Source organism: Melozone crissalis, unplaced genomic scaffold (genome assembly GCF_028551555.1).
Source record: "Melozone crissalis strain CALT ecotype California unplaced genomic scaffold, PUWL_Pcris_2 ptg000006l_1, whole genome shotgun sequence".
In the NCBI taxonomy this organism is placed as follows: domain Eukaryota; kingdom Metazoa; phylum Chordata; class Aves; order Passeriformes; family Passerellidae; genus Melozone; species Melozone crissalis.
Genome location: NW_026535784.1, coordinates 8,132,675 through 8,419,035, shown reverse-complemented (window position 1 = coordinate 8,419,035; position 286,361 = coordinate 8,132,675). Strand labels below are relative to the sequence as shown.

The 286,361-nt window shown below is 39.2% G+C and overlaps 1 protein-coding gene across 8 annotated transcripts; it reads right to left on the bottom strand.

Annotated features, from left to right (window-relative positions):
• Positions 1 to 48,511: 48,511 nt before the first annotated feature.
• LDB2 (LIM domain binding 2) lies at positions 48,512 to 260,610 on the bottom strand. Of its 8 annotated transcripts, none has more exons than XM_054295552.1 (9): positions 260,318 to 260,610; positions 189,029 to 189,131; positions 101,340 to 101,512; positions 96,109 to 96,231; positions 94,464 to 94,547; positions 60,417 to 60,540; positions 59,179 to 59,330; positions 52,881 to 53,023; positions 49,716 to 49,801 (listed from the first exon to the last, which is right to left on the bottom strand). In XM_054295552.1, the coding sequence occupies exons 1-8, from the start codon at positions 260,447 to 260,449 to the stop codon at positions 52,919 to 52,921; spliced, it is 996 nt and encodes a 331-aa protein (XP_054151527.1). In that variant the 5' UTR covers positions 260,450 to 260,610; the 3' UTR covers positions 49,716 to 49,801; positions 52,881 to 52,918. The 8 variants fall into 8 exon arrangements, with proteins under 8 accessions (XP_054151522.1, XP_054151525.1, XP_054151523.1 ...); XM_054295554.1 differs by having other exon boundaries at positions 59,185 to 59,330; XM_054295553.1 differs by having other exon boundaries at positions 59,179 to 59,327.
• Between the last annotated feature and the right edge of the window lie 25,751 nt (positions 260,611 to 286,361).

Sequence of the window (286,361 nt, the reverse complement as noted above, 5' to 3'; positions counted from 1 at the left end):
TATCAGTTTGCAAGAGGCAAACACTGTGATTTTTTTCTACTCCATACAATCCATCAAACACTATCTCCTCTGCCCAGATTCAGAGGGGTCAGCAAATAAATACTTTTTGGTGAGATTTCCATCTTCTGCTCAATGCTGTTTTAAATGAAAGAGGTGATGGCCTCAACATTAGGGTTAGGAAGAAGAATATGTGAATATGCATGAAATCCAGGAACTTTTCTCCCATCAGAAAATCACCAATACAAATGTTCATGTAGTAAATATGTAGATACAGCAATGCTCTATGAACGTGTTCTTCCCTGGTCTAGGTTATGTAGCCTGAATACAGCATAGGTGGATCACAGGTAATGCAGCAATGTTTCCATAAGTCACTTCCAAGCAGTATTCACTATCCTGCATGTATGTAAGAAAAAAGACAAGGTGAGATTTCAGGCACATGATGATTTTGGGGTGTCCTACACAGGGCCAGGAGTTGGATTCAATGATCTTGATGTCTCCCTTCCAACTCAGCATATTCTATGATTCCATAACAGCAGAAACCAGGCAGCATGTATGAAAACTAAGCTTTTTTGTAGGTCCTTGAACATGCCAAACCTCAAGACTATGCCCCACATTTCTCATCCCTTTGATGGAGCCAGTTTTTTAAACCTGCTTTCAATATGCTCAGTTAGCGTACAGCTGTTCCTCACAGCCAGCCAAGATCAGGGTGAGCATTCACTCAGCTCTGCCCATTGGAAATACTCTCTCTGCCCCAGATGTGTGGCTACTTGCTTATGCTAGAGGCTATTGACCTCAGGAGGAATCTTGTCAGCATTTGCTGTGCAACTGGGTTCATCTAAACAGCTGATGACACTGGTTTGCACAAGCAGGGCCAAGGTTGCCAGAAACATTTTAGCAAATCCACCCCAGATCCCTTCCAGGTGCAGAGCCTCCAGGACAGTGCTGGATGTGCAAGCAGCTGGGGTGGAATGGTTGAACAGGCATGTGGGACCTTGCAGAGAATGTCTGTCCTAACCTGAGACGCTGCAAAAACAAAAGCTAGTCACAAGAGCAATGCCAAATAAGGACAGAGGCCAAATCAAGGCTTTGTCTCTCATTTGATTGCCATGGATGGAGTTTTCAACTAGAATTCACTGCTGATGTCCAAATGTCCTCCAACATCACAAGGAGATTTGTCCCTTGTGAAAAATTCTTTAATGCCCCTAAGATTAGCTAGAGTACCTGAGTGTCTGACATTTTAACCCGAGTACCCTCTTCTGGTTCATCGTTTCAGAAGACAAAACAAAATGAGAAAAAACAAATAAAATCAATATATATTTAGTAAAAAAATCTTCTCTATTGAAGCTCACAAGTACAGCTGTTAGGTTTCAGGCATTATTTCAAGTAGCAATGCCTGTCTCTTACCCTTTCCTCTCAGTAGGGAAATGAAAAACTAAAACCCAACCATTCCTCTTACTTCCCTCCACCCTCATCTCTTTAGTCAAGAATGTAATTAAATTCTTGCCACATTTTCATATATTCATCCATATTTTCAGAATTGTGGTATTCCAGCCTTCTCTGGGCTGCCTTTTGCCTTTTTCCCCCCAAATATATTACCTCCTGACCTCCTGTGTATTGTCTTCTTTTCCACCATATTCCTGGAATGTTGTATGCCTCGTGCTTGATGAGGACATTATCTGATTCCATAATTATAAATAACTGTTAAGAGATTTAGATCAATGCCAGATTTCATATAATGCTACCTCTACAGCTATGTTTTAAGTGTATAAACACTTGAATGAGAATGGCCTCATCTGGGCTGGTTTTGACTGCCATGGTGCTTTATCCTTCAGAGTGTAAGGGTCCTGTAGCCTGCATCTGAATACAGGATCAAAGACAAAGCATCAAAGACAGGAAAATATAATCAATGAAGCAATAGAAATCAGAAAGCTTCACCATGAATCCCTCCACCCCCTTGTTTACACACCTCCTGATAGCCAGGAACATCCTGCTAGATAAGATATTTTTATGTTATCTCAAATTTGTATTGCATTAGACAACAAAGTAACATGGTCTGATGTGTTTTTACATGGTCTGATGTGCTTTGCTAGGGATATGTTCACTGCTTATTAACTGGATAAAACCTGGTATTAGCTTGGCCTTGTTTAATTTCTAATGTTATTTACTCTGTGATAACTGACTAACCTCAGTTAACATTGTGAATTGTTTGCCCTGTAATGACCAGATATTCCATTACATTATGTAAATTATTTGCATAGTGATCAGGATTTAATGTTATTGGTAATTAGAATTATTTGCTGCTGGTAATGCTGTATAAATGATCTGTCATTAATCACAGGGCACACCTTACCAAGAGCTCTAATGAAGAAAGCTGCCGTTTAATGTCATTAAACTATTGGTCTCCTCTGGGCCATTGTTTTACATCACAGGGAAGTGGATTTTTTGTATTTATTGATCAGTTATTGATCATTACCATAAATACCTGGGGCTTTGTAAATATCTTTATTCCTTGATGTAAGATATCACCAGACTTTGAGTCACAATAATTAAAGCATGCAGCTGATAAAACTTGACAGGTTTTCACACTTGCAGTTTTAAACCACATTAGAAGTTCCTCCTCCTGAGAAGAAAGGTGTTCCATAATCCACACCTCTCCCACTGGTACTGATAGAGCCAAGGACCCATTTTTACCAAAGGAAAATTAAAAAGACAAAGGCTGATGAGGCAGAGCATAATTTATTCAGGAAAAGACACTGCCAAAGGGAAGGGCAAAAAGCCAAATGAGAAATGTTATTGCTCACTTTTATTAGGAACCACTTTGATTTACTGTATATTCTTCTTGCAAGGAACTCCTAGTAAACTATTTAGGGCAAAGAACAATAACAACAGACTCCTTCCTACCCCTGTTTAGACTTTGCCATGCCTAGCAGAGAATCCCATGCTCTTGCAAAGCTGAGTGTCCATTTAAAGCTGGGTCCAGAAGGACAGAGCTCTGAGCCCTGCAATGATGAGCCGGTGTGCAAAAGCAGTGTCCACACTGCAGGGGTGTAGTGACCATTTCTGTGTATAGAAAACAGAATCATTAACTGCCGGGGTCTCCAAGGCAGGAATTAGGGCTTATCATGAACAGGTATGTTGAAGTCATATGAGAAGTCTGAGGAAGACTTTTGTGTACCCACAGTAAGAGTAAGGCCTGAATGTTTTGTCTTCTCAGGCTCTGAAGTTACTTAAAATCACACCTATCTGATTAACTACTGTTAGATGATAGACTAATTCCCAAATGAGACCTTCTGAAATGAGACTCATGCCTAAGAAAGAGCCTTTCCTATGACTTAACTGCAAAGCATTTAGTGTAAATACTTTTCTTGAGTATCTGAAAGAGCTGGAACTGTATATGAAAATGCAAATAGTTGTCACAACACTTCCTGTAATTTTTGTGGAATAAAGAACTATTTACCTATATAGTGATTCATTCAAATTTCAATGCCTGTTTATCATGATAAAGGATTTGAATAGTCTGAAAGAAATATTTATACTGAAAAGCTTTATTTAGAATCAAAAGGGAAATAGCTGAAACCTACTGAACCAGCAAATGTATGCTAAGGAAGATCAATGTGAATAAGACATGTTTTTTAATATTTTACCAAGGGAAAAAAAGCATCAATAATGTTATTTTTAATTTTGACCCTCTGTAATGGTCTTGACTTTGCCTGGTAAAGTTAAACTAAAAACATAATCAATTGCCCAAGGGAGAAATGGATAATAGAGGAGTATGAAGAAGAAATTAGTATATATAAATGGCTAATTGAGGATTGATTGATGCAAATACAGAATATGAATGACTTTGATGAGCTTTTCTCATGAAACCTGTGTGCTTCATAAAAGCTGAACTATTAAAGTCAGTAAAAGATTTGGAAGACGAGTGTTCTTGCCTTTTTAATAAATAAAGGCAAAAAGAAAGAGGTGATAAATTTCAAAGTATTTGGAATCATTTGCAGCAGTCTGTACCCTTTTCAAGATACCTACTGACAGAATTAAGCAGGCAAACAGTGAGATGTGCACACAGCAATATATTAGAAACATGGCATGTATTCAAAATACAGCAGCTACCTTTCTTGTGAAGCAAAAAAAAAAAAAAAAAAAAAAAGTGAACAGTTTGTCCACTAACATTGTGCTTTTATCACATAAGAACATGATGTTTCTCCAAGATTTTTGATAGACATGGACCAAGGCCTACAATAACAAGAAACTGAGGAAATATGTTCTATGAGTTCTGTGAGCATTTTGCTAAAACAGCTGCAAATGACTTTTTCTATAAATGTAGGGATGGATATGTTTTACATTTTAGTTAATTTCAGTTCACTTATTTTTCATCAACAAATGAAACCACAGAAGAGTACGTTTTTAAATTTAGAGTTAGATTTTTTTCCTTACAATGATTCACACAAATGTATTTCAATTTAGGTTAGAATACTGCCATCTATCAGACAGTGCCTTCAGCTAAAAACACTGGAATCCCACAATCATGGGCACAAGGCAGATGCATGGGTAGCAAAAGATCTGCTATATTTTAAAATGTGGAAATCCAGACTCAGATATTACCTTTATCAGTGTCTGTGACTTTTTTCCCCCCAACTTGGTCAGTTAATGAGATTGGGAAATGCCATTGTGGAATCCTCTGAGTCTTTGCACATAGGCAGAGAAAAATAAGAGGAGGCATTAAAAGGGCATTGGAGAGGAGGGGCTCTTACAGATCTTATAGTTTCTTGAGTTTTTTCAGAATGTATTTAATGTGGGAAAATAGTCATGCTACCCCTGTATTATTCCCTTCCAAGGGCTAGGCTAGTCAGAGTTTACTGGCAGGAGTTTGTATACAAAAAGCATATGAGAGGAAAGAGCCTTATGGTCTGGAGGGGAGGGAGGATGCAGGACAGCTGTGTGTGCTGTATCCACCACGTCCCAGAGCCCTCCTGATCCTCCTGGCAGAGGAGGATCAGTCTCTGTGCAAACTGGGGCACGATGATCCTTCCTTCTGAAAGCCTTCAGACTCTTTTTGCTCATTCTCCCTAAAGAATCTAGAGGATTTCTAGCCATTCCTTTCTTCTCCAGGCTGAAAAGACCAGATGATTTGTAGCTACTAGATTGATGCCACACTGCAGAGACTGAAGAACTGCCTCAGCAAAGGGAATGGAATTAGATATACATATATGCTAAAACACAGCCTGTACAGAAAGTTACATAGCACAAATAAGGAAATAAGTGCAAGAAAATACTGACAAATTTACTGCATAATCATTCTTGACTTTACTAAAATAAGAAAAAATTATGAAACTATGTGCATGTACAGGCATGTGTGTATGTTATAAAACATATAGCACTCCTCTAACAGTTTAATTCTAAGCAATATTGACCAAACTTTGCTTGGCCTTCAACTGAGAAGTAAAAAAAAAGGCAACTTCTCAGTATTATTTGTAATACTACATCAGTGCCTCCCTAATCCACAACAGAAGCATTAATCATCTTGTCTTTGTCATGGCAGCAGGGCAGTCTGCAGTCTTTCTGTGTACTTGATTTATGAACAGCTGATGGCCATTGAACTGCAGAATCCACCTAACAGTACTTCCTCCTGCTTTAGTATAAATGTTACAGAGCACCAACATTTTCTTCTGTCTAGTATATACAAGGTTAAATTGTAAGCTCCTTAATTTTTGCCTTTCTTTCCTCTGGTTTTCATATCTTGTTTTTTCCTCCTCCATCACAAAAAGCATTGTTGATCTCAGACCTGCAGCTCACCACCTTGCTTCAAAGTCTGTGCTTTGCTGTGCTCAAGAGCAGGATCAGCACTCAGACCTTCCACTGCTGTCTAGGTGAGCTCAGGCCTCAGCTGAGAAAGAAATGGCATGGTCCTCCAGCCTATTGTCCTTCACCTCTCTGTAGGTTTCCACTTGTCCCATATGAAATTAGGAGTTTTGAGGTCTGGTGCAGATCCTTTTGGGCATAAGTGCCCAGTATGGCCAAACTACATAATTGCTTTGGAAGGAAAAAGGAAGGAGAGCAGATTTGCATTTTGTTCTTTTGCAGATCCCTAAGAGCTGGGACACCCAGCTAGAGCTAATTTAGAAACACCTGGATGTTCAGAGGGAGCCCCCTGCTCAGCCCCAGTTGCAAAGTGTGTGTCCTGAGTCCAAAAACATCTGGCTCCAGTCTCAGCAGTGGGTGGGGGAGTGGCTCCTTACCTGTGCTCCTTACCTCTGGTGGCACAACAGCTGTGGAAACCACACACTTCATTAATGTGCTTACTCTGGGTGTCATTTCTGCTGTGGTCTGCCCTCCAGGAGACTTTGTCCATTTTTGATGAAATATCTGTGTCCTCCCTTTTTTAATATTGTCTCATTCCTTAGGCCTCCTCTGACCTCTGGTCTGCAGTTTTTAAAAGCCAAGGCTGTGTCCAAATTTCTATTAATTCCAAGACTGACAGAGCAGAGGTTGCTGCATTTGGTAGTGCTGAGGAGGGTATTGCTTTGTAAACTCTGCATTTCTATTCATCATTGCCTGTAACAAAGCACTTTTTGTTGGTTAATAATGACTAGAAAATAATGGTTAAATTTAAAGCCTCTCCAATTCTGTAGAGTGCATTAACAAAAAGAAGAGTAAAAGGCAATCACTAGAAAAGCTTAGGTTTTTAATGCTTTATCTCACGTCTCTTGGTAAGAGAATGAGGAATGTATTCACAAATATTTGAAGAGTGGCTCGAAGAGATAGTGCTGCCCTACAGGAACTCCTGGCATCAAAGGGTATCTATCAAGTCATAATGGGATGAAATTAGGCAATAAAGCTAACCAGATAAGTAGTCTTTCATCCTGGAAGTACATTCCAGATGTTGCATAAATGAAATAGCAATTGCAAACATTTTTGGGGGAGGATTCCTTCCAGCGGAGATCTGCCAGGTGTGGGTGAGGATGGAAGAAGGCAGGGGAGGCTGAGCAGCGCCCTTGTCCTGGCCAGCACAGCTGCCCTGTGCCAATCCTCTGCCACCCCAGAGCGGGTGGAGCTGCGATCCATGGGGCTCATTCCCCAAGGAGCCCTTCTGGAAGCCCTGCCGTGGCCGGCACCATGGGCAGCGCACGGTGGTGCTCATCCCGGGGACACGAGGCACCACAGCACTTCACCACAGTGCATTCATCTGGGCTGGAACCACAGTGCTTTCATCAGAGCTGGAACCACAGTGCTTTCATCTGGGCTGGAACCACAGTGCATTCATCCGGGCTGGAACCACAGTGCATTCATCTGGGCTGGAACCACAGTGCTTTCATCTGGGCTGGAACCACAGTGCTTTCATCCGGGCTGGAACCACAGTGCATTCATCCGGGCTGGAACCACAGTGCTTTCATCCGGGCTGGAACCACAGTGCATTCATCCGGGCTGGAACCACAGTGCATTCATCTGGGCTGGAACCACAGTGCATTCATCCGGGCTGGAACCACAGTGCATTCATTTGGGCTGGAACCACAGTGCTTTCATCCGGGCTGGAACCACAGTGCTTTCATCCGGGCTGGAACCACAGTGCTTTCATCAGGGCTGGAACCACAGTGCATTCATCAGGGCTGGAACCACTAGTGATGGGAACAAATTACTGGTCTATTTCTAACAAGTGAGTTTGGAAGGAAAGGTGGGATGCAGCAGAGGCATGTCAGGTCATAAGGCTGCACTAGTTTCCTTTACCTCCTTTGATTTGCTGTTATTTTTCAATAAAAAGCTTGTATTATCATAATGATTTATTTAAAATGCCTGAAAATGTAAAGAAAAATAGTACTGCGGTAAGCAGAAAACCACTGCATCTCCACCACCCCCACAAGATGGAGCTCGCAGCTCAGGAGCGGGGATGATGTTCTTTGTGTCACCGAAAAATTTAACTCGGGGTTTTACTCTCACCCTTTTCTAATTTTTATCTTTTGCTAATATAATGCAGATTGGTTTTATACATTATTTATGGAGCCTAGAACTAGTATAGGGAATGCTGTCACTCATTTTAATGATTTAGATATGTTTTTTATTATTATTATAGTGTATATGCTTTGGAAAACCTTCATTTGGATCCCATTTAGAACACAGGAAGTTGCCCAAAGCTTGGATGTGAACCTTAATTTACTGAAATCCTTGTAAGGCTGAGAATATTTACTGCTGGCATTTATTGCTCCTGTGAGAGTTAGAGCAAGAGAGAGTTGGGGGGGAGAGAAGGAGGAAAGCAAAGACAACAGTAACTTCAGCCAAAAAAGCAAAGAACATATGTTGGAGTTGTGCTCAGCTGTGTGTGTGCAGAGCAGGGTTATCTGCCTCTGAGCTGCTCTGCTGGGACAGGAGGTGCCTTACTGCCTCACAGATTCAGGAGAACCTCACCAGGGCTTGTCCTTTGAGGAGCTGAATCTGCTTTTTCTGAAGCTTCTCTTTGTAAAGTCAGGTTCACAGGCAATTTGGGCACTCAGTTTGATGTACCCCATAAGGGACTGGGTCCTTTTTGCGCTGTAGCAGGTGTCCCTTTGGACTTCCCACGGTGCTCTGCAGATAAAATCCAAAGGGATTTTAGCTGTGCAGAGTTGCAGAGGTTCCAGAGGTGCCCAAGGGAAATATGATGCACAACCCTGGGCAACCTTGGCTGGAGACAAGGGAGAGTTGCAAACTCACCACTGTCTTGCAGGGGGTGGATGGAGAATGTGACCCAGCAACCAGCAGTAATGGAGGAAGGAAAAGATCTCTTCATTTTCTTCCTCTTTCCAGTTACTTTGTGCCTGCATGATAATAAATAAGCCTATTGAAGCTTGGTTGTTATAACTTACAGGGAAAAAAAATTCCTAGGATGGGTCAGTCTTTGTTCAGGTTATGAGTGCAGGAGATTTCAGCAGTCTCCAGCTTTTCAGAAAATCAGAGTTCTGCACTTCAGGAGAAAGAACAGGTGCCTCAGTAAATCCCACAGCATTTTTTACTTTAAAGAAAAGCAGAACAAAATATTTAACTTTTTTTAAAGGTGTTTGCTTTATGCTCCCCTATTCCTCCAGCCCTTTTTCATTCAGCTGCTTAACCTGCCTTTCAACTGATCTCTCTGGTGGCTTGTTTGTCCTGCACCACGACAGCTAAAGCAGCTAATAAAGTAGCTGGCAGGAGGGTGAATGAAGGGACCATGCCAGTTACTGCCCCTATTGCGGAAAAAAACTCAACAATAAAAATTTTATATGTCTACCTTGAAATTTCCTCAAAGACCTGTATGTTACAGAGAGTTCTTAAATGAAAACATTGTTTTGTGAATCTCTAAAGAAATGCAATATATTTTCTGAAGAGCAGCTTAATTTAAAACATTGCCCATTTACATGAAATACCCACAACTGTTTGTTACTATTATTACCAAAACAGCTTTTGATGATACACTGTCATTATTTTGAATTTAGTTATGCTTTGTTAATATTCATTACTGGCACTGTGAAAGGATCAAGGTGTTGCTCAACAAGCCATACCAGTGTGTGGTGAGGAGACAGCTTTTCTCCAGGAGCTCACAGCCAGAGTTTAGTCCTGCAAGGAGGCAGGATGGGCTGAGCAGCTGGGATTTGGCAAAAGCAAAGTCAGTCTGTGGAAAGCTGTGCCCCTTTTAAAGGCTCTGTACTGCATGAAACACCTGGGTGGGGCCGGACACTCGAGATCATTGCCAAGGTCTCAAATAATAGTTCAGGTAGAGAACATGATTCAAAGAGCAAGTACATAAAGTTGGGAGATCTGTGTCATGGTACACTATCTAGATTCCTACTGTATAATTTTAATCTTAGCACCAGATTTCTCCTGCATAAACATCTAACATCTCCTCGGCAAAGGCTTCCTGAAGAACCTTGAGGGACATGCAGGTAGTTAAGATATGCAATGCCTGCTCACAGAATTAGGAAAAGGGAAATGAAGAGAAGGAATTTGCAATTGCTTGTAGAGCTGGAAGGTTAGGGATCATTCTTTATCTCTTGTGTGAGTGAGAGGGCACCCATCATGAACAAACTGCTAGGCACAGTTGTTCATTTTTACATTAAGATGTCATTTCACATTAATTTAAAGGACTCCAGTGCAAGATGTGGTGGCATGGTTTAATTCTCAATAATCTCGTAAGAATTGCAATTTTGAGAAGATACTTAAGTGTTGGAATAGATAAGGAAATTGTTAAATTAAATTATTAGAACTCTTTAGAAAAAGTTGCACAAATATCTGCCAGGAATGACAGAGGTATGGTTGATTCTTCCTTGAGGCAGAGAAATTGACAGGCTGACCTATTTATTCTGTTTTCAAGGACTTGTGTGCAACTAGCTGCAGGTGCTTAAGAGCAGAAAATATTCTGTGTCAAGGAAAAAGACCGATTGCATTGAAATAATGCAATCGGTCAAGCTAAACAAGAGGTTTGTAGAAATCATGTAATTATGCAAAATCCAACATATACAGTATCTAAAATTTCAGAGAAAATTGACCTTTTAAGGAAGTATATGGAAGATAGCATGAGAAATGCTCAGAAACAGCATCCAAGAAAGCTCTGCTATCTAACATTATCAAATAAAATAAATCATTACAGTTGAGGGGAATTTTGTGTTTCTAGTTCCAGATTCAAATGTTTCTCTAAAAATAGAAATTATCTTTTTTTTTTTTTCTTTTCTCTTTGTGTCATCATAGTGTTGCCATTAAGAATATAGCCAGCAGCTACTTTCATTAAGAGAAGCCTGTGATCTCAGCTGCAGGAAGAACAATGGAAACATGCTGTTCTTCTCAAAATGCCTCTGTGGATTTAAGCTTCTTCTGCTCTGCTTTTTCATCATAAGCTCTCTGCACACCAGCGCTGCAAGCCTCAAAGAGGGCAGGGAGGAGCAGGGTCAGGCTGGAACCCTCTGTCCCTTGCCATGGGCTGGGGCTGGGCTGGTGGTGCCCAGGCTGCTCCTCTGCATGGCTGGTGCCATGCTGGTGCCATGGGCTGGCCAGCAGCCTGCAGACTGGAATTCTTGGCATCTTTCCCAGGAAGGCACTCCGCCTGTACCTCATGCCATATGCTGCAGAGGTAGCTGGGACTAATGGGCAGCCTGAGTGTTTCATTTTTGGACACTGGGAGCTCAGCTATAACCAATCCCATAGCCATAAACGTGCCCTCAGGGAGCCAGGGCAGGGAGTCTGGTGGGCTCTATTCTGACTCTGGTTATTTAAGCAGAGTACAGATGCAGCTTCATACTACAAAGTCACTTCCATTAAAGAAAAAGCAACCAATTTGAATGAGAGGTTTTTCACACTGTCCATGAAATTTTCTGCAGAAAAAATTCTAAAAACAATGTTTAAGGGGGGAAAATAGTTGTTCATCCTACAACACTATGATAGAGGATAGGGCACAGCTTTAAGTACTTCAAGAGTATAAAGAATCTTCTATTATACTGAGATCAGAGGAACAGAGCATTACTTTTATTCAAGATAACCTTTTAAATGAAAATTAACTCCCAAACTGACTGCCCTGGTTTATTTATATAACCTTAAAAATGTATAGCTATTTTGTGCTTTCCTTGCTAACAAGGTGGGTTCATTTGGCAAGGCTATGACCTTCTACTACAATTTTTTTGAGGTCTTCATTGACTGCTTGATGGACCTTTGAGTTGACACTGTTTTACTTCAGGATATCAACTGCTAGAATGACATTGTCTTGTTGGCTTCATTTGATGAGTTCTTGCAGGTGGGATTCAATTGAATGTGTAGCAAGCAGTGTACAGTGACCTGATTATTTATCTTGTCAAATGGAGTCCCTGGACATAACTATCAAGCTGCCATTGACACTGGAATATGACCAGCTCTGTATTAAACTGTCCAGCTGTGATGTGAAGAGTGCACCAATTATTTACTTAAGAAGCAAACACAGAGTGCTGAGGTTGGTTGAGAGGTTTGAGAGCCTGTATAGCAATAACTGCTGCCTCAGTGGCCTTTTTGAGGATATCAAAGTTTCACAACACTGCTCTAGAAGGTCGTGATTATATCGTATTTAGCACAAATTCATGGAACATGCCCACAATTGGTGGGTTTTTATTTTCAATGGTTTCATCAGTTATTCGTTCAATGTAGCAGGGTATGATTAACTGAAGAATCTCTAGATCTTGCCCAGCAGCAGCATTAATCAGGGCTCTTCAGCACAGTCATGGTACCACTGCAGCTTGAAGAGAACTGCTATTGGTGCAGCATGTTTGACCTGTCAGGCAGCTGAACCCCACACAGCTGCTTTCTCACCCTCCTCCAGTTAGATCTGGTAGAGAACTGGAAAAAGGGTATGACTCATGGGCTGAGATAATGACAGTTTAATAGGACAGAAAGGCAAGGGAAAATAGCAATAATGATAAAGGGATATACAAAACAAGCTCTGCACAATGCAATTGTGCACCCACTGACCAATACCCACCCAGTCCCCAAGCAGTAGCCACTGCCCCACAGCCAACTTCCCCTCTGGTTTTTGCTCACTATGATGCCATATGATATTGCATATGAACCCTTGGGTTCATTGGGGTCAGCTGTCCTGCCTGTGTCCCCTCCAGCTCTGGGCACCTGCACCCTCCTCACTGACAGGTGGTGTGAATGGTTGAGAAGCCACTGAATTAGTGTAGGCACTGATCATTAACAACTAAAACATCAGTGTGAGGTCAATATTGTTGTCATCCTAAGTCCAAAACACTGCACAATACCAGCTAAGAGACCTTTCAGTCATTAATTAATTAACACAGCACAATGCCAGCTAAGAGACCTTTCAGTCATTTAACCAGTAAGACTGGTGCAAGAAGATATACTGGTACTGGAGACTTGGCATGACCTCCCAGAGCTGGATCCCTGTCATATCTAGCAGACTTGTTTGGTGAAGAGCAGCTGTAGAGGAGGATGGTGACCAGCTGCATCACTGAAGTAGCTCCACTTAAGAGTTAACTTTTGACCTGACCCTCCTTGCATCCTGCATATTAAAAACAATTAGATAAAACAATAATTAGCAACTTATCTTAACTGCAATCTATTTTTATACAGTACAGCTTGTGCACACGTTTTTGATTAATTCTAACTCATGGGGAGTTGAGAGAGTCTGTAGTTTTGAGATTATTCAGGTCAAAGAACAGATGTTAAATTTCTTAAAATAACCAGTATAATTTTAGCCCAAATTAACAGATTTGTTTATTAGTGCTCAGAACACTCAACCTGTTTTTAAAGTATGAGAATTGTAAGATTGGAGAGGTAAGCTCATTTTTTGTCCATAATAAAAAGGGAAACTCTATGCTCTGGAAGCAAGAGAGAAGTCTCCCTAAACCATAGGGTTGTGCCCAAGGTCTTAAGACCAGAACTGAGGACCTGTTAACTTTGTGAGCAGTTGGGACAAGGGAGCCTTTTTCAAGGAGATTCTTGAAGTTGAGACATTTTACAAAGGATTTGCTGTGAATTGGGGTCGATGCAGGGAGTCCCTGCAGTTGTGCATTGTCTCTTCTCCATCCTCCTTCATCTGACAGGCAGCCCAAGAGCAGGGGGGTTGCACATCCCTCCAGTGCCACACTTCATCCCTGTGGTACCTCCACAGATTGTTTTCTGCTTATCCTTTAAGTACTCTGGTCATCATAAACTGGTGGGTGACCCCAAGCTATGAAACCACACTTCATTTTAGACACAAGAACCAGCTTTGAGAGGTCCCCTATGTTTGCAGAAAATCTAAGCATCAAAAATGCTGTATATAAAAACCTATCAAAGTCTGTGATTCCTGGTATTCATGGGAATTAATTGGCTGTGTGAAATATGAGAATTATACAGGTTCACTGCTAGAAGTAAGTCACAATTAGTGCCAAGTGCTTTTACCAACTAAAAAAGCCCCATGGATTAGGCCTTTCAGAAGAAAGAAAACCTGCTTCTGAACTTTTTGCTGCAGTTGGATACTCAGTCATAGAATAGTTTCCATACTGCCAGTGCATTTACAATGTAAACGCTTTCTTTTCAAGGTCAGGGTTTTAAAGCACTAGACTGCTATTGAAACTGCAGGGGCAGAGCCTGAACAATTCTACTGGTTTTCTAAAAATAAGGAGCTTTATAGCTAAACTGCAGGATGTATTTTAAAAGAGTCTCAACATTTTTCTTTTTACTGCTACTTGTATCCCATCTCTACCAATTTTACTGCTTTACACAAAGGCACATTTATCGCAAGGCATGGCATAAAATCAACACTCTTCCATTCTAGCAGTTAAGCCCCATCTTATAATGTTTGTGATGTGCCACAATATTCAAATGCATTAAAACAAAACCTGTCCCACCAGAGAGACTATGGATTTATAATTAAAATGACAGAAAAAGAGAATGCCTACTTCATCAGTTCACACTTCTTATCTGCAACTACTGTGTTGAATTTTGCATTTAAAAATGTCATATTTTCATTTAAAATCTGCATCCCTCAAATACCTCATGAAGTACTGCAGGACTCTGAGGTGTGAATGAAGCAATCAGTTCTTTCATTATAAATCCTTAATTCTAATCAATCAAGGCTTAGTGTTCCCAAACCTTTGGAGCTGTCTTGTTTAGCTTTATCAGAGCTTGAAAATATTTATTGACCAAAGGATAAAATACTATTTCTTGTTATTGGAAAAGATTTGCTGTTAAAATCTTAGAACTAATCCTGTTAAAATACTGAGGACTAATTTCTGGTCAGTTTGCAGCTAGGTGTACCAGCAGAAAAGCAGTGAGGTCTTGGCACCCACATAAGGTTACCCAAAGATTGTCCAGGGTTGTAAGTAAAAGATGATGTACCTGCTCATATCCATACTTTCCTGGAGGCTGTGACAAATGGTCATGTGCTTTCAAGTGTAGGGGACAGCTCATTGTGCACTTGGCTGGCCTTGCTTCAGATTTCAGGGTGAGCTGTTGTGCCTGCAGCCCAGCTGACTGATTGCCTGGCCCAGCTGCTGAGCACTGTCCCAGTGTAAAGGCCAACTAGTGAATTTAAGTGCCACCAGTCTTTCTTTCCTGGTTGTCACTGGACCAGGAGAAGCAGATACTGGTGAAAACCCACCCACATGGATAACAAAGACTCATCTCTCATTTTCTTTTGCAAGACTTTCCCTTTGGCTTTTAGTACTACATTTAAAGCTGAAATACCTAACCTCTGCTTTATAGACATCTGAAGATCTTGTTCTTCAATTCCAAGCAAATCCAATACTGATGCTGTGTTATTTGTCTTTAGCAAATGTGGTAAAAGGATAAGTTCTACACACAAGCTCTTTTTTTTCCTCTATTCTTGTTATAAAAAAATTAGAGATGCATATGGAGATACTGTACAAAAATTTTTTGAAGTCAGACAAATGGTGGCAATTTAATTGTCCCAGTCCAAGTATGTGTGAGCTGAATTTGGGTACTGGAATGCAAAACTTCATTTTCATTTTCTAAACATTTTCAGTTGCATCTTTATCTTTCAACACTCTTTTTTCTCTTTAATTGCTTCTGTTAAATTTGCAAAAATTATAATGAGAAAACTCTATCAATTATTTTTAAAATAGCGGAATTGTAGTTGACAAAATTGGTACAATGATTAGAACAAGACTCAAGTAGGAAATACTTCCATTCTTTAGCATATAGAAACTTACATATGGCTTGCTATCACTGCTGCCCAGCACCAAAGCCAACATCTCAGTCTGTGCAAAGAAACAGGAGGAGAGTCAGTGGGTGGGCTTGAAGCATGAAACAGAAGGAGGGAGAGGGAGTGAGAGGGGGAGAGACTGTGTGCATATGTCCCGAGGAGTTGGGTAGTGAGAGCATCCCTTAGGGAGATGAAGAACCAGGATTCATACTCTTCTTCTCTATGATCCACAGAATGTGCTTAAATTCAGCTCTACTAGATCCCCCATGGGCTATTTATTTGATTATTCTATACTTTCCAAATGTGGCTTCTTAGAGATATTTTATTATGAATAAATAACGGATATCCCTTGGAGCAGGAGCATTCTGTTTATGTTAATGAACAGTATCCTATGTGTTCTCCCTCTCTTTGTTCCTGGGCTAACTATAGCAAGTGAACAGCAGCCGTGGGACAGCTGGGAAGTTCCATCCTAAACTGACCAGGGGATGGACAATGTTGGCTGAGGTTTGGGCTGTGAGCAGGAGCAGAGCGTGGTTGGAGGATGTGTCTCCCTCCTTGGGATCCTGCTGCAGGAGCTCTCCTGATCTGAGCCAGGCGCCCAGATCCAGGTGCCTCAGCCTCTGGACCTCCTGGGGCTGGTCTCCTCCTCTGAACTGCAATTGTGCTGGTAAAGCTGCTCTCTCTTCTCCCACAAATGCTCTCTGCTGGTTCCTAAATCAGGAAAGGAGATGGTATTAGATGGCAACCATCTATGAGCAAGACATTTCAGTGGCTAAGTTACTTTGAGGATTTATTCATTGCTTTTACTGAAATCAGGGGGAAATGCTCATCTAGATCCCTCTGCAAGTCAGTCCTTAGGATTTTCAATGGGAAAGGAATGTCTGGACATCATCTGTGTTATAAAATTTTATTTTTGATGCCTCCATAGATTTTATAGTTTTGCAAAAACACGTAGCAAACATGGAATTTATTGCTTATAGTTCATCCAGGAAATGTGTCATAGTGCAAGATGGACTGAACATAAAAGATGGTTAACAAGTATACAGCAAGGGTCTGTAAAGCTGTTTAATAGATCAATAAATAATTCCAGTGATAGCATATTGAATTTCAATAGTCAGTGAAAACCCACAGTTTCAAAATGCTGAATTTTGCTTTTCTAATGACTAAGTCTGTGTCACTTTACCATAAATACAAAATGTTAGCAATTATCATCAAGGCCCTATTTAACAAGTTTCTAATTTTAACAAATGTGATTTACTGCAGCGAATTGTTGATATGATACCTATTCTTTATTCCTTGATGAGTTTAACCCATATGTTGATTATATAAGTAAAAAATGTCTGCAGGGACTTTTTTCCAGTAAGTCTAAGGAATAGGATGGGGGAGTAAAGCAGTGTGTTTTATACTCAGGGGGTACAGAGCTGAAGGTTCCCTGATGTTTGAGTTAACTGACATCCAGAAAGTTGGCAGCATTCAATCTGTAGGGACAAGCTCAGCTCTCCTGGCTTGCCTGGGCAGAAGGATTTGTTCCAGGACCTTTGCTGTGGCTAGGCAGTGTTTACATGGGGACACCTCCAACACTGTAATGGTGAGAGTTGTAGCAGCACCCTAGCCACGCTCCCATCCCAGAGATCTGACACACCAGGTGATGAATGGGAGGAATCAGACACTGGAGATATGTTCCCAAAGGGGCAGAAGACTTCCATACCTGACTGGAAAGCACAGGCAGCTTTCCAGGAAAGAGTCCAAAAAAGTAAAGCATTTCAAAGCACTCATTTTAGAAGTAGTTAACTGGAAATATTAAAACCAGATCTCTGTGAATCTATTTGTGTAACAAAAATACTGAATAAAATATGTAAAAAGCAGCATAATTTTATAAATGTAATAGAAAGAAGCCTAACACCAAAAATCTTTATAAAGAACATAAAATCCAGTAATAGTCAGCTAGTCAGTTTGGCCTAAGTCCTGTCCAAGACTATTAAGATAGGAGGAAGTGAGGGCCTCTTCCCTGAAGGTGAGGACCTTTAGCTCCTGTAAGGCATGTGGATCTTTATTCTCTAGTCAATAGTACTTTATTATACAAACATTAATACAGGCTGCCTTGTTACAAATAAGGCAAATGGATGTATTTCCAGGCAGACTAGATCTACATGCATTGGTGTGTATTCTGGGATTAGCTAAATCAGCCTGATTTCAAACTGAGGTCAGTGCTACCTGCACTATTCCTTTTTTTCACCTTGATTTTTCTTTTTTTTTTTGCCAGCTCTTCTGACCTAACTTTGGCAAATAGACTTACTTTTTAAAACACTCTATAAGAAGGTCTTATAAAATGTGCAAGCATCTATTAGCATTGCTGCATCTCCTCAGGCATACTCTTTCTGCCTAATTCCTTATGCCAGGATCAATCTCTTTTTTTTTTTAAGCTGATGTTTGTATAGCACCAAGTCTAATAGGGTTTTGGTTTCTCAAGTTCAGCTGCATGGAGCAGGAACTGACCAGGATATATGAAGTAGACAGGCATATTTTAAGGCCCTGGCCAATGGAAAATGGAAAGAGAAGCTGAGCAAAAGCAGAAAAATCACTATTACCCTCTGGGGTAGTCAGAATTAGCTATTAGACCAGGCACCAGGCAGGTGGCCAACAGGGACTGTACCCATCAGATATGTTCATATTAGGTGTGAAATATATCCTGACAGTGCCAAGCAGCTTAGAGCTTGGTACCTAAACACGCACCAGGTTCAGCTTCTGTTAGAGAGGGAGTGTTCACTGTGAGCTCAATGGACTTCCCACACTGGGAAAATATTTATGGGAACAAGTTTATAGTGGAAAAAAAAATTCATTATAGTTTGTTAATTTGAACACAATGCTCAGTACAGCTCCTTCGTTCCATGAGTCTGTTCTTAGGCTAGAAATGAAGGGATACAATTAGAGCCACCCAAAAAATCCCCCAAAACCAGATATGTCATGCTTTCTTGTCTTCAGCACACTCAATAACTTCCACAGGTAACCAGGCTGGCACATGGCCTAACATCTACACTCTCCTATTTGGATTAATTGTCCAATGACAACCGTTTAGAGCTTCCTTTTCTTTCAAAAATTGAATTGATTTGCCATGCAATTCCTCTTCATACCATGCTGTGTTATTCCTCATTTCTTCATAATATTTTCTTCTCTGGATAAATAACATACACTAAGCCTGTATGGTCTATGGAATTGGAGCATTTTTCTAGGTTGACTTGGTTGTTCTCACTCTGGTTCTTCCCATTCCCCACCACCCTTCCCAACCCCCCAGACCTTCTTGAGTTTAAGCCATTAAATAACACTTTAATGGTTTTGTGACCTGCTCAGCATGAACATTGTGGAATGTGTATGGAAGCTGTATTTCACTACCTATATTTTAATCCAAATGCAGTAATTTAATACAAATATCAGGTTCAACTTCTAGATACATAAAGTATTTTGATGTTGTCAATGAATTACTAAAATCACTTCAATCCATAGGGAATTAATTATGTACGGGAAAAGTAGAAAATTCTGGAGGAACCATTTATATATTGAGAAAAAATATACCAGCTCAATGGCTGTTGCAACAACTTTTTTATTATAGCAGCAATAAATTTTCTGCATGCATGAGATATGCTGATAAGGCAGAAAGTTTAGTAACTTATACTGCTAAAAGTTGCATGATCACCTGTAATCCTAGTGCTTCCAGTAAGTGCACTAAATACCAACTAGCTCTGAATAAAAGGCCTATGTAGAAAATTACACTGTTATTTTTGTTTGCCTTGCACATTATTTAAACAAGAGTTTTCACATTTATGGCAGCAATTTCTGTCTCTGAAAGCAGTATATGATTATATATGTATGACCTATATATGTTAGGTCTCTAACAACAATAGGAGAAATAGAATTTTTTTGGTACTTTTAAATAAATGTTTCCACATTATGAAGTATTAATGCCTGATTACATGTTTCAGCAAATAATCAAGTTTTGTTTCACAGTACAAATATTTATACTATTTTATTTGTCTACTTAGTTCATCCTCATTTTTGTGTAGATGTACATATATCCTATGGTACTCAGCACCAAGCAACTTAAATTGGCCTGAAAATATTACCTCATATGTATATTAAACTGATTTATTAGAAGGAATCAGTAAAATAACCCCAAGTAGACTATTTATCACCGAAAGAGATCATAGTTTCTGACATTTTATTTACTTCATTTATATATTCTGAGCTGGAGCTTTAACTGAAACTAACTTTTCTTGCTGTCAGCAGAGCTGATCTAGCAGGGACAAATCACAAACCAGATCTTTGGTCTTGATTCTAATTTTGGTGCTAAGTGAAAGCAGGAGCTGCTTTTTCAGTTGTTCAGCTCCATGCTGAAGCCAGGGCAGACCTTTAGGAAACGAAAAATGGAAAGAGAAGCTTTAGGAAAGTGTGTGGAGGGATAGAACGTAAGAAAATGAGGATCGTGCAGAAGGCAGTCTCACACCTGAGGAGTTGCAGCTGTACTAATCACCAGAGATTAGGAACAGGCCTGCCCTTAACAGGCCACAGCTGTGTCCAACAAGAAGAAAAGTGCTACAAAAGAGTGGGTTAGCTGGTTGGGGAGGGAGGTGGAGTTTGTTGTCTGTGTTGTGAAGAAGGAGTTAGTGCTGCGAGGAGATGTCCATGAGAAATTACTGAGAAGGTATGGGATTTTTGAGGTATGATGACAACAGAAGTGGACTTTCCCTGTAGAATAAAGGTTTCAGCTCTACTCTGGGCCAGTGGTAGAAACTTTAACAAAGGTCTTACAGCTTACTAATGTCATGATTCATGTAAATATATTTATTATTGTAGCTCTTTAAGAGGTCAGGGGCTTCTGTTGTTGGGTTTTTTTGTTGTTGTTATTGTTTTTGCTTGTTTGGGAGTTTGTTTGTTTGGAAGTTTTTACTTTGTTTTTCTCTGTACTTCTGCTACTGAAAGATCTCATCTTTTTAGGGAATCTAGATTAGAAGATACTAATTTAGAACATGTTGAACTTTCCTGTGCTACTCAAAAGTATCGATAGCTGTATAAGACCATGCTGTGTTCTGCCACCATACAGAAATTTCTGAACTTGTGAGGGGACATTAATGTGTTTGTGGCATGTTATTCTCACTTCTGATCCTTGGTCTGACACTGATTTGTGCACGGTTTGCACTGGAATTTGCTGAGCTGTACAGAAATACTTGTAGCTTGGGATGATCCAAGCCTGGATATAGGCCCAGTCTGATCCCTCCAAGAGTGAAAGCTTTTCCCAGGGACCAAACCCTTAGTTTGGCGTTGTCTTCTTCATGTTGCAGTCTGGGTGCTGACCCTTTGATGACCATCTATGCAAGAGGACTCTGCACCCCAAAAGTCATCTTCACCCAAATCAAATCCTGTCAGCTACACTTCCTGGCCTAGCTCCTATGCTAAAATGTCCTCAGAGGCTGTTCTGCCTTTTCTGTGCTGGTCTTTTAGGCATCTGGCTCGTCAAGTGGAGTCTTTTGGGTCTGTCTTTGTGGGGAAAATTGATGCAAAAGAACACAAAGTCCTGAACTGAGATTTGAGGGGTTTTGTCACCTGAACTTCCTGTGTTCCCTCTCTGTGAACCTGGCTCTGGCAAATTACTCCAGGGGCACATCCCAAAGGGAAGGCTGTGAATCAAGGGGCAAATCCCAAAGGGAAGGCTGTGAGTCTGTCACACTTGTCCAGTTTGATGTGAGAGGAAAGCAGTGCAGTGTTGTAGGCCCAGGCATTGCCAGATGCAGTGTGGACCTCAGTGGAGTTGCTTCCAATACCTGAATCCAACCTGCACCCCATCTGCAGTGGATTTTCACTTCACCTGCGTGTGTGCTTTGTTTAAGCCATCTTTTGCTCTTTTGTTCGCTTGTCTTCATGTGAGCGTGTGAGGAGGGCTTAGGTAAGGAAAGGAGCAAGTGCCTAGTCCAATCCTGGATGCTGTTTGGATGTGTCTCTGGAAGTGACACTGCTCGTTCCCATAGGATGCCCCAGATAAGTCAGCAGTGCTCTGCTGTCAGTGGCATTAAAAAGCTACACTGCTGCAGCAGGGGCTCCTGCCCTCCCTCACAGATGAGACAGGCAGTGCAAAAGGCTCAATTCACCATTTTCACCATTAAAGGGTTGCAAACTTTGTCTTTGTTTTTCTGGTCTTTTAGAGTTTGCAGGGCATTTCTCACATACACTGATGCTCTCTTCTGCCTTGGGAGCTTCAAGCAGCTTTAAATTCTACCAGCAGATAAATTTTAACAGGGTCCCTTCTGCTCCACACAAACTCTATTGCCCCACTTTGGCCAAGCTGCTGGTTTTATCTGCTTTTAGGCACATTTTCACAGTTTGTTAATACACTATAAAAAGCCTAAATATCAAATTACACAATCTTCACATTTCCTTTAACTTCTTAAAAATAAAATGCTCTGCATCTTATAGCCCAAACTACCTTTGTGCATGACCTCTGTATTTGCTGTTTATTTAGGAACAAGCTTGGGGAATATTATACCATTGCAAATGTTGGTTTTGAAACATACTCTTGGTATAATTTTTGGATTATTCTTTTTATCACATCTTAACTTTGAATATCAGAAATTCTTCTCCTGTGGATAAGGGTAGTTATTGCCAACCTAATTTCAAATGGACTTTAAAAATCCAATGTTTTTAGCTCTTTAGGTTTGATTGTGCATGGCTTGTGGGATTATAGCTTAGTTTTAATGTCTATTTTTGAATGCTGGTTTGGGGTCAATGGTTAGAAACTCAGTATCATTTTTAGTTCTGAAATATCCTTTTGATTTACATGTCTGAAGCAACAAAACCTCTTATTGTTATCATTTTTGAAAAATTGCCAAGATACAGCCAAATCTTTCACTGCTTGCTGCACAGAACTGGTTCTTGCCTTCGTGTACTGTAGAATTCATTACTGTAATGCCTTGTTTCCTTACATTTCTTTCTGGTGATAATAGGCTTTTCAGCCTTCAGCGTTCAAGGCCTTTGTCCACAGAGGAAAAGAAAAATCAGGCAAAACATCAGGCTCTTTCATCAAGCTTTTCAAATCTCATTTCAAAACTTTGCTGTTAACCATTTCAGCATCACAACAGAGGAACAAAAACCTTCATAATAAAAGATCGAGAATCAGAAATAAGTCTGCAGGGAAACAGCTTTTGTTCCTAAAGCTGTTTTGATGCAAAGCATACATTCCAGGATGCATATTCCCCTTTCAGAAGTAAGGGCTGCCTACCTTCACACACCTTCTCCAGTGTATTGCTTTGGATAAAGTCAGAAAATAATGCAGTAGCATCCTTCCCTTCTTATTGGCATTCTGTTCATGGTAATAAGTCCTGCAAAGTACCAGGTTTAACTACTGGCCTGTACGTCCCTAAATGCATGAGTTTTCTCTTTCCTTTAGGAATGGCAGCCAAGACTAATGGTTTCAAGGAGCTGTTGAAGAATCTTCAGCCAATAGTATTTGTTTTTAAACTCAATATATTATAAAAAACAATTATTGACATTATCAATCATGTTTTATGAAAAATGGTTTTTTCCACTTTTTAAAATAGCAAGTGTTCACAAAATGTTATCTTTTAGCTGTAAACATATTTTGTGTAACTGTTAAAGAAGTAAACTGGGCTTTCCTTAGCATCAACAAACCTGTAAATCTGACAGTGCATGTAAGCTTAATAAGTAGGCATTTGTTTTTCAGGTAATTGTGAGAAATTTTGATAGGTTGGTTGGTTTTCTTTAATACTAACTTCACTGCTGCTACAGTTCCACAGGCTTTCCTGTTGTACCTTTACCTATTTTTTACCTTCCTCATGATTCCTTTAAGTTTGTGGTACCTTGCTGGTTTGATATCATTGATGGTTGGCTCAGAAGAATGTTTTAGAAACTTTTTTCATTTCCATGAACACAAATAAGTGATTTCAAAGGAGTATGCAAAGTGCAAACTTGTCTTTCTCACACTGAACTCCATTCTCCAGAAAAGATCTGCTCATCAATTGAGCCTTGCTCATTGTGGGCACTGGAGATGGTGGTGGTTCAATGGGAGGGAACAAGAGAAATGTGTTATCAAGTGTTTGAAGGTTACATGGGGCAAATTAAAGTTTGGTTTTCTGACTGCTCAGTGCTTGGCTTGGCACCCGTGAGCTCTTCAGGCCTCTCTCTGTCCTCATCAGTGATTTGCTTGGCCCCTCCTATTGTGAGTTCTTATGGTTTTGTCAAGTCTACAGCAGCTGCTCTGAAATGTTCTGTGCTATGTGATACTTTTTGGAGAGCTTGGGAATCAGTATTCAGATGGTTTTTCCAGAATTAGGACAGATTTCCAGCTTTTCCAGAGGTAGAACTCCCTTTCTAGAGTTGAAACACTACTTCTTAAGAAAGTCTCTAACATGCTCATAATTATTGCGGAGTTTGAAATCTGGCCAAGGGTGTTGGTTTGGTGTTAGTGACACTCCTTTTTTTCAAGCTCATGAAAATTCATGTGTTTTCTTCTTGCCCTGTTGTGACACATCAGAGTTTTGACCAGTTGTCAGTAGATTTCACCTACATCCTGCAGACTCTGTGTTCTTGAAGCCCCTGTTTGCCAGTTTAGACTGTCCTGTGCCTGAGCCATCCCCCAGCCTGACCAAAATATGGGCTATGGGCTGCTCAGACTTCCCAGCAAGGCTGCAGCTCTGTGGAAAGCATTTGCCAAGTGATCATTCTGGCACTGTCCATACCAGCAAGGGGCTGCCTCTCAAAGACCCTTTTCTACAGCAATTGTGCATCTTCCTGTAGATGGATGAGGACTGTCAACCCTGAATCTCTTGAATTTATGGTTACTTTGGGTTTTGTTTACCTGCTGCTTCAGATTTGGCTAGGTACTTTTGAGATACCCAAGCTCTTCATATTAATGCCTGCCCTTCTCCAAACAACACAGTCCATCTGGAAAGATGCCATAGGTCCCATAAACATAGTGGAGAGTATTCTTCTTTTTCTATCACTTATGTAGTATTTAGTGATGGCTAAACAATGTGAATTGAATGTCAATCTTGTAAAAGCAGAAGCATATTTAAATATGGAATTTGAGAATTTTAAGAAATTGCACACATCTGAAAACAGGACATATTCCTATTTTACTGTAAAAAATAAAAGACTTTGAGTTAAGGTGAGAATTCATGAAAACAAACTGTGCTTTTTAAGCATCTTATCAATGAATGATAAACTCTTTGATTTCAGGAGTCTTGTAAGAATATAAAGAGTTAAATCTGTTTGGAAATGTATTCTTTAATAAGTGCATGCTGCAAACACATCCATCTGTAAAGCTGATCTTTCGCATTCAGGTAGTAACTGTGCTGTCAGTTTGGCATCTATGTTATGGTCAGTACCTTGGCAGTAAAATAATTAGGAAATATTAAGTGTCTTAAGATCTTCCATTTAAAATACTACATTAGAAACAGTTTTCCTAAATTTTTTTTCAGTGTTGGCAGATAAGTTTTTTTTACTTTAAGGCTCCTGGAGTTTGGTGAAGTCCTTAAATTCTGTGCATTCCTGTGGGTTTTGAATTCCATTTAATGGGTGAACATATGAATACATAAAAATGCTTTACCCCCTGCCATAAATTATTCATACCAATAGACCACTCCTGCTGCTTCTGCACAGCCTGTGGAAGTTGGACACATGGACAGACAGATATTTCTAAGAGCTTTAGCATTAATCATGTTGGAGAGGTGTTAAGACAGCCAGCAATTCCCTAAAGATGGAGTGTATGTGCTTTCTTCTTGGAGCATGTGCTCATAAGAAACTGTTGACTTATTCCCCAAGTAGAATGCATTAAAAAAAATCCTTCTGTGTACATTAAGTAAAACACTTCAGCCTTCATTAGCAGGTCTAGAAGACAGCAAAAGCATTAAAGACAATACTCACAAACAAGTTGGATATGATCCTGAGCCTGCAACAAGCAGCTTTCAGAGGACATTAAAGCAGGATGGAGACTACAGCCTGTGAAACACAAAATTCATCTGACAAAGAAACAGAGGGAGAGGGTAAATGAAAATGTGGAGCAAAGGCAGGAAGGTTCATTGGTGGGAGGATACTGCATGCCCATAGTCCAGAGCAGCTAAAGCAGGCTGGCTTTATCCTGGAAAATGCAAGCAGAGGCCTACATGCACAGCTGGTAGGTTTCTGGTTATATATGAAAGCCTTGACCATAGGGTTTTTCCACATTTAATTTGTGATGTCAGCAGATCCCCATTTAGCAGAGAGCAACCCTCTCTGGGTGGGATTTGTACATATACACAAGTACTTTTCTGAATTAGGGCCAATGGCACTGATGATATCAGTATGTGAAACCAGAGAGTAGGAGTGTAATTGAGTCATGAACCAAAACTCAGAAATCTGGTATTAAAAACTGCACAATTATTTAGCATTTTGTCTTGGCACCCACAAGCAGTGGAAGGAAGATATATGAGATTGTAAGCAAGGACTCAAAAGAGGTTTTTAATTGCTTTATTTTTTTAAACTTTTAAATTTTATGTCCTTGATTCTTTTCTACTAATGTTTTATACTAATAATCGTGTTATTTAAAATAATTTTCACTTACACCAGAAGATATGAAATACTATGACATAAACCCAAAATAATTATTTCTCCCATTAGGAATTACTCCTTGATGAAAAAACACAATATGTTAAAAGAAAAAAGAGTTCTTCAAATCTTCAGTCAGAATCAGAGGAAAAAGCCTCAGAAGTGAATATCCATTACACAGACAAAGTATAACTCATTGTACTTGTGCAGAATTTAAGGATTACTGTAGGATTCAGGATGTTTCCTTTTCTTAGTTTCATGATTGCTCATCTTAAAATAAAACAGATTATAATTGATTGAATTTCTTTACATTTATGTAATTAATATATCCTCATTAGAAATCACTTAGCTCTGATAATTCCTGTTGGTGCCATGGCTGATAAACTAAATGCCAATCAGTGTAATAAAAACAGTGAAATATAATTTCTTGTTGTTCCAAGTGATGATCAACTAATCAGCAGTAAATTTAATCAGAACACATTAACATCAATCAGTCATTTTAGTGCTTGCACACTGTTATAACCAGCTATGTCTGACAAGTTATGGAAGTTTTTCTATGAACAATTGTCGGCTGTGTGCACATTTAAGTATCTGGGATTTTATATATATGTGTGCAAGCAGTTTAAATATATAGGAATATAAAACTTCCATGAATTAAGTACTTGGCTCTGTTGTAAATGCCTGTTACTTGAACAACCTACGCTTTTAAAATCTATACTGAGCTTTACTGTTAATGGATCCAAGACAGTCTTATAATCAATGCCAGCATTTCTGGATGTTCTGTAAATGTGTCCATACTGCTTGTTCAGACAGAGAAGCTTTAGTCTGGTGGGCAGTAAGCAGGGAGAAAAATGGACCTAACTGATGCATTTCCCTGGACTTCCTTTCCTTAATTAAACAGTGAGGAGGAGATAAAGTGTGGATCCCCAGCTTTATGGGACCTGCCCATCAGTGGGGACTCAGGCTACAACTAAAATGGCTTTTAGGGCCTTCCTACATTTTTATTGGGTTGTTTCCATCCCAGCCACCAAAATTCAGTACATTTAATGAAGAACTTGATGTCAGGCATATAGGATATGTGGGAATTTATTAATTTCTACATTGTAAATACAGACATCACCATTCAAATCCTGACCATCAAGCTGCACATATTTGCAGTGTTTGATTCTGCACCACACATGGTCATGGTAATGACTGAAGATCTGAAGAAGCATTTTGAAGGGTATTTATTTGATATTAAGAGAAGCATTTTGATTTGTGTTTAAATAGACCACAAGTGTACATCAAAGCAGTGTGCATCTGTTTGGGGTTAGTTTCCATGGTTGAATGATTATTTTGTAGTAAATAACCTAATTAATTGTTTTAACCTTTCTCTGTTTGCATATGTTCTGAAGATGATTTATAATTTTCTTAAATTAGTGGAAATTACTCTTTCAATAGGTTCTCTTAATATCACCTGTAGATTGTTTATGTTTGAAAGATTTACTATTCAAAATTTGAAATGCAAGATAATTTTGAACTTCACTTGCTGCACATCATTATTTCTATTTGCAAATTATGAGAGATTTCTGATGAAACTGCTCTGAACTACAAGTTTAAATTCGCTTGGTGAATAGTGTCATTATTCTCAAATATTCTTCAACACTCCTGCCTGGGAACTCATCTGCAGGAATAGTCACAGAAAGTAAATGGAAAGAAGACAAACAGCCAAGACACATTCACTGTTTTCCTTGAGTGAACATTCTTAGAAAATATTTAGAAATATTGGCTCTGTTATTAGTTATATAAATATTCATACAAATCTGTCTATCAGATTGCCTCCCTGAAATTACTCAGGCCTTTTTAGGAACTTGGAGAGAAAAGTCTCTTAAAAATATACTTCTGCACATTTTCCAGACATATAATGGACTGGATATGGCCTTATAAATTACAGGCTTTCCCATACTCATCCAGTCATGGGGCCAAATCTCAAAGTTAACTTTAATGGGATTTTGGCTTAGCAAGGTTGGAGGAAGGGCAGGAAAATTTAGCCTATGATTTATACTGCTTTCAAAAATTGCTCAGTGAAAAAAAAATACAGCAGTGGTACTTAGGTAGTACAGTTGCATGTAATTTATTTTCTACATAACCCACATGAAATTTAATAAGATATAAAAAAGTCACATTTTTGACTGAAGTCTTAAAAATTCTAGCTTCAGTGAAAAATAGCTGGCTTCTCAAATGAGTTGATCAAGTAAGGCAAAAAGTGAAAAACATCTATTCATTCAAAAGTGTTTTATTTGATTATTTTTATTTAAAAAAAAAGGAACTGCACTTCACAAAATACAGTAACATATGATAGAAATTAGGAAATGTGCTGTAGCTGTGTTCTCAGCAGGGATGAAAAATGAGAATGCTCTGGCAGTGTAGGGCGATAGGGTTCAACCTCCAGGGCCAGGAGCTTTATTAGCCTCTCAGATAAAAAGACTGATTTTCATTAAAGACAGTGGTACCCACTGCCTTAAAAAATAAAATAATAATAATAATAAAAAGTTTTGTATATGTAGGAGCTTCCTTTGTAGACTATCATGGATTGGAACAATTACCATTAAGAAAACTTCAACAAACTGCCATCTTTGGTAACTTTTCCATGGATTTTTATATTCATCTGGGTGTGTCTGATGGCCAGATATCAAGATAAGATGGCAGTGATCCTTCATGTAGTCAATTTAAACAGATTTGTGGCAAATAAATGGAATTCAGTGAATAATATCGTTTATTGACTTCCAGAGGGAGACCTTAAAGCAAAGGAAGCAAGAAAGCAAAGCAGGGAGCTGCCTGCAGCCAGTGGGGATTGCAGCCAGCCTGGCACCCAAGGAGCAGCTGCAGCCACAGAGGCTTTGCTGTGCACCTAAGCAACTGAGCATCCTCTGCAGAAGAAAATGGTACAAAATGTGCCATTATTTATATACTTAGGCACAGTATTAATACTTCTTATGGAACAGAAATATTGATTACATACTCCTGGACTATAAAAGAGGCCAAATCTCACCCAACACAAAAATGCCCCAGATTTTAATTGCTAGCAGTTCAGTACAACTTGTGCCCTGTAGTCACAGGGCTGATATGTGCCTGTTGTTCTCTGCATCTGAGAGAGACACTGGGCTTACCTTTGGAGCAAGGAGGACTCAGGTTAGACACTGAAACAGGTTTCTGGGGCATCTTCAGTGCTGGAGATCTCTAAGAAGTAATTAGATTAATATTTGTCAGAAAGGTGATGGATATGGCTAATCCTGCCTTGGTGCAGGGGGCTGCCCCCATTGGCTTCCCAGACTTTGGATTTAAAAGACAATGTTATGTATATAAAGCTGCACTTTAGGTGAAAGCTATATATTCAATAAACAATAATTAGAATATGCTCATTGTTATATTCTTTTGACGCCTAAAATTAGTTTTAAATTTGACCTAAAAATTTATTTCTCTAGAGGTAAATACAAGAATAATCACAGATCCTTTTGTTGTTGTTGTAACAGGAATGCTGTTGCTTTATGCTCAGAGGTCTACACTAAACATTTAGAATTCCATTAAGGGCAAAATCTCTCCCTCTCATGTAGTGTTCTCAGAAATGAGGTCAGGCATTTCTCAATCCCTGGCAAGAAAACTTTCTGACTCATTACTCCACCACAATGCATCCATAATTTCCCCTTGGGTCCCAGTCAAATTGTTCAAATGCTTTGGAAAAATTTATCTTTGACATCCCAGGAAAGGAAATATAGAAAAGATGTCCTCCTAGCATGAAAGGATTAGAATCCTCTTAGATTTGAGGCAGAATTTCTTGTCGTTTCCAAGATATTATTATTTATTAATTCATGCAATGGGCTTCACCAGCACTGAGGTACTTTACAGAATTAGAAATTCTATTGCAAAACACACAGATGTGAAAGTCCTGTTGTTACGGACAGTGCTGAACCATGACCAGCTTCTTTGTAGGACCCAGATATCATCAGCAATCCCCAATAATTTGGCACTGAAATGACTGAGCTTCTCAGTCTGCTGCTGAGGAATTCCAAATTCCCCAGAGCTGCTTGCCCTGAGTTTAAGACATCAGGTGCTCGCTCCAAGCACTTTGAGGGCCTCCTGTATTTCCCTTAAAGATTGAGCCTCTGTGCTTATGTCCTGAAACCGAAGCAGCTCATCCAAGCCTGCCCAGCAGTACACAGATTTCTGGGAGGTCTGGGATCCATTTTGAGTCATGAAGCCTCACATTCCTTTTCTTATGACTGTCCAAGATCTGAACTGGGCACATCCATTGTAAAAACATGCTGATTCATTTCCACTCCATCCCTCCATGCACACCCAGACTCCAGCAGCTTTGAAGGGAGCTCTGAAGGTCTTCTGGTCCTGTTCTTGCTCAGGGTAGATCCAACTGTAACTCCTGTCTTCTGTTTTTCCAGGGAGCCTGGCTTCAATACTAGCTTGGTTCCTTTTGCCTATTTCTTACCAATAAATTGTTTATATAAAACTCCTGAAAGAATTCTTGAGGGCAGAGATGGACTTGTGTCTGCCATGGTCACAACCATGCAAGTAGCTCAGGTACCTGGCACTGCCACCCAGCTTTGTCTTCAGAGAGCCTAAATACCCTGAGAATGGTTGCACAGGAGGTGTCACTGTGAGGGCTCAGAGTTTCCAGGGAGGAAACACAAAGGACAACACTGAGCTGATCAGGAATTCATATTCCTACATGTATCCCTTTTAAGGAGAGGGGGAAAATGGAGTAAGCAAAAGCCACTCTCAGTGTGTTGGATTTGAGAAAAATTAAAAACCCACCTCTCAATAAAATGGCAATACTGAAAAACATTGATAAACGTGCAATGTTGCAGTTTGCGAGAAAGCAGGTGAGATGTCCTGCCCTGTTAGGGGCTACAAAGCAGCTGCAAGTCAAGTAGCAAGAAGCAGATTTCCTGGGAAGGGAAGCCCTTGTATGTGCTCAGGGCTGACTACCACTTCTCTTCTTCTGTCTCTTCTGGCCTGCTCCTATAAACTGTAACACTGCCTTTGGTACTGGAAGAACAAGGATAAAATGTTTGTAGGATGCCCAGGTGGTCCCAGACACCACACAAACCTCTTCAAACACATTTGTACACCTACATGGTGGAGGTTTCTGTTGAAGCTTGAAGTAAGCAAACATATATAAAAAATGAGTTAGAATCAGATCAATTTGTGATGTCAGAAATGCAGAACTATCCTTCCACAATTAGCTGTTTCTGAATATAACAAGGCATAAAGCAGAAGAAAGCAGCACTGCTTCACTGCTTGCATAGGACTTGTCCTGGGGCTGGAACCCGAGGGCTGGAGGGCTTCAGGGTGCCTTAACACCATTTCACAGCCTGTCCTCACCCACTGCAAAGGCCAAGTGTCACACCTGGACCCCACTGCTGCACTTCCAGTAGCCACACCCTGCAGTCCTGTCTGGGAATTCCTCTCTGACAGAACAATAGCTTTTCCATCCCATTGATTTCATCATACTGGAAAGCAGTAACAGAAAATCACTCATTTAGTACATAATTTTACATCAAGGGCAAGTGGCAACACACAGCTTTAGAGAAGGTGAAGTGTCATGCTAACATCTAATATCCTAATATTAATAATTTGATTTAATAATTAATATGGCTTTTTGGTGTTTAGATAAGAATTCAGCAAGCTTTCTCAACCATCTCCCACACTCCAGTTTCTGGAATACTGGATGCCCTGTCCTTCAAGCCCTTATTCACACATTAGGAAAATGCTGCCATGGTGTTGTTATCCTGTTTGTGCAAAGGTCTCGTCTGCTGCTGGTGCTTTGTTCCTTCAATCAGCCATGAGAGCACCCATGTGTCACACAATCCCTGTCAGACATTTACAAACTCAGTCCAGTTGTTCTTCAGCATGCACAGATCCCATTGACTGAAGTGAGACTTTTATATGCGTAAGCGCAGTAGGATTGGAGCAGCTCCAGCAAATGGTCCCTGCCTGCATTCACGAGGACAAAAATGAAAACTCTTGACTTTCAAACAGCATCACTGGGGCTCCCTACACCACATTTTTCATCCCTTTTTGGTTTTATGTAGCCAATAATTATCCCCATCAAGAAGAGCTCAACTTTTTTTCACTCAAGGTGTCACAGAACTTTTTTTTTTCCCTTCAGTCTACTACACAGGGATTCCTGGGGATTTAGCTCATCCAAGGTTTCCAGGATGAAGCCCCAGTTGATATTTCAGGAACCCTCAAGAGAAGAAAAACTGGCTTTCTACCAGAAAAAATTGTATGCATAGATTTTTTTGCTTATACCAAAAAGATTAGGCCTACTGTCCAGAGCTTCCTGGTTAGTTAAAGAAGTGCCTCTTCAAAGCACTTTTATCCCAAGGTTGCATTAATATTTCCCCCCTTTTTTACTGCTCTGGTTTTGTCATTAAAAAACCTGGCACGTACTTGCTTTTTCTTTCTGAAAGAGCTTTTTTCCTTGTTTTAAAAGTTTAAAAGTGTGTCCATTATCCCTCCCTGACAGAGCTGCAGCCCAGCAGTGTAACCCAGCCAGGAGCTCCTCACAGACAGGCTGGACAAAGCTCTCCCTGTGAGCTGCGCTGCTGATGCTTCGAGGAGCCAGGCTTGTGGGGAAAGCCACAAAACCAGCAGCACTGAGCTCTTACACATCCCAGCTGCTCCCCTGCTCTTGCAAAAGACATTGTTGTGATCCTGGACACTGCAGAGGACACTAGTGATAGTTTGCTGGGCTCACGGAGGTTTTATAGCTATTGAGACTTTTCAGAAATTTGTATGGAAATGAAATTTCAGTAATTACTATTCTGGTTTTGCTACCTCATGATAAATTCATGAGCCATATCACAAGACAGGCATGTTACATGTTGTGCTAAAATGGCAGGGCTATTCCTCCCACCTTAGGCAATAAAGTCAGGTGCTAAAGTTAAAAGCCTCATTTTGTATTTCTTACCTGAGCAATGGATTCAGGCAGATGTCTCTGGGGCACTCAATGGATTTTTGGGTGGGCTGAATCAGCTAATAGAAAAACTTCTTTTCCCTATCAAAGACATTATCACCTCCTAACTTATTTTTGATGAAAGACTGAATATAAAAGCTCTTTCCTCATATCCAGACTGAGTTCAGAAGTTTTGAAAGACTGAAGAAAACTAAGGGGAAAAACAGGGCAGATAACAATGCAGGAGTGGCAAATAACAGCCTTGTGTATACCATTCTGAACAAGGATTTTCTGGAGGATGTATTTTGTTTTTATGGCGGGTGTGTGTGTGCAATTTAGACTTGGTTTAGCTTTTAAACTGCCAGCAAAAGAACAAAACAGGGAGCAACTTAAAAGACACATTAACTTGGGCTCATCTTTCCTTGAGCACTCTTTTGGTGCTGTGTTGCCACATTTTAAGAAGAAAAACTACCATAAGGGCATAAAGCTTTGATGTGGAATTGAAATTTCTCAAAGTGTTCTTCCGAGCCGGTCAAATGTAGACATCAGTTCTCCTCACATCCTGGCATAGCCAGGGATCTGGGTTTGCATTTAACCCTGTACACATCTCTTCAGCTTCTCTCTCCTCTCCTGGGGATGCAAGGAATGGAAGGGTCGAGGGGGAGAGGAGCTTATTTCATTAACAACCAGAGAGATTTCATTACATCTTTCTGAAGCGTCACAAAATTAGGAAATGAATGGAAGGAGCAGCCGCTCTGACATCTTGTCATTCCAGCTCTGCCCTCTCTGCAGCTCCCACAGGCTGCCCTGAGCGTGCTGCTATCTGCAGATCTGTAGGGGATGAATCATCTCACACATCGGAGGTGAAACCTGGCAACTCTTTAACAGCACCGCTGCAACGCTGTGGAACATTTCGAGGCAGGAAATTAAGAATACCTGAGCCAACTAAAACCACAGGGGGAAGTTTAGATGGACAGAATTTAATTACACGTTTTGGAATTTGGCCAGGACACCAAAACTCACACCCCAACCCTCCTGTAAAATGCCATCGGATCTTTCATACTAACAACTGTTCAAAACATCAGCTTTAGATCTGCTCCAAATGAGAACAGCACTAGAAGCCATCCCAGACCTGTTAAGGTGTTCATTTACTGCCGACTGACAGGAAGGCTCCAACATACTGATGCACACAAACAAGCCAAAGTAGAGCACAGCAAGCAAAATGTCTCTCATCCAGCACTGGAGGCTTAATGCTTTTAGGAGAATTTTCAGTGTATTTTCAGAAATGCATCCAGTAAAAAAACAAACATATTTTATTATCTCAGCAGTCAAAACATCCTTGTGCCCCTCTTGCACAAGCCCCAGATACACCTCAGTGCTCAGCCTCTTGTTTGTTGCCATTTGTAGCATGGAAAAGGGACTCACTGTAGTGAATAACAGCAGAGTGTCGACTTTAAAGGGAAGATTAAAGCCTGAAAGTCCATACATTTTCACTTCTCACATTATTTTTCTAAAGCAAGCTGTATACTATTTAATGTTTATTTGCGGCAAAGATGAAAAATCGTCTCTGTGGATTATCTTTTCAAGACGAGTAGGATTTCTACAAATCATGGTTCTTGAAATTCCTTAGGCTGAGGAATTATGTCAGCCCTGAAAAGCATGGGTTCATTATTCACATCGTGTTACTCTGTTGACATAATTCCCTAACAGACTGGGACATGAGGTGTCCCATTTTGATACTTCAACCTACAGCCACTGCTTTTGCCTCCTCTAAATAATAAACACTTCTGTCACTGAGTTCCTGTTTTAAAAAATCTTTTGAGCAGCATATCTATATAAAAAAAGAAAATCTGGGTTAGCTGTGGTCCACCAGCAATTTATCAAGCAGTATTAGTTATGTCTGTGGGATATTTTTCATTATCTGAGGATTACTAATAGAGACACTATATACATAGTGATTATTCCTGGACTAATAATTGAGATAATATCAATATGAAGCCTAGTTTCATTAACACCTTAGTAAAGAGACTATGATGTGAGGTTGGTTGTTTTTTTTTCTTTGCTTTTTGGGTTTTTTTATTCCCTCCAATTTGTAATCAAAAGTTATTTAATAGTAGAATCAGTCTTTACTTATAAGTGAGGTTGTGGACTTTGGGAGTTGGCAGAGCCAGCTACTGGGCTGCTGGGAGCCAGACTCTTTTTGATCTTCATATTGAATGGTTTCCTTTGATCACCTAGACAATAGATCATAAAAGAACAGAGCTTTTACCCATATCTCCCTAAATTTGCAGGTAAATAATGAGATGGTCTGAACTCAGGCTGGAGTGTAAGATTTTTAACAAACAATTCTCCCCTTTGAAGTAGACTTAGCAAAATTAGCATATAAATGAGCAATGCTGCTACATAAGGACGTGTGGCTGGAGAAGAGGGATAATTGGGCTGAGGGGGGCAGTTTCTAAATGAGGTGGTTCGCTGAATGGCCGGCAGTCAGGCTGCAGATGTGCTGGTTTGGGAGTCGGGGGTGAGGGCCGGACGTGGGCTTTGCTCGAGGTGGGCACCGTGGCCGGTGTTGGAGAGGGCTGGAGCGCTGCAGCTGGGCTGAAGTGCCGGGTGAGGTGGGAGGCAGGGCAGAGACAGAGCTGCCTCTGCAGGAGAGGCATTCTGCTCAGTGCTGTGAGTCTGGCTGTGGTCCATCACACTGACAGTCACCTCTGTCATCTTCAGCTCTCTGTGATGGCATCCTCCATAGATCCCCTCAGAGCTTGCTTTGCTGTGCCCATGAAGAAGGAACATTGTGCTGAAATAGCTGCACCAGTTGTTGCTGACAAGAGCTGCATGAGCTGAATTCACCGACCTCAAAAAGCCAGAATAAGGATTTAGTGTGGTGGTAGCAGGTTAACATCAGGAGTTTGAGCTTCAGAGCTTTTTATTTCACCAAAATCAGTGGAAGTGCCTGGCCCAGTGGGAAACTGCCGCCTTGTTTCCCTGTTAGTGGGAAACTGCCGCCCTCCTCTCTGCATGAACAAGGCAGCTCCCCTGGGACCAAAACACCCTTGTCCTTCCGTGGCAGGGACACATGGCTGGAGATCTCTCAGTAGCAGTACTTTGTAATGTGCTAAATGAAAAAGAAGTTAAATTCAGTATGGATGTTTTGAATCAGCTTTCAACAAAAATTTCTCGGTGTGCTTGAAAGAATCATGCTCAGTTCCCTTGGTCCTTTATGTTATGAGTAGAAAAGTTGTCCATTTTTTTAAAGGTTGCAGAGTTCACAAGTTAAACCAATTGCTGCCAAGTTGGAGTTCTAACTATTTGTTATTAATAATTTCATGTTGAAATCCCCTGTTGTTAATAGTTTTCCTTTAATTACCTGTTCTTGATGGTTGGAAATCCCCCTTTGTTGAGCATCACCCCGCTGCTTCCTGGAAGATGGCACCCAGGACTGTGAGGAGGAGGAGACATCGGGGTTGGCATGCAAATGAGGAAGCCCCTCACCAAATCTAGCAGGAAAAACCCCTAAAACAACAAGCCACCATGAAATTAAGAGATTAAAGTGATGTCTAGTGGTGAGGAACAGAACCCAGTATCCGCTAAGACCCTTTTTACCTCTCCCCCTAACCAAAGATGTCAGCTAGAAAGAAGACCTCAAATGTCAAACTGAAAAACTGGGAATCTCCTTGTTCTCTTGTGAGGGTGGAAGCCCCTGCTCTGCCCACAGACCAGTGGACAAAGCTGCACTTTTCTTCCTCCTCCTCCTCCATGCCATTCCTGGGAGCAGTGGTAGCGTGAGTGCAACCCATCGGTTCTCCCCACCTGAGTGGATTTTTAATAAAGGCATTAAAAAGGAGAAAGATCTCCTGCCCTATTTATTTCACTTTATGCAATTTAAGAAAAATGAAACTTGAGATTTACAGATGACAATAAGGTCATGATCCCAGTGGCACCTGAATAGCAAACAGGGTAGTGTATTCTGTGAGGTACAAAAACCAAGCTCACATTCCCTGGAACTTGCTTTGGGGATAGATATAGATACAGACTGAGTTTCTGCAGAAAGCATTGGCACATTCTGGAGGCACTCACTGTCCTCTGGCCCAGATACCACTGAGATCCCCTTCACCCTTCCACAGGAGATGAGATTGGCCCCTCCAGTGTAACCCTCAGGTAACATGGGAGGCTGAATCCAGCTCTTCTACATCTTAAGGGAGTGTTGAGGGCAATATTTTTAAATATATAAGTGACATTTCACTCTGTTGTGAACATATCCTGAAAAAAGAATTTCTGTACATCAGATATTCCCTCATCACAATTCTCTTTTCCAATACTCCTGGGAGACCTGTTAGGACAGGGCTTTGTGTTGCTAGTGAGCACAGCACCCCTCTGGAATCCTTGGCTTGCTGCTGGAGCTCTGGCTGAGGCTTTTTCAGGAGGCAAGGGGGGCACAGGGAGCTGCAGCAGCCAGTGGTGGGGAGAGCCAAGTGCCTGCTCTGACACCGAGGAGTGAACCAGGAAGGGGCTTTGGGAGGGTTTCTGGAGGTGCTTCAATGTGGGGAACTCTTGGTGGGTTTGGACAAGGGGAATTTAATGCAGAGCTTTGGAAATATATGGGGATGGATGGCAGGGGCTGGGGGCTCTGCAACTGGCACCTGGGCATGTCCATGGAAAGGACCAAGGATGTGGAAGGTTGAAATGGATAGGTTCAGAAATAGGTTTCCTCTTCCAGTTTTGTCACTGGAGAGAGGGAGAGCTGGGGCAAGGGCTGGGGAGGGACGGTGATGGGCGCCAAAGGAAATGGATTTGTTAAACATCCCTGACTTAGATGCCGTGTTTAGGGCAATCTCCTGCCCTGTTTTCCTTCTCCTTCCTCCTTGTTCCTTGTTGTTTTTTTTTTTTTTGTTTTGATTTGGTTTGGTTTTTGTTTGTTTGTTTGGTTTTTTCCTGCTGGCAACAGGAGTAGCCTAGCCCAACTAAACAGAGCTGATTGGTTCCAGCAAAATTGATATGAGCTTTTCTTGCACTTCTGAAATCTTTCTGTCCTCACCTCTGATATTTATTAGCTCTAAGTTATTCACCAAAAGTTGACCTGAATTTTCAAACTAGTTTTCTTCTGGCAAATAAACTCTTCACTAAAAACATATGTGCCCGTCACTCCCCTAAATGCAGGCAGTCTATTTACTTGCTGTTTGGCTGATAGCTGGCCCCTTCCCAGCAGCACAGAGGAGATGGAAGGCATTAAGAAAAGCTCTGAATATTGCTGGCTGAATAGTCTGCAAAAAAAGGATAAGGATGACAGGAATGAAATCCTAGCACTGTTAAGAGGCACTTGAAAGATTTTGCTGCAGTTTCTATTAAAAAAAAAATTAAAAAATCAATGGAAGTTTCGCAAATAAAAACCATGCACAGCACTTTGAAACCACACCAGTGTGACCCCATAAATGCATAGGAATTAAACAAAATAATATAAAAGGACCTTAGTTGTAGGCAATGCACTTTAATGGCTCTGCTCAGTATGGAATAACCTCAAAAATACATTCCAGAGCTGGTTTCTCCATCACTTGGAAGAAAGGGGCATGTGGAACTGCAGATAGAGAGGCACAGATCTGCTAAGACTTCACTGCCTGGCCACTGCTCTAGCACACTGGCCATCCCTGCTGAGCATTTTCATGGTGGGCCAGAGTCCAGCCTGGGGCTGATGGGTTGCTCTGGAAGCTGCAGGCAGAAAAGCTGGGAAATTTGGTGACCTTTGTGAAAGCAGGGGGTGGTAGAGAAATGTTGCAGTGTGTTGTAAACTGTTTTAAACTCCCGGGTCCCTTTCCCAGGTGTGCCTATATGCCTCTCCCTTCCCCCTCGCCCCCTTGCTTAGTGGGTCCTGTCAATCAGGCTTAACATTCCAGCAAGGCGTCGTGTGGTTGGTCAAGTTCAAAAGATGCCCCCATGCCCAGGGGTCATTGGCCTATGTCTAGGTGTCTCTCATCCCTTGAGACCCCGCCCCTTTCACCTGGTTGGTGCTCATCTGTCCCCTCCCCTCCCCCTGCCCCGGGAGCTTAAAAAGGCGATCAGACCATGTGGCCGGGATTCTGTTGGAGCAGTTGCCTACATTCAGACCTCTGTAACCATGGAATAAACTTCTGGACATCAAACCCTCCAGCGGAATCCTCTCCTTTTTCTCTTCACCATCGCCTGAAGCTCTCCTGAGGTAAACGGAGTTCCTGACAAGCCTGGACTTGTTCAGTGCCCTGCTGCAATCTCCAGCAGCCAAGGTATCTCTGGGGTGATTTACACCACAGTTGCTGCCTTTGGCCCAGCAGCGAGGGTCAGACTGGCCCAGGCACCATCTAACTGGTAATATTGGGATTCATATTCCAATAGAGAAGCTGAATGTGGAGCTGGTGTTCAGCAGCCCTGTTGGTACAAGATGCCCTCAGTGATGTTACTGTGTCAGTCAAAATATTTTCAATAGTAAACAAGGGATGAAGAGAGAGAGCAACAACAGCCTCCAACAGGAACTGAACCATTGTCCTGGTTTTGCTGGGACAGAGTTAATTTCTTCCATATGGTACAGTGCTGTGGTTTAGATTCAGTGTGGGAATCATGTTGATAACGCACTGATGTTCTGGCTTCTGCTCAGTGGTGCTTACTCTAAATCCAGGATTTTTCAGTGTCCTGTGCTCTGCCAGCCAGCAGGTGCACAGGAATCCAGGGGGGAGCATGGCCAGGAGAGCTGACCAGGACTGACCAAAGGGCTGCTCCATTCCACAGGACAGGCTGATTACATAAACTGGGGGAGTGGCTGGGGGCACCAATTGCTGCTCAGGGATGGACAGGGTATGGGGCAGTGAGTGCTGAGCAATTGTAGTGGGCATCACTTGCTTATCTTGGATTTTATTCCTTTCCCTCTCTCATTTCCATTACAATTGCTATTATTATCATTAATATTAATAGATTTACTTTTAATTATTAAACCGTTCTTATCTCAGTCCAGGAGTTTTATATTTCTTTTCCTTGATTCCCCTGCCCATCTCACCAGAGAGGAAGGGTGTGTGGAAGGGTGGGTGGGGTGTGAGCAGGGAGATTGGTGGCACTCAGTTTCCAGCTGGGGCTAAGCCACAACAGCTCTGCTGTGCCAATAGCTGGATTTGGAGACACCAGCAAGAATTGTGTAAAGGTCTCCTTGTCTTTAGGGCAATGGAGTAGCATTTAAAAAAAGGTGTATATCTTCTAAATAGATTTCCCAGGAGAGAGACCACACTGAGGCAGGTGACACAGAAGTTGGAGTTTCCATTCAGGAGGACATGAGGCAGCTGACACCTGCTCTTTGGGCTCCACAGAACTGAAAACACATCTTGAGTGTTGATGAAGAGTGGAACAGAAAAAGAGCTTTTTTTTCCCATACAGGGGGATCCATTTGGTGGCATTGGGAGGGAAATATTTCACTAGGAAATAGGAATAGTCATCAAGGAAACATATAGGAAACAGAAAAATCACAGGATGAAGTAGGCTTAGTAGCAAAAGAACTAGGGGGGTTGACAAATTACCAGAAAAGTGATACTCTCAAAAGTACAAGCAATAGCACAGGCTCCACTGAAAATGAGGTTAGTTTTGGAAATTAACATCACATCTGTCTGGTTCCAATAATCCTTGTCCATTTTAAAATAGAGCTCATGACACCAGATATCTGCTATAAATAATCAAATCCATTATAACCTGGACATATCCTCTACATCAAATAATCCTGCTATAAAAACTGAGAATAAAGGAATTTGCTGGATGACTAGCACTCAAGAAATTTTTCCCTGGTGGGTTATTTGCAGCCTTTTCTCTGCTTCAGTAGTTTATGTTGAATAACTCACAGCTGTGGAAATACCTGCACAATGGAATTTAATACTGCTAATAAAGGGATCCAAACTGGCCCAGCTCCACTCAAGACTCACAAATGTTAAGACATACAAATATCTTGGGTTGTGTAAAAGGCTGAGTGGCCTCAGTGCAGGACTGTGGATGCTCAGGCAGAGGGACTGTGCCTGCTGCCAGGGGCTGGGATGGGGTTGGGAATGAACTGGGCACTGTGCTCCTCATCAGGGACCAAGGATGTGCCACAGGGCCAGGTAAGCTCTGAAGCCTTTTGTTTTTGTACGGAAAGTGCAGATTTTTTTATGGGAATTATAGGAAATTGTGTTTTTTAGGAGCTGCTTGCTGTGCTGTATGCACAGAAAGGGCCCCAAAGCCACACGTGTACACAGTGGCCACAGTCCAGTCGGGGTTGTCCAGTTCTGGTCATGTAAAGCAACAGCTGACACAACAGCATCCTGAAACCAGCCCTTGTAACTGGAAAGCCAGAGCTGACAAATCTTTACCAATTTTTATTTTTTTTAATTGCAAGTCTTCTGGATTAGTCTATTTTCAAATACTGAAGGGGATTGGGGAAGGAAGAGGAGCAGAAAGATGGAATAACTGATACTCTGGGTGATCTCCATCATTCTATATCACTCATATGTCCTTCAAGCTATCTCTCTGCAACGTTTACAAGCATATTTCAGAGAGATTGTGTCCTGCAGAGAGATGGGCAGGACACAATCTGTCACTTAACATTGTTAAATGTTGTGGCTTAGTCAGGAGCCTTGAGAAGGGAACCTCATCAGCCCACCCCTGGCTAGTTCAGAGCTATTTGTATTTGATATTTTACTTCCAGCTCCAGAAAATTTTAACTGTTTGTTTTAAACTGAAAACAAGTTTTTGGTGCTTGTATTTTCATGACAATCACATCTGGAAAGAAAATTATCAAAGTACAACTTAAAATTTCAATACCCAGAAGGAACCAAAAGGAAAAACACATTCCAAACAAATGAAAAGGTTTTGGTTGAACAAAAACCCAACCAACCAAGCAAACAAACAAAAAAACCCAAAACAACAAAAAAAAAAATTAAAGAATCATGATTTTGAGAAATCATTATTTCTGTTCATCTACTCTGAATGTTTCACTACAGCCTGCAGCAATTTAGGCAGACATTTGTAAGTGATAGCCAAATTGCCACAAACCTTCTCCGAAGTAAGGCACTGGTGTGGAGGAGATTGTAGGGTACTTGGCTGGAGGGTGAGGTGTAGGTAGATGGGTATAACAGTCCCAGAAAAGCTGTGGCTGCAGCCAGGCTTTTAGTGTGACACAATGATCCTACTGGTTTTAAGGTAGGACTGTCCCTGTGTTTGCTTTCTTCTACCCCAAAGGATATTTCAAATTAATCTGCCTGGTAATCAGTTAAAGGAGGCTGTTGTAGCTAAGAAATCAGAAGTTTTGGCACTGAACAGCATGGTCACAGATTATTAAAAAATAAAACAAATGAATAAAATTAGAAACATATTAAATAAGATCAATTTTCCATTTTCCCCTTTGAGTCCTGACCTTGCAGCTGTGTGCCCATCCTGGTACGTGGCAGTGCCTGCATGAGGCCCACTGCTGGAAGGTTTCCTTCCTTACTGATTGCAGTTTTCTCCCCCTGTATATGGCCTTTCCTTGGAAACTGCTGTCTGGTAGATTGCCACTTTCAGAAGCCTCAGACTGTTTGAAGGCAATTATTATACAGACCACTCCTTCCTCCCCCAGCAGTTCCCTTCCCCACTTGAGGACTGGCCATGCTGTGGGCCTCACAGAAAAATCATAGGACTCGACAACTCTCTTTCCATTTTAAAAGCCCATATCCTACTATTACATGGTCTTGAGCTCAAAAATGTTGCCTCCCTGTGGAGTGCCACTGTTCAGCCCCTCATTATAACCTGGCCATTAGTATTTTTTCCTCCCTCTCAGGAATGCAACCGGCATCTGCAGTAAAGCCAAATCCTGCTGCATGAAATTTGAGTTAGGCCCTTCACAAGGAAGTCCTGACTTCTTTGAAAAAGGGGTTATATTTAAAAATAATACATGTTCTGGAAGAAAGAAGGCTGATACAGGTTATATTTTTTTAGCTTTTAGGCTGAAATAGCAGCAAAACAAACAAAGCCAACTTGAAGCTCCCCATCCCTGTTGAACAAAGAGCAGCAGAGGAGATTTCTGTGATATGCAAAAATGAAATTGCATTGCTGCTGCAGAGCTCAGGAACCACAATAAAGGTTCCTGATTGCTGTCCAGGGACACCTTAGCAATAAGCCCAGCTCCTGCAGCACTTCCCACCTGATTCACGTTGGAGGAGCTGGTGGTCTAAGCACAGACGCAGAGCTGCTGACAAACTCACATGAAAAGAAAACTGTCTCAGTAGCTCACCCTTTGTTATCACCCTTTGGAACATGAGTTCAACCTGGAGGGGAGATTTCAAAGAAAACGGCTGAAAATTCCCCTTCAGAATGGAGTTTGCAGTCAAAGACAGACACAAGCCCCAGTATCGATCACAGTTCCTAAATTTCACACCTTCTGTCTGCTGAATTTGATCACTCTTGGCAAGGCAGGAGCAACCCACCTTGGTTTTGATGGGTTTGTCTGTGTGGAGCACATGTGAGTCCTCAGTTCTGTTTTGCACATGGCCAGAAGAAGATGGAAACTTAAAAAACTTTGTGCAAAAAGACAAACAAATATTCATAAGCTATCAAAGAGAGATAGAAAAAAATAGAATGGAAAAAAAAATCCCCAGCATCTGAAAGCACCAAACACCAGCTCTTAAAAGCTTTTTCAGCACTTAGACCCCCCAAGGGATTACTCAGGGAGGATGAAACTTCATGTGATGAAATGAGAGTCGCAGTTGAATGCGATAAGGAAGTGTTAAATGCCTGCTTTATATCAAGCATTTGCTAAAATGTCTCCTAATGCATTACAAAGGAGATGCTAACCTTATACATTACAGCTGTTCAATAGAAAATTATGCATAGAAACTTAGATGAATTCAGAGTTGTTGAGACAGAGCTATTAATTAAACTGGGGTGATACACAACTTGAGGATCTCCAGAGATCATACACAGTTTCTTTTAACATAATATAAAACACTGCTACACACACACTAACACGTGCTGTGCTTGTCACCTTCCAACTGATATGGTCTTGGAAAACGGAGAAGTACTTACAGGGCACTGAACAGATAGAAGAAAAAGAAAAAGGCCCGAAATATTCCCAAATTAAAAATCCCCACGCTCATAAAATCCCCACAACCATACACAGAAAAAAAAAAAAGAAAATGAACCTGAAGAAATTTGGACTCCAGTCATGAGCACTGACCTAAAGGATCCTAAATTTGGTTGTCCAACCAAATTGGACATTGCATAGAGGTACACTTGGCATTTATCTGGTTTGGCAGAAGCACATTCCCTTGCTAATGTGCAGTAACCTGTAATATTAATTATCAGGGATGGATTCAGTATTTTATTCAAACTAAAGCTGATCAATCTCATCTTGGTCCCTGTAAAATTGGTGGAAGCAGAATTGGGAATTTCTTGGGCAGCTGGAGTGTTTGTGTTCTGTTGTAGATGGATGCTTTTTATAAAGTTTTTGATTCTGTACGCATAAGTGAATTATTTCCTGGTGTCATCTTAGTGAATAATGGTGTTTTAAAATGTGCTTATGAATTAAGACTGCCCACAGACCCATTTAAAATTATTTCTTGATGTGAAGGATAAAGTTCTTTTATTTCAGAAGTGATTCCCAGGGTCATGGAAGAAATGCTTTTACAGTTAGATTGCTCCATCACCATTCCTAAAAAAACCTCTCCCCTTTAAAGAATTGATACTAGTTGCTGTCAAAATAACATGGTGAATTAGAACAGATTTTAATACAGAGAGCATTCAGTGGAAATACATATTTTCTCAAGAAAAGTATGAGTATGGTCCATAAATTTAGAAACTTGCATAAGTGACTCTCTATCTAAAGGTGCCATCTGCCATTATGCAGTGGGGCACCACCAGGCTTCCTAATAGAGCATAATGACATGCTGGAGTAACATCAGTTCTATGGGATGTTAAATATTCAGTAGCTCCTCTTACATAGTAGAAGATTCAGGCCTTAGCCTTGTATAAAAATATGCTGTCAAAAAGCTAGAAAAAACATACAAATCACCCAGTCCTGCACAGTAAAACCAGCTGCTGGGGTTCTGTGTGCCCCAGGGCAGCTTTAATTTGGACATGCAATATATCACCATAGGGCTACTTGATCAGAGTTGCAGTCTCAGGAAATATTTTCAGGACTATTCAATTTCCATTAGCAGTTTCTCCAGGATATATTAGACACAAACTGGGTTTCCTTCAATATCAATCATTCATGTTTTCTCTTTCATCCTGTCTTTGCTAAAATGGGATTTTCATGGAGGCTGTGAAATTGCAAAATTTAGTCTGTTCTGTCATTTAGACTCCTTTAATGGTGTTTTGCAGCCATGGCTGGGTAGGGAGCCTCTCTCCACCCCAGTGTTAGAGAACACCCAGTGGTGTTCAGTATTTTGCCTTTTCCTTTGGAAATTTCCTCCCCCTCTAACCCCTCTGTCTTCCTGCACACTCTGACTGACCACCCTTGGCTCTCTGGTAAGGGGTGCTATTGCTCTGTTCCCCAAGGACACAAGTTGGTTACTTCCCAAATCTCTGAGAGCAGTAACTCCTCCAGGACCAAGGCTAAAAATTAGTCATGATTTTCACAGAGTGCTGTGATGCTGAAAGAATGCAAATGCTAGTTATACCCTATAACAAGTTGTACCCTATAACAAGTTATACCCTATATACAAGATTCCTTCCAAATTCAATTATCCTACCACATCATTAGACCCATACATATCAACGCAATGATGATGAAACCTGAGAAAGCCTGCTTTCTGAAGAGATTGCAAATTTGCAAATGCTGCTTATTTTTGCTTGTTGTGGAAGGAGAGAAAGAAGGAGCTTTAGGAACTGAAATGTTCTCAAAAGGGGCAGCTGAGACCAGGTGAGACCAGCTGGTGATTCACAGGAGTTGAAAGTTCTCTAAAAAATGGGCTTTGCTCAACAAAGACCCCCCAAAAACTAAAACAATTCCCAAACAAAGCAATTCAAAGAACAATCAAAACCCACCAGTGCTTGTGACTCTTCCATGATTTAAGTTCTTTATAACAGCAACTAGCTTTGTTATTAGTGTTCGTATTTGGTCACTTTACTAATTATGTGATTCAGCTTTTCCAAGTAAACTCCTGGAATCTCCTCCCTCTGATTTGTGCAGGCACTTCTCAGGGCCAGTATTTCCCTCCATTTAGCTAAAACAAACAAGAGCTTTCTTTTTGAAAGTAGTTCAACATCATGAGATAAGTTTCCTTCCTCCTTTTAATAGCTCCAGAGTTCCCCAGGGGGAAGTACCAAAAACATTATTTCCTTCCAAATTCTGAGTGATACAATGTTCTGGTAGGTGGTGAGATTAGATTACAGTAAAATTAACTGTTGGTTTCCAGCTTTCATTCTTCAGGCTGCAACCTCAGCCCTTACAAGTCTGTTGCTTCAACTCACCTGTAGTGTTTATTCACCTTTCCCACTGCTCTGTGCCAGGCAGTCACGGAGCACATGGAATCCCCGGTGTCATTTATTGACAACCCACAAACAAAAGCCATAAAACCCATAAATTCATGTGGTCACTGCTCTTTAATCCTCAGCCTGTGGGGGCATTCCTGAGGACAGGGCATAAGCTCTTAGGACCAGAAATGGGATAACAGGCTCTGTCCTGAGTCTACCATGTCATTTCAAACATGAAAAGAAAAACCCATGCAGCAGCCCAGGCACAGGGCTGGAGGAGGTAGCAGTGAGGAGACTGAGTCCAGCTGCTGCCCAGCTCAACCACTTCCTCCAGCTGGTCTGTTTTGGACATTTCTTTTATGAATAAATAAGTGAATAAATAAAATCAGCTAGCTGTATCTGTTGCTTACCCTAACCACAATAGGGTGGATTGATAGCTTGTAGATGAGGGTTTTGAGGAGATATGGAGAAAGTGTCCTTGGAGATTAATTCAAGGACAGCACTCTAAGGACTCTGTTGCCCATTTTTCAAGTGTTCCTGTGTTTATTTACTGAAACAACAGGAGTAATATGACATCATAAATCTTTTAAAAATGGAAATACTAGTGCCAGTCTTGAAAGATTAATAATAAGGAACGCCTTTTAGAGTGTGCTCATGGAGATGTAATATGAATGATTAGTGTTCTTGAACATTAGAATTACAGTGTATAATTGTAATGTTATAGTGATTATATAGAAGCCAGAGATCCCCTAACTGAATACATTGTGAATTTAATTATTTACATGGAGAAATCAGGGCTGATGTAAACACTGAATGATAAAACTACAGTTTCCTACAATCTGAAAGTGTTATGAAGTAGCAGCATGGCTATCCATGTTTGTTATTTAGCTAGTTTTAATTCTGTAGTTGATATGCTTTGTGCTCTAGAGCTTGTAATGTCTTTTAGGCTATCTTCCTGCAAGGAGCACCATAGGTACCAAAATTTATTGAACAAGGATTTTGCTTGCAGGAGCGTGACCCCACATCAGGGGCCAAGGCTGGTTCCTGGGGCAGGGAGGGAGCTGTGTCTCACCAGGAACCAAGTGGCCACACAGGGTGCTTTGCCTTGTACTCCTTCTGCAGTGGTGGCTTCAAACCTGTTCGGTGGAATCACATCCAGCGAAAGCATGAATAAAAAAATATGTATATATGCTAAGGAGACACATTTGCCTAGGCTGGCTGCTGGGTATACATACAGCCACTCTGAAAAACCCAGGAGTTCTTCAGCTGCTCTTACAATGTCAGCAATATTGAAAGTAGAGTTTCAGGGAAGAACAAAACACCACTCCCCTGCACAAAAGGCAGGATTGTGTAGATTCAGCATCTCTGTGCTGACAGTTCTTCCTGTGTTTGCCACTCTCAGGGTGCACCTTGCAGGGTGCCCGGCTATGTGTGACTCAGTCCTGCAGCTCAGCCCAGGGCTTTGCAGGCTGGGCTGTGCTCGAGGCACCTGCACAACTCCAGGGGTTTCACTGGTGCCTGTGAACAATTGATATGATAGCAAAGCAAAGAAAGGAGGATTTTTAAAATTCTCTCATCATAAAACTATCAGACAGTATTCAGCAGAGTGGAAATCCCTGCTCTGATAAGCCCTGGCCCTGGAAGGCAAGGGACGCAAAGTTGAGGATGGAGCTGGATGCCCTGCAGTCCCTCACACTTGGCTCTCAGTGCTGTAACTCACCTGTGGTGCTGCACGTCCTTGTTACGAAAAGAGCATCAAACCAAATTGAGCTGCAAGTGATTCACGTCTACCCATAGGCTTTCCCTTTAGCTGGAAAAAGACTGCAATTCAGTGAAACACTAATTCCAGAAACCCCTGGTGCATGATCCTGAACATGGGTGTGTTGTTGTGCATACAAGGAACTGTAAATGCTGTATAAGAGCACATTTGTTAACACAGTTTATTGGCACACTTATTGGCAAAGCATACATAAAATACAGTTGTATTATATAACACACTGACTCACTGTGTCTTTACATGATGAGTTGAACATATTAATATGTAAATGAAAAAAAATTAGTTTCTTTTATAAAGTTTCACATAAATACACCAGAATAAAAAACAAAACAAAATGAAAAAGTAAAACAAAAAAATGAGGGCTTTACAAAAATATTATACAAGAAATATACTATGAAAAGAAATAACAACAAAGCCAACTCAGATACAATAATAAAAACACAAAAGTTTTAGATTTATTAAGCTGCCCACAAAGTTAATGGATTACATGGCTTTAAAATATCTGGATCGACAGCAATTTTACAAAGCATAAACTCTCATAGGACTGGGTGTCTTTTTCCACATAAAAATATTTCTCATGTCTTTGATGAAAAAAAGACATTTCTTGTTTCAGTATTTTTTATTAAATGATGGATATAATATCTACTGGCATCAGCTAAATGTAAATTAAAAATGCTGGATCCTTTAAATGATTAACTGATGAAAGAAAAGTTAAAGAATGAACAAAAGTTACTTTACTTTTCCTTAAAAGCTGATCTTTTTCTGAAACAAGAAATTTCAGGTGCAAGTTGAAAAGCAGAAAATATATTACAATTGTAAAAAGTTTTACATAGTTATGTTAATGAGATCCTGAGCACTGATGACTTGTTAAAATATGGCCATTGTTTGATGAGGAAAAAAACAACCCCTTCCAATAAAATGCACTGTCAGAAATTTGCCATGAGATGCTGTTTAATTTTCAATTATTTTAATTGAGGTCAGTGCCAGTATCTAGTTATATGACAATACTTCCAAGGAATGTATATGGAAGCTTATACAAGAGTTTTCCCTAAAGAAAAGAGTTGGATAGCTTTAGTTTAGAAATAGATACTGTATCATTTGAAAGGTGTTTCTTTTAAATTTTATTTTGAAGAATGCTGTGAAACAGTAATTAATAACCCACTGAGGTACATTGCAGTGGGAACTGCTGCAGAATGACCTATTGGGAAGCTTGTGGTGTGGGGTTTTCAGATTTAGTCTCCTGGTTAGCAGCAGGTTTGCTGTTCCATGGGCTGTTATTTCCCAGTGCAGGTGAATTGTTGAAATCTTCTTCATCATCCATGCCATTTGCTGCATCATACTGTGTATTCTCTAATCTAGTGATAAGCCTTTCGTCTTCATCCCCGAATTCGCCTCCCATCAGAGTTGGTTCGCCTACCACCATCACATCCTGTGAACAGCACCCAATATTTGTTATATGGAAACCTTGAGAGAGAAAAAATCAACTTAAAAAAATTATGTTAGAGAATTCACATCTCTTTTACTTTGTGACATTTGAACAACAGAGTTAAAAGTTCCCATTTAGTAGGAACAAGGAGAGAGGCTTACACTTTATTTCTAATTTAAAAAAAATTAATTAAAAATTATAACACATCTCTACAGCTGCATGCTCATGGCTCTGGATCTCAGACACCCCAGAACTGAAAAGCAGGTAGGCTGAAAAGTATGCCTGATTTTAGCAAACAAACAGGCTGTGAAACTGCCTTTAAACTTCTCCTTAAAATATTTAGCCTTTATCCAGTAAATCCTTCCTGAGCCATTTTCTTTGGAAAGGCACCAGGGTGTATCTCAGTAGGAACTTGGTGATATGCGTATTTTAAAAGTAGTTTAAAAGAAACCACATTTCTTATCCTCAGACTTCTCGAACGTGGAGCACAGCACTCTAATAAAGATGGTAACTCTCTTATCCATAGCCAGCCAAGCCCTTTTACGCATCCAATATACTTGACATTCTGCTACTTAATTATGGTAATTAATTTAGGTAAAGTTTTCGATAAAAACAATGTTCACACTGATTTGACAATTTGCATAGCTAATTAAGTCATTAGCAAAAACCTGCTGATTGCCAACAAGCCCTGAATTTACCATCTGTTATTTCATGGTGCCTGTCACCTAACTCCATGTAGGCAACCCTGCCGCCAATCTGTGCAGTAAGAGGACCAATCTGTCCAGCTGGTACCGTAAAAGCAAGATGAAGAGTGCTAATTATAATTACACTGATGAAGCTAGTACTCATCAGAAACTAAAGCATGCAAGAAAGAAAGAATTCATCTAATCACTGCTTTAAGTACAAATTGTCCTTCCATGAAAACAAGTAAACCGCCTACTGTACTCCAGTGCATCACAGATTTGCTGCAAAAAAACCTAAGCAGCATGGGATAGAAAGGTGCAAACTTGAGATTGGAAAGCAAAGGTGCAAAGCCAGAGAGCTCTCTTGTTCTCTCTGTTCAAGGGAGAATCAGGCTGCTGTGCTAACAGCTAAAGAAATATGTGGGATGCATCTTTTCATGCAGCTCAGGTGTCAGGGCATCAGGTAGTGCTTGGTAGAAGTGCAGTAATTCCAGATGTATAGCTTTGTTCCTGCTGATTTAACAAGCCCTTCCAAGAATTCTGGTGAACAATGGATTCACTTTTTAAAGGATCTGTTCTTCCTTATGAATGTTAATAGCAAACAGAAGACAAATGTTTGCATTTAATAAGGTTTCTTTTTAATCAGATATCTACTTCCTTCACCACAAAACAATACAAATTATTGCCTGCAAGTGTTTACACTATTTCTTGATATACCTCAGCAAAGGCTGGCATGTTACAAAAGAATGTTTGTATCACATTTTCAGCCTGTGCTATGTAAAAAAAAAATGTGAATATATGAAAATTGTTACATTATTTCCTGTCCACTTTGTCTGTTTTGTTACTCTATATATCCATAAAATATTTGGTTAAAAAAACCTCACCCACAGCTTTGTGACATAGAAGTTTAAAAGACAAAGGCGTTCATAAGCAAAAGTTTATTCTAATTTATCCCATCCCTCTAAACAACAGGCAATGTGCAGGGTGCCCTGCTGGACCAGACCTAATGTGTGGCGAGAGCATTAATGACCAAGGAGACCTGGCAGAGGACAGCGAGCTGGGTGTGAGTGTGCAGGGTTACAGGGCAGGCAAAAAGGACCACAGGGGCTGAAACACAGGGTCACACGCCGAGGTGGCAACAGCTCCTTTGACTTTGGCAATCTCAAGGACAGGTGTAGCCATGATATTTTCTGAAAAATCCTTTCCTTAGGATTTTTTCTCCTGAGAAGCTGAGAGGCCTCAGGAACAAAATGTAAACAATGGTTATCTGCTGCTGTGGAATGCAACAGGTGCATCTGTGATTGGTCTCATGTGGTTGTTTCTAATTAATGGCCAATCACAGTCAGTTGGCTCAGACTCTCTGTCCGAGACACAAGCTTTTGTTATCATTCTTTCTTTTCTGTTCTTAGCTAGCCTTCTGATGAAATCTTTTCTTCTGTTCTTTTAGTATAGTTTTAATATAATATATATCACAAAATAATAAATCAAGCCTTCTGAAACCTGGAGTCAGATCCTCATCTCTTCCCTCATCCTCGGACCCCTGTGAACACGGTCACAGACAGGCCTCAAGCTCTCTCTGTTGCCAGACCAGCAAGAGGTCAGCACCTGGGATGGACTCAGGCAAGCGTGTCCAGAGTCACTGTGGGGCTGCAGCAGCTGGCTGGGGAGGCAGTGAGAGAGTTAAATACGTGTTACATCCACCAAAGGATGGCAGGGGGAAATGTGCTCAACAGCTGTAAGTGCTGAAAGGAAGACAATCACTCTAGGCCAATCTGAGGAGATGTAGACTAGGGTACTAAGATGGCATTAAGTAAAAAAAAGTGTAATCCCCACTCCTAAGACAATATTCCTGTTCCTGATAATGGCAGGCTGAGGATTCACCATCCCATGGGAACAGTGCTAGTTTTAGTGCTCAGGTCCCCTAACACTAGGCTGGGAAAAAATCTCAATCTGTGGTAGGAAATATTCGTGCATCAGTGGGGAGATGTTCAATGACCTTGTGAGTATTTCCACCTCTGATTTCTCAGGTTCATTTCAAATATTATTCCTTTCATATAATGACTCCCACTGAGAGAACAGTTTGCACTTGTATTTCCCTCTATGCTATTGAGTCCCTCTCTCTCTCTCTGGGAATTGAACTACAATTATATTGAAGTTAGTGGGGTTTTCCCTCACTCTATTTAAAAGACAGATATCACAGCATTTGTTACAGGACATCTGGAAAAAAATTCTTGACAATCTTGCCACTTACAGTTATATCAGGCAAAAATAGTGTCTCAGGAAGCGCACATGCTCTTTCCTCCCCAGAGGATTCTGCTCCTCAGACTGAAAGCTGAAGACCCCACCAAGTGCACCCCATTGAACCTCCACTCACTAGATCCCGTGCAATGACCACCAACCTCTGAGGAGGACTGGAAGTGACTCCTTTTAGAGCCCCTCAATGCTTCTCCTTAAATTGGCCAGTGGGGGTCACTGCTGTTGAATGACACAAGGCTCCATCCCTCCCAGGGTTGAGGCTGCAGCTCTGGAGTGCTCCTAGCTCCTGCTCATGGAGTGAGAAGCAGAATCCAAGAATTAAACCCTAGTCTCTTGCATGGCAGCACACACTGCTATGGCCTAGTTATGGTAGCACATATTTGACTAAATTAGTTTAAAAAAGATTTAGACTGAAGTCACTCAATCTTATTAATTTACTCTGTGATTAGAAACAACATTTTTGGTCAAGGAATGTCTCATGATAGTAAAATATGGCTGTAGTGAAGCACTGTAAATAAAGCAGTGGTTGTTTTACATTATGTGATAGAAATGTAGTATTTTATAATATAATCAAAAAAGCAGCTTTCATGTATATCATACCTTTCATCCTGTAATAACCCTAGTTGCCATCCAAGCTTAAATTGATGCATATAAACTATATAAACAGAGATCACTTCACACAACACTCAAATGCAAGCACTTCTGTTTAACAGACTGGTCGTTTCTAGGTTTTATCTTTTTTTTTTTTTTATACCAAGCCTCAAAATTTTAGCTCTGCCCTGCCCAGTTAAGTGACTAAACTTTTTAACTTAGGGTCATCCTATATCTAAACAATGTCCTGGTGAAGTTTGGAGGTAAAAATATCTGTTGGGCCATGTAAAATTCCCCATCCCGAGCCTTCCATCTTTGCTGCTGCTAATGTGTAGCCTTGCTCAGTGTGTTGCAGTGGTCAGTTTGTAGCTCTGTTGCAGTGGTCAGTTTGTTGCTCAGCTGTCACAGCCCCCAGAAGAAGACAAACAGTGCTTCACAAGCCTAAGGTAATTAAAAATGCCTGGCACTCTAAAGTGTATCATTCAAGCACATCTCCAAGGACTGAAAGTTGCACTAGTTTTAGCAGCTGGAGCACCTCTAAGTGCTAAGTCATAGGAAGAAGGGTTCCTCCTCCTGCTTTCCTTCTTATGGAATTGTGTTAGTGGTAATTATTTTAGTAATTGACTTTTTAGCTTCCTGGCACAAAAATTATTAATGACTGAGAGCCCCACTGCTGCCCACAGCCTAATGGTCACTGTTTCCATGAGAAAAACATCAGACTGACTGGTATTGAAATGATCTTCAGAAACAGAACTGACTTTTTAATTAGGTTTCAGAGTAAACACTTTCTAGAGAAAAATCTTTCACATCTCATCATAATTCTCACTGTTAACTTGACATTCTGTGCTTGTTTGGAATGTTTTTCCTAAAGCACAAAAACTGAAAACAAAGTTATTCTCTCTCATCTCTTTACTACTAAATCTTAGACTGATTTGCATGGTTTTGAGACATGAGATAATTTCTGACACTAATCTCTGGCCCTGGCACTGTAGCTCTGGTTCTACAACATCCATTACAAACCTCCTAAACCTACCCTGTTTCTCAAACACATAAGAGACTGCATTGCTCCCTTCCACATTAGCAGGTTTATTTGTGGATTTGGTTTCTGAGCTTACAGAGAGCTATAGAGAGAGATTATTGAAGTATGTAACTTGCTTAAAGAGTGCAAGGAGGTTCTACTTTAGACTCTGGATGTAACAAAGAATGTTTCATTTACTCAGTGGCATGTAGTGATGCTTTATTCTTTCCAGCAGAGGATATTTCACTGGGTTTATGGTTACAGCACTGCACTCAATGGGATCTTCATTAGTAAATGAAAGCAAAATCCACCTATTAATTTCTGTGGTCATGACTGGGAGGAGCATAGAGCAATGGTTCTTAGAGTTTGTGAGAGTTGTGGATTGCTATCAAGTTTCAAATGTATGAAAATGGATCAATGTGCCCTTAAAAAATTAAACTTAACAGAGAGTGATGTTTAAGTGAAAATAGCTGGATGGACCCCTTCTGATGACCTTGCTCATAACTATAACCCACAGATCACAGTATACAAATCACTGCTGTACAGTACAAGGGTTTGGACTTTCAGGAAAGTTGTATTTGAAACAGAAGAATATAAAAAATTCTAAGGAATACAATTTTAGTCAGTTTGAAGGCTTGAAAACTGAGCAAAGATTTGGGAAAATATTGCAGCTAGCTTCAAATACTAGAGGAAATTATTAGTACTGTGTAAGGTAAGGCAATGACATATCCAAATTAGGTAACTAATTTCTTTGAAATGATAGGAAGGCCAACATCAGAAAGACAGGTTTTCTATGAACCTTGCAGAACCTTGCCCATCTTTGCTCTTTGTCTAGAGGAAATTGGTAACTCCATTTTCTGCCCAATGAGCCTTCCAAAGATCAGATGTGACTGAGAATATGAACAGATCCAAGTTTAAGTTACTGGCATCTGCTGAGACTAAGGCAGCTTAGCAGACTACAGATTCTGGGTCCCTGTCCTGTCTGTCCCCTTTATGCACTAAAATCAGGCAGTGCACCTGTGGGGAGCGCTGGCAGTACTGAGCCTGCACCCAGGAGAGCCTGAGAACAGGAAACTTCTGGTGAGAAAAATGTTTTTGTATTTGTGCTGACTTCAGCAGCACTCAGCTCTACTTCCACCGCACTACACTGTGTTACCTCAGCACCTACAGGATTTGGGTCAAAAGCATCACTGGACAAGCAATGGGCCAAGCTAAGAATGAGTTGTGTGGTGCAATCATGTGGCACACTGGCTAACTGCATTTGTATTGAGAATGTAGGAAATATATAGGAAATATGTAGCACATAGCAAAGGTATTAAACAAGGGACTTGGGCCAGAAGAGTCATGTTGACAAGAGATCCTGAAGGGATCCTGAAGGTCTGCAATCAGTAGCCTGAGAATGAACAGAATCACAGAAACCACTGTTCATCCCACCATCATAAGAGAAATTTGATACAATAGAGTGCAAGTGACTGTCAAAAGGACAAAAATTTGTATTTTATTTACCACAGTTGAGAAAGCATAAACAATAGTTAGTGATAAGAGGATGGACTGAGAGTGAACATTTTCAAATTCCTGATGAAAGGGAAGATGCCCACCAACTAGCAGACACTCTTCAGATGCTACTATGGATTGTCATTGGAGATGTATCAGAATGTGTCAGCACTGTGGAAATGCTAATAAATTTAGGGCAACACAAGAAGCACAAATGATATTGATTGATTGATTAGGCTTCAACAACTTGAGGATGCCAACCTGACCCATGCATGGAAACACAATCACATAATTTAACTTTCTGAGCTTGGCTCTGTATTGTCTGCACTGTCCTTGCCTGGAGAACTGATCAGAAAATAATGCAGGTGGAGGAAATGGCACAACCTTCTCCTTCTACTAGTAGAAGAATGTCTATCTGGCAAGTAACATTCCCTCATTAATCAAGGTTTTCCCTATGTATTGATCTGAAAGCTGAAAGGGGCTGTGGGGAAAATGACAAAACTCTGGAGCTTCCAGATTTTCCATAGCTGATGGTGCTTCTGTTATCTGGACACTATCCTGAACATGGGACATTTGCCTCTCTAGGCATGAAGACCTCATTAAAGAAACAGAAGTTAATGGTGTGAGTGAGAAATGGGGATGAGGTGTGTGGTAAGTTCACATCTTTGCCAGACTGCATGCAGCGTTAATGTAGGAACAAAATGGAATAATTACTAATGTCCTAAACCAAGAACATCACATAGAATAGAGGCCAAGAAAACACTCTTTAATCAGGATTAATTTAATATCAAAGTTAAAACAACACAGAAGCATAAAAGAGACAGGAAATTAGATGTGATTATGATGGAGAGAATGACTTTGCTGGCAGGAAAGAAATCATTGGAGAAAAAGAGAAATTTGGAATACAGGACTTCATATTAATCCAGGGTTGATATAGATATGGGCTCATTGTGGGCCTCTCCAGAGAGGAGGATGAGAAAAATGGAACTGAAAGTAGCTCTGGTTATTTGAGTAATCTGGATAGAAGATGCAGTGATTTCACTCCTCTTCTCTAATAAAGAGAGGGGAAATGCTTTTTACACTGCAAGTGAATGATTTCAGTAGGGTGGGGTTTTTTTTCTACTGAGCAGGAGAGTCCCATTCACAGAAAGCTGTACAGCCAAATGAATATTTCAGTGAATTGAAAACTGCCAAATTGTGTTCAAGGATCTCTTTTCTTCTATTGCATGTAAGGGAAACCAAAGATTAACTTCCAAATGATACACTTTAAGGTACAGTTATGGGGAAGAACAGAAAGCAAGTTGCTGCTACCTGCAGCTATCTTCAGAAAGCAATGGCAACAAGGTCCACTTCAAAGAATGCATAATTTTGAAGAAGCGTGGGATAACATCTCTTTATTAAACTGAAAAGCGTTGAATAGTTTTACACCAAAATATCCTCCTGCTAAAATTATTTTGAGTTGTCTACTCTACAGGGTGGCCAAACCATCAATTCCATCTGGTTTGCTATCTTTGCTGTGGGGAAGATGGGAAGAGCTGTTAGTATGTCAAATTGCACAGCTAAGCATTTTCCCCTTTGCAGATGGAAAGGAAAAGTGTCCTAAAAATGGAACCTGATCCTCCATACAAAAGAGTTTGGACCATTTTGTTACTCTGGTACAGAAAGCAAATAATATTGAAAACTATTGAGTATGCAACATCCTGAAAGCAAAAGAAGGGTAAAAATCCGTCCCTCATACCATAATAAACTTCACCAATATGTCTCAGATGCTCAACTATCATGCCCATCACAAGAGCAGCCTTGACTGCTTCATGTGTCAGGAGCAGCCTTCAGCACCTGAAGTCACTTTCACTATCAGTGGGAGTGACAGGTAAAACTATCAGAGGGCTCAACCACATTCAAACATTCAAGTACACACAGCTACCACTGAATGCCACAAAATCCTCTCTCCAGGGAGGAGCAGGCTGAAGAGAGCCAGGGGTCAGATTCTGGTCCTGCTGAACTCTGAGCAGGGTGTAGCTGACAGAAAATGACTACTGTCTTTAAAGTTGGAGACAGCAGGGAACTAGCTGGTTGCTTGGTTTTGCACTTCATTGCAGTTTTTCCTTAAATATGGTTGAATATTGATCGAAAGGTTTTCCTGGCAGATACCATCAGTGGGGCAGAGTGGTGCCTGCCACCAGGAGATCAGGTACTCAGCCTTCTGACTGCTCTGTGCTGCCAGAAAAACACAGAGATGCCTATATTAGGGAAAGAATCTGACTCTGGGGATGCGAGCCAATTTTAATATGACAAGGAGGAAATATGAGTTTAATGTACTGAAGCTCAAAGCTGTAAACTAGTGGATTGCTAAATCAGTTGCTAAACAAAAATCTTCATTTCATTTCACTGGTGTTAGTCTACTCTTTTTTAAATCTGGATATTCAGGCTTCCTAGGAAGTGTCTGCTTTGTGCTAGCAAAATGCCTATATTCTTTGTCAAGTTTCAGAGGAGACATACCCCTTCCTATCTGGTGATCAAAAATCCAATAAAAAATACCTGCATGTTATTTCCAGGATATGACTTTATGGTTCCTATAATATCAAATTAATTTCCCAAGCCTTTAAATGCATAAGCTATCTCCTTATTGACTAAGGCACACTTTATCACAATTTGGGGTCTGAATACCCCTGTATCGTGACTAAGGCAGTAAATGTGACTTTATTGAAGAGCTGATACAGGTGTTACTCTGGAAATGACTTGGTCTGTCCCTATACAATTAGGATGTCAAGAGTTACAGCTAGTAGGGTGGATAAGCTGAGTACCATATTCCAGGGTATCTACTCTGCAAGTGGAGTGATTGGACAAAGAGATAAAATCTGCAGAGAAGTTAAATCATAATTCCTGTTCAGCATCTGAACCTGGCACCAATTAGAGGTAAGGTACTAACACAGACAGACCAGCAGCTTCCTCAGGTGCAGCTCTGCTGCACCACTGGGACACATCCTTGCTTGGCACCTGGCAGGTGAAGTCTGCAAAGTTCATGCTATGTCTAAAAACACCAGCCCTAATCTGAGTCCCACCACTACTGAAGGGACTCCCCCTGACAAAAAGGGGAACTGGCCCAGGCCTTTAAAAAATCACATCTGATCCTCAGGACACTTCTGTTTGAGTGCATTAAAGCTGCACTGCAGAACAGCTTCTTCCCACCTCTCCACTAATTCCCACTTCCACAGCACTCTATGCAAGATTGCCTTTTGCATGTGATAGTTTGGCTCAAGAATGCACCTTCTTTACAATGTATGGAAAGAATTAAAGCACCATAAGTGATTCAGGCCTAAAAGGAAAGTGAGACTTACAGGTACCTGACTTGATAGACTCAGGTTTGCAGCAGCTGACTTTTTCTTGCTGTTGGTACTGTTTGCGTTGTTCCCAGCACTGCTGTTGGAAGTGCTGCTGGTAGAGTTTTTCCTTTTCCTCCGTTTGGTTGTTGGTTGTCTTGTGGGTTCTGCTGCAATAAAATGATAAGAAGGAAAGCAAATGGCAGACATTAAGCAAGAACTAAAATGATCCATAAGAAGTGGTGCTGAAATACTTTTTCAATTAGTTTTGAATTGCTAAGTTTAATAGCAGCAGTTGTGTTAGATTTAACATAAAAACCATAGAATGATATTTGTACTCAAACCAATGGAATCTGCTTTCAATTTTTTCTGATGGGTTAACAAAGCTTATTTTCCCTGCATTGTCAATACAGGTATTCAAAAGCCTTTTACTGATGGGAGTATCATGACAATGATCATGATGGTCAGAGTTACTGTGGGACTTGCTGAAGGTCACACAGCAAGAAACTGCTAAATGAAAAGGCAGGTCCTGCTGTGATGGAGGGTACAGCCTCAAGCTCTACCCTACTGCTGCCATCCATGCAGCAAGCAACAAGCAACCCTCCACCCTCTGAGCTCCTTCTACATCTGTGTGGGCTTCACATTAAAACTGCTGCTCCCAGGAGAACCCATGAATGTGCCAAATGGCACTGCCCTGCAAGCCTGCAAACCTCAGACTGAATCAGGACAATCACACAGCTTTGCTTAAACTGGCAAAGCACAGAGGGACAATTGTTCTTCTCAAAATTTGGCCTGGGCACCCATGTGAACACTCTAAGATATAAAAATCTTTATAATCTGAAAAAAGAGAGAATTATTATTTTGAAGTGTACGAGGAATGAGATTAGGTCTAGGCCTGTAAATAACTTAATATTAGTCTCAAAGATAATTAATTATGAATTGTAGCTGTAATTTCAGAGTCACAGCAGGAAGCAGGATTACACAAACAATGAATTCTAATGGAGCCAGTAGGCATTTTGCATTCCATCTACACATATTTTTGTACTATATTATATCCTAGTCATAGTGAAGCCATCTCAGTGTGCACATCTATAAATCAGTTGTGCCAGACTGAAATCATAAAATATCAGAATAATTTTCAGGCTTGCTTTGGGAACATTGTTAATTTTTATTACTTTCCTTTATAAGTAAGCTTTCCCATTGCTTCTCTATTAATTTTACTATAAAATAAGTAGAATTTTGCAAGTGAAACATACCTGGTGGGGCCACCATTCTCTGCCATTTTTGAAATAAACAAGTCTTCAAGCAGTCTCGAGGACTTAGATTGTAAGTTTTATGTCTTGACATCAGTTCCTGCATTGGCTCCAGTATAACACACAACTAGAAGAAAAAAACAGAATAGAACAATTTCATCCAAGCAAAGCCTCCATTGATCAGTATTTATATAGCTGGAAATTATATTTTTGGATTTTTTTTACTCTTGCTAATGGAGCATGCCTTATACAGTTCAGTTTAATCTGCACTTGGATTGCAAAATAAAAACTCTGAATTGGGAAAACTTCTTGCTATTTATTATGCTAGGTAATTTATGGATATATCAGATAAACTTCAACTCCAGTCTTCCAGGCTGCAGAGATTTCAGAAGAGTAGAAAATTTTCATGCTTCATTGCCAAAGCTGCAAAGATTGATAAATAATAAAATGCCCATCATTGTTTAGCATTCACATATAGCAAAACATGTTCTTCTGACCTACTGCACACCACAATGAGAACTTATAAATGATCTTTTATTTTGATGTTTCATGCAAAATAATCCAGGTAATTTTGGGCTTTTTTTGTTATATTGAGGACTATATACTCTCCTCTTATCATATGCATGACCCATATGAGAAAAAAAGAGAAGCACTTTATTTTTCTTGTCTGCTTGAATGCTGAATATATAGGATACAGATTTCTGAAAGTATGGAATTTCAAACCTCTTTTTTAAAATAGAGTATTATATATTTTCTACCTCTTCACTTAATAATTAAATATTGTTCACTGCTTTCTACTCCTGTTAGCACAGCACATCCAACAGAAAGAGCACCACGCTGCTTTCTAGTCTCTCCTGTTTATACCCACAGAATCATTTCCAGTCATTTAAACCTCACTCAAAGCTATAGAAGGCTACAAAATTGCACACCTGTGACTGAGGGCTTACTCTTGTTTGCCAGAGCCTTGATTTTTAGGCATCCTAAACGAGGAGAAAAACTCCAGGCTGACCTACAGGTGCTGCCTGAAATTTGCAGGGCTGGCACATAGGAGGAAATGGTTCCTTACTTGCAAATGCTTCCTTACTGAGCACATATGATAAGGAAGTAGCTGGCACAGAATAAGCATGGAGCCTGCATGCCATTTTTAGTCACTTTTCAAAGCAGAACTGCATTTAGAAGCAGGGGCAGGTTTGGCTTTTTTTACCAACAGAAGTAGGGCAACAAGTTGATCAAATTATTGGAAGTTGGAATGGCAACTGAAGAAAGTGTAACTTAAACCAAACCTTGTTTTGAATTATTTACTTAATTTTAGGAAGTTTTGCTGAAGGAGTGTCCTGGATTTCTTCAGCAGGAGATGTTTTCCCTTTGTTCTTTGACAAATATATAAGACAGGAGACAAATTCCTCTCGCTGGGCTGCAGAGCTGAGCAACGCTTGCTCCATTCTCCCCAACTGCACCCTTCTCTCATTCCTATCAATGGAGATGCAACGTATGCAGGGAAAATAGTTGAAAGGGTGAGGACTGCCATGAGGACTGAGTCTAATTCAGCATTTAAATATTACTGTGTATTGGCACTGCTGTTTGATGAGCCTTCCATTAACAGCAGTTAAAACAGAGATAACATAAAGCAGCAGGGAGAATGAAGAGCTTGACTATGAGAAATTATGTTTTTCCAACTGCAGAAATCGAATCTGCAGTTGCCTCATTGATGTCTTTCTTACATAGTTTTTACATATTTTTGTAAATAAGTATTTGCAAGAAAATCTAATAGACAGAAAGCTACTGTCACATAGTGCACTCTGGGTTTGAATTTTCCTCTAGTTCAATATTCAACAAAAATTAAGATCGTCAGGTCTCAAAATATATGCAGCATCCAGTTTATGCTGTGAAAAAGGTGTATTCTGAGTTGATATTCAATTCATTCTGAAACCTGCAGGTGCTTGCTCAGGTTTTGTGCGTGTGTGTATGTGAGTGAGAAAGAGATTTCTGATCGTAATGGACACCATTGTTTTGACTCTCTAAATCTGGGTTTCTGGCACGGCTGGCTAAATTTTTCTCATTATGAGCTGACAGCAGCAAGCAAGAAAAAATACTTGTGATATATCTGAGCAAACTAGTTACCTTGAGCAGAGCACTAGACTCACAGAGCTCTACTGCTGCTGAGACTAAAAATACAGATATATATATGTAGGTTCTTCCAACATTTCCTTAAGGACACTTTATTCATTATATACTTACTCTTCCCTAGATATTTATTATTGGCAACAAAGAGAATGTTTCTTCTTTATCGTCTTGGCAAAGATGTTTGCTATTGTGCTCTAACCATAATGTGCACTGAGAACTATACTGTCCCTGCTGCCTGTGGATATCTTAACTGCTAATCCTGTATATAACCTCTTTCACTTCACACACAAGATTAAAATGGAATACAGACCCAATGTGTAGAAATGCTTGACTGATCTCACTTGCATAGAGAAAAACATATGGGCATTGAGGGCCCTACTCCAGGACATGGGAAAATCTCATCTTCTGAATACTTGGGAGCTGTACCCACTCACATGAATTCTTCTTCTGGTTTTTGGGGAATTCACAACCATTTATTTCCTCTAAAATTGTAAGGTCAGTTTTGGATACCTGAGTAATAGTGGGGCATTGAACTCTATAGTTTTAAATGTATCTACCTCATGTGAATTTTGCATAACTGTTAAATGAACTGGATTATAAATGATTGATGTCAAATCTCACAGTCTTTTTTGGTGACATTTGAGACCTACTTGAAATCTAAAGTAACTCAAACCCAAATCCTTGAAAGAGGAAATGATTGTGCTCCAATTATCTTAAGTCCAAAGAACTTGTCATTGACAATCAGTAACTTGTTTTTTTTTTTTTTTTCCAAGAGCCAGTTTAAAAATGTGGAGACAAGATGCATTTAAAAGCTTGATTGGCCAAAACCACCTGCTGTCTGTAAACAATGGTGAGCAGGTAACTGGCAGGCTGGATTGACAGACCGAGTTCTTAAAACAAAGCTAATGGAATGTTTTATTCTCCTGCATTCATTGGCTTATAGAAGCCTGAGGCTTAAACTGTCTATTCCCCACAGATCATCTAGTCTCCCTCTGTGAGATTTTTTCACAACATCCATTTTAACGTTTTTTCAAGCACTGGATAATACCAAAATGTACAAGTTTTTACTACAGTACTATATTAATAATATTTGGGACGCCAACAAAACCAATCTCTTCTACAAGCAGTTCCTTCACAGCTTGAAATCAGTCACCCAAGAAAATAGCCTAAAGACTTCAAGAATTTAGTGCGGTGATGATGTATGATTGCAGAAATAATTTTTACATTCCTAGGAATACAGAACCTTTAATGGCAATGCTTGACAAGAGAGATATTTCTGAGTTCCACACTTAGGCAGCACGAGAGGTGGGATTGTGCACAGGTGCCTAGTGCCAGCTGAAATGCCCCAGATGATGCTGGATCTGATCCACCAGATCGCTCTTGCTGTCCCAGAAGGACACAAAGCTCCTTGTGGATGTCACAGGCACTAGAATGTGTCTTAATTGTGTGCAGTTGAACAAAGCCTGAAGTTCAAAGGAAAAACTTATGTTTGTTTTAGCTTTTAAAATGTATTTGGAAAAATGTGTATCATAATAGATTATGTACTTTCCCTCTGCAGTACTAAAACCCACTGAAAGAACTCCACATCATGCCAAATAACCCAATATAATTAAAATTAGTTTCGAGTTATCTGAGCTTGTTGTGTTTATGTCTGACCATTGCTCAGAGCCATTGCTGTTTCACTGTCAGAGCTGTGAGGTGGAGGCAGCTCTAGGGATGAGCACAGTGCTTCACTCTGAGGGATCACTGGCGTGAGCAGCCTGTATTTGTGGGTGTCCAGTGCACACCCATGCATGTAGTTTGGTACTATATACACTGGCAGAGACTTTCCTGGACTTCCATATCGATCCTATGGACAATTCATCAGCTAGAGGGCTTGGGTCCAACTTGGCAAAGTGGTAATGCTATACCCTTGGGGCTGAGGGAAGTGAAAATAGGGAACCATAATAACGTTTGGGGGTTGGTTTGGGTTGTTTTGTTGTTTGTTTGTTTGGGTGGGGGGTTTTTTGTGTTAGTAAAACACATCTGAAAGATTTTGATTTATTTTTAATGAATTTTTGGAGGAGAAAACTAACATTTACAGGTTTCAAAACCAGTGTTTTTCAAGAAGGGAAAAATATGAGGAGATAGTGGTGACACTGCAGACAGAGTTAAAGGGTTCTAAAAATATGGATCCACACATAATTTCCTGTAATACCTCAGATATCAGCAGAGCCCAAACTGGCCTTCATCAGTAAGGGGTCATATTCAGCTCTGAGATCAGTCCAGTCACACCAAGAATAGTTTTAGCCTTATGATTTTTGTTCTAATGCTGGGGTTTTATACCATTCGGAGAACAGATGCTCTTTCTGGAAGCAGCGAATATAGCAAAAAGCACCGATGTGAAAGCTCTCTTTTACCTTTCGCATACCACAAGCTCAGGCACTATATTCCCAATGTCAGTAGCGATTCCCCTGCTCCTGCAGCCCTTGCTCCGGAGGGTTTTTGGTTGGGGCTGCGGCGCTGCCGGCGCTGAGCTGCAGGTGGCAGAGCCGCCCCAGCCAACGCGCTCCGCCGCACAAAGGAGCGGCAGCCCGTCGCTTTTTACTGCTTTTTGCATTTTAAAGAGAAATCGGTGAGCCTCCAGCCTTGCCGTATTTAGCTGGTGACACTACATAATCACCCAGGCAGCTTCTTTAAATCAGGAAACATATCTGGTCAGTAAGCCAGGTGGCCAACAAGTCCCACGGTCTACCAAAACAAGCAAGTTTTAACTCTCTTCCTATGGCTGCCTATTTTGTCTGAATACATAAAAGTTTCACTAACTACAATTTAAAAAATGGAAATAGCTAAAATTTTTCATGTAGATGACACTTAAGAATGTAAATGTATAATGTAACATTAGTTTTTCTGAATGAGCCAGCAAGGAACCAGGCAGCAATGAGAGTGTTCCCTGAAGTTCTACTGAAATGTAGTTTTAACTCTTTGATGCTTGAAACTTCTCCTGGTCAAATGCCTGTATTAATCACTTGAAAATTATAGGAACTGTTGCATATTCCGAGCTCATGTTGATTTACAGCCCTTCCTAAAAGTGAGAAAACCCTCATTTGAATGGGAGTATTAATCATTGGCTAATATTCAGGTAGGATGTTGACAGTGAAGGTATTCCTGGAATACAATGTGCAGCCTTGAAGAGGTTCAGTGTTCTTTTAGAGCTCATTTTTTATCCTCCACTAAGGCTCTGAGTTATTAACCAACAAATCTAAACAAAACAACATTTTATTTGTCCACTGAAATGCAGTCTTCCCTCTGCACACCCTCTATGTGCTCTAGAGAAAACAACTCCTGTTCATGCTGCTAGAGAAATTCTGGCCCCAGGGCATTTCCCTGGGAAAGGTCCCATTTCTTCAGAGGGGCAGGATTTCTGAAAAGACTGAAATGTCTCTGCACATCCACATCCACTGTTTTATGCCCATCCACAGGTACACATGTCCACAATATGTTACTGACACACCTGCAGTGAGGAAGGGGACACACTAGGGATGTTTTTTCTTGTAAAAGAGCTATACCTGGAAGTTTGTCTTCCTTGAATGGTTTCAAAACCCACTATGAATTCCCTGTACCCCCAGCAGCATGGCACTGAAACAGGAAAGCATTGCTGCAGTCCTCAATACAGCTCATTTCTGGAGTTAGAGAAAGCTGATGGCTGATTTTAAATTTCTCTGCTCATGCTTGTTTTTCAGAATTAATGTAAGTTTCATTCCCCTGCAGAACAGAGGGAGGAATGAAAATTTCCTAGGAACATATTGCTGCTTCTTTCACTGGCCGGCTTGCAATTCACTGCTCAAAATAGCATGTGTTTTTTAAGGATCACATGTGAATACAGAACATTTTCATCTTAAAAACCATCTTTGTTTTCCACTAAAAACATGAAGATATAAATGAGAAATGTTTTGGGGTTTTTATGAACTGAAAGAAATTAGGTGTTTTTTCACATGCTTGTTTTCTAAGGGGGAGAATGCTTTGGCTTTGTTTTAAGCTCTTGCCCAAGTCAAATACAAGTCTCTTCCATCAGTACATTTCAGTGGATCATCTATATCCATGGTCCTTCCCTGCAAGGTAAACTTTAAGCCAAAAGAAGAGGTTTTGAGATTGCCATCACTCAACTTACTATTCTTGCTGCCTGCTTTCCCCTTTTGAAGAGCCACTGTGCACTCCTGCTGAGATGTGGAACTAATAAATGTTCATTGTACACCCCATGTAATGACATACATGGAATAAATAAATGTTCAATTTTGACAGTAGTTAGTGTAGCAAGCAGCAAATACAGTAAATGCTTCAACTTAAATTATAAACCCAGTCATTTTAACCTGTATATTCAAAATCCAGTCTGCACAGGGTCATTTATTTTAGTGAAACCTTAGATGATCTTTGGGACAGAATGAAAAGCCGGCTCTTAACCTCAATAGCTTAAGTAGTCCAATACCACAGAGTAATCCCTAGCTTGTTTACTGTGACTACTGTTCTCTCCATATTTCCAGTTCCTTCTGTGCCAAAGATTTTTTAAATTGGCTGTGTATAAACAGACTGAAGTCCTTCGGTTTGCTATATAGGTAGGAAACAATAGGAGTTTTGAAATCTACAAGGAGGTGGGAAAGTGCTTGGAATTATGGTATAGGCATTTTTACTGTATTTACTCCTAAATTAAAGGCATTTTATTTAAACAGATAGTAATGAAAAGGTTTTAAAGCTGTTACTAAAAATACTTTCTTTAGGCTTTGACTTAAAATCTCATTGACATGAATGGGATCACACCTCTGAAAGAAATTGCTTTAGACTAGCTCAGGGCTCAGCAAGACAGCACTGCATCAGGTTGAACTTGGCTCATATTTTAAGTACATCTCCAAAACCATATGGAATGGATATTTTGTGTTAGCTTTAAAAAATACAGGATGAATTTCTGCAGCACAATACCATTGCAAAAGCAGATTCTGGGACAAATTCCATAACCTGAGATTTACAGGGTCTAGGATATACTTAATAACCACCACTCAGCATGGGAGAAGGTTCCATGTTTTGTGACACCATGCTGAGTCAAGAAACATTTGTACTTGCAATCACCTAAGAAGATAGGGATTAGAATTTCTAGCTCACAATATTAGTGATCATTTGCATCTATGGCTTATTATTTGTACAATGACAGATATATATATATATATTTTACAAAATACTGAGCACCTTGTTCTAAAGAGATTCCTATCTTAACTAGATAGGAGGTAAAATACTATGCCAGGAATAATTTGGCAATATACAGGTATGCACATAAAAATAACAGTTTCATGCACCTATCTACAAGTCCCTTGAGGACTACTGCTATATATTTAAATGGTTCTCACACACTGACACTTGAAAATATGGCTGTTTTGCCTGCTGCACATGATATAAAATGTTTCATTAATTTCATTGATAACTTGGTTATTTAGGAAAAAATCCTGCCACAAGGCTCCTGGCATTCACTGTTCCTTTTGTGTGTGTTGCCAGCCCTGGAGGAAGCAGTGGGATGACACACACAACTGCTGAAGCTCCATGCTGGATTCACTAGCAAATACTCAGCACTCAGCAATGTTTATTCATCCTATGCTATGCCCTGAATGCCGGTCTAGGACTCTCCAGTTTCTCACTAACACCCAGAGGTAGCGAATGATTTCTCAATAATGCAGTATTCAGCTGCTCAATTGCTCCCAAGCTACATAGCTCATCATGTTTTTACACTGTTCTGTATCTGCAGCCATTTCAATTCCCAGCAACAGTGATAATGGAAAGAAGCAGCATTCATTTCAGGTAAGACTAAGCTTGAAAAACATGTGTTTTCAGGCAAATAACTATGAGTGGATATGAAACAGATCTTAACACAGCACAGCCATCACCAGCACTGCAGCTAATTCCAGTTAGAGTGTTGCACCCCAATTTAATCTCTTCCTCCCCTCCATTTTCTTTTCTTTTCTTTTCTTCTTTTCTTTTCTTTTCTTTTCTTTTCTTTTCTTTTCTTTTCTTTTCTTTTCTTTTCTTTTCTTTTCTTTTCTTTTCTTTTCTTTTCTTTTCTTTTCTTTTCTTTTCTTTTCTTTTCTTTTCTTTCCTTTCCTTTCCTTTCCTTTTCTTTTCTTTTCTCTCTCCTTTGCATATCAGCTAGATAACAACTTCCACCACTGTCCTCTCCTCCATGCACTCTGGAGCAATTCAGGTGGCTATGGAAACTTTGTTAGATCTTGTGGCTATTAATTTTGCCTTTCAAGATGCCACATAATGAATGTTGAACTGGACAGATGTGCTCTCCTTTCCTTGTCCAAGGGGAAGCTGAGTGCATTTGTGGAGATGACTTTGACATACACCTGATTTAGTTATCACTTTAGTCAGTATGCTCATCATTACAGCATGTGCTGGAAGGAATTCTGCTTCAGAGTACTCTTAAGCATTAAAAAAAATATTTTAGGGCTCTCAGTCATTGCTGCAACTATTTGATAACCCTTTTCTCTCAAACTCTGAAAGGTTTTTCCTTGTGATTTTGCTTAATCTTTTTATTTAAGATCCATTGTTTAGAAAGGGCTTAGAAAGGAGGTCCACTGTTTGTAGTTTTGCTTCTCTTTGAAGTTTTTAAAAATTATTTCTATTATTTCTATTTTTTTTTTGATTCTGTGCAAGAACTTTGCAACTTTAAACTCTTCCTGTTGTTACCCAGACATTAAAAGAATGTCCTCTCAGCAAATGCTCTTTTTCCTATTCACCTCCTGTACAATGGGGAGATGTTTTGAAAATCCCTTCCTTCAACAGCATCACACAAGTCTTATGGACTTTTAATTTTGTTTACACCAGCTGGGCTCACAGTTCTTCCTACACCAAAGTGAATAGTGAAGGTTATCTGCTTCCTTTCCCTTCCCTTGATGACAAATGAAAGTAAGGGCACTTGGTTTTAATAGCACAAGTAGATATCCCTGGAATCCCAGTGGCAGGGGCAAATTGCATCCAGTTGCTGTATGTATTTTCAGCTAATGAAAATTAGGATGAGTCTCATCTTCCTCCTGATGGGCTTAGTTCTGAGGACTGTGAAAATCTACAATCTGAATCTTCCAAATCTTGTTTAACATTGTCTAAATCTTCTTTATTATGCAATTTGGCCTCATCCAAACTGTACAGATCAGTGTTTTCTTCAATGAGGACAACCTACTTGAGCCTTTTCCTTCAGCAGAGGTCCTAGTTGCAATAAAGGACTAACACATCAAATAACAAGTCTGTATCATAAAGAAAAGCCCTGGACAGCCCATCATATTTTGTGATTATTCTCTCACAATTATCTGTATAGTCAGTGATCAATAGGAAAGATTTGTGCCTTACACATCTCAGATAAGAATTAAGCTCTTAAATGATTTTAAGAGAGACCATAAAATTTATCTTTGTAATTTAATTTAACATTAGTGTTAAATTACATTGCAAAGTGCATCATGTTGACTGCATGATATGATCTTTTATACTGCACTCTATTGCAGTGAGTATCAATTTCAGAGAGCTTGTCAGGACAAAATTAAATTTTAATGTAAATTGGAGCAGATTCATTAATTTCAGACTATACTAGATTTGGATGGAGTTCCACTGTTAGGTGAGGTTTAAGGCTGGTCTGTAGTAATTAAGAGGAGGAACTAAGCACTTTGCACCAAATTTTTTTACTTAAGTCTTGTCCTATGAACTAATACCTCCTTTTTTAAGTCCAATTATAGGTTATGAATTGACAGAGAAACACAGTAGCTATTGTTTTATCTCACGGTGTTTCAGTGGCCTGGTGCAAAGCACATGGCATATGAAAGCTTTCTTAATTTCATTTTCTCTAGATAGTTCAAAAATCACACAGCTTACAATTTGTTCTCATTTCAATATTATTGCCTCTGCTTCTAACACGATCACCAATTTTATTTCTTACACAGAACCAAGACAAGAACAAAACAAGGGTGACTTTGGAGGCTGTCATGCACTTAAGAGAGGTTTATTGCTCTCTTGTTCTTTGCCAAGCACAGATATTTAATAATCAGAATTCCTTAATGATGCACCATCCCAGCCAGCCCAAGCAGTATCTGTCGGAAGCAGCATGGGAAAGGTCTGTTTCCTTGTTTGCCATCTCCCACCACTACCACGTGTCAGGTTGCTGCATGACATTTCCTTCCTTTCTATTTCTCCAAAGGCAAACAAGCTCCTATTCAGCAGTTCTGAGTCAAATCCTAACACCCGATATTTCTGATATGCAAACTGTTAGCTTTTTCTGTTTGTGCAACAATGAGACCTTATCGTTTTGCCACTTTTCATTTTGACTATGAAATGCATCCACTATCACTCTTCACCTGTGTCCCTGGCAGCTGCCTTAGGTTCAGATGGAATCCAGGATGTTGTTTGTCTTGTTCAAACTACTGTTGATTCAAAACAAATCTCAGCATTATAAAAAAGATCAAGAGTGTAAGGACTGCATTTGAATGCTGACAATTTTTAGTGTGCAGCTGTATTACAGCTTGGAAATAAGTTTGGAAATGTTTTTGTGGTGGTCTGCAGACAGCAAATGCTGACTAAAAGTTACTGAAAGCAGAACAATAGGAGAAGCTATGCCTGGCCAAAATGCAAGTCCAAAAATTTAGTGGCGAGGTTGAAGTTTTTCATTTGTATATAATTATTTTGGCTACTTCAAAACACGTGCCACAGACGAAGACAGTCTCTATACTGAAAAACAAAACATCACATTCACCTTTGATTTTACAAATTCTCTTCCATACATTTTTCTATTTTCAGGTTTCCTTGTACAAGAAATCATCTCCCTTTGATACAAAAGATACACATAAAGATTCATACAGACTGAGGCAATACAACAACTGTGATTCATCCCTCAGACTAACGTGTACATAGCAACTCTAATTTTATTTACAACCATGAAAAAAGAAAGCTTTTTCCAGAATATAACCAGCTAGCTCTTCTGTGTCATGAATCTCTTCCCCCATCCATATAAAATCCTCTTGTTTCTATACTGCAGCTCAAGCACAAATGCAGTGTTTTTCACATAACCAGTTCTATTTTTAGCCTGAATTGTAGGAAGTCTGCAGCATTAATAAATGGAAGAGAAGTACAGAAGTACACTGCATGGTAATGTGCCAGTGCAAAAGCTACCTTGGCCTTTAGCCAGTGAACTGTGGTTAGATGTTGGAGCAATGAAAGTAAAAACACCACTTGTAATGGAATGTTTAATAAGCTGACAAACTTCCATGCATTTATTTCATACTTTTTGAATGCCAGCCTTATTAATGCCAACATATTTTCTTTTTATTAGTGATATCTCTCAGTCTGAAGCATAGAGAAGATAGATATATCTCTATATGTATCTATAGATAGATAGATATAGATATAGATATGGATATAGATATAGATATAGATATAGATATAGATATGCATACATATGTGTATTTTTATACATGCAATTGAGGTTTGCTTAATTCTGTGTTCAACTGGAAAGGAGGACACTTTGCTGTGCAAACCTTGACATAGAAAAGAAAAAGGAATAAGGAAGGAGCTTTTTTATAAACTAATATTGTAACTCCAGTAGGCATAAACCCATTGTTTCATGATTTTCTCTGCTATTGAGTCTGCAGTTCCTTGTTTGGCACCAAAATTCTGAAAGCAAAAAATGCTCCAAAGCTGTTACACAGAGGACAAAAGTTCACAGTTCTTACAGGGACACAGAGTCTTCTGTAATCTCTTCACTTCTCACCCAATCCACAAAACTTGTCCCAGCGCTGCTATGCTGTGGACAGATGGATGTTTATATAAAAGACCTTGTGTCTAAATAAAATTCCATTTTGGCGTTATATAAAAACAGCAATTACTGGGAAATGGAACTTTTTAATTAAATGTATTCGAAGAAAGTAGGGATTAATGACTTTAAAGTAGGGAGTATTTAATGCTTGCAGTCATAGATCATCCACTAGTGAAGCTGTATTATCACCATCAGGCAATGATGCTTTTAAGTATTGATGGTATGTGCATTAATAAGGCTTCAAATGTTTTCATGACAATATAATTAGCAACACAACTAATGTATACTATACCTACTATTAAAATAATGCCTTAATAACCTTGATTCACAGCAACATCTTCAAAACAAATAAGGATACACTTCAGATCAGGCTAGTTGTCCTTTGACCCAGTGAAGTGCAAATAAACTACACATTTTAACTTTTAGGCAACGCTGGTGTGGTAGGATATGGTTCTTCATAATTACACCAGAAAAATGTAATAGCTGTCTATCTGATTCGCTGATTTGTCGGTGGGAAGGAAATTATTGCTTTGCACTTCAGTTAAATACAGGCAATAAAACATAGGCAAAATTATTTACTGGCTCTGAAATTGTGCCTGCACAGATCAGAGCCTGGGTCGTGCACATCTTAAAAATCAGGGTCTGACTGTGCACCTTGCATGGATCAAATGCTATATGGTGAGAACAGAAACCCACGCACAGAAGTCAAAAGAGAGGAACACTGAAACACCAACATTAGCTTTGTTTTTCTGTTAAGAATTTTATTCAGGTACAGCAAAATCAATACTTGTCCTCTGACTGTACACAGTGTACTTGAGCTGTTCTGTCAGGATCTATATAGAAAACAGAGATGGAATTTTAGGTGGGTGGATATGATGATCAGGTGGAGGTAAAACACAATGGCACGTGTGGCCTCTGCTTCCCAGAAGGGCTGCTTCTTGCAGTGCTGTGGGGACATTGTGGGGGACATTGTGTGGGGACGCTGGCTCTGCCTTACACCACCTGCTCAGAGTGCTCGTGGTCTGTGTGTCTGTGCTGGGAAAATCAGCCCCAGGGAAACACATCCCCAAAGAAAGTGCCATGACATGGCAGCTGCCTCTGAATGGGGAGAGTCCAGGCTTTTCCCACCCACCCCACCCTGCAGCACAGCACAAACAGAAAGAAGTACTAACAGTAGCAACAAACCGAGTTCCTACACATATAGAAAAACCAGGATGTCCAATCTGCTGGTCACTTAATATATTATATACCAGATCCTTCTGCTGTGTTATAATACATGATGCTGTACCCCAATCTGACCTCCCTGCACTAATCTTCCCAGACATGAAATAACTAAAATCTGTGCTCCCTCTTTGTCCGTGTCCAGGGAGATTTATGCCAAGAACTGAGCTAATAAGCAAATAGGAAAAAACAACATTCTTAACCCTTTCCCTGTTTCTGGTTTTCCCTCCCTGGTTTGTGAACCCATTTATGGGCTCTGTGCTGGCTACCAGAACCATCACAGACTACTTGGGGTGGCTGCTGGCTGGTCCTGGCGTGTGCCTGAAATATTTGTGTTGAATTTCTGGGTTAGTTGTATAGGTGAGATGGAAAAAGGAGAGAGCAATAACACACAATTGTTTCACAAAAGAAATGTGTCAAATTACTTAATCCACAGACTACTTAGATGAATAACTGAGCTGCCAGCTGAAAAGGAAATGTATTTTCTGGGAAGACTTTCAAATGCATCCATTCATTTGAAGTTCTCAGTAACAGCAATATTGAGAAAGGTCTTCTGTGTGTGTATCAGTGCTACCAATTGCACTGCAGCACTGCTCTCAAAGCTGTTAAAGTGTGTGACTAAGGTTGTGCTTCAGCAGCACAGCAGCCCTGGTGTTAAACTCCTGGGTATCAGTGATGCAGAGGGATGTGCTTGCAGAAATTAATTTGACCAGTTCAATTTTTTCAAGAAAATTTGACAATTACTTTTGTATCAGCATGTTTCATGGCATACAAGGGATCATCTGCCAGTTCTATTCCAGCATCAGATCAGGTATTGCCCAACACAGACAACAAAGTCAGCCCCAGTTCCACAATGGATGCTTTGTTAATATAACAGAAATATAATTTTGCTCTACTCTGAGCATTCTAAATTTATATGGCTTGATGATCCAATACACAAGGATACATTGCTAATGGGAATGAAACCACTTATGGATACATTATAAAGTGCAATATTCCCAAATGGAGCAGGTGAGGCCCATTCTCCAGCCCCAGGGAGGGTGCCAGTGCAGCACTTGTGTGCACACAGCTCAGCCCTGACTCTCCCAGCTGAGGGTGGCCCCAGTCACACTTACCAAAAACCACCCTCACCAGGTTGCTCTGCCAAAGGCACCAAGACAGTTTGGGAGACAGTGAGGTGGGATGGGATGAATTGGGGAAATGTGCCAACTGGTCATATATGGGCAGACACTTATATGCCAGCTCTCAGTGCCATAGATCCATCTCATTTGTCAGTGGAAATGCAGGCAGGGCACATCATCTACCCAGTGGCAGCCACAGCTCTGGTGACTGGAATGTCCTTCTTGTTTTCCATAATGAAGAGGAGCTGGACTAATTGGACAGACTGGATGAGGAAGCCAATATCTGTGGTCTCTTGCAAATATCACTGTCCATGTATTACTGATGCATGTAGAGAGTGTGCAGTGGTCCCACTGCTGCTGGGGTCAGTGCAACTCATTTCAGAGTGGTCACATTGTCTTCAGAAGCTCACAAGACATGGTGCCTGTCACTGGAAACTCTGACCACAAAAACAACTACAATTTGGCTTTTTAAACTTTATTTATATGAAAATATATAATTTACACTTTCTTAAGTGAGCAAGGCAATGTGAATTTCAATTCTGGCACTAGGTTTGGGTAATTTTGCCTATGCTAACACATCTATTTTCTTCAGGCAGTTCAGTGCTTTTAGAGACTAAGGAGAGATTTTGAACATTTTTTGCTAGTGTGATCACAGTAATGTATCCTCTGTCTTCAAAACAGCTTTTTAATGTGTTCCAGCCAGGAACAAAAATATCTCACAAGTCACAGAACAATCGTCAAATTCTCATTATCACCCTTAGCGTCAGGAGAAGTCAGTTTTATGGAGAAGCAGTTAGTGAGACCTCAAGATTCCTGTGGTGTTTTTGGTTTTTTTTTTCCATGAGAAAATAGCCTCTTGGTAGAACATATAGCATCCAGAAAGACCTTTCAATGGTTCCCCAAACTACTCTGTGTCCCATCTATATAATAAGGAAACTAATAATTCCATAATTTGAAATGGGTACTCTGAGGATACTTTCTGCTCTTGCCAAACACCAGTTATGTCTCAGTGAAATTGAAGCCACTAGGCTCAGTTTGGCAGTAATTCAGTGAGGTATAACGGCCTGTGATATACATAAAGTCAGACTGAACCCTATTCTGATGCCTTATGTCCTTTAACATCATCTCTCTATGAATCAATGATGCTTTCATGAGTATTTTTGGGGTGTTCTGACACTATAAGAGCTGAAATTTAAAATAAACAATTACTTTTTACTGCATTTTAAAGGAACCTTTCTAATTTTTACAATCATCTTCCAGAATACTGTCCTATTCAACACCAAAAGAAGTGACACAGAATTTTTTTTTTTCTTGCAGTTAAACTAGAATTTTTCAAGTCTTTAAAGATGGGACTGTATTTGCAGCTCTTATGTGCCATCTCACAAAAGGAAGCCATTTATCACCAAGTTAAACTTCTGTGCAAATGCCTTTTGACTTTTACAGCCATTACCTTTTGCAGCACAGATTAAGTGTAATTATTATCAATTAAATAAGTAACAATTAATTTAAATTTCTTGTAGCAATTTATATTACAAGGCAAAAACTGTAACTTCCAATATTTAAGCAGTCTTGATGAAGAGAAATAAACACATATTTTCAGGGTTTGAAATGGGTTGGTTTATGCTAATACACCATATGACACTTCAGAGAGATCCACCAGAACTTCCCAGACTTCTGGAATAATGGGATCTTTTTCCCTTTTTTAGTGTTCCTGTGTTCGGCAATGCAGAAATCCAATATAATCTTTTGACTAATACACATATTTTACAAAAGTAACTGCACAACGTAATTTCTCAGCTTTTGATCACATTTTCTAGGACAGCATTCTCAGTAATATTATTGATCTGAGGACCAACTGAAAGGTTCCAAATGTCTCTCACATGCTCTGGTGAACACAGAAGATTCTCAGCAAGGGGCTGCAATGTCCAAACCATCTAAACACAGTCTGGGGCTGTGTTCTGGGGGCTCTGTCCAAGCCCCAGCTTTGCATGCGCTCACTCACAGCATCCATGTTCATTTGCAAAAGTTGTGCTTCATGTTCTCTGCATAATAGGAATCATGCTTGTGATTCCTACAGTTCCTACAGTTAAATAGCAATTCCTGTCTGAACTGGGCTCCAGAGTAGATTATATCAAGCTCCACAGCCTTCCCCACTTCTAAAAATGGTAAGCAACAAAAAGCAAATCTCTGAGGTCTGCAAAGTGACATCATTCTTTCTTCCCTCTCCTGGCTACAGATTTGTAAGCACCCAGATTTTTGTTTTCATAGCTTTCTGAAACAATTTTCTTTTTCCAAATCTATTTCAACACACATCCCCATGTGTCTATTATCCTTTCACCTTCTGATATGTGGTTCAGCAGATGGTGCAAATGAACTGGCATATTGAGTATTTGGTTAATCCTATGCTCCTCTGAATTGCTGTTTTGAGACTAATGCAGATACTTTGTTATTGTGAATTGTCTGCATCATGTCCTTGCCTATATTGCTTGATTTATCTTGTTCTTCCTGAGCGAGTTCATTCTGGGAGGTGCTGCTGAAGAATCATACAACTTGAAGTGCCCCTTAGTTAGCTCCAATGAAAGGTGGAAACTCTTGCTAAGAAATTTCCTGAAATCTATAAAATGGCACAGGGTATAAAGCACAGCCAGAGACAGAGATTTCCAATCATTAAAAACATTCTGAGTTTGAATGGGAAAAGGATGAAATCATTATGGTATGAGTGAGTTGATCAAGAAGTGAGGATAAATTACTCTGGAGACACCACTGACCAGTAAAGGTTTAGCAGGAATATGCTCTTTCAGAGCACTTGTTTTTAAGCTTTTAATTGGTTTTGCAGACTGCAAAAGAACCCTACTCTGGGTATTCTGGAAAGCAATATGGTATGTGCACCATGAAGTGAACATTTATGGTGTGGAGAACATAAAAAATTATGGCAATATTTTTATATTCTCTAAGTATGCCCCAGTGTCCCCAGCCCTTCATTAATCTGGGGCTTAGTGGAGAAATGAGTTAAACTTTTATTCCAAAAAGAGTGCAAGTACTTGTATCCAGCCTGTGATTGAATGGTCCATCATATGTTGAATAAACTGCTACTTAGAAAAAAACCTTAATTCAGAGATGTTAGTACTCGTACACTGTTTTCTCCTCCTTCTCTCTCTCTCCTGGAAAGCAAGGCCAAAAAATATCCTGTGGAAGGTTTGGGAAGGGACAGGATCCAAAGGACACTGCACTAAGGCTGGTGTTTCTTAGGTGGCAATGTCAGCTAAGGCAGCACCATGCTGTCCCACTGCTGCGCAAACACTGCTATTTGTGTGGCTGTACAGCAAGACAGCTGGGGCAAGAGATCTGTCCAAGAAATAACTAAGGAAATAGGCAGCATGTGGGGCAGAAATGTGTGGCTGAAACCGGGACCAATGGTGCTTGAGAAACGGTACAGACGGACAATCCGTATGTGGTTTCTGAGACCAACTGGAGACAGTTTTCTGCTTGCTGATAGACAAAGGCATCTTCAGGATTGTGTTCTGAGCCAGATTCTTGCCTGCTTCTCTAAGGAAAGCTATCTTGTTTTAGCTGTTATTACTGCTGATTGTCACAGCTCCCCAGAAAGGGATATCCTGGCACTGAGGGTGATGTTGCTGTGGAGGCTTGTGGCTCTCAGGTCCAGACTTGGATGAGCTCTTGGGGATCACCCTTACACATCCATGAGCAAGATGACATAACAGCTGGGTACCAAATCTCTTTGGCCAGTAGTCAAGAGAGATGACAATAGAAAGAACTAAATTTAGTTCTATATTACATTTAAATTACTTTTGATCTGTGTATGACTCTTCTGGTTTTCCCAGCAGCCAAGTATGGTGAAGAGAAGGAAGTGTTTTTTGGAAGAACCCTTTTCCTGATGGAAACACAAAGAATGGTCATTTAACTGCCAGGCTGAGCCAAAGCAGTTTTTCTGCCTATTGTTATAGAAGCTGTCCTCTGATCCTGGCAGAGTAGCAACACTGGGTATTCACCTTCATCTAGGGTTTGGTATTAGAGTACCATGTAAAGTATGGGGGACATGCAAAAATGCCATGGTTGTTCAGCCATTTAAGATTCAAGAGACTGTATCAGACTATTCCCTGAGCTTTGATACTCTACAAGCTCATATTTTGTATTCAGAATTTAACACACCACTGGGTTCATGCCAGGATAGAAAGAGGCTGCACCTGGGCACAGATGAGGTTAAATACTTACTTTTCATGACTTTGCTTTTCATAGTGAAAGTTTTTAACCTCAGGTTTCACCCGTACTTGTTTAGTACCAAGAAGGCAAATTAAAACAGGCTGGCCATGTGTGCAGCATGGGCATATCTGAGGACACACAGGCTTCTCTCCCAGTCACTGGATTTTACTGCGTGCACAACTCTGCATCCAGTGCAGAGAGGATCAATCCCTGTGCCAATACCACTGACCAGTGGAGTAACAGGTTTGCATAGTCCCTTATGTCTGGTAAAGTCCATCTCCTAGGAATGACCATGTCCAAAGATCCCTGGGGGAATTCCTGGAACCCTTCCTAAGGAAAAAAGGTCAGGTTGTGTCCCAGGCAGCAACATCCAGTCGATTTCCAGTCCTACTGAGCATTGGGTCAGCAGGCAGGGCCACAGTGCTGCCTCTCTCCCCTGCACAGCAGGGCCCTCAAACTGGAAGGCCACTGTGTGCTTGTTACAAGATGTGTAAGAGGTCTAATTCAAACATTCAGTGAAGAACCTAAATTACAAATTTTCTTTAGGAAGATCAAGAACAGTCTCTGCTGCTCACAAAAGAAAAAAAAATATATAACATTGCACAGTCTCTAGGCAAGAGTTTGAGCCATCTAACAGCCTAGCTGTAAAAAAAGCCCTATTTTCCCCCCCTCCTATTGACTACAAAATAGCCCAAGGTCACCAATAAGCAAAACGAAGGCTCAAAATACCAACTCCATGTGCAGGTTTGCAACAAAAGTTAAAATTATATCAAATCAACAATTACTCATTCTCATGGTGTTCCACCTGCCCTCATTAGGTTATAAAGAACAAATGTCAGAGATAACATTCAGGAAAAAGGTGTTCTTCTGATAAGGAAAATAGCTTTGTAGCAGTTCCTCTGGGGGGAAATAAATAGTCTTCCTTCCCTCCTTTTAAAAACAGACCAGCTGATCTGTTACCAGATTTGTACAAAGTTTCACACAACAGTGTCCTTAAACTGCTGTGTCTTGGTATAGGAAACGTCATAAGGTCCCAAGATTATTAACTCAGTGATTTCCAGATAAGACTTGCAGTTACATGTACAAATTTCTTTTTCCTAATTGCTAGTAATGCAAACTCTCGCTTGGAGTTTGAAAGTCAGGCTGTGTTCCTTCTGTTTCATGTATCAACCCTGCACTTGGCCCTTACCTGTTCTGCTGTACAATGTGACTCAGAAAGGAAGAGCCCCTGTAATCTGTGCGAGCTGCCTGACTTTGCAGCACGAACTGAAGACATCAAAAGGTAAATTCTTACTTCACTCAGACAGACACACAAAGACCAGAGGTATTCAAGAAAGAGCTGCTAATTTTTTTTCTTTCAATTTTTAGCCCCATTTTGTGTACCAGATCCACATTTCCAAGAGTTATAGGTTCTTCATGGCATTCAGGACTTGTCCTCACATCCTGGAGTGTGTTCTGTTGAACACATTCTCACCAGCTGGCCACTCTGCTTGGCTGCTACATGCCTGCCTTCAGTCCAGGCAGCAGGCCTCTTCCAGTGAGACAAGTTTCTTTCACTTCCAGAAGTGTATATGGGAATGGGGTAAAAAGAGAATGCCATTTCTCCTGCTAGCTGACAGGGAAAATTGTTATTACCTACTGTGATCTCACTACACAGGAGAACAATAGTAGCATTTTCCAGTGGCAGAAATAAAAGATACACACAGGCATGTGTTTCTGTTAATACAGAAGAAATAGCTGAATGAAATGGTGATAATGATATCTGGAAAAAAATTAGGAAAGCTGGTCTTAAAGCTCATTCTTGGTCTGTGACCTCAGTTGTAGCACTAAATCAAATATCAGAAAAAAGGGATTCCAAAGTACCTGCATTTAAGCATTTGACTCCAAGAGTATGAGCCACAAAAGTCCCGTGTTTCACCTACTTTGGTGGACGTGAGCTTGGAACATACTCAAACAATTCAGAATTCAAAAACCATCATGTTTAAGACTGTTAAGACATAGCAACTCTAGTAAATGAAATGTGCCAGCACTGTTCTCTGGCAGTGAGGCCGACTGGCAGAGACTGTCCTACCTTCACAAAGCTAAACCTTCTTATGCACCAAGACAGGAGCCTACATACAAATTCCCTTCCAGCAGGGGACTGACTGTCATGCCAACTCCTGAACTGTGTCCAGGAATTCTTTGGGAGTGAGCAAAGTAGGCAGGAACAGCTCTAAAAGAGTATAGACAGTGCATTCAGGTACCCAAGAACACTGCTGTTTAATATACAAAGATGGACATAACTTAAGGGTCTTGAAAAGTCAAATGAGCTCTGACAGACGTGGACAGCCTAAGCACGCAGAAGTACAAGTCATGCACATGTACAGAAGAGCAACCACTAGCACATTCACTCTTACCTGCTGTTCAGTCACTCCTCAATTAAAAAAAATGAATCCTGAGAGCAGACTGGAGAAGATAACTCCTTGTTTTTAGTCAGCCATACTCTCCAGCAGCTGAATCAGCCTGGCTCCTTTTTTACCCATGGAGTTCTGCCCTCCTGATTGTATCATGGCCCTGCTTTAATAAGTTGCTCACAGCACCCAATATATTTTTTTAGTCTGTTCCTGGTGTGTATGCACACGAGGCTTTTGACTCCCTCAGGTTAAGCAAAATGTTGACCCATATGTCAAGACTTTGGGGCAAGGGCTCTGGAATACCAGAAAAAGCCAGGCATCTCCTCCCACCACTCATATTTTACTGTAAAAATAAACACAGTGAATGGCTGAAACCAGGGTGGCACAGACATCTGTGGTGTCCCAAGCAATGAAATCCAAAAAGATAAGCCTCTAGCTGAAGGCTGCAGTGAAGCCACTATGTCAGAGTGTGACCTTATGTCCTTCTAAGCATCCTCAGCTCCTCAGCTGTGCAATGGATATAATAGCTTTTACAACAATATTGATAAAATAAAATAAAAATGCAAACACATGAGATACTATGATGATGGGAGTCCAGGTAGATGTAGATTTTCAGAGTCCACAGAAAATGAGAAAGCATAACAAAATTCATTATATGAAATGGCTTTACTATGCTAGAACTTTCAGGCACATTTTAAATGATGACATGGACATATGCTTTAGTAAATGTACACTGCTGAACTTTTTCCCCCTCTCCATAATTATTTCTATTTTATAATAGTTGCAAGAGGCTGCAGGCGATGCATTTTCTTGTATTTTTGGATGGCTGAAGTCATCTGGTTTTCCTGATGCTATGCTATTTATTCAAGGTGTTTAAGACTGATAACCAAGCAGTGATGCACTCTCTAGACTTTCCCATTGCTGCAGTAACACACTGCCTAAAATGGCCAACAAATATAGGGGTGGTTTTTTTCAACTAAATGGAGGGAAACACAATATTTTATATTAGTATAAAAATATCTATGTGATAAGCAAAAACCCAAAAATGTCATGACAGATTAACCCCTTCGGGGTTTTGTTTAAGTTTTTGAGCGCTCCCAAGTGGGAAGTTGAATTGTTCATCACCAAAAGTGTTTTCTGCATAATCAAAATTCCTATGTTATTCTAGATTCATAACACCCTATTTATTAAAGTGCAGAAAGTTGAATGTCATTAAATGGATGATTCTAACAGCCCTTGCAGATAGGAATAAAGTGGCTAATGACATCTGTGCATATTGCCTTATTCCTAAGGCACAGACCATCTTTATGCTAGATGCAATGCCCAATGCTTGTTTCCACCTTTCTATACCTCACCTCCCATGATCACACATATAGATGAATAAATCACCTTTTGGACTGCATCTATAACTAACCTCAGACACTGTTTCAAGAACTGGATTCCAGCCTTACCAGTATGAAGCTGAGCAAAGATGAACTGTACTAATTGTTTGGAAAAGCATCCATTTATGTACCTAAAAGAAATGAGGGTGAGCAAAATGCAAGCAGATCACCTTTCAAAAGCTTTGTCAAAGCAAGCTTGAAGAATATTAAATGCATATACTTCTATAAGTTTTTTCCCTGTTTTGACCTGATTTTTTTATAACCTGGTATAATTCCACCGAAATCAACAAGCCTCTTGCAGCTGATATCCTTTGAAGTTCTTTCTAATCTAATTTTTGTTCAGAAAGAAACTATGAAAAAAAAGAATAAAACTTTGAACAATGAAATCAAACACTGGAAGTTTAAAATGTAAGCTCCCTTTAGGTTTGCTTGAGAATATAAATTAGGAATAAAAGCAGTATGATACATCCATTTTGAGAAGTACTAAGAAATCACAACTTCTACTTACACACAGGCATTATCAATGGCCAGTAACAGCCTTCGTAGCAGGTATCAAAAAAGCTGTTTTCCTCTTTAATTTCACTTAAAGGAAAAGGCAAGAAAAAAGCCTCAAATATCTTCCCAAACCACTCAGCATTTAAGAAGTATGTTTTATATTATGACCCTTTCAATGATTTCTCTGGTATCCTTTGCTCTTTAAGGAAGTGGTCTTCAGCAGAATTTGATGCAAGAAATGATGGAGGACAGTGAAAGCAGAAAAGTGAGAGCACCTCCATAGACAGCATCTTTCTCAGTTCCCCTGGGGGGCTACAGAGCTTTGGTTTATGTGGGTAGATTTTGTTTCTGCTGTTTCCCCTTGCTTCATATATTTCTAATCTCTGCTCTAGCAGTTAATGAAAAAGACAGTTCTTGAAGCCTCTGTGGTGGGTTTTTTGGTCTATAAGGAAGGCAGCCTTTTCCCTTTAAACAGGGTTTGTACTCAGAAGAGCCTTGAGAAATGCTCAACTGGCCCTTTGTCCTCAGCAGAAGTGGGCTGATAGCAAAGACTTTGGAGCAAGCCTTGGAGGTCAGGCCATTACAGTGTCCATGTGTCCTTCACTGCTGTGATTTATCTGATGGTCTTCATACCTTGTATTTCTACAGGTAATTAAACATGTAACTACGACAGGAGATGCTTTGCACCCACTGATGTCACTCTGGAGAAAGGTCACTGCTTTCCAAGATGCTGTTCCAGTTTGTATATGTGTGTGATTAAAAGCAGAAGTTTTCCTTATCATTTATTACAGCAACAGAAAGGTTACTTAGGTAGTAAAGTGGCCCATAGTAGGAATCTAAATATTAGAATAAGACTATAGGAATCAACCTATCCTTATACTAAACTAGAAAAATCTCAAAGAAACTGAGAAAGAAAGAGACTATATTAGTCTTCAAAATACAATTAGACTCCAAGAAGGTGCCTAAAAGAAACATAAAGTGTCATGAATATGGTATTTGGTGATAATATTGAAAGACTTCAAGAATATATATTTTGTCCTGAATAATTTGTCATTCTTACACAGTTAAATATCATAAAGAGCAAGCTATATTTCATGTTCTGGTTTTTACTGCAATTATTTTAGTAAAATTAACTCATTTTTTAAATTACATTGTTCAAGAGCACTTAGCAATAGAATATATGATATACTGTCCTTTGTATGGCTGAAAATCTCATCTCACACACTGCTTAAGAAAATCAGTAAGGTACCCAAGATAAACTAGAATACCACCATGATGTTGGGATAGTTCTAAAATAGAGACTTGCTACTAAATAGACCAAAATATTTCAAATTATACCATAGCTCTAATATACCACATCAAAAGTTAATCTGTGAAAAGGTCTGGTGTAGTGTTTAGAGGATGGAAATTTACTTCCTTCCTTTGCATATCACTATTAAAAAATTATTCCCTTTTATATTTCCTTACTTGGATTGGAAAGCCTCTAGGAAGAAACCCCTGCCATCTTGTAGATATGGGACCTACATTCCATTGTGGAATGCAGCAGTATTACTGAAGAGCTAGACTAGCAAAGTACCAGAATGAGACAAGGTCTGCTCCAGAGTACTGTGATCTCCACCTAATCACCTTTTGTTTAGACAAAATGGTGCTGCTTGTGTTTTCTTTGAAGGTTTTGATCCAGCATGACTGAGTCCAATTCTGCTTTATAAAAGAAATGCTATGAAATCTTAGCTAGGGAATACAGCTGTGGAGTTTTTTTTTCATGTGACTCATACTCACTTTATGGAAAACCATCTTATCATGGATAGAAACGGTGCACAGGCCTTTAATTAAATCAGCTCTAAGTTTTGCCTGAATGATTAATAAAATGAGAAGATTCTCTGTCTTGCTATGAAAGCTCTATTTTCCTGTATTCCTCCATTCTTTTCTATGCTTAAAGTCTTTCTTCAAATCAGATCCCCAAGCTGATATTTGTTCCTTTGGGCTCACCTCAGAACTATAATCTGTGGTTAATCAAGCTAATTTTTTTTTGTCACAAAATTTGAAAAGAAAAACAAAAAAGCAATAAAAATAACCATTTGTTGTGGCTGTTCACAAAGCGTGACATTTTCATGGCTAAAACTGCCTAAAGGAATAGAGAAATTAATTTCAATAAATTGGATTTTATGTGCATAAAATACCTCCAAACAAATGAAAAACCATGAGATGACATTTGGATTAAAGGAGATATACCCATTGACTCTAATGGATGTTGAACTGGATCCTTGATTAACAAACTTCCTTATTATGAGAAATCGCGAGGCAGCAACACCAAGCAGAAAAGGTAACAAGGCACAAGGCTGGGGAAGCAACTCAGAGTAGGAGGAATATTTACCACAGCAAAGCTTTCTGGCCATGCAGAACACAGCGCTAGAAATGACACAGCTCTTGTGTCAAGTCTCAATGTCCTCTGGCCCCTGTGCTCACAAGCCTTATGTGGGCATCAGTACAGGTGTGGTTCAGCACTTTTTCTCATTAGTGCTGCTTGTAAATTCTCCACATTGCATCCCATGGGTCTGCCTGAAGCAGGGTAAACACGAAATCATGGACTTCCATTTATGAATTTGATACACCTGTTGATATTCCCTTTAATATCAAGAAAAGGTATGCTTAGAGATCAAAAGGAACGCACAGATTTACACATTCATGGTGGACACTAATATTCATGCATGTGTGCATACAGCAAGGAAAAATTTAACTGAAGGTTTCCAGTAGGAGAATAGTGACAATTAGTTGCAAAGGTAGTGAACAGTATGGTTCACAGCATACCTACAGAAATGGGTGTTCCATTTATATAGATACATATGTGTATACAGACAGAATTTTCTTTTTCATTCAGAAGTAGTGCAAAAAAATCAACTTTTTCTCTTTACGCTTATTTTGTTTTCAATTCAAGTTTTGTAAATTATGGTAATCTGTTTTGAGCAAGTGCCTGCTCTAAAATCTATGGCTGAAAGTTGTTCACTCTAATGAAATGAACATATTTAAAACAGCTATACATGAAACACCAGCAGTATAATGTTCCAGATCCAGAAGAATAAAAGAGAAATTTACACCTCTATGGAATCCTTCTTAATCTGTAGTATTCCCTGGCTCTTTCTTGTCATCTTCTATCAGTGTTGGCAAATTTAGAGATGAGGTCCACCTTTGTGAGGAGCCAGCTGATATGAATCCATCCTGCTTCTCTGTTCTCTGCCCAGCCCAAGTAGCACTTGGTTAGCTATTAAGGGTGGTCATAATTTAGGTGAAAAGGATTAGATTAGCTCTTTCACCAGATCAGTCACCTGACCTGACTCCAACAGTGCTTGCACCAGCACAAGGGTGCACAAGACAAATTTACCTTTCTGTGTGCCAGCATCTAACCCAGACTAATAGTCTCTAAAGTACTTAACTGCTTAGAGTCAGATTTTGGTATTTAGGGGTTCTGTTGTGAATATAAAATGGAGAGATTACACAGAGAGATTTAAATAGACAGATTATAAAATGGAAGTATTTAGACAGAATCAAGTGACAAAGTGGGTAGGTATCTGTGGAGAGCCTGGTTCAGTTCCCAGGCTTGATTTTGTAAATAACTAGGTTCTCAGACACCTTTTCTATAAACAATAAGATTCTCAGACAGTCTTCCCATAACAGGCAAAACACTCTGTCCTTGGGCTCTCAGGGAAAAGATAGCTACTCAGGGAACAGATATGGAGGTTTTGGGAACTTTTCATATCACAGTGAGAACACTGTCCTGTTTTCAATAAACAAATCATAGGTATTGTAAAACAAAAGGAGGGGTTAGAGTTTTCTCTGTTAACCTATCGTGAGCTTGGATTTTGCAATATGCATGAAGTTAATTAACACTGTTATATAAAGTGGCTGATTTGGTCAATAAATCGGAGTCGATGCTGATCAAAGAACAACAAGATGGGTCATTCTCCCTTCACTTTCGACAGGTATCCTCCATAAGCACAAGGATCAGGGCATCACACAAGAAAGGCAAAGCTTTTCAGAAATTTCCTAGAAGTAGGATCAAACTCAATAGCCCAAGGAAAACCTTCTATTGAACAGTCAAATTTTAGCTTGAGCTGCATGAAAGATCTCTCCAGCAGAGATGAGTAAACAGTAATGCTGTTTTACCCATCCAAAGAGTGGCAGGGGAAGGGAAGGGGCTAAGGGGCTAACTACTTTACAAGGTTATATGAGCTAGTTGCTTGTCATATCACAATGGACAGACAAGAAATTATCTTCATCAAGATAAAAAACATGACTGGGTAGGCTACAGGATTCCCTTTCCAGATGAATATCAGACCTTAGGGTGGCCATAAGCTTTCCATAATAAATATTTTAAGTTCTAAAACAACTCCTTCCAAGAACAAAGGTTTGAACCACCAGCTTTGCATTAAAGCCCATTTCTTGACCGCTTTGGAGCACTCACTCCTCCCTGCATACCAATTCATACCAAATACTGATGGATATTCAATATTAAACAACTAATTAAAATTTTTTGCTGTTTTCATTGCTTTGAACAAGAAGGTGGTTTGGGCATTTTCAGGTCTTCATACAAATTGTACCTCTGCAGGTCTCATTCCTAAACTTAATTAATAGTTATTATTATTTATGACTGTACTGCATACTAGTCCAAATTGGTCTTCTAAAAAGAGAGCCTGTGGCTGTGTTCTTGGATTTTTTTTTCATCATTTTTCTTTTGTGAAATAACATTATTAGTTCAAATCTTGTAGCTTGTTTTTATATGACTAGTGCTTTGTCTTTGTCTTTCTTTTTCTCCCTTTTACCCTTCTGACATTTTTAATTTTAAACTGCTCCAACCTAACTTCATTCTGATTTCTTACTCATGGATGCTTCAAGGACTCACCTTGCTGATTATCATCCTTCCATTAGCCCAGACCTTAATTTTATTTCAAAGGTCATATGTTCTGTATGTCCAGGGAGCACAGTAACTGGCTTGTGCTCATACACACACATCTTTCTCCTTAACTGATACTCATGAGCCTGTTAGTGCTCTTTGTGTGAAAACTTTCCATTACCATCTCCAGAACACTGATAAAATCTGCCATTTCTGCTGAAATCCCAATTTGTATTCTGTTGTCTCTTGTTCTTTGTTCCCATTGCCCACTTTTCACTGAATTCTGAAATTTCTGATACTCAGACACTAAATTCTGTTTCTAAGTCATAAGGAGCAGAAGAGGACACTACTACACCAGCCCACTGTACTCTCCAGTCTGGTTTAAAACTGTCATCTGACTTTTTTAAATGCTATTGGGCTTGCTCCATCATTTTTTGTTTCTCATATGCTGCAATTTTCCCTTTTGTTTTAGCAAAATACTTAGAAATCAAGGGATGAAAAGCACACCAGTATTATTTCTAACAATATGAATATTATCTTTCCAATCCATGTCCTATCCAGTGATTGCTTCAGATTCCATTTTTGCTTTAGAAAATTCTAAGTTGGTGCTTAATTCTCTACCTGCCCCATCTTCTGCAACTCTCCCATCCCTGTTCTCTCTGATATTCCATGCTTATGATAAATTAACTCCTGATGTACAGATTCTGTGGTGTTCTGTCTTTATTAAAAGTGAAAAGCTAACATTTGACTGTATGAGCAAATACATTTCTTCTCAATTATTATTCTGAAAGTAACATATAACACTATCCCTAAAGCATTAGATGCATGAAAGAGAAGAACAGAAACCACTGTGATCATTACTAAAATAAATGCTAAGAAATTACATTACCAGAAAACCTTGGCAGAATCAGCTAATTATAGTTGGCACAGATTGATTATGGATAGCCAGCTACAGTAATCTGAATCCTTCTGTGAGAATCCTCTGGGTTTGCCTGTATTTTACTGTGGAGAGCTACCCCAAGATCAATTGGTTTAGATTGAAAAATTCCATTTTTTACAGGAATTAAGACTACAAAATATTGTAGTCTGCTTTCACCATCTACAGCACATATGATTCTTTAAAATTTTGGCAGCTTTCATATGAAAGTCACCAAGAGGAATAAATGATCTAAAACCCCTCCTTTGGGTGCTTGAGAGCCCTTAATAGAAGTTGTCATTCACATTCAGTAGGGTACAGCACCTGAACCCATTCTCTGTTTCCCTAGCACCCCCATTCAGTGCACAGCACAAACAAATGAAGTTCCTTTGTGTAGGGCTTCACTTGTAGCTTCACTTGTATTTCCACGAAGACATGGAAATATGGCAGAAGCAGGGACTGCAGAACAAGAAAGGGTAGGCTTTAGAGTAGCCCAGAGCTGCTTTAACAAACTACCCTTGTTCCCAAGCTTCACTGTGATACTCAGTTATGGAAAAAGAATTTACACTAGTGTGTTTCCAGAAATGCCATCTACTTTTTCAAATACATAGCCAGCCTTAGACAATAGACTGCATCAAACAGCAATGGTTTTATTGTTAGTATATGGGGCAAGATGAAATCCCAAGTGTTGTGCAAAATCAAGCCCTTGCTTTCTCAGAAAGGGCACTTCCCTTCAGTTGTCCCCTCAGACTGCCCCAGTGCCCATCCATGTGCCCCAATGCCACATGTGCACACTGGAATGCAGACAATGCCTGCTTAGCTGGTAGAAGCCGTGCAGCCATTAAGGTTTGCAGCTCAGATGAAAACAGAGAGTTGTTTAGGTTAGGAAACACTTCTAAGACCATTGAGTCCAGCCACTAACCCAGCACTGCAAGGCCACCACTAAGCCATGTCCCTAAGTGCCACCTCCACAGGTCTTTTAAATACCTCCAGGAATTGTGACTCCACACTTCCCTGGGCCGCAGAATGATTCTTCTTGTAGGAAGACCCTACAAGAAAATGAGTAGCACTGGAGCACTTGCTATTGAGTGAGGGCTGGTTAGCCCATGCACTGCCTGCACTGCCTGATGATGCCATTTGATGATGACGCAACATAACTCTCAAAGGGAAATGAGTTCATATTGCACATATGACTATACTTACAGCATTTATTCTCCCCCAAGCACCTGACTTTGCATCCTGAACATATATGCATGTAAACTTTCTTTTTCTTCATGAAGATAGACCAACAGCCATAAAATATTGGCCAGATAGCTGCCACAAACTGTTATGGATTAGGAGCAAAATAGCTCCAAAATTATTTCAGCTCTTGTCTTTCCCGTGCTTGAAACCATACTTAGAAAATCAAATTTCACTGCCCATTAAAGGAAAGCATTGCATGTGTGTCTATTTTGCATGTGGAAAAGAAAATTTTGTGTACACACTGGGTATACATACAAATGGCTTTTGATTACAGTGTAAGTAGTGCCTTTAGAAAATTGTGTCCCATTAAAGAATTTACATTATCCTCCTAGCAGCAGAAATCCAAAAATGTCTAGCAAGGAACTAAATTAGTGAAAGAGAGGACTTAGAAAATATTGTCCTCTGTGTAGCAATAGTAACACCTCGTTATTGTCTTTTATGGAGAACAAACAAATTGGATAATTTGTAGCTCAGATAAGCAAGCCCTGGTGAATGGAGCCATACAGGATGTGAGGGGCAATGGGAGTGTGCATTCCCCTGCCTGGGCTCCTCTCCTGACGCAGAGCAGGAGCGCTCCGCCACGCTGACTCTGACTTTGCAAGGGGCACGTGCAGATTTAGCTCCATCAACATCAATAAACTGGCCACCAGAGCAGGCCACAGTGTGGGCAGGATGCAACATCCACATCTGGGGAAGAGCTCTAAGAAATCACTCCAGCCAGCCAGTGCAAGAATGCAGAGGCAAATTTTGAAAACCAGCTAGGCAAGGCACAATTATCTTTCAAGGCTCAGACTAGGTAGTCCTGCTTAATTGACAGTAGGGAATGACTTTTTAATAATGTCAGAATTTTAAGAGAATGAATCATTTTATAGATGGCAACAAGATATAGCCGAGTTCCAAATTTTCAATAATGCTGCTAGTATAGAGCTATTGTTTTTAGAGTACATTCAAATCCATTATGCATTGAAGATATAGATAAAATAGCTCAGCAACTAAAAAATTAGGAAAAAAAATAAGGTACTGTGGGGACTAAATTATTGTAGCTTGGTGGAAACTGTTCTTCTGAATGTTATCTTCACCTCCAAATTCTGTACAAGATTCCTGTTTGTTCCTGGACTCATACTGACTGAGACTAGGTCTTGGCCTTATTATCTGATAGTTCGTAATATCTACTTCTTGATGACTAGATAAGAAATTACATTTTAAAAAGCTTGATATTAATTTAAAACCCACAAGGTTTTGCTTATTATTTCTGAGACAGCCCATTCAACTTCTAGTCAGCAGCTACAGCAAAGTACGCTGACCCCATTGATGAGGTAATCAATTATGCTGGAACAAAACAAACTCGTAACTAGAAAGAAAGTAACCCTACGGTTTTATACAGAGCCAGAGAAAACAGAGAGAAAGCCCATTTGGCAATTGACATAGGACAAAACATTTCATTTCCAGGTTCCAAGAAGATACATTTTAAATTTGTATTATATATGATTTAAAAAATCAATGTTCTCCCATGCTGGACAGCTTTACTTGCAGTGAATGAAGACAAACCAGGGCACACATCCAAAGCTGTGGCTCTACAAGCATGTGGCACTCAGGAATGGAGGTTTACATGCCAGCAACTGCAATTATCCCAACTAGCAATGATTTAGCATTCTGTGATATCTAGAGCCCAAAAAACACAGGCTATGCCTTTATATCACAACCATCTGAAATCCAGGTTTAAATTCTGCCTTTAAAGAAACTGCAGCACAGCTTGCTGCTGTGTGCACGCTGGAGAATAAAAATGATTAATTCCGCCCATCACTGAAGTTTTTGTTTATGAGTATCACAAGCCCTTGCTGTGTGCAGCAGAAACAAAAAAGAAAATAATTTTTTTGCTTAGTTTCTGATCCTTATTCAAAATCATGCAACAGTGCTAATTACTAAACACTGGGAAGACTGAATAAAATATAAAATGCTGACTTAAAAACAGACAAAAGAGAACACCTTAAATCTAAGTACATTTACCACATTATTTTAGTACATGATTTTTAGTGCATGAGCTCAGAAAACATTTTCAAGTTAAAATTAACAGAGGAAAGTAACTGGAAAAGAAGCAAATCAAAATGGAAATACACCATGTAATACACGCTGCCATGATGAGCCAAACATCTGGAAAAAAGAGCAGAATGATCAATCCCTCACCACAAGAAAAAGAGACATGTAAAGATTGGCTTGAGAAAAAAAGATTTCCTCTTGGAATCACCACAGCAGGAGGCAGAGGAAGCTTTACACCCAGAGACCTAATGTCGTCTGTTAAGCTAACAAAACTAGTCTGGAAGAAGAAAAAAAGTAAGACTTTATCTTTTCATCCCCTCCCACTTCACTGCTCATCTCCCTAGTGCTTATCTTGATCCCACTTTTCTTTTTCTGAGTTTTTTTTCCTCCCTCTCCCTCTTCCTTTCTTGCTTTTTTTTTTTGATGCTAACAGAGGGAGCAGCATGGGTACCTGATGGCAGCTGCCTCCTAACCAGAGCCCTGCCTTTGTCATTGGCATTGTCACATCGAGCAGTCACACAGAGGAACAGAAGGGGTCAGTGACAGAGGCGATGCTGCAGATCCCACCTGGCCCTCGTGGAGGCTGCTGGGACCAGCCCAGGCGTGTGACACCACATCCCGTCACACCCAGGGGAGCAAACACCCCCGATGTGGTCAGTGCCTGGAGCCACTGCCCAGTTTGCAAAGAAACCATGGAAATCCCCGTGAAAAGTCAGCCACTTTCTGCCCAGTTTGCCACAAGCATGTAATGCAAAACTTGCCTTGACTGAGGAGGAATCCCCAGTGGGATTTCCTCGAGGACATGCTCTAGGATGCCCCACCACAAAACACTGACAGCGTGGCTGCAGGGTGGCCAGAGCCCAAGAGCTTCTCTCTGTACCAAATCACAAACTAAACTAACCATGAGAATACAACGTGCATTGCATGGACATGTTAATCTTACATTTACACATGGAAAAATCCCAGTGCAATGCATTATTCCTCTGAGGTTTTACGCTGTATTCTTCTTTCATTTACAAACAACCAGACCTGCTCTGCACAACTCAGGCTTTAATTTGAACAGTATTCTTTACATTAACACTACATAAGCAACAATCAGCAATGGCTTATGCTGTTGGGAGGGTAAGTACAACTACAGGCTATCAATAACCTGTAGGGACACAGTGAGAGAGATCTCACCAGCATTTTGGTTCTACACACTCTCCCTGGAGTTCAAAACACTCTGGGGACAGGACTCCATCCATCCATAGGGAAGGCATTACAAGGTTCATAAAACTGAATGAAGTACAGCTAAATTGCACACTTAGGTACAGCTCTACATTAGGCTGAAAATAGCTGCATTTTCTAGTGTTTGTGTTATCTTAAAAAAGTACCTTGAATAATTACTCATAAAATTAAAAAGAATAAAACCAGATAGTCCTGGCCAAGTTAGCTCGATGTATCATTGTGCAATTTGCCTCATTTTATCCACTAATGGCACATCTAGAAATAGGAAAAATCAGAATTTTAAGCTTGAAATGCGAACTCTACAAATCTGTATTTCTGTGTATGTATTGTAAGCCCACACCAGGGAACACTTTCAAAAATAAAAATAAACATCTAAACTTTGAATGCACTTTAAGGGTCAAAAAGCAATGGGAACAAATGCATTATTTAATCGCAAAACCCACACTCGATTCAGGGCAAGGCTAAGGAGGAAGCTCAGGCTCCCAGAGGCATGTGAAGTGAGGACTGCTTAGAGGGGCTGTGGCAAACACAGCTGGAGCTGAACCTTCCCTCAGCCCTGCCTCTGCCCGGGAGAGGTGGCAAGGTTGAAAATCTGGAGGAGACAGGCAGCTTTTAATAAGAATTAGCTGCCATTTTCTCAGGCACAGTGAAACAGAGAGGAAAAATACTGGGAATTCCTTGCTTACAATAAAATAAAGGCATTGCTCAAAACTGAGAAGAAAGACTGTTAAAAAGAGGGGCTACTCACAGGAGGCTTGGAGTAAATTATAAAATTCCTGGCTTTTTTAACAGCCCATTGTTATCAGCTACATCTCCACTGCAGTGTCTTTGTTTTTCCTCCACCCTCATTAAGGGTTAGGTCAATTTCTTACCTGATCAACACAGGCTCTGCTGTCATTATCTTGACTCAAAGCCACCGGTACCTTTTAAAAAATGCTCACAAAAATGCAGCTATGGTATGCTTACCCTGAGGTAGTTGAGGGTGAAGTTTGTCAGACCCATTCGTGTGATGTTTTTGGACAGCTGCTCCAGCACCTGAGGGTCTTGTGCCTAAACAACAAAGGAAAAAAGAATTTTCACTTTGCTTTTCACTGGGGTATTTTTTCTATGTGCTTAGTGAAATGCAGGGAGGGTTCCCTGAAAAGCAGTGCCACTGCTATGGAGAAATTACACATTGATGCTAAATTTATGTAATAAACTGGAGTTCCATATGCAAGGGAAAATGTAAAGCATTATGATATTGGAGCAGACTAAAGACTGTTTTCCAATATGTTCCTTTGATCCCTGACCACTCATTCAAAAGATAGACCTAAGAGAGCAAGTGACCAAAGAGCTTCCTGAGGGATTGCAGAACACTTTCAGCTTCTATTTGTTGGCTGTGAGTCCCAGGGGACTAGACAGAAAAAGGCAGGAATAAAGAACATATCACTTTCTTTTTGTGGATAAGAAACTACAGCAGAAAGACCTCATCAAATATGTGACATTAAGCACAGTCTGGAGAACCCTTCAGATCCAAGTTATTTTCCCAGAATTAAACAGGGAAAAATGCAAGTATAGCCCTTCCCTGACCCTAGCCAGGAGCTTTACCTGTGAGACCAGCCTCCTCTTTAAAATGAGATCAGTCTCATTACTAAAATTAATACCTGCAGGTTGTTGTCTAACCTGCTTCCACTCTGAATTTAGCAGCCCCCTCCCTAAATGTATAATGTCAATCATGGCCATCCTCATTGTCCCTTAATAGGATACTGTCGAAGAGCTCAGTTGATCAGTTCCCTAAAAGAGCAGATAATCCTGGGACAGAAATGGTGGGGTGGGTTTTCAAAGGTGTTTTCTTCAGGCTTGTAATAGCACTTTGGAAAAGGTCCAATTTAAGCTATATAAAATTCCTCACTATTAATATATTTTTATCTGAGGATATCTAAGTAACTTGATGTCAAAATATAGGAAAATCTGTGTTTCTGTGTTCTCACCCTTTATAAAACCACAGTCCTGCAATTGATTTTGTATATCAGGGCTCTACTAGCAGGAGTGGGTCAATGGTGAAGAAATGAAAGTATCAATAAAAGCATGTTCTTTATTTCTCTACAATTTACCTTATTATATTTTGACTTTAACTTGCAGAATATTTAATACTTTAATGTTTCATTGTGTGTATTTTCATTCAATAACAAAAGAAAGTTGTGAAATGTGAAACAAAAAGAAGGTCTGCATTAAAATTCTAAAGGTTTCTAAGTAAATATATGGCAATTTCTTCTGTCTATGCAAGGGTAGCATCAGTTTGCTTCATTTCAGGCTGATAATTGGTACAACAATGAAAATTCACAGACTTTGGTGTAGTTCAGGTCAATAAGAAGAGATTTTGGACCCAAATCATACAGAGCACCAAGTGGGATTAAAAAGAAAATTACGTGCTAAAATAGAATGAAAACATAGCAACAGTGGCAATAATAGAGCACTGAAAAACAAGGGAGAAAGAACTTGTGAATAGATGTAGTTGCAGGCAAACCAAAATATTTACAGTTAATTGCTTTGGGTGTGAAATTTGCCAGAGTTCTTCATAAACCTAATCTCATCTCTTTGCATTAGGTCAAATGAATAAAGGATTACTTACATGCATGGCTAGAATGCTGCGTGGGACTAATTCTCTGTATTGTCTAATAGTAAAGTGCCATGTTTTTATTCTCATAAGGTCATCAAAAGTAAACTCCAAGATAAGACGTCCTTCTGTGCATACCTAGAATACATAAAATGCATGAAATAAATTCCCAGGAATTTTGTTTTCATTGGTATTGTATCATCGATTAAACAACATTCAAAAATATCAGAGCAGTATTCTATTGTTCATCTCTGCTAGATTAATTGTTTTTCATCCTCTTGGGGAGAGAAAAAACGAATGTGGGAAAATTACTTCATAGGCCTTACCTCAGAGACAGTAACTTATAATGCTATAGATTTTATAGCATTTTACAAACATAGAATATTGTGTGCTAAATTTATTGCATCAATTCTCTTTTCCTCATGGTTTGCTACTGCTAATTAATGACTGAACCTCGCAGTGGAGGTGACTGTGGTGCAACTGAGTGCACTTGATGGCAAGTTGCTGAACCAGTCATTCCCAACCTGTTTTAGACTTACTACAGCTTGGCACATAAACTTTTCTCTCACGTCCAGTTGGGGTAGGCAGTGCCCTGAATGCCTGTGGCCAAACCTGGGTTTTTTCATCATTTTTCATAACTTTTAAAATAATTTTTGTTATTTTCCAAGCATTTTCTTCTGTTTGGTTTGCTTTTTTGGTGAGGTTTTTTGTTGTTGTTTTTTTGGGGTTTTTTTGTTGTTTTGTTTTTGTGGGTTTTTCTTGTGGTCTTTTTGTGTTTTTTTTCCTCTTATCTAATTTTATTAACCCCCCCTTGCAAGGAAAACTAGGTGGGTGCCTGCCATGGGAGCCTATGAGCTGCATTACTCACAGGTTTGAGAGTGAGGGGAGCAGAGGAGAGCCAGGCAACGGAGCTACTTCCACAGAAAGTGGCTCACACAGCTTTGTGAGGAATCTTGTCTAAGAAAGGACAGAAAATGTAGGAGGAATAAATGCAGCAAGTGAAAAGTGCCCAATAATTTAAATAAATAAATTACTGGGCACTTTTAAACAACTCTCCACAATTTTTTGTGGAAAAGTAACATGGTCGTGGTCTTCTTTAAGGTGAAAAATACAAGCCCAACATGGTATCTTGATTGAGAATACTGTGGAGTATCGAAAATTATGTCTGATTTGAAAATTAACTACCACTGTTGATTTTTTTTTAAATTGTAGATTTAGACTTACAATCCCTGTTCCTAGCAAACTTGCAAGTGCAGGGTACAGAGATATTGTGGAAACAGGGTGTAATGGCTTTCAAAAGTGAGGGCTTCTGCAACCTTAATTTTAATACAGTATTCGATTGAAAAATAACCATCCCAGATTCAGCTGAGTCTGTTGAGCCTTTTTAAAAGCTCCAACTCAAACTTGGCCAGCTCTCACTTGGTCAGTGTGTGGCTTTTCTGATTAACAGTCTACTTAATTTCCTTACAATTTTTTCCTCTTTATTATTTCTGCTAAAACACACAGGTAATTTTAACAGGCATACTATATGGACAAATTCCTGTAGATCTGGGAAGGAGAATCTTGCAACAGGTTCTCATCTGCCCTTTTCAGCACACTTTAGTGATGCCTTCAGATATTTAATGTGCCTTATGTTTCACCTTTGATTTTCACATCACCTGCACTATGATGAGAAATTACACAATACACATGCACGCACAAAAGGAGTCATAGTAGGAAAATATTTTGTATTAATGGTGCTGTTTTGAGGCCAAAGATCCTGCTTACTGATCGGTTAACGTGAAAATATTTCAGGTTTAAAGCAATTTTTTTCATAATAATACCAGTGGCTTCTCAAATGTTTCTTTTGTTAAGCTCACACCACCAAAGCTCTTAGCAGATTTTAGGCACTGGCATTAACGAATTTTAATAGAAAAACACATTCTTCATATTACAGTGGTAAAAATTTATGCATCTTATGAAGAAATTTAATTTCCTCCTGTAAAGCAGAATTTTACACATTGCTTTTAATGAATAAAATTGGCACAGTTCTTATTTTAAAAGGGCTATTTCTTTTCTTGAAAGCTGCCTTTTACATAGAATCCAAAAAATCAAAAGGGTCTCCAATTAAGAAAACATTTTCTGTTGTGCTGAATTCATGTTACCGTACTGTGAGCTCTGACATTTTGTTTCTGTGGTAACCAAAATCAGCTGATTAGTTGGCATGGCAACAGAAAAGATGTAATCCCAGCAGACACACTCTAATCAATGCCCCCAGCACAGATGGTCTCCGGAGGATCAACAAGAAAGAGGCTGGCAGGCATTCAGTGCATCACGTGGTTGCTCTAGACTAGGCCAGGAAAAAACTAAAAAAGAACATTTCTCAAACTAACCAATAGCTTTTTAACCCCTTCACTGCACTTATTAATTGTAGGAATTTCAACTGCTTGTGCCTATGAAAACCAACTTTGGTCCTGTGCTTCCTTGCTCACAGTCTCATTCTCCTAACACCTGGCATATTTAAAAGTGTTCCCCCTTTATTAACTACCACTTCTCAAACATGAGTTGTTGCTTTAAAAGAAACCTAAAGCTATTAAAAATCTGAGCAATGCCTGATATTATTAGTAGGGATTAGATTCACCGCTTTTAAGGGCTTCACCAATAAAATCCAGCTGATGTCTGCACTCCTGGGAGATGGAAGTGAGTAGTGAGCACAGGGGGCACTCACTGCCTTAGTGGTGAGGGCAATGCCCACCCCTGCCACTCCACTGGGACACATAATCATTGATCACTGTAGAAAAACAATTTGCCTACGCATAAAGTGGGAGTGCCAGAGCTGGAGTAAACACAGTGAAAACAGGGACTTAGGAGGACTCCTAAAACTTTCTTTTTAGAAAAAGTGGAAGCAGAAAAAAGTGGAGCATCTCCCAGGTAAAAAAACATAGTGGTCTTGGCTCCAGTATTTCACAACATTTTATTAATGCCACTGAGCTATTATAAATTCTTTATACTATTTATTTACATCTTGATAAAACAATTTTTAAGTGTGTGACATTTTACAAGGACCTTTTAGCCTCAAAAGACAAGCTGGACTATTCATATTCTTACTGCTAGGCATGTTCTGGCCATTTTTGTTTCAAAAGAACTGGAAATGCCATTTTATATATTCATCCAATACTGCTGTATGCAGTGAGTTGCTCTAACTAGCAAAATATTCAAATGAATAAAATATATTTGATTCTTGATTCTGTGGATTCTTGATTCAATACACAATGAAAAGTGGTTTAGTCTGTTGTATTAGAAGTTAGTGAATTTGTAGCATAGAATTTGCTTGTGAAACTGAAACAGCTTGTATTTTTGCATTAACTCCTCCCCTCCGGTATAGTTCCAGAGGGTCAAATTCAGATATGATCCAAGGAGCTACACAGCCCATTGCAGTGGTGCTCATTATGGGATGTATGCTTTGTTCCATCACTGATGCTGTGAGAGTAGGAATTTACCTTTGGGTACAAGATCTGTGCCCTTGGTATCTCTGCTAGAAGTTAAATAAGCACAGCTGAGACAACATTCAGCTCTAATTTATTTCTGAGAGAGTATTATTTCTTCTCCCCTATTCCATCAACTACTGTGCTTTATTTCAGATCTGCTCTTACTAAAAAGTTGTATTTTAAACATGCAGGCATTAAACTTCCTAATTTTTCTCCCAGAATCCAAATTAATTCCCCACCTGAATTTTTCTAGCAGGACACAGGTTTCTATTGGAATCTGCCAGAGAAATGTGAAGGCTGAGGCAAACTGTGCACTGCAGACAGGGATTCACTGCACAGAACAGGACAGGGCCATGGGAGGCAATCGTGGCCCCCTCACACAAGGGGGCACCCAGCCCAGCCCATACTGCTAACCTCCTTTCCAAAATAACAACACTGTCATGTGCTGCCATGGTAAGTAAAATAATCTAATTGAATTGAGAAAAGCATTATGTGTTTAATGGTTAAAAAACCCCACACCAACTCCCTTTAATTTGCTATTGCATTAAAGCCAACACAAAGGGGAAGGACACAGAAATCGCTGTGGTGAGCTCAGCAATGAAGCAGCCACTGTGGAACTCTGGCACATCTCCTGCACCTGGCCAGGACTCACAGCTCCCCATGAGCAGTGAGGTAGCAAAGAGGTGCTAATCTGGTCTCCTCTGTCTGCCTGTGTCTGTGTGAGCCACAGGGGCTGGATGGGCTCTCTTGTCCTGGCTCACCAGTGCGCCACACACCAGCAGCTTCTCCTCCCTCTGAGCCCCACCCAGGGCAGATGGCAGAGCAGGACCTGCAGAGGGATGGGACTCCCACACATGCCAAAACAGCAAAAGCCATGTAAGCCTGGTCATGATGCTGTCAATAGCCAGGGACTTAAAATTAAAACCTCCGTGGTCCTGCAATTCAAGGGCAACACAGATTAGCTACCTTCTCCTGCTGCCCCTTCTCCCTTTGTTCTTTTCTTTTTGAAAAAGTTAAAGATGAATAAGTACAAGATGGAAAATCAGCATTTCCTGTTATCATTATTTACTGTTAATGTATTAAAATGTAACCACTTTAAAACAAGTTTACTGATTTTTTTTTTAATAGAAGAAAAATTTTGTTTTAATTTTTATTTTTCACCCTTTTGGTACTGCTTTTTTATACATATATGTGGCACCCATTTTAATTACAGGACTGGATGTGCCCTATGCATGAAGATAATTCACTATCAATTACAAATATTGAATATTCACTAACTGTTTTATCCAGAGTGTGTTTCAATTGATTCCTTCCATTGACTTCATAGACCTTTGGACTGGCATCCTACTGTATTAAATCAGTATTTTTCTAGAGATTTATAGTCCTTGTACTAGGCAAGTATCAAATGTAATGCATACCATCCCAAATGGTAGGTACCAGCAATGTGAAATCTCATTGTTGCTTTAAAATCAAACCCAGAGAAAAGGAAATGGTCAGACTGAATTTAATTCACATAAAACTGATAGTTCTGGCAACCTGGCATTATGTGCTTCTCTTGCAATCTTTCTGGGGGAATTAGAGGAGATACCCACAGAACCTTCCAGTCACATAATGAATATAGAAAACAGTAATTAAATGGCTCCAAGGGTTTTCAGTATTAGAAATAATCTCAGTCTACCAGAAAAATTCAACAGCCAATATTCTTCACCCTTATACACACTGTAAAGGAAAAAGAAAACCAAAAACCAACAACATGCTTTATTGAGTCTCCCCTGTTACCTTGGTAAACATGGGTTTTCCATGCTGAGTGACCATGGTGCATTGATCACAGTCCACTGTGATGGATGAGTTGTGGTATGACTCTTTTGAGTGCTTGAGAATGTAATACAGGTCTGTTACACCTCCTTCAAAGACAGTGCTAAAATAACGAGGAATGAGGGTTCTTCCAATTGCTGTGAGGAAAATACAAAGCAGAATTCAGCAAATGCTCTAGGTTATAAAATTTCAAACCATTTGCTAACAGCACATGAATAATTTTAAGTGCAATGAAATAAAACTTTCATTTAATGAATATAATACTTGTTCTCTCCCTTTTGTAGAGATAAAATTGTGCCTGCTCCCACTGATTTCAATGAAAATGGCTGACTCCATTCAGAGGGAGTGGGCTCATCTTGTACAATGTTTTTACACTGATGGTAAGTTAGAGTCACTCTTGAAACCATCTCCAAGGTTTTTTTGTCCCAAAGTAATTATTACACAGAAACCCACATGATGTCAATTACTACTGAAAGCTGAATATTACCCATAAGGGTATAAATACAAGTGGTAAGTATTGACAGAAATATACTTCTACACCCAAAAAAAGTAAAGCACTTTTATATAAGGGAGTTGTGTACACATATATGGTTTTTGTGTGTGGGCACGTGTATATTTATATATACCCACCCATACATGTGCACACACACACATGCACATGCACTCTGGATTCAACAGGAGGGCTGCTACTCATAAATCAGAGTACTGGGGGTTGAAGGAGGACTGAGAATGGAAAACTAGAATGTTTTTCAATATAGGACTACCCACAGATCTATCTGAGATCTCTCTTTAGACCAATAATAGACTCGAAAGTCTGAGCAGACACCGGGACTCCCTTACAGGCACCACTTAAACCCCTAACTGTGGACTGAAGGTGCCCAATTCAGAATTATTTAGTCAGGCAAAACTCACTTCAGTAGTAGTTTTAGGTAAGTTTTCCAAGGTTTAATTACAAAAATGTAGTAGTGAGGGTGAGCTTCTGAGTGTGAACAAACCAGCAGCAGCACTGACATCAAAGGCAATTATCTCATATGCAACTGATGCTTTCCATCTCCTTCTTCACAGATAAATTTGAATGTAACCACAAGCCTGGTATAAGAGAACATTTCAGTTTATAATAGATGGATACTTCCATACCAAATGACTCATTGCTTTGCAAGCATTAATCAATCCACAGTAATTTTGAGTGGTGGATACATAAAAATTGCCTTCATTTTACAGGGAAAAACCAAGCAATCTAAATGGTCTCTTGGAAGAATGAGGTAGAAAAGTCACCATCCACAGGCAAGATTAGAGTTTATTAGTTCCTAATTCTAATTTTTCTATTAGGACTATGTGGTGACTCATGCCTCCCTCATTTGCTGTATACTTTTGAGAGTGATTTCTAAAAAAACTATTTTCATAGAAATTTTGCCAGCATATGAACAAAGGCTCCTGAACTTAAAAATGCATTTGCAAATGGTCGTTGCAAATTAAAAAATAGGGAATTTTCACAGTAGTTCTGTGAATATTGTTTTTGTTCTGTGCATTGCAATGTGAAATATTGAATAGGCAGTCATAATGCATATTGTGTAATGAAAATATGCAAATAGAGAAAATTAGGACTTGTAAAAGCTTTTGCTGCAATATCACATATCAATGTAGTTTAATGTACAAAATATACCACACTCTCTGGAAGTAGCTGACAATTCAGTGGATATATTTAAAGTTGTACAACTAGATCCTAAAAAACCCCACCCAGTAACCATGCATAGAATAATTTTTACAGTCTTTTAATTTAATTTAGAAAAACTGAAGTCCAGTGTATTAACATAGGATTTAATTCATGGTTCAACTCAAATTTCTTCATGTTGGTGTGGTATACAGTAAAAAGTGAAATTTAACCATCAAGTTAATTTCTTGCTCCCCTAAGGCTAATTAGTGCAAATTAAATTTCCTGCTAATCATCTTAAGCAGCAAATGGGTGATATGAAAATCCAGCATTCCTACTGATTGTGATAAACCTCTATTCCTGTGACTTATGCACTGCATAAATATCTTGAAACTATTAAACTGCAGTTTATAGACTGTTCCCAAAGTAGCATGGTCATGTGGTGCTGCTTTTTGCCCTGTATTTACAGCTACAACACATTAAAAAAGGCTAGAAATACATTAAATAATTTATTCTTATTAATAGTAAGCATTTTTAATAAAAGTTATTTCCTGGTAAGTGTTATCTATGCTTGCCACAGGGATATGCTGCTGTTGAGAACAAAGTGGGACACCAAAGGGATGAAGATGAATAGAGGTGCACACAAGGATGTGCTCCATGGAACCTCATTTTCCATGACAGATGCACATGCAGACCCTGTCAGTCTGCAGAACTGAAAATAACTGATGCAAATATCCAGTGTAAATGTTTATAGATAAATACTCAGCTCCAGAAGAAAGACTAATGGAAACCTGTGTTAATGGGCAGGTTTTAATGAGCAGCTGAGGTATCTCCTCAGCTTTGCCACCAAAGACTGAAATATGTTCAAGGTTTTGGTTCTCTTCCCGAAGCACTCAATGGCTGAAAATGATCATTTCATTTCTAGGATAAACATGAAACTCTACAGTAGTAACAAGGGGTTTTGTGCAGGAAATGGAACTTCCAAGAACAACAAAGGACTGTGGAATAACTCTTATGAGGCCTAGAGATCATCCCAAACCTTGTGCACTTTTTAGTGCAAAGGACTATTCCTCGAATTTTTTTCTTTCAAGACATAATTGTGTAGATGAGCATGCAAGCACATATGCGTGTGCACTCCCTGCTCTGCTGCATGCATACATACAATCCTTTCCTGAGAAAAAGAATAGGAACATGGCAATGGTGCTTTTCTCTCCCTGCTTGCAGTAGATGGATGCACTCACATGTGGATGCACACACTCCACTTGTGCCTGCAACTGTACATGTCAACAAGATTTCAGCAACACCACGTATCTTCTGCTGGAGATAGCAGAATTCTTTCTAGGAGGACCCCAAACAATGTGAAGGCAGAACTATGGAACAACTGAATAATTGTGGCCACTTCAGATGTGGTCCAGCCATCCTTCTGCCACTGAAATGAACTCACCCCTTGCAGAGCACAGAGCAAGCCTGGCCTTGGGTTTGCAATTCCCCAGTGCCACTCACAGCAATAATGGAAAGTATAGTCTCTAGCACATCCAATTGCTGAATGAAGCTTTATGTGCTTCATTGGAATTCCTTCATATTTTAGAGCTTGGCTTTTACTCCACAGAATACATGTTGAAGAATGTGTGCCGGTGCATGGTTTTGTAGGGCTCCTCTCTACCACACTCCTCCCTAAAGGAGCATGACATGGAGCCTTCAGAGCTAGCATATAGATCTTATACACAGTAGCTCTAAACTGAGCATTTCCAGAACAGTTTGAGTATGGAGAAGTTATTTTAATTTCCTTTCTTAATGTCAAGGCTTTATTCTTTCTCCAGTCTTTGTCCCCACCCACCCCCATGGTCCAGTCCTCTGTTTTCTCAGCTTATAGTTGGTTGCTTATCTTCCAAGCTCACTGCTCAACTCCCAGTACCTCCTTGTCTTCTTCCTCTCCTCAAATGATGCCTCTTTGTTTCAAGGAAACTCAATAACCTACCCTAAATCCACATGATTTTTTTCTTTCTTCTTAATTAAAAAGGCCCAGTTATTTAGTCTCAGTTTCCTCCTTTTCCTTCCCCACTGCCCAAAATACCAGCTTAACACACACTTTTTCAGTCCCCTTCCTACCCAGCCAGGCTTCCACAGCTGCTTTTCCCAGCCTCCCTGCCTTGGCAACCTAAGCTCTCCTTCTGTATCTTGATTTTGTGGGTTACACCCCCCACATTTCTCCATGTTTCCCCACTCTGTCTCCTTGTAACAGCAGATTATTTCTCCAAATTAATCCCATCTTCCCTTGCTTCCTTCAGCTTCTCATCAGCCAGAGACCAGTCAAGAGGACCTCTTTCCTCTGTGTACCCTCACTCAGCCAAACATATCCCCATTCCCTGTATTTCTCTCATTGACTCCAAACTCTCCCTTACTCAGTCATCCTCCATCTTCTCCTTTCATCTCCCAGTTACTACTTCTCTCTCCTCTATCATATCAATGGCATCTGCTCCTGATTTTTACCCTCCTTTTTCTCCCCTTCCTCTTCCCTTTCCTTTCCTCTACATTCAGGCCAAGTTCCTTCCTCCTTAAGGCCACCTGGATCCCAGGCACATCTGCCAGCAGTGTAGGAGAAAGTGTTTCCTGCTCTTGCATGCACCTGGCTGAGCCTGCAAAACCTGTGGGTTTTGTAATGGAAATGACCATGATTCCACATAGCCCTGACCTGCAAAATATCAAGTTACTCTGTGTAGCTGGCATATGGATGCCTCATTGAGCTACGTTCCTGGGAAGGGAGACCTTGGAAATTGTAGCTGCCAAATTTTAGGAAAGCTTGCACTGAATACCTGAGAATGGGTATCCCAAAAAATATTTAGAAATCTGTTATATTCAGTCAGATTTCCACAAAGAGGACAAAGGGATACCCCTACCACAAAGGTGAGCAACCCTACTCCAAAGCATTAAGATTTTTAGACATTTTAAAACAAACTTGCAATACTTTCATAACATGGAAAAAACACCTTCATCTATACAAATAATAACAGGCTTTTATGTCCCATTACTCAGAAAAGACCATTTAATGGTGTGAAATGTGACACCCCACGTTGCAAGGTACTGTATATACCAGAAGGAAAAATCACCTGCTCCTCAGCATTCAGACATTAAGTCCAGATCACTGGAATGCTGCTTTAAATCATCATTTTGCCCTGGGCAGCATCCTTCCCTGGCTGAAGGAGGATTTCTTATGAGATGTGGGCACTGCCACCTAATCTTTGCTTGATTTTGCTAGCAGTTGCCCAGATAGCAAAGCAAAGTGACAAAGATCAGCTGGATTTAGCAACAAGAAATAGGTTTTTTTACATGAAAATATCTCTAAGAAAGGCATATCAGAAATGAATATTTTGCACAAATAAAGAATTATGTCATCCACTGGCATGATGTAACATTAGCCTATGTTGTAGTGTGACAGCTTGGCTAAATGTGATTCCATGTAATTTTCCATGAATAAGAGACAAAAAAGCAATTTTAGAATTGAAGTAAAACAGATTTGTGACCTTCCCCCCCCCCCCCAAATATGAGTGGTCCAGAAATCAATTAATTCAATCTATGAACATAGGTGAAAAGCTTTATAGGTCAGTAACAGTTATATTCTATATAATTCCTCAAGTAGCACCCATGGGGAATTCTAAAGAATAGAATGAAACCATCTGATACATTAAACAGCCCAAGGCCTGCCTCTCAAGGAGGGAGGACTGAATTCACACTCCTGCTTTTTGGCCTGGCCATGCAACAATGATGATTAGGATGTCCCTCTCTCACCCTGTTCCTTTAGTTTATTTTCCCTTCTAGATACGTTTGCCTGAGCATAAAACACATAGTTCTGTTAGGAATATGTTTAACTCTAGAATTATTATTCCATCCCAAACTGAGCCAAAAAGTCCAATGATCTCCAGATAGGATTATCCATAACTTGTGAAGTTCAGGGTTTTTCCAAGCCTCAGATGAGCTATGGGTAGAAAACCAGGTGAAAAAATAATTTACAATATAATTTTGGTACCACCAGACAGTGTGGTGGTGATGGTACTGTTGAATGGTTGTGGTTTTTTCCCCCAAGGAAGATTTGAGTAAATTAGAAAGTAAACATGTTTTTCTAGTTCACAGGAAACTGGTATTATTTGTGGGATAGGAATAGTAGAATATTTCCTCCCTTTGTGTGCCAAATATAGGCTGTCAAAACCTCAGTGCCCCCTCTACAGAATGAAGGGTCATGGCCTCTTTGCAGAAGCAGGGCCTGATAGCAAACTTCTCCCTGCTCACTGAACTGCTCATGTGTTGCATTTACAGTAGAAGCTCTCAGGATCAGACATTTGGATTTAGCATATATACCATGTAAAATAACTGCCAAGTTGGTGTAGCAAAGAACAATGGAAGTGTTAATCAGTGAAACAAAAATATTGGTTTTATTGCTTTCAGGCTGTTTTTTTGCAGCTTGAATCCTGTCAAGTCCTCTGTCTTCAATTAAAGCTAGGTTATAAAATAAGTAATAAAACAGAAACAAATAAACCCCAAAAATATAAAAGATAAAAAGCCCTTAAAAGTTCCACAGAATCAGCAACAGAATGAAAAAAACACCCTCTGCCTATAGCTCAAAGGAGTTCTGGAAGCTCTGGTACAGCCTGCAGCTCATTATCTCATCAACACACTATAGATGGGCTTGAGGAACTCTGCTGATTGGGGCCGTGGGGTTTTTTTTGGCTCCCAACACAAAATGTTGAGTTGTCCCATAAAGCTCTAGGCAAACTATGAGAGTCTCTTGCCTGAGAGATTATCACAGTTAGATCTCAGTAATTAAATGGAGATGTAACTAACTCCCCTCAGCCAGATGCAGGGACTAGGGAAGCCAGGAGACAACAGCCCATTGATGGCAAATGAACCTTCCTGGGCACTGCAAAAGAGACCATGAGCTTTCTGTTAATTGTTAATTGACATCTGTGGGCACAGCCAATTAACATCTGCGTGGGCCGGGGCTTGGCATGTTCATTTACACATGTTTCTGAACATATGTAACTGAAGTAAACACACCAGTACACACAGAGCAAAACTTCATGGAGTTACATAGTGGTGTCACTGCTGGTGCTCTGCCTACACTTCTGTTTGCCCAAAATTGTCCCAGTGAAAGAGCCCATCAGCTGTGTTCTCTTCCAGACACAGTCCATCTGGCTGGGATGTGCAGGGAGGAATCCCTCTCTGAAGCTGGACAACAGCAAATCTGCAGCTCTGGAGAAGCTGCAAGGCAGGATGCTCATGGGACTGCTTCTCCCCCTCTGTAACACCTTATCTGCTGAGTGGATTCAGACCCAAACAGCACAAATCTGTGAATTCCTAGGAAAAGCTACTGTCAGATTTGATAGTATGGCACAGAAGGCAGTGAAAAGGCAGTCTAATAAGTCCAAATTCTGTCTCAGAGACATGTGGGCCATGTTGATTAAACCACCCACATGTATCCAAGGCAGAATCTGGCACACACAGACCTGTCCTTTTTTAATCCCTATCTAGAGTGTGAGATTGGGCTTCTATCATGTAGATTACTTTTAGAATAAAATTAGAAGGTATGATTAATTTCCACTAATAGAAATTTCAGGTTATTTACACTAATTAAATATTAAGTGAAAGTATGATGTAAAATCTATACAATAGTAATAAGGATAATACTATATTAGAGTACACTAGTGTGCTTTTAAAAGCATTATAGTAGTAATATGCTACATTGTATTTGCACGTTCCAAAAACATCTGCATAATCTACACACATTATCAATTTTAAACACCATGAAATTTGGAAGAGAGTAGAAATAGTACCTCCATATTGGAGAAGCACACCTATTGAGGAGTAAAATTAGCATATTACATATATATTTTCCCATGTACTTAAAATTACATTTTTATTTTTAATTATCTACACAGCACTTTCTGGATATTGTGGAAATCCAATGTTTCTAACCAATTTGCCTTTGTTCTCAATTTTGTGTCAAAATTACAAAGTGGGAAGTGTAACATGGATTCACTATTGTTACTGAGTGAATTGAATCCTTCCCACAGTCAGAACCCAATGGGTTTGTTTAGATCCATTTCACTTTCATGGGATCTGTCTGCAGTATCTTATTTATTTTATATCAACAACATTGCCTACAGTTAAAGGCTATAAACTAAAATATTAAAGCTTATAAAGTTGCAAATGTATAGATTTTTGCTTTCCAATTCCTTCTAGCCTGTGTAATTCAATCATTATGTTAGATCTGACTGTGCCTCTTCTGCAGTATTTTCTAACAACATTTTACCCTGGTGAGGATTTGTGTGTAAAATTTGATTCACTTGACAGTGTATTTCCTTTTCTCGAAAGACTGTAACCAGCACTTCAATCCTCTAAAACACACTTGAGTCAAGAGCAAGTAACAGAAACTATGACAATGAGACCTCAGCTTTACTCTCTGCACCTTATGACCCTTATTCTCAATAGACACATAATCTGCAACTCAGTCTTAAATCCTTCATTCCTCTGGAGAAAATATTTCACTATAATTCATTTTGGTAAAAATATTGAGAAAAGAACTATAAAATCCCCTATATGTCTCAGCACAAAGCTAAACTGCATGAAAGTAATTTTTAATTAAGGTTTGTTGTAGGCCACCCTACAATAAAATCTCCTCCCAACCTTTTTCTTATTACACTGGTAGTTGACCACCAGTCTTTAAAGACCTGCTCAGTACAAAATTCATTTAGCACATCTCGAGTATTTCAGCCTCAGGCTAAGAGAATCTAGACCAGGGAATGTAGACAGCAAGCAGCAGAGTCTAAGATCCCTTTCACAGGACAGCACCTGGACTAGGAGAGCACCTCTGGAAATCATCCCACCCTCCATTCAGAGAAGGAGCATCTGCAGGGGATTGTCTAGGGCTGTGTCCAGTTGGGTTTTGAGTGCCTCCAAAGATGAAGCCTTCACAACTTCTCTGGGTAACTTCTGCAAGTGTTTGACCACCTTTGAAAGAAAACAGTTTTTGTTGTGTTTAAATGGAATTTTCTGCGTTGCACTTTGTGCTCACTGCCTCTTGCACTACACTCCACAACACTGAAAAGTCTGATTCTATATTGTTTACTCTGTCCCCATCATATATTTACACACATTATGGGCTTCTCCAGGCTGCAGAGTCTCAACTCTCTCAGCCACTTCTCACATTGCAAATCCTCCAAGCCCTTACTCATATTCACGTCTCGTTTCTGGACTCACTCCAGTATATCCATGTCTTGCTTCTAAATGGTGAGTCCAAACTGACTATCCTACACCAGGTCTATCTCTCCAGTGCTGAGGGAAAGATCACCTCCACCACCTCCCTCAAACTCTGCCTATGTAGCCCAGGAGGCTGTTGATTTCTCTGCTGCGGTGGCACATTGCTGGCTCACAGTCATCTTCAAATCTCCGCTCCTTTCCTGCAGGTCTCATAACCAGTGTCTCAAGCTGAAGCACAAATAGCAGAGCACCAGCCCTGCACAGTCCTGTACCAGCTTCAAGCTTTAATTTTTTTTCTCTGTATCCATTGACGACACTAATAACTGAGGGAGCCTGCTACTCGATCCTAAAATGAAAACTCAGAGCCCACACAATTTATTGCTTAAACAACTGAATTAGATTTCTAATAGTACAGAGCAGGCCAGACCCTTATACATCATTTAAAAATTCAGAATTTGTCATGGCAGACAGCTTTATCAGGAAGCATACAGTCTAAGCTGATTTTTTTAGGCTGGAAGTGAGAAATGGGTGGGTTTCCCATATTCTTGTTCCACAGACAAAGAGATATACCTTAGATGAAGAAGCTCCAGTTTTAACTCTAAAACTTTCTTGTCTTATAAATCAAAACCATCACTCCCATGATGAAAATTTAGGAAAGAGAGTATTTGTGTTTGCATAAAAATGCTACACTCTGAATGCAAATAAAGCCAGAACAAATGGTTTGCCTGCTTGCAGCATACAGCCACTCACACTTCTGTCTGTGCTAATCATTCAGCTTGAAGAAAGAGTAGTTCAGTTAACTTTGTTCAACAACTGCAAAGAAGAAAGTTTTAAAAGCAAACCAAAGAGGTCATTCACAGCTGTATGACAAACCACTGTCAAAACATAACAAACCACAACCAAACTCAAGCAGAAAATGACAAAATGTAAGACTGTAAAAATGATGGAAATTGTGCAGGACAGGCATTTTAGATGAACAAATGCAATCTGTACCAGCATAAAGGACCAACACAGCAGAGAAAATGATACCCAGAAAAGTTGTCTCAAGAAATAAAGACAAAACCATAAAATTCAAATGACAGGACACCAAAAGGAAGGGACAAAAACCAGGGAAACCATCCAGTTGTATTAAATCAAGCATATCCCTGACCCCTGACTTCATCTGACCTAGCAGAATGCTAAACATGGCATGAGAAAAAAAAAAAAAGAATTATGTAAAAACTTAAGCAAAATGATGTTAAGATAAAGTGATATTGGCCATATCCTCACAGTCTGCCACCAGTCCTTTTAGGCAGGTACCTAAGCTGGTCTGAACCTAGACAGAAACCTCAAAACCAAAGATTGGGTGCTGCAGAACAAAGGTGTCTGCCTTTCTATGGTGTGTGGTACTGGTGGTGGGTTAAGTGACCAACCCACATATTTCACAGCCATTGACTTGATTCATCTTTTATTGGTCTATACCAAACAGTTCAATGAAAATTAGGCAATTCACTAGAGCCACACCAATTACCACTTGCTAAGAACTTGGTTGTTATGCTGGGGATCTCCCTTCCATTTCCCCTTCCTACCCCCAAGTTGTATAAATATTCCAATTATTGCTACGAAAGCACATAGGAAGATCTGTTGTGCTATATTTTCTGAAGTGAAATTTTCCAGGAGACAGATGTCTACAAATATAATTCTACCGGTTTCTCATGTCCAGTGTCTCCTCTGAGCCACATTGAGATGGGAAGCTGAGGCAGGAAAAAAAGCCTTACATGTATTCTAGAAATACTGCTAAACATGTGCAGTCTATATAAGGGAAGACTGAACAACTGAGAAAGTACTGATCTGAAAAATGCACTTTCACCCTTAGAAATGTTGGAAGAGAAGCCGTGAGTGACTGAGACAGAGTACCATGTGTACCATGTGTAGTGGAGACTTTTCCACTTCTAAAGTTCTTGATTTTCATCCAGGCAAAATCAGCAACATCAGGCACCTTCAATTAGCTGCAACTATGATAAATTATATTTTTGGTTTCAGTCCAGTTTGTATCTGCCAGAATAGCACCTCATGTCATCACCACCATGCCCGATGAAAAGCCTGGGGACACCATTCATGATGTGAAGTCTGAGGACAAGCACAGGCTGCTGGGACCTCAGAGGGTTTAGCTCAAACACAATTTACTTTTCTTCTTGGATGCTTTCTGCAGCTCTCCACAAGCTCCCTTCTACTGAGGGATAGCAATACCAGTACTTTTGGCAGCTAGACTAAGTACTCAAAGCTGTTCCTTCACTGTGGTTGGTGCAGTGCAAACATAGCCATGGATATTTCTGTAAAGCATATTGTAGGCAGACACCAATACGGAGTAACCCCAAAGCTACATGTTTGTATAGCTCAGCATCATGTCTGAGGAAGCCATTCCCATGAAGAAGGAGCTCTGAGACATGAAAATGGCCACACAGCATCTGGTCAGCTTGGTGTGTGGGGAAAAACAGGCTCATACAGGCATTAGCCCCACAGGTGCAGCTGACCTCCTCAACACTGTAAGAATTATTTCCCTGGCAAGACTGAAACCCACAGGCTGGCCATGTGAAGGAAAAAAAAAATCCTTTCCCCCAACACAGGACTTAGTGCACAACCACTGTCAGTCAAGCATCACAGCATGGTCCACATTCAGGTGAAAAATATCAGAGGTGAAATGGGTTGATATGTGCATCAAAGAGGAGATAACGTGGTGGGGAGTGTGTCTGGAGAACTGGTGGGAGGTGAGGGGTTACAGTAACACGATAAAAGATATACATGGCATTCTCAAAATCCTCAAACTACATTGAGCACATGTGGATTGATAACCAGCATGATTTTTCTGGTAATGTTATGCTGTAGATGTATGAACAATATCTCACCAGTGGATAATATCAGTTGTCGGTTATATACATGTTTTATAACAACCAGAACACTCTTTTTCAAAAAGCTGTTGGAGGTTGGCTTTGATTTTTTTTTTTCAGCAGCAAAGCTTGCTTTCCCACTCTCTTTCTCTTTCAAGCTCATGGAAGCTAACTGCAGAGAAAGTAAAAATGGGATTGAACACAGTGGACAAGATAATTAGAAAAATAGTCTACTATTTAAAAATGTTTTGTTGGTTTTAAAAGTGTGTCTTGTTTATTACCCTTAAAATGAAGGTAAGTGCCCTGTGTTCACTTATACAAATCAGATGTCAGACAAAATAACATGAAATAATAAAGCAGCAGTTTCAGAGCAGGACAAGCAATGTAGCAGGTTTATAAGCTTCAGTCAGAACACACATTATATGTAGTTTTTAATAAAATTTTATGCAAGCAATGCAAAATCCTCTTAACTTGAAAAAGGTAACATCAGTAATAAGTACTACAAAAAATCTGTGCTGAAGTTGAAACAACCACCTTTTAGCTGTATGATACATTTTTTCACACTTCTTAGAAAGTCATTATATTATCTTCTTGGAACAGTTTTTCTGCAATGACTCACTGTGCTTTCTGGAACTACTATAGGTAAGATACAGTTCCCATGACAGTCTTGAACTGCCACTGCTTGGACAATTTCAGGGACTGCCTGACCACAACCACTGCACAGGATGAACCCAAATGTCCACCCAGAACAACATCATTGCTTAACAGCAGACAAATTAGAAACCTAAGAAAAAAATGTTAAAAAAAATAAGCGTGGCACAACCCTTGCCCTGGTCCATCCCACCTACTTCCAGAAATAAATAACTGGAAAGTCACACAAGTGATGGCTGCCTACAGTTAGACATGGAAGTCAGAGCTACTAAGAGCTACTGACATCCAAGCACAGTGACAGAGCAGGGAACCCCCCTCTCCAGGTGCCACCTCTAAAACCTCTTAATTTACTTATGGGAAAATATATACAGACTTTATTATCCTAGGCTGAAAGCATAAAAAAATTCTCTTGGAACATGTTTTCCTGCAGAACTCTGAGAGAAATTCAAAGCGGGAAGCTCTTTTCTAAAGGTTTAGCAACAACTTTTATCTATCAGCAGTGCTTGACAGGCTTACAGTAGAAGTCTCCCAATAAGAATCCCTGTTGAAATCCAAGAGAATGATCCCAGACAAATAACTTTATGTTCTGATATCCTAATATGTACATGACCATGCAATTCAAAGTGCTTCTTTGAAAAATTAAATGTATTTTTCAAAATCTACCAAATTTTAAAAATGTTCAGAAACACCTAATGTGAGAAAACTAATTTAATTTGGTACACTTCAGACTCATTAAGTCAAAGACTCTGCATAAAAAAATAAGATACCTCACCTTGCAGTGTGAACATGCAAATATACTACTGTATTCATATGTATTTGAAATATTTCCCTGACTTTTAAATAATTTGTACATATCTCACAACCAAGAATATTTTTTTTTTAACTTCAGCATTGCAAACTCAACTCAGGATCTGGAAACAGAGTTGTGTGCCAGTTACTGCAGAGAATAGAGAGCTGACTTATTTGTTTACAAAACCTAACACCATGTAAGACTAAGCTTGGTGGAAACCAATTCATACTTTTATTATATGACAAATATAAAAGGTGCTGGAATAAAATGCAGAAAACACCAGTCCAAAATTGTTCTGTTGTGATCATCCATTACAGAGAAGAGTAATAGAAAAGAACAATCCTACAAAGTTGGTTATTCACAAACATTGGCCTCTCATGGATCTCCACTTAAAGAGCAGAAATTTTGTTTGCATAATGATGAGGAGAATTAAAGAAAAGAATCTTCATTTATGTGAAGTTAGTCAGCTAAGAGGTGAGGGCAGAGGAGCAGTGCTGTACTCTGATGCAGGCCAGGTGGCTGCACTGTTTCTGCTCCCCATGCTTCTGGATTATGCCAATAAAGCAGCTGAGCACAACCTGAAAACATGGGCTCTACTCTGCAGCTGCTTTCTAATACAAAGTGAAGATTGCATATTTTTTTTCAGCAAAATTGTGGATTAATTCAAAACTAAAATGTCATTTTGCTATAGAAAAAAGAAAAAAAGAGAGAAATGGAGGAAAATTTGCCCACAGTGAAGCATAAAGCAATTTAGATAAATAGGAGGTGTTCCCAGACCTCTGCACAAGCCTTGGACTGAACATGACATTTAAAATTTTTTTGGATCAGCAGTCTTGTATTTCATACAGTACTTTAACCACATCACTCCTACCCTCCTGCTCCTAGAATCAGCACAACTACAATTATAAATTAAAAGGCTGTTCTTGCATACCTCACATCTGGTTAGAGTTAGGAAGTGCTAAAAATCATGTGAGGAAGTTTATTCTTTCAGGCTGTTGAGCCTGAAATTCTTGTTGTTTCCTGCTTTTGCAAGAACCTCAGAGGCAAGAGGGCCTTAAAAAGGGATGGCAATTTTCCTTGCCACTGCAAGAGACTGAAATTACTTTGATGGGCTGAGCTATGGCTTTGAACTTAGAAATAATCCATTAAATATTTAAATGCATGCAAGATAACGTAGAAAACAATTCACAGCAACCAGTGTGATATAAAACATCTCCTGCCCAGGCTTTGTACCCAGAAGGTGCCCACCCTGCACAATGTTCCACAGAGCATGTCACACAGCTGCAGACAAGACTCAGGGGTTGTTTGGTTTTGCCACACCACACATCTGAGTCTCCCCTGGCACTGCCCTGACACAGGGCATAGGGCCCCACATTTCTGTAAGAAGAAAATACCAACCCTCTCTTACAGCAGTGCTTTGCGTCCACAATGTGCCCACTTCAGGAGCCCTACACATTTAACAAAGTAATGCTGAATTTCTTCAGAATAATCATCTATGCCTACACACTCATGCAGTATCCTGCTGGGGTGGAACAGGAGCTCCCAACCACACACGCATTTTGTCAGCAAAGCAGCAGGAGTCTGATTTCCCAGAGCTATTCCCATGAGGTGATGTGCAGCATAGTCACAAACAGTGGCTCTGAATGACTTTTGTCACCTTTAATGTCTCCTAAAAATCCACCACTTCCAAGGCAGATGGCAGGCTACACCCCCAAAGAGCAACTTCACAGGAAGCCTTTGCTCTGCGTGGGGATGCTGCCTAGGGAAGCTGAACTTTTGCTCCTCCTCTTCTATTTCCACCTGCTTTTTTCCCCTTGAGTTTCATCACTTGTATGTCATCCCATTCACATTTTACTCTCCATGTTGTAAGCTGTCTGCTCCATTCAATGTCCTTCAAAGGGGTACTCACATGGAAGTCACTCCCAGGGCCGCCCAAAGCATTTCATTGAAGAATTTGTGTTTGCTGCTTGTTTGTTATTTGTGCTCTCTGTGTTCTGAGTAGTGATAAATGCACCCAAACCTTCACAATCATAAGAAAGGTGATGAGAATGGTTGAATTTCAAACCACAGGTTTTCATGCAAGTGTGAGAAGATTTAAGAGCAAATGGTAGTATTAACAAAACAACATTTTTGTTTACTGCATCAGTTACAAGTTACACTTGAGGAATGATACTCTTAACAGTGTCAAGAAGAAGTGGCGTTTACTTTATAAGGAGTAAATTTTAAGCCAAATAGGATCAGAAACCAAGAAAAATTCTTACTTTTTTCTTTTTCTTCAGAGAAATATCTATGTTTACACTCCAGTGTCGTTGAAAAAAATTATAGTATCTATGTTGTAGGTGTCTTTGTCTCCCCAGTGATTCTGGATATTATGAATATTTTGATATATTGTATAGTAATCTATTTTAAATAAAAACTTCTTTATATAACCAGCCAACTGATGTTGAATAATCATGTCCTTTCTGTTCATCATGCTGCCTGTACTGACTGTGGTACATTGGGGTGACACATCCTAGGCCAAATGCAGCATTCCCCCTGCTGCATTTGCAAACTAGTCCCAAGACTGTGGCTACCAATAGATATTCCTTAAAGGGCACAGTGAGATGATAATTATAGGGGATTCTTCCAACTACCTGCCCATCTATGAATCATTCTCTTAGATTTACCAGGAATTTCTACTTTGCCTTTATTAAATGTGATTCTAAGCTGAAGTCTCACTGAAATATGAAATAAAAACTGTACTGCCGGTGACATTAGATATGCTGAAGGGAAGAGCCATTGGCCACTTGTCTGCTAACCACAGGAAAACACTACTGCAAGATGGATGAGCCATATTATTGATATCACAATGGTGTCACTGTGATGGAAAATTGTACAGGTTTTCTTTTTGTCTTTTTCACTATTTTTTCAGAATGCATCACTGACAGTAGTAATATGAAACTGCCTTTATTTGAAATGTAGTGGCCTAGAAAATACATAAACTGATGCCAGTGTGTCTGCTACAGAGCAGAAGAATCCCAGGGGACTCCTGTTACAAGATTATTCCAATACAGGTCAACTGTTGCAATATTCAGCAACCCAAATATCATTAAAGTAGTTATTTCCTACTATGTCATTTCCTATCTAACACCTTTTTGAGCAAAAACTTTGATGTCTCCTCCAATAGATGTTTTTCAATATGCTGATCTGTCTTGTTCTTGCAAAACACATGGGTGATCTGCAGAAATGAATCTCGTGTTTTCAGTGCTACAAAGTGGTGGGTTCATGTGGTTCACTCTGCACCACAGTTCTGCTTCCTGACTCCTCTGCATGGGTACAAGAGATAGCTACTTCATGTATTAACTAACTGGTAAAATTAGTATCTTCTTTCCCCCCAAAAGTTCTAGAAATGTAGGCTCACTTTAAGAGCAGTTTTCTGTATGATCTGGCACGAAGTTTACTCCCATAGAAGGCACTGACAGCAGGGAATAATTCCCTTCCAAAGTTGAAAGATGTGTTTTAAAACCAGGAGATCATCCATTGTGTTTATTCATTCACACTTTTGAAGTGTGCAGTATAGAGCCCTCCCCATCCTCAGCACCACTGGGGACAATCAGTGGTAACTCAGTCTTTCCTCAGCCTTTGAGCAAACTTTCCTGTAACTCTTACAAGTCAGGCTGACTACATGCAATAGCACTTGCTGCGGCAATGACTGTCAATTAACATATGCAAATGACAAATTAAAATATGCAAACCATATGTAGATTACACTTATTTTTAAAAGGCTCACCTAAAGAGGGGGATGTAGCTGTCACTTTTAACAATAGCAAACACCTAATAGCAAACGCCTACATGTAAAACTGCTCAAAAGGCACATCCGTGGTGCAGCACTGGAGCACATCTGAACTTACATCCTCTTTCACGACACAAAATAAGTTTTTATGGGACTTTTTTGGCATTTGTTCATGAAGTATTGCATACATATGGCTACCAGCACATGCTTTAAAACAGGATATCTAGAAATATTACAACAGATAAGCCTGCACAGAACAACCTTTCCACCCAATATGTAAGTGAGCATATAATGCTCTGTGAGACACATAGCAAGTACTAAAACCCTTTGTACCATGAATAAAAAGGAATTACTTGGCTTGGATTATTAAGTCACTGCTTTTCCCTGAAATGGAATCACAAAATCATGAGGAGGTCCAAATTCTTAATTTATCATCATTTTCCCTTGGAAACCTTGAGAGCAAATTTCAAAGCCTCTCTCATGTCCTCTGTAATGTCCTATGGCACACAATAAACTGGGGGGCAATTATTTAATCAAGAAGCAATTAATTATTTTCACTCATTTCATGAAGATGGGTACTGAACGCGGGGAATTGAAACAGAAAGCCTCAAATATTTTCCCTGAAAATAGTGCTCTTACAGCCTAGTTCCTAAGCTAGGCACAGTTGGACAGAAGTGCAATTGTAGGACAATAAATGTTACTGTAGTACTTAGAGCAGTGACATTCCAGGAGCAATCACAGTGGCACTGGGCAAACACATATTATTGGGGTAATCCCTCTTTGCAAGCAGGCATGGAAGATGCCATTACAAATGTCTAATCCTGAAAGGGGTTAAGGACAAATTGTTCACGTGAGCAATCCCCAGGCTCACAGGCAAAAGCCCTGGAGGCAGAGTGGGAGCAGGGCAGGAGGTGACCAGCCTTGGCTGCTTGCTGTCACCCTGCTGGGAGCTACAAACAGCAGGAGACTCCACAAGGGCTTGGGAAGGCTCCTGCCCAAACCAGGGACTGGTGGTGGCTGAAGCTGCCTGAGCAAGGCAGGGCTTGACAGAAGCCCCTTCTGATGTCTGTGACCTCCAGAGGAAAAGCATTAAAAAACAGCATGGATGGTCATTTCTAAAACAACTACAGCTGTTTCCATGTGTGACTGTGCTCTAACAGTGTGGTTTGCAACCATTATTTAATTGTAATTTCAGCTAACCATTTTGCAGTAATTGATGGCTGAATAAGAAATCCAACAACCGCCTATATGTCTGAACAAATTATACTCTGCTTATAGTACCTTCTTAATTCAGCCACCCACTATGGCTGAAATATTTGATTGCTAAATTGATTTTTCATTAATTAAATCTTCAAGGATGATTATTATTCTGAAGCTGGACCACACACAATAAAAATAGGCATTTTATTAGTCATATAGTCACAGGGCACATAGGGAAAAAGGCATGAGCCCTGGCTGACGTATAATTTGTTGTTCTGATGCCAACTTGCAGAACACCATTACCTCATCACAGTTGGTCTGATAGAAGCAAAAAGAAATTTGGGTCCCATAAGTCCTTTTAAAAATTCTTGACCTTGAAAATATGAAAGGACTTGGAAGAGATTATTAAATAGCTGTAATAATGAAAAATAATCTCAACACTGAAATTTTAAATTAAGGAAAGCTCCTTTTCATTTCAGAAGAGATTTGTTATCAGGAAGACACTGTGTCCTGAAAGTACTCAGTAATAGTTTCACAGTAAATAAATGTTTTTAAAACCATGGAATGTCACCACCATAAAATACATCCTTGCAAAAATTGTAAGAAATTATCAAAAAGTCTTTAATGCACTCTACAAATACATGTCACTGAAACTACTCACACAAATGTTTCTGGGAGAGCAAGAAGGAGACTGTAACTCTTTACCCATAAAAACTTGCTAGGAAGAAGCTACCCCTACTCCAGTGAATAAAAGATATGGCAAACAACATAAAGTAGGGGTCAGTGCAAACCATCTCAAAATTCCTACTTGCTAATGTTTTCTAATTACCTCTTTATTTCTGGCAGTCACCATTTTGTAGATCTTAACTATTCCAGCAGAATACTGCTGACCTCCTCATGGTCTAGAGAGGCCAGTTTTATTTCTAAGGTTAATATTCTCCCTTTTGGCAAGATTTTCACTTTATTTCTGGAAGTATCGCAGACCCAAAAGGCTTCACTACAGGATGCCCATCAACTAATGAATTAATCATCCACACCAAAAATGCCTAAAGCCTTGAACTGACCTGAAACTAGTAATGTCTCAACCAGATTAGACCACCAAGGACTTCTTTTTAATACTGGATCTTTATAAAAGGGAAATAGAGAAGAAATGAGGGAAAACTAGCTTCTATGTAATTTCTCTCCATATTATGGGAACATAAGAACCATAACAGCTTGTGTGATGAAGGTGTGAGGAAGGGAAGTGTACTAATACAAAAGATATGGATGGTTCTTGACATATGCTGCTTAGCAACATGTCAGTGTAATGCATTCTTTTTCTGTTTCAACTTTCTGCAAAGAGGATGTTTATACTGGAGGAATTGATTCTTTGCAGAACATATGCACAATCTCCTGCAGACTCTGCAATGGTAAAGCAGGGGATACTGTGCTCTGCAAAGAGCCCAGAGGGCTCTGTAATTGAAATACTAAAATATTTTTCAAACAAGACAAGTACTCTGCAGCAGTGTGAGCCAGGCAAATCCAAGATGCTCACCTCCCTAAGAATTTTCTTCTCCTTCCTCTTAATAGCAACTCTTGTCATTTAAAGTGCTCTATTAAGACATACTGTTTCCCCTCCCCACTCTCAATTCATGACTATAAAGGAGTAAAGTGAAGAAACACTTCATAGTTGAAATTAGGTAACCTTTGCTTGCCAGAGACCCTGTCTTTTCTTTTATATATTTTAAAAATTATTATTATTTCCTAAGGTTGGAATAGCCCACTACAATTACTTTTAATGGGAATACTTTCCTAATTTTTTAATTGTTACTGACAAGACTGTTGATCTGAGGATCAACATTTTTATCTAACCAGAGCCTTTGCATCCTGATAGAATTTCTACTAGTGGAATTCACATTGCAAGGATCTTAACATCCAAGAAGTTCCTTTCATATTCTATGCCAAATTTAATCTCTTACTTCAGTAAAACTTACTACTACACTTTTCCAGTGAAGTAGTTGAAGAAGTTTGTATGCAATAGGGAGAACAGACACTACTGGCTTTTGGGTTTAAGATTTGCATTTGTGTCAAAAAAGAAGTAAGTAATATCACTAAATTTTACTGATATTAAAGGTGTTTTACTTCCTCTTACAAGCCCAGAAGTTTTGTTTGCACCCACATCCTGTTTCCTTTGCCAAAATTATGAAATGTGGGTTTCAGATAAATAATTCCATATTTTTTTAGACTGCAATGTGGCCTTTTTAAAGTCTATAGTAAGTATAAAAACATAACTATTCTGAGTACTTTTGAGCACTGCTGCAGGTATGAATGAGTACTTTTGAGTAATGTAGTTATAAATAAGGATCCTCTTTCCATACCTCTCATGGAGAGTTTGTCTTGCTGTTGAATATCAATTTGAGGATGAGTAAGTTGACACAGTCTAAGCAAGCTGTATGCATCACATATGATGCACACACAGGTGATTAAGCAATGAAGAATGCAAGACTTCATAAATCTACAGATTTAGTTCCCAACTGACTCAGCAAATCACATCATATGAAATCACATCATAACATATAAACCTTTCCACGAGTTTACTGAGCTCTGGCTTAAAACCAGTCCATTCCCCTCTTCACTGCTCCTGCTGATTCTGACCCTGATCACTAGAAATGTTCTTTTAATTTCCAGCCTGTATTAACTCATGTCCACTTGTTTTTAGTCTCAAGTGCCACTTTTCTCCAACCCTGCTGTTTCCCCCCCAAAGACCATGTGCACAGCAATCTAGTCTCCTCTTACCCATATATTACTACCCTAAACAGGCCACAGACTTTTATTTTGTTTGCTTCTGTATCATTCTAATCATCCCTATAACCCTTCTTATCACTTGCATCACTTGGATTTAACCTTCCTTAAAAGCAGGTGTATACAGTTTTCAAAAAGCAAGCTCCCCAGTGCTGCTGCAACATTAAGATTTCCCCATCTCCACAGGAAATATCTCATTTGATATTTTCTAGAATCACATTGCTTTCCTCACAGCTGTATCACATTGGTGACTCATAGCTGTTCTATGACTGATTGTTACACATGGGTCTTTTGCCTCCTCTCTTTTCAACTGATAAGTCTCTAGCAGAAATTCTTTCCAGCAGCTCTTAAGTGCCATCAGTATTCTTAAATTTAATCTTAGTTCTATTACTTTAGTCCTCAAGGTCAGAAAATTTCTTCTGCATAATATTCTGGCCATCTTTTAATCCTTTACATCAATGATGCCTCACAATATATTTGCCACACCAAATTCCATTCCTCCAGTTCTACATTTTGTGCCAAAACCATTAATTAAAATGCTAAGTAAGTCAAGTAGTCTAGTTTGTTCCTTGAAAAATTCTACTGAAATGCTCCTTCTAGTGTGACAGCCCTCCATTTAACATAGCCTGTTGTGATGGCTTTTTTACTCAGCTCTATTCCATTCTGCAATGCTACTACTTACATTCACCTTGTTCAGCTGGACTAATAGTTTCCCATGTGTGATCCTGTATCAGATGTTGAACTTTGACTATATCAGGCATACCACATTTTCTGAATATCTAGTTCCTCAATGTAGACTGGGATAATAACACTGATAAATCTATGTTGCATTTGCTTGAATGTTCTAATACTGTGGTTGTATAAAACTAATTTAAAGGTCAGACAAAATGAGACTGTAGTAAATCACCTTTTAGGAAAATTGTCATTAAAGAAACTTTATTTCACAGCAACCTATGAAATAAAGACAACTTATATGCAAAAAATTAACTAAAGCACTTTAAAATTGGCTATTAACCCACAGTGATCTAAAACAATTGTAAGAGAAAGTATAATTTATGCTGCAGATTTTATAGACAGCCTTACAATACAATGTGTGGCAAGAAATAAACATTCTTTTACGAACCTTTCTTTAAAACATAGCTATCCTCCTGTAGCTATTAACAAACTAAGCATTCAGCATATTCACATTACAGGAAAAGAATTGGAAAGCACAGATTTGTGACAATCTATCCAGCTTCTTTCTCATTGACTATGGAGCATAGCAAGAAAATAAGTGCTAGGCAGAAAAATTAAAAATTACAAATATATGAATTTTTGCTCTTCAAACAGCACATTTCCCAGGCTTGTTAGAGACTTCAGTAGTGACTGATTAGCATTGGGCTCTAGCAAGGGTTTTGAGATTGCTATTGCTAGAAAGTGAACATAGCTGTTAGCCTAAATTCAGTAGTTATTATGTGGCTGTGGAAAGAGTTTTTGGAAAATGTTCTGCACCACTAGACCCATTTTTTCCTGGAGCTTTTCAGATCTTTACTGGGGAGCTGTACTTGCCCAGAAGGCAATCACTAAGCACTGATAACAAGGATGTTTCTGAGAGCATGTAACTAAATTGACACGCCTATCCACAGCTGAAAGGAAGGTCTGACCAGGCTCTAACACTGCAGCTCGCCTGAGCTTTAAACACCACATTGAAAGGTACCACAAATAGTGAATATGGCAGTATTCTATCTCATTTGAAAGGATATTCTGAATGAAAGACTGCTCAGGCCCAGACCAGAGGCCAGCTGTTCCTCCTGGGATTGCCTCAGTGCCTTCTCCTGCTTTCTGGAATTCCACAATGTCCCATCTGGGACATGCTGGGGGTGCTCCTGCCCTTCCTGATGTGATGGAGGTTGCTCCAGCATGACCCAGCATGACCCAGGAGGTGAATATGACAGCTGTGTGGCTGCCATGTGGTTCACTCCTGATTTATCTGGATCACAGGACAATCACCTCTGTAGTCAGACAATGGGATGGGGGCTACCAAACACTTCCCAAAGGAAAGCCTGTAAGTACTTCAGCCATAAGTTTGGAAATACTGCCAAGAATATGTCAAATCACCAGTTCCCTCCAGAATATTACATTAAGATCAGTTCTGCAGCCTTAAATCCAAGTGACCTAAAGTCTGGGTGTGGGATGTTTAAAATCCTGTTTAAAGCTCAGGAGTGATGACCCTTTTCCTCTGGTGCAGTGTCTGTCATATGAATAAAGTTAGTTTCTGTAAGAGCCTTCTTCTCTCACTTACATGCTTTGAAGAACAGGTTTTGAATTTATTTTCTTCACCCTGGAATTTATGAATATAAACCTGTAATGTAAAACGTTTCTTCAATTCAAATATGATCTATCCATGATAGTGAACGGGTTCCTGTCATCATTGCACCAAATTTAATCCTGTTTCCCCAAATTGTTACAGAACACTAAGAAATGCTGCTGCCACCTCGGAGATTGTTTGGTTATTGAAATGAGTAAGACCTTTTGGTACATGCTGTAGCAGACATGAAGGCAAAGTTAGAGCTAAGAGGAGGAATGATGGGAAGAAGCAATCTAGCCACACATTCTTCCAAGAAGGAAAAATAAAAAAATTGATTGCACACAGAAAGAGAAGTATGACAAAAAAAAAAAAAAAGTGATCTGAAGGCTGAATTGATGATGTTAATGAAAAGATGAAAATTATTGTTTCCTGAATGAAGTTATTAGTGAGGAGTATCAGCCAGAATCCATTTTCCTCTACACTTTCAATACCAGAAATGAAAGTTTAAAGGTATAGTACCAAGTACATTGGTAAGGAACAGCTGAAAAAACTGAGGAAGATTAGCCATTTCCTAGATTACCACAGTACCTTCTCTTACTTTATGTTAAAATGTTATGTATGTATTACCACAGATACAGCTGAATATAATAATAACTTATGTTTTCCTATGTGATGAGCTGGCCTGTGCATCATTTTCTAGAGCAGCAACTTCCACGACTGTGGTATTGAATTTCTCCACCAGCATGGAGAAATGGAACTACAGCAGTCTGAGTGGGAAAGTCAGCAAGGATGGGCCCCAATATTTCACATTATGGAAAGCAGCAACAAAACATATTAAGGAAACAGAGTTCACTACTGCATGAGCTGCTTCTATTACTACAGGAACTGCAGGTGCCAGAATAATTTCTCATCTGCTGTACACATATCACTGGAACTTGCACCATCTCTAATGACAAAGCTGGCTTTGTAACCCATCATGTGAGCACACACATTTTACCGACCTCTCTCATGGACAGTAGTACATGTTTGCTCACTCCTATTTAAAATTCCTTTCCTAAAGAAAACTCAAGCAAACAGAGGGAGTTTATTTGCTTGAGTTTTCTTTAGGAAAGAAAACTCAAGCAAACCTGCTCTAGCATCTTAAGAAAGGCTCCAAACAAAAAAAAGGAATCTGTTCTGTAACACGTTGCCTTCATTTCTGTGACTTCATGAATGAGAGAGTCTTTCCCCTGGCCGCTCCTCAGTGACTGCAGGGTTTGTTTCCAGCACTGCACATCCCCACACCAGAGCAAGGCAAGGTGGCACAAGGTAGTGCTTACCTGGGTCCTCATGAAGCATCTCAGTTGGCCTCAACTTACGCATCTCACATCTGCCAGAGCAGGTTCTCTATCTCTGCCAACAAACAAAGGGTGCCCTTGGTGGTATGGGGTTTCCTGTGTAGCTTCTAAAGGCTGCCTTGGTATGTCAAGCATGCATAGATGCAACACAATATACTGGAAAAAATCCTGTGTTTAGATTAGTTGAAAGCCATAACAACTGCTTGCTTGTAGGTATAGTGTAGGAAAAGGTCTACATGAAATTCCTTCACACTTCTGTGCATTGGAGTGGATATTAAGTAAATAAAATTTAACTCATCAGAGTGAGCTTCTGGTTAACTACTACTTTAACTTTTAATTGTTTTAATTATTTTAGTAAAACAGGCTTAGTTTTCTATGGAAAAAGAATAATTCATGGTTTATTCATACAGATATAATGATGCCAAAGAGCATAATGAATCTGTAACCAAAGTTTAAGCTTAAATAACTCACTATTGTATGAATGGTTACCTCATTATTTTATACTTATGTCTAAGGGTGTATATCTGTGCACATCTACACAAACACATTCCAAATATAATAACAAATATTGATTACAAAATAAAGGGAAAGCTTAAAAAATCTAACAAGTATTATCATGTAAATTTTAGAAAAATTACACACAACAGGCCAACATATCAAATAGCTGTCTTAACAGTTTATATTTGGCACTCAGAGGAGTTCCTTGTACTTAATAGTCAAAGATGTCACCTAAACAGAATGCTCTTCAGACATTTTAAACTCTGTAAAACTCGACATACCTTTCTAACTTACAGCTTATTTCCAAGCTATGTGATAAATGTCTACACACTTTAAATAAAATAAATCTCTGCATCTAATTTTCAGACTCACAATACACAAAGCTCTTCTGAAAATTCTTACACACTGCTTTTGCCTAGATACCTAATATGTGAAGATACATATTGTAACTGCCACCAAAAATACTTTTACAGAATTTCCATCTCTCCCAAAGGACTTTTCAAATTCAGGACCTGAGTTTTACATCCTCACTTTGAAAAATCTAATGTTCCTTGCTATTTATGAGCTTTTAATTTAAATAATCAAGAAATACATTAATCAATAATCATATGTAGAAGAGTAGCAACATGTACCTAGACATGACCTACAGGACAAATTCAAGTAAAAGATGAAGTATAATCAACACTGCACATTTTGGTAAGTCAGTGTTAGATTTCTCTCTCTGAGAGAAGCGGTTCCTACTGGGATGTTATTTAATATGGCAGAACAGATTCTAACCAGCTGCTCCTTTTATATCCAGGGAAACAGAAAAAACAGACTGGAGATGTCTTACTATTACTTTTGCAAGCTGTTACTTTGAACAAGCTACTTACAATACAGAAAACAGCTATTGATTCCTTAATGAGTGGAGTACATCGCACAGTATTTGATCTTGCACACAAGGCATTTCTTCTAATGGAAAGTTATTCGACAAGAGAGTACAAAATTAATACACTATTAACAGGAAAAATCAACAGCACACAGATGCAAAGGTAAATACCAAAAGATAAATAAAGGGATAATACCATTGCTGGTATATTTGTGAAGAACCTTACCTGTGTTATTACATTAACTGCATTAGTCATGTAAATCATAGCTAGGTGAAAGAACGAGTTTGGATTTTTTTCATAGAGTGATAGTCTTTGTATTAAACCATCTAAAAGTCAAACTCCTTTAAATGGAACAGTAAACAACATGCTGATCCATAACAGCAAAACTTGATTTCCAAGGCTAATAAAGTTTCAATTGTAAATATTCAAAATGTACTTGGCTATCATAATTTTCCAAGCATCAAAGATTATTAATTTTATTATTACATTACCTCTTACAGCCTTACATTCTCAATTTTATCAACCCAATACAGAATTTGACTCTGATAGTTAGAAGCTGAATATTGTCATAAGTATCCAGTGTCTCTGCTGACCATTCACTTGGCAGTTGACCAAAAAGTTTCCAAGGAAACCCAAACCCTTCCAGTTTTAATCAGCAGACTGTATTTAGCATTCTTCCTGACCAAGGGTGTAAAGAATCATGTTAAATAGCTACAGCAATCAGATAAAAAAATGGATGTATTGACACTGTTTTCTCTCTTAAATTATCTCTGCTATCAGCAAAACTCTCTCACCTGGAGAAGAGCTAGAAAACCACCTGATAGAGTAGTAATTCCCAATACTTTTATGCACTTACAAGATATCAAATGGTATTAAAAATGGCCAACTACTACACTAATGTACCTCCTCCTGGAAAGACTAAGGCATTTATTTCCACTTTTCTATCACAGTGGATCTCATGGAGAGTGCTACATGCTTCAGTGCTGGATACACATTAGCCCTGTGGCAATTTTCCTGCAACTAGATATTTGAGAGACTCATATAGCCTAGAGACAGACTTGTGATTAACTGATATTTCTTATAAAATCCTAGGCTGGACTGGTTAAATGTTGACAGCAAACAGATTTCTACCTAATGCAATGGAGGAGATATTATTTAAATATTTAAACTGTACTTTGCAATGTGCTTTTCATCTGCAAACCATTTAGTAATTTAGGTTTCCTTTAGGAGATGATGACATGTTCATTGGCATATCAGGTACAAACCAGAAAGGCCAAATTGCTGAATGACATATTTGTCTTGTTTCTCAGCTCTTACTGTCAGAGGGTTTTGTGCAAAAAGCTAAGTTTAGCATGTTTTTGGGGCACATTGCTCCATTTCAGTGTGTGCAAATATACCATCTTCCTTCTTCTCTGGTTCCACAGAAAAGTGACATGAGGCTAGTGTGTGTTTACAGATATTATCACAGTAAAAGTTGTTTGGAAGAAACTATTCAGCTTTTCAAGAAGGTTACATGTAACTGTGTATTACCTGGTATTAAGTACAAACCCCAACAATAGCAGCACACAATTCCTGTTCAATTATATGAGGTATCAGATGTCATTCAAAGGACAAGATCCAGGGTAGAACATGACAAGTTGAATGTGTTGGGATATTCCAGTGAAAAGCTGGGTATATCAATTTGATTTCAGCTCAGGGATGATGAAGGTACTTTCTAATGCTTTTGTGCAGGGGTGAAAAATGAGTTAGTAAATGATGGCACCCTTCTCCAAGCACAAAAACATGGTGTTAGGTGCTAAGGATCCTCTTCTCTTAGTAATAAGATTTTATGACCACTTCAGTGGTTTGTGACTGCTTTACCTTTCATGAGACTAAAATTAAATATAATTTCAAAAAGTTAAATACTCTACTGTGAGTTCCCATTCTGTGTACATCCAAAACAGCTGTCCTGTACATTCCCTCATTAAGCACCTAGGGAATGCTAATAATAAATACAAAACAGACACGTTTTCTTTCTCTTTCAACAGTGAGAAGTTCAAAAGAATAAACATTTTCTATTATTAATTAAACAATATATACAGATATTATTCAAAACCATTTTCAAAACACATTGGCTAACTAGAGAACTGCATAGCTGTCACACACATCAAGATAGAAGTCAGTAAAAATTACAGCAGTCCATTGCAGTTGTGGTATCCATTATGCTGGGATTTAACAAAAAATAGAAATCCCACTGGAGGCCAGAAAGCTAGAGAGGAGACTGGACTATAAATGAAGCAAATACATCACTGTTGCACTTTTAAATGACATTCATCAATTTGAGATACCTAAGTAATGGATAGGAAAATTATCAATATTATCACAAAATTCTTAAAACACACCACTGAATGTCATTGCCATTTTTAAGGATATCGTTAACAAGAATATCACATTCATGTGACTTTTTGTGCATGTCTAATTTTAACACAGAGATGCTGGGCTGGATTTTCATTCTGATACTTATCATGTTTGAGATGCACAGTGCCAATAGGTGTCTTAACAAGGGCTGGAACTGTGTCTTGTTACATGAAACTGAAGAGGCTGGTGGGTGTATCTGGCCCATGTGTCACCCATCAGGCAGAGAAGGGTGGAACAAGAATATGTCCCTTAAGGATATAGTAAGAGAAGGTTTTTCAGTTTTGTTAGATGGGATATGCATGTTCCCAGGGATAAACCTACAAATAGAAGTACCCCTAAAAGAAAGGTGATGCATAGATGAAACGTTTTATGCCTGCAGTTCAACTGAATCTTAGTCGGCTATTTTTGTGAATTGGTATATGCTAAAACTAAAAACATCTAATGTATTGGCACAATTTTTCCCAGTAGGAAATTAGGGTGTAACCTAAGTGCTGTCTTCAGTTTTAAGCTCCCTAAGAGACAGCAGTTCACTTGACCCAGCCAGAGAGGTACTTCTAATTTTAGGGGCCTAATCGGACCCTTTTGATCCCCATAATCTGTTGGAGATTCGTCTATTCCCAGTTCACCAACAAAACTGACCTTTAAGTTAAAAAAAAGCCACCAGTCTCCCAAAATTCTCCTTGTACCATTACAAAACACAACTTGAAGACTGGAGGAATTCAGAAAGAGCACTAGGTTTCCTGTGTTGTTGCAATCTTTGGGCTCTGGCTGAACTCCCAGTGAGACACATTGGATTAGTGGGCACTGGCTGTCAGCTGTACATCACACACCTTCTCAACTGGGACTTCACAACAGCTCCTCTGTGGGCTGATCAGCACAGGGACTGCAGACACCAGGAAAAAGAAAACTACAAATGGCTAACAGTTGAATGGAAGTCACTTTTCCCTACCAAATCTCTGGGTCTGTGTCAGGTCCTTAAGGTTACATTCATGTATATGGCTGATTCCACAAGCTCTCAGCCTGTCCTCTGACTAATCCCAGCTGGACTGTGCCTGAAACATCCAATGATGACTCGAGTGCTGCAGAGTGGAGTGGCCGAACAAGCCACAGCTTTCCCATCAGTGCCCAGCTGCCTGGGCAAGGGCTCAGCCCTGAAGGACTATGCCACAGGGGAAACTGGATCCCCAAACAAACAGTCCTTAGCAGGTGTGCTTAGTGAGGTGGCATTTCTTGGGATTTACTTCAAATGCATCTTCCAGCACCAGCTCTGGTGATTAATTCTGCCTGCAGGCTGCAATTTCTCCTCAGCAGATTCTGTTATTTACCTCCTAAGGTCCTAGCCAGAGGTTGTTTTCTGTTATTTTATTGTGGGTAGTGGCTCTGTTTCACATGACTCAACACAGCCACATGAGACAGGACATGCCAGGATGCTTTCCCACCTTTCTAAGAGTGGCCTAGTCAGTGTAATAGATTAAATTACTATCAGAGTCAGCTAGCAACTGCCTGGCTGAGTGAGAGATCATAACTACTTTCTATTAAAAAAAATTAAAATTTAAAATACCTCGAGTTATTCTAGTTGTTTTTTGTTGTCAAAATATCTAGGAAATACCTAAATGCCAAGAAAACGACTTCCATTGAGGAACAGATATATAAATATTTCCATCTCAAAAAAAACTTCACAGCCTAAAGACCTGCAGTTTGTCCCTATTTTTATGTAATTTCTCATTTCTCTTTTCAAAAACCATAGTACGATTTCAGCATAACTGCAAAACCTCAAAGATTGTACTTTTGTTTCTGTGGAACAAAAACTTTTCCCAGTACTCACCTTTTTCCATTTATCTGAAAATGCACTGTACAGAGAATTCAGAGTCACTACGAACTGCGGCATAATAAAGCTCTTCTAAGTTTCTTTTGAAAAGTGTCTGGAACTTGTAACTTTCTGAAAATAAGTTTGCTGTTGTATTCTGTACAATTTCAGCACCAAATCCCAGTCCAGGTGGCGCATCCATGCCCAGAGTTGAGTTTTTTCTTTAACTTAACAGCTGAGAGAGTTCAAACAGATCAGAATCTTGGTCACAAAACAGATTCTCAGAGCATCTGCTCATGGAAGGCTCTTTATGCAAGTAGAGCTAGGTCAACACACGCCCCAAACTAGCCTCTTCAACATCTGCACCTCCTCACAGCAGCAACTGGGACTTCCCCCCACCCTTGCCAGTAGAGAACCCAATGCACCCAAATACTCCCTAAACAAGCAAAATGTTCAATCTGTGTTTGCATGTGTATTCCCTTCCCCTTCCAGGGAAAGAAAAAACAATGACAAAAAAAACCTATAAACCACAATAAATTTACAAGAAAAAAACCAATCCAGGAGTTCCATATATTTTTTCAATATATGCAACTGTTTTACGCACCAAAAAACGATGAAAATGTAGAGTGCTAGGACTTCTAATTTTATTGTCAGTGTGTGTGCAGCTGTATTTTTAAAAAGTCTGGATTTTCAGGCAGGTAAATTCATAATGTGAATACCACATTAATATTGTAGGATATGATTCCGCAAAAGAGTTATGCATGTATTAAACTTTACATATACAATAAGCTCCATTGAATTCAGGAGCTGGCTTGAAAGAGTACTGCAAATGATACAGTTCCAAAAATAATGACCTGCATTATTCATTACATGTATAAGAAAATAGCACGGTATATACATATGTATGCTTGCGTACATTTTTATTATGGACACGAGCTCTGGCTAAGTTTGCCTAATATTTTTTATTATAATACATTGGTTTCAGTTGCTTACGTCTTTGCCAAGCTGTAATTTTTTCATTGAAATTTTCCAGGCTAGATGTTTGCCTCAGATGAAATTTTATCTTTTAACTTTCAACAAAAGCAGTTTCTGTCTCTCCAAAAGAAGAAAATATGTTAGAAAAACATGTTGTTTCCTTGTGTTAAAAAAAAAAATTTAAAAAGTCATACTCTTTTTCTTTACTGGGAAGCTTACATATCTTGATCTGTGAATCAAGAACCGGAAGTATGGAAGGATAAAGAGAAAGGGTGAAATACAAAAGTTTCCCTAATATCTACAATATAATTGTATTGTGATTGAAAAAATCACTTCTCAAAATTCTAATTACTAAAGTAATTCACAGATATGCTATGCCTGTCCTTTTTTATCTCTGTCTATATTTCTCTCTGTGCCTGTATATTACAAACACGTGGTCCCTTCCTTTGCTTTGCACCAACTCTACTTCATGTGCAGTCAGGTGGTGAGTTTAGGAAGCTGCTATGGCAAGACAATAACCAGCATTTAAAGTAATTAAGCTTTTATGGATGTGAACTTTGAAAGATGTGATGCAAATGTAGCTGGAAGAGGAAATGTGGGAGAAGCAAAAGAGCTACTTAATGTAAAAGAGAATGTTGGTATGACCAAAAAGAATACCTGTAAGCAATCATGAAGAAATGTAAGCTAGAAATTATAAAAAGAGTTTTTAAGCATCACCACCTTGTATTCTAAAATAATTTTCAGACAGCAACACAGAGAAAACAATTCTAAATAATGGAGCTTGACCGATTTAATAAAGGGATTATATGGCCTGTGATACCACACTACTGGACTTACTGCACTTCTCTGTTATAACCCTTTAGTAAAGGCATTCAGAACCAAACTCCCTGGTCACCATAGCAGAGGCCCTTGATGAGCACCAGTGTGATCTGTGGATGCCCTCTAGAGCACAGGAGAACCTGTGTGGGCTCAGCACAACGTGCACCTGAGTGCTGCCAGCTGCAGTGGGAGCGGGTGACTGCAGACACTGTCACCCACCACACGAGGCTCTCCTGCTGAGAAAGTCACAGGTTACTGAGCAGGTGATATTTCTGCCCTTCTTGCATTTACCACTCAAGTGCCTGCAATTGCTGCTAGTGATGCAGGAGGACTGTCTCAGCATCACATCAGAAACTTAAAAGTTAGAAAACAACTGTGTTACTGTTGGTTTTTCAACTCTAAATTGGGATCTTGTCCTTGTGTGCAACTTTTAATTGCAAGAGCTCTGGTTATTTTTGCCACTGGCATGGGAAAGGGTCATTTAAAAACCTTCTGCTAATATACCAAATATGTCCTGACTTACATGTGAAAGCGGTTACAACCTATGAAATTCATTTCAACACACTTAGGCTGCCATCAAGGTAACTCTCTACTTCAGTTCCTCATTTCACTGCATGCTATAGTTCATGCATTCCCTTAGGACACAATTTTTATTTTTAGAGAAGCCTCTATTTGCTGACTGTTGTGAAAGGAACACTCAGGAGATGCGATTAGCAGTCACTTGTTTCAGTAAACATTGAATGTAACATATGCCTCTCAAGTAATGTGTATCCAAACATACAATTTACAAATAATTAACATCATGTTAATTAGTCACATTAATTTATGCCACTTTGTGGAATTATTTCCTCAGAGTCTTTAGGAATGCTGCCAGCAGTTTGAGCCAAAGAGTGTGAAAATTTGCTTGAAGTAACTGTTGTGACTGGCTGTGACACACAGCTTGAACAACAAGCGACGAGGGGCCACAAAGCCTGACTGAAGAGCGGGGAGGCGCCGAGGTGGATTGGTGCTGACAGCGCCGGGCAGCGCTCCCCGGGCAGGGCTGGTGCTTCCCCGCCTCCTGCCCCACGCCCCTCTCCAAAAACACACACAGGAGTGTGTGCTGAGCAACATCCTGAATGATTCTTGTAATTACTGAGGGTTATTTCAAACGATGCATCTTAGAAAAAAAAAAAAGGCTGTTGAAACCGAACATAACTTCATAAGTGATAAATGCCAAAATTCAGCTTTAACTTCTCCAAAACAAAAGAGAAGCCATTTGGAATACTGGCACAATCTCAAAAAAATCAGGCATGGCTATTCTTAAATGTGTGAGAATGGAGCTACTAAACACAGCTGTACATTTCAGTAATACAATATGAAATGTGCCTTTCATAGAAGAAGGAGAAGAGTTGCTGTCTGAGAATTGAGATGGTGAGGCCAAACACAGTAAGAAACAAAAGAAGCTATCTGCCATCACTTATGTTTTGTAATCAATAGTTCTGCTTGCATAAGTAATGATACATTAAAACCATCTAACATTTGTATTAAGATTGCAACTGTTCAATTTTTAGGAAAAACAAAATGACTCCAGATCAGTAATTGACTGGGCAAAGAATAGCATTACCAGTTTCCCCTAATGCACCTGAATTCCAGATTATGGGGATATTAGAAACATCCCAGCTCACACCATGAATTCATTACTTTTCTACAAGAAAAACAGCAGACTGAAAAAACACCTCCAATGATAAATATGTGCAGCATTCTAGGAAGGCCACACTATGACTGATAATTAGACACCCAGAGAGTCAGGCAGACATGGGCCCTGAGAAATGTATTAAGAATCTTTTTTTATTAATCCTTCTTCCTGTGCTAAGGACCATGAGCTATGATGGTAATACAAACTGACTTATGCAGAGTTTAAAAAAACTACAGTGTTGTCCCAGTCTTGGGGTTTCAGTGCAGGCAAAATCCCCAATGGTGCCTATCTTGCCTTACTGCAGCACAAGCACTTTTGCTCTCCCTCAGACAGACACAATACTTCAGTGAATGACTTTAACTAGTTGCTGAGAAATAAAGATTTTCTGCTGCTGCTGTTTGCACACCTCTTCAGAAGCAGCTGCTGGGACTTTAAACAGAAATGATGATGAATGGTATGGGCCTGATCTGTTGCCCACTGAAATCACTGGACAAAATCCTCTTTTCAAATGATCCACATTTCAGTTTGCACTGTGTACTCCTGCACAGTACTTGTATATATGAGCATATTAGCAAACCACTGCCTCTGCTTCTTAACAAGCTGTATGGAGAGCGACAGATAAGAGCCCCATATACAGTGCACATTAAATGCCAGCTGAGATGACATATTAAGTTTTGAAGCTTTCTATCACCTTTTACACACTTGTCCCACATTCAGCTATAGACAAAAGTATCCACATACATACCACTGCATGTATTACAAGTAAAGAGTTAGTTTCCCCAGTCCATCATGTATACTTTCCCAGCAATACAGGAATCATTGTAAGTTATCTAGCACAACCAATTCAGCTAGCTACAGAAATAAACAAATAAGTAAATAAATACTATATAATACACATTATAAATAATTCTATATGTATGTATATATGCATGAAACCCACTATGTTCCAAGTGCTGCAAGTTGTTTTGAGGGATGTTTATCTGGCTTATTTTTTCTTTTGTTTCTTTATACTTTAAAGATAATTAACCAGACTCTTATAGAACAGTATCTGAACAAGTGAAAAGTACCTGTAAAGCACAGAATGCCACTGAGAGTTTAAAAGCAGGGTATCTTTCACAGGGTTTACCAGGTTCCCTCTGCCCTTCCAAGTGATCAGGAAGAAAGCAGTACAACACTTCTTAATCTAAAAGTTCACTTAGTACATGCATTCTTACTGCAGCTCCATTCCAAATTTATTTTAAATGCTAGGAGATGCATCCTGTCCTTGATTTGAGCCAACGATAAAACATCCTTGCTCAGATACTTTTGGAAGAAGATGTCACAGAACAGAAGTATATGTTTCAAGGGTTTTCAAGGAATAACTTTAATGACTCAACTCAGCTTCTCTAAGGATGCCAACATCCTCTAAAACAAGGATATTGCAAATATTTATATAGGCCTAGATTCTGTGCAGCTGGTCTCTGTATTTGCAGGGTTGTGGTACCTTCCACTGTTGAGTAAGCTTTTTTTGACAATTCATCAAAATTTCCCCCTAGTCATTTTTAATGCTAATTGTGAGCCTATTGCTAGAGCAGCCGGTCTTGTTGAAAAACCCCCAGAACACATTCAGGCATGTCTGACCATATGGCACCTTCTTGTACTTAATAGAAACCCTTCAGTTCCACCAAGTATTGTACCATCCCTCAGCCCCCTTCAATGGGACTGTTTTGCCCACCTGTTGTCTCTAATGCTTTCTTTTGAAAATAAGTTCTTTTACAGTCCTTTTTTATATACAATTCATTATATGTGCATGTAGATCAGCCACATAAAAGGAACCTAAGTACTAGATGGCCACTAAACAGACCACATTAGAAACTTGTGCCATTAATTAATTAAAAAATCAATGGAAGTTATGCTGAAGACATTATAAGAGAGAAGTGTCTAATGCAGGAGACAGTAAATTAGTTTCTAGTTTGGGTTGAAACATAATTTTTTAAATTAGTTTGAGTTTAATTTATAATTTATATGTGCTGTGAACGAAAAGAATTGCACTGATAATGTAGTCTGACCTGGTTTATACACAGAATAGAATTTTCCTGAGATACAACTCTTCTAAGAGTTATCTCATTTCATTTTAGTCTCCAAGTGATGAGTCTGCCACCTTCCTTGGTGAGCTGTTCCCATGCTAAATTACCTTAATACAAGGAAAAATCTATCTCCTTTGAGGCCAAATTTGTTCAAGTCCAATGTTTACCCAGCGGACCCTCATGTGCTTTTGTTTGTGATGTCTAAGCTTCCAACAAGCCTGTCTTACACAGGTAATTATCCATGTCCAGTCCTAGAGCTATGTCTCAATCACACACTGACTCAGCTCTTTCTGCTCTTTGGATAATTCCTCTAAGATTTTAATTGCCCTTCTCTGTGCCTCTTGATTCTATGGCATTTAATTATAACAGATACTGTTTCACATTCGCTTTCACTGCAGATGGTAAACTTCTCATTTCATCCACCATTTCATCTCTTACTTCTCTTCAAACATTGAACAGAATTATTAACTGAATGTTTCTGTATTTTTTAATTTTTTGTATTATTTGATTTCATATCCTTTATCTTGGATAAAGGTGATTTTTATTCCTCCTTTCTTACTGTCTTTAATTCTATTTCTACTTATATCTCATTGATTTCTTTAGCTCCTCTTCTTTGCTGCCTGCATTTTAAACCTGTAATTTAAATTCAGTGCTTCTATTTCCACTTTTCCCCATTATTTCTATATTTATTTGTATTGCTTTTTAAAGATGATTCTATATGTCATCTGTGAGGGATTTTTCAGAATGTTTTTCATGTTTGTAAAGCCATGGCTTTTGGATCCACCAGAACTATCTCTTTCAACAATATCAAAGACTTACAATTCCAAATTTAAATATACTATTGCCATCATTTATGCCAGGAGACACTTCAGCTGTGGTTGATATATGGGGTTTTTTAAAGTATGAAGTGTAGACATTGCTGTCCAGTGCAACAATTTTTATTCACATATATAATTATCACGAGTTGCATATGCAACAAATGCTTTTCAGATACTCGGTGTTAACTCCTGGTCCATCTCTAGAAATCCCTGTCCTGAGCAGTATTTCCTGTGCTAATGAACAAGGACCTTTGCTTCAGGAATTCAAAGGCACCTCTGATTCTGCTCACATCCAAATTCTCCACCATGCTGCAACTTGGGAATCCTTATGTTCACTAGGATTTATGTGCCTGATGGGGAAGGCCTTTTCTTAAGAGTGGATCAGGTTTAACAATGAGTGCCTTAGTTAGAGAGAAAAAGAGAATCTGGGATTTCATTTCTGCTATCTATATACACTGAAAAATGACGAGCCATGTGCCTCTTCAGAGACCTGGAGAGCTTTTGGCTCATATTAAGATGAATAACTGAGATAAGAATGAAGGTATTATTTGGTCATTTCCTGAAACCATGTAAAATCATTCCCTGAGGTACACTTCTCTGCCTTTTCTCAACCTCTTATTTACCTAAATTTTAATCCAGCTCCACTGTTTTATTTAACCATTCCGCAGTGGAGAGCACTGTTGGGCCCATATGACATTTTCCCATTGCATTCAGCCTAAACCTGCTCTTTTTCATTTATCTCCCTTTCAAACAAATGGACTTGAGCTTTCTTTTCAAGCAATGCTGGTCAGTCCATAGCCACTCAATCACAATGCTCTTGAAAAGTCTCCCAGAAGATGGTTCCTTCTTTGTTAAGCAGCTTTATGGTTATGCTGCGGCAAAGAGGAGTTGGGGTAATGAATGTGGGGGCAAAGACACAATGTTTCTCAATACTTTGATAATCTAACATCTTATGATCTGAACAGCTAGGAGCAAAAAATATGCTCTTGGAGAGAAAAGCATGCTTCCTTTGTGGTGTGTAGAGCTAAACGTGTTTCTCAATGTTTACATACAGATGCAGAAAAGGTAGCCTTTAAATTCTTATGTAAGCAGAAACAGAAATAAAGCCAGGCACATGCAAAGAATTCTTAAGAGAAAGGATTCAAAACAGAGATGTGAAATTTCTCATGGGTGTGGGTTTTCATTGTTGATGTGGTAATCTTTCCATCTGATTATCACAGAAACAGGCAGATGCATCCACAATCACAGTTACAAAACAAATTTAATTTACACAGTCAATCCTCAGAGCTGTATGTTTGCAAGTGCAACATGCACTATTTGCCTGGTAGTCAATCACAACTAAACCACCTGTAAGTCCCTATTAAATATATTAAACATACAATATTTAAAAGCTTCTTCAGTGCCTTGGTGCAGATGTTCTATAATCTATGCTGATGAGTTACTAACTATATTAAAGTCCATACTGAATTGAGAGCACAAATTTGTTGTAGACATCATATATTTATTCGTTTCCAAGAAAAATTATAGTCTAAAAACAAAATATATTTTTGTGTTCCTAGAATCCTTATGTGTATCCTCATGCAAGTTTTTATTAAATTTTTGGGTTGTTCCATTTCAGAGAGTTGTTATAAAAATGAAAATTGGATCCAGTTTATTTTAAACACTAACAGACTCAAAAAATCTATATAGCAGGGTGAGACTGGATTCCATGCAGGGGGGTACTAACCAAAAGAATTCATTCATTTAACAAGGGACCGTGTGTCTCTGTGGACAACATGAATCTGGAATTTGAAACAGCCTAAACTTACTTTAGATCTTAGGGTATCAAGCTATCTTTGTACCAACTTACAGTCAAGCATAAATTGTAGGAAATAATTTATAAGAAAGCCACAGGCAGTGGCTGAAAGCATAACCAAAGTGGGCAAGGGTGATCAGCAGTGAACAAAGCAAGCAAAAACATACAGCCAGATTCTGCCCTACTGATGTGGAACCACACAACTTGGAATCCAAGATTACTTTTTAATAAATGCCAATATAGAATTAAAGAGGTACTTTAAAAGGCATTTATGCTGTATTTTCATCTCTTCATACTGTTTTATCTGTACATGAAAAATATATAGTCAATGGAGTGAAGACAACAAGGGTCTAAAGGAAACTTGGGTTTTTTCAGCTTTTTCATCTGCTTTGAAATCCTCCTTAGACATACGTTTTTGCTTAAAACAAACAGAGGTGAATAAATCAGTTGATCAGCATTCCCCCAGAGCTGCCTGCATGAACTTTCTTGGCATGAGTTCATCGTTTTAGTCAATATGACTTAAGAGTTTCTCTAACAGTTTATTTGCCTCTAATTCTATAATGTTCCTGAATCTAAATTTCAGTCTACTAAATAGAAAAAATGGATAGGCCAGAGATTTACTATCACAAGAAGCAGAAGTTTCCCTTGCAGACCTGAAATAGGGAGTTGCTTTTTTTTCAGACACAGAAAGTTCTCCATATGGTCAACTTTGTGTTTAGGAGTAAATCAGAAGTATTCCAGAAGGAACGTAATCTTTGTACCTGCACCTCAGTATTCCATATTGCTAAATCAAATACATCCATCTTCCTTCTCTCCAGACTTCACTACATATCATTTGGCTGAAAAAGCCAGACAGTCTATTTGAAAAACTGTATTGTGGGGAAATGCCACGTGGACTTGTTTGGAGACACTGGCTCTTTTTCTCACCACTTGTGAACGCATTCAGGGAACAAGGAGATGCAAATCACCAATTTGTTCGCTCAGATGTTTACTTATTGACTTATTTTCCTAAGCGACTACATACTTACAGCCAATAATGAGGCCTCCTTTTTCACCTAACAAAGGCGCATTTGGAAAAGAACAGATGTAGGATGCAATTTGGCAGCCGCTGCCTTGTCCTCAGTAGCGGGTTGTACAAGCAGGCAGAGAGAAAAGAAGACATGTGCTCCTGCTTTAATCCTTGCATCGTCCAAACGGGGGGCTGGGGCACCACACGAGTGGATCAGTTTTTGTGGAGACACAGAAGTGCCGTGCAGCGCTGCCAAGGGTGGGCATTGCGGTGGTGCCGGCAGGGCCGGCAGCCAGGGCCGTGCTGAGCCCCAGCACAGCCCCACGGATGGAGGCCGTGTCCCCCAGGCCATGCTGAGCCCCAGCAGAGCCCATGGACAGTGGCTGTGTCCGCCAGGCCATGCTTGTGGGCACGGGGCGTGCTGAGCCCCAGCAGAGACCATGGACAGAGACTGTGTCCCACAGGCCATCAGCATGCCCTCAGCTAGGGGCGTGCTGAGCTCCAGCAGAGCCCCATGGACGGAGGCTATGTACCCCAGGCCATGCTGAGCCCCAACAGAGCCCACGAACGGAGGCCGTGTCCCCCGGGCCATGCCTGTGGGCACGAGGCGGGCTGAGCCCCAGCAGAGCCAACAGACAGAGGCCATGTTCCCCGGGCCATGCCTGCAGCCAGCAGAGCCCATGGACAGAGGCCGTGTCCCCTGGGCCATGCCCGCAGCCAGCAGAGCCCATGGACAGAGGCCGTGTCCCCTGGGCCATGCCCGCAGCCAGCACAGCCCATGGACAGAGGCCGTGTCCCCTGGGCCATGCCCGCAGCCAGCACAGCCCATGGACAGAGGCTGTGTCCCCCGGGCCATGCCTGCAGGCGGGCACGCTGCACCGGGAGCCGCAGCCGAGCGACGCGGGGACACGCAGCAGCCTCCCGGTGGTGCCCCAGCTGCCGCAGAAGGAGCCTACAGCCACTCTGGGAAACAAAACTGAACGAGCCGGGGGCACTTCACACAAGAAAAGACTTTCTGCATCAGTGAACAGATTCTTTTTCCCCAGAACACTCCTGGCAAAGGCTAAGCTTTCTCCCAGGCCTCCCTCAGCCTGCTGCTAACTAAGCATGAGCAGGTAGCAGCACAGCCTGGCATGCAGTCTCCAAGGGGTCCTTCCTTCCCACAAAAACTGGCCATCAGCGAAACAGACAGCAACAAATATTTTTGCTCTAAATCAGAAGTGTCTGATGAGATGCCTGGTGAAAAGCATTTGCACGGAAGTGGCGCAGCAGTGGGAGCTCACCGGGGGCCCTCAGCCCCAGCAGCAGCACATGGTCCTATGCCCACCTCCCCTCCCGGGAGCCCCAGGAAGCTCAGCCAGCAGGGATGGCATTCACACATCTGAAAAGTACCTGAAGCCGTAGTAAAACACAATTTAGCATTCATTCAAAGAAGCTAATGGCTTGATTCTCTCCCTTTGATCAACACTGAATTTTATAAACCAGCAACATTTCATATCTACACACAGAAATTTAGCTTTCTAGGCACACACCATTATCCTCTTCTCATATAAATAGAAGTGCTTCTAATTTTTTTTTATCTTGGGTTCCGGGTTTTGTTGTTTTGTTTGGCGTTTTTTTTTGCTGTTTGACTTACTTTTCTCCTGTTCTCTTCTAATTCACATGTGTTACTCCTGAACACTCCAGTTTTCTTACAAGAAATAAATCTAAGGTCCTGACCACTGGAGACATTGGAAATCTTATTAAAAAAATTGAGGGTAAAGTGTTAGTTTTGCCCAGTTTGCCAAAATCTAATTTGGGTTGTCACATTATGTCTTTGTAACCTTTCCTTGTAATTTCAGCTGGATAGAGCTGCTCACTATTACCATCCTTTGTGTAAAAGCTGCCTTCTGTGCCAGCATTTCTGGTGCAAGAAATTTCAACCTTTTATAGATTGTGTCAGACCTTCAAATTTCCTTTTTGTTCTAGTGAATTCTTTCTGAGACAGAATATCCACTGACATCAACAACAGTGTTATCAAAATAGTGACCAAATCTGAAAAGAACAGAAAGAACACACTTGAGCAAAGTAAGCATGCACAGGCTTAAATTTAAGCATCTCTGTGTTGAATTGCTGTACTGAGCAGAACTGATAAAATGAATATACAGAAAAGTATTATTGTCTTAGTTTGTCTCATCAACTTTAACTCATATATAAGAAATAAACCTATTAAGACATGAACAATAGCAAGAAAATGTATCAGACTACTAGCTAAACAAAATAGAAACACAGTCTCTTGATATTCTATCTAGCACAAAAGGCAACCTGTCTAGAGCAGAGTATTTGATCTCTTGGGGAAGAATTAAGAATAGCTTTGAGTTTTGTACAAGCATTTGTAAAGAAGGATTACATATAGCTGATTATTTTAACTTTAATATTTCTGAGCAAATTCCCCATTTTCCACCAAGAAAAAGAAAAAAAGCCCACAGCATTTATCTACTTCAGTGGTTCTTTACTCCAGATTTAACAGAACCAAGATACATATTCCAGACCAATACTCCTTTTGATATGTAGTCTACTTAGCTACAAATACAGGAGTGTTTGGTGAAAGACTGCTACCAGTTGTTCTGTGCATTTTTGGAGAGAGAGCTGCATTTGGAGGAGTCTTTCATGAGCTACCTGCCATAATTAAGCTTTAATCTACAAATCCCATTATGTAGATCAGTATGTATAGCTACAGTTGCATTTAAAATTATTCTTCACTCTGCATTGGAATAAGTATAGGACAGGAAAATATATTTTCAGATTGGTTTGCAAAGTTTTAAGACTTGCATTTTCCAGACTAAATTGCACAAAAGTTACATAGTTACAGTTGTTACCACACAGAGATTTACCAACACTCTGCTTAGAATCAAGTTGATCTCACATCTTTCAGTAGAAATTTTTTACATTTTTTTAATCCCTACTTTGTTAATAGACTTCATATAGCCAGCAAGACACATTCCTTCAATTTTAAGTGGTTAGAATACATTGCATCTGAAACATTATTTTTTTTAGGTCAGAAGAGACTGGATGGATGGGTCAGCAATGAATCAGTACAACAGGAAAACAAAAAAAAATAAAAATGGACACTGCTTCCCAACAGCTTGTTTGACTAAATCTATTGCCGAAACAGAAACCACACAGTTCCTCTGCCTATCTTCTAAATATTTCCAAACACTTCACAGTAACAGTTTACAGGTGTATGTTATACAATTCTTACAAACTGTTGAAAGCACTGATGAAAACTACCTCCATTTAATATTGTACAGTAATTGCACAGGAATGCAGGCCCAGGACAGAAGCATGAATTGCATGAGGTGTCAGCACACTTCCTCTTGATTGGTATGGAATTAGTAGCCAAGCAGTACAAGTCATTGGAACCACTTTTCACCTACATGTGCTTTCAGTCTATACAAACAAAGATTTATAGTCAGATGAGTGACTGAAATACATTTGTGCTGGAGAGAGTGGTGCTGTAACTTCACCTGTAACAGAGGCATGGGAGATAACACTTTGCATCATGGAAGTCAGGCAAAAGAGCTGCACTTTTTACAGCAGTTTCCTCTATCTGCCTTCTTCTAGCTGAGCCAACCCAGACCACTTCTTCAATCACACTCAAAGGTATAATGAGTGACAAAAACAATGATAGCTCCTATAGGTGTCAGATACACCTATATGGACTTCTCATACAGTATATCCTCAGTTTATTTTCCTATAAATCACATTTAAACATCACAGGCAGCACCAGCATCTGGGCAGGAAACTTGCAAGGGAGCCTAAAGTTGGCAGGAGAGAGACTGCAAATTCAGCAGAGGCCACTTCTCCCCAGGAACCTGGACTGCAAGCCTGTTTTCCTCCTGCAGTGCTTTGGGACATCAAGCCTTTGGACAGACTTTTTCAGGAAATGCAGAAGTCACAACTTCTTGAAAAGCCACTCCAGAGAGATCAGGACCCCTTACACACAGATTTTTTTTCCATGGGATTCTAATGCTACTTCTTTTACTGAATCACTCCAAAAGTTTCTGTGTAAAGAGGGACCTTCCCCAGATGTGCCGGATCCTGCATTGTGCTGCTTTTCCAAGCACATTTTAACAGCTGTTGTAGCTCATTCATGAGCTGGCCACTATGATTCAGTTTTTATTCTACAAAAATAAAGAATTCTACCTATTCTCCAATAACAGCCCAAATCACTTCGGTAGCACTAACGCAATCTGTAGCGTTTCAGACCATTACTCTGAAAACAGCAATTGTGTTCTGTTTTATAAGTGCCATCTATGTAACAATTTAAGTTTGTAAATCACCTCTGAATCCTTTGTGATGGAAGGTGCTATATAAACTCAAGCTATTATCATTCCTACATTTCACTGCTCCATAAATGAGATGCTACAGCTCCTTCCAGCAATATGTCTGTGATCACATAACCCTCCATCCCCAATATTTCATTTTTACTGGAATTAGCGATTAACATGAACATCACACCCTTTCCTATATCCCACTTCTCTTTGGGGTTTGGATGTTATGCCTGGCAACAGTGCACTGTCTTTCTGTAAGTGGTTTCATTGGAATCAGAGAAGAGCAATTAAATTGGCTATTAGGATGCAAAGTGTGCAGGTCAGTGCAGCTTCTGGCAGGCAAACATACCTTAAAAACACAGCCCTTAGATTCCCACCAGTTTCTGAAAGATTCAGGAGACTATGGCAAAGCACTTCCTGAACAAATTGCAGAAAATAGCTCCTTTTAACACAATAGGATTATTTCCATTATAATTGCTTTAAATGGCCAAAAGTTAAGGAAAACAACTGGTGATTTCTATAAAAAATTTAAAATAGAAGGCAGTCACTGTCCTGGTCTTCATTCTCCTCTGCTTTCCCCATGAGGGTTTTTTTTTTTTTTTTTTGTTTCTACAGGTTTTCTCTCACCAGGCCCCTGCTGAACAGACCCCATTTGAACAGTTTGTTATTTCTCCTCCTTCTTTTTGACGTGCCACAGCAACATGAGGGAGCCAATACTCAAAAGAGATAACAAGCTATGACAAGTAATGCAAGAAAAAATGGCAAGTAAAAGTCATTTGACAGCATCCAGTTGATATTTCTCGGCAGTGAGGGAGAATGAGGTGCACCAGACACACTGCCGAAATCTCTGTCACCAGTGTAAATTAAGCAATGTGGCAAAAGCAATCAGAGAGTTAAAAGAATTTTCTCTTTGCCCTTGTTTGCCTCATTTCTTGTTTTTCTCTTAAACTGCACCACTGGGATGAACCACAAGACTTCCCCTCTCCTTATTAAAAAGGCAAAAACTGCTTATGCAGCAACTGCAGCAGGGCTCTGTTGTTAGCAGATAGAAGGGATGCATGGGGATGAGCTACAAACAGTATCCATATCAGCCAAGACACTTATGGGGAAAAATTGTTCTGTGAACATTACAAATTCTGGCTCTAATTAAACATTCAACTCTCACTCTTCTGGGGGTGGAGAAGGAAATCATTGTCTTTTTATACTGCAGTTAAAAGTGGAAAACATTGCATCCAGAAATACAAAGAAGAAATATTTTTCTATTCTGTGACAGCAATGAATGCTGAGGGTTATGCTGACTGAAGGTAATTACTACAGCTCTTTGCTTGTTCTTTAAAAAAATAGAAAGAACTGTTCATGCCTTAAAATACTGCTTTTTAGAAAAATCTGAATATCATTCTGTGATATAATTTCTTTAAACAGTTGCTAAAAGTGCAGACATGATTCTCCCCTTGTTGAGCTTCCTGGCCTTAAAAAATACATTTCAAGATACTTCATATATATGAAGTTGAAAAAAGAGTAAAACAGATAGAGAAGGAGAGGTATTCCCAGCTGAGATCAGGTTCACTGAGGGAATTAGACACTCCTCCTTCCCAGGTCTCTGATGAGGTAAATGAAATTCATTACAAGTTTCTTAAGTGTGGAAAGCAAAATAATCCAAACATTGGATAGGGAATGACCAAGGAATCAAAAATGACCAGTTTCACTTGAGACTCCTTCTTGTTTTCTCTCACAAAAACATTGGATGAAGAGTGCCAAAACAGAGAGCTAAGCTGCTTTATGAGAATAACTTAGCAACATTTTGGAAAGGCTTATACACTGATTTGGGAACTTCTCCAGTTTTGTTTTTTGTTGGTTTTTTTTTTTTCCTCTTGCCTGTTTAAATTATTTTTCTATTATCTGTGCTTTCTTCCTTTTTTCAGATGGTGAATCCTCTAGGGATGCACTGAAGCCTGAAGTTCTTTCTTGTGGAGGAAAGGGGGATGAGGGGGAGTGGGTTTGTATCTATCTATAGTAATAAAGCATTCCACATGATTAATATCAAGGTTTCTGTTTTTTCACATGCACTTGGGAAAGGCCTCAACTGCCCAAGCCCATTGTCCACGTTATGCTCCCATTTGGCTTCAAGATACAGGGAAGGGGAAGCCCTGCTCCAGTGTTTTCGAAGATCTGATGGCAATGCACTGGAGATCACTTCTACAGAAACATGTGGCACCATCCAAAAGCAGAAGAGAAGGAGCAGAAGCAGTCAGTGCAGAAGCAAAGAATCATAGAAGATCCTGAGTTGGCAGGAACTCACAAGGATCATAGAAGTCCAGCTCCTGACTCTGAACAGGGCAGGCCCAAGAACACCATGTACCTGAGAGTGTTGCCAAACACTTCTTGAACTCTGTCAGGTTGGTGCTGGCACCACTGCCCTGGGCTCCTGTTGTCAGGGGGTGCATTCAGTGCAGTAGCTCAGTGTGCTGCTGCAGTCTGACTCTGGGGTTGGAGTCCTGGGCAAGAAGCCATGAACTGCCAACCCTCTGCGTGACAAAGGGCACAGGGGTCTGTGGAACAGACACTCAGAGACACAGCAGGAGCTGACTACCCAAGTTTTTCACCTGATTGAACTCCAAGAGTATAAAAGCACTAATTTTTTAAAGGCCCCTCCTTGGAGGCACTCAGCTTGAACTATTTTCTTTTTGCATCCAACTGTTGTAAGGATTGAGACATCTGAGACTCTGCTGTGGGAAACCTGGGGTTGAGCTGGTAACAAAACTTGTGGGAGTGTGGGGTGTGTAGCAAAGGGGCTTCACTCCTGGCTCAGGTGGGGTGAGAGACTGCCAGAGTGGCTTTTGGATTGTTAGACAGAGAAGTTTCCTGAACACTGTTTCAGTGCCCAACCACACTCTAGGTGAAGAATCTTTTTCTGGTATCCAACTTAAACCTCCCCTGACTCTGTTTCATGCCGTACCTTCAGGTCCTGTCACTGGTCACCGGAGAGAAGAGATCAGTGCCTGCCGCCCCTCTTGCCCTCATGGGAATGTTGAAGACCACAATGAGGTCTCCCCTCTGTCTCCTCCAGTCTGAACAAGCCAAGTGACTGCTCCTGGTATGGCTTCCCCTCAAGGCCTCTTCACCATCTTTGTTGCCCTCCTTTGGATGATCACTAACAGCTTCATGTTTTTGTATATTGTGGCACCCAAAACTGCCCCCAGCACTCGAAGTGAGGCTGTCCCAGCCCAGAGGAGAGCAGGACAATCCCCTCCCTTGCCCAGCTGGCCATGCTGTACCTGATGCCCCCCTGATGGCCCTCCTGGCTGCTAGGGCACTGCTGAATTAACCTGCCATCAACCAGGACCCCAATGTCCCTTTCCACAGCACTGCTTTCCAGCATCTCATTGCCCAGCCTGAACCTACATCCAGAATTAACCCATCCAAGGTGCAGAATCTGGCATTTGTCTGTGTTAAATTTCATATGGTTGGTATGAAGTGTGCAGTAAAGAAAACTGGTGTCCAGATCCCTGAGAACCAAAATTTCTGTGGTTTCAAATCAGCAGCATGGACTCTATCTCCCTTGGTATTTTTGGATGGCGCTGCAAAAGTTAATCAACATAAAACAGTACAAAGTGACCATTGAGTCCAAAAGATAGGAGTAACTGCTTTCACAGCTTCTCACATCTACAGTGACACTGAGGAGAAACACAGAAATCCAGGTCTGAGAAATCAAAGTCTGAGAAATACGTCTACTGAATTGTATAATTTCAGATGAAAGACTGAGAAAAAACTTTACTGCAGAACATTGGTGTTCATTGCAGATGATTTGTTCATGGTGCCAAATCACTACATTCCATTTGATTTCTTTTTCAGATGTTTTGTCCAGTCAAAAACTCGGTCATCTTGTTTCTTACGTGCACTCTAAGTTTCTGACCATGGAATTCTAATGCTCAACAACTCATATAGCTTCTGTATGGACTAAGACCTAGATGGAAAAATCACCAATTTTCTGCTATTACAGTTACTAGATGGTATTGAAGCCATCTAGTTTGGAGGAACTAGAAGGAAACAGAAACCTACATTTTATTTCTAGCAATGTGAGAATTATGTATTTTAGTGCATATGGGGAGGACAGCTGAACAGAAAGAACACGGGTTTTCCAAACAAGTGGATAAAAGTTGGGTGTCTCGTCTCGATTCATATCTCTGACTGCTGTGACTGGAGAAATCTCCTGCAGCCTTTCAGATTATTTATCTATAAAATGAAAAGGAACAGTTTGTTTTCCTTGTAGTTCTTTTAGCATTTGTAACAAGCTGAAGTGTTAATCATACCACTAGTCTAGCAAATTATGCATAAAAAATGATGGGATTTCACTGAGCTAAAACTGCTGTAATCCAGATTGTGTTATAAAATACAGAAATCTGTGCTTTAAAGATCCACTATTTAATTTCTGGAAAAACTGCAGTTATTTTCCTTTTTAAAGGAAAATGAAAGTAAAAACATTAAAAAATAATATTAATAATGAATAGGTTATTTTGTCACTGAGCAGATCCTAGATATGCATCTTTCAGAATACCTTTGAACTTTTTGCCGTGCTTTGAGGAAAAGCACTGAGCAGATGGCCTTCAAACCCCTCCAGCAACCTAAATATTTCTGTGATTCACTTGACTGACTAATTTTGGTTTGAAAGGGTAGAAAGCCTAGGCCATTTTTCCTTACCTAAAGATGACAATCCTCAGAGTTTGTAAACTGACCTATTAATTGAAGCACGGGTATTATAAACCCATCATTCTTAAAGTTCACACCATACTAGGAGGTTAAATTAGCTCCCCAAAATTGACAAAAGTGAATTTTGTATGTTAATGAATCAGAAAAATGCTCAAAAAATATTTCTATAAATAACCAAATTCCATTTAAACATGAAATCAAAGATTAAAAAAATCTGGTTTTAGTTTAAGGTACAGGATAAAATTATATGAGCTCAAACATTTATTGGTATTGCTAAGTTGTAACGAAACTGCATGTGAGGTAGTGGAGTTCACCATAAGCAAATAAAAAACAAATTTCATTTGTTTTCACCTAAGAAAAATAAAAGAGAGCAAGATTTACTAAATAAAATGTCGTTCCGTAACACAGAATTCTGTGTGGTTCTTTACCACATTACTAATTTTTCCTGTTAGATAACCAACATCACTTGAGTATGAAACACCAAGAGACAGCTATAATCTTCTTCACTTTCTAACTCAGGTCAAATATTTGTGGAAGGAACGTGTCTTCAAATTATAAAAATACATTTGCATTATAGTTTTCTGTCAGTTTGACAGTAGAATGAAGAAAATGCTAACCTGATCACTAAAATTATGCTTTTATTCAAAATGTTACCAGAAAAGTTAATTTATCTATCTGTATCTTCTGACATGATAAGTAATTAAGTAAAAAAATATAACTTATAATTTGAATTATTATTTAATTTCAGGGCTAAATATTCAGATAAAGCTTTTCATTATGTAACTTCTACTACTATTTCAATTATTTTGATGGAGAGGAATTTGCAAATACAACCCTAACTTTGTGAAAATCTTCAAGGAGAACTACCACCATGAATAAAGATGTAAATGTGGAGACTCTCATAGAATAAGACTTGGAATTTCTGAAAAACCTAAAAATTACTCATGACAGAAAAAGATTCTCCAGGTATTATCTTTAATAGTAGTCTCAAAGTTACAAAAGCTTAAATCTAGGTCTTAGCTCAAATCTAAAATTCAGTTACAATAAAGTAAGAGTTTAGTTCCTGATCAATGTTTTAATTTGTAATTTACTCCACCTAACTTTGATATGTATGCAGTAAGTACAGTGTTGCTTAGATTTCTAGTAAAATTCATCCTCTGCATGACTGCATCTGGAAAAGAAAGTTCATTAAATTGATTCTTTTTTGGAGCTCAAAACTCCAGTGTTTTGTATTCTCTATATATTGGCTGAGATCTGTGGTATTGCTTTCACTCTCAAAAATAATCCCACTCTGACAGATTGCCTTAATCTCAAAAAACAATGCAGTAATAACATCACTGTTGGTATAACATTCACATATATTCCCTTCCACCTTTTTTCAGCAATAATGCCCAGATTCTTAGATCTTGGGGTTTCATGTTTCATAATTTTGTTGTTGCTGCTGTTTGGGGGTTTTGTTTGTTTCTTTGTTTTAGTCTTTCACCAGTAATCTGACAGGTCTGCATCAACAGCCCTCAGAACCTCGTTACAGCTTTCTTGTTTCACTGGCAAAAATGTCTGATGGACACTGACCATGCTGCTGCCTTCTGTGTGGACCAGCTCAGGCAAAGACATGAAAACACAGACATTGCTACTTGTAGGCTACACAAATACCTTTAAGGCAACCAAGAGCCATGTACTAGGGCAACCTCTTCTCCCTGCAGGGCACTGCACCAGTAATTACTTGCCAACAGTTTAGTTGTGCCTAAGCCCTGTCACCTGCCTGAGCTACATCAGGAACTAAAATTTCTTTAGCCAGAGGACTAACACAGAAATATCAGAAGAGTTCTAATTAAGCTGTGGTATAAACAAAGCACATAACCATACAGGCAATGCCATTTGTCCTAAACATGACAAAATGATTGATGAAATGTGGCATTGAGATCTGTTCCAGAAGAAATCTGAATTACAATTTCTGCTCTTTCTGAGGTGACTTTGCAATAGTCTCACTGACTTCTATCCAAGAACAATGCATGTATACTGACCAGAGAGGGTTGCCACAGTCTTTATGTCAAGCAGCAACCCAGAGATGTGAAAATCAAATTGAAGTTTGGTTGAACAACTTAATAATTTTACAACACTCCTTGCTGTCCCAAATTTATCACATAGGAGGAATATACTTCTCACACCTGGACTGTATTGTATGTGTGAGCAGTCCATTTCTATTAATGCCTTTCTGTAGTCCCTTATTCTCTAAGAGTCCTTTATGAGACAAACATAATTGTTATTATTATGTATACTGTACTGTTTCATTGAACATACTGTTATTGCTATATTACTGTTATATTGACAAAATGATTGCTAAACCACATTAGAGCAGTATTTATGGCTTAGCATTCTAACCATTTCTTTCTCATGAAATCTGCTGGAAAAAATAATGGCAGGGAAGCTTCATTGAAGACTCAAATCCCTTTCAGACCATCAGGATCTTTACTGGAGGACTGAAAATAAGATTACTATCATAAGTGTATTTAGCACATGTGAATTTCTCATCAGATAGTGGTCAGAGGGAAAATCAGCTTTGAAGCAAGTCAATACTTTAAAGAGACAGACATGTTGGAGAATGTTTAAGAAATGCCACATAAATGAAATACAAAGCTTAATATATTTTCATATTGTTGGCCTGACTGTGATACAATTATTAAAGATGTATAAGTTTCTCCATAATTTTAGACTTTTTTCAAATATCACTGATTTCTTCCACAGGAGAGAGAGAAAAGTCAATTTAAGACTCAAAACATGTAATTCTCAATACAAAAATGATTCACTCCTGAAACACTAATGCACAAAAGAATAGTTACATTAGGGATGTCCCGTCTATGTTAATACCTGACAATCTAATTAATATGTTTATTTATTTCAGTAGGGTAACATTTCTCAAAGTTATGGGAACATCAACCAGCCCAAAGACAGCTAAAGATTATGAAGAAAATGAAACATCATTATTACTGGCTATAAGCAGCTTGCAAAATGAAGACTGGAGGCAGGCACAAAGGTGCTAGTGTGGCTGAGGTATTATGCTGAAAAGGAAAAACAGAGTTTGATCCAATGAGTAAATTGACTGGAGTAAATGGAGAAGCAGAAGTGAAGCAGCTTTAAAAAATTATTCAGAGTATCACAGGAAAAAAAATACAAGAAATTGAATGGTATTCTTTTTGACTTTGGCTTAAGGTGGAAGCTCTTCTTAATCATTGTCATCTGGACAGTATAGGTAAAATTACAGACAGATTTTATGTAGGAAGATGTTGCAAATGGAATAATTAAGGACATAGAGAGACTGTCTGTTGCTTATACAAGACCCAGCAGAAAGCTACAAGTGTGCTTCACCCACAGAGGAAGGATATCTGGGATTATCTCATCCCCTGCAAGAGCAGTACTTAGCTAAAGTGAAGGTCATGACCGAGTGAATTCCAGGCAGCCTCCAAGCCTGAGTGCCAGTGCCCTGCACAGCGCGCGTCTCTTGGCCGGATCAGCGGGAGACTCTGCTTTCCTGCACCTCCATTCCTGCTCGTGTGGGTCCTTCAGACTGAGGACATCTCAGCCAAGAAATCTGGCTGCTCCGATTTCCTTCCATCTTATATTACTCCTCCCAAAAGACCCATCAGAAGTTCTTCTTAAACGTGTCAGTGAAACAAGACAGCATATTTGTCGCTGTTGTTGAGAAATTTGGTAAAAGTTCATCATCTTCTAAATCCTGAATTCTGCTGCTGCTGGATGTATTTAATATAGAACCAACATTTACGTTGACTAATCTCTAATATTCAGTAAAACTGAAAGAATTAAAAAACATGAGAGAATCTGGAATGAAGATATTGGATTCCATTTCTTTCTTCATCTCTGGCTTGTCAGGGAAATTTGGACAAGTCATTACTTCTCTCAATGCCCTACAGTCCACTTCTACAAAAGAGATGTGCAAACAACATATATACAAATACCACAAACCTTTAGGATAGGATACTTTCTCCTTAACAGTGTAACATTTGCCCAAGAATGAATCCTTTCCTCCCAACAGCCAGTATCTATAAAAGGGTTAATTCAAAAACACCCTCAGAAACCAGAGAACTACAGGTACTCTTGATACCCTGAACATGTAATATTTATAACAGTCATACAACTTTAATTTTACTTCTTTGCCTTAGAAAAAAAAAAAAGAGTGCAATTTTTCTAAGCACAGCACTGCAGAAAAAAAAACGAAGCGCTCGTTAGTTTGGAATTTTCCATTCCTTTTTGCTTCTGCCTGAAAGGCAGAGGACTGTGGGGGTTTCATAGTGGAAAGAATTTAGGCCTGTCTCCCTTTGACTTGCAAATTTTAGAAACAGTGCGCTATCCATCTAACTGGTTGGCAAGGATTTAATATCCCTAAAGCCAGTCATGAAGTAAGTCATGAAGACCTAAAATACTAAATAAAAAATATGATCAAAAGTGTACTATCATTGAATTCACTTAAAAAGCTCTTTAGAAAAAAAAATCGGAAGCAATTCCATCTGTTGTCCTCAAACCATACAGGAGTTCTTCTATTGTGCTCATCACAGCAATTATATATTAAAAAAACCACTTGTCCAGTTTATGCTTGTGGAGTTTTTTTCTCTCTTTTGACTGGCTTGTGCCTTGAAAAGCAGACTTTTCTGGTGAAGGATCTAATTAAAGAGACAAGCATGTCTAAGCTAAATTGTGTACATTTTTAAAATAGCTTGATTAGTCAGAGGAACAGGTAGGACTGAAGGAAAACCTGCATATTTATTGTGTCACAACCCCCCTGTACTTTCAGGGGCAAAAGGTAATGTGTACCTAAAATCCCATTTGTACATGTTGCTCTCTCAACTGGACGTGACCTCTGAACGTAAAAAGGCAGGTTGGTGCAGACATTCTCTCCCACAGGGGGAAACGTGGGCTGCTTATCATCCCATCAACCTCAAAGCCTAAGTCACATTTGACATCAAACCAATGTCTCTGAAATGAATGACATTCACCTATTAGATGGTACTCAGAATCAGATAAACTGGGAAACTAAGGAAGAAAGATGGAGCCATAGAGGAAATATTGACACTTTGTTTAATGGCTACTGTGCTCACTTCAGTCCATGTAACTGAAGGAAAATAATATTAATACTGCAAAATTAATGCATCATTTCATCAAAATCCATATAAAGGCAATAGGATAGTTAAAGACATGGTCTTTTTCTATTTCATCACTTGTGCTTATGCACTGCTAGGGTTTTGTATACACCCAGTTGTTCCAAAATAAAACAAGATTTTTAGCACAGTGATTAGAAGACCATCTGAAATGCACAGCATGTTTTGTGCAAAAACACACTGTGGCTTCATATTAAGTGTCACAAGTTCTCTCTTACAAAGTATCAGATATGCTGCTTTCAGTTTTTTTCAGAGGATGAAATAAAAGTCCTTTAGCAGAATCAAACCACCCTCACAGTCCCATTTTGCAGCCATGTTAATGGACAAGGTATAGCAAATCAGCAACAAACGGATCAGCAGAGCAACCTTATCAGTAAATCACTTGCTACACTCTAAAGAGTTGCCTTTCAAAATGTTGCTTGCATTACTTGAAGAGCTATATTGATTTTATATCTATCCCTGAACTTGTCTGCGTTTAAGTTTAGAGTCTGGAAATAACAGTTAGCTTTTAATAAAGTGCTATTTATACAATCATACTGCAAACAAGGCTGAATTTCACACATACACAAGCGATAACCTGCCTTCCTCCCTTCCAAAGCAAGGAGAGTACAGACAGCTATGAAAAGATATGTATTTTTTGTTTTCCATTTTGGTGATATTGCCTATGTTTTTATTTCCTGCTATGGATCAAAGAAGGAACACCTCATGGCTTTGTTTCTTCTCTTCTATTAGCAGAAAAGAGTAATCTTTACATAACAATTAATTTATTTATTGACATTTTCAAGCTCTGGGGCTAAAATGAGGTGGGCAATTTAATTATGCTTTATTTCTTTGCAGCACATTTCTGGAGATGTTTTGCTTTTGGAAATTTTTCCAGTTTTCTTTTCTCTTTCTATTTTTTTTTATGCTTGCAGTGGCATCCTGTCCTTTTGCTAGAACAGGACTCAAGGCAATGGTAAGATAGCCAGTTAAGCATAAAAAGTGGAGATAGCAGAACTACTCACAGTCCTAAAGTGTCTGTGATTTGATTCTAGAAAATGCTGTATATTCAAATAATATTAGCAACACTTTACAACATTTGACTGTATATCATCTTCCAACATTTTACTCTGAAAACATCTCATTGTCATAATCTGTGCATCTCCATCCATTCTTGCCAACAAACACATATTAAGCATTTTTTCCATACATTCTGCCCTAGGTTAATCAATTAACAACATAATTAATTTAGTAGTGAATAAAATGGCTTTGATATTGTGTTTCTCTGTACTGGGGAAGCCTGCTAGCTAAAGGCCTAAGGAAAAAATGCATCCTTTCTCTGAAATCTCCAGGGATCAAGTCCAGTGGGGTCAGGAGCGTTACTGCTCTGACAGAGCAGGACACGCCAACAGGCAGCAACAGCCTGAGCAAGCGTGAATGATGTGTCTATTTGGCAGCTCTTCTGGAGAAAAGAGCTTTGTAATAAAGACAAGGGAAATATGAAAATCACTGCATCCTTCTATAACAGGTAGATCTTTGATGGATTTGCCCTTGCTCTGTCTCTCTGGGCTCCACCGACATCCTTTGGTGAGGAAGCTCTGGTGAAAGGAGGTTCTTCATGGAGGGTTTGTACACCTCTCTGCACACCAGAGAGAAGCTGCCTTGCTCCCCAAGCACTGACCTGATTTCAGAACCCAGGCTTGTGGGCAGGGAATCAAGCCAGAGCTGCTGGAGGGAAGTTTTAGGGAGACTGGATCTGACCCTGTTGGAGGGGGTGTGTCTATCAGAGTCTATCAGAGGAGTTACATGGGGTAGGGCTTTAGACAGTAAAATTGCACAGTGTGAAGTGCTTGAACCTGCCACAGAGCTGGGCTTTTAAGTACATCTTGGGTTCAACAAGATATGGACTCATGGATGACGGGATTGAAGATCTACTTCTGACATGACAGCCAGGTGACGCAGCTGCACATGAAAGGAAGCCCAGGGGCCAGTCAGGGAGAAAGGCACCAGGTGCTCAGGAGCTGGAGCCATGGTAGAACCTTTCACAGCTCAGGAGAGCTGCTGTCTGTCCAAGAAATAAAAGCTGTTCTTGGAGGAACATGCCACAGATTCCTTCTTCTGTCCTATGTCATCTTATCCTGAGGACCAGTTTGAGCATTATAGAAGAGAAGAATGTAGAGACCCTATTGGAAAGCTAGCTAAATTAATAAAAAAATAAACTTAAGCTTTGGTAAAGGACTGGGTGTACTCTATCAACCTTGCAAAGATGGCTGGGAAAAACCCTACTAATCTTTAATGTGAGGAAAATTAAAAATATGGAAGATACCCAAAGATGGATTTCAAATACTTAAATGGGGGATTGATGTTATCTAGAAGTGAAGAAACAGAGGCAGAAGATGTGGCAAATGGTAGATTAGATACAGACCCTGCTACCTGGGTTATGGTGTATATGGCAGGATAGATCTGCTGGATTTTCTGTAGTGAACCATAATGTCATTTCAATTCCAAAAGAGTCTAAAAAACCTTCTTTGAAGTCTCTTCCTTCTTTTGCTTTTCTGGGACAGAGTAATATGACTGTATGTAGGAGAGCCTTCTTGCTTGTGCTAGGAGCATCAGTAAGATCTCTCAGAGCAGAGGAGCAGTAGGTGCCTTTGCCTTAGCACCTATAAATTGAAAGTTCTTTCGACATGTCCCTTGTACCTTATAAAGTTTCCAGCCTCAGGTGCCTCCTCCCATTTTCAGAAGCATGTTGCACTATACTCTGCCCTTTTCACTAAATTAACCATATGCACAGAGTCTTTCCTCCACTACACACCCTGCAAGCTCAGAGAATAAAATTTTGTTCTACTTCCCAAAGGCTTACAGCTCAGTCAAATCAAAAGCAATTTTCTCTAGAAAAACTAATAGCATTCTCCTTCATGAGAGCTATTTCCATGCCAATTTCAAGTTTTTACCTACAGCTGAACAAGCTGTCAGAGTCTACAAATATTCTCTGTAAAAGTGGAAAAGTATGTTTTTTCTTGGCCCATACCAGGAAATGGTTCAGCCCATGTTCAGGCACAGGGGATTCCCTGTTAGGTGTGCAGCAGGAGTATTTTTAGCCTCCAAGTGAACACTTTGGCAAGTTTTAATTGATGGAAACCAAGAAGTTCATATGAAAACTACTATGCAAGTTCAACACAATGCAATTCATAAGAGCCTATAATTACATCTGAAAATTTGGTAGTGACTCTTGCTTCAAATAATAACAGCAAACAAAAGGCATTTGAGAAAATGAGCTTTGTTTTCATGTTTGTTTTGCATGCATGGCAGAAGTTGCACATCCTCAGTTTTACTCTGCCCTGTGCAGAGGCATTCACTTGCTCAGCTCCTGCTTTGCTCAGGCATTGCAGGCAGTAACCAGGAAGAAAGACCTGTTTAAAGGTTCAGGACAAAAAATTTTAAAGTCACAAAATGCGGCAGTAAAATGGATGAGTTTTAAAAATCCTGCAGTCCTCGTGGGCCTTGGATTGCCATTGCTTGCTCTGCAGTATTGAAATCAGGCCACCTACTTATGTCCTAAAGAGAATTAAAACCTCATTGAGGCATCTTCTTTGCAAAATCCTTGCCATCACCTTTAAGCCTATGATTCTACTCCTTAAAAAGTTAATCAAATCAACAAAAATGCTAACCCTAACCTAGTACATCTTGCCTTTTCAGAGACTGCTTGCACTGAAGTCCTGTCTGACATTTACCTCATGTGATGTCGTCTAAGGTGAAGAAAGGAACTTTTTTCCCTCCCTCACAATTTCAATTTTTCATTTTGTGTGGAAAAAAAAGTTATAACTACATTTCTGTTTCCATCGAGTGTTATATAAGGCTTTGAGTGAGAAACCAAAGGAGTTAATTTACATCTAAAACCAAATCAGCAAACACAGGAACTAAAGCATGTGAGAAGTCCTAAGATACTTGTTTGTTTATGATAATAATTTTATTTATTTATGTAGTCTGTATGCTTCCTCTGGTAGACAGAGCCAAGACACCATTTATAAATGATGCACCATGATAGAGTCCATCTATCCTTCTCTGATAAAATAATAGTAAAGCTACATACAACCTTTTCTGCTTAGTAATTTTCCTTATTTCTGAGGATACTGAAAGCCTAAACTAATGTTACTTTCTGTATTATGTACAGTTATTCTTAACATGGTATATTATGCAACCTTATAAAAACCTCTGAGAACTATAAGCCAAAAATAATTTTAAAACAATGTAAAATAACCTGAGCATTGTTCTGGATTAAGCTGTTTTCTTATATTCAAATATTTAAAATTCTAATATCGAACAGGAATATGCACAACTTTAAGAAAATGCATGTGTACATATGTGTGTATATAATTAAAAAATTAAATTTACATTCCTAAAATTTATAAATCAATCTTATTAGTGGCAGTTTACAGAATTTCCTGGACTTGTTCCTTTCAATGGCAAAGCTGAACACACTTTCAGAGTGATAATTTCTAGGGTTAATTGTCATAGTTTCCTTGACGCAATCTTCTCCACCAGCTTTATTTTATCTGCCAGAGTACCAATATGCCATGATTAGCATAAATTAAACTAAATAAATTCAGTGGGTTACTATATTATTTTATGCTAATCCATTTATTTATTTATTTATTTTTAAACATTTCAAGGTTAGGGATGGGTGAGCACTGCGATGGTGAATTCCTAAGCCAGCTTGTTCAAATTCAGCTCAGAAGTGCTTAAAAACTGCGTGATTTTTTTTCAGAAATGTTAAGGAGAAAAAATTCGGTGTGAAAAATGTCACCAAGTACAAACTGCTTTATCATTATATACTGACCTTTTAGGGCTGCACTGATGGCACACTACTGTGAGGCAAGGAACTCAATACACGCAACTCAATAGCACCGAGCAAAGGAAAAAGAAATTCCAAGTAAATTTGCTTGCATGACTCAAATGAGGGGCTTTCCTGCTGGTAATAGGTATATCCTGACCTCCTCTTACCCCAGGTAATGGTCTTTCAGATTTTGGAAAGGAGTTTGCGCATCTCGAACAACTGGCTCCCACCAGCTGCCCACAGCATTACTCACAAAGGTGCTCCTTGTGAATCTGCTGACAGCAGGCAAACTGCAGACAGCTGGGGAAGGGGCCAGTGGGGCACGTGGTCAATCAGCTGAACGTTCAGCTGCCTTGGTGCCTCTGGGGTCTGACAGGAAATTCTCTCAGAACACGTGTGAAGAGCCCACGTAGCATGTTTATCACTGAGTGACTCTCTTCGGGGGAAGATATAACTCAAAACCACAGTCAACCAATGTTTGAAAGGACCAGTTGTTCAAGGTAGGTATACAATATTCCATCCTATCTGCCAGCACAACTTGCGCAAACACACTGTAGAACCACATCATGTAGAAATGAAACCAGCAGTGAGATTCACAAAACACTTCTTGGATGTGACAGCACAGTAAAGACATACCCTATTCTGGTTTGTCAAGTGTGCCTCAATGTAAGAGGTGATGGGTACAGAAGCAGACCTTAAATGAAATGGAAAGACAGGATGAGATTTTCACCAGAGAGTTTTAATGAGGTTGGTGGGTAGAATAGTTGAAGTAGAAAAAATATGGTGAAATCGTAATTGCTCCAATTGCTCTTGCACAAGCAATTCAGCTTGTCATTTATTGAAGATGTTAAAATTATCTTTGTTCTCTATTTTCAAATTTAAAAGTATCTTCTTGTTTGTCCAGTTATATGTAAGACAAATTTTGACTCTTACTTCTGTTCCAAAGAAAATGAAAAAAGGGTATGACAGGACAGATAAAGAAGAGACACACTCCCTGTGTAAGCAGGGACAGAATTAAATACAGGGGTTCATCCACTGCAGAAAAAATGAAGGTCATGTCCAGAATTCACATTTAATATAGGAAAATGCAAATTTTAAGTTCCTGGGATAGAGAATGGACAAATTGATCACTTAAAGTATGTCTTTATAGTCTCTGCCAAATTAACTGATAGCCATAGGCAGGCATCTTTGCTTAGATTTAGTGCCAAAGTGGCAAATGATCTGTATGTGCTCTGAGCATTTCACAGTAACAGAAAACAGACAAAGAAAACATCAAATAAGAACCATGTCCCACTAATAACTTAAAATTTCTACTAACCATTCAAAAACCAGGGTTGCAAACTAACTAGTCCTGCTGGTGGACTGGCTAGTCTTACCGTATGTTTCCTTTCTATATATCACAAGAGCTTATGTTTATAGGGCAGGAAAAATACATGACAGCACCTTCTGCCATCCAGAAGTGTATGCCAGCAAGAATGTGAACTGAAAGCCTTCAGTTTGGAAGTCAGAATGGACAGCAAGGAAGGGTTAGAGCCTTTACTGGAACCTTCTTCATTTTTAGGGCTCACATGCTGTGGATGCCAATTCTCAGACAGGTCTCTTGTTTTGCTGTCCACGAGGCTGCTCCTTCCCCAAATCCAGCAGCCAGGTCTGAGCCCTCCCTACTGCCAAGGCAGTGGGCAAATGAGATGAAAGCTCTGGTTAAAGCTGAGGGAGCCCTTGTGAGACCAGCACCACAGCAGTCAACACCTTGTAGGACCCAGACATCCATGAATTATAGGAAAACTGTTGTCAGTAGTAACTGTTGACTACAGAAAGCAATTTAGAAATATGTATGAGTTTAAAGCACTTGAAAAAAGGGCAGCTAAAAAAAAAAGCACGAAAGTAGATACTGGATGCATTGTATCACATAAATCATAGTAGCTTTCCTTCACAATGATTTTCAAGATGATATCTGAAAGGATCAAAACCTATAAGCATTAAGAAGGATGTTAGATGCTGAAAGCCATCAGAATCCCTTGTTCTATCACTCTGAATACATTATTTCATCTCCCTTTCTAATGCTGAAAATTGTTAGATTTTCAGATAAAAATTAGGAGAAGCTCAATTGAACTCCTTGTCTGGATTCTTGTAATGTATGAATTTTCATAATGTTTTGTGTAAAGCATTCGGGGAAAAAAATTGCATATATTTATGGTCAAATTACTGGCAGCTTAGCTTTGCAAATGCTGTAATTTAACTGTTTAACAGTAAATTAAATTTACAGTTTGTAATGTAAATAAATTCTTTTTAATTCAAATAATAGTAAACAATATGTGTATAACAGAAATTCTGTTTAACAATGACAGACTATTTTCTCAACAGATAAAATTTACTTATTTCAGCTTGTATTTATTACTAAACAGTCTCACGATAACAGAGATTGTTTCTAACTATAAGTGTGTGTTAAAAAGTTTAAGTTTAATAGCAGAATCTTGTCATATTTGTGTACAGTAATAGAATGTCATAAATCCTATTCCAAATCGCAAACTCAAGCATAAAAATTAACTTTATATACTAAGGAAGACAGGTTGAAATTACTGCTATATGGTCAGAAACTAACGTACTGGTTAAAATTTTGATTCTGCTTAACATATTTTAAAAAAGAAAACCTAAATTTTTTTGATATTTCTAGAAGAATCAGAAAGAATTTAGGCTTCATTTCTGCCAGGATGATCTCTGCTAACAAATGTTCTTGCTCTATCAAGCTGTTCTGACTTTAGTCCTCTAGGGTGTGCAGATGCAGACAAGTTTGTAAGATAAGGGCCCTTATGTTAAAAATTCATTGGAAAGGTCATGTTTCTACCATTTCTGAAGTGCTGAGCAGATCAATGGAATGCACAAAACAAGACAGGAAGACACAGAAATAGTTTCCTGCAGACTGGCACTCCTGGAAGCAGCACTTGGGAAACACAGAGGGTTAAGTATTGCCACCACTACTCAATTTTGAGGCATTCTTTGCTTCTAGCTTGCTGACGATTTGGAAGTGATGTCTGGAGACAGAGAGTCCCTGTTCCACTTGCAGGAGAAGCACATGGATACCTTCAAAGGCCCCTATTGAAGTCAACATGCCCAACTGAGATAACCCACTTCTTAAAAAACAGGACACAGTTTTGTGGGAGCCTTCTAGTGAGAAAGCAAGGGTAAATCTCTGTTAATTTATTCCCTCTGGTGCTGGCCAAAAGCCTTTATGCCACAGGGAGGGCATGCCCAGAGCAAGGGGTTCCTCACCAGGCATGGTGGGCGCAGTTCAAAAGCCAACAGTGGCCAACACAAAAGGAAACACTGGGCTGTGCAACACTGCTCTGCTTCAGGTCCCATGGCATGAATGTGGCCATACTAACCCTGCTTAGTCTTGGGCTGCAGCCAGTCCCACTGGAAGCTTTTCCCTTTGGATTAAGTCCTCAATGCATACCTTTTTGTATCCAGCACAACCTGACCCTGAAATCCAACAGCCAGCAGTAAGAAAGTCACTGCAACACAGGGTTTATCTCACACAATCACAATTACTCTTTTGATACTCTTCTTTCATTTATACAGGAGACTCTTAGCTTGCTTTCTATTTCATCTGCTTCCCAGAGACCAAATTTACCTCCCTTAGCAATGTTTTGCCCCATAAATGAACACTTCATGATAGATGCACTACTATATCTTACACGTGACATTTCCTGTAGAGCAAAAAAGGCTCTTAAAGGGACTTTGTGACTTTACCCTACTGAAGCTGAAGAGGCCCGGATATAATTAAGGATGGCAGTTGGCTGGCAGTCCCTCAACAGCAGCCGCACCACATCAGTCCTTTTAAAATCAGCAAAATAAAAAGAAGGTCACTCAGAACTGTGTTTTGGGGCCAGGCACTTGCAAGAGAACTGAAAATGATCTAAACTAACAGCCTGGTACCATGCAGAAGTACACTACAAAATAAAGCATGCTTATTGATGATTTGGAAGTAGAGGTCACAATAGTTGTATTTCTGAAAGCTCTGAATATTATTTTCTGAGATTCTCCTCTTCCCATATAGGCAATGGTTTTATAAAGGCATTTTGTTTAAACCATATCTAATATATACCCATATGTATTCTTTGGAGGATTATGTGATCTACCTTAACTCATGTTGAATAATATTGCATTCAACACACATCCCCACTGAAGCTGATACAGGCTTAGGTACTAGCTAACATGAGGACTAGAACCCAAAATGCTTTACAGATTGAATATGCAGCAATTGATCACTCAGGCTGAGGTGTCCTCAGGAATCTCTCATCAATTGTACATGAGGTGTGCTAAGAGTACATCTAAGATGACACATTTTCAAACATAAGCTGACAATATGTAGAAGTCTTCTAAAACGAGGGACAGTCTAGCTATTAAGAGCAAAATCAGCTCTCATCTTTTAGCTGTTTAAAGCCACTGACAGCTGGTTCAGTCTTCCCACAAGTAGCTCTAGCTTATTTAAGAATGCTTCATTTTTCCTGTACCACCACTTTCCGTTTGCTATTTCCTGCTTTAAAAAGAAAAAGAAAAAAAGGTAGCTCATTGAAAATGTAAATTACATAAATCATATATCTGAAAAAATTAAAATGTGAAAGTCAAAAGCATTGCTTTACTTGTTTTACAAATTACAGGAGTTGAGACCTATGTCTCCACATGCTGCCCCAGAGCTGTGCCAGAGCTCTGCCCACTATATCACAATGCCAGCAAGAATGCTGCCGAGTTACTCCTCGGAGTTTTCTCTGCAATGGAAATATTCCTTGCAGATTCTCTTTCGTTTAGTCAATTTTTAGTCAATTCAATTTCCAAGTGGTCATGTTCTGGTGGATGAAAAAGCTGTTTTCCAAGTGCTGCAGGGAAACATGATTTTATTTCTATATTTGTTTCCCTTGGAATTTAAAAATAAATGTGACCAACATCTCTATCACAGGTTCTGAAAGAAGCTAAATTTTAGACCAAGCTAAAAATGAATTTTAAAAACATCCATTTCTTCCAACAGTGAAAACAACAACTTTGACAAAATAAGAAAGTGAGCAGTACCACTAAAGTGATGTGTTGTCCTGCCACTCCGCCTTGCGCTTGCCTGGCTTTCTTCTATGCATTTAAAAATAACACAGATGCTTTCACACAGAGCATCTCTGTGATGCTTTTCATTTATCTGCTCCTTTGCACTTCCAGCTAACATCTAATGCAGGAGGCCCCAGCTCTGTTGTGAAGGCATCTGGTTCAGCTTCACAAGAGAGCAAGCTGTGAACTGCAGTTTGTGCAGGAGCCACACTGCTGGACTTTAACAGCAATTTTCACTTAGCTCTCAGCCTCCAGAAGCCACTTTGCATTCAAGTGATCCTAACTTAAGCAAAAGGTATACATTGCACAACAGAAATAAAATGAAAAAAAGGAAATGCTATTTTCCCCCAGACAAAATGTAAACTTTGCCTGTTGTTCACATTTTTTAGATATAGTGTTCCCATAAACAAAGGGAAAAAAAAAGAAAAAAGGGAAAAAAAGGGAAATTATTCCTGGACTGAAAAATCTGTTGGCAGGGTTGTGCCTTCCAGTCCTGTACAAGAGACAATGTATTATGATTTTCATTACGCTTTCTAACTGTGTCACAGCAAAACTGGAGCCATGCCACTGACTTATATTCCCCTTCCAGTAAAGACGGCAGCTTGCTCCACATCTCGTTTGACTTCAAAGATTTTATCCAGACCAGTGGCAATTTTGCAGTGAGAACTGTGCCTGCTAATGTCATTGTGGTCTAAGTTCAAGCCCTGTTTATGACAAAAGCGAGAGTGTCTAATTATGACACATTCCTAAATACAGTGGATCAGCCACAATTAAGGAGCAGGATTTGATAAAGTTCTGACACAAATTCTGTTTCAAAACTCCACGTTTTCATGTGGAGTGGACACATGAAAATCAGGCTCTGTGGGGGAAAAAATTAACAAATCTTTGAAAAAAACCAAAGCTGCATAATCTGTGGTATTTCAGTTGGTCTTTATCCGCAAAATCCCAGATCTTTGTTTAAGCTACAAACAGACTATAAAAATCAGCTTGCTGGCCTCTCTCCCTATTATCCACATCCCTGCACAAATCAAATGAAGCTTTTGCTGTAAAGCTGATAAAAAACACCACACACATGAGCAAGCTGATGTATTTAAAAAGTGGTTATCATTTCTAATCCTTTCCTCTCTCTCCAGGGAATATCATATTTCCAAGGAACACACAAAACTCCACCACTGAGCACACATCAGCACTTATACTTGTTTTGATTAGGGATTTTCTAAAATAACAATGAATGAAGTAGTCTGGCATTATCGTTGATTTTTAGCACCTAGGGAAGCAGTATGACAGTCATCCAGTTGTTTAAAATCAGTGAATAGCCAGGACCAGTTCTGACAAATATTTGTACTCACATAATCTATTTCAAAACCTCACAAAATGAACTAGAGTGCCTGGTTTGATATCAGGCTGATGCCTTTGCCATTTCTTTGTAGATAACCTTTGTAGAACCCCACATGTAACCCAGAACAAGAGAAGTGGTCACAGATGCTAAACTTATGCCTGTGCTCTCCTAGAAGGCACCGGGATTTTTTGAGATTCAGGTTATTGACTGAGATGCTCTGCAGTTCCACTTCCTTGCCAAACAGAGCAAATTCTCTTATCTAATGTAGACATATCCAAATGATATATCTAGATCCACTCTAGACAACCAAGTTTAGATTCATGAAAGGTTTAATGCTCATTTCACACAGATGTAAGTCTAGTCTTGCAACTTGCTGCAAGCCAAGGAGTGACAACACTGGGAAACCAAGGTGGTGTAAGATTGAGGTGCCACCTCCTAGAATTCAGTTTTTCAAACTGATTTGATACAGACTCGAGCCAAGTCTGACTTACAACTTGTGCAAAGAGGTTTAAATGTCTCTCTTCATGTTGTGCACTGTAGAACTTTGTCCGCACAAAGACTGTCTTGTAAATAAAACTGCAGCCATGAGTTATGACTTTTAGACTCTTGAAAATATACACAAACACACACACACACACACAAAGAATATAGAACAGAAACAAGCACTTAATTTGACACATTTCTGATGGCTTCAGAACGGAGAAGGATTTCTTCAATGTGGGCTTGACACAGTGAGTCTTACATTCACAACAGAGGTTTCTGTGTCAAACACCATTAACATTTCATGTTGTATGTGATTTTTAACTTGTGTAACACACCACATGCATTATGCTACTTAGATTCTATCAATTTACCCATGTCCTAAGAGCCTCACCTTTTACATGAAGGCAGTAGGCCATTTACATTTACAAGCATCATAGGGAGCAGGGTGAGGTAACAGCCTGCTCCCTGCCAGGCAGTGGGTGACCTTGAAAACAGAAAAGGACAAGGAAATGCAGATGAATCTACTAATGTAATAAGTCTCTGCTGTTCTTAAATTTTTAAGTGTTGGTAAACAGCAGGAACGGCACTTCAGAAGTAGCCAGAGAAATTTGGGAATTATGAAATATCAAAATAAAATTTACTTCCTGGATTTAACCCAGTAACATCTGTAGAATTTTCTCCTGTAAATAAGTTCCTTCTGTTTAATTTTCTCTGATACTTCCTGTCTTTTTTTTTACATTAAAATATATAAAGCAAAACCTCAAGCCTAATTTGCTTCAGAAGAAGCACAGACAAATAGCTGTTTGAGAAACCTAAATTTAATTGAACATGGATATGTAATTTAAAGAAATGGAAACAAAACTGACATTAGAGAAGGAATAAGCATGTATTCCAGCAAATTCTCTTCTCTTTAGCTAAAGGAAGTTGTCAGGGTTGTTTTGTTGTTTTTTTTTTTTTAATTTGGCAATTTCTGTTAAACGAATAATCAGATAAAACAAATAAAAACAGAAGTAACACCTGTGTAGTCTGACATGAGCACAGACTTAAATCGGATTCAACTTTTAACAGCCATCCTCAGGTGCCTGAGGAATCATAGCAAGGTAATTCAAACACTGTTAGGCCAGTTTTCAATGGACTTCTGTCAGTTGAACAGCTGATAAAAGCCATCTGGACAATCAAGTACTGCATAGTTCAAGATACAGAAAGTGGTGAATGTATGTAAGCCCAATCAGTCTGAATGACAGATCTGCCTCCTCACTGCCTTGTTTTTTGTTACTGTTTTTGACAGCTATATATATTCCATTTTCAAGAGAGTTCAGAAGTCCAGGCCCTATCTATATGGCATTTTTAATTCACATCTACACAAATGTCATGGTATTTCTCTAGGGGGGAAAAAGTGTAGAAGCTGATTTTTGTGTCAGCTAATAAAATTATTGTATAGTTCATTCAATTATATTTTTTTAGCCGTGTATCTATAGGGATACCTAACAGTTACAAGACAAATGACAAAGATAAGATGATGCAGTCTACACAAGCTGTCACTGCTGCCTGAAAAGATATAACTGAAGAAGTGGCATAGGAGAGGCTTGGTCTTTCCCAAGGACATAACAGGTTACCTCTCCTACCCCAAATGAGAAAGCTATGAATCACTAACAGTTTAGCCACACAAATCCAATGTACAGCTGCCATGTGATTTGAACAAGTATTGCCCTTTTCTATCAGATATTTAATAACAGAGAGAGAACAGAATTTATCTTCTGCCTCTAAGATGCTTTCTCACCTATGAGAAACTTGGAATTACAGAATGACAGTATCCTAGATGCTAAAAACTTAAGAGATGAAAATGCTGGCTATTTGCAGGACCAGCTTTTTCCATGGCACAGATTTGCTCTTTAAATGTGCTTTGATATGCAGGTCTGCATTTTTAACTGCACTAGTAATATCAGCCACCTAATCTTACAGTGGCTTGCCACACACAGGAGGCATTTATGTCCTCTGCATGCCTTGACAATCCTCCCCTCAACCATGCAAGTAACTTCCACTGATTTTGTGGAAAATTAGATGTGTTGGAATGTTAAAATTGAGGCAAATTTTTATAGCCTTAGACACATGTTTTAGAACATATTCAGGAGCCTGTTGTGGACATTAATTGTCCATGTTCACCATCCTCACAATTGTCAAATGCTGTCTTGGTAATAAGGAATGGAGGTACAAGAACACATCTAAGTAGAACTGGTGTGTGTTGCAAGCAAAGACAAACACTTTATTGCAAGCATCATGTCCAAAATTCACACCATCTAATTCCATCTAAGACTTCTGGACTTCTGTTTGCAAGAAGGTCAACTGGAAAGTCTTTGCAGTTATTTGTGCAGAAGGTAACTCTGATGAGGCTGGAGGCTCCCAGAACCTGTGCATGTGGATAGTTTGAGCTGCCTGATGTCCATCTCCCATGTGTGGAAGTGTTCAGGACAGGCAATCAAAAATGCATCTCAACTTTTCCAACAAAAAAAAAATCTTTCCTGAATTAACTGTCACAATCTGAATAGACAAGATTTTGACCCTGTTAGCTGCATGGCTTAGACCTACGCTTGTTGTGGGGTAACTTCAGTCACAAATCACAGCAGAAGGCAGCAGCTTTATTTAGCACATACAATATATGTGCTAATACATTGTTTGCACAGTGTTGTCTACAGGTTTTGGTTCTGAATTAAAGAAGAAAAAAGTTTGCAAAAGCACAAATTTTCAGGACAGTTACTGGACAGGAATCACTGTGTATAGAATTTTTTAACCTCCAGGACAATAAAAATGTCAGAGACAAAATAAATGAAAGCATGGTAATTTTCCTCATAAAAAATAAAAGTTATATTAAAAAAAAAAAAAAAAAAAACTAAAGCAGAAAAAGACTGTGCTCAAATGAAAACTGTCTCTTCTCCATGGATAATATGATGCAGCCAGACATACCACAGATTAGAAGTAACCTGCAAGGTTTTATTACCTTTGATTTTTAGCTCTATGCTGCAGAAAATTAATTTGTATTTTGCCCTAGAAAATGCATGGCATAGGATTAATGATGGCAGTGTGGAAGAGAGAATTTTTGTTCCTCCTGTGGAAGATCTGTGAATTCTTCTCAGACCTCAAACAGTACTTACAGCAAGAGAAAAATATTTGCTTTGCAATTTATGGTGCTATACAACTCACAAGAGGCCCACTTTAGATCATATATGCTTTCAAACTTCTGGTTACATAGCTAGAACTCACTGAGCCTGATTTCAGAACCAGATTTGATCTCTTGGAATAATAAACAACTTAGCACAGGATTTGGCAATTTTCCAGATCCTGAGAAAACAACAGTTCCCATGCTATTTCAGCACCTTCTATCTAAAATGAGTCCAAATGTGCCAAAGGTGGCAATACTAGAAAAATAAGAGCAATAAGTAATAGTAAAAGAAGAGGTTAACTAAAGAAATAATTTTCTAACTACGCAGCATCTTGTCTAAAACTTCAAAAAGGGTGATCTAAAGAAAAAATCGGATTTTTTATTGAAATTTCAGGAATTACAACTCAGAGGATTTGTGTTATCTTCCTATCATCTATATGTAATTAGAGTAAGACAATTCATATTGCATTCATTATTTCCAGAACTTTTCGAATACTACTTATCCTGGTCATGTGTTGTCTTTCAGAAGAGATAAAACCTCAGAACACTGAAAAATGAGAGGGAAAAAAACCACCCAAAACCAAACCCATCTTGATGTCTGCTTTAAACAATGTTAAACAACACTATGTTGTTCAAGTCCTGGGTTTCCCTGCATGGCTTTTACCTGCTGTAAGCCAAATTCTGACCCTTAATTACATTTTAGCAATAAACACACTAAAAAGAGTATTTGTGGTCTGTCTTTCTCCTACCTCCTTCTGCTGGCTTTGCCACCCCAGTAGATACAATAAACTTTTACAAACCCTCATTTTCCCCTGTTCCAGACACCCATCAAGATCCAGGTCCCATCTCAGCTGTGACCTTCTGTCTCCAGCTAGAAGACTTTGGTCCTGTGGCAGGGCCCCTGCTGTCTCTTTTCATGCACTGAAGAGGAGGGGATGAAGGAAGTGGCACGTAATAGCAGCTTGGAGCAGCTCCCATGTCCAAATTCTACAGAAATAAGAATAATAAAACTGTTCCCAACTGTGTAAAATTTGTTCACCTTGATACTTTCTGAGATTCTGAAGTGTGGCACTCTTTTAATTTCAAAAGACACTTGTCTGGCCACAGAGATGTAGTACTAATGAACACTTGTGTCCCCAATAAACTTAATAGAAAGAGCAGAATCTGATCAAACTTCAGATGAAAGGTAGGTGGTATTCAATAAAATTCTGCATAGCAGTGTATTGCTGTGTGAACAGGAAAAGGGCTGGACTGAATCTTGCAGTTTCTTACTTTAACAAAAATTTAAAAAAGAATCTTAAAACTCTAAACCAGACAAATCCAGATATCTTCTAACAGATGGCTCAGTGAGGTGGGATGAATCACTCAAGTCCTAGTTTCAAAGCATTTCAAGGAACATAGAATCATATAACAGCTACAGTTAGGAGGGACCTTAAAGATCATCTAGGGATCCTTGCAGCTATGAGCCTGAGTGCCTGGTGAGGGAAAGTAGGCTCAACACCTGGAATGTGAACATTCCCAAAGAGGATAAACAGATGGTTCTTTCTACTGAGAGGCAGGGAGCAGCTCCTGGAGCCAATTCAGCTTCCAAGCACTTGGGAATTGGGGTCGCTCTGGAGGCTGCAGGGAGGCACTCCTGGGTGTCACAGAGCACGGTGCTGTGCCCTGGCACCTCAGGGGCTGGTCAGGGAATCTGATCCCCTTCTCAGAGGGGATCCAGCCAGCCAGAGCCCCCTCCTGCCCTCTCCCACTTTTATGTTCTCAGATTATGCAGAAGGTCAGGGTGTGAAAGTCTGTGGGGGAACTGGGCGCTCAACTGCCATCCAGAAAGAACTGTCAAAAAAGAACTGACAACTTAAGATGTCATGTTAAGTAAAAGCAAAGGAGGACTTTGAAACATCACTACCTGTCCTCCCTTACCTTTTTATTTTTATTAGACAGAAAATTGGACTATCCTACTCTGCAGCATGTCTAGAGCACTGGCTGGAGGACTCTGATATATATATATATATATATATATATATATATATGACCTTTCCACCATCCTGAACTAATTTTCATTGCACTTTTAGCAATGGATAAAATTGGTTTAATTTTAAATAAAAGGATCTTCTCATGTGATCTATAGGAAAACAAATAAGAACTTGAGTCACTTGTGACACATCTTGAGGAATTTAAGGCATCAGATTTAATTGTCTTTATGAAATATATTATCTCTGAAATAACTTCTTGCAGTTTTGAAACACCTGAGAAAATACTGTGGATTGGAAACTTGAAGAGGATCATCTTTAGTGCCACTGCAATTGTAAATAGCAATGACAGCAGACAGATGAAAGATTATCTGCTGTTTTGAAAGATAAATACATTCCAGAAATCATAAAAGCATCTTTAGTGACAGCAAAGGAATCTTTACAAAAGCTCTGTAAGAATAAACAGGATATTAGCTGAGATTCATTAGTGCCACCTTTGTAGATGTCTGTATTTAAGAGAGTTCAGCAACAGGAAAAACCTGATTGCTGCTATTCTCAGTGAGCACAAGGCATCCGAGATGTGAAACAGGAAGTTAGATTTCTTTTGGAAAAAAAAAGAAGAAAATGTAATTTTTAAGAAAGGTTTCCACTGATCTAAGTCTGTTAATGGTTCTCAGCAATCCCACTTAAGAAGTCTGAACTACATTTGAAACAGGAAAAAAACCAAAAATTTCCTTTGAGGATTTGTAGACATTTTCACATCATCCAAGGAAACATTTGCATGTTTTGTTAAATGATTTTTGTGTAATCTGTCATCCCTGTAACATGATCCTTGTCTATCATTAGTCTGAAAAATAAGCAATGAGTTAAAAAGTTGGTACATGTTTTCCCATTTTTAAAATTGTACCAACCAGAGTTAGAGAGAAAATGGACAGGCAAAAAAAAAAAAAAAAAAAGAATAAAAATCACACTCTTTGGCTTGTACTGAGACAGGGAATTCTTGCCATTTGTGTAGGGCTGCTAGCACTGGGCAGAACTCAGCCAGACACAGACACTGTGATTTACAATGTTGGTGAGGAGAGAAGAGGGACTGATGCCACCTACCTGGACTTGTGCAAAGCCTGTGACACTGTACCACACAACAACCTTGTCTCTAAACTGGAGAGACATGGATTAGGTGGATGAAGCACTCAGAGGACAAGGAGATGTCAGGATGGTTGTACTCAGAGAGTTGTGGACAAGTGGCATTCCTCAGGGTCTGTACTGGGACCAGGGCTGTTGAATACCTTTATCAGGACAGTGGGATCAGGGGCGCCCTCAGCACGGCTGCAGATGACACCAACCTGTGTGATGCAGCAAGGCTGGAGGGAAAGGATGCCATCCAGAGGGAGCTGGGCAAACTCCAAAAGATGATCTGGGAGCTGGAGCAGTTCTGCTATAAAGACAGGCTGAGAGAGATGTGCTGTTTCAGCCTGAAGAAGAGAAGGCTCCAGAGAGACCTTATAGCACCTTCCAGTACTTAAAGGGGGCTACAAGAGAGCTGGAGAGGGACTTTTTAAAAGGTGATGTAGTGATGGAACAAGGGGTAATGGCTCTAAACTAAGCGGGTGGGTTTAGATGAGCTATTAGGAAAAAATTCTTTACAATGAAGGTGGTAAGATGCTGGAAAAGGTTGCCTAAAAAAGCCCTGTGGATGTCCCATCCTGGAAGTGTTCAAGCCCTCACCCCAGGCTGGGTGGGGCTTCGAGCAACCTGGTCTAGTGAAAGATGGTCCTGATCATGGCAGGGGGTTGGAACCAGATGAACTTTAAGGTCACTTTAAAAAAAACCACACTGTGACTCTATAACTTAATACGGTGTAATTTGAAGTATAATAGTAGAAATAAATAATGGAAAAATAGAATGGCAAATGATGAAGATGAAATCTAAGAAGGAGCTGCTTAATTCAGTACAGAAAATCAAAAACTAAGTCAAAATTTCAGACCAATATTTTGATGAGGAGTGCTGGATCTCTGCCATGAATTAACAAGAAAATTATTTTTGTTTAAAATATACAGAGCTAGCTGGACACTAGCTTAAAAAGGTAATTATCAAATGAAAGAGAACTGTTGTATTGCATAAACACTTTTATAATTACTGATGCTTTGGCCTATCTTTGTTTCAGAAAACCATGCATTTTAATATTTTTGCATAAAATATGTTCAGCTACATTGTCTGGAATAGGAGGTTTACTCATAAGCAGTCAATCAAATGTTATCTTTCCTAGACTGCTTTTCAAATAGGAAGGCTATTTATGCACGACATTTTACCAAGATTGTTGTGCCAGAAAACTGGGTACACTAATAATTATTTTACAAAAAAGCAAAAGTAAAAGTTTCATAACTGATGGTGAGATTCTAAACATATAAACCAATATTTTTAATAATGATTTTTCTTTTCATCAGATGGCTATATATAATGGCAAGCATGGATATATTAATGAGAGGTTTACATGAACACTTGTAAAAATGACTGTAAGAATTAGTGACCTCTGAAAATTTTGCTCTCTGTTCTTTTGCTTCATCATTGATTAGGTAAGGCACAAGAGTATATATCAAAAGCTGGAGGTTTTTTTCCAAACACTATTGACTTGAATATAATAAGTAGAGTAGGATGCTTTTTATTGTTGCTTCCTTCCTTAATAACTAAACTAGCTAGACATATCAAACATCATTTCATAAATTAACAGTGACAAAAATAGTATAACTATGATGGTATAACGAAGGAGAAAACTAAGACGTAAGCAGTTGAAAATCTTCCAAAAATTTTTTTTTCAGTGAGAATGAAAATCATATAGTAATGTGCATTTGAAACACTGTATTGTGCTATTGTAACACAGCTGTCTGATGCAGGCTCCCAGCTCTTTTCCTCTCATATTAAAACTGTTCCAAAATTTCATGGTAAATAACTCATGGTTGTCCCTTTCAATCCTGCTGACTTTTGCTTTCAAATTGAAAGCACACCGAAGAAGTACAGTTTAGATCCTACCAACAGGTCTAGAGAAATGTGTCATGGTCTGGTGAGTAAATGTATCAGTTTCATAAAGACAAATTATATATATGCTGTGCAATTCCAACAAACCTTACTTTAAAACAGAAGTGACAGAAGGGGAATACTCAATTGGCAAGGCATGCAAACCAGAAAATTCTCATGAGCCAATATTATCTCATTAAAGCATTGCTTAAAAATGGTTTTAACATGCTCCCTATAAACAATATCTTTTGTTTGCTGTCTCTGCTATTAACTAGCTCTTTCAGTATCTATCAGATACTAAGATGTCTTTAAACAATCATTCAACTTAAATAGACTTGATTGACTATCTCATAATACCCTATAAAAATAAGCAAAAATAAAATAATGCCATTCTTCTCCTTTCTAGTAGGGCATCTAGAAGTTGGATAAGGATGAGTGCTTGTCCTTGCTAACTCTAGCAGGCCACTTCATTACTTTCTTGTAACAAGTGGCACTTGTGGCCCAGTCCATGGAAAGCTCTGCTCTGTAGACTGTGTCACAGCTCTCAGTGACTGCTTCTGCTGAGAACTCCACTGCCTTTTCTGTCCTAGCTAATGCTCCCCATGGGCATTACCCTCATTTCTATTGCTTCTTTTGTGTGCTGCTGGTGAGCAGTGCACTGATCAGAATGACCAGGTAACCACACCTGTGCTCTGGATAGCAGAAACTTGCCAAAGAGAAGCAGGCATTGATCCTAATTCCAGCAGCTGCAGCAAAAGCCACACCAAAAGCTAATGTTCCACTGCAGTGTTCTCAGATGCCAGGGGTTATTCAAATTGAAGCTGACAGCACAATCTTAATCCTGCTTCCCTGTGCATCTGTATCACAATAATGCAGAGTGTAATTACATGATCACATATATTTGCACAAATGAATCTGATAGTGTACAAATTTACTGCAATGTAAATATATATGTGTGCACCTTCCTACAATCCACAGACATATCAAGGTGTATTAATACTTATTTGAAATCATGCAGTTCACAATATATCTACTGACATATTGGTTACATTCTGTTGAAAGTTATTGCTAGGAGCAGCCAAAGTTATATTTATTATATCTGAGCCCTCTACTGCAGAATCACATCATCAGATCCCAAATAGGTCTTTTGTCTTTGTTATTATTAAAGAGAATTGATGGGGGGAAAGAAGCTTTAGAAGAAAGCATTTTGGGATTTAAGACTGGCTTTCAAAGTTTGCCAAGAGCATGCATGATGACCTTATCCATGGGATGTGGTTCCTACACAGCACTCTAGGGCTGTCAGATGGGGCTGATTCCTCAACCCCACATGGGGGAAGGAGATCCAAGCAGCAAAACAAGCTGCTGCCAAACACTGGAGGGGCTGAGACACAGCTGTAGAGCAAGGCTGCAGACCTCACAAAGACTAAAATAAGCAAAAAAGGGTGGGAGATTGTGTGCTGAACAGTCTACCTTTTCCACAGCTCTATAGCAAAGAAAAACAAAACAAAAGAACCAGGTGTTTGAGGAAGAGGAATTGTCATCAGACCAGAGAAGAGCATTGTCACAGGAACATGACTGGTAATGAGTATATGGAAGAGATTCCTCCAGGACTTGGATGCTTTTCATAGAAATAATGGAGAACAGCAGAGGGTTATTAGGTCTATGGTATAAATTATATCAAAAGTAAAATTAAATAAACTTTTTATCCCAGGATGGCACAGATGGCATCTGGCAGGGTGCCTAATGAAGGCATTATCACAAAGGAATTCCTACTCCATACCTAATTCACACTCACTTTTTTGCTCAGTTAGGGAACACTTTTCTGAAGTCAGTGGCTGAATCCCCTTGCTTTAGTCCATGATGTGGAGAGGTCTCCAAGCTCACAGACTCTAAAGCCTTCATAAGAAAGGAGTCAGCTGGACTCCAGGAATCACTTAATGCATGCCAGCCAACAGGCAGATAGTTCACTAGACTGGGCTGGACCTAGTCTGAAATAAACCTCTGCCAAACATGAGCTGTGTGTAAATCCAAGCCCTCAATAGTGCAATTCTGACTGCACTGCACTGCCTGCTGATGTCAGTGTAGCATCCAGCTGCCAGCACAACAGATTATAAATTCAATCAACAAGCTGGCCTTGAGAGTACTAACAGTACAAACTCTACCTTTCTGAAGGTGGCTGGAATGTATTGCCCAGACTTTTTCTTTCTCTTTAGTCAAGAACCTTCTCCCTACCATAATACAACTCCCAAGTTGTACACAAATTCACACTGCAGGCTGTGCATGTTTCACTAAGCTAAATCTAACCCTTCTCAGTATAAGATACCCTCTGTTTCATTTGCATTTTAGAACTATTAACTAATTCCATTTATTGTGCATGCATAATGTAGAAAAGAAGAATACTGAACAGAAAGTCTGGAAAGACTTTGTTTTCCAGCTTGATATATCTTTTCTTGCTGCAAGTCCATGTTGGGGTTCAAAATCTCTTTGCCTGGACATTTTTTTCTTTTTTCTTTTTCTTTTTCTTTTTTTTTTTTTTAAGACCATGACCTGGAGCATCCCTTTGGTTTACAGAATTTGATGCACAGCCAGCCATGCATGTGCAACTGTCCCTAAGAGCCAAGCCTCAGTAAAGCTGGTGTGCCTACAATCTTGAAACAAAAATAGCTGTCAAATCAAAGTTAATTTGCCACAAAAGAAAGCACAGATCCACAGTTAGAGAATAACAAACTAGCTTGAGTTCAAAATTGCTTAAAAAATAGGGACTTGCATTTATAAAAGAGAAGTATATTTTTAATCTCTCTAATATAATTCAATAATGAATGAATTGATTTTCCTTATTGCTGAAGATGGGGGTAGGGTTGGGGGGAAGAACAAATAGAGGTAATATCAATTCTTGAGAGGGAAAAAATTTTAAAGTCTGTCAGCAACTAAAAGAGGGGAAGGAAACACAACCATTTATACAGCAGACTGCTGCTATCACATGTGACACAAAAAAAATGTTAGTTTAATGTTCCCTGGACAAGGGTTTCATTTTACCTTATTTTAGTGAATTAAATAATGTACTACAAAGGAATTTGGATCTGAATGAAAGGAACAAGATTGATATCAGGATGAAAAGTAATGCTGTATTAATTCAAGTTCAGACATTAAAGACAAAAATAAAACTGAATTACATAGTGTTCTAATATTTCTGACTAGATAAAATTGTATATATAAACCTTTATCACAGTCCAATGGAGTTGGGAGACATGGATTTTCAAGAGATACAACAAAATGGTCAACATCTACTTTCAGGTATTGGTGAAATGCATCAATGGATTTGACTCAGAAGTAGCCATTCCTGTGCACTGGTGCTTCTCTGCACTTGTTCCTGTACTATATTCAAAATGGGAAGCTAAGATCAGCCCGAGTCACAGATAAAAAGCAGATGTTTGAAGCTGAATGGTGTGCAAAAGGTAACACTGATAAGCAAGGAATAGCACTTTCCTGACCCTGGAGTCAAGGCACAAGCCTCTCTGGCTAAAGGAACACTCATGTGTGCAGTTTGTTCTGGAGCAGAGCTATGGAAGAGACAAGCCCAGACTTTGAATGTGATAGTGCCCTTCAGCAACAAAATTTTCTCAGCCGCTGACTGTTGATTCATGTCTTGGCTGGGTGGCAGCAAGGGAACAGCCCTACACAGTGTCACCACAAGGGTAATGCCATGTGCTGTGGCAGCATCTCCTCAGCAGCACAGAGCTTGCTTGCAATCCTTCTCTTGGCTTTCTCATACCATATAAAACCAAGACACCAACACTTTCAATGACCTGAATCAAGATCCTTCAAAGAAGAGCATATCTGGAACAATGGACCTGCACTAGCACTTTTGCCTGCACAGGCAGGGCTGGACACCAGTGTCCTTCAGGGGCCAGGATATTCCCAGCAGTTCAGTAGAAAAGTAGTTCAAACTCTACAAAAACAAAGGAATATTATAAATCTTAATCATTCTGTTCCAAATCCTATACATATACCTATAAACTGTCCTCTCCGATGTAAACTTTTAATAGTATCTATGTATTGAGCTCATTTGTCTTGAAAAATCCCAAGCAAATATTTCACAGAGACAACTTTCTGTGAGAATAAGGGGAGAAGAAACAAGAAATGCAAGGTACTGCTTACACTGCTATATGCACCAGAATGAACTTAAAATATTATGGTATAAAACCTATATGGATCAGAAGAGTGGAACAGCAAAATGTCAGCAACATTTTAAAGGTAATAGAATTTGGAGTGCAGAATTCAATATGATAAAGAATGATAGTCACTGTATAATATCTGAGCCTTCCCATACACAGCAGACTTAAAAAAAAAAAAAAAAAAATCATGACTGCATTAATTCAAGGAAACTTTCAATATGGAATTGGGAATAGTATCTCAGTGTCCAGAATCAGCTTTTGGGTCTATTTCTACTAATCATGGAGTTGCAGCTGACCCAGTTTAAATGTATTTCTATAAAGATTCTATAATTTTTGGTGATGTTGCATGTTGTGTTCTCCTAAGCCATTTAAAATATTGCACGACAGTAAATACCTAGTGCCTAAAAATAAGGTACATCATGTGGAACAGCTCTACTGCATCATAGAAATACAATGTAAAAGTCTTAATAAAGTTTTATTGGTACATTAAACACAAGCATGCACATTTTGTGTAATAGAACCTACACTATATTAGGATGTGTGTTTGTGTATTTGACTATGTTCTATTTGGGCGTACATACAGGTCTGCAAGATTAAATTTGAGGGTAGAGGAGCAAATATTTTATTATCTGAACTTAAAAAAGATCATCTGCACCTACAAGCCCTGTCCTGACAGTGTGCTAAAGCCATGAAGTATTCAACACCACTAACTGCACTGGTAAGAGTAAATGCACAATACAGAATTTATAAATAGAGTCATCCCAATATGCATAACTTCCAAGAACAATTAGGAATTTTGTTCTGGATCACCCATACCTGAAGATTCAAAAAGAGAAGAAAAAATCTGGCCCATAGTTTAGTTATTCCTATGCTCTATAAAAGGAAATTTATTTCTAATACCTTCAGGCAATGCATGTGCTCAGAAGTGTTATAGTTTATACCAATTGTGGATAAAACTACTATACTAATTAAATGCCTTTCTGTTTTAGAAATGAGGCAACAATATGAAAATATCCTCTGCCACAAGACTTCTGTATTTTTAATGGTGTTGCTTAGGTAATTCATAAAGTGAGGTGTTTCACTTCTGAAAAAGAAAGAACATGAATGCAACAAAAGAAAAGGAAAAGAATGAAAAATGCAGGAAAAATTTTTTTGACTACTAAGAGAAACATGAATATTCTCATTCAGTCTTATTTCTTACAGGAACTCTGCAACTATGTTAGGACATTTTTCTGAAATAACATAACATATATTAATTTATCTTAAAAATCACTTGATAACATTAAAAGTTGAAGCACTAACCACTGTGTATTTTCAATTTCATGGAAAAAAAAATCTAAAATACCTCTAGTAGAGCAACACTCTTATTTCTCAATAAAAGAAAATTAATTTAATGTACTGACAACATTTGAAGCCAAACACAGTTATTCAGTAAAACAGAAAAAGTACTGACCAATTCCTCACAACTGCCATTACACTATGCATAGAAAACAATTAAGAAATTATTTAACCTGAATTTTAAAATAGTGTAAAATTGGTTAATATTTTGATGTAAAAAGCTATTAACTTTCATTATTTAGCATGATTTTTCATCATTTTATTAACATTACCTCCTGCAGAAAGAACTGAATGCTACATAATTTGGACCAATTGGGTAAACAAAAGCCAACCCCAACAAAGGCATTATTTGTATTGAGCAGGGGAAAAGCCCATAAATCACTGTGATTCTCTCATGTTAATTTTGCCTTTACTCTTTCTCCTTCTGAACGGACCCAAGACACCCCTAATGTGTCATGTCCTGTGATATTAAGATTTCTCCCAAAGAGGGCTTATCACTTAAATTGTTTATACAACAGCAGAACTAATCTGATTGACTGGAGTTTCAGAAACTGCAATTAGAGGCTCCATATAATTGCACAGTATGCACATTTAGAGTTAGCCCCTTTTACATGAGCAGCCCTTTTCCATGTACCACTTCACAGACATAGGGTCTCCCATGCTGATTTGTACAACAGGCTTAGTAACAAGCAGAAGAAATCTGAGCTCTCCCTTTGCAAGATATCTGAAATCTTACATGATTTGTTAGGATAGTTGAGAAAGAGGCTGATGAAACAGTTTTCATGATAAACTTTTCCACCTAACTGATGTTGTGTGTGTGCACACAGGCAGCACCCACAGACGTTGCACGTGGTTGGCACTTTGCAGTGAAGCCTTCTTCTGTATTTTGGAGGTATTGATAACTCAGAGGTGCAGGAACACTAAGCTAGCTAACAAGACTGCAGCTGGCAGAGGCAAAAGTCTAATTCATACCTGCTAATTGCAAATCAGGAACTAGCAGGAACTATTCCTTTAACACCTGTCAAGAATATGGAGAAAAAGAAAAATGCTCTTTCGAAGGAAATTGGTGGAAGATGCATGTGCAAAGTATTGCTTAGCCAGCAGTATTAGAAAAACATTATTTCTCCTGCTCAAAATTAGAAATAGCAAGGTGTTTTTAATCACAAAAAGTTTAGCATCCATGGTGAGTAAGTTGTTCCAGAACTTGTCATGATGGCTGAGGCTGAACTGACCAGGGGACTGAAACTGGCACCAGCTCTGGGATTGGTGACTTCAGGGAAACAGAGGTGGAGGTCAGACAGCCCCCTGAGTACAGGAGGCTCCACAGCCCCCCCGGGGAATCTCTCCAAGCACCTCATTTTTATCACTGGTAAGAGTGAGCCCCTCTTTCTTTTTTTTATTCTTTTTTAAATTTTTTTAAAATACAATTTAAGACCTGCATCTCTTCTACTCATCATGGCTATGGAAACAGACCACATGCTTTTCTTGATATGTCCTGTTATTATGTCCCAATTTCCTCTTCCTTTTCTCCATGTCTTCTGCAGACTGATCGACACAAATTCTTCAATTTCTCTTAGTGAGTTTATTTCAAGACTTTTGCTTTGCCCTATACACTCTCCAATCAGATCACATGTTTCTGTACAAATGGCCTCCAAAACATGCATTCAGTACAGAGAAAGAAAAGGCAATCCCAGTCAGTAGGAGAGATACAGCTGGTGCTTCAGAATACTGGATTCACCACAGCTCCATTGATGGGGAGAAAATACAGAACAGAACTCTGCATGAAAATTAAGAATCTGTTAAAGAGACTTCCTAAGATATCTAAAAGATGAAGCTATAAGGTGAAAAAGAAAACAATTTTGGCAAAAAAAGTAAGTAGGAAAGCAAAGGCAATAATTAGAAGGGACAAAATCCTGATAATTATGATGACTGTAAAAAATAAAAACAAAGATAAAAAAGGGGTAAATGTTCTGTAAAAACATATTATGAAATATAAAATATTAGAATGAGATTCTGAAGTTGGCAGTGAAAAATTCATACCCATAGAAACTAGCGAAAATAAGATCTTGAAATTTATCAAAACTTTATTTTAGGAACAGAAAAGCTTTCAAACATATAAGAAGCTTTTTTGTTCTACTTTTGGAAAGAATGTTGCTCTTGAGTGAAAAGTGCTTTCTAGTCCATTGGCAACTAAGATGGATCTTAAACGGTATCTATGAGAAGTAAAGGTTTTGAAATTAGCAGTTCTAAGGGGTTTTTTTCCCATTTCTATCTGGTATTATAAAATATTAATTAAAGAAATAAAAGAACTACTGAGGGAATTTTAAAAATCCGCTACTGCTGAGTTGATATTTAAGGGACACTATAGAGTCAGGGAACAGCATAATATAATACACTTGCTTGATATCAATCCAGACAAAATAGTGAAAAAAATTATACAGGATTTAACTGACAAAGATTGAAGTGAAAGAGATGTAATTAATGCCAGTCAACATGGGTTTATGCAAAATAGCTCTTGTCAAACAAATCTCATTTTATTCTTTGATGAGCTTACAAAAGTTTGGGTGATAAAGATAAGTGCATGGCTGTAATACACTTAGACACCTGTAAAGCATTCAACTTTCTAATGCATTACTTATATTGTTACTAAAGTTTATTACTATACAATTTTCACAGAGCATATGTAAAATTGATTGAGAACTCTTTAAAACATCAATTTTAGAAAGTAATTGTTTATTAGAAATCATTAGCTGGAGGATGGAGGGGCTAATGTGATTCAGGCAATTGTGGACCTTTTACATCTGATTTTAATGAAATTTTTACCTATGTTCTGAAATTAAATTCAAAACTATTGCAAAGAAACTTTGAAAAAACCCAGAACTAGAATATTGATATATAAGGGTGAATATCAGGGAGTCACCCAGAATAAGCTGTCTCACAAAGCTAGGCCAATTTACTGTGTTGTACCCAAGTGCTCAAATGATATTTAATGACTGTGATTTCTTGTGAAAAAAAATAAAGGGAAAAATAAAGATGTTCCTGGAAATAAAACAATCTCTTTCTCAGGGCAAATTTAATTTTCTCTCTAAGACTTATAGGAGAGAAACTAGATGAGAGTTTTAGAGAAACCTGGGGTGATAATGTAGCATGCTGGCCCCTCAAACCATCTTTTTGAAAATAGTTATGCACGTGGGTAATATGTAATGAACTTTCCCTGTTTGTTCCAAAAATATGCTTATAAGAAATACCCACTAGATGTAGCTTCTCACCATTAACCCCTGCAAGTTTTTTTCAATAAAGGGCTTTAAAGTTACCTGCATTGCACTGGTTATAAAAACAGGAACCAATTCACAATGAATCTGTTGCAGCTTCCTTGCTGTGTATTAATTTGTAGTAAAATCTGAATAATTTGTAGTAAAATCTGAAATACACTTATACAATATATTCTAAAGGCACACAGAAAAACTTAGATAAGCACTTCGAAGTTGATGATTTTGGAGCTTGGTCCAAAGTTCACTCTGAAACTATTGCCCAGTAAACCAACCCACCTTCCTTTCCTTTTTCCTTTCCTTTTTCCTTTCCTTTTTCTTTTCCTTTTTCCTTTCCTTTTTCCTTTCCTTTTTCCTTTCCTTTTTCCTTTCCTTTCCTTTCCTTTCCTTTCCTCTTTCTTTCTTTCTTGAAATGAAAAGAAAAAATCAAACTGGGTTCATGAGCCAAGTAGAGAGAATGAAAAAAAAAAAAAGGCATAAAATGTAAAGCCTGGTATAGCTACCTTGTACATTTCAAACACAAACTGCAGTAGAAATTATAACAGAAAATACATATTCAATTATCAGCTACAGATTCAGAGCAACAATAAAACTGAAATCACTATATTTTCCTAAGGATAGGGAGAGCAAAGAGATCAAATTGTTCCTTTTGAAATTTCTACTGTGTAACATTATGCAATGCCATATAAAATTGGGTGATGAAAGCCTATAAAAAGTGCCTGAAATTCTCAATATATTCTACATCTATAAGCTTAAATAAATCCATTCTGAGGACTCCATCATATCTACCACACATGAATTTTTTTTACAGCTACAAATGTAATCGCTCATGCTTTTGCTTCCTCACAGTATTATAGTTCCTCCATGGACAGAAATCATTTAGTGAACAGAAGAGAAACGTAGAGAAGCTCTAATTTTCTGTACAGTGGCAACTGCATTCATCATGTGTTAGAAAAGCACTTTCCCTGAAAGAGTTAACTTTCTAGCTCCTATTCTCTGCAGTGCTGCATAAACACTGCACATTATTCTTACTGAGCATGCTTCATCTTTCCTGTCTCCCCAGTCTTGGGCTGTCAATCACCTGTCAGTCCCCACCACATCAGCACAGTGCGCATCACCAGGCTGTCAGCACAGCAGCTGATGAGACTCTGCTAAGAGCTGTCAATCAAACTTGTTTCTCTTATCTGTTCGGGAAATATTTTGTCTCTGAGAAACAAAGAACCTGGGCAACAATGGATCAGAGTCTAGTATTTACTCTTTTACAGGGATAGAAGCCTCTTAACAGGAAATGAATGCTTTATCCACTACAAGGAAACAAAAATTCTGCTTCATTAGGCATATTTTCTTTCTTCGATTTTGTTTAAATCCTATTTATTTCTTGAACAATCAAATCAGGGCATAATATATTAGAGCAAATTTCTTTTTGCTCTCACTGTAGAATGAACTTCATGTGTTTACGTCCTAGTTTCTGTTGACTATAATTCAGTGCAGTGTAAGACAGGTAGCATCTCTACTTTTGGGAATCTTTCCTTGTTTTTAAGCATTGGAATGTGTGAGGTTTCTCTCCATCTCAGGATAGCCATGCTACCCTGAAAAGCCAGACAAGAGAAATGCATAATTTACACCTTTGTTAACTTAAAATATATCTTTATTTTCTGCAGCATTTTAATTAAAATCTCAACATAGAATTCAGTAACATAAGTAGGGTTCATAGATAATAGCAGACCAAAAGAATAGCTGAGGGGTATAAGCAAGTAGGAGAGAAACATATTTTCAGTGTCTCTTTGAAAGAAGATAGTATCTTCTTTCTGGAACACTGTGCCAGGGAGAAAGGATTGCAGAAGGTAAAGTTCTTGCATGTACAGAAATCAAATACTGAAGAAAGACAAAAGGAGCTGCAAAGATGGGCACAGCAGCTATTTCTGGTCTGACACAGAATCTTTGCATGAAAAAGTTAAGCTGGGATTTCAAGTCACATCTATCCAAGGCAGAATATTGTTCTGCACAGATAACTAGGTCTAGGTCTAACAAACCTGGCAATCAAATTAATTAACACAGGTGGATCACTGAACTAACAAACCTCTGCTCTTCCCAGGGCATAAGTAAGTACCTTTACATGCTGTGCCATGCAGATACAGGGACATTTAGAGCTGGCTCAAGTATCAATACATAGTGTTGCCAGACGTGAATCAAAGTAAACATAACCCAGTGACTTAAAATCCCCATTTTAACCATATCTATTTTTTCCCTACAAATGAAAGAATCTCAGAGCTGACAGTTGAAGAGAAATATTGAGAACAGCAAAGGGAAGAAAACTGCTTTTCTCACTATAGAGAGGAGTGCTGTAAAACATGGTAACATGAATTAAACACCTAAAAATATTTTGTTTTCTTCAGAAAGCTTCAGTTTTGGGCCACGAAAGTAAATAATCAACTTTGTTTTCTGAGACAACAACAAAAAAAAAAAAGGTGAGTTCACAACCCTTATAATTTCTTGGACAAAACTATATATTAAAGTTAAACCAAAGAGGGAGGCAAATAAAAGTAATTTTAAAAAAAAAATCTTCTACCATTTACGCAAACACTGATTTACAGGCCTGCTCTGAACATTTGCATTGGCTGTGGAATTGGATGTTCAGGTAAGAGCAGAGGGCAGAGAGAGCCAGCTGGGAAACAGGCTATGATACCAAACTCACAGAAAGGAAAACTCTACAGCAACCAAGAGAAAAAAGCCCCAAAGTAATTTGGGAACTGCACTCAAGATTAGTTCCCAGCAGTCTCCCACAACATTCTCGAGGGGCTTTGAAGAAGGAACCTGGGGCAAACAGTGCTTCTTCATGTCTCTGATGGCTTAACACAAGTGCTAAATAGCCCCTGAGAAGGAGGAGGGAAATGGACTGGGAATAGCCATAACCCAGAGAAAAATGAGGCCCTGGACAGCAAAAAAGTTTTTGTCCTTTCCACACATGCACACATGCAATGGGTTTCTTTGAATTTGTTTGCTCCAAAAAAAGAATATTTTAGTTCTCAGAAGAGGGAAAACATTGCCCAAAGGAAAAAAAATTTGTGGTGGCCATTTGTGGTGGCCACAACCAATGTCAGAGATGTAAGCAGAGCTCTCACAGGCTGAAGCAAGACAAAGACAGGCAATTTTGACCTGAATCCTAGAGCAAAGACAAGAGGTTGGCATCTTTCATCACTTTCAACTTTATAAACAACTTCTCAAAGGATGCCTTTTTCTCCTTTCCTGGGCCTTATCTTGGTTCCCTCCATTACTGTCTGTGCCTACAAGAATGAGAACAAACAATTTGTCTTTTCTCTTTCCTCTCTGCCAGTTCCAATGTTTTTAATGCCCTCTCCACCCTAAAGAGCACACTCTCTAGGCAAGGAGGCAGGCGTCCTGCTGGAGACAGCACAGATGAAGAAGAGGATAATTTTGTTTCACCCCTTTCAGACCCTCATGTTTGGTGCTGCGACCACGAGCTGTACTCACCTAACAGGAGCCACAGCCCCTGGTCAGCAATTCCAGCAGCTGGGAATAGAAGTTCTGGGTGCCATCGTGGTTCTCTTATGGTGCCAAGAGCACCCACAAGAGAACAGCAGAGCATGGGCATGGCTTGGGCAAGTAAAACAGAGAGCTGTAAGGGGAGCAGACTTCTCTGTTCTCAACTCCTGGATGTGGTCTTGGACACAAAGTTCCCAGCTAGAAAGAGAAAGCTACTCTGAGCATGCAACCTCCACCCTGCAGCCACCACAAGCAATGCCAAAGGTGTCCCCTGGCAGGGACTTGGACTGCACAGAGGCCTCTAGACTGCTCCCAAAGACTTCTCAGAAGGCAATGGAAGTCTCAAACTGGAACAGCCACGAGCATGCTCTTCAGAGTTTCCCTGAGTTGGAATACTACTCCTGTCAAAAAGCATCACTAATACTGTAGTCAGTAACTATTGATTTACTATTAACTATTCACTAGTTAGTAAAAATTAACTAACAAAGGAAAGGAAATATTAATTACCAGCAAAGAGACTTAAGTGCAGAGCTTCAATTCCAGATGTTGAGAATAAACCAATCAGTTTGTTCAGAGGCCAGAAATTAAAACCAGAGGAAAAATTCTGTGTACTAGTCACTTTTAAAACCATGACTACAGTAAATTGATCTTTCAATCATTCTTATCAGCAACAATGCTACGAATCCCAGTATTACCTCATGCCAAAGTGTCCCAGTTACAGACAATACAACCATTATCAAGCATTTGTGACAACAGGAGTATTTTACACGTTGACAAATTCTTTCATATGCAGCACCGTTTTCCAGAATCACAACTCCCTCTGATCTAACTGGACATTAATTGCTTTTTTGCTGATGTATCTGTGCCTTCTGGACTGATAACACAACTAGCAAATCTGATATCTGACAAGTTGACTCAACCTAATCAGGACAGATCAGCTGTTCCCAACGTTGCTATAGGCTGTAATTTGAGGACCTTTAGAGAGTTATTACTTGCTTTGAAAGGCAAGAAACTGTAATTCTGTCAACACTAATCCCAGAAACGTGCATTCAAAGTGGTTGTTATTTTTTTCTTCAGAAGAAGGTAACACTTGTCAAATAAATACCTGAGATAACTGATAATAGGAATTAGAAGTATGTGACTGATAGGCTGACAATCACTCTCATGAAAAAGAAGAACCTCAAAAGATTCAGAACATTAAGTAGAGAGCACAATCTGTCACCATGAAGGAGGGGTCACTCTGAATGGAGTCAAACAATTGGTAATGCAGTTTTTCAATGTTTACTTCTCTCTGTTGCTTGGTGCTAAAGTTGAGTGAATTATTCACTTCAAACAATTTGTTCAATGAATTTTATCCCTTTTTGCTGCTCAGTGTGTGCAGGCAATGGATTCCAATGCCATCAGAGTTATTCACTGCTTCACTTTTATTCAAGCTTTCACTTAGTGTTCAATTGAGAGTATTCTACACTTCCACTGCTGCTCAGACAGCATCCAAGGCTGGTCCATAATGTGGGCAAGCAGCACAGATCCACACTGTTGATGGAATAACACTTATCTACATCAGCAAAGATATAGACTTTAATTTGTTGTTTTTCTGATCCCTCTAATTTTGGAGGCCCTTCCAGCAATAATACTGAAATTTGCTATAAAGTTCCCTTTCTGTGAACAATTTTGCCCACAAGACTCAACACTTGAATTTTTGCAGAAGACAAATTACCACAGAGTGCAAGAACAGCCACAAAACACATTAATAAAAAAAAATCCAAATATTATTTCCACTAGGAAATAATTTATTTTCATGTAATAAAACTCAGAGGATTTCCATAAAAAATGGATTCCCAATTCATGGAATTCTTTAATGTAACTTAATAGTCATTGACTATACACAAGTGACTTTGTCATTGCCAGGGTTGCATCTGTCTTGTACAGATAAACTGTTTTTCAAAACTCATACTTAACATTAGAACAAAAAATATACATTTCTTACTGTATCGCTTTGGTCCATCTTCCAAACAAAATGAAAGTGTTAAGGTTGCATCATCTTCAAAAAATTCAGTTGCAAAGGCATCCCACCAGAGGTTGTCACTATCCTAGGAAGCAACAGATCATTCACTTAACAGGAGGTAAAATGAAAATATGTTCATCTGTTGTAAAAGAAATTCAGCAGGATCACACCTACTTTGGCTTCTTCACCTATGGTTTTGGGGTACAGATGTCTATATGATATTTCAAACTAATTTTTCCTAGATGAAGTTCTAATTTAGGAAAAATACTGAAGTGTTTAATTTACTGTATAATAAATTTTAATTTTATCCAGCATACTAAATATATAAAAACTTTCTTTTCCATAACATTTTTTCTCCAAATGTTAGATATAGTTTTATACATCATTTGCAAATAAGGCAATTATGAGTTTTCCCTCCTTTTCTGGGCAGTGTGTCTCAAGTGCTTGGTCCTGGTAATGAAAAATCCCTTCATACTTAATTCTATAATGTTACATAACCTCATCATCAGCACAAGATGACAAGAAAGTTATTTAGAAACTAAATATAATGGCCATTCTACTCCAATGCATTTAATATAAATACAGTACTTCAGGTTGATTAAATACCAGCTAGTTACTTAAATGTAATTGTTGTGAGAAATCTTTACTTTTAAGTGTGATACAAAAAGTGAAAAAAAGAAGTTAAGATGACTTGTGCATACTTAGACTCACAGTAATACACATAGCTGGGACAGGGCAATTATTAAAATAGTGAACAATGTAAAACACATACCAACACAGCATTACAGGAAGTTTCTTGACTTTATCAATTGAACCAGGCATTTTCAGACTGGGATGATCAACAACAGGCACCCAAACTTAATGTCTAGCACCTGAGCAAGTTGTCCAGCTTGCAAGGGTTTTACACAAGTTGGGCAACACAAAACCCATCAACTGTTTCATTTGAAAGCTATGGATATATTTAATAGCTGGATTTGAAATTTTTGGTTCAATCTCTTCTGCTCCTTTGAGGCCCCAAGACTTGTAGCACACAAGGTCAGTGCTGCACTCCTCAGAGCCACTCGATCCCACTCACAGCACCTTCCTTTCCAGTGCGCAAGGCCAGGTTCACTGAGCAGCGAGGTCTGAGCACCTCCTAATGCCTAAGCAATTTAGATTTAAGCCAGATATGAAGCAAACAAATGTTTGCTTCACAGGAAAAGATCCTGAGATGAAATGCCAATTTAGAAGAAAATATGCACCTATCATATTCATTATGTACACATGCAGAGCAATCTGGGGATTTTAGTTCTTCTGCTGTATTTCCTGATGATGTTACTTTTGGATTTCACTCCAAAATGTTAAGCAAGGTATATATTCCTCTCAATTTCACTTTGATTTTTTGTCAAGCATCCAATGGAGAAATGGTAAGGACAGGTTTTAACAATCTGGTTCCTTCCAGAGACCCTAGAGAGACTTCTTGTCTGAGTCAGAGCCTGTAATACACTTTCCCTGCCAAGGCTCATCCAACCTGGCAGTGACAGGATCATACAGCCCTGCCATTCAGTCACACAAAGAGGTATCAAAGCTGTCCCCACATCTCAGAAATCTGCTGTCACAGAGAACTGTTGTTCTTTCCTGGTGTAAACCTGATGAGTGTTCCCACGTGCAAAAGCTGCTGTGTTGAGTAGCCAAGCAGCCACAACAGTGAGCATGAAACACACAGTGGTCAGCATGAAACACTCACAGGTGTCCAACACACCCCTGCACAGGGCCCTGGACTCAGCACAGCCTGGGGCTGCATTACAAGCCCATACAAGGGTGTATTGTCTAACAAGTAGCTGTGAGCTCTCACTTTGCCATTTGGCTAAAGAGAGGCTGCAGTACCATTGAACCTTTTGGACATACTTGTCATAGGGAAGGAAGAGTGGAGGGAAGGATTTCAGCAGCGCCACACACCACATTTGCAGCTCTTGTTAATGCAGTAGTTGGGTATCACTGGAGCTACTCTTGTAGCATCCAATGACATGGGAACAAAAAGGACAGCATGGCATAGCCAGGACTTAACTGCATGTGGGAAAGATAGAGAAGAGCAGGGAAAGTGCAGGGCCTCACCTCAAAACCACACAGATCTGCTCTCATGCGGGCTCCCAAGAAGTCTTGAAAGCAAGAAGAATGTGGATTCCCTCCCTGGTTAGATGAAATATCCAGACTTTCTCATAGTTTGAACACAGTCCAAAGTCTTTATATTAAGCTTTTGCATATTTTAGGTGAGGAAGAAAGAAGAATATAAAATGCAATGCCGTACCCCCAGACAGAAAATCCAACCTTAAAAAAGAGTATATAAATCCTGTCAAGCTTTGAAATGCTCTGCTGATTAATTTTCTGCCCCACTTTTGTCACAGGTGGGCCCACCTACTCTCAAAGACAAAATGTGAACAAAACCCAATGAGGTGTCCCCAGCCAAACCAAAATAGGATGCAGTTATTAAAAAAACCCTTTTTTCTTTTTTTTTCTTTTTCTTTTTTTTTTTTCTTTTTTTTTTTTTTTGCAAAAAGGGGATGGTAGAGGCAAGGCTGCCCTCAGGCATCTTTAACTTATGCTTTGACAGGTTATGGGGGATTTCGCCAGAGTAATTATTTTTCTATTCAACAATAATGAGAAATTACCATGGCAACCTCCCTTTCACGTAGTGCACTCACATGCTCAAACACTGAAATAATGGCCTAAACATAACCAAAAAAGTATTAATTCTCTAAAAATATTTTGGATTAAAATAAACTTAAGGAAGAGGTCACAGGAGAGAAGAGGGCAGACACAGTCAGGAAGTTGGGTCAAAGTGAAGATGCCATGCTGCTGTGGCCAGGTACCCAAGCAGCAAAACGACTTTTTCCACAACTGTCATTGTTCCCTCTGATCCCCTCCACCCCTGGTATTATTTGTAATTTGAAGCATGGCACAAGTCTGAATAGGGTCTCCAAGTAAATGGAATCCTACTGTTTCAATATTTTTTCCCGACTCTGATTTTCTTTGGCAAGGGTAATCAGATTTTAAGTACAATGATGTTCTTTTTCCCCCTCCATCCAAAAGTCCCGTATTTCACTGTGTGATCTGAGAGTCAAGCTGGGTTCTTCTTTACACCTTACACACTTACATGATTAAGAGTCTGCAAGCTAAATGAGGCTTTTCCACTTGCCTGTGATAGATCATGCAACTGGAATATGAGGCCAACTGAGACTATGGCATTTTCTTCAAATTCCTTTATTTTTAATAACTTGGAAGGCAGAATGGGCTGACGTAAAAAGTCAGTACATGAAATCACACTTTAAAGGATGCAGATATCTTGCAGGACAGAAGTGGAATTCAAAATTATTTTGATAGATTGGAGAAATTATCTGAAATGAAGATGAAATTCAATAAAGCCAAGTGACAAAAGTACAAAACCAAAATGAGGAAAACTAACTAAACAGTACTGTAGAAAATGGTCCAGATCACAAAGCAAATATGTTGGCAATCAATTGCTCTTGGGAATAAAGGAAATGTCTTAGATACAATACCCTTCCACTCCAGCAAACACATCTCTAGAAAGACTTTAACTGGAATAGCTTGTCCACTTCTGAAGTACTACGGCCAAGTCTGGGCCACCCACTCTTAAAGGAATTAGCTGAGAACCACAGCAATCAATGAGTTTAAAGACACATGCAACCAACCCCAAAAGACTCAAAGGAAGAAAGGTAGAAGGTAGTAGAATCTAGCTGTATTTTGTATAAAACAGAAGAAACTCACAGGGAACAGGATAACAGTCCTCAGCTATATGAAAAGATTGCTATAGAGAAGAGTGAACACTTGTCCTTGGTGGCTAACACAGATAGAAGAAGCAGTAATTGGTTCAGTTTGCTGCCAGTGCAGGTTAAGTGGATTAACGCCCTGTTACAGATTCCTAGGCTAGTGTTTTGCAGAGGGGAAAGAGCTGCAGAGCACAAGTGCTGTGTTCCCAAGGGGAGTGGGTACAGAGATCCTGCTGCCCACCAGCCTCGGGCAGAGCTGCCCCTCTGCAGCAGCTCCACAGCTCATGCCCAGTGAGAACCTGGATTTGGTTTCTCCCTCACACTGCTTTTGGCTGCACGTGTCTAACAGGTGAAAATATCATATTCAAACAGAGTTACAGAAACAAATAAATACAATTCTGAACACACACAGGAAACACATCTGTTCTGAAGTCAGACTTTTTTTAATAATCACTTTTTAGGGAAAACCTGAATTTTTAATGTCAGTCTTGGCATTGGACAAGGCAAAAATAAAAAGAGAGTGTGCACTTGGGAGCTTACATTTTTCTTCTGGCATCTGCAACCCTTCCCTATTGACACTTACTATTTTCAGAACTCTATACATCTACATTCCTGTTGGCAACATATATGTGTCTCATATTCTTTTAAGTTAATGTTGCACAAGGAACTGCTGTCTCCCTAAGGAAAGAACAGCATTCCTTCCCTCCTCCTGTTGCCAGCAAATTAAACTACACTCGAGCTTTCAAAATGCAGTTCAAGATAAGATTATGCCATTAAATACACCTGGAAAGACTCCACAGCCATTACAGATTACAAAACTCACAGGTTAAAAAAAAATCTGACATTGACGTTTATACTCAAAGCAAACGGAAAAATCATGATAAATAAAATGTCCAAATACAAGAAACCAATGATTTTCCCCATTAGTTTTAAATTAGACCAATATTGTCTCTACCTAATATATTTAAGATTCTGATACAAATTGCAAATGAGTAACAGATTAATAGGGATCTATATATCTTAATTGTGTAGATTTGGAAATGTGAGTACTCATCTGTAGGTCTGGCCCTGCAAAGCACAATGGTTTTAAAATCTGGCATAGGGCTTTCTGCTATTTGTATACATTCAGTATGGACCACAGATACTGATTCCTAGGTTGGTTTTCCTGGAAACAGTATGAACAGAGGGAAAGAGTGGAATGCTCATATGTATGTAGGTGGGAAACCCGTATATGGATGTCTGTTATACAAGAACATGCACACCTTCCCCATTTTTTCGGTATCCTTGCTAAGAATATTGGTACCCTATAGTTAGTAAGAGAACTTGAGAAAGAGGACCAATCTGGTTACTCAGGGCTAGTTTTTAACAACCTCTTCCATTGCTTTTCCATTTGTTATTCTATCTCATTTATTTTATTTCAAACATAGAGCATATTTTACACAGAATTAAATATACCTTTAATCTTGCACCTAGTGGTATTTTACAGAATCTCCATCTTCCTTTCCCTGCCAGGAATGCCCCACTCTATTCCTTCCATTTGTTATTTCACACATATTCACAGTTTTAATGGCGTTGCTTTCTTTTATTTCACTTACTACTGTGGCTGGAGTCCATCTCTCAAACAATGTGTAGTAAAACTGGCTAAAAGATTTTAAGACTTGGCTTTGGTCATAAGTAGTTTTCTGTTCCATTATACACTTGCAACTTCTTGCCAAAACTCTGCTCAATGCCCAAAACATATCAGCCTCTTCAGCTCACTTAATAATTAATTGAACTATTGTTTACATTCCACTTAGGAACTTCTCTTCAATTGTACAGTAAAGGAAAAACACCAAGTTTCTGTTTTATTGAAAAGGCAAAATACAGTCATGCAACAGATCCCCAAGCAATACCTCCTCAGAGAGACTGTCTGGGGTGCAAAATGGAGGCAACATCTCTGCTTCTCATGCAAATCTGGAGTAGGTTTAAAAATCCAAAGGAATTCCAGGGAAAGGCCCATAATAGGGAGTTACTCTTACACATTCCCTAGAAATGCCTAATATATCAAGGATCCTATTTTTATTGCCTATAAATCAGTACACTATCAGGCAACAGAAAATCAAACATGAATTATTTGATTTCAGAAACAAATGAGAGGGAAAAAATAATAGAAAAAGAGAGAGGCTTGGCAAAATACACAAATTGATCCATGCCATTTTCTTGTACTCTGAACCCAGGCAGGTGAGAATCAGCATCATTTTAGCAAAAACACTGTGCTGTAATGACACTGCCGTACAACTCAGCTTTGCAGATACAGTGCTTTGAGATAATGTCAATTCTATGTCACAAATAGCAAGTCCTCACTGGGAAATTTTACCAGGGGTTTAGATTAACTGAAAAATGCTGACACTGAAATAAGGACAACTAATATTTTTCTTGTGTTCAGAAGAATGGTCGACCCTTTCCACTAAAATATGCCCAAATTAGATACCTTTTGTTAGAGTATTTGTGGGAAATACTCACTACCCTGGCAAATAGCAAGACCAGTCTACACACAGCTATAAAAGAGCAGTAATTCCACTACATCTCAGCCACCTGATTTTTCCATCTACACAGGTGCCACATGTATAACAATTTGGATATCCTTTTAAAATTGTAGTGCTTAAAATTACAGAGATTTTTAACTTAAGTTGGCAGGAAAGGATAATACAGAGACATACCTGATTCAGTCTAATAACAGAATCAGAGAAGAATGCCTGGTCTAAAACCTATTATTTGTCAGTCTTTAAATTTTACTGAAGCTTGTGGACAAAAGAGAAATGAATTCTTAAATATCCACTCTCTCATGTTTGACTATTCCCCTGCAGCAGACAGGAGACTGCAGTTTAATACTTGTCTGTAAGCACTACAGAGCAGAAGGAGTTAACTTGTGAAATGTGTCATTTCACTGGCTTCTTTAATTTGAATTCATTATTTCCATTCCTGAAACTTGTGCACAAGAATGGATAGGAGAAAGAAAGGGGGGAAAAGAGCAGTGAAGCTGGGCTCAAGACACACTCCACTGCCAATTCCTTACTGCCAATGTGGCAGCATCCTTGAGATTTCACAGCAATATCAGCATTGACCAGCAGAAGATGCTCTTTTGTCCTTTTAAAATATATGGGATAGATTGCACTTGGTCTCTAGGGAGAAGACCTATATTCTGTCTGTGAGAACAAAAAGACTGGGCATTAACAACCAAATTGTGCAGTTTTTACAGAGCTATATACTTCCACCCACAGCAGATTATCTGTTAGTACTTGGAATATGTACCGTGCATACTAAATCCATATTCAAAATTGTTTTAAATTTGAGCCCTTTTTTCAATAGGCATGAAAATATCTCTGGCTGGCTGGAAACAGTAATAGATTTTCTTAGTAGTATTCTCAATCCATGATCACTCCAGACAAATCGCAGACCTGAGTTTTGTGTTTATCAAAAATGAACCACAGTTACATTTCTCTATTCTGCCAGAGAATACCCCACAGCCTCTGCCTTTGAGAATAGTTTATAGAGATGGAATATTAAGTGTGTCTATTATCTAATGTACTACTGTCAGCCATACAAATGTTCTTATTTTATTCTGACATTTTGACCTGGTTTCTTTTTTACCTTGTTTACTTCCATCTCTATGAGCAAATGGAAGCTGCTATGCCATCTATCCCAATGAAGAGGCAATAACTAGTATTGCCATGAGTGAATATAGAGCATCAAATATTATGTGTCACTAGGGCACAGAAAAAAACCTCATATTCCCAGCAAGATTACTAAATGAGTCTCTCTAGGTCTATCTATCCAACTGCACCAACTCCCAAGGCTCTAAAATTTAGTGAACACAAATCCCTTTATCATTTATTACAGTGAAAAAAAAATTATTACTGACAGCTTCTAAATACTACATTGGAACATGGTGGAGAGTCCTTGAGACCTGCATTCCACACTGGACTCTCCCCACCCCTTTGATTACTGCAGTCTCACAGAAGCACCACGCGTGTTGGAGGCAAGTACGAAGCTGGGACCTTCAGAGGCCCCTGATTCTGAAAAACTGCAGTCTAAACTATGATCCAGCAGACTGTTCTTTGAGAGGTCATAAATGCCTCTTCAGCTGAGTTAAAAGACTTACTCTGCTATGTATTTTTCCTTATTCTTGTGTGAATCTGGTGATCTAGGTAGGAAAGGGAAACACAGGTAAGACAATCCATCCTCCCAGTTACATTCTGGAGCAGAAGTATCAAATAGTGAAAGGGCTAGGTAATGCAGCTACAAATAGTTGATTTCATCATAAGGAAAGATTATATGGATTGAAAAGACATATAGATGAGGAGATACATATCTCTACATACAGAAAGAAAGCCTGAAAGGGATTATTGGCAAGGGCACGTAGTGATAGGACAAGGGAAAATGGCTCTAAAGCGAAAGCCAGCAGGTTTTAACTAGCACTGTGAGGGTGGTGAGGCGCTGGCAGAGGCTGGCCAGAGCAGCTGTGGATGCCCCATCCCTGGCAGTGTCCAAGGCTGGGCTGGCTGGAGCTCTGTGCAATGTGGTCTAGTAAAAGGTGCAGACGATCTGGAAGCAATGATCTTTAGGGTCCCCTCCAGCCCAGCCCATTACACACAACTCTAGCAAAACTTTACCCTACAGGACTTTGAGAAAACTCTTGCTAAGACTCATCAAGAGACTTTTAAAATTAAGGATATGCTTAAATGTTTTGCTGAGCTGAGATCCATCTATGCTTTTGCTAGTCTGCAAGTCTAATTAACTCAAAATTATGACTTCTATTAAGCTTTGCAACCAGGTAAGATCATATCAAAATTATGGACAGCCCTAGCCAAAGAGCTTTTATATCTTGGGAAGGTGCAGGAAGTGGAAAAGATCAAGTGTCTTGTATGTTCCATCTCTTATGAAGGACAAGTAATGCACAAAAATTTAATTTAGCAACTAGTCAGAAAAAAAGAAAACAAGAAAGAAGTATCAAAGAAACCACTAATTTTAAAATTTACAACCATATCTGCACTTTAAATTATATATTGCTGCATTTAATTGTTATTTAATTGTTTAATAATATGACTGTGGTTTTGGGTGTCCAGGTATCACCCAAAGAAATTGTAAAAGCACTGTATAATTCCAGACAGTACAGAGAAGTAAACATTATGGCACTCTACAGAAATTTTGGCAAGAAGCATATTCTTTAGGCAAAAAACTCCACTGTGGTAATTAAGAAATAATTTCATAAAAGAGTTACAGTGACCTGCAAATTATGTCCCTTAAAGGTTCATTCACATTTTTTATTTAACCCATATCAGAAGCCCTACTCTTGTAAAAATTTTTAAAGGATTATTTCTTTTTTATAGCAAAACTACACTCCAAGTTAATTCCTGTGTGCATTCTGTACTTATTAGGACTGGTTATCACAGTCATTTTTGTCAGCTGGTGATGTCACTCTACCTACAAATATTATCTGTGTTAAATGTGTTTCAGAATCTAAATTCTACTTAAGAGAGAGATAAGAAAAAAGATAGTGTTGAGGTATTAAGTTATTAAGTCTATATTTACTTGTTCCAGTTTTCAACAATGCAGCATAGTTTCATCTGCAGTGGCCATTTGAAGCACTGGTCAGCTGCAGTGATCAGATGCTCAGGTATTTGAAAATAATACAGCTACATTTCTCGCTTGCAGTTTTTAAATATACAAACACATGTGCATTCAAACTTAATCAAACATTAAGGCAGAGATTTTCAAAGCTAATTAAAAGACTTATGCATTCATTTTCCATTAAATTAAGTGGAAATCAGATGTTGGAATATTCTATACAAGGCTCCAAATCCCAGCATGGAAATGGAACTTGTTACATTTGCTGAATCAAAGCTAGAGGGTGACAACAGGGCTGGGATTCATCTCACCCCAAGACAGTTGTCTAAATTCATGTGAGATAAAAAGCCTCCTGCAGATCTCTGTCTCTTCACTGTCTGTAGAGGGAGCCTAGAGAATGGTTCAGTCGAGCCATGTAACTTTTTTAGGGATAATGGTAGGTAAGATAAATCCTATTCTATATATCTACTAAGAATTTAAAAGTCAGAAAGAAAACTGGTTGAGGCTTTGAGAGCTTAGTGAAGGACAAAAATACGTGAAAAGCTGGATGAAACAACTGTATCTACTTTGTCTAGATTTTTACAGTCTTGGCAGGAAAACCTATAAATGATGTTCAAGTTTTCTGCTCACAATTCTCAAAGATCTCCAGGCTGCCAGGTTCCTGCTGTTTCATATAAAAAGCTCCAAGTGGCAGACAGAAGTTGGAGAACTGGTTAAAGACTTCTGCCAGTATGAAATACTTTAAATGAAGATGTGATTATTTGCCTGGCTTCCTAACTTTACTCCCCAGCTAGCCACAGTTGCAAATAAAGGCACTTAAGCCCTTTTTTTTAGTCTCATACTGTATTTGGATACAAAATTCCTGCCCCAAATACAATTAAGCTAGAGACAGAATTGCTTATGTATATCTTCCTATGTCCTAAGGAAACCCCAGGTCAAGACAGCACAAATCAAATAGTAACATTTCTGATGAGTTATCCTGTAACCCTCAGACCACTCATGTGCTCTGTTTCTGTGGAGTAGCACTACCCTTCCCAGCACATAACACTCACTGCTGGGCAGGAACAGCCACATCTGACTAACAAAGGAACAAATCAGGAGTTCAAGTGGCTTTGACAAAGTGAGGATGAGCTGGGCTCCAGACACTTGCATATTCTCAGTGTACACAACGGTTTTCAAGTTTTGGTGGTGAGAAGCACAAGGAAGTGCACTTTTTAAACTGACATTTGCATTTACAAATTAAAATTCTGATTCAAATGGAGATGTCTGAATTGCCTGCTCGCCATGAAAAATCTACTTAGAACCAAAACTTTTACTGTTATTGCTGCTATAATATTGTAGAACAGTGTAACAGATCACTGACAAGGCTGTTACGGTTGCTAAATCAAAGGATACACTGCACTGAAAGGCACTGAAAGAAATATAGAGAGAATGAAGCACAGAGGTTGTGATAACAGAGTGGGTTTGTGTGTTTGTTTTAATTATTAACTTTAAATTTTCACTTCAAAAGAAATGGGAGAATTTATGCATACCAAGAAGCGCTCCCTTTCAAAACTCAGTCTTCACTGAGGAAAGTAAGTAAAGCTTTCTTCTAAATGGCATCTCTTATCTTGTCAACCTCATTTAAAGTAAAAGGCATCAATAGTAATAATAAAATTGCAGCCTGGTGAACAATTCCTTTACAGAAGCCAGCTACTACATACTGTAACAAATTAAAAACTCCAAAAGTCTATGCAGGTCCCCAGAGAAATGCTATTTAATAAAGCAAACACTGATATTGAATGTGACAGAATTCCATTTGCTTCAGAATCCCATCCAACTGAGTTTGGCTGCAGCTGAAGCAATTAGAGAAAGCTGTGATTTAATGATTATGCTAAAACCCTAGACAAACAAAGCTTTCACCTACCAAGTGGCCACTTAGCTGTATCACTACCACTAGTATGTATAAAAATCCTTGTAGGATTTCATTTGCTGTCAGTCAACTACTAACAACATGAGCAATTACTTACAAAAAATGTCTATTTACTAGCTACCCTACTGCTTAAACATGAAAAATGTATAAATCTAAATTTAAACAAAGTAAGCAAAGTCAAGTGTGAGCTACATATGTCAAGGAAATCACCCACTAAGGTCATCCTTGAAGATGAGTCCTGATACAATCCAGTTCAAAGCTCATAACAGGTAGTAGGTTTTTTTTAATATGCCTTTATGTTGTATATGATAATCTACTGGGGCCTCACCTCTGGGTTTGTAAACATTTAATGAAATTTTAAACATCTTTTCATTACAACAGTGGCTTCCTATGAACTACAACCAATCACTTCAGACTCTGTGGACCTGTTAAATCAGTAAAACTAATTCAGTTAAGATTTCTTAGATTGCCAGAAGTGGTATTTGGCCTTTCCTGTTTTCTAATGCTGTCAAAATTTCTCTGTGTAAGGTTGCAGTACATAAAGAAGTGCAAAAAAGTGACAATTCAGAAAACTTGCTTACAGAAAACGTGAATTTGCTTTGAAACTCAGGTCTGTCTTGGTGTGTTCCTGGCAGCCAGCAAGCTACAATGTGAAAAAAGGACTAATGTGTCTTTCTGTTTTTTTCATTTTCACATTAGTCAAAGAGCCAAGTGACACCTTGGACTGCTGATGTAGATTTTTACCCTCAGTGCGTGCCAGGTGAAGGCATCTCTTGACAAAGAGCAAGCAAAGCTTTTGAAAAAGCAGTTTCCTTCCTCCCCAGCTAAGGAATAGGATCTAGAGACATATGTGTACCTACAGCCTAAAAAAACCTACCAGTGTTGATACGAAATGTTTAAAACCAGAAAGAATATAAATCTGTGAGAAAGCTCAAACACACAGAAAACTATTTTAAGAAAGAAAACAGTTTTGCATAACATGGATAAGTATGGACAAAGTTGCTGCAGAGGAGACTGAAATAACTTCAAGAGCTCACAGAAGTGTCCCTATCGAGCAGCTCAGACCTATTTTCAAAAATCTAAATCCTCATATATTAACAATAAAATATACTTTGGGCACACCATTGTTTGTCTGTTTCATTACAGTTGCGCATTTCTAACTAAAATACACAATGGTCATGTTCAGAACCCTAATTTTTTTTCCTAATTACAGTGTGTTTCCCTAGAGTGCCATAAACCCAGAGCATCTACAGTTTCAGAGCTTTCTTAAAAGATTTGTGTTCATAGTACCAAGAAGCCTGAGACAGCAGCAATAGCATTGACAAAGCCAAGAAACTACGCAGTCCCATTTCTGGGAATGTGTCAGCTGCCAGAGGAGCTGTCATCTGAAAGTGAGACAGAAAATCAGAAAAGATTCAGTGCTAATGCCTTCTTAGGCTAGGAGAGCCTTATGTCAAGCTCAGCCCAGAATATATAGATCCACATCAAGCAGCTTGTTTTCTACTCATGCAATGACAACCACTGTGAGATGTTATCATATTTCTTTGCCCTATGTTTTGTCAGAACCTACAAAATTGTAGCTAGATCACTCTATAGGTCCTCAATGAAATATTATATCAAAATAGCACAGATGGTCTTTGGAGGGTGCTGGTTTCAGGTGCTGAATGTTCTTAGGATTCTCCTCCGCTAAATGAATTCTTCCCCAGTCACTTGAATTTTTCACCTGATTTCTATCTGGCACACTGAAGGATCACCTCTCTACTCTAGAACAAAATTGCTAAATTTTTTTCTCACCTCTTCCTCTCTTAGTTCTACTTTCTGATTTGTAAAGTTTTTTTCTAAAATCAGATGCACAGACACACATTTTTGTTGATGCTCTCAGCTTCAGTAGTAGTGTATCCTGGATTAGGTAATCTGTTTCTTAAAATCACATATCAAGTTATCCCTGGCCTGAGGCATTCTAGAATGAATGTGAACTTTTTATAACCTCCACATGTGAGATTTGAAAGCTGCAAGAAGCCCATCAGTAGCTGCCAGGTCAGCAGAGAGCCCACCCTGTATCTCATGGCATACCAGCAAGGGCAAAGGAGTGTACTGAGGATCAAATATACTTTGAATTAAGCAAGCAGTTCCTTGTTCAGACTCCTGTAAATGTACTTGTTCAGAAAGGCTCAGAATCTGGCAGGAGTCAGGACTGGACTGAGTTCCTTCTGACTTGATTCAACCCTCTCCAGTACAGCTGACAATCACAGGCCTTCACGTCCTGAAGTCTCAATAGACTTGCAGAACAAGGACAGAATCAAAGCAGCTTCCCTGTCTCTCCCTGCAAACACTCATGCACCTTGATCTGAAGGGACCACAAGCAGCATTACACTGTCAGTACTCTCCTCATTCCTCTGCCAATATTCCAAGCACTCATTAGAATCAGTCAAAGAGGTGACACCAAACCGCCCAGGGCACATGGCCTAGAAACTGCAGAGATACTGAATTTTTTCAGCTGTATTACGTAGTATGCAGCAGATAAAACATCCTAAGGTTTGTGAGCTGATACACATTTATATACATATAGATGATAAAGATGATAAAGATATAGATATAAATTATATAGATAGATATGGAGATATAGAGATATAGAGATATAGATAGAGAAATAGAGAGATAGATAGATAGATAGATAGATAGATAGATAGATAGATAGATAGATATTAACTGAATGCAGTGGTCAAGATGGGATGTAAATACAGAAGTGCAGTGTATGTTGTATATGATGAGTCTCACAATAAAGAATGTCCTAGGGAAATATCTAACCTATCAGACCATCAGCAGCAGTGCCTTGGGAACATAAAAGGAACCATGGTGTTCCACAATGTTCCTATGATAATAGGCACAGCAGTCAGGGATAATAAATGTCTCCTTAGGAGATGTAGGGTGAAAAGGTGATACAGTATGAAGTAACCATTGCTCTAAGAACTTATGTTTCCTGCTTGAAAAGATCTATTTGCACTACTAGAAAATGTCCACTTGCCAGGTATACTTCATAGATTTAATCAAGTAATCCTTTTTGTACTTCCAAGGTGTCCATGTTTTAGATTTTAAAAGGGAAAAACACAAAAGTAACTTAAACTCATGATAAAATAAAGAGAAACAAACTACAGTTTTTTCCACATTGACTACTACTATCATAAACAACTCTAAGGAATATGCATTATATAGATATATATGCATTTTCATTATAAAAATGAAAATATTTTTTTCCATCCAGACAATGATCAAAATAATCCTGGATGCCTTCCTGATCTACAGGGTCTACCTGAGGTGACATGCAGCAGTGCCTGTTCTGCATGGTGTGGTGCTTGGAGCACATAGATAGAATTGCAGATCTCTGAAATTGTAAGTCTTTAGTATCTGGTTTCTTGCTACAAGCTCAGAATATCTCAGTCCTCTATTCTTCTGCTGTAGACTTTGCAAGCTGTAGCTCATCCTATCAAAAAAATAACTTGAAATCAAAGCTGTCAGGCCCTCTAGATAGACAATAAAGTTTGTTTTTTTATAAGAACAGGAGTCTGACCTAATTGTAGCCATGGCTGCAGAGAGAAGTCAGAGTGTCATGAAATGCATTTAAACATGAGCAATGGAAGAGAGGGAATTCCAAACTCTTTTCTTCTTCAATAGGACTAATTTCAGCCAATGGCACAATCTTCAGAGCCTGGCTATGCTCTGGGTAGAAGCACAGAATGGTTTACATATTTTAATTGTGCATGTTCATTCTCATGGCCATCAATGTCAAATAACTGGAAGCGCACTTGGAGGCACCGTGTTAAACAGAGTATAAATTTCTCATATGGAGAAAAAACCATTATCATCATTGATATTCTCTTATCTCATTCAGCTTCTTTGATTTGAGTGTTACAATCAAAAGGAAGTCACCTGAACATATTAAAGGTGATGCAAGTTTCACAATTCCCTGTTGCATGTAACTTAAAAAATTAACAGTTCATTAAAATCCAAAGAGATGTGCTTAGGGGAGACCTGACCAGAATTCAAGACTAGATTCACAAGCATCTGAAAGTACTGCCCATGTGTTTTTAAAAAGGCCCAGAAGCAGCATGCCTTCTACATTTCCATTGCCTTCACCTGCAAAAGTGGTATCTCTGCTTCAATAACTGAATAGCTAGACAGAAATTTAATTGTTTTTTCCTCTAGTTCTCAAAGGGACCATGTTTTGCACCAATATAAGAAAAATCAGGTTATTTTATCTAATTCATGACATACTACCCAGTGGTAGGAAGAGAAAGATGGCAGTTCCCATTTCCTTCATGCTTTGATAGAGAGTCAACAGAGAAGTAATACAAACTGACAGGTTTTTATGACTGACCTCCTGATACCTACTGGTGCATAAACATGTAGTTGTTAGAACTTATCACTAGGGCCAGGGTTATCCCCTCCTGACTAGGAGTCTGCCAAGTCGTAAATAAAGAAGCTAAAAATAGAGTTCCAAAATAATGTGTTCTATTTAGTGGATTCTGCCCCTGAAATATCATGTCCCAGAAAACCCCTAAACAGGAAAGCTGAGATTTCAGCATTTCTTGTCTTCAGTTTCCAGACATTGCACAAAGCTTGGTAGGTAGGAAGGGCACCTAAGTGTGTCTCCAGTGCTGAGCAGTGTCCCTGAGGGACAGCACTGGGACCAGGGCTGGTCAATCTCCATCAGTGACACAGACAACGTGAAGCTGAGTGGGGCAGCTGACACACCTGAGGGGTGAGACAGACTTCAGAGGGACCTGGACAAACTCTAGAAGTGTGCCATGAGCTTCCACACAACCAAATCACATGAAGTTCCATACAGCCAAATGCAAGGTCCTGCACCTGATCCAATGTCCACAATATGTGGATTTTGTAGGGCAAATGAAAAGGAAGAAATGGTTAAATTTCAATGGGCTTGAGACCAATCTCATGGGCTGAATGGCAAAGAGTGGTCAGAGACTTCAAAGTCCAATTCACACACACCAAGACTGCTTTGCAACATGCTCTGACATCCAGTAAGTTTGGACATTCACATGATTTACCTCTAAAGTGGCAATCCAAGTACAAATTAAAACATTGGCAGGGGTGAAGAAGCATCCCCTATTCAAATTAAGAGGAAAAATACAGCTCATCTCTGTGCCTGTTTTGAGAAGAAAATTTTAGGTCCCTACCATCAGGGATTTAGATAGACAGCTTTCTCTGGGTGAATCCCAGCTCTGATAGGATGCTGAACTTCTGCAAAAAATCCCAGAAAATAATCCCCCTTTCTAAAGACCACACCATCAAGAGTTTAGTGCTCACCTTAGCAAAGGACTAGTTTGAAACTCTGCTCTGAGGTGCCTTGGTTTCCACACTACACTTCACATGGAAGCAGCCTGTGGATTCATCTCATTCTAGGGGCCATGCACCTTGCTGTGAGATTACCAAACTTTACTTTTTTTTCAAACTTAACTGGTTTTAGCTAACATCTAATCCTCTCTGCGCATGAGAAATAATCACCAAAATAAGCAAGAGCTTTTGAGTTCATGAGAGAGAAGTATACCAAATGTACAATACACCCACTCCTAAGAGAGATTTGTGGATGATTTGAGGACAATTAGACTAAAGGAAACCCCATTGACTTTGGAGGATCCCTTCCCTTCCTGTGACAGAATCTCTGTGACAGAAATCAGAATTTGGCACTTTGGGCAAATTTGGAGCTGACATGGCTCAGGAGTGCTTGACAGGTGCTCTCTGTGAGGGGGCCTCTTCCCATTAGTCCCTTCCAGGAGAGAGCAAGAAAACTTCTCTGCTGCCTTAGCTCTAGAATCTCCTTTCCAGGCACTTGCCATACGCCTAAAAGCATTAGAGAAACATGGTTACATTTATTACCATGAGACTAGCTGGCTTTGTTAGAATATCTGACACAATACCCACATTTTTTAATGGCCTGATTTGTTTTTGCAGAAAGCTGAATCTTGGTATATGAGCTGTCATATCAGATTCTATTTTATTCTTTTATGTTTACAAAGTATTGCATAAACAGGAACAGCTGGTGTTGATTTATAAACACAAGAGTTGTCTTAAGAATTTAGGTAATATTTTGCCAACATTTAAGTCTAATCATTTGCAAGCAATTGTTCTTTACCATAGTGGACAATGGTTCTTCTGCTGCCTAAAGACAAGGATATTTTCTTATAATACTAATAATGAAATTCTGAATTAGACTTAGAAGAAGGATTTTATGTACATAGGTCCATCTATTTATATATCTGTGTATGTGTCTTTGTTCATCCAGAATTTCTTAGAGAACGTCACAACATTTGAGGGGGTTTTTTTGTGAAATGCAGACAGTTTTTATCTTTTTCTAAGTTTCAATAAAGGGAAGGCGAAGATTTGGTTAATAAATCATTAAAAGATAGCAAACAAAGGGTAGAAATAACTGGCAAGATTTTGCAACAGAGGAAAGCTGCCTACCCAACTCCCAAGGACCTGAGATGTTAGGTAGAGTCTTGTAGGACTTTGAAAGAAGACGGATAACAGCAGGAAAAAAATTACCAGGCATGGAGAGTCACTCTGGCTAGCTGATCTGAATGCAAAGAGTTGTGGGGAGCTTAAAATACTAAACAACAATAAGACAGCAGAGGGTATTGATGAATGCAAAGTAATGCATATGAGGGAAAAAAATCCTAATTAGATCTAAACCACAGTGGACCTTAGCTATTATCATGCGGCACAAAAATCTCTGAACCATTATGGATAATTCCATGGAAATGTTTGTTTAATGATATGTAGTAATAAAAGAGGCCAACCACATGCTTTCAGATCAGGAAAAAAAGGTAACTGGGGATGGGTACAATGGAGGTTTGCAAGTCATGAAAGTTCTGGACTTTCTGTGTGTAGAGAATGATTATTCAGTCTAAAAATCATCATTGTAATAAATAAATTAAAAAAAAAAATCTGAGGACACAATAAAATTAGCTCACAGTTTTAAACCCAGTAAGAGGAAACAATTTTTCATGCAATGCACAAGCTGTAGAATTCATTGCTGCTGGGCTTCAAGTTACAAGCATAAACAAATTTTAAAACATATTAGGTGTATTAGCAGAGGCAGAATACACTGGCAATTCCAGAATGTAGTGCTCCAGGCACAATCTCCCATTTGGGATGAGCTGATATATCAGTAAAAAATGTTTGGTCATTTCCCAGTTTTGCTCACTTATCCTTTCCCAATCCATCTGCTGCTGGTGGCAGGATAGTTGACATCTGACCCTCCTTCCCCACAAATCTTCCCTTCTGAAAAGCCTGATTCCAAGGCCTGATCTTCTGTGTAGTAAATATTAAATCCTGTAACTCCCTTTGACTTCCAGGTTCATATCAGTGTCTCATCCTCAATTAACTGTTTCTCTGCTCATATCTCTTTCCCCCTTGCTTTCCACCAATACTTCCAAAGATAGAACAATTTATTTTCTCAGCTGATTCCACTCTCCCACCTGCCTTCATTACACTTTCTCAAAGACTTTTAAGTTCACGCAATGTGATGCTTTTCATAAGAATTTTATAAGACAAAGAGCATCCTCCTGCCAAATTTCAAATCTGTATTCCCAAACAATAGGATGGGCAGCAGAGGGAGGGAGGGAGGGGAAGCTACAGCTATTCAGAGCAAGGTTTGCCAGGACTTTTCAATGTGGTCAAAAAATATATATATTCCCATTGCCTAATGCCTGGAAATGTTTCAATCATTTTTTCTGAAATTTTCCAAAACAGATTAAATTAAGAAGAAAAGCAGTGTGAAAAGCTTCACCTCACAGAGAAGCCAAACAGTTGAAGTCTGGCAAAGCTATCAGCAACTGCAAACTGGGTGCTATCATGGATAACATTATGCAACCTTAGTAAAACCTTATCTGTTGTAGCACCAAAGAGAAAAAAATGTAGCACAAAATATTTGATTACTGATGCTTTTGATATAATGAAAGCATAGATTTCAGTGATAGATTTTTGTAGCAATTTCATTGCACATTATTTTAAGAGTGCATTATTTTATTTTGCAAGTTGTCATCAAATTTAAAAAATCCTTTTTGTCGTGGGTCAAGGGGACTTTTAAAATTCGAAGTAATTGTAACACCAGCCCTGGCAATGACTGCAACAAATAATCCTCTGCAATTTTCTTTGTCTGCAAGTATCCACAATTTTTTAAAATGATGATTGATTTTCAAAAATGGGAAACTAGCCGTATTTAAAATGAGCTATACTAACTGAAGAAAATACAGTTTTAAATGCAGATAAATAAGGGGATTCACAGCTAGGGCTGAGGCTGGAGGCAGTAATTTACCCCACTGAGTGCAGTGAAGCCCAATTCCCCTTCCTGGCGATGGGCAGCAACGCCAGCACTCAAACACTGAGGCACCCAGAGCCAGCAGCTCCTCTAAGCCAGGACATGACACCAGTTCAGAGGGGAACCAGCTGCAAGGACCTGTACACAGTCCCTCCCTTTTCTCTGGCCTCTCATATGTGAATATCAAGAGGTGCTGTATAGATATAACTCTAATTGCAAGACAGAGTTGCATATGTGCCTTCTGGTTTCCTGGCTTTTCCATGCTTTTTTTTAAATGACAGTCCATTAGGACTGATCTTTATTAATTATATCTAAGGTGATAATTACACTCCTAAACTAACTAACAATGGCCAAGTTCTTAGCTCCTTGGAAAGCGGTTAAAGGGTCTCGTTTATGGCTCTGTAGATCAGAAGAACTTTATTTTTCATTGATCAAGAAGGTTTGATTGAACATACTTGTTTGTTTTTTTAATATGAACAGAAACAGTTTCCAGATGAGAAAAAAGCTACCACCAGTTTACAAGATCTGACCATTAACAAATCTGCTGTTTTCAATCCAGAATTCTTGCAGGTCATGTTCACATCAGGGCCTGTGATGGGCCTCCCTGTGTTATGACACAGTTTCAGAGCTTCTCTGTCACCAGCCTAAAGGTAAAAGCAAGCTACGTACCACGTGCATCTTCTCCCAACAAAAGCTTTCAAAGGAAATTCCACAGTAAACTTCACTGAATTTTACAGAGATAAAATATTTAAATCTTCATGGGTTCACTCTGACTGGACTAATACAGGGGTGATTTGGGTTATTGTAAGAAGATGCAGTGGAAAACAGTTCTGTGCCTTGCATTTGAAACATAGGAATTTGTTCTGCAGGAAGAATGAATGACATTGGAAAGCAGGTGACAAAAATATTTCTCAGAGGAAACCCCAGGTCCTGCCCCACTATTTACGGTCCTGCCTTCCCATGAACCAGCCAATATACTAGCATTTAAAAATAACCTTGCACTGTGAATTTGCTGTCAAGTTGCTTCATTTTTTTTCCTCTAAAAGAATTTTAAGTTCAAACACAGCAGAGCCATTCTCAGCTGGGTCTGATTCATTTCACCAGAAGAGATTCTGATTCTCAGATTGAGGAGAGAGAATTCAGGTTGTCTACTCAAAGAAGGCATCTGATGGACAGGTAATCAGAAATTTTATTTCTTTTTTTGTTGCTTTTTTTCTTCCCCTTTTGAAACAGATCAAATTTCATACGGAGAATCATGGAGAAACAATAAACATGGAAGCCTAGAATAGCATTTTTGCAGAAACAAGTTTCAGGATAGAATAACACTTTAATTTTTTCCAGGCTTCCCACAGTATTGCTGGCAAGCCCTGAAAGCTGTAGAAGAGCAAGCAAACAGATTCTAAATATCTACCACAGGCCAGATTGTATTCAGCCCTGCATGGGACTGCAAGAAGCGAGCCCAAGGGGAGAGAAAACAAAGAACCTCCTCCTGTGCTGAGGCATAAAACAGCAGGGAAACATGAGCACTGTCTCATGCAAAGATGAATCATGACATCAGTTTCTCCCAAAAAGGGCTGGGAAGAGTTCAGGAGTGACTGGCAGTTGTCCCTCCTTGGCAGTGGCCACCAGAGCTGTTCAAACATGAGAAAACATCTTTTCAAAGGACTGCTGCATTTCACCTGCCAAATTTCTTTACAACTCCTGAAAAGACCTCAGCCAAAATGCACAGAGACATCTTTAAAAGTAAGCCCTTCCTATTTTAAGCTGAGTCCAGCACAGGCCCAAGTATCAGTCAGTTTATGGAAGGGATGTCAGAATCCCAGGAAACAAGAAATTCCCAGGAACAAGTATATAAGTGAGGACTGACTACACACACTAGGCTTCCAAGAGATTTTTGGTGGGGTTTTTTTTTTTGTTTTGGTTTTTTATTCAAAGTATTTTACATCAGTGATCCTAGAAGCTGAGGAAATATTATTTCTAGGAGAAAAAAAAACTTTTGAGTTTTTTAGAACACTAGCATTATATACTTGGAAAGAAGTAAAATATTCTGTCATCTCCTCTGTGCAAGGCACAAAATGAAGAATGGGTGGTTTGGTTTTGTCAGACAACAGTTGAAGGTGAAACCAAAATATGCTTGTTGCTCCCCCATCTAGAAGCCTGGTGTGTTTTTACACCTCATCCTTATTTCAGGTAAACATTTATGCAGCATTTTCAGGACTTCTGAATTCAGCATCTCTACAAGCAGATTTACAAACTAACTAAAGCAATTGATACAGACTTTCTACTGAAATAGAACCTCTTTTTCACAAAACACTGCTAGACATTTAGCACACGTGCTTTATCACTGTTCACATAAAACTACAAAATAATTAAAGCAAAGAAAATGGGTCAGATTGGAGGGTGGGAATAAAGCCATTTTGCTGACCACCAAACAAATCCTTGCCTCTGAAATTCCAGGATTCTCTTGTGTCTTCCCATTTGTTTGTTTGATCATTCAAACTTCTAAATTCACTCCTATCCCAAATTGTCAACTACAGAGCATAGCTGACATGATAAGGTAACAAGGAATAATAAGGAAAAATAATTTCTTGAAGGGACCTCATGGTCATGCAGCAACACAATTTTTTTTCACAGATTTCTTCCCCTGCACCTCCTCTGCAGGTCTTCTGATGAAAATGGGTGTAATCAGAAGACCTGCAAAATTTTTCCCTGCTTTTGAAAACAGCAAACCATGTTCCATGTAATAACTTATCAATATACTCTAATGAAAGAAGTTTCCTTTTTAATTATAGGAGCACAAGACCCCTTTATTTTCAGCAGCATTAAAAATTAACAGTATTTTTACTAGTGTGCTTTTACATTATAGGACTCTTTCTTTTAAAAATAAACACATTGGAAATTAGTTCATCAGCATGAAATGAAGATATGCACAAAATTATTCAAACAATAGAAATGTTCCTTCTGCCATGATCAACTGAAATTTGCAATTCACTCTCTTAAATTATATTAATATTTAAAACGGCTAAAATATCAAAACACCATGGTAACACATTTTTATCCTGTACAGCTTATTTCACAAGTGTTTGACTCTTGTTCATATGCTGTGACTTTAAAACACAGGTGCATGGTAGCCTGTAACAGAATCACCATGAAGAAATCTTCCTCTCTCAGCTGAATATATGGATTTTCATTCATATACACCAGCTGTGGATGCAGTGGCATGATCATTTGTTATAGCCAAAGAAATGCCAAAATGCTTATTTGATATAAAACCATGCAGCCCTTACAATTTTAAAGCAGGATGCACTGATGCATCCTTCACAAACAAACAAATTCTTGGCAACACAGAACTCTTGACAGTTTTTAGCTTACATCTCTCAGTGAATACTCCTTTCTTTCCCTTACACTGGCCCCTGGCACATTTTATATGAGGATATTTAATAGACCCCATCAGCTCATAGCACACAAGGCTCAGAATTGGTTGCCTGTCCTGAATAGGCTGGGAAAGCTGCCTCAACAAATCTGTTCATGCTTAAGGTCTGGTCACTGCCAAGTGACGTGCTCAAGACAGCTGCCTTTCCATCCTCTGCTGTTAGTTTAACTCCACACTTACAGCAGAAAGGACAAAAGATACCCTCTACAACTATGCCAAAATGAGAAGCAAGACTGCTCTTAGGCCCAAAATTCAACCCTGCTGGTGCAGAGCTGGTGTCTGATTTTCTCCGGCTCAAGAGATTTGAAACAAAGAAAAGAGTCCTGAATTTCATCAGTCCTCAGGAGTCGGAGAGACTTGAGAAAGCTCAAGCTTACTTAGGGATCTTCCTTCTATTAGTCATGGCAAATATATTTAAGCAATAAATACATGTGAGCAGAGAAAAAAAAGAAAAGATGTAAAATAACGCAAGGGTGACAGTGGGGCAAAACTGATGAAATTGCTGAAGGATTCCGTCCTTATGTAGAGACCCAGTCATGCTGCCAAGGTCAGCTGGAGCTTGGGTTATCTGTTGCCCGAGGCTATTCTACCTTGTTTTTCATTCTGGGATCATTGTTCTTCACTTGTTTACGTGGATTTTTTTCCACCCTTTTCTTCATACTGTCTTCCCTTTTCAGCTTGCAGTCCCTGAGGGACACACCAGAACCCCATCCTGGTTGTGCACCAAGAAATCCAGACTACTCTAATGGGAAAGAGCAGCATTAGGCGAGAACAGTTTTTTCTTTAAAGAAGATAAAGAGACAGAGAGAAGGTATTTAACAAATCCTTTGTGAAAAGTGACAAAGTCACTAATTATTTTTAAGGGCGATTCATGTATCTAACTGAAGAGGGGATATTAATTAAATATCTTTATTACCATAAACAAGGTAGTTAAACAAAACGAGTTTTTAGTGTATTTTAATGCCATTTAATATATTACATTTATCCATACTTAAGAGATTCATCAGAGGGAACATGATAAAGGAGAAATGATGAAGGGGAGGAAAATAAAGGGGAGAAAGAAAGGCAGATAACAAGGTGCACATTATATCATAGACATAGCAGCATAACTGAGATTTTAGAGTGGATTTTAGGTAAGATTTTTACAGTGAAATGTTGTATAGAGTTGGGCAGGGAAAGACCAAGAGACCTGAATCTCCATCATGAGTGTTACACTTAGCTTTTGCATCCCTAAAAAACAACATAAGCCAAAGCTTTCTTATTCCTTCCTTTAGGGTCAGTATCTGTAGAAAACTTTACAGGAAACACATTCAGTACTCTGAGCTTTCACAGGAAAAATTATACCAAGGAGCAGAACCAAACCCTGCCATTAGCAGTGCCAGCTCCCATTGACTGAAGAGGGAATTGGATTTGCTTCTATCAAAGCTGACTTTGGCAGAGGTAGCCCCATAAAGCCATATATTAAGCTTCCTTATCTTTTCCTCTCTGTGGAATTTGGGATCTTTTTTAAGCTGCTGCATGACTTACATGAATGCAAGATACAGAACTAATTTAATATTTTGCCTACCTTGGAATTAAAATTTTTAATTTTTTTGTGCAAGATCGGGGTAAAATATTTAAATTAAAAAGAATAACAATTAGTGTCATTAATGTAGCCATTATTTTCTGCTTAAGTTTTGTTTCAACTATATTTCTGTATTTTAGGGGCATTTCTTTTTATTCTTTACTTTGACTCTCAAAGTTTTTACATCCTCCAGGCCAATTAGAACTTCCTGATGAAATTAGCAATGTATAAAACTCCAGGATAAAACCACTGCATCCATTTGGAGGACAGTATGCATAGAAGGAATCTAAATAATCTGTTACTTACACATGAAAGATAACCACCACTGGAAGCCTAAGGTGCCTAGATTTTTAAAAGATTTCTTGGCACTTGAAGTCAGATTGGATCAGTTCAAAGTTCCTCAAACACTTCAGAAGAACCAACTAAAAAAATGGTTCTGCTCTGCCTAAACTGTATACTTTCCATTATAAATATATGCATTGAACCTATTTTTATAATGCAATAAAGTTTGTATAGCAGAATAAGTACATAGCACAGCCTTTGGCAATGTGTTGTAGAAAATAATTTAGTGAAACGGAAACATCTGGCAATTTTTTATCAACAGAAAAAACTTTCTCTTTGAGAAAAAAAAACCCATCATGGTCTGTGTGCATACAAAGTTAATTCACTTTCCAAAAAAACCAGAAAAAAATCATTACAAGATTTGAAAAGCATTTTCCAAACAGTTACCCTCATCAGAAATGGTTGTATGTCCTTTATATGGGATTTAAAAGTTTTTTTGTGTGAACAGCATTAATCAAGGTCACTATTTGATTCAAGATCCGTCCCTACACCGTGTCAGTTGTACAGCTTTGGGAAAAGATCTTTAAACCCCTGTAGAAAAGACTACATGGAAATTGCTGATAAACTGGTATTGATTTTCACATATCGCCCTTGTCAAAAGGACTTATTGATGTGTCAATGCATGTTGTGGCAAGGATCATAGCAGGATAGCTTTAAAGGATTTATGGTGAATCTGCAGGCTTTAATACACTCTGTGGTAAATAACTAACAAGTACTGTGTGTATTGATTCCTGTCGTGTGGTCAATGGAATCTTTAGCCCACTAATTGTTCGTATTGACAAAGGTTCATGATCTAAATGAGCAACAGAACATCACTCCAAACCAACACTGCTCCAAAGATGCTTCTCTTCACCACGCACCCACCAGGAGCAATGCTGAAACACAGAAGTCTTTATCAGGACTCTGCCTCACTAACCTAACTGGAGCTTGGGTAGTGTTTAGATCCCTGCTCTCACCCCTGCAGTGGTTCCATGCACCTTTAAGCATTTGTAACTCAATTTAAAATCTGCAGGACAGTTAACTGTAGTTACAACTTTATTCCTCATTAGGACTTCTAAGTGGACATCCTACTCCAACTTCAGACACTTGGATTCAGAACTATTAGTGGTTTATTATTTTCAACATTTTAAAAAATTAATATTTAAATACATGTGGGTACGAAGATCAGAAAACAGTTTGATAGCTGCAAAGAATTTTCTGAGAAAAATTTTGTGTTTCTATTGGTGTCTGTTTATTCTTGGCACCGCAGTGTCTCAGCTGGGACTTCTAATTTTAATATCTACAAACAAAGAAATAATAAATAGTTGTAAAAAATCTATCAAATTTACTGCTAGTGTAAAATCAATACTCAGAACTAATATAGCTGGTAAAATAATTGTTAGTTAAACAATAAGTAAAATTTCCATTCAGACTTAAGCAGAACTAGGTAAATACAGCATGTGTATATAGAGCACTCTCAATTTGTTCCATTAGCCTTCTGTCTTCCACTGAGTAATAAATACAGATTACAAGGGTTTTGAATATCTGTCAGATCAGCCTGTCTCTCACGGAAAAATAAAAAAAAAAACCCGCCATAAAAACCCCAACACTCCAAGACAAAACAAACAGAAAAAGTAAGCAGGCACTAAAGCTTGCTCTCTAAGACCTGAAAACTGGTTTGTACTCCTCTTCCTCTTCAACCACTTGAAAAAAACATAACATTATCAGAGTTGGATTCATTTGTGCCAAAGACAAGAATAAATGAAAACTTAAGATTCCGAAGAGCAAAAGTAGGATTTTTTCTTCTAGAAACCAATCTGTAGGATTTAAGATAGAGATGGGATTTCAAACTTAAGTTTAAATACTGATAGACCATTCTGAAATTTAACATTACCTTCTTTGTCCTTTTTTTAAAATTATTATTATTTATTTGAAGTTTTAATTGCTTTTGTGTCTTTCTACAGCAATGTTTGCAAGCCCATCCAAAAAGTGCTTTTGCCTGAACAGTGCAGATTATTATTGCCTTAAGGTTGCTTTGCTTTCCTAAAAGGGCAATTTGTGGTTTGTGGGGAGCAAGTTTGTGGTAAAATAGATGGAGTCAGTGTCTGGCCTGCTTTGAGGAGGGCTGACTTGAGATGGAACTTCTCTTCACATCTGATCTATACCAGCCCTTCATCAGCTGGATAGCTACAGAAAAACCAACTTCCTATGTAAATATTTACCAGTTCAAAGCGTGCAGCCAACCTGATATTCATACATACATCAAACATAGAGAAACTGTATTCTAGCACATTGCAACAAATGCTAAATCAAGTAATTCTTAGTAAAATGCCTAAAAGTTAAATCTATAAATGTATTTAGTATTTGTGCTGTCTTGAGAACTTGAGCCAGTCTATGTTACTGAACACCCTTGGACGCTTTTTTCGCAATGAATTTAAGATAAAATGATGTGATTGAAAACACAGTTTACTGAACCCACAAGAAGTCAGGAAAAAGGTGCTCATATGTTTTATCTTGACTGAATTAAAAAACTTTCTGATCCTGATTAATAACACTGGGGTGTGTGTTTATGTATATGCCTAAATGCCATTCACTTTAGCAGATATTAACAGCTCTGCTGTACAGGGATCCTTTCCTCAAACAGAACCTTTGTTATGGGGTAGCTACTGGCCTCATTTCCTTTTCTTATAATTTCTTACCATTATATTATAAAATTATCTTTTTGCCACATTCAGGTCACATGTCTTAGAAGCAGTGGATATGAATATAACATACAGCCTGAAAACCTTATATCTAGGGTAACAACATCAGCAAAAGGACAGTAAAGGAAGTTCTTAAATCTTTACAGCATTCATTAATCCAAGGTCTCATTTCAAAAAATCCCTATCTATTCAATCATACACACTAAGATGCTGAGCAGTGATTTAGTTATGAATAAATAAATTTTAACCTGTTCATTCAAATTGTGTTCTTTAATTCACATAATACATTCATTAAGATCCAGCAATCCTTCTTACATCATAATACATCAGTAAAATAGGAAGTAATTAATAAAGTATACTATGAAGGGTAATATAACCAATATGTCCTGGTTTACAGGGCTAGAAGGTATGACTAATTACTGGTATTGTTCTTTACAACCTCCTGATGAGATTAATATTAAAATACCACATGGGACTTCACCATCTACTGCTCAATTCAATATTTAGCTGGCAATTTAGCTTCATCTGAATAGAATCTTCAGCAGCTCCTTAGGCAGCCAAATGTTACAACTAAGCAATACAAGCATCCCTTGCAGGCAGTGTTGTGCATGCTTTGCAAGAAGCAGGAAAGGGTCTAGTTAAAAGTGCTGAAAAGACAGCACAGACCAAGGAGATAAGTATCCTGCATCTAAGATGTGGCACTCAAGCATGTAAAAAAACCCCAGTTCTTATAAGTCATTTGACAGGCAGAAGTGTAGTTGGAAAAGTCAGGATGATAAACGACCTTTTGCTGGGATTTCTGCAATTGTATCATAGCTGTGTACAGTGCCCCAACCCCCCCCCCCCCCCACCCCCATAATTTCTCAAAAGCACAACCTAAATAACAAGGAAGTTGCAATAAATTATGTTTAAAAGCAATGCAAAGGAAAAGGTTCTAATTAAGGAACTTTGGGGGACTTTTTGACACCCAGATTCTCAGTTAAGTGTGATAATTCACTCTTCAAATAAGTAATTTTCTTCTTCATCTTGTTCCACTCCATCAGAGCAACACTGAGTCCTATGGCACAGGACAGCAACAGGGCAGCTAAAAGGGGAAGATTAGCAATATAATGCTGATCAAGGGGAGCAAGGTTCAGAAAACAGGTTTATACCTGGTAGACAACTAATGTGCCTGGCTTCCAGGCCAGAGCCATCACAACCAAAAGCAACACAGGAAGGATGGATTTATCCATGCCCCTTACACTTCTCCAATTTCATTAATATTCTGTAAATTGTAATATGTAGAGTTGTAGAATATTTAAAAGACCAAGAAAGGGATTGAAGTGAGAGTATTTTGATAAAATGCAGTTGGCAATGATGCATATGGTGTTTGCTGGGGACATTGCCCGGGCTGATGACAGAGAAGACACTGAAGCTCCACCATGAGATATTTTATGTTTTCAGTAGCTATCAGCACTGTCACTAAAGGCTGATCTGCAAGTGTCTCCTGTGTCCAATTATCACTACCCATTTTGGTAAATGACAAGCTATCAGGACAAATCTGTCTTCCAGACTCCTTCTGGGTATTTAAACATAGCACATTTCCCTGTTACAAGCTAAATCTGTGGGCATAAGCACTATAAAAGCAGTTTACCAAATTTATGGCAAGACTGCCTTTCTTCTTTTGAAGAAACCAAAAACCTTTCTATGGTTTGAGTACAGTTTCTCTTTTCTTTTTTTTAAATATAGAGATGGTTTGATTCTTTCTACACCACATCAAGTCAGAGAATGAAAGGAGGACTTCAGAGGGACCAGGTAAAATCAATCCACTTTCAAAGTGACTGTAATTTGGAGCAATAAATAGGATTCTACTAAATATGCATTTCTACCTAAATATTCATTTTCCCTGCAAATCAGCCCAACATGATAACCCAGTCTATTCAAACTACACTGTGTGCCACTCTTTGCTGGCACAATTTGGGCTCAACTTCAGATTAGTTTCTTTGGGCAGGACTGTGAGCTATTTCTTAGGTCTAATAGAAGAAAAACAACAGATTTCCCAAAGAATCCCCAAACCTGTATGCTGTAATGCTGTCTCCACTGGAAAGAGAGGTTTTTCCTCCACCATACCCTAGATTTTCCCTCTTCGCCCACTACTATTCTTACATGGGAGAAGAGGGAAATAGCAATGTAAGATTTACCTTCTGAAAGGCTTCCCTACTGATGACAAATGTCTGTTTTTAAACATTCCCAATGTTACAATCTTAACTGCAATCTGTAATGCATTCATAATTAGAGGTGCCCTTAAAGATGTGAGTGAAATTCAAGTGTGCAATTAATCTTACTCCAGCCAGTGGAACACACCGCCCTGAGGGGGCTGCCAAGAGCTGTAGGGCTGGTTCCAGGAGCTCTCTCACTGCTGCTTTCTGCAGTGGCCATGCTGGGGAGAGATGGGGCAAAGGAAGGCATTTCTGTACAAGCCTGACTGTTCTCAGTTACATGCTCCTGTGTCATCCAACCAACAGTGCACAGAAGACAAGCAGCATCCTAGAAAGAGTCCCCATCTGTGTCCTCAGGCAAGCCTTCTCTGTAAACAGCAAGGCAGGCATCTCAGCTACCTTCTCAGGCTCCTCAAAACCAGCAAGGATCATTTCACACTCAGACGTCAGTCATGTTTGCTGTGTAACTACAGTCGAGAGACTCCAGTCAAAGGCACAGCTCTAGGCAGCATTATCACAAGTAAAGCTGCAAATTTAGCTACCAAAAAATACTCAAGAGGCCACAGAATATCCCCAAAAGGTCATAAAAGTAGTTGAGAGCCTTTAATCCCCAGAACCTCTGGGATACCAAGTTCTGTTCCATTCTTGCTTAACTATCCAAGCAGATTGCAATGTTTATTTTTCTTGAAGTACATTTCCAACTGTTTTCAACTTGAAAATATTTTCCAGAACCCTCTGGCCCTGCCAGGAGCAAACGTTTTGGTGCCTGTCAGGATTGGGGCTCAGTGCTCAGCTCCTCTCACTTGCTGGTACTTCCCCTGTGAAATGGGGAGTTACTGCTTCTTCCCAGCCCTGTTAACCTTGTTTATTTAGATGGAAAACTTGTTGGGAGAGAAACTGTCTCTCACCATATGTATGTAGACTACTCCAAACAATAAGGCCTTTGCCTCTCCAGGCACTATCAGTATTTAAGTAAGTAAGCCAACTGATGATAATTCTTAGAGAAAAATGCAGGAAAAATAACCTAAAAATCACCAGAATTGACATAAAACTCTCCAGCAGATGGGGGCCTAGCACTCCCTGAGGGCCCTGCTTATGTGAAGACCAGTTACTTGTAAACATTTATAAATTCTGGCAAATATGTACAGACTTCCACAGAAGCAAATGCATTCCCCTTCTCTTCCATCAGAGGCAGCTGGTGCTGTCTGGAATATACCCCATCTTTAGCTACATACACATATATGTCTATAAAATGAGTTCTTGTATGTGCTGAAGTGTTGAGGGCAAGGAAAAACTACCATGAAAAGATTAAAGATTAAAGATTCTAAGACTCATTATTCTTGATTAAAGTATCACCCATGCAAGACACACAAAGGAATGTTGTTGTCTTACTCAAGTTACATCAGATCTCCCAGCCAAGTTAAGTTACACTGTTCATTTACAGGTAGGGGAGTTTTATCTGAAAATTTATTTGCGTGACAAAATAATGAAAATTTGTTTTCCAAAATACAAAATGACAAGTTATAATGTCCTCTCAAGTGTTTCAAGTAATAAGTCATTTATATTTATAAAATATAGTGGCTATTGAATAATGTAATAAAGTAAGAAAAATCAGACTCAAATTAGCAGACTGCAATAAAATCGAATAGCAAATATAACCCAGTCAGGGTGCAAAATTAAGATGTTATAGGAAGATAATTACTAAAATTATCTTTATTCATAGCAATAATCACTAAACAAAATCAGTACTTTAACTTGCATATAAGAACTTTACTAGCAAAAAGGACACCCAACAGGATCACAGCTGCAATACCACAAAAGCCAAAGAAATCCAACTGGAATGAGACACCTGGCTCCCGTCTGCTGCTCTGAATGGCTCCTGACCTGACAGAAACCTGTGGCAATGAGGGTTTCATTAGGGAACAAGCACCTGAATAAATATGACTTACCTGTAATGACATATTTCTAGAGAATACAGATAGAATACAGTGAATACAGATGGAGCACAAAAGTCACCACACAGTCTGAGAACAAAAACTCTGCCTTCATATATTTGGGAATACACATAATTAGGACAGTGGATAAAAGCAGTCAAGTATTTCCCTTACACTGCCTAGTGGTGTCGGTCTGTCTGCAGGATTTGAATCCCTGTCCCATGGTTCCCAGAAAAGCCCTCAGCAGTTTGCAGGGCTGCTCCATTGAAGCTGCAGAGCTGCTCTCAGGATCGAGCCCCTCCTGAGCAAGCACACCAGCAGCTCAGCCCTCTCTGGCACAGCTAAAAACAAACCTTCCAGCACCCCTCTGATTTTCATTCACCAGCCCCTGCACTACTCACAACAATCCATCAGAACAACAGGTTGTTATTTCCATGTTTGCATTCCCAGTCCTTGCAGTGCACTGAAGGCTGATGAAGATTTCCCAAAGCATCAACTGTGATCTGAAGAGAAGTACCTTGATTAGAGAGGCACTGAAGAGCAGCTACAGAGTCTCACAACTCTGTCACTCTAAAGAGTGAGGCTTGATGGCTGTTACCTCTTTTCCTACCAAGATGAAGAGGAAACTCACTTGGTATTTCTAAAGTACAGTTTTGCTTAATTATGCTGTCTGATCACTTTAAAGCCCTATTTGCACACAAACACTGTACAAATTAACTGTAGGAGAACAAGCTAACTGATAAGGGTGACTATGCAGATAGGTTTGAATCCCTTGCAAGACAGAAGTTATTTATATCTGTTTTGAAACACTGGAAGCACCTGAAGCTGTGCTGTATCCTTGCCTCCTGTCTGGATCTAACCTGGATAGTCCCGAATTCAGGCTTTGCATGGAACTCCACTCATCTCAGACTGCTCAGAGAACAGCCACGCTGCTCCAGAGAAAACAGCCCCCTCAGAGCCAGGAGAGCCCCTAGTGCTGTCCTGCTTCGTGCCCAGATCAGTCCAGTGGGACCTCCCCAGGGAAAAGCAGCCAATGCAGCTGTAAATGCAGCGTGCTAAAATGTGCAGGTAACTCTTGGGTGTTACTTAACCTGCCGAGGTAATGAGCTGAACTGAGAGGAAAGGCAGCAGGGGAGGGTGAGGAAGAGGAGGCGAACAACCATGGCCCTCGAGGTACTGTTGGTACCAGAGGCTGCTGCTTTCCTGAAAAAGATGAAGCCCGTGAAAACTTGAGGTGAGAGTGGGAAGGGCTGGGGGAGAGCACAGGTAGGAAGGACGGTGTGAGAAGCAAGGGAACAGTTATGAAGGCAGGACTAGCCAGAGCAGGGAACACTGCCAGCAATCATGCTGATTACTTATTTTTAAGCAAGTCTATGGTTCACAGTTACAAGCTGTGCTTCTACAGACAGGCAGTGATGGCTATTGGAAAGTTTGTACTTCAGATATGCAAAAAGCAGAATCCTTGAATGGATTCATGTATAACATACAGAATTTGTTTTCTGTGTGATAGTTCTCTCCTGCACGCTAGAATTCTTCTAATGCAATTAGAATTTCTTCTAATGCAGGTTATTCCTAGTTTGCTTTCTGGGCTACAAATATGGTCTGCCCAGGGTCCAGAGAAGCTCACTCTCTCCCTTCCCCCCACCTTCACTCTTATTCCAAGTCAAGCCAGTGTAAGGGATTTTACAAAAACAGGCAGTTATAACGGAGTCAATATCACATTACGTTTACATTTTAAGGAGTTTCAGGAGAGGTATACAAAAGTATTGTTCATCTCAGCTTGTTCTGTTTAGGGAGGCTTAGAATAACATTGCAAATGACATGTCCACTCCGATAAAACACTAGAGGGCTTGCATGCCATCTCGCACTAAGGCAGAACAGTAAATACAAAGAGCCTTACTATGGGAATATGAATATTCACTAGCAACAGAGAGAGGTGAATTGTTATGCAAGTGGCAATATCTACTGCATACACTGAAATTCCTCTTGCTTCACTCTACTGCACAATGTTTCTCTGCTTTTAGATGGATGTATCTGAATATATTTTGTGCCGTTAGCATTTTTATAAAATCTGACATGAACTGATTTAGTTTAAAAAAACCCCAAACAACTGAGTACCACATTATTTGTAACACATTACATTAATCAGCTTGTTATAAAAAGCTCAGAGAAGACATGTTCCTCAACAAGCTTAAATACTTTTCTCTGCAGAAAGTAATAGATGAGTTAAATACAAATAGAAAAGCTTAGTGAGGTGTAAAGTCTCACATTAGAACTTCAAGTGATGTAATTTTAAACTGACCTAATACTATCTTAAGTCTGATTATTTGAAAATGTCAATCATAATATTTGTTGAAGTATCTTATAATATTAAAGATCAGAAAATGGTGTTAGAAATTCTCTGAAATGTGTAAGGGAGGGCCAAGGTCCATATTCACCTTCAGCTTTGATACTCAGCACAGCCATTACCAAGCCTCCAGGAAGAATTTCAGTAAAATATCAGTAAAACCCTCTTGTAGATCTGCTGGATAAGTGTCCACAAAAGACATTACTTCATCACTTGGACATAGTAGGAAAGCCAAGTTTGAAGTCAGCCTATAACCATTGGATGGACTTTACAAACAAATAAACCACTGAGAATGGGCTAATGGAAGAGAATAGTCTGGACAGAGGAAGTAACACAGGAAAAAACCCCAATCCATTACTAAAAGACATTATATTATTAACTGTTACCACATAGTATGACAAGGCAAATAAGGAATAATTTAACTGAAGCATTTAGCCATTTCTCCTGCTTGCAACTGTCTGCAAATAGGCTCCTATTATTATTACTACTACTGTTCAGAGTTGCTCAATGAACAGTGTATTGAACACAGCATATAATGTTTGCAACTGTTCACAGGGCATATTCCTTATATAATTTGTTAGATGCAGTTCAACATTTGCACTATAGAACAGTCTGTGTAAAGCACAAAATAAAGTTTATGTTCCCTGACTAGCTAATATAAGCTTATAAACAATTTTTACCTGCAACCCATTGCAAAAAGAATTTTTAAAAATTTAATATTGGCTCTAACTTAAACAATAGAATTTTGCAAACCTTCACTTCAGCAATTCCTTGGCAACAGAATTTTCCATTGAAAATCATCACAATGTCTAGAGTTGAAAGGAAAAAAAAGCCTGCAGGTGCATTGTGATGGACTTTGGTCTCTTTACATTTAAATCTGGAATAAAGATAAGCCCCAAGTAAAGGCTTCAAGTGCTTTTTTGTTGTGTTAGGAGATGGCAAGGAAAAACACTTGCATAAGTGTATTGAGCCCCAAAAGCCACTTATGTGCCATGTTCTGCACATGGCAGCAAAGCATTCAGGAGTGAGGCAGATAATATTCTACAGAGATGCATTAGAATACTTCTCAATTTAAATTTCTCAAGACCTCCATTACAGCAATAAAGCTCACTCCAGTAATTTTACCCTTCTGAATAGGCTGAACATTAACTAAATCAGAATCAAACCACTGTGTGAAGCTTAGAAAATAAAAAAATAAAAAAGCTAAACCAAAGCTTCTATGAAGGAACAACTTCTAATAACGAACACAACTTTTCTGTTATTCTTTCCCAAAACTATGGCTCAAATACAGGGAAAATTAATGTTTGAAGTTTAATTTATTGAATTACTGTGGTTTTTACCTGTTGCTTCATTAAGATTGCTACCACAGTCACTATAAAGCAACTGTCATTTGATTTAAAGGTACTGCAATACTCTTAGTTATATAAATACAGAATACTTAAATTTGATTAGTTTTCACTAATTCACTTTATCTGATGATTTAAATAATGGATAATTTCTTTCTTAAAACTTCCAGCCCATTTTTTCTGAAATACTACTGTTTCGATGAAAAATGCAAATGTTGATTTTAAACCTAAATTCTGACTTGAAGAATGATATTGACAGGAAAATATCACAGCAAGGCCACTGTTTGTCACAGCCCATGGACAGGCAGTGGAGGATAGGGAAGTCTTTATTTGCCATTGGTATTTGGTCCTGTGTAGACTTTATTCCTATGCCACAGTCCCTGACACCAACCTGTCTGGATCACAGCCAGCCACACCTGTTATATGGATATGTGTATGTGTTTAAGACATTTGGATGTGAAAATCATTATATTCTGGGACAGAAAGGGTCTATCCTGTAAGGTACCATGACCTAGTTCCACTAAATTGCTTAGAAGCTGATAGGAAAATTCAGACAATAGAATTTGAAAGTGTTCTCAAAATACTCCTGAATTCCTCAGTTCCCTTTTGCAACATTTATGTCAACCAGGCTCCTTTGGTGCAGTCATCTACATGTGGGCTGCTTTTCTAAATTCCTTGTAGTTTGAGAGAAGGAGATGCTCTGAAGCTGCAATTCATCGTGTCAATTTCAAACCTCCACACTGAAAGGAGATCTGTTTTCTATGCAAACACGTTTCTCTCCAGTACCTGGAGTCTAGAAAAGGGACTCAGAGGTCACCATCCACATTTGGTCTGGTGAATCCCCCTCCTCCTATTTGCAGAAGTCTCCTCTTTGCACACAATCAGAGCTGTGGTCAGCGTGCTGGGAACAGGGCTGAATCCCAGATTTCCCCATTTCAGGTGAGTGCCCTGCTCCCTCACCTGTGGTCTAGGGTCTCTTCTCCAGCCCCATCCTGCTCAGTAAGCACACATGCAGCTCTCTGGGACCATTAGCTCAGCATGAGCAAGACAGCTGAGGAACCTCTTCACCAGTACCTTAAGCAAAGAAATAAATTTGGGCCAGAAAGGGATCAATGGCTGCTTCAGGAAGCATTTGAGCCAACAGCCCTAATGAAGTGTTTCCCTGAAGACCAAAGCAAAGACAAGATTTACAGCTCCTGGTTTTCCTCCTGTCTTTCCTGGTGGCTAGGGTGGCAGGTTCCCTGCAGAGTGTCCTGGATGCCATAAATCTGTTTTGAGAGTGTGGATAAGCAGCACAGAGGAGCCTGTCCAACAGCACCTTGTGTCAAAATGTGCAGCCTTTCAGCCTCCCTCCCTTTCTCTAATGGCTCTGCAGGCCTTCCACCTCCTGCTTTGGGTTCATCTAGCTCCTCTGTGGCCAGGTAAAACACACCACGGATTTCACTGTTGGTTTGCTGTGGTAGCTTTCTCTTTCTTCAGCAAGACAAATCAATCCATGGAGGGGTTCAAGATGTGCCATTGCAACTAAAAGAAAGGGCATGCCTGGAGGGAGACCACTGTGACAAGAACCAGGAGCTTAAGAGGTCATTGATAGAACAGCCCAGCCAGGAACAGGGCTGAGTGAGCCCCATCATTCACCCCTCCCTCATTCCTTCACATTCCCCCCAGCCTGCACTCAGCCCCTCTCTCATTCCTTCACATTCCCCCCAGCCTGCACTCAGCCCCTCTCTCTTTCCCTTCCTGTGCTGCAGAAGCACCACACAACCATTGCAGCTGGCTGGTATTTGTTCACTCCAACCCATTTCTGTGAATTGATTCCAGTTAAAACTAAAAGCCATCCTTTTTATAAGAGGAAATGGATTCTCATAAAGGAGTTGGAGAACAAACACAGAGTTAAATGGATATAATCTCCATCTGGGGCAAAAGAGTGTTCCATTTGCTCTGGATCTACAACTGCAGTCCCAAGTAGGACAAAAAGAAAATGAGCATCACTGGCTCTCCCTCCTGGCTGTCTTCCTTCCACAAGGAAGCAGGAATGATGGAGATACTCAGTGCTATCTATGTAGGACTGAGCTCAAAATAGTATTACCTAGCCTGACCAATTTTGGCATATTTTTCCATTTTTACCACTAGAAGCTACAAGATATCCTCCAACAATTAAATACAGTTAGCATGGGAAATTACATATTTCTTGGCAGAGCAAGTACCCTGGAAAGTTGCACTGAATTTTATTTCACAGAAACATGCCATCCATATACTTGTTAAAATTCAACTGAACTATAACTAGCTCTTGCATTAGCATTTAGAAGCTGACTTAAATTTACAGGAAAGCACCCTTAAACAGAGAAGAATATTATGTGCTGTTTCAAAAGTTTTAAGATCTGTTGAATTACAAAAACTGTGATGACAGCTATAAATATCTATTATGTCAGAATTCTGAAATGGGCAGTTATGCAGCTTTGAACAAAATGTGGTCACCTCAGCTTTTTTGGATGATTTATTTTAGCTTATTACACTACTTACACCCTGCTCTACTGGGTGTTTTTTCATCTAGCAGAAAAACATATTGTTAGCTATATTTATGAAACAGTGTGTACATATGCATAAATACATATATATATACACACATGCATGCATGTGAGTATATATATTGGTCAATCAAAATCTGAAATAATAACTTTTTGGACCCTTAAATATTTTTATCTGTACCAACTGTAAGTTTTCTGCATAACAATTAAACACTGAATACGTGAAACTACATCAGATACACAATTATTAAAACACAATTTAGAAATTTAGAAATAAGGAGACTAGTTTGGATTTAGATGGAAACAAACATGACAGCTTTAATCCTGTGTTCTAAATTATTCTTAAAACTACATTGTTAGCTGCAGTTGCTGATGTAATGCTCTGAACACACCAAGTTTCTCATCTTCCACTTACAACTGAAATACTTTGCAAACAGAAACCTTCTGCATGATAGTAACTTTTGTTTCTTAAATGGTGTGGTAAAAGAAAAAAAAGAAAATTATTTTTTTCTTTTTTATATAAATTTGTAGCTGATGTGAGATTTCATTGGAGACCTGGGAAATTCCCTATGAATCCACAGTTTTGGCAGGTCTCTGGCTACAAACAGGAAAACCTGAACAGATGTATAATGTAAAATTTTGGACATTTTCTCTGGCAGTGCACACAGCATTTAAGTAGTCTTTATCATCACAGAATCCATGAAAAAAAAATTGGGGACAATTAATCAAAATTCCTTAAAAAGAAGGAAAAAAATCAAGCCAAAAATATTTTCATTTGACACACACAATCAAATTAGTCTTTCATTTTCCCCAGTTGCTCTAACTGAAATCTTGTCCTGATCTGGGAGATTTACACAAACGCTTTTTCTGGCATAAGGAAAAAAGGCAGGGCAGGCAACAGGGATAAGCCCAGAGAAGAAGAAGTCACCATGTTCAGTGAGAGCAGTAGCTGATGCCTGCTAACAGGGTTTCCTGGGAGCTGCAGCTTCTCCCTGCTCCTCGAGCTTTGCAGGCACTAATTTTGTACGCTGTGAGTCACAGAGATGGGAAGTGTGGGCACTGCTCTGTAGCAAAGAGCATGCAGCGGAGCCAGGATTTTATTCTTCCCAGGAATTAAACTGGGATAGGGGAAGAGAAAAGCATCCCAAAATTGGAGTTTGGAAAGACACAGGCTGTTCATACAGAGGGGGAAAAAAGGTGAGAACTGGCAGACAAATTACAGGCAGAAGCTTGGAGATTTAAATCTCTGTGTGAGTGTAGGTGCAAACTACTGCAATTTTTTTGGCTTGGCTTAGAAAAGCAGTGAGTTGATGGATGAAAAATCATAACTGAAAAGACAACAAAAAGATATAAACAGGCAACAAGAACAAAAAAACATCAAAGGAAACCAGAGTGGAAGCAGTCAAGAAGACGAAAAGCAGAGAAAGGAGGTGACTTGGAGTGGTGCTACAAATAACTTAGGGCAATCTAATATGATAGTAACAATTGGTCTCATGGATCCTTTCTCAGGAATCATTTGCCAAAACAAACAACTGAAGATCATTTCTGGGGATTAAAAAAAAAAAGGGAAATGAGGATACTAGCTGTTTCTCACATATTTGAAGAAAAAATAGAATGACCAGCAGAGGAGGCCACTTCCCTCAAGAAAGATGTGCAGGTACAAAGGAAGAACACAATCCCTAGGTCAAGGAAAGCAACCCACCCAAATCAGCTGAAAGCAGCTCCTTCCTAGAAATCCACATTGGTGAGCTCAAACACTTATGGTCAGAAAAAGAAACCAGTCAATACAGCCCAGGACACAGCTGCCACAAACATACAAGCCATTTTCAAAGAACCTGGGCCACAGCATTAAAAATTTTTCCACTTAGTCAAAATAGCTTGTATTATTGCCTTGCAGGACAAAATTTATCAGCATACACTTATTTTCAGTAATTCTCCAGCATCTCCTTAATGGTATAAATAGCCTCCTTCAAATTTGCTTAATCCAATGTTAATGCTGCAGGCAATGCTAGTTGTGTCCAGTATGCTGATACCTGTGATTCCCTGAACAGCTATCCTTACATGAGGGAACTGTGTCATGGAATTGCCTGTACCACAAACAGTTGCTCTGGAATAGCGTAGTATTTCAGACAGAACTGAATTACTGTTTAGCCACCCTGAAACTAAATGGTGAAATAACGAAAAAACTTCTGTTTTGAAGTAAAGTTGACCAAACATTCTGCAATTTTGTAGCAAACAAAGACTTTTAAAAAGGGTATTTCCTTAGTAAGATTGCTTTATAATACTGACGAGTTGATGTTTGCTAGACAAAAATAGCATCTGTGTCTGAGAGAATGAGCAAAAAAGCAACAAACTTCCCTCCCCCGCCTCTTTGTTATCCATTTCTAAATCTACAGCCACTGCAAGCACAGCATCTCCTGTACCCTCCTATACCTTCCTGACTCCACACAGGATATCCACTCCAAGGCAGTCTGCTTTCCTAAAACAAAATGTTTCAAGATTCTTGTATTTATTTTATCTGTCCATAAAATGCCTTTCTGCAAAACAATGTGCTCTCCCAAAGCTGGGACAATGGCCAGGGCATATATTTGGAACCAGAAAAACATATATACAGAAACCTACCTTTAAGCAAATACCAGCCTATGTAAGTGAGGCTGAAAAGAGTATATATATATATATCTATATCTATATTTATATATATTCTAAAATTTAGTTTTTTTCTTGATCTGCTTCATATACATGAGAAGTTCTCTGTTCCCTAATGACAAAACAGGAAATTATAGTCCTAAATCTGGTGCCTAAAATTAGTCAGTACAACCACCCCTGTAGCCATCAAGAAACTACACTATTACTCTTTCAACCAGTTTAAACTGATCACCTCTTGCAGACTTTTCTGTTTGCCCAGGGCCACCCTGCCAGCTCTCTAGAGAAGTTTTCCAGCCATGCTGAGCATGGGCATTACCATCTCCAGCAGGACATTCCAGGGCAGGATTATGCAAGGAGCAACACCAGCATCCATACTGGGATAAACTGCAACTAATCACTTAGTGCTCACAGATGGATTATGAGAATTAAATAGTTAAGGCTTTCATAGCATTTCCAACATATCTATGGCACTACAGCGCTGCACTGAACATCGCAGAAATGCCTTTTCCAATAAAAAGCAATCATGCCGCATGTTTACAAGAAGTCCCCACAAGGCATTCCTCTCATCTTCCTACTTTAATGTATTCAGCATGTATTCAGCATCTCCAGTAACACTGCAAGGCAACACCTTCTTTCTGGATTAAAAAAAAAAAAAAAAAAAAAAAAAAAGCCAAGAGGAAAAATCCATTTTAGACATCTGCAGTTATACCTACTTCCTCAAACAGTTCTTTCTGTCTAAGGTGAGGTATGCTGGATTATGGGTGATGAAAAGCCTTTTGTAAAAAGGCTAAAGTATGTAACAGAATCAACTGCATTTTGCTTTGTCTCTATATAATTCAGTAGTATTAAATGCAAGGAAACAATATCACTCAAAGTACAGAATCACAGAAGGGGTAAGACTGGGAGGGTCCACAGTGGGTGATCTGGTCCAACCTCCCTGCTCAAGGAGGGCCATCCCAGAGCACATTGCACAGGGCTGCCTCCAGACACTTCTTGAATATCTCTAGTGCGGGAGACTCCACAACCTCTGGCCAAACTTTTCCATGTGTGGTTACCTGCACAGTAAAGTTCTTTCTCACATTCAAGTGGAACTTCCTGGGCATCAATTTCTGCCCATTGCCTCTTTGCCTGTTGCTTGTCACTACTGAGCAGAACCTGGCTCCATCCTCTTAACACCCTCCCTTCAGATACTGACATGATTACTGTATTCTCTTCATCTGGTTGAAAAGAGGTTTTGATAGATTACCTAAGCTCTGTGAGTCTATCAAAAATACAAAGTCTTAAAATCACTATCCATTAACCTCGAGGACAGAACAATTAAGAGTGCTGGAAGGAGCAGGAGTACAGAGTCTGCATTTCTAGTTTGCTTAACTTGTAAATATATCTTCTTAAAGTCATGACATTTTGTACAAGTAGATACAAAAACATTTGTAAAAATAATCCTTTGTATTAAGATATTAAAAACATATCATCCAGACAATAGAAATCGTGGCTAGGAAACAACCTTCTGTCAAAAGAATAAAAACAATCAGTTTATTCTGACAGTTTCTGCAGATCTTTGATATCAAAGTCTTTTTATAAGACACTGACAGTCATCAAGTGGATGTTTGTCAAAGTACATTTTCCAGATGTCTAAATAAAACTGGTTTACTTTGATGAGTTTTATACTGATAGCTAAAGGTAGAACACAGCCATTGCTTCTATTTGCAGCTCCTTACTTCAATGGCTTGCAAATTTGCTTTAATGCTCCATCTATTTTTGTTGTGTTTTTTGACAATTAATTATTAAAAACATTGTAAGATGCTGAAATCCCTCACTTTACACTTCAGAAACAAACCCCAAAACTCTCCTCTGGCTTGCACACCTACAACAGCAGAAGTAGCAATTGTGAGGATGAGATGGCACTGGGTGGTCACAGCAGAGGAAAACCCCAGGGCATGTAATGAAGAGTTTAACCCTGTTCATGTGAAATACAGGGAGGCCCTGCATGGATTTCAACAGGAGCAGGACCAGCCCCTCTGAGAGAGGCTTTGGTGGAGACAATGAGGAGCCTCATTGCCCACAGCCCCACCTGCTGAGGGGCAGGGAGCTGACCTGCACACCTGCACTGACACTCTTTGCTTCCTGCACATGGTTTGGGTGCACAGAACATCTCCACTCATTCCATGAAGTTCCTCCTGTCTGTCTTCTTCAATTCCATTTGGTATGAGGACAAGGTTTGGCCTGATAGTAAGACATTTTCTATTTTAAAATCCCAATATACACAATAAAAATTAACCATCTTCTGACAGCTTTTCATTTTTTTTGGTGGTTCACACATTCTTTTCTTAGACAGCTCAAATAAAACACAACATTTATTTTAAAACTTAATGGAAGACATTGCTGTACAAAGTAAATCTACTTACAAAGGTACCAAACTGTGTTATCAATAGTTACATCTCACAAGCTAATCCAAATAGTTTTAAAAAGAGGGTTACTGTGCCCAGCATTTTTTATAAATATTTATCTCAGTTTACATAAACCAGGATTTAGGGAATGGAAAAAAGCAAAGCCATCTCCATGTGGTGACATTTTTACTCTGTTTTCTCTGTATTTATAATTTAACTGATGAGGATAAATTGACTTATTCTTCATTAGTAGCCAGTCAGAAAAAAAAATAACTTGGCTGCTAAGTACAGGCTGAAGCATAAATAACCCTGCAAAACGCCTGTGGAAATTAACTGAGTGAGCTGAGCTGAAAACAAGGGACTAGAAAGAATTCCCTATCTGTAAGGAGAGCATGAAATAACTCTGTGTGTGTGCTGATGGGAAGCACAGCGAGGCCCTGTGGATCCCAGCATCACTCACACACCCCAGAGAGGCTCATTCTTGCCCAGCAAGAGTTCATTTGTACCATGATGGCACAGCCAGCTCCTAATCCATGCTGCACCTCGCATAGACATGCTTGCAGGGCCCTGCAGTGATGGGGTGTTTTATCTAGGTACCATTCCTAAGGAGATAAAAGGGGCCTCATTCTAAGTAGGACATGAAGGACCTCTAAAGCCACAGCTCCTGCACTGATGCAGCCTTGGCTGCAGAGCCGCTCCAGCTCCTCCCTACCCAGAGAACAGAGGGGACAGTGAAACACACCCATGGATGCACAAGAATGGGAGGATGTCCATAAAAGTACACAACCCCAAAGGTTCACATGCAGGGGACTACATCTGCATTTCAAACACTGTGAAAGGTTTCCCTGAGTCATGTCCACCTTAATAAGCATTATTGACAAATTGAGCTCTTTCATGAATATTCAAGTCCTAGAGAATGATAAAAACTAACTTCAAGTAGCTTTTTCTAAAGCAGAAACAGAGATGAACACCTTCTTACTTAATCACAGTTAGTTTATGAAATATGAATTTACAAAATGAAGTAATTTTTCATCCTTATCCTGCTGGAGTAACACTCACACTAAGAAATTAGGCAATTTTAAAGTTACAAAGGCATATTTTAGGTGAAGAGCTGTAAAACTGAATGCCAAAAAAAAGGTGTTGTTAAGATTCATTTTTAATCAGATATAAATTTAACAAAAAAATTACTTTATTTTCATTTGGCACAGGATCCAGTCTGCAGCAGTCAGTTATCTCTGTCGCCTGGAAGGAACTCTGGGTAGGCCACAGGAAAAAGGTGGGAGCATTGTAGTGGTTTCCTGATGGCCAGAACACTGCAGTATTGTTTTGCTTTGCTTTTTTCCTTTTTTTTTTTTTTTTTTTTTTAGGAAGGGGTTATCACATCATGTCATAATTATTTCTGCAACATCCTCTTCCCATACAGGAGCTGAAGCACTATTTATGGGCTTTGAAAACTGCATCAATATATCTGTGCAACTCAGTACTGCTAACTCTAAAAACAAAGTCTAATCACCCAGTAATGTTGCTTTTTAAAGATACTTCTTGCACAGTTTTGTCTGCTTCACTAAAAATTCTATTTTAGAAGGTTTTATTTTTTTTTTAAAGTAGTATCCTAAAGTTCCAGCTATTTCACTTTTTGTTAAGATATGTTATTACCTCAGTTTTACTGAAGCACAGAATTCAATCATTTACCTATAAAAGAGCTGAGGTATTTCTCAGTAAATTAAATGTGTCCTGAAGAGGTCCAGGAGACCATATAAACAGAGTTTACAGAAAGCTAACAGGCATATTGGTTTTACACAAGCTCAGAGCAGAGACACAGACAGTGCCATGCACCAAACCTGAAAAGATGCAGGGGAGGAATAGGCAGTACATGTTATACACAATTGCTGTGGGTCGTGCTGGCTGCTTCTCTCCCCTAATATTTGCAGAGGACATATAAAGCTAAAAGTTAATATAGTACTTTAAGGGCCTTTTTCTTTTAACAGTGTCAATGAAATTTTGTCTCAGGCTCTAGGGGTTAATTGAGCTTTGTTTTTTTGGTTTTTCTTTTAAGAACTGAAGCATGGGGAGAATCCATGTGATTCAATAGAATTTCAATATTTTACTGTTGAATTACAATCTGTGATGAGGACTGCTGTTCTGGGTAGGGGAGAGATCCAACACTTGAGGAGTACAACAGATTCAACATTCGACATATTCCTTTAATGTGTGAAAAACTGCCTTGTTAGCGAGAACAGATTCAATATTTCAGTGCAGTATGAACATTATGGCCAAGATATTTAAATCTCACTGCTGAAACTTACAACTAAGTCTGAATTAGGCACTTCAAATTAAAGTAGCCAGATTTAAGAAAAAAATAAATCAACCAAACAAAAACTCAAATATAAACACAACAGAACACTGACAAAACCAATTAACATGATCCAGAGGCGGCCTAGGGAAGGAGGGTAAAGGCTCAGAGGCATGTAGTGTAACAGATCTTCAAACATGACCAACAGGCTGAAGGTTTAAGTAGGGATGCCTAAGAGGGATAAGACTTCTAAAAAGTTTCCTCTTGCTTTTTCTTTATCATTTTGGATTGTTTAATGAAGGATCATAGCAGGATTACATGGGTGATGCTATCTTCCCCCTTCATCATCAGTCATCCAGCCCTAAAGGAGGAAGCTGAATTTAAAATGGTCCTGTATGGCAGGTGCCTTTCTTGTTTCTGTTGGTCAGATATTCATTCTCCAATTAATCTGGTCACTGTAGCTTCAGCATTTATCAACTCTTATCAATATAAAGACAAGCATGTTTAATAGAATTATACACCTGGAATTTTCCTCAGTTCTTTGTATGTTTTAGAAGACTAATTTCAAAGCTAACAAAACATTATTTATTGTAACAGGAATGGTTTCACTGCATATTCCCCATGTCCAAATGAACAGGTGTTGTTCCACCTGGGGAATGCTGAGTGCTGATTAGTGATCAGGCTTGTTTATCATGATATTTATGGGTTTACCCTAATACTTATGGCATTACAACCAATCTCAGGAGAGGAAAAACTCCTGTGGGAATGGGGTGTAGGAGTAGTCCACCGTGGGCAGAAGGGTTCACCTGAATCATGCACAAGAAAAAAAGCATGGACTAGCATTTCTATCTAGTGTTATTTTAAACACACACACACACACACACACACATGCAGAAATACTAATAGACTGTAGAAAACATGTGGCATGTGAGGGAATTATTATTTGAAAGAATTTCAGACTGCATGCAGTTTAAATGAACATAAATAAATGCTTGCTGAAATGACTAAGGCAGGAGAGCTATTTTCTGGATCACCCTCCTGAACTATTAAGCCAAAGCTAACATGTAGATAGGGTGAAAATGTCTAGATTGTGTTATTCAGTGTAGCAAATAACTGCCTGTAACGGAGTCATGTTAAGCCTTTGGTACTTTTTTTCTTAGTTTCTGAGGCCAAAAGGATCAAGGCAGCATCTCAGTCAACAAGTAATGGGCAACATTGTTTTCAACCCCATGAAAATAGAGGTGGTCAGGAAACACTTCTTTTTCCCACCATCAGCAGTTTTGCCCCAAATACTGCACAGGTTACTTCACACTCCCATAAGAATTCTCTGCTATCACAGCACACAGAGATGTCTGTACAAAGATAAATTGTTCTTGGGCTGTATAAATCAGCTTTCCATTTCTTTCATGCTATCACTTAAAAATATGGAGTTGGAAGATGGGCTGGCTTAAAACTTTCTATTCCAAGCCTCATCCTGCACCAGGGAGTTTCAAGTTTGAACGGTGCAGAGTTCAACAGAAAATAGAGACAGGATAATATACCCACAATGTAGAGGATATAACCAAAGTTTGGGTGTGTGGAAACTGTTTAGAGAGTGGCAGTAACATTAAACAAATACATACAATTATCAGATGAGGGGCTTTGCCAGCCAGTCAGGCTGTTCTAGTCATGGAGGGGACACTAACACAGGGAGTGATGTGCAAAGAATTGCCTCTGATACCATGTTCCACTTTATGGAAGAACAAATATATGAACCAAATCCAAATTCAAAAGGAAAATGGGAGAAAAAAGACAAGTCTTGGTTGCAAAAACCTCAGCAAAGGCAGGAGATGACACCACTGAAAACCAGGAAGGCTTTTAATTCTCTGACAGAGGAAGTGTAGTAAGAGGTGAATACCTGCTATTTTCTTTTTTTTTCTTTTTTTTTTTGGATGAGCTTTTTTTTGCAGTCTGAATCCCAAGATGAAGATTATAGGAGATATTCTGACTGTTGCATTCATAGTACAGGTGAATAGTTGTGCAAGTTCCCAGGGTCTAAGTTCAAGACAGCCTGGCAAAGCTGTTCCTTGAGAAAGTTGCTCTTTCCCATGGGAAATTGTCTTGGGAATTCAAGGAAATTCAAACTCCATCAGAAAATAAGGGGAAGACAAAAGCCCTCCACCATTCTTTCTCCCTTTCCAGAATTCCCAAAATATCTAAATTTGAAGTATTTTTAAAGCCACAGCAGAGCCAAAGACATTCAGTTTGGAAACCACTGTGTTGTTGAGGGGAAAAGGAAATGAAACACAGGGAGGGAAGGGGATGAAGAAAGACAACAAGGTTCAGTACAGGACCTATCAATCACCAGCTAGCACTGGAATATCCTGTGCATTGATGGCTTCTCAAGACATCAGCTTTTCTGAACCAAAGGTGAGCAAAACCAAGGAAGGGTTAAAAAAATAGAGGAAGAAAAAATAAAAAAGAAAGTAAATAGAGAGGGAAAGAGAATTCTCAAATGCCAGGCACTTTGCTTCCAAAAAGACATTAAGCAGATATGGACAAATCCTGTACTACAAAAACTGAGAAAGCAAAGAGCTTGTATGGCCAGATATCAAGCAACATATGTGGCAAATTGGTCATGCATGAGGAAGTCCCTCAAAACTAAAGCAGTTCTCAGATTTATTCCAACAGTAAATTTTGACCCCTGGTATTTTTAGCTCTCTGCTGTTTGCTGTTCTAGCAACAATGTGCCTGTAGTTCTGGCAGCAATTCATACTGCAAATACTCCCTGCATTAAGAATCCTGTCAGAATTACTGAGCACAGTGGAAATATGATGTGAAATGCTGCATTGTTACACTTAGTTGTGTCACTCCTGCTGTTTGTACAGGGGGTTGGAGTGGACATACAGTGCACAGACATTTTATCTTCTCAAAGAAGAAATGCAAACCCTCTGCATTTCACACACACTGGAATGCCTAGCAAACCCCAGTGTGTGAGGATGCAGCATTTCTTTGATCTGACCAAGCAGCCAGCAGGTCTGACATGTTTGAGCCAGTGCTGTCTCCTGTCTTAATGAGGCAGAATGGTCCTACACTCCACAGTCCCCTGGCTCTGAGCTTCTCAGCACCACCCTGTCTTTCCTGTTCTACTTCCCTTCTTCCATCCAAACTGTCTCAGAAGATTAAAGGATGAAATCTCTCACAGCTGTCATGCAGAGGTTACATGGACACTGCTAAAATATTTTTGAGATAAATAAATATTTATTGTCAGCAATGGATTTTTAATTTTTTATTTCCCTCAAAAATATTTTCAGTCACTTTCTGGTAGACAAGTATTCTACTAGAAGGATCCTGTAAAGTCACTGCCTTTGGGAGAAGGAGGTACTAGCACCCAACTACAGCAAAGCTGAGGCCTGCCACCAGGTATCCAACTTCCAACTTGCATATTTACCCATACAATTCAGTGTATGACTTCCTCTCCACTGGTTTGTGAGAGAAAACTAGCTCATCTTCCTTTACTATTAGGTCTGTCACATCGTTCTCTGCACTCTAGTCCATTCCTGTGGGGTTTCACAAGAGAAAAATACACGACCTCTTTCTACTGCAATAAATCTTCCTCAGCAGGTCTGACTTTAGCCTTCTAAAGCTCCTCTATCTGATCATGTCATCAAGCCTCTTATCAGTCTGTTTCATACAACGTCTCACCTCTTCCCAGCCTCAGTTCTGCACCCAGCCACTTAGAGCCTCCCTTTCCTCCTTTGAGTTGTGCCAATGACCAGGAAGGGAAGCTGGCAAGTGAGCATGCAACCACCACAAAGCAGGAAGAAAGCAACAATGGGGATGAAATCCACCCAGGCTGCTAAGTTACAAAACCGTATTGTTAACCATCCTGCCTCCCTGACCCCTTCTGAGCTCCCTGATGACGAAAGAACTAACCAACTGTTTCCATCCCTGCTGGGGAAGGAAGAGAGAGATATCATTGTTGTTCTGACACTTGGGAAGTACTCGCACACAATGCAATGAGTATTAATACAAGATTCTAGGAAGGCAGATTAGGAAAAAAATTCAAAAATTGTTTCACTGTAAGAGGGTGATATGCCAGCCCAGCTCTTATCAGGTGCACAAGAGTAGTTAGATGGGCTGAAGGATGAAGCATGTAATTCATATGTTAAACTTTCACTGCCAGCATTGAGAGCTTCACTCCTTCCATTTATTCAGTGATCCAACTTATTTCTTAAAATTTCATGCAATGAAGAAGGCTTGCATGCTTGTGCTAGCTTGTGACACCCTAAAAAACAAAACTGCAAAGCCTTTTCTGACATGCCAGCCTGTGAGAGCACTGACATGTGAGAAAGTGTTCAGTCTATAGATGCTCTTTCTGAGTTTCTATGCAGATTTCACTCACTCTCTTTGAGAATTTAAACAGATAATGTCTGGCAGTTCAAGCCAAGCATCCAGCCCTTTTTTGCCTTTTTTTTTTGTTGTTGTGTGCGTGGGTAAGGATGATCATTTTAAGTCTTTGTTTACTATTTTTATCAATTAGCAGACAAACTTGGGAGCTATAGTCAGAACTAAAGAAGTTCAATGGATCTGTGTTGAGATCTCTAAGCCTGCAAATCAGGTCAGAAGTAGAAGAAAATGAACTGGTTTATTTGTAATCCAGATACTGCACAATGGAGGTAGTATTTAAAATATGACAATGAAACCACAAAATGCATCAGTTTTCATTATTGTATATGCAGACACCTACAAATTTTAAGCAGAAGATTTGCTAGCATCTGTAAGGTAAATAAAGGCTTCCAACAAGGAGTTTTTCTTCTTGGTTACCTTCTATGAAATCCTTATCAGTAGTCCTGCCAACCAGTCAACTAGTTCCAGAAAATCCCTCCAAAAAATCCACCACAACCAGGAAATTAAAAAAAAAAGAAAAATTTATATATTTTCACTACCAGGTAGAAAACACTATGTAAATTTGAAGAATACACAATAAATGGTGCGAGGTACAGCAGACCTTTTCAAAAAATGTTCTGTTTATGGCACTCTGGCAAGGGATTCTGGTGTCTTGTTTTTTAGATAAAGCTGACAGTATTATTTTTAACTAAAATTTCAGATATGAATCTTAAACAAAGTCAAATGGGGACTTTGGATGAAAAAGCAACAACAGAATTTTCTAGGGGTTTGACTTGTGTGTTTTCAAGGGCTCTACATTTTCCTAAGTGATATTAGACTCAACTATGAGAAATTCACAGGACCTGAACCCACACATTTTATAGAGAATTTATTCATTTGTTCCTTTTGACAATATTCTCCTCTTGAGAACACAAAACCTATATTATTTTGGTAAGCAGAACTGCCACTTTTTGGCTGAAGATAATGCTAGGAGTTCACATTGTTTTGCTTTCTTTCAGGCCCACGCATTCTTTTCTTACATACAGGGGGGTAGAAGAGGATCATGCAGTATCATCTCCTTTTACAGCTCCTTACATCTATAAGATATCAGATATATTTGTAGACTCTGTCCTTCACCTTCTCTTCTCTGTATTAAATTTCACAGAAAATTGTCAAGTAACATATTTCAAGCTATTTACCAGTTTTGTCCTTTGCATAAACATGATGGTTACAGGCGAATTGTGCACACTCATTTCACTGATGAAAAACAACTTACTGTATTGATCATCACTAGATGACCCTTCTTAACACTTCTGTTAAGTCCAGAGGAATATTCTTACATGAATAAAAATAAATGAGATTTATTTAAAGTAATCCTTAGTAATAGAAAGAGAGCATCAAAGCTGACTAATCTAAATAGCATCTATCAACTATCTTTCCTCTTACTGACTCACAAAAATAAGAGCCTCCAGGCTGTTCTAAACCCTGTTCTAAAGCTGTTACTTTGCCAATATTTTCCTTACTCTGCTAGCCAGCCCCCAGTACTATTGAGTTTGAATCTGTTTTATCATGGTGTTCACAGGAACTGAGCAAGAGGGCTTATGCCAATCTGTCTTTTCCTGATCTCTCTTTCCAGGCAGTCTGGCCAAGCAACACAGAAGAGATGGCACCATATCTTCATGTTTGTGCCCACACAGCCAGGACAATCAGTTAGCTTTAGCATCTACTTTAGTTTTCAGAGCTTTGCTGGCATTCCTGTAAGTGCATTGCTCTAGCTAGTTTATACACCTATCATGTGTGATGCCTGAAGTTTAAAAATGTGCTCATTTACTAAACTGACAGTCATGTAAATGGCTTCCAAAGAGACAAAAAAAAAGAGAAAAAATTTAGGAAACTGCACAGTTATTTTGGTGTTCCATTTTTGTTCACAGTTTGCAAATAAAAGCCTAGACTGGTTGCTACTATAAAAGCAAACAGACTGTTGAGTAAATATTTTGTGTTTTCCGCTTCTTTTTTATCAGTGCATATTATTGATTGCTAAGTAGTATCAGTTCTGTGGGCACAAATATTACCTATTGGTGAAGCAGTTAGTCTGGATGGCATTATCTTTATTTTTTTCCCCCTCTTTCCTATTTTTTTCTCTCCACTTAAGCAGCTTTTCTCCTCTGAAGATCACCAGATAGCAATCCACTCATAAGCAGTCAAAAGATGCCCTAGATAAAAGATTTGGGTTATGATTCACAACATGTGCAATGATTATGCTATTCAGGACATTCTTCACTGACACCACTGGATTGAATATTCATTTTGCAATGCAGGTATATGATAATTATGACAATTATCAGAATCATAGTGAATGAAGTTTCTTATTTGCCCATCATTCAAAACAAAAAAATCTACAAAAAACTAACATCAAAGTTGGAAAATTTAGAATTGGCTGGTTTATCGGTTTGGTTTATTGGGTTTATTGGTTGGTTGGGTGCTGCTCCAGAAAGGCTCAAAAAATGATGCAGAGAAGTTCAATATTCGTTACTGAAATTCACTAGTAAAAGCATGGCATGGTATTATTAACAATCTTCCCAAGGCAAGAGAAGCGAGTTAGACCAGAACATGGCACTGAGGTGGTCTGGGTCTGAAAGCAAGTTGGGGAAGAAACAGTCCTGCTTAATAAAGGAAAGACAACCAGCATGGCTTACACAAAAACAGCAGCAACCAAGAGGGACTCACACGAGCCAGACATATTTTTAATAGCTGAATAGTAAAATAGGCGAGAAGGGAACAAATGAATCTTCTGGTCATGGCCATATTGGCTGCAGTGGCTCCAAGGTCCATTCAACTCTAATATGGTCTGTGGTGGAGCACAGCACGTTACAGGTACTGCTTCAATCTCCATGAGTCAAACTGCTGACAGCAGTAGTAAGCAGGTAATTATCTATTATTGTTTCATTCACATGTACAAATGGATTGCCAGTTCAAAGCAAGAGAAGAAACGTAATGGTGACCTTTCAAGCAGGCACTCTGAGTAAGGGGTAATCTAAGTTTGCATTCCATCACATAACTTACTAAAATATAGTATAAGACTCATGATTATTAAAGTGTTTATTGAGTCTGCATTAGAACTACAGAAATTACTTATGTAAGTAATAGAAGTCTTGCAGATATAGACTATAAACTACCAACTGGATAAGAGAATATATGTATCTTTAAATTAAGACTACGTATCTTTAAATAAAGATTGCAACTATAACTTTGGACTTTCTTTTTCATTACAGATGCAAAATAACATCTCTGCTCTGCAAATAAATTCTTATAAATTGAGAATCAGTCAAAGTGATTCCATAAATCACTTTGGGATGACATGCTGGAGCAATAACCAGAAACAAAGGGAATGTCACAGAGCAAGAAAAGTCACTACAGTCTTTTTCTTAACTCACAAGCAGAATTTTAACAAGGAGATTGTACAATTCATCAGTACCTCTTTCCTAGACTATAGACAGCTGATCGGTCTGTGGTACCATTTTTCAGGGCTTTTGTTTTTATTATTATTATTACTACAACTACTACTATAATACAATTACACTGTGATATGAAAGTACAATGTTTTCAAAGCATAATAAGAATCTAAAACATATGTTGATGAAGATGTACTAGTGTGCCTTCAACATTTAATTAAAAAATGTCAACCATCTAAAATGGGGTTAGTTAATGGCACAGATTGATGGCTAAAAGTAGCTCAAACCCAAGAATTTTTAAACCAGACTAATCATGGAAGTTAATGATTTCCCCAAATTTTCCTTGAAAAGTTGTGGGAATTCCATTTGAGAAAGAATTCATGCCAAAAAACATCTATACAGTAAAAATTTATGTATACCAAACTAAACATTACCAATTATTAGATATAAGATTATGTATAGGTGATAGTAACAACAATATTTAAGAAGAATGATTCTAAAATGGGAACTTAGAAAGGGACTATGACAGGTATAAAACTTTACATGAAATTTGGTATTTGATTTTAGAAGAGAAGCCCTTCCAAACACAGATCAACCAAGGCCAAGTAATGAAAAGTGAAAATATTATACTCTGAAAATATACTATTATTCAGATGTATTTTTAATGTATTTTTGATGCTTTTATATCTATTTCATTAGCTGTATTCCAGTAGAATAAGATTTACATAAAAAGCTTTGCCATGTTTATTTTGATTATGTGAGTTCCTTCAGATCCCCTGCAGCAGCATTAAAATTTAACCATTTCTTGTTACTAATCTAAAGAGAAGTTGGCCTAATTAATATTGGTAATTGATTATAATTAACACAACATAGCATAGTTAATATGGCACTGATGCTTGCTCCTTACTCAAAAGACTTACTAAAAAACTAAACACAATGCATGAATGATAGATGGGATTTTCTAAGACATTTGTTCTGTTTTATTGTTTTTCTGTTGTGAATCACTTCCCTTAAAATATGCAAGATGTCTAATGGAAGAACAACTTTACAGACAAAATATGACAGGACTGGGGAGAGAGATGTAATGTACTCTATAAGATGTGGTGCATGTTCCTCTCAGTACCTGGAACAACTTGGGGAGGCAACATGATGGAGGAGAGAGGAGGGCACCAAAGGAGAGATGAAGCCAGAGAACTTGCAAAAACTGAACATTAACTGAAGGCACTATTTGGAGTTACTTCAAAGCAAGTCTATGAGACTCTGCAGACATCACCATCTGTCACACACTTCTAAAGATTTGAACTCTCAAGGGGCTACTTCCTGCAAGACACGAACATCTTCACAGAAGAGATTAGAGATACATCATGAACCATCTCATCCTGACTATTTATCATGATAAACCTGCCAAGTGCATTAAATTTGCATAAAAGGATGTGGTCACCTTTAATAAGCCACCTATTTCTTGATTTCTCAGTGACAAAAACTGAATTGAAACACATTTAGTAGGAGTGCTGCAACTAATCATTGAGCAGGCAATCTTTCACAGAGCTGCCACGCTATGATCTAGCTCCAAGATTTTCTAAATGTGCTTTTTCATTCATAGCCTAAGTTTAAGCTGCTAGGTATTATAACATAGTGCATCTCTCTAAATGAATGAGAAATGCCAATTTAAACTTGTAAAACAATAAATCTCTCTTACAATGTCACTTATAGGGGAAAACCCAGAGCACTGGTATTCTGAATAATAATCATCAGTGGAATCATGTGTATTCATTGCAGTTCTCTGTATCAGTAATGCAAGTTCTGGGTGAAACTTCAACAAATTTCATTTTTCTTTAAATTTTCTGCTGATATATCTAACATTTTTATGTGTACTTGTGAAGAGACCCAAAGGGAAATCCTGAAGGGTATTCAAATCTGTGCAACCTAGTTAACATTTGTTGATAAATAATAGATTAGCTTTCTATGAGTTACTGCTTCAGTATAGTTTTTGACATACATCCTAAGCAAGTTTTAAATGTAGTTCATCAAGACAATACAACTAAACTAACTATGTCCCCTTTGCTACAGGTTATTATCCAATCTTGAAATTTCATGTCAGGTCGCAAGAAATTTCAAAATGTCTTTTTAAAGACACTGTATGTTACACCAGGAAACCCTTTTGCTTTTATTGTTCCCTTTAGGTTATTAATGTCTATAAAAATGGTAATTAAACATTTGCCTGTTCATGGTCACTCAGAACAGGCTGAGTGACTAATATATATTTGGAAAAATATAAACTAATATATTTGTTGGAAAGTCACTTCTGAAATCCTATCTCTTCCTAAGGATAACACTATTTACTGCATCATTCTCCCATTTCCATGAATCCAAAAGTAAAGAATGGAAAATTCTGGTAAAACTCACTATGGGAAGCATACCTTGAATGCACCTGTTCTCTGAAAGAATGCATATTTTTTCCTTCCTCTTCCCCAAACTCACATGGTTTCCAGGTAATTCTTTCCAGATGCTATTTTCAGAGTCTTCAGTGAAATCAGCAAGCCACAGACAAAATCCCAAATATATTTTACAGGAGTGTTTCTGCAGGATGGGGGAGGCTTGGCCTTAGCTGAGGGATCACTACCTGGTACTGCACTTCTCTTTCCACCAGCCACTATAAATAGGATTTACAATCTTCTACCAAAATGCCTATGATGTTCCAGGTTTGTTAACCCAGATTACAAGATCTCCTCCCTCTAGTGACTGGTCCAGGTGAGGATGGGACACAGTTTCTCACTGGTGCCTACCTGGAGCCCCACTGCAGCCCTGCTGGCAGTGCAGAGCACTCCGGCTGCTGTAAATGCAGCCAGGCTGCATTCTGTCCTCTGCCAGCTCCTCATCAACGAGAGCAGCCCAGGCCATTCTGCAGCTCAGCAATCACATGCGCTGGCTGAAGGAGGAGCAAGGCACAAAGGTGTGTTTAGGAAGCATCAGGTGCCTGCAGGCCCAGCTGTTTCAGCCCCAACACAACACGTCTCATTCAGGCAGAGATGCTGCCTTTGAGGTGCAGGGCTGTCCTGGGGAAAACCTGACTGCATTCCCACTCAGGCCTTTCCTTACCTGAGCTCTGAAAACCCAGTAGCTGCACTGCCTCAGTCTTTAACTATATATTTACAATCTGCTAGGTATTATGGTGACAGAGCATCTCAGAGGCTGCAACCCCAACCCCTATCCTGCACCCCAGGACTCCAGAGGAACGCAGGAGAGTGGAGCAGATTTAGCAGAGTTTGTGGAAACAGCCTGAGCCCCTGGCCTAACAGCCTCCTTCCCAGGGCAAAGGCAAGCTAATAACCAAACACATTGTCCTTTGGTGAGGGTGCAGGCAGGGGCTTATTTGACGGCAACAAAACTTCATGCTATCACCTACCACTGTAGATGTAGCAAGGCTGCATCTCAAATGTACAGCATACAGAAGGGAGATAACTGCAAAGGTGAAGCATTTTCTGCAAGAAGCCTTGAGAAAACTGAAGTGTTATCTTTGGGAAGAACTTTTTTGTCACCACAATAGACAAACCTACGTTCACCACAGTCATCGCCTTCCTTGAGATTCCTCTGCAATTACATGGTGGGGTCCCAGCTTTCCAGCCCAAATCACTTCTCCTTGCAACTGTTTGTGCTGTGAGAGCTTTCTTTAATGGATTCATGCTCAAAGTGTAAAAGCCATGCAGTCATGCATACTTCAATATTTAAAAGCATAAATAAAAATCTTAATAGATCCCAGATGTTTCATTTCCTCCAGCCCTTGTCAGTGATTGAGTTGGTGCTGATGTAGATGATTTTCTAAGATCAGTGGTCAGTTTGATGCTGAAAAAGCTTTAGATGTCTGGGAATTTCAAATGCAATTCCTAGAAATAAATAAATCATTAAGTACAACTGTGAATGCAAGCGGCTGTTATTTTGTAAACTTATTTTATGGCCTGAAATGCACCCACAGGTTTTAAATACAACTGAGTGTGAAACAGACAGTAACATTTTGTCAAGATATATAAAACCTCGTAGATACATAATTATTTCAATCTCATTTTCTTAGCAAAAGAGCTCAAAAGTTCATACAAATAGCAACCTAAGGAATCCATTATATATATAATGGATATATCCACTTTATATAGTGCTGGTGATATTGAAGCTAATGAAGAACTTGCTATTTATTTGAGCAGAGCTCAGATTTGCTAGCTGCATCCATTTTTCGCTTATTAAACCAGCAAGCTACCCTTTACCATACCAAGCAAATAAAGCACTATACAGAAAGCATCTCTACAAAAACAAGCTGCTGAGCCCAGTAACTCAGGTCACGCTGCCACACACAAGTCTGAGAGTGCAGGGAGCAGCTCAGTTCTCTCTCTCTTACTTTTACTGAGAGAAGTCCTTAGCCTCCCAAATGAAAACAAATGGGGGTGGGGGACATAGAGGGGAGGCTGAAGCTCGTATTTAGCTTGTACAGACCCATGAAGAGTGCACTTGACGTCATAAAAATGCTGTAAGTCTGCCAGGTCAGCAGCCACAAACCCCAAACGCTGCCAGTTGCAGGCTGAGCAGACACTAACAGGCTGTGAATTTCATTTTATCATCCTTCCCCTTCCTGGTAAAGCAGCAGAAGATAGCTGTTCCTGGAGAAAAACACTGGAAAATATTGACTATGCACATCCAGGATTTGGTTTTGATCAGCATTAGAATAATCCCAATGACAAATCTTGCAAAATTTGTTTTTATTAATACAGCTAATAATGTGGGCTTTGTAGTCCACTTTCAAACTGTTGATAAGCTCAGCTAAATGATGCACTTCATTCAGCCTGCCAGATCTATCTACTATTCTGCTAATTTATGAGCCATACATTTCTCTCCAGCTAAATTTCTGATTGAGAAAAACTTCACTCAGTTTCTGTTATTTGTTTTGCTACACAATACTCCTTAATAATGACTGCTGCTTGTTCTTAACCATGCTTTCTATTATATCTTTTGCATTTTGTGACATTTAAAGTGCAAACATAATCTAAGTCCCTGAACATGCAATTTTATTGCAGAGTCAACTATGGACAACACTAAAAAGCAGAATATTTCCAGTCCTTTTCCTAAATCCATTAGAATAGGTAGGTTCCACAAAACCAAGTTTTTGCTGTTCCAGTTGCTGCACCTTGTTCTAATACCTTCATATACAGGACCAAATGTTCATTTCATTGACTTAAAGAAGAAATCTTTGTATGGGATGAGGAGCTGCAGTTACAGGACCAAACTGAAGCAAACCTAGGACGCTTCTGACAGAGAAACAGATTTTTTTTTCCTTTTTTCACCCTTTTTTTTTCCTTTTTTTTATCACAACAGCACTGCTGGCCTACAAATTATGTTATTTGCAATTGTGCATCTGTGTGCCATCAATCTCCAAGGAAGGGAAAGACTGCTGGGCTGAGCTCTCAATTTATGTTTCTCAGTTGACTCTTATAATCACACACAGTGTTCTCAACCTTAGTGCAGTTATTCTGGTAACAAAATTTGCACACCAGGTGGGTTTATCCAAGTTCCCATGGTCCTAATAGTTTCATATATTTCCTAATAATAATCTTGAAAATTATATAGGTAATTGTGTTTCTAAAAAGCCACCTTCAGCAAAATTGGGAGAATTGTTTCCTCTCAACAGGAAAAATATTTTAATAAAGTAGCTAGTGTATGCCTATAAAAATGGCAAGAAAAAAATGCAATTTAAAAATTTCTCCCTTTTTTGATGCTTTTAAATGTGGCATTAAACAAAGCTATGGGAATTCACAATTCTGGTGATAAAAGGTGCCAAAATAGCATGGTCCCAGAGCAGGACCCACTGACAAGGATGCCTGGGCCCTGCAGCACTGCAGTCTGGGTAAGGCATTAATATTCACACTCCAGGCTGTGATTAGAAAGAAGGCTGGAGCTCTGTGCAAGGGTGGGCCTAACCCAGCAGAGGTGCAGCAAACTGCTTCACTGCCTTACCGAAATCCAGTCCATCTAATTGATACCGCAGAAGGCAGCAGCATAATGAAACAGAGCAGAGATCACTTCAGTAGTTTTATCAATCTATGCTCTCCTGCTCCTGACCAATATATAACCCCACACAGGACTTCACTCTTTCCAACTTCAAGCAGTCCTAGGAATTATTTAAGTTTCTATAATATGGTAACCATTAAGATATTTCTATTAGATCACCATTCAGAAATGTATCAAGACTGACTTCATTTGTATAACACTAAAAATGCATTGGTTTTGCTTAAGGTAGCCCAGTTCCTTTCAAAATGACATTTTAAGCACGTTTTCCTCAGACCCAGAATAAAATACTTATAACTACCTCATTTATTTGTGAGCAAATACAGGTAATGTCTGTTAAAAAGCAAAATCCATTGGACTCTGGGCAGTTCTGGTACTGTAAGTAGTCTCCAAAAGGCAACAGATGTGGGGACGGGGGAGGGGGAAGTTGATTTTGTCTTTTTAATATTCAAAGTGGGTCTGTTCTCACTGGCTAATTAAATCAGTAGAGTGCAAACAATAAAAGAAAAAATAAGTGTTGCCTTTCTTCCCTAGAACAACCTCCCTGCTTCATCTGTACTTATTACAAGAACTTAATTTATTACCAGACTTTGCAATATTCCCTCCCCAAATCATCATGAAATAAGATACATATTCCACAGCACCAGTTCCCATCAAAAATAATATGCTTGCCCTGTAGAATTTAAGATAAGATGGTTTTTCCACTATTAAGGAAATGTGGAATTAGAATGGGCTACTTTGATTGACATGAATCTACTGAAGAATCACACTTAAAAAGCAAAAGATATTATTATTTAATAACAATATCAGATGTACAAATCAACCAGCAGAATACTGGCTTAAATATATTTGTGGTTCCTTGGCAAAACCAATAGATTTGCACAGGTGTGCTGAATTACTTGAGAAGTAAAAAAAAGTGTTAATAACATTAAACAGTCGTCTTCCAAGAACTTAGACTATTGTGGTACTTTCTGTGGACAATCCTTTTTAGTGCATAAATACATATAATGTTAATTAAAATGTTTTATTTATGACATCAAAATGACAATGGTATATATAGATTTGGATTTGAAAGTATTTCAAATACTACCACCAAATACTACTGCTTTTAGCCTTTAGTTAGTTACAATACACAGCACAATAATAAAAACATGCTGCAGATGCAGACCTGAACTCTATTGTTCTAGCACTGCACAAGAAGAGAGAAAGTGGTTCCAGCCCCAAGAACCTTATAGTAAAGGTGCACATTGTGAAGACAAGGTAGTATGAGCATCAGTAACCACCTAATTTTACAAGCATAAAGCTCAGCAAAGGATCAATATATCTGTGCATGAAATAAGGCAGATTGCACACCCTGAGTCCTGGGCTGCTATCTTTCCCACACCATCAAATTAAATGAAAGTTTGGGGATGTTTGTCTATGTATGATGCTTAAGTGACAGCACCGTGGACACACCTGTAGATAAGGGACAAAAGAGGGATGCAGACCCTTTGCATCATAAGGGTGTATTCAGGAATAAGGTGGTGTTTGGCAACAGAAGGCAACTATTTCAGCCCAGTTGTTGCCTAGTTTTTGAAAACATCAGAGCCAAGAAAATTGTTACGGGACATAATGCATGCACTTACAGGCAACTCCCCTCAGATGCTCAGGATGATGGTGGAAGAAAACACTCATGCTCATTTGAAGATGTAACAAGTGACAATCAAGACACCATGCAGTCCTGAGCATTTATAGATGCAGGGTTCTTTCTAAGCTCCGTGCACTCTTGGCCAAATTTTAAGTTTAATGGTAATTTCTCAGCAAAATACAACTTCATTGTAGTTAATGAACCATCCACAGCTAAAATTTCAATCTATTTAACCCCAGAGTCATGGTTGTATGGAGTTACTTGTTCATTGTCAAACACTAACTATAACTTCGTTGAAGCTGCTGTTTAGCTACCATTTAAAACCTACTCAGTGTCAAAAAGTACTCTTCACCCTTCAAGCATTGTGTTGGTTCATGAAATTAGTGGTCTCAAACAAATAAGATATTTACTCTGTACTGCATCCAAAACCAGTGTTTCTTTATGTAATCTGACTGACGAGCAAACACCAAAGCCATGGAGATAATAGCAGCAGGTCAGACTTAGCAAAATGATGCCTCAGCTTTTGCCACTTAGCAGTAAAATACATGCTATAAAGACACAAACAGAAATGAGCCCACTAACACCTAATTTAACTGCATCTTGAAAACACAGTATAGCAACCCAGCAAAGAGATTTCTATTGGTATTTGTATGAAAGGACATTTGTCAATACCCATTAACCTCTGGATTTTACCTGCTAGTTTTCTAAATGATGCCTGTGTTGCTTCACAAACCACAAGGTGTCACAGTGGCTCAAGTGGTAGGATTCTTGTCAGTCTGGACACGCAGGTTGTGGCTTCGGGTTACAAACCAGTGCTAACACTGCTCCCTGTGAGGAAGTCTGCGCCACACTGCATATTTAGAAGTGCAGCTCTTCGGATGCAACGATCAGCCAAGGTGCAACTCGGTTGCCTAAGGATGTTTTTTATATGGGCATTAAGTAATCTTACAGCACTGTTGGAGAAGAGAAGTACTAGGTGCACTGGCATCTTGGCCAGTCTTTTCACTTTGCATTATTAATCCTGCCAGTGTTAGGAAGTACTGAAAAGAGTTGAGCTAATCATTCATATCAAATAAAAAATTTTATGAAAACCACTTCGTTCTACCAAGAGTTTCTAGGAATTAGTAACAATTTATTTGAATGCACTAATTATTCAAATTTATGACATATTTCTGCTCATTCTTCATAAGAAGCAATGTGCTCTGAGCATCTAATATTCTGCTAAGACTATATACTGTAGTTGGTCATATATCACGTGTTACTGTTTTGCATCTTTGACTGGATGAGCACAGATGGAGCTAGAGCTTAAAATGCCAGGAAGCTTAGAAAATTTTTACCATTTTTCTAATGTAACTGCACACTAAGCAGCATTCCGTTCCATGAAAAAATTATGCACATACATCACATTTACTGACTTGTAATTTTCCCATTGCAACCAGCCATTGTTATTAATTTGCTTTACATTCATACACCAGTCAGTCCTCACTGCAAAGCAATCAGAGATTCTTTTCTGGTGTATTTAATTTCTAAGTATCATGGTTCTATCTGGGAGGTAAGCTCAAAACAGGAAACACTGCCTCTCAACTTAGCCTGTATAAAATAAGCAAATTCTTTCAGTAATGGTTAATAAATTGAAATTTACATTCTGCAATTATTTGTAAGAATAAAACTCCACTGATCAAACATTCACAGAAAAGCATAAAGAGCACGAACATAGCCAAAGCAAATTCACAGCTAAACTCAAGTGAATTGTCACGGAAATTTTTCATGTAGTATTTGTTGCACTCAGGTAATGAACATTTACCCAGTGTGTTGGCTTTTCATGTCCCATTATTCATGCCAACACATTCATTAAAATGGGCCTATGCTATTTAACATAATCAGCAGTGTGCATAGGTGTGGCCTTCAAAGAGTTATTACCACAGTTTACAGGCATGCTGTTCATAAATACAAGCAGAACCCCAGTCACTGCAAAATGCCAAGCTTCCCAAAAAACATATGGTAATTTTTGCTGTGTAAAATGGATAGATGCACTATATAATGCATAACTGCATCACATTATATCTGAACTTCTAATTGCTTGAAATGATACTTCAAATCACATCATCAACATTATTACCTAATTACCCTAAGGGTTAACTGATATTCCAGTGATTAAGTCTAGGTAGAAGCAATAGAGCTATTGTATTGTCTCCATCCACTACAGCAAAAGGTATGATTGCAACTGCACATCTCAAACCCATCAGAGATTCTGTGAAATTCTGTGAAATTGAGTTTCTGTGAAGATTCTGTGAATGTTTTCAACATCTTGGTATGGAGAAAAAAGGTGGAGAAATGAGTGCCAAAAGGAAGGAGGTCCCTCTTGCAACATACTGAACAACAAGAATTATTTTCATTTTCTCTAAAGGAATTATTATATAGCAGTTCTTTTCACATCATTGTGATGCAAGATAGAGTAACATAGTAACATTTTTGGTACTTAAACCAGCTACAAGAACTGTGGAAGATGGTGAGTGGCATTAATCTGAAAAGGCCTTCTCCAGTGTCAAATGACCCATGCATGAGACTTTTGTAAACTGCAGAAGAAAAACATAGCATTCTAGGTGTGAGGTATTTCATATTCCCTTTTTCCACTTATTAAGGGCTGTCCTGGTTGCAAACCTAGAGGCAAAGCTGGTGCCACATGTGTTTTGCCCACCTCACCCTGGAGCATGTCTAGTCCACAGAAGATGGTTAGAAATGCTGGTGCTGCTGACTGCCTTCCTAAGGGATGATGTATGCTGAAGGTGCTTCAGCATAAGAAGAAATAAAATGAAAAAGTTTCACTCTATTTACTTTCCTGTTTTCTGAGCATTTTTCTCTGTTCACATAACTATTGTATTTAAAGATTTAGAATATTTCTTTTTTGTATAATGTAGTTATTAATATCTCAGAAATCTATTTGTAACCTGCTCTAGGACAGATGGCAGCTATTTGTCTGATAAAATTTTCTGCTAATGGCTGAGGCAAAACTACACAACTGGAACAAAAATCACAATAAGGTACATAAAATACTTCAAATGCACATGTGCTCAAAGTCATCATTTTCTCAATTTACTACTTTAGAAAATCACCTAATACAAATGTAGTTAGGAAAAAACCAAATGTTTGAAAGTCCAAAAGGAAAGTCAAAATAGTCCACTGCACATGTAATGTAAGACTACACATATTAATACTCAAACATGGTCAATTGTTTTTTCCAGGTATTTAGTTTTTCAAGAATAAGCAAAGTGGATCTATGATTCAATCTACTCTTGAGTCTGCTTTAATCAGGGGGTTCCAAATATGATGACTTTTTTACACACATAATATGTATTTGCACTTTGAATGCAACAGATAAAGTCATTCAGCCAGGCAATTCCTTTTGGATGTTATAGTCTGCAGTTAGCAGTTGGGTAAAATGCATGGGATCTAGACAGATATTGAATCTGCTTTATGTGAGTAATCTGATGTCAAAACTATACTGAGATTAGATTTCTCCCTCCCCTTTTTAATACACACACAAATGATGCTCCTGCTCAGGTAACTAGGCTTGGCAAGCCTAGAACCAGGGACGAAGGATATCAACAGGTACTGCAGATCATGTATGTCAGATTTGCAGTAACCTTCCAGTTCATTAACTGCTCCAAAGGATGCAAACTATTTGGTTTGCAGCTGACCCAGCAGTAGATTTAAGCACATTTAGAAACCTACATAAAGCTGTGGGCTTTAATACATCAGTTCTGAGTTTGCCATTCTGCTCTGAATAAGCACCTGAATGTGAATATTGACAAGAGAAAGACCTCAAGGAGAAGTTCCAGTGTGATACTTTTATTTTGGCTCTAATTCAACCCCACAAAAACCACTACAACCCAAACCACTCTAAGAGTCTGTGATTCAAGTCTGTATGCTGAGGATGGGAAGAGCCCCTGGCCAGAAGCTTCAGCATGGGCATGCCTCCTTGACAATACTGCAGAAACACCAAGGTGATGCCAAGATGATCTAAGTCTCATGGAGAGGACAGCCTGTGGCTGTAACATTTATGGCCAAAGACTCCTCAGGACCAACACCTCTTGAATCCTGAAGAGGTGATAGGTTTAGAAACACACAGAGTTCTACTTCATGTCTAGTTCTGAAAAGGTCTCATTTTTCCAGAGCAGTTGGTTTTTCACTAATCTTTTAAGGCATTCAAGTACTGGAGCTGTTTCCAGAGGTATCAGCTGTTCCCAAACTGAGGTTCAAGTTCTGCAGATGGTCTAGCTGATTCCCTGTTACCTCAGAAGTACCCAAGTGGACTACTCAGCCTAGATCAATAATTTTCAGGTTTTAGTTGAGTAGGGCATGGCTGTCAACCACAATGTGATAGAAACAGTATTCTGACCATAAATTGCCTTCTCTCTGAAATTCTGACAGTAACCAAAACCAGAAAGAATGTACCAGGGAAAAGAAAGGTGCAGGCTTAGGGGAGAAGATTTTTAGCCAGGGATTTGGTGATGTTTCTTTCACTACTAATTTTGTGTAATAAATAGGACCACTGAGAACTGGCCAACATGTCCTGCCCTACCACAGGCTTTTTGGGAGACTATTCATCAGCCTCTTTGGGGCAACCTTGTTCATGCCACAATCACCCTTCCAAGGCATCAAGTGGCTCAGCAACAACTTCTGGAAAAGAGTACCTGGCAAAAGCGGGGCTCTATCCTGACCTGTTTACACAGCATAGTGCAGGGAAGAAGGCTCTTCTCATGGAGGAAACAACTGAACAAAGAACCAGCATGGCTGAAATGCGTGTTTATAGTAGATATGCAACTTCTGGCAAAGAGATGCAAAAAAAATACCATTTGAAGTGAGAAGTCCAGCTAAAAAATACTGCAAAGAGTTTAGCAATCTTATCCCTTTTTAAACAAAGAAAATGCATATACAAAACCCAAATTATTTTCTTTTTTATCTGATCTTACAATCTTACTGCAGGCAAAACTCCAGCTTAAATAATAGCACAGGACTGACTCCTTGTTATGATCTCTATTTTGTTCTTTCTCACTAACCAACAGCTTCTATTTTTGAGACTGGATCTGCATAGTAAATCTTGTTTACATCAGGGAAAGACAAAGTTTAGGGGTTTTTCTAAGTGGATTTATGGCATAATGAGTAAAGAAAAAAAGAAGAAGAGTTGAAAAGGTTTCTTTATAGAAAATTATCTAGTAAGCATCAGAATGATTGCAGACAAGACCCATTCTTACACTTTTGCAGTGACTCCTTCTCCACCCTCACCAGCCCCTACCCCCAAATGCAGCATGCTTGCAGTTTCCCTTCTATTATATGACTTTTGGTGGGGAGAGTGGGCAGGAGTCGCAAGATATCCCTGATCGTAAGCTAAGGATCAACATGTAAAGGAAGTGGAGTCTTTTTTTTCTCCCCTGGCCTCATAAGAATTGTTAGTTTGCAACAATTTTAATTGAAAGCAGCTGCAACTGGAATTTTTTTAGCGGATAGAAAACATGTATGAAATAAAAGAAAATCAGTAAAAAGAGCCTTGAATCCATTCTGAAGTCAGAGTCTGCCTAAAGGCATTCAAGGGTTTTCTTTTAACACTGACCTTTTAGTTTCAGCAAAGCATGGTTCATAAGTACTCTCAAAATACTTTACTCATGTTCCTAGAATTGCTAAGTATTAGTATATTTGTGGGTGAAAGAATATTTTCTCAAAATTACTTTAAAACAGAAGTTTGTGTGTTTTCCCCTCAACAAAACAAACTCATTAGACAAACTCAGACTTATGTACCCAATATGAGAGATCTGTTTGCCATACTAAGTTGCTAGGCGAACAAATGTGATGTCACAACATAGATTTTTATGACTAATCTATTAAAAATGCATCAGGAAGAAGAAGATTATTTCATCAGATAGCAATGTGAGAAAGAAAAATAAGAGACTTTCATTAAACTGCAGAAAATTTGTTTTGCTTTGATTTTCATTAAATATTTGGTTGCGTATGAATGTCTGTGTAAGCTTCCAGTTCATTTAGCAGCTTTTAAATAATCATACACCCTCCTTTATTTTCCTTTTAATTTTCTTTATACATTTTTCCATCATGAAATCTTTGTTAAATTCACTATACAGTTTAATAGAAGTTTAACATCATTTGATTAAGCTGATTGTCTTTAAAATAAATATGCTACTAATCAAGGTCTCTAGTCACCCTTAAAAACACTGCTCCCTTAGCCAGAGGGAAAGCTGCGTGTTGCATCCAACGGTGATGTAAAGCATAATCTCTTGTAGTGACAGAGAGAGATACAGGTGAATTTAATGTATTGTGATACACAAAAGTTCTAACAATACAGGGGACTAAATAAACAAGTGAAAGGCTTGATACATTTCTTTGATTACTGACAATAAAGCAACGCCTCAAACTTTAAACTGTCAGCAACTTTAAGTAATCTATTCACAGCACTCTGTAATGTTACTGAATAATTATACAGAAGATATAATCACCTTTTTTTCTTTTAAGTGTAAGCAGTTTCAAATGATTAAAAATTAGAACAGAAAAGGATTTACAACATCAAAGAGGTAAAGAGGTGCCTTTTTAAACATCAAGTTTTATGAAAAACAGAGACATTTACTTATGTTGTGTATTGCTACCTAGAACTTCAGAAAGTGCTGATTATGCCACAACAGGATTCCTTTCTTGAAATGTTAAACTAACACAGATATAAAAAAAATAAGATAAACCATGTATGAGTGAATGGGAATGAAATCCTGAAAACCACACACAGAGCAAGGAAACAGCTGCATTTTGTTTAACCAGAAGTTAATCAACTATGAGAGAAGTAAGCAAGATTTATCTTTATATCTGCCAGAGATTATTAAACATTTAAATATTCATTTTACTTCTTTAAATAGGGATTGTTGGTGCATTACAAAGTGGCACTGGATGCTCCCAAAGTATTATTAAAAAAGCATGTATTAATTTAGAAAAAATTATTACCATATTAGATTTCTTTGAACAACTTCTAACGAAGGTTCAGTTTTCCTGTAGACTGTTTAGTAACTCAGACTCCCTAATTTACTTTAGATCACATAAGAATTAGCTAGGTGGTGGACTTTTGCCAGTACTTACATCATAAAACCACCCCCTGCCTGGGTGTGATTGGAATTCCTCGCCTAAGACTGACCCTGAATTTAAAAAGGCAGTTGTAGGTTCTGTCTGAGGAGCCCATAAAGTTATAAGAAGTTTGGAGAGCAAAAGTTTGCACGTCTAGCACAGGCTAAAGCTGCTAATTCTTTACTTTCATGACTTCCATTTCTTCCTAAAGAAAACAGCAACAACAAAGATAGCTATGCTGCATCTAAATGACCTTTCTTTATCACTGTGTACTTTGTCTGCTTAATACACCGAGCACATCCCTCACACTGACTGTTATTCCCTTCCACCAGTGCTGACAGAAACTGGAGTGGAAGCAAAGGATTTCTCAGGAAGGGTCCCCAGGCCCTGAGGCCTTTTGAGAACACTTCTACCTCCCCAAACCATCGACCCTGCTGCTGGGAGAGCAGGAGTAGGAATGGCTTGTGGTGGATTCCCCAATGGTGCTTCTACCAGCTCATTGCCTTTTTTTTTCTTTTTTTTTAAAATAATTTCTCACCTACCTGCAAGCTTTGGAGCACTACAATGGGAAGGGAGAGGAGAAAAAGATAGACATGACATACAGATGCTGCTTCCATAGGCTCCCCATCCATCCCCTGTACAACTTTATTAAATAATATATGTTTTGCTCTGCCTTGGAATTTCCACCTCTGCAAGGGACAGTAGAGAATCTCGCTCTACAGGGTTATTAAGAACATTTTCATGTTTTATGCAACCAGTAAAATCCCAAAGGCTTTCCATGGATATATTTGGGATAAAGGCTGTAGTTTCCCATTTTTTAATGCATCCTCATTTGCCACTGTCCCTCTGCACAAGTTGGGTCCATGTGGAATCTGCCAGCTTGCTACCCCCAGTCTTTTGGAGAGTTTCTTTGTAATTCCTTTCGCCTTAAGCTGCTTTGCCTGTGCTCACCTACCCCCTGGGGCTCACAGAGCACAAGCAGCCTCCTTCAGAGACCATTGCCTACATTATTCCAAAGACTGCCTGAAGAGAGACGTTCATGCAGCAATCCTGTATCACCCACAGCACAAGCACATTCCTTCCGTGACATACCAGGCTCTGGATTCAAAAAATTTAGAGCTAGTTATACATGCTCCAGAAGCCTTCACCTACCAATCCCAAACATGCTTGGAAGTGTATAAAATTAATGTGAAACTTCCACTTTCTGACCTGCCCAAAAAGCCAGAATTATTCTTTACAGACTGTCTACATGTAGTCACTCTAGTGTCCCAGGAAATTAGTTTAATATTTTTGTTTGTTTATTATGGAGAAGTTTTCATAGGAAGATGAATGAGATGAAATGAAGTTAGCTAAAAAACACATTTCAATGAACAACAATGCTTACAGCACTGAGCTCATAAACTGAAAAAACAGAGAACCAGAATGTAAACACTGAACAATCACAAAGCAAAAGAATTTTTATTCTGAGCAAATAAAAGAAATGCTGGAGCATAAGGCCTTCATTAACTAAATACTGACTGTCAAAGTAAAATGCTGCTGAAACCTAGCAAGGCACTCCTAGCAAGAAAGAGTGGGCTATTGCTTTTTGCCCACAACAATCCATCTGAATTTGTGCAGCAAAAATTGCAATTTAAGGTGCTGAAGTTTAATTCAGCACACCTCAGCAACGAAGGAGGGGAAAGTTGTTTCACAAGTCCCTCAAAAACTTTTCTAGTGTAACATCCAAAAAGGAGCTACAATCAGGAACTGGTCAAGTATTAGAAGTACCACTAAAATAATATGTAAAAAGGCTAAGTTAGCACTGAGAGCTTTTAGAGCAGGTCGTATATAAAACCCTGAAGAAATCACTCAGTGATACATATTTGCTCTTCTCACTTGAAAAAGTCTATAAATTATTACATTAATATGTACAGGAATGTAAGGAACAGAGTTGCAAGACAGTAACAAACAAGCAGCAGCAAACAAACCCTCATTATAAATGGCAGCAACCCTCTGCAGCCAACAACTTAGGGCAAAACTGACAAACACTTGCCGTGATTTTGGGAGCAAAGAGCTGCTTGGAGTTTTTAGGCAGCACAAAGTGAATCACCAATTGCTCCCCAGCAACGTTCCAAGGCTGGCAGTGGTAACAGTGATGGAAAAGCAGTTACCCCGTGGCGGTGCCCAATCAGAAAGCAGGTCACATCTCGTTAGCTGTATCATATACATTAAACGTCACAGATTCTCCGTGGCTTAGCTGACAATTCAGGCATGTGTGTTTTATTTTATGATAACCTCATGTTATCTTAAAGAATCACAACACAACAAACAGACCAACCTGAGATCCTTTACCACGCTGCGTGTCACAAACCTGGCAGATATCTGGCACTACATAAAGCCGTTTACTATAAAAGATTCATACTTTTAAAAAGTCTTTTCAGGGCACCACTATTAGACTACTATGAAAAATTGCAGCACCAAGAATGTTTGCTGCACAAACACAGACACATGGACAGAAATGCAGACTGATTCACTTTCACTACATTAGACTTGAAAAGTGTGCTTTCCTTAACCATGTAAATAACAAGATGCAGCCCCCAGTATTTCTTTCTTCTTCTTTTTTTTTTAATGACAAAAGCATTTCTCCCTCCCATTCAGTATGTTCTTTGCAGTGGCTGATCTGGATTTCGAAGCCAGGGTATATAAACCACTAACACATTTTACAAAGCATAACCAACAGTGAACGTAGTTTACATTACTGAGTACTTTTGACAGCTATATGATAAAGTAGTGAACTGAGCATCTCTCTTGCTAAAAGCAACAGCATTCTAAATGTAAACACAAATTTCTCTTGTCGGTTGTCCCAAACATGTGTTCTTTAAGAGTAGCCTAGGAATAAGTTTTTAAAACTCTGCTCCCCTTTTAAGTTATCATCCATTTTTCATTTTAATGAGTTCACAGAACAGAACCAAAATGTTCGTCTCTCCCCCTAAACCTGCAACATTCCAGAATTAATTTTGTGCAAAAGCCGAAGCAATACTTCACAATATTATAGCTGCAAATGCCAGCAGGACGGATCCTGAACAAACAACACACTAAGGCAAAGAAATTTCCTGAGACCAGCATTATAATCAACGCTGAAGTGCTGTACTGTAATTTCATGATTTCAGCCTAAGCTGGTATCTCCTCAAAGAGTTGCTCTGCGTGGAAACATAATGAGGGATTACCCAATTAAACTACTAAATTAATTAGGGTTCATGCCTGCATATACTGTACTGTCTAGTGGGACGCTTCAGCTGGAATTCGGGCTGAAACCAACCACGGTCCATGCACAGGAAAACAAGGCTGGGGGACTTACCTCCGTCCGCGACTGCAGCCTCTTGTTCATTTCATATATTCGGTACTCTGGTTGCACCATGTATGGTGTATGTCTCCTATAAAATGGGCCAAAAGGAGAAGAATAGAAAGGGTCATGTGGTGTGCTGGACATCTTGCCTGCTTGCAGAGATTCAAGCTACACAGAGTATCATCAACATCCATACAGAGCACATGGGCTGTGTGTTCTTCACAGTACAAAGTAGCGGCGCGCACACACACACACACATCCAGGCTGCACGCACTGGCTGGGGACTGCTGTGGGAGCCCGCTCCGGCGGAGACGGGCGGGGGGGTGGGGGGAGCGGGAGCGCTCAGGCTCCAGACACGGAGAGGGAGGCTGGATAGCTTCAGGCACCGCCGCTCGGTTTTAAAGCAGCAGTTTCTGGAGGGGTCATTTCCTGTCCGCGCTGCCGACTAGTTCAGAAATGCCATCCCCCCCCCCCCGTCCCTCCCCGCCTGGCAGAGGTGCGGGTTGGGGTTCGCTGTCCCCCCGCAGGCCCCCGCCGGAGCCGCGGCGGGCTCGTTAGCATATAGGTGGTTTAAAAGCTGCCTGAGCCAATCACCCCGCGGGTAATGTCAGAAATGTGATTACTACAAAATACATAAACACAGGCCACGGGCATCCCGCCGCGGGCAGCGCCGCTTCCCCCGCGCCCGACGGCGCCCGCAGCGCCCGCTGCCCGCCCGGGGCGGCCGCTCCGCTCCGCGCTGCCCGGGCCGGGGCCGCACCCGGGGCACGGCACAAAGAATAGCCCGCACGCCACACTTCACACAATGGAGAGCACTCGGATGCCAGACGCAGAAAGCTCCCGGAAAATGGGAGAGCACAAAGGGGCGGGTGGCAGAGCGGGACCCCCGGACGAGCAGCGGCAGTGCCCTTCGGCGGGGGTCAGCCCAACACAAATGGGGCGTTCTGGACGCCGCTGTCCGGCGCGGAGGCGACGGCAGCTAGGTGGGAGACTGCTCCCGGATTTTGGGATCATTGCTGGGCATCAATCCAGCAGCGGTTAGAGAGCGTTGCCAGTGAATGGCTAACATTGGGGAGGGGGTCCCGAGGGAGGAGGGGAGGGCAAGGGGAGGAGATCACCCCTCGGAGGTGAGGGATGAACTTTATCTGTTGAATCATACTTGCAGGAAAGTGCTGGGAGCGGACACCACGTGAACGAAAAGTCCTAAAAATATAGAATAAACAAAATGGGCTCATGTGCTCCATGGGAAAGTGCCAGGTCTAGGAGGGGAGCCTTCAAATTACCTGTACGAAAAAGTCCTCGAAGCACAGACTGTGTCCTCATACACAGCTGTAAAGTATCAGGCATTATTTACAGTACTGAATAAATGTAAAAACAACAATAAACAGCGCTGAATTAATCTCTCATGTAAATTCATTCAAGCAAATGGAACCACTCTAGGAACAGATTTAGTTAACTAATATGATTAAGAGAATAACAATGAGCTGCAGCCACAACGGTTCTCAGTCGGAGTGCTCTGCATGAGCGCTGCGGGATCGCCCATTTCACAGATGGGGAAATCAAGGCACACGCCATTACTTTTTCTAAATTTTTGTAATAATCCCGAAAAATATTTGAGCATGGTATGCCTTTACCCACTGTCAAATATTTAATTCAAATCTGACTGTAGGAAAATTTAAGAGATATTTGAAAAATTCTAGTTTTCATTGGCACCTGGCTAATTCTGGAAAGTCTGACCTCTTTTTTCAGGATAAAATATGAAATTTCATGCTTCATATTCTACTGGCCACTGATCGGAATCATAATTTATCTTTCCCCTAACAGTAGTTGTTTAGCAAAACTATTTCTGAATGTTCTTATGGAATAACAGTTTCCATAAGAAGTGACGTATTGAGCTGTTTTTATAGACTTCCCACAGCTTCTGTCACTAAACACAGAGACAACAGATAATACATGAGGAATGTCACTTCTCTCTTTAAGAGCACCCCAGCTATGTAGCAATACTACACTGCCACTCCAGTACCATTACTGGAGGTGCTGAGTTTAATAAATAGCATGTGCAATGTTTGGCTCAGCAGTGCTGCAGGGACTATGGCAGCGTTCTGCCAGGGCTTGCTGACCCCAAGAAAACACTGTAGCATGGCTACACACCTACAAGGAAACTTCTCTGCATCTACCTTGTTCCCTAAAAAGATCCCAACAAGGCTACCTTAAAACTTAAACCCAAAATGACCAGAAAAAATAGAGTTACAGCACTAATAAACACAGTATTTATAGCCAAAGTACGACATACTTTTAAAAATGTCAAAAAAACCCAACCAGAAATCTGCCAAGTTATGGATTTTACCTTCTTTGCAAAGCAAATCCAAAATATAATGTGTTTGCCTAAGAAAGGACACACTGCTCTCTGTAATTAAAATGGTGGAATTTTGCATAGCTTGTAAGATATTTCTGTTTTAAGGGCTTTTTGATTAAGCTAAAAGTCACTATTTCACTGAAGTTAAACATGGCAATTATATTATTATTTTTATTTTGGCTGAGGAGGTGGGAAAGGAAGGAGCAGTAGAATTTGCTTTCATGAGTAGAAACCCCAGATATTCCCCTCAACCCCCTTATAAGAGCTTCTGTGTATGGGTCTAGCAGAAAGCAAAAATATGCAGTGATATTTTAATAATTCCCATTGATTAACTGGCAAATTATCCCACACCTACAGCCCACCAGCAAGAACCAAGTCCCAGGGTAGGAGCCTGCTAATTACAGGCTCCGGCAGCTCTTCTAGTTGCCTGTTATCATCTAGACTAGTGTGATGTGCAGAACAGTAAAACAGAAGGCAGAATCAAAGGAACATAAAGTTACAGGGATCCTGACAGTGTCATCTCGATTCCCACTTGGATCTGCTGCCTTTTAAGTTTTGTGTGTGCTCTGGGGGCGTGGGTTAGGGGGCATGCAGCCAGCCCCACTGCCTGGGCCGCTGCAAACCCCCTGCACCACTGGCATCAAGCTGCTACCCAAAGCGGCACAGGGGTCAAAGGCAAATGTCTGGCCCAAGATTCAAATAAAATAAACTCAATAAACTCCTTAATCAAGAAAACAAGTTTAATGTGAGCAGAGGAAAAAAAGAGGTGGAGGAAAACAAGAGGAAGAGACTAGTCTTCCCAAATCTGAAAATGAGTCTATTCCTGTGCATAGGCATGGCTACCAACAGATAAGGAAACCATGTGCAGAGTTGTCTTTAGGTGGGCGTATGCACATGCAAATCCTGCTGCACTTCAGAGTGGTGAGACTTACACCAGCACCTGGAGGCCAGGAAGGAGGTACTGGGACACATCCTTGGTTCCCCAGTCCCCAAACCTGCACAGTGCATTGGCTTAACCTAATCCTGCCTGGTTGCTGCACATGAGCACAAAACAAGGCACCAGAGCAGAGAGGGACCAGAACACAGACTTGTGATTCCCACCTGGCTGGAAGTGTGCCATTAGACCCCACCAGCCATCACAGCGCCGTGTTTTGTGTCCCTCTGGCAAGGCACTCACCACCACATCGTCCCTCGGCACCCCAGAGGAGGGCTGGTATAATCTGGCTGCTGCCTGGGTGCTGGATTGCCCTCTCCTGGGCAGAAACAGAAGGACCCACGCAAGTCAAGGACACCTGGCAGCTCAGGAGGATAATTTCTCTTCATTTCGGGGGAAAGCATGGGTCTGGTGGAGCAGAAGGGGGCATACCCTCTGTCTCTGCATCCACCTCGGTGATGCCTGTAGCACCTCTGAGTAGCCACTTTCACTATGGTAGAAGAACAAAAAACCAAGAGCAGAAACTTCCAGAACAAAAGCAGGGAGCAAGAAAGGATGAATGATGAAAGATGAGCAATCTGTCCATGCTGGAGCAGCTGGCGCAGGGGGTCCTGCACTGGGAGGGCTCCTGTGCTGCCACTGCCCCAGCACACCAGGGCCAGCCCTGGAACACAGCCCTGCCACAGGCACAGCCCTAGAACACAGCCCTGCCACAGGCAAAAAGGCACAGCCCTGCCACAGGCACAGCCCTGGAACACATCCCTGTCACAGGCACAGCCCTGTCACCAGCACAGCCCTAGAACACAGCCCTGCCACAGGCAAAAAGGCACAGCCCTGCCACAGGCACAGCCCTGCCACCAGCACAGCCCTGGAACACAGCCCTGCCACAGGCAAAAAGGCACAGCCCTGCCACAGGCACAGCCCTGCCACAGCCCTGCCAAAGGTACAGCTCTGCAACAGGCACAGCCCAGGAACACAGGCCTACCACAGGCACAGGCCTGGAGCACAGCCCTGCCAAAGGCACAGCTCTGCAACAGGCACAGCCCAGGAACACAGGCCTGCCACAGGCACAGGCCTGGAGCACAGCCCTGCCAAAGGCACAGCCAGGAACACAGCCCTGCCCTGGAACACAGTCCTGCCATGGGCGCAGCCCTGGAACACAGCCCTGCCCTGGAACACAGCCCTGCCACATGCACAGCCCAGGAACACAGCCCTGCCACGGGCACAGCCCAGGACACAGCCCTGGAACACAGCCCTGGAACACAGCCCTGCCACCGGCACAGCCCTGGAGCACAGCCCTGCCACAGGCACAGCCCAGGAACACCGTCCTGGAGCACAGCCCTGCCACGGGCACAGCCCTGTCATGGGCACAGCCCTCGCCCTGCCACAGGCACAGCCCTCGCCCTGCCAGGCTGACAATGGAAGCAGCTCTGAAGGCAGCTCTATTTTTAATAACTGCTTAGTAATAATAATCATAATAATGTAGAAAAGCAATACAGCTGAAAATAGGTGTAATTGCTGTATTTATCCCTAGTATGTGTTGACTCTTCAGTCTCTGTCAGAAATCAGGTTTACAAGGATACACTTAAGGTGGTTTGAAGCTGTTGAAAGACAGTAAAGGAGAGACTGAGCTTAGTTAAAGACACATAGCATATGAAGACATAGAAACTACAAGTACTTGAATATTGAGAATGCTCAAGTAAACAAGATTGTTTTTTTAAAAACTAACAACACTACATTTTCATATCCTTTGTTTATACAAAAGCCAAATAGTACTGAAGAGTTCTGATGGAGTGGCCTTAGGTAAAAGAACAAAACTGTTTTCCTGTGAATGCTCAAGAGTGACTACATGAAATATACTTATCAAAAGCTGGGATGCACAATGAAGAACCACCAGCAATACCCAACCATCTGTAACGTATACTCAACTGCACAGCTCAGACACAGATTTTGACAGGCTTCAGGTTACTTCCATTCATTTCTACAGCTATAGAATAGAGTGTACCAGATGCTTGCAATTTATAGCAAAAGTAGAACCTGTAATTTGTTTGCATTAAATATTAGTACATTGAAATAAAAATATATTCCAGAAAACATTGCCCTTTCACAGATAATTTGTGGACAGGAAACCAAATAAATCTGTTCAATCCATTGTTAGAAAAATTACTGAGCTCAGTGTACACTTCCAGAATTTTTCTATGTAGATTACCTTTTATTTTTGTTGTAATAATTTTCATTTGCTGTCATTAATGAATGACATGATTGTTTTTATCAGAAGGGTTTTTAAGAAGTCCGTAAGTAGGACCACCAAAACTACTGTATTTCGGAGTGTGGCAAGAAGGGTTCACATCTTTTAAATGCTTCAGGCTTTTTGCAGAGTCAAGCCTACCTTGCATAAATTACATGTAATTATAATTCAATACAAATGAAAATTCTAAGAATTCTCTTTCCCTATTTAATCCTAGTAAATTAGAGTTACAGCTCCAGCACTCACTAGTGATGCTAGAAGTACTTCTAAATTGATGATAACACAGAAGGGATTTTGAATGTTTTTGAGTTCTTCAGTGTACACAATGTCTTTGTCCTCAATCAAAATGGATATTTAATTTTGTCTGGAAACTTTATGAATTCTCAGCTGAAAGCAGTCTTTGAGGAGCCTGCCCATGCCTGACTGAGCAGTCTGTCTGCTTTACTCATCTAGGTCCTGCACAGTACCTGAAGGAGACAGAGCAGGGGATGTAAAGGAACAAACTTGGTGTGGTGAAAATCTTACCTTGATGTTACATTGATTGGCCTTTTAAACCCACCAAGATAGAGCAGACAAACTGACTTTCCATCTCTCTGATTAAGCTGTGGTAAGCCAGCGCTGTGTGTTTAAGTGTCCTCCCCTTGTGGCATTGCAGAGGGATGCTGGTTTGTAGGAGCTCCCAGCTGCAGTCCAGTTCCTCGCCTCACAGGAGACTCTTGCTTTAAGCCTAAGTGGCTTCATTTTGCTCCTCATCATGCTGTCAGTGCAGCTCCTGAGTGGACTTGGGCAGCCTCCACCCATCCTGCATCACACTTGGGTGCTGTAACTACAAAATACTTTGTGACTATGTGAGGGGGACTACTGTTAGGGGAAATAGGTGCTGGGAGGAGAGTAAGAGGTCTAAAGTGTGATATTATTAAGCCCTTGACCTCTAGGGAAGCTTCTCTGGGCTGCAGCAGCTTCAGGAGACCAAGGAATATCTGTCCATTGACAGCATCTTCCAGACTAGAAAAACAGCAAAGAGATTTAGTATACCTTGATTTTGTTGAATCTCTGAGGACACAATGAAGGCTGCTTTTGAGAATCCAGCAGCTTCAAGAGCACTTCTGTCTTGTTTTGTTCCATCTCCCCTTTTCCTTCATGTTGCTCATACCTGCCCATAGCTCCTTGTGGAGCAGAATTCCTTTTCCATGAGTCATACCTGCCTTGGTAGCTTCCCACTCTACAAACTGGGTTTCCCCTCCCCCACCCCCTGCATGGGGCTGCATGCTGCTGAAGTTTGGGATGGATTTTCACTGGAGACTGATGCTGGGAAGGACTGTTGGAAACAACTGAGATTCTCCACTCAAAGTGCTCAGCAAGTTTGGCTGGGAGTGTTTCCCCTGAAGAAAGTATGAAGAAGTGGTGCTGAGGATGGTGAATCTAGAGCAGTCAAACAGGGGAAAGAAAGGGATGAAATTCCTGTAATTTGCCTTTTGCAGCCATCTCCCAGCGGCTGAGGAAGAAAACAGCCTTCAGCAGCAGAGAAGACAGTGCTGCGGTTTATAGCATTGGCAGACAGCCAAAGAAAAATCTCCAAAAAAGTGGGGGAGGCTGCAGGAGCAGACTATGGTCTGGCAGACTGACCCTCCAGCAAAAAATCAGACAGGTCAGGAGAGAGAAAAGGGCCTGAAGCATCTGAGCCGCTTTCTCATATTCTAGTTTCCCTTACAGACAAGCTAAATAAGAATTAAATGCAGGTGGCACAGTCACTCAGCTTTAATGTATTAGGCAATGTTTTATTTCAAATTTCTTTAGTCTCAGTCCAAAGCAAGAATCATGATAACTGCCCCTTTAATATGGTAAGAAATAAACAACACTAGGCTCCAACACACTCTCCAAGCAACCTTTCCTCCCTAACCTGGGTCTTAGAACAGATATGTTAAATATGAAAAAGAGATTCTTGCTTTGACTGGTGATTACCAGAGATGTTCATTTTGGCCGGCTTTTCCTACCTAGAAAAGCTTAGTATTCCTTCTACATAACCAACTCCACCATACCAATTTACCTGTTACACACCTCACCCACTGCTCAACTTCCAGCATATTTCAATTAGTTGAAAGATTACTTTTTAAAGGACTCAACTGGGAGCACTCAGCTTTGGAGGCATTTCAGTTGAGTGCTAATTAGCAACTAGCTGACTGTCAACTTTTCTTCTTCGAAGAGAGGGTAGGGTTGGTGATTCCCTTCTGAATTACCTGGCAATCAAATACATGTTGAAATTTATTCATTAACTTATAATAATCATCCCTAGCTTATTTGGCAATTTTCATCTTCAAAGCACTTTATAAACATTCATAGAGACACTGTGGTGATTAGCACTATGAGAAAACTCCTGCATATAGGTCTCTGTCCCTGTTTTACAGACATGGAAGGTAAGGGAGGGCTGAATGACTGAGGAGGTCAATGGCAGAAATGTAGTTATACCTCAGGAAAGTATGACTTAAGGATTTGCATTTGGATCTTGCACAGCAGAGATATACGTACTAAGCAGAACAAGCCAGGGATGGACAGGAGAACTGGTGTGGAAGGGAATGACGCAAGGAGAAATTCTGTGCCTGGTACCAAGGTGGGATTAATTTCAAACCAATCTGGAACTAGTTACTATGTCTTTACTATGTAACTGAAACAAGGTCCCACCAAAACCTGGGCTGCATCCACCATGTTGTTTTGAATCAACTGCTATACTTTACTACAAAATATGCAGTGCCACTCTGTTTAATTTATTCAGTTATTTTAACACAAAGTCCCAACCAATTGCATAAAGAAATTTATATTGAAAAAATATTATTTACTACAAAGATTTTTTTTTGTCTTTTATTTCATGTTTATAATTCATACTCCATTTTTTTGGTAAAGACATATCATAAGTATTCTGATCTTAATTTGATCTTAGACCTTTGTGCTTGCAAAACACAAGCCCAAACTTGTCAGGAAATGAAAGCATGCAGGATACAATCCATTGAGATTCTGGATACCACTGTTTCAGGTACTCTTTCCACTGCTTTAGACTGCATACTTATTACATGAAAAATGCAATCAGTTACCTGTATGCATATTTTGTAGACACAACATAATTTTTTTTAATTTGGTCTTTAAAATTTAACTACATGTTATCATATTAAGTTTTATAATTTGAAATGTTACCATGCTCTGCAGTGCTTGAATTTTGCCAAGGCCTCATAGGGCTGCATAAATGTGAGTGAAATAACCAGGAGTTTTGCTTGGAAAATCTGATTATGCTGCAAGAGCAAAATGTTCCAGCTCATGAGGACGAAAGACTGGCTGTGCCTCTCCTTTAAGTGAATAATGAGTTTGCAGAGAAAAATAGAGGCTAAGGAAAATACATACTAAATACATCTTTATCCACTCCATCTCATAGATTCTGTTCTTCTGACATCTCATACCTTCCTGCTGTGCTACTCAGTGACATATATATGCAAACAATGACCAAAAAAATGAACATGGATCTAATTCAGCATTTAAAACACAACAGATGCATTTTAAACACGTCTGGTATGCACGTATTGCAGGGAGCATGGAAAGATATTGACATCTCCGGAGAAGCATTAGATCTGAGCTCCCTCTGACTTGAAACTTGGTCCACATCAGGAGCCACTGTCTCTCCTGGAGAAAGGGCACCACCAGCCAGCTGATCAATGGCAGCAGCTGCATCTCCCACCTTCAACCCTCATTGCTAGCTTTGATTTCTGATTCTAAGAGTGCATTCTGCTATCTGGTCTCTGCTGTCTTCCCAGCATCGTCCCATTGCAGGTATAGTGGTGCACTAAAATCCCACCATTTTAAGAAAAACACAATGTTTTATGCATGCAGTACAACATCTTGTGGAATTCTGGTGCATTTTCCCATTTCTCTTTGCTTGTGGAAGTTTGAAGTTTGAAAGTTATTGATTAGAAAGTTTGGTTCTAATTAGACAAACAGAAAAAACCTTCGGAACACTTTATTTTTCTTGACACCCAGAGAACTGGCACAACTCTGTAGCATGCCTTCTTCAGTGCAAATATCTTAGTAAACATTGCCTTGATTTCAACATCTGGTTCACATTAAATAAAACTACAGATGTGAATCCAATAAAGATAGAAATTTTGGAGGGAAGATAAAAGCCTCTAAATTAACCAGCAAGACATTTGTGTTAATTTGCAAAAGCCAAAAAAGCAAGTACAATTAGCACAGGATCTGCATGTCTTAGCTAGAAAGGGAGGCCCAACAATGTCCATTATTTTAAAAATAACTTTGTAATTGTTTTAACAACATCCTTAACATGATATGAAATTCTGGACTGAATTCAGGCATTAAGACTCTAAGTCACAGTATTCTAGTTTTTTGCATTTTGAAACTGGTCATCTTAAGATTTGAGGAGAAGAATAAATGAAAGTGTGTGAGAAGGGTCATTTAGTCAGCTAAAGAATTATGAACATAACAAGGACAATTACAGGACATTTTTGCAATAGCAGCATGAGCACTGAAAATTTTCTAAGTCTTCATACAACTTTTGTATTTCATGTATATACATACATTATAATCACACTCTACTTAGTAATATGCATTGCATAGAGATCAAAACCAAGGAGGTGTTCACAGAACAAGAGTTCGGTCTACACTGAAACATGCCATTGAAAAAACCCCAACATTTAAACCATTTCACATTTTGATGAACAGTTCAATATTCTGAAGCTCTTTGCATTATGGGCCAGACCACAGTGTTTGCCAGACACAGCTAAGCTCACTGAGGGTGTTTTAGTGAAGTAATTAAAACAACAGTGGATAGGGGTGTCAGGATGAGCACATGACCAGTGTGTGTAGTCAAGTTCATGGAAAGATATACCCATCAGTTGAGTCCTTGCTGCTACTATTCCCTCTGCAAGGAAATGGCAGCTAGTTTGTATATGATCTTCAGTCACACTTCCGTTTGGTGGCTCAGGATTCTCTATATAGTTTTAGGGAGCACATCTGATGGCAAATAAGTCAAAAGCAGTAATAGTTGTTTTAAGTATTCAATACTTAAGCTTCATTTTTATTAACTTGTACAGAGGAAATATTTGAAAATAAAGTCCTATTGTTGATAACTTGCCCAGACTAATTTCTGTATGTTTACTGCTTTTACCTCATTCTTTCTTCCCAGGTCTTAGTTGTAAATATATGTGCTTTGGCACAATTTTAAGCCTTTGACACTTTGGGAATCCTAAAATTCAAATTCAAATTAATGTCCTTGACTCAAAACAATCAAATTGAGTCACTGGGAAAATCTTTAGGGAAAAGCAGGCTTTTACGTAGGCAGAGATTACACTTGTCATAGTCTCAGTGAGGCAATGAAGCTGTAATATAAAAAGGAGAGACCCCTTTGCCTCATCTTCCAAAATTTTTGTTTACATGTATTTCGGGTTGTCATGCATCTCCCACAACCATTCTTCAAAGAAACTGCTCATTATGATAAAGAGTTAAGAGGTGAGACTGAGAGGGGAGACTGGAATAGTGAGCTGAGTGACTGTATTAGCAGCCTTGAATTTTTACAGGGTACGATGGTGCTAAATGAAGTTTAACAACCTAAAATTTAAGTTAATGATGTTTCTTGTAAGAAACTGGGAGCATATATCATGCATACAGCTTGACATAATTTATTGCTAATTTCAGAATGGCATTTCTGTAGGCATATTGTGTGCCTACAGAACACAAATAGGCAAATCCTATTCCTACACGCCATGAGAGCATGGGATCAGTGGAACCCGGTGCTGAGTATCAAGGCAGACACACTCTCCAGTGTGCTTGTGACACTGATTGCCCAGCTGTTCAGACTGATGTCTCTCCAGTTACATGTCCGTTCATGAAGCCAGGTCTTCTTTTGCTGGCAGTGAGGTAAAGGGGCAGGCAGCACATCCCATTGCTCTCCCAACGCACAGTAAGAGCATCACTGCAAGGCTCACCCATGGGATCCTATCCTGCCATGTAGACATAATCCTCATCATGCATTGGTTCACACTCATTCAGTGATGGACCACAGCAAGGGACAGGCTATTTCACAAAGGCTGGAAAGCAGAGTTCAGTTCAGCCAAAGGCATAGACACAAAAATGAAACTAGAGTTCAGTTCATCCAAAGGCATAGACACAAAAATGCTAAATCCTAATGAAGCTTCTTCTTCATCATCATCATCCCATGCTATGTGGAGCATCATCATTCTCCCCATACAAGCTCAACTTTTTCATCTATTCTGTTTAATTCCCAATTTTTGTTTCCCTCTCAAAGTCCATTCCTTACAACTTATCCCGTACCAGAATACTTCTGTTTCCCCTTCAATTTCAGATATTTCTGAAACGCCTACTAACTCTTCCCCCTGCCACTGTTTTTAGACCTCTCCTCCTACCCAACATCTACTCTGTTTCAACACTATTCCTCCATCCCTCATCAACATTTACTCATCTTTCTTCATCCCCTTGACAGGTCTCAGCACTTCTGGCAAAATGCTGGGGGAAGCTGCAGCACACAAACCTTGTTTGGTCACAGCAGCCCAGTGATGTATTGTGCGTCATCAGTCCCACAGAAAACCCTGAAGGACATAAATATGGTAATGGCAGCCAGCCAGGAAGAAGCTATCAGATCTGCTGGTATTCTGCCAAGGTTTTGTGGGAGATCAGGAAAGGTAAGGGGGAGTACATGAGAAACCAGAGATGAGAAACTTGGAATTATATGGAAATCAGTGGAAAGGGGGGGAAAAGTTGGCCTTTATGGTTTTGTTTAGGTTTCTGAAAAGGAAGTGATTTAAGATGGAATATTTTTATTTTATAGGAAAGCAAAGTGCTGCAGGTTAAAGTTTGATACCAGGTTCACTGTCAATGTGAAGATATACTGAAAGTTTACTCTACTGCTACTGTGATCAATCATCTCAATTTAGGTCACAGTTCCTTGAAATATGTATTCAAGACTTGGATATAGCCAGAGGAAAGAGAGGAGGCAGTGGTTCACAGCAGGATGTATGTGGTTCGTGGGCATCCCCACTTAACCCAGAGTTATGCCCTTTCAGGTGTTCAACCAACTCCAGCTCTACTCTTAAGCCATGTGGGTTGCAGGCTTCTGTTTCTCCTGAATACAAAAGCTTAGTGGTATTGTGGGGGATGTGTCCTATCTTGTATATTGCTCCTTCATGAGAATTGATCCTAATTTTAGAACCCTTTAATAATTCACAAGTAACAATGACTTAATCTTACATCAGTGACTGATGATCTTACATTCAAAAAGTTCATTTAACAATATTGCCCAAACTAACGTAGAGACACACATGCAGACAGCTCAGATGAGTTTCAGACAAACACCAAACGTCTGGAATTGTGATTTGAGTTTAAAATCTTGCCTTTGCATATTTTCTATTCTTGGTGAAAACTGGACAAAGAAATACCAAAATAAAATGGGAACAATTACGTCAAGTAATTAAAACCACATGAGATCACATAGTTAAGAAAAATACACGGCATAAGAAGGTTTTCTGTTGACTGTTGCAGGGCATCAGTTACTTCTGATTCCAGGCACGTGTCTCACTGTCCTAAGCACACTTTAAGACTGAGGTGTCTAAGGGATGTTTCTTATGGCCAGGCTGCAAGGTCCTGCTTCATCTGCACGAGATCAAATGCCAGTTGATTGAAAGCAGGAGAGGACAGGCCCCAACATGGTTTCAGTTTGCTCTGATCCAGGCTAGCTGATGCACAGGACAGGTTCTTCTGGTCAGCTTAGACACACTGTATTTACAACTGTCCTTTATTTACAGGTAATCATTAATTTTACACCATCAGTCACTAATTTTCACAATTCTGTGTCTTTTATTTTCCCTTTTTTTATATTTTCTGCAGCAAATGATGTGTGTATTTTACAGACAGTAGTTGGTATTTTAACTATTCATAATTCAATTTTGAGGGTTATGAACCTTTAATAAATCACATCTTTTTGAGCAATGTTCAAATTCAGACATTCAACCTCATGTTATTGAAAGTTACACTGGGCAGTATATTCCAGGCAAATGTACCATGTATTGCCTGATTGACTTTAGCAAGTCTGTATAAGATCATGTTTAAAAATCACGCCAGGAATACCTTAGACTAGATCAGTCCTTCTACATTACTTGGGGGTGTTTTGGGTTTTTTTTTTCAGTGGTGGAGGTTTCGGATTTTCTTTTTTTTTTTTTTTTTTTTTTTTCTTTAATGTGACCAGGAGAAACCTGGTGTCCTCATCTCAGCCAGCCATCATTGTCCCTTGGACATTGAATTCTGCTGCCTCTTCAATGTTCTATATTTGACTCCGCAACTTTTCCTGAGGGGAGGGCAGAGCAATGTCCTCTCAAATATTGAGCTATAACCTAGTGTTTATGGCATGCTCCTAGGAGCTGTGAACCCCCTAAGCAGAAGAGGGAAAAAAAGTTGGGTTTCCTGCTTTGTAACCCAGAGCAATTGAATAAACAACGGGTGGAGGCAGCACCACTCCATATTTATGTGGAGACAGTGGGACAGTGAAACACATACCAAGAGAGTGTTGAATGTAATAATCAAAACCAACAGTGGCATACAATAGACCACCCAAAACACAGCTGTAACAGTTTTTCAGCTCTGCCATGGAAACAGTGAATAAAAACAACAAGCAGAATAGTTTTGAAAATAACATTTCTACGTTTCAAAGGAGAATCTTAAACCTTGAACCAACCAGAATGGTAGTTAGAATCTTTTTGCAGATATAATTCTTGGTGCATGAGGTCAGCTGTTCTAACAGCACTGGAGAGGCGCAGACCCTAACAAAGTGATAGGTTAGAGTGCTGTGTAGGAGGTAGTTATGTTGTTTTAGCTGGATATTTCCTGGTGTTTAAAGAATTGCATTCACAGGTAATTGCTATCAATGCTTAATCAGAACAACCATAATTTTATATCATACAGACATTATTAAATTATATATATATATATATATATATATATATATATATATATATACACACACATATATATATTTAAATAGTTTTGAAGTCTTTCCCGTTTTCATTCTGCTCAAGAAATTATGATTTACCTGGTAGCAAAAACACTTTGTTCCAAATCTGTGAAATTATGACCAGAGTAATTTAGTAGAATTTCCCTAGCAGGCCTTTGGTGTGCCAGCCTTTAGTGCGCCAACCTATAGATTCAGCGGATGTGCACTAAGAAAAGGTCCAGTTAATCTGCAGCCTGGAGTGACCATAGTTGAGATTCCAGAGAACTTCTGCAAGACTGACCATGATCCTGTGGGTGACTTGTGGGGCCACCTCCTTTCTACTGGTGCTGAGTGCCAGTGCTCAGGATTTTCTTATCATAGAGGAAGGTTCTTCAGTCCATGTGGGAATTTTGCCAGCCCTGTCATATCATATTCTCTACACTTCACTCCACAAAGCTGCCCAAATAAGAAATTATCTATTTTCTCATGATCTCTTCTAGAAACTTCACCATTATAATATACCTCCAAAATGGAGGCACCTCTTTCTATACTGACAAATTCCTCTGCTATATAATAGGGCATAGCTGCTTCTGGTTTTGCATATAAACTCCAAAACATAGCAAGATTCAGGCTAAAATTTGTAAATTCCTCAAGTTTGAAGTGCCTCAGTGATTAGTTGCCCAGCATTAAATACGTAGGCTTTGATTTTCCTGGGCTGTTGGTCATCTATCTACTGGTCCTTCAGATTTCATCTGCAGTGAGAACTGTCAGTGCTTCAGATGTCCATACCTGATTTTAAGAGGCATAGCCACAGAATTATATTAAATCTTAATAAAATAAAGTTTTTCCCTTGTCCAAGTTGGAGGAAATATTTGGAAGCATCAGGCAGAAAAGACTATCACCATGGGAAATGACTGGGTGATGAAATCCTTCAACACAAAGTGTAAAAGCCTGAGGTGCAAGTTTCTTCTCTGAAGCAAATGGTTTAAACCCAGATCTTCTCAGTATTGGTAGCATAGGGTAGTAGCATACCTTTCTCTTACTTAAAAAAAACCCAAAAAAAAACAAAACCAAAAAATTCCCAGTTGAAGTGAGACTTTCAAAGCAAGGGTGAATCTAATTGTATTTTTAAAAGTTTCGGTATGGCAGCACTTTCCTCTGACCCCTTTTTTCTCTCCTACTCTACCCAAAATATTTGACAAAAATAATCAAAATCTAAACTAATTCTTACCCTAAGTTTGACAGATGAAAAAGTACTTTCAGAAGGCAGTTAGCACCAAGGAAGAGGAACAAGTTCACTTAAGTTTGGTGAGCCTTACAACCAGTAAAGACTATGAGCCATCTTCCTGCTGTCCTTTTGCTCTGCAAGAACAGACCACTGCATACCTATTGACTCTGGTAAGTCATAATGCTGGGAGAGGGGCTCCTAATGCCAGTTTTATTTATTAAAGTCAACATTCCTTCTTCAGAAATCTTCTAGCCTCAGCCCCACGTGAGGTAGACTTGAGGGAAAACTAGGCTGCAGAGAAGGATCTTGAATCCCAGCCTTATGGAGGTACTGTGGAAACAGGCAGAGTTTAACAACTCAAGGGTGTTCAAGCTGTTTTCCACATTTGAAGACATTTAATGGTGTTCTAATGGAAAAAAAAGTAAAATTTTGGCATGTGATATATGGCCTATGTGTGGCACTATGACATTTAGGGACAACAGTGCTGAAGAGAAGAAAAAAATATATGGTAAGTTAGGCTTATTTCTATAGTAATAGAAATCTATAGCAACAGGGACACAAAGAAGCACATTTATCCACAAATTCCAGATTTGATAAAAATGGAAGGGCTTGCTTCCCCTGTAAGTAGAGGGGGGGGGGGGGAAGGAAAAAAAGGAAACTTTCTCCTAAACTTCTGTGCTCTCTCACCACCACCATCTCAATCTCCAGTGTGCACACATAGATCATGTCTGCCTCAGAACATAAATACACAGCAGTGCAACATAAGAATTAAAATTAACAGATGAATCTAAGGAGTGAAACCAGCTAACAAATGTAGCTTGTTAGACTTCTGTCAGGGAACAAGATTTTTATCAGAAATGCTGTTTTTCAGAGGACACCAGGATAATTTCCTCCTAATAAATTTCCATCTTACTGAGAGCAGCTAAAGTTCTGCCAGTCAGAGGGAATCTCCCAAGGGTGTGTCTTACGCAGCTCTCCTACCACTGGATTAGATGTATGGACACGTTTTAAAATACAGTGAGCCCAGAGAACCCCTGAAAGTGTGTTCAAGTATTAAAAACATACAACAGTGGTAGAAGTTAGCCTCATTTTAAAAAAGATTCACTACTTTGTTTATTGCAGTCTTTCCCCCAGAATTCAGAGGAAATGAATGTGCATAATTCCACATTCCCTGGAAGGCACAAGGCAAACATTGGTCTAAATAGTTTGTGGTGGTGTTTTTTAATTTTCATGAACCAAAGCTTATTTTTTTACTGCATCTTCTATAATTTTTTATAAATCTCTTTCCTTTCCCTTTAAAAATATTTAGAGAAAAAAGAACCGTGTGTCATAGGGTATTAGCTGATTAGTTCATTCAAACAGTGCTAATTATAGGTTTAATTGCTTAAATGTGAAAGTCATTTATTTAAATTAGCTGCATCTAACATACAGTATGCTCAAAACCTGAAACATTTTGGTGGTGGGAACCAGGGTTACATTCTGTAAACAGAACATGCAAAATATAAGATGAGAAACAATGTGCCTCTATGTACTGATCGGCAAACTCATTTAAGCCCCAAACTCCCTCCTCCCCTGCCTCTGGGGTCAGAAAACAGCCTCATTTGAACAATGACTAATGGAATGCACTGAAATGTGTGAGGGTTGAAAGGAGAAATACTATTCAAGCCAACAAACTCATTTCATTTGTGATTTAGAGGGGTGCTGCACCTTTCCCCTGAACTCCTCCTGAGAAAGAATGAATAGGCATCTCAAGGTTATGTAAAAAATGGGTATTTCGGGTGGAAAGCTGTATTGGTTTTTAAAATAATAAATGAAGAAATAAATAAAGGTTTGTTATGTCATAAACATACCGCAGGGAAAAGAGGTTTACACCACAACAAAAAGGTAGTCAGAGCTATAGCAATGACAGAAAGAGTATGTTTGTGAATTAAAAAATATGCTGTGTTAAATACACAGCATGAGAACTATGATCAGAGTGCAAGAGAAGGGCTGAGCCTTTTAATCGGAGAAGAAATAAAGGAAGAAAAACAAGATAATTTTAAAGAACAGAAAACATTAGATAATTACCAAATTGAAGAATGCCTAGCTGCCAATCCCTCCATCTTCCTGTTTGACAAAGGAATTCATGTAGACATACACATTTATTTTTTAAGAAATAATTTTTTTTAAAGGAACAAAGAGATTCAGAAGAGCTAGATTCCTGAGACATATCAGTTTTCATGTTCTGTATCTCTGTTTGGTCTGTAATCAAGTTGTATCTGAATGTTATTGCATTTTTCTAAACCTTCAAGTTGATATTAAGCCCCAGTTTTCTCAACAATATTATGGAAGTACAAACAGCAGCAGCAGCAAAGGCTGGGGGATGCAGAAAGCTCCTCTTAATTTAATAAGGGTTTTTAAACCGAACGCTATGCACCATTGACTATGCAGGAAAGCTATTTTTTGCTGCAAAATTTCCCAGCTCATGAATATCCTTGTATGCTTCTCTGTGCACAGCCTCTCTCCGTGCCCCCTTTTCCTGCTGAGAGGGTCATATGGCCACAGGAGAGCCTGACCCCCTGTTTACATTTCACTGTGCAGATTACACAGTGAAGAATAATACTACAGCTGGTTACTGCTTACAATTATTTAATTTTAAAAAACCCCAACCAACCACTACTTTAAAAGCTGAATTTATATAAATCCATCTGTCTCTGTGTCTCTTTCTCTTTCCCCACATGCGACTTGCTATTTATTTTTTACTTGTAAATTTGCTGTACTCATTCATTACAAGCTTCCTTTTAGGTGGGGACAATATTTGTACTTTTGCTCCATGCAATGCAGAGTCTTAGGTTAAAAAAAAATTAGGAAGTTAAAAACGTTTGGAAAACATTATTGTCATATTTTATATAAGAAAAGTAAGGCAGAAAAAATCCTAACATCATGTAGCAGTCAGTGACAGAGGAAGCAATATGCTCCCATGCAAGAGGCTGAGCCAACAGTTTCATCTCTAATTTTTAGAGACCCCCACCCTCCTGGCACACACTGGTAGCCCCACAGAGAAACAGGCTTGAGGATGGCTAAGGGAAAATGCAGTTAAGCATAATAACCAAAGCAGAAAAAAAAGCACCAAAAAGACAGTATTTCAAATTTAGAAAGCAAGTCCTGGGTAGATTTTGCTGAGATTAAATCTAAATTGAGTGGATTTCCAGTGTGATCAGGGAACAGCATGTTAAGGGAGAGAGTTGGAGACATATCCTCGGGGGATTTATGTGGTTATACCTCCAGATGATCCCAGGGCAGTTGGAAAATGAGATACAAAGGGCTCTATTCTGCCCTCATTTGCACAGCACTTAACTCTGATTTTCATGCCGTTTAAACAAGAATGTCATGTAAAGTGTCTTGATCATTGAAAATGGTGCCAAATACGTACTCTCCCCTCAAGATTACTGCATGCAATTCAGATCATGGGACATTTACATTAGTCGAGCTGGCCTTTAGAAAAGAGGTACAAACATTAAAGTAGAGGTTGTGAGGAAACTGCTCTGAATCGCCCTGTTTCTCAATTACTTAGCCAATATAACCATGTAAATTAATTTCTTTAGCAGTTTTACATTTGTATTTGCAAGAGCAAACTGGTGTTTATATACTAGACATAGTTGATATAAATTTCAAGGACACAAAAGAAATGCTCATCATGCCACTGTTTAAGACTATCATCTACTTTGCTAACATATGTAGATCATAGTATTGCCAGTGAGATGCAGGAAAAGGAAGTGTCACATCTTCCATACATTATATGATAGCATGGAAATATGTCTCCTCATTTTTAGGTGTTTTAACAGCTTAGGATTTCCGAGTTACAGAGAGTTATGTTGCCCTCTGGATAAAAGATGGAGAAATACATGGCAATGCTGACTTTTAGAATGAAAATTATTACACAATGTAATAAATACATGGTATGTTAGTCCCAATTAGCTCTGCTGTTATGTGCTATGAACAGGCCTGTTTTATCTTATTGCCACTGCCATAATCCTCAGCCGCTGCAGAGATCATGGCACAGCCAGCTCAAAGGTGTTATGGTGTGTTGTTATACTCATGGGCACATTTCAGTCATTAGCTAATCTCCTCATTGAACACCATCTGTGAATCAAGGTGTGGTACCAGCAGGTATGGTCCCACTCTGGTCAGGGCTGTACTTTAAAATTAAAGCCAATTGGATTCTGTGAAGGCACATGCTACAGGCATTCTTGAAAATCATAGGCAGCTATGAGTGCAAAAGGCAAGAGACAGACACAAGCCTCTTTTCCACCTTTTATTGACACTTCCTCAGACCCAGTTGGTATTAAATTTAAGGTGCCAGGTAAAAGAGCCTAGCAAAAGTGTCCAGCCAGTTCCCTTGTCCAGCTTTGTGCATTTGCATTACTGACCTTAGATACTGTAAACTAACCTGAGGGATGGGCATTGCTCTGAAGTTGGCTCAGGCTCAAGTGGAAACATAGCAAAAGCCCTCATTTACAAAGTATGAAAAAGAAGCAGTTTCAAGGCTCAAACTCATGCTCAGAACATGAGGAAGAGCCTTTATTCAAGAACTTCTTCAACACATACTTAAGTGCATTTCAGTTTATCACTAGATTTTTAAGTATTTCATTGCATATTTGGTGACCAGAATCATGCTCTGTTTGGGAAATATAAGAGGATAATACAACAGAACTCAAAACTATGTGTTACAGCATCAGAGAAGTATTTTTGTGCCCCTCCATTTTCAATCTCTATGAGTAATGCAGTAAATAGATTGTATGATGCATTATAAATTACATGATCCATCATAGTAATCACCATCACTAACCAAGTGATATAGGACATAACAAGAAATACTGGTAGATATTCAGTGAAAGCCAACTTTGAAATTTTGAGTCAGCCTTTTCTAGGAGTTAGACCTAAAATAAAAGAGGAGAAAAAAGTATCATGTAGTCTACCTATAATCAAAACTAAACACAGCATTTCTATTACATAAGGACTAAAATTGAACTACAAAAGATCTATTTTATTACTAGATTTTGATCAGTGTTCATACCTAAGAAACTCGAAATATATTTGAAATAATTTATAGAGAGGTGTAAAAAAGGAAAAATTACTACACTGTTTATTCTCTAGCCCATGGAATGAACTTTGTGGGAATGTTCAGTGAACACCCTTTGTTCCTAGGAATTCTCAATGCTCTTCAGACTATAAAAATGCAGTTATGTGTCAAAGTAAAAATAATGTCCACTGAGAAGGGATCAGGCATTAGCTTTTCTTCACCAATCTCAATTAATTTTCAATTTGGATCTGCTGTGAGTTCTGTGGGAAGGATATGGGGGATTCCAGCTGGAGTGATTTTCCCTACAAGACACCCTGTGTGCTATAGAATGACCAAAAGATGGTGCAAGTTTGGAGTGAACAGTCTTTTCCAAATATTTTCTAAGAATTTTGTAAAGATAACATATGTCTCAATTTTTAAAAGCTTTATCTTTTATAGAAATAGAAAACTTGGTAAAAACCAAGGCTAGCAAGAGAGTCTAGTACTACTTTCTTAGTCAGTGAGTACTGACTTGATTTTTATATCTCTAAACATTATTAACTTTACTGACATCAAAGAAGGCTCATACCCTTAACACAATATGAATAGAAAAGGTATCTGGTTGCACTGGCCTCATGTTTCATTGTACATACATCACAGGCTGCTGCCCTGATAGAAGAAATCACATATCCTCTACAAAAGAGAGAAGATAAATGTATATATAACAGTCTTTAGAAGATGTGTAAATGCATGTCAGGTGCTGACTGCATTTTGCTGGCACACACATGCCACTCTGACAGCACAGGCATAAAGTCATGTGTCTTTAGCAAAGACAATAGAGAATACATGATTTAAAGTTGCCATTAGGGAGCACAAGTGAATAAGGAGTAGTGCTTCTGATGGGATTCCTCTTTGAATTTTTAAAGCATGATAATGTAACCAGAGTAACAGCTGTTCTCTTCAGCCACACTGAGCACAGGTAGAGTGGTCATTCCTAAAAATATAGAATCCTAGAGTCATTAATAGCATGCCTAACTCAGTTCTTATTTCAAATACTTAAAAAGGAAAAAAAAAAAACCCATACAATTGAACATTAAAATAACTTGCCACTTAAACAGAATTGCACCGTGATAAGACTGTTGCTGTCACCAGAAAAATACAGTTTTTTGCTCCCATAGTATTGTTATAGAAGTCGATTTCTGCAGCTGTATAATCCTTTGGGCAGAGAGAAACACAAACCTTTCTGCTTCTGCCTGCAGCCAGATGCTGGGGCTCAGGGTGGGCTTCAAACAGCCAGCTTCAGACAAGAAAAGGCTGCTCCATTCAGCTTTTTAGCAAACTGTATGAGACCTTAATATGTACATTTTCCCTCTCAAGATAGGACAGAAAACATGGACAGAAGATAATTATTTGCATCTAAAATGTGCCTGTAATGATAGGAAGTGGAGGGGTGTGGGACATGCACACACCCATGGTGAAAAGGGAGATGCGGCTTGGGGTTTTTTCCCCTAAATGGAACACAGGTCACACATTAATTAAATAAAATCTTAGGTATTGTGATTGCTTTGGTTATGTATGTAGATATATATATATATATATATATATAATATATATCATAACCAGTGGTCCCTCTAACCCTAACAGTTCTGTGATTTTGTGATATATTTTATTGAACAGGGGACATTAGAAGCCATATCATTACTTAAGGTCTCTGTGTTCCCATGAATACAACTAAAAGCATGATCCCAGGGTTATGCAATATATTTCAAGTACCCTAGGTGCATATGTGCTATTTCAAAAATTCTATGAGCTTTATTGCTGGGTATAACCTTTCACAAACACTGGACAAACCTGTGTATGTAGGTAGTAGCACCTCAGTGGAATTGGTAGATTTCAGCTAATCTAATAGTATAACTTGATAAGTCTTTTCTATTCAATGTGTTGTGAAAAAATCTAAACACAGTTAAGATTTTTATTTTATTACTTTCCTTTTGCCTTTCTTCCAGTGTTTTCAGTAGCATGAGCACAGAGAGCTGAATAAAACCCACAATGTGATGTTTAAAACAGTTTCCAGAACTATTCTTTAGGAGGTGGTAGAGATTGAGAGATTTTTTTCCAAATTAAGAGTCCAAGATTTATGGGCAATTTGAGTGGCACCTGAAAAATCAAAAGGAGTGGGAAGGAGAGAAAGAAGTAATGGTGTTGTATTCCAAGGAAGAAATAAAAAGCTTTCGTTGTCAAATTCTTATTACCCGGATTTAGTACTTTTGATTATTTATTTGAGCAAATACCTTAACTTGTTCATCTCAGTCTTGAAATGCAGTTGGAAAAAGACTAGGTCAGGCTATCAGCTTGACCATTAGTCCCTGATGAGGTAACAAATGAAATAAATGCCATTTTCCTTGAGTGCTGCACTCAGATCCCTGACATTTTGCCATTAGCAGGGAGTGGCATGGCATAATTGCTAAAACACAGGTCTTGCAACCTCAGTATAAAGGTGAAATAAATATCTTATAGAATCCAAGGGAATATGGACACAAGGTCCAGGCTGCCTGTACCTCCCATCTCCCTGAATCATCTCCAACTTCTCATCCAAACTGAAAGGCATCTGGGCTGGCAGCTGACTGCAGGGCTAGACCTTTTTCTCCCAAAAGTAACCTAGAGCTGCTCTAATGTCTTACAGAGGTTTCTGTGGAACAATCAGTGCTTCTTGCTGTGTATGGAGAAGCAAAGCCATACAGGAAGCACCATCAGTAATACTGTGTCCCCATGGGAAAAGCTTGTGCTTTGCTTGGTAGAGTTTCAGAGTTGTGGTCACTGTTGCTTTTGACATATGTATATTGTTAAATATTTACATTAGAGAGGAGAGGGTCAAAGAAGAGTGCCTTGCAACTGGAGCAGAAGGCAGTGAGGTCTGTGGGGATTTTTTAAATTTCCGGAGTTCATTCCAGTGTGAGATCAGCCCTGGAGAAAGTTATTCCTTCCATAGGGATGAGATTCCCTCTTAATATGGAGCACTCCATTTTTCATAGAAGTGTGGTGAGCAACAAATCCCTTCTACATCTCTGTATATATCTTGGGCAAGGCAATGAAGTATGCCTTTGTTGGTGTATGAGGCAATGAGGTACACAGCTGAATCTAAGCAACAACTCCCTGATTCTTATTTAAAATCTAAGGGGAAGCCAGTGAAAGCATCTGAGGGTGTTTCTTACGTGCTCACAGTAAGTTGCCTTGTTGAAAATACAATATTTTAGAAATCCTCTGTTCTCCAAGGCTCATATGTGTTGAAGACAACATATAAGGTTTCCTACATGTTCAAAATTCATGCAAGAATGTACAAGTATCTGCATGTGGATCCTCAGTAGGAGACAACAGTGAGAGAATTCAATGCATAAAGTGCATTCTGGGAGTCCAGCATCTGCAAGGGACTCAATATTGGTGTCCACCTTCAGCCCAAGCTCACCAGGGCTGTGATGTACACATTGGTGCCCACAGGAAAGCAGAGAGGACACAGGAAAATAGAGAGTAGAGGGAGGTGTGGATGATGGTGTGGGGTTGGCACGACACAAGAACACCCTGCCTTACCCACCCTGTGGATCTGGGCTGTTTTCTGCCCTCCTGGGAGGCAGGTGAAGCAGAGCACCTTGGGAACATATTGCATCATAAAAGCAAACCAACATTTACATTTCTTTCAAAAATGCATGCATGACATTCTTTTTCAAAATTACAGATTTAGTAGTGTGGAATAGATGCCTTCAGGATGCTATTATTGCTTGGCCAAAGTTACTGATAATCACTCACTCAGCAGGACCCCGCTCCTGCTGCAAATGAATCCCTTCCAAAATTCTGCTTTTGTCCTTCTTTCCCATGTAATTATTCCTGAAAATAATCTCTCATTAAATAAGTAAAACATGAGCAGGGCCACTCAAATTCCATGAAAATTAATATAGCATTTTCTGAAATAAACTATTTCCTTATTTTTTCATGCTTCAATTTTCAACTTTCCTTCATATTCAAATTCCATGCCCAGTGCATTTTAAATCAAAGACTTTGTATTTAATAGATTATCTCTAGCAATCTTGTTATTTGTTCAGAAGTTGTCAAAAAATTACTCAGCTATTTCTTCAGGAAGAAAAACTAAAGTTTATTTTTTCTAAGACATAAAAACTCCAGGAATTTTAAACCATACTTCATATTTCATACTCATGCCACACAGCATACACCTCTTTTTGTAGTGTTTTAAGTGTAAACATCTAATTTTAACCAAGTTTAAATAGTTTATTTTACTTCACATCCATATATTTGAGAATTTAAATACAAAATATTGAATTTTCATTTATGCAGTGTCCGGAGGGAATAAACAGTGTATGAAATGTTTATAGTTGCATCCTAGTAAGAAATCTTCAAAAATCCCCTCATATTTTCAAATTTTTAAGAGAACATTTCTTATGAAGAGTTTAATCTGATATTTTACAAAGGATCCCAGAAACTAGCCCAGAGAAGAGAGTTCATCTGCAATATATAAAATAATGCTAAAAACCAGTTACATGAGACCAATTTATTACTTGTCCCCCTGTTTGGGCAAATAAACTCAGCTGCATTTGACTTGCGAAGTGCAGAGTGTAATTTGTATTTAGCACAGCTTCATGCCTAGTTGGTGTAGAGCAAATGCCTTGCAGTGGTGCAATTTGACAGTGTTACAGCACAAACAACACGGACAAACAAGCTCCAAGCAGTTGCTCTCTTTTCCTGTCAGTTTTAGAAATGCATTTCATGGCAGCAGCAACAACTGTCTATTTCTTTTGGCTGATTGAAGTAGTGTATTACTGGCTAATTACAGAAGAGATACTTACAATCTTGAGATATAGTTTACTAAACAGTTTCATTTACTGTTCAGTATTGTTAAAATTTTAGTACTCCTGATACAGTACCAAATAGGCTTAAACAGCTGTGACAGCTGGAAAGAGGCAGACGTTTTTTGTTTGACTATTTTGCAAGCTTCAATTAAATGTCTGCAGTTAGGGCACTCTCATAAAAAGTCATAAATTTCTTCTACAGTAGAAAATTGAGCCAAAATAATGTCATTTTTTCAAGAATAGGTTGCAGGAATATTTAGACAAAATAAAACCAATCCAAAACACCCTCTCTTTTATACGTACAGAGATTGTGGTAGGTGGTGTGGAGACTGGGTGACAGGAAATAGCCACTTATGTGCACACATGGACACACCACACACTTGCTGCTACAAATCCTA

Coding starts and splice junctions, on each gene's coding strand:
- LDB2 (XM_054295547.1), bottom strand. CDS start 260,449: ATGTCCAGCACACCACATGACCCTTTCTATTCTTCTCCTTTTGGCCCA. Junction 189,132..260,317: donor GGCTGCAGTCGCGGACGGAG/GTAAGTCCCCCA, acceptor GTTGCTTCCTAG/GATAGTGACAACCTCTGGTG. Junction 94,548..96,108: donor GCAGCATTCTAGCCATGCAT/GTAAGTAATCCT, acceptor TTTGTTGTTTAG/GCACAAGACCCTCAGGTGCT.